The following is a 251,428-nucleotide window of genomic DNA, read 5'->3' on the forward strand; positions in this document are numbered from 1 at the left end:
ATGCGGTCTCACCAATGTCTTATACAATTGCAACATGACCTCCCAACTTCTATACTCTATACTCAATGATGAAGGCCAAATTGCCAAAAGTCTTTTTGACCACCATATCTACCTGCGACTCGACCTTAAAGGAACCATGCACCTGTACTCCTAGATCCCTCTGCTCTACAACACTACCCAGAGGCCTACCATTTACTGTGTAGGTCCTGTCCTTGTTCGACGTCCCAAAATGCAACACCTCACACTTCTCTGTATTAAATTCCATCAACCATTCCTTTCTCCTCAGTAGATACACCTGAACCTGAATCTTGCAGTAAAAAGTGAACACTACATTTTTGAAGACCTGGATATTTAGAAATATGAATGCAAGTGGAACTCGATCTTTGGAAAGTATAAAAGAATTTTCAACAAATTATTTGAAACATAATTTCACTTGAAATCTTTAATGCTCCATTGATGTTTTGATAAATAGATCCTGCTGCATACATTGTTAGGATTCACATGGTTTCCACAGCAACTAGAGAGACTTGGATACAGTAACCTAGGACACTGGAGTTGTTGCAAAAAGAAGGAATCCTGACCCTAATGTTAACTCCGTCACTGAGTTATTACGGAAAAGGGCATCAGATTGTATCAAATCTGCACTCTATAATTGACTTCACGCAATTAAAATCTTACACATTTAAACTAAAAACATAAAATGTTGGAAATGCAAAACAGGCTCCATCATCAACATCTACTGACAATCTTATGAACATGATTTATTTAATTAAAATTATCATTTAAAAGCCAAATCAAAATGACTGTTCTTCATAGAGATGAATGCAAGATATCAATGGCTGTCATATCTGTTTCATCTGCAGACGTGCCTGTACACAAATCTGCAGACGTGCCCGTACACAACTACAGGCGTGCCTGTACACAAATCTGCAGACGTGCCTGTACACAAATCTGCAGACGTGCCTGCACACAAAACTGCAGACGTGCCCGTACACAACTGCAGGCGTGCCTGCACACAAAACTGCAGACGTGCCCGTACACAACTGCAGACGTGCCTGTGTACAAATGCAGAGGTGCCCGTATACAAATGCAACATATGTGTTGATGGATTTCTCATTTTAATCACATTCTTCAGTTTTCGCTTTGACTGGTCACAGTTAATAACAGGAAAACAGTCAAATAAAACTAATTCACATAAAGTAGGCCCTACACACAAGCACTCACACACACGCACACAAAACTACCACTCAGAACATGAAGAAAAGCAACGCAAAATGTCCACTTACAGTTAAGAAAAGCATGTTCATAGACGTAGCAAATGAAACACCCTTTGTGGGCTGCTTACTGTCAGTAACAAGAATATGGACTCGACTTAACCCTCTGAAAACCAAAATCGTTAAATCATCCTTCTGATAGTTTGCATAATATAAATACTGCTCAGACTAACCTCTAATGGTTAAGGTCATTCCTTCACATATAACCATGGGTTTCATGCTATGGTCTTTGAAATATTAAAGAACATGATCATCAGTGTTTTTGTCATTGTCACTGAACTGATTAATTGTAATTTCACTATCTCCCCCGCACCCCCGACTCAATGGCATCGAAAGTTCAACCTGCTTGATCTCTACTTCCAGCAAAAATCACATTTTTTCTTGAAATACAATTCATTATGGGACAAGATGTCTCCATGAATTTAAGCCAGAATTAAAGGAAATTACAAGGAAAAAGCATGTACCCATTCCAAAAGAGCACCCATCAAAATTAAAAACCTAAATCTTTTCTGAAGTCAATTGTTGCTGTGGAATTTGAATCACCATCCAATGTTCTTGGTACTGAGGTAGTGCATCAGCCGTGACATGACCACAAAATCCCCACTTCAATAACCCAGAGCTTGCCACTCAAGCATGTTCACCTGGCCTCTTGGCACAAGCAAATTGCAGTCTAGGCTTTGATGGAGCCCACTGTTTATCAGCAGAGATAACACCCAATTCTGTAAACACACACAAGACTACACAATGAAAGGATGGCGAGGGGATTGAAAGTGGGGCTGAGGCAGTGGGCAGAGAATGAGGAAGGAGATGGACTTTTACAGAAATATATTATATTGCACCGAAATATAAATTCTTAAACAATGCAAACAGAACTATACCACTAAATATTTAAATTAATTTTGTACATCATTATTGACCATTTGATTTTTCCCAAGAAAACTGGGATAATTTCATACAGCATATTAAAACATTTGATTTAAATAAATATTGGACTGCAACTATTTGGTTCAATTTCTTCTTGACTATTTATGTTCCAAATTTCTTCCACAATATATTCCTAAAACACAACTTGATTTGAAAAAATGTGACAAGAGATGTCGCATCAGAGATACTTGGTATATTGGGGCTAATTTGAACTTGGGGTACAGTGTCAGTGTCAGCTGCCTATTGTACATCACCCGGTTTTTAATTTTACTGTGGTTAAACAGACGCTGGTCAGATATTGCTACCTCCAGTAAAGGCGCTCTCTATTGAGAGGAACACATCACTATTCTGACAAATAAGTCCGTCCAATGTGATGAGGCTCAATAGGGCTTTCCTTTCACACAAAGAAACAAATATATTGGAAAATGACAACATATGACTGGGTTGCTCAGCAACAAAAAGATGAAAGTCTTTCTGAATGCTCACATTTTGAAGATCATTTGACCCATTAGAACATTCTGCAGCATACAACATCTACTGTAACTATACTGCAAGATGCATTCTACTAATATTTTAAGTTTTAATCCACATCCTGTCACGTTCTGCCTGGGCTTTGGGAAGAATGCTGTATGGTTCTAGACAATATTTTCGACATTCAGTTGATTCTATAATCTTCTGTTGTAATCTTCCCCCCATGTGACACCTTAACCAATATCATCACCTCACTTAGACCCTAGCAGAGAACTAAAAGATAGCAGATATGTATTCACCTAACTCAGATATTTAAATAATTTAAAATAAAGACTTTTAGTACTTTTTCCAATAATTAGAAAAACAGAATGAGCCCAGCACTGAATAAGACTGCCCATTTAAAAAATAAAACACATCTAAACCAACACTGCCTTGTTGCAATCACTGAATGCAACTGCGATCTCAGGGTTTCAAGAAACCAGGGATGGATCAGGTTTGTTTCATTCTGAGCAGCTGCCCTCTATCGTTTCAAAGTATATAAGTAATCTTGCTTATTAGGTGGTAACTCATGAATATAACCTCTTAAATATACTTAAAAAAATAAAAGTTGTAAATTGTTCTTCACAGGACACCCTGTATTACCCACTGATCCGTGTGAAATGTCAATGAGGTGCAAGAAATGGACAGATGTAGTAACAGTATGTGGTTCTGATGACAATGTCAGAGCAAGTCTGGTAGGATGAGGCCTGGTGGTTTAGGCTCCACGCAATTAATCCAGAAATTGGCACAGCTGGCATGATACTGGTGACCTCCATAAGATAACTTAAAATTGTCACTCTCCGAATTGAAGGCCTAGAAAGAAGAAAATAATGATAAGAATAAAGGTTAAATAGAACTATATGTACAACTAAAGCATCTGTTAATATATATTAATGTCCACACAAATAGTTGACATCAGATGTCATTACTAGTTATACAGTAGAAATACTATAATTAAAAGCACAGGATTATAGACATATTTAGTATACAAATCTCCCCACCAAGTTTCCATGAAGTGAGAGGCAGGGAAACCAATCCTAATCCTTGACCCTACACGTAAAGCTTTACTTCACCGGGCTTCTACACAGTTGTAATATTTACATAGAAAGTTCCTTCCCAACTTCTGGTGGGTTTGAAAGAACATAGACGAGAGCAAATAGAAGAAGGTGAACAAGGATATATAATAGGTGTCCAAACCAGGATGATGTTATTGCTATTAACAAGTCTGTCACCATACTCAAACAGCATCACTGACTCAGATGAGGAAAGGAGCTGCAAATGCTGGTTTACACCAAAGTTAGACACAGTGCTGGAGTAACTCAGCGTGTCAGGCAGCATCTCTGGAGAACATGGATAAATGATGAATGGAAGTCAATAAAGGATGCATGTTATGTAACATTACCAATGTTGATGGAATTTAATGCAGAGAAATGAGAGGTGTTGCATTTTGGGAAGTCTTACATGGGCAGCACCTACACAGTGAATGGTAGACCTCTGGGTAGTGTTGTAGAGCAGAGGGATCTATGGATACAGGTGCATGGTTCCTTGAAGGTGGAGTCGCAGGTAGATCGGGTGGTCAAAAAAGCTTTTACCACATTGACCTTTATCAGCTAGAGTATAGAAGTTGGGAGTTATGTTGCAGTTGCATAAGACATTGGTGAGGCCACATTTAGAGTGTTGTGCTCAGTTCTGGGCACTGGGTTATAGGAAAGATGCTGTCAAGCTGGAACAGGTACAGGTCTAGAAGATCTGAGTGAAAGAGAGAGGTTGAGTAGGCTGAGACTCGATTCCTTGGAGCGCAGGAGGATGAAGGGTGATCTTATGGAGGTGTACAAGAGGAATAGATCGGGTAGATGCACAGTCTCTTGCCCAGAGTAGGTGAATTGAGGTTTAAGGTGGGGGGAAAAGATTGAATAGGAATCTGAAGGGTAACTTTTTCACACAACCGGTGTTGGATGTATGGAATGAGTTGCCAGAGGAGGTAGTTGAGGCTGGGACTATCTCAACATTTAAGAAACAGTTAGACAAGTACATGGATAGGACAGGTTTAGAGGGATATGGGCCAAACGCAGGCAGGTGGAACGAGTGTAGCTGGAACATGTTGACCGGTGTGGGCAAGTTGGGCCTGTTTCCACACTGTATCACTCTATGACTCCATAACAATAATTGTTCACAAAATTCTAAAGGAAAATAACTTAAAAGCTGATCTAGTGACATACTTGACAACACTTATTCTGGGAAAACATTTGGCCAACAAGCCAGAAATGGCAAAATATGACAATTCAACACATCATAATATCAATATATTTGGTGATAAATGATGTAACACTCAGACAACTTCAATTCTGAATCAAAATAAATTCTGAACCAAGTGAACGTGAGAACTATCCCTTTCTTCTTAATAAAGTTGCTAAAATGAATCATAAATCAACAAAACTACATTCATCAGCATAATATGATATAAATATTTCATCTGACTACACACTGAACTGTATTTGACACACTGAATGAATTGGGAGTTTTTAAATGATAGCCCTGTTTTATTTAAGGGTTACATGAAAAATATTTCTATAACTTTCAAGTGGGAACAATAATTCTTCCAGGATCCCTCCATGGGCAGCATGTTCGAAAACAGTGGAGCAACATTCTCCAATCATGACAGGGTTCATTTCTTCTCCAATGTTACAGCAGCTGGAACAACAATTCCTCAACACTTACTTTGGAGGGTTCACTATTCCACAAAGAAGAAATGACAACTAGTTTTCTACATAATCACCTGCAAGCATCCTTTATTGTTCCATTTTCTTTTAAATGGGTAACTGTGAATTCTTGCTGCAGTATATTAATTATTACTTTGACAATTACAGTGCAATTTGAATTCAAGTACATTAATGGGCTCATGGACTATAATTTTAGTATTTTCAAGATAAATCATTTTGATATGGCTTTGTAGCACTAGCCTCATTATAGGCAGTAGGGTTGTATATTATCAATCAAAGAACATATTCTTTTCATTCCATAGTTTCAAGTCCCTCACCGAGGTACAGTTCTATCTACAGCTGTTGCCTTGTCTGTGCTTACAAAGCCTTTAGACTTTAGAGATGCAACTTGAAACACTACCCATTCCTTCTCTCCAGAGATGCTGCCTGTCCTGCTGAGTTACTCCAGCATTTTGGGTCGATCTTCAGTGGAAACAGGCCTTTTGGCCGACCAGGTCCATGCCAACCAGTGATCACCCCGTACACAAGCGTTATCCTACACACACTAGGGACAAGTTACAGAAGCCAATTAATCTACAAACCTGTACGTCTGTGAAATGTGGGAGCACCCAGAAAAAGCCCACGGGGTCACATGGAGAAAGTGCAAACACTGTACAGAGTTTGTAACATTGATCAATGTATATTGTTAGCATAGCAGTTGTTTTCTTGTTAGCACAAACCCTTAATAATCCTATATGTTTCAATAAGATTCCCTCTCATCCTTCTGTATATTCTGAAATTTAGAAGGATGAAACGCTAGAGGCAGGAAACATGTTCCCGATGTTGGGGAAGTCCAGAACCAGGGGGCCACAGTTTAAGAATAAGGGATATTCTGTCTTCTGCTTGAATTCAAGAGTTAAAGATTTCAAGAGAGTTATATTGTCATGTGTCCCTGATAGGACAATGAAATTCTTGCTTTGCTTTAGCACACCAGAACATAGTAGGCACGAATACTGAACAGATCAGTGTGTCCATATACCATTATATAAATATATACACACATGAATAATTAAACTGATAAAGTGCAAATAAACAGATTATTGGCTATTAATGTTCAGAGTTTTGTCCGAGCCGAGTTTAATAGCCTGATGGCTGTGGGGAAGAAGCTGTTTCTGAACCTGGTTGTTGCAGTCTTCAGGCTCCTGTACCTTGTACCTGAAGGTAGTGGCCAGGATGGTGTGGGTCCTTGATGATGCTGCCAGCCTTTTTGAGGCAGCGACTGTGATAGATCCCCTCGATGGACGGAAGGTCAGAGCCTATGATGGACTGGGCAGTGTTTACTACTTTTTGTAGTCTTTTCCGCTCCTGGGCGCTCAAGTTTCCGAACCAAGCCACGATGCAACCGGTCAGCATGCTCTCTACTGTGCAGCTGTAGAAGTTAGAGACTCCTCCTTGACAAACCGACTCTCCGTAATCTTCTCAGGAAGTAGAGCGCGGTGATGTGCTTTCTTTATAATTGCATCAGTGTTCACGGACCAGGAAAGATCTTCAGAGATATGCACGCCCAGGAATTTGAAGCTCTTGACACTCTTCCACCATCGACCCGTTGATATAAACGGGACTGTGGGTCCCCATCGTCCCCCTTCCAAAGTCCACAATCAGTTCCTTGGTTTTGCTGGTGTTGAGGGCAGAGGGATGCGCAGAGACCCAGTTCTGCGAGTTTGGTAACCAGCTTGGAGGGGATGATTGTACTAAATGCCAAGCTGTAATCAATTAATATGAGTTTTTGTTGTCTAAGTGGTCCAGAGCGGAGTGGAGAGCCAGCGAGATCGCATCCACCGTTGATCTGTTGTGGCGGTAAGCGAACTGCAGAGGGGTCCAGGTTTTTGTCGAGGTAGGAGTTGATTTGCGCCATGATCAACCTCTCAAAGCACTTTATCACCACAGACGTTAGTGCTACTGGTCGATAGTCATTGAGGCACGTTACCTTACTCTTCTTGGGCACTGGTATAATTGATGCCCTTTTAAAGTAGGTGGGAATCTCAGACCTCAGAAGTTAGCTGGATTGTTTATTGTATATTTTCCCTATATGTTTCATGGTATCAGAAGATTTGTTTATTTCCATCTAAATGTATATTTCTGACTTTAACATCGGGAGCCTGGGATCTCTCGCCGAGATCACCAGTGGTGGAGGTCCGTCCAGCGCGGCCTGTTGGCTTCAGAAGCCGCGGTCTCGTTAGGAAGCGGCCGTTCCAGGCATCCCAAGCCGCTGAGAGGGTTCTCCCGACGCCGGAGCACCATCATCCGGCAAGAGGGCCTGAAACATCAGGCCTCCATAGGGTCCCTCATGATGATGGGGACTGGACTTTGTGCCTTCGCCCACAGTTGTGGGGGGATGTTTTTATGTTAAATTTCTTCTTCAATGTTATGTTGTATTTTTATTAGTGTGCTGCAAGGACACCTGAATTTCCCCTGAAAAGGGGATTAATAAAGTATTTATTATTATTATTATTATTATTTCTGTAAAGGAGAGTAATTTGTGTATCTTCCTTTTCCTTTATAGTTTTCACTCGTTTTTCAATGATAAGAATGTGACAGCACTGGAAAGTCATTAAACTTGAGAGCTGAGATGCTAAATTCTGGACTCACATTTCGTTATTGAATTGAGTTTGGCTGGCTGTCAATCTACGTTCTAATGTTCACAAACACGTAGGGAGGACAGTTACAAAGGGTACGCCATTTAGAACGGAGATGAGGAAAAACTTTTTCACACAGAGTTGTGTCTGTGGAATTCTCTGCCTCAGAGGGCAGTGGAGGCTGGCTCTCTGGATGCTTTCAAGAGTTAGACAAGGCTCTTAAAAATAACGGAGTCAAGGGATATGGGGAGAAGGCAGGAACGGATTAGATTGTGGATGATCAGCCATGATCACATTGAATGGCGGTGCTGGCTCGAAGGGCTGAATAGCCTAATCCTGAATCTATTGTTTATTGTCTATTAAGCGGCTAGCTACCAGAGCAACCACTAAACTCAGGAGTAACTTAAGATGGTTGATGTTTGTGAAGGATTTTTTTTTAAACAGACAATTCTGAAAAAGGATCTCATCAGACAGAGGACTTCATATCTGCACAGAAACCACATCATGATCCTTGCCTTTCAACAGCAAAACAATCAAAGTCCTTCCACATTTCCAGAACAATTCCATGACTCGACTGCAACAAAGGTAAATTGATATCAATGTTTTTAATTGTGCCACAAAAATGGACGGTTAAAAATCAGTTTTACTCAGATCTTATGTGGCTCGACCTGAAACGTCTCCTATCCATGTTCTCCACAGATGCTGCCTGACCAGCTGAGTTAGTCCAGCACTCTGTGAAACGTCACCTATCCATGTTCTCCACAAATGCTGCCTGACCCGCTGAGTTACTCCAGCACTCTGTGAAACGTCACCTATCCATGTTCTCCACAGATGCTGCCTGACCCGCTGAGTTACTCCAGCACTCTGTGAAACGTCACCTATCCATGTTCTCCACAGATGCTGCCTGACCAGCTGAGTTACTCCAGCACTCTGTGAAACGTCACCTATCCATGTTCTCCACAGATGCTGCCTGACCAGCTGAGTTACTCCAGCACTCTGTGTTGTCTGATTGAAGATTGTTTACACATCTATTGTTCTGCTCCAAGTAAGACTTTCATGATTCCGTCTTGAAACATATGAAGGACTAAAAAAAGAACTGATCCAAGAGAACATACTGTGAACTGGCTCGGAAGGGATTAATAACGTAATTATAGTCACACATTTAATACTGGGATTGTGATCTATTTAATATTTATAACTGAACAAAAGATATCTTGACCACAATTGACACTCTGATGTGAGAGAATGCTATGTAAATATACCCTAAACACCTGCTATACTCTCAAGATAGTATCAAGAACTCTGTGGTATTATGTCAAAGCACAATTGGGTTATCTCCAACATGCTGACCAACGTTTTACAAAATTATTAAAATTAATAATCCGGTCATTATCTGATGCTTGTTCATGGGAGCAGTGTTTTCTGGAGAACTACAGTAACTACACTTCACTGGTTATAAAGAGCTTTGGGATATTTCGAGAACATAAAAACTGGTAAATAAATGCACATCCGTTTTACAATCTATATTTTTCTGATTTACTGTTTCTGTTCCTGTCCAATGAACGTGGTTCCTTTACAGCCAGGATCCACTGGACATTTCAGCTAAAGGGGCATCCTTGGTTGTAAAAATTGGGCACTCTTTTCAGCTTCAAGTAGTCACTGCTAAATTCTGGTTCTATTCCAGCTGTTAATACTCTCTGGACTTGGGTAAGATATCTTACAATGATTTCACTGTTCAGAGAAAGTGAGAATGCTTCTTCCTGCAGATGAGCTTGGCAAGTAGGACTTTAGGATAAGGTCTTATATATTTTAGTCTTCTCTCAGACTGTTGTGAATCTGAGGCATTGTATGAGAACAGTGAATACTGAGTCATGAATTACGTTCAAGGCTGAGAGAGATTTCTGCATTAGAGGAGCATGCAGAGTTGTGAGGTTCAGGCAGGAAAACAGAGTTGAGATCAAAGATCAGATTTGCTATTAATGAATGGCGATATATTTACAAGGCCTATCTCTTGTGTTGTTACCCAGTCACTGTGTAATACCCAGTTTAAGGTGAATGCCCCGAGCTATCAACACTCTCACTACTGCCCTTATCAAGGGCAACTAAAATATCAAATACTGATAAATAAACCATTAACCTTGATCCACATTCATCAACAATTTTTTGAAGCATAATCACTTAAACCAGGGGTGGGCAACCTGCAGCCCCCGGGCCGAATGTGGCCCGTAACCCAAAACCATCCAGCCCGCAGGCAAATTTTTTTCCCCTGAATCATCCGGCCCGCTGAGCTCTGGCTGTACCGCACCATGCGCAAAGTCGCGCACCTTCTGTGAACACGTTTAAGAAAGAACTGCAAATGTTGGAAAAATCAAAGGTAGACAAAAATGCTGGAGAACCTCAGCGGGTGAGACCTGCAAGGATTGCATGAGGCTGCCTCATCCGCTGAGTTTCTCCAGCATTTTTGTCACATGATTTGATGCCTGCCATCTAGGGCGGGATGTGGGCGGGATCCATGTGTACACGTGATAGATGTGGCCCGCCATCCGCTCATAGACATGCGTCCTGGCCCCTATGCAGAACAAGGTTGCTGACCCCTGACTTAAACTAATGTGTAAGAAAGAACTGCAGATGCTGGATTAATCGAAGGTGGACAAAATGCTGGAGTAACTCAGCGGGTGAGGCAGCATCTCTGGAGAGAAGGAATGGGCGACATTTCGGGTCAAGACCCTTCTTCAGACTGATGGTCACTTAAACTAAGTTCCAAGAGGCATGATGAGCATTTACATTGTAAAAGGTTAATCATTTCTCTAATTTGCCTATTATATAAAACAGGTCTAGCATGAGAGAGAGACATTTGTACAGTTCTACCAGAGATTCTGCACATATGATTATATGAATCCACTTTGGTGTAAATCAAAAAATTCAAGCAGCACCTTACTGCATTTAACTGTATATTCTATTAAAATATACTGTATTTGTTAAATGCAAGGTATTTAATTTTTTTTGTAAAAGGCATTATCTTCCATCAACATGCATGTTAAATCCACCTGGTCTTGGCCCATGCACCACCAATTTCCCCATGCATTCCAAACACCATTCGGGAAAGAACCCCATCAGTAGTTGGAAGGAGACAACAGATTTTAAACAATTTCAAATAAACTCGTGCCCAAAGTGATATGCAAGAAAGGAGAGATGTAAAAATTATCCCAGTGGCTAATTTAAAGTTAATTTTAATTCAGCCCCATTCCATAGCAACTTGGCAGATTGTAGATATAGTTTGTAGAAGGTCATACTTGATTTGGATGATCCTCCAAGTTTTCTTCCTTCTGGAATAAGTGAGATGTGAAGTCAGTATACAGGTTATACAGTTAGTACCAAATCAGTGGAATGATTTAATCTTGAAAATGGCAAAATCTTTTTCTCCCGCAACACTGCTTGCTTTTATTCTTTACCTTGAGTTAACCCTGGCTGAAAGGACTCAGTGGAGTGGCATTAAGCATTAGGAGCCACTTCACAGCCAGTCCAACAACTTCTAAAACTTGAGGGAATTTGATTTAGTTGCTGAACCCTGTTCTGTACCTGATCACACGGATGAGATGAACAATACTTTAGTCTGGGCGGACCGGGGTTGTGATGCAAGCAGTACATGATGTAACTCAATAATGCTGGGTAACCACGGCTTGAAAAAGAGTGACACCATAAAACGCTTTGATTTATTAATGAAGAAAAAAAGACATATCAATAACTAGCAGATATTTACTGAACTAGATCTGCTCCATGCAACTCACTGATCACAATGTTAATTCATGAATTGCTACAATGTGAGAGAGCTTCATGAAGCTGTGTTTACCTTGCTTCTGGAGTTAACATTAAGAAGGCAAACTCCACAGGCTAATTCTTTTGCATTTTTTATTCCAGGTCGTAGGATGCAGGAAGAGAAATCCAGAGAGTTTTCATCTGGCTGCAATGAATGTAAATGGATTAAAAAGATAATTCAGATTCAAATAACATGGATTTAATGTTTAAATTTTCCATCAGTCACAGTCACATAGGCATTGTTGGGTAAATCGCATGCCCTTTTCCTGTTGTTCAAAATTCTGATAATCAATTCTTGTGGATTTTACTTGTTGATACATTGAAACAGACACTTTAAGTAAGTAATGTGACAACCAGTTTTGGTCTAACATGTTGGGGAATTTCTTATTAAATAACTGCCTGTGTTATCCATGTTGACTCTTGTACACTGATTCAGTGTGGTCTGCTGTCTTACACGTTTGTCCTTAGTGTGTTTGTACGCTTCCCAGCAATCCGCGGATGAGCCGAGGCCGGAGCCTCGCAGGACGGAGCCCGCCGCCGGCCCCTGCGGCTGGGACCTGGATTGGTGCCACGGAGGCCTCTGAAGAGTAGCGGTCAATGATGGCGCCGACTAATGGACGAGGATGGACACATGGAAGTAAGGACGTTGCTGCCGGGGGAAGAATGGACCACCCGGCGTGGGGGGACTGCCGTGATGGAGCTGGAGGAGAACAAATGGGGACCTGGCACGGGATACTTTATAAGCACCCTTTATGTGGTGACCATTTACATACCTTGGGTATGCAAGCAAGGAATTTCACTATGACTTGTCACATGCGCCAGTAAACTATTCATTCAGGAATGTCACTGAACTGAATGCAAAAAAATAATTTTAATGCACTTAGGTAGAAGTGATAATAAAGTCCCATTGAAGTATTGAACACAGTGTAGTTACAGCCTCACATATTAAGGATGAGGTTTCGGGCACTTGTAAGCACACGATACAAGAGGCCAAAGTCACATGTCTTTGTTAAGGGGAGATCTCACTTGGCAAATCTGTTGGAATTCTTTCTCAGGGTATCTGATGGAAATATGCAAAGTATTCATAGCATTTTGCTGTTACATTTGTCCCCTCTCTATTATTGTATTCAGATAATAAAGTTACACTGAACTTCATAGATGAGTAACATTTAGTCCTCACGTTCCTCAGAAAGGTAGCCAGCAAAATGGTATCATCACTTGGAATAATTTTTCTTAAATTAATATAACACTTACCAAATTATATTTTGCAAACAAAATGAAATATTTTCCTTACCTTCTACATCATTCCAAAGGAATGCATTTACAGAAAGAAAACCCTGTAAATTTCATACATTTTAACTTTCTGCTTCAATGAAAATTCAATAAAAACAATGTCAAAACCACTCAAGATTTCTTTGATTATTTGCTCAAAGCATTGACCATTTCATGGGAAAAAAAATTACTTTAGCATCTGACAATGATTAAACCGAATTTAAGCTTAAAATACTGGTAAAAAAAAAAAGAAAGAGCTGTAGCCTATTCTATGAAGAAGAATGTGGACGTCAAATCACCACAAATCTCCCAGATTGTGTAGGACATGTATTAAACTGTTGATCTCCAAACCAAGTGCATTTGGTAAATGATCTCCACAGTTGAAATGAAATTCTGTGGCAGCAAACAAGACTCCAGGATGGTGTGTTGCCTCCCTGGTGCCAGGGTCCAGAACGGCTCCGAGCAGCTGAAGAATGAGATGGAGGGTGATCAGCCAGAACAAATGACATAGGCATGAGGACCGGCAGAGTGAATATAGGGAGCTGGGCCAAATGTTTAAAAGCAGCGCTTCGAGGGTAGTAACCTTCAGATTATCTCTGGTGCCATGGGTTAGTGAGGGTAGTACAGCTCAGGAGTTGGTGCAGGGGGCAGGGTTTCAGATTTTTGGACCATTGGGATCTCTTCTGGGGCCAATATGACCTGAACAAGAGGGAGGGGCTGCACCTGTTCTAGAGGAGGACCAATATCCTTGCAGGGAGGTTCACTAATGCTACTCAGGAGGGTTTCTAGAATAGTAGACACAAAATGCTGGAGTAACAGGCAGCATCTTTGGAGCAAAGGAATGGGTGACTTTTCGGGTCGAGACCCTTCTTCAGACCCTCCTTCCATTTAAACCAGCACCTGCAGTTGTTTCCTACACATGGGAAAATAGAGGTTAGGACCAGTAAGTCTCAAAGGAAGCACAGGCAAGGAGAGGTAAAGGAATATGGTGTCATTGATGGGCCAAAGTGTGTTTATTTCAAGTGGCATCTTGAACTTAGAGCCTGGATCAGTGCATGGAACTATGATGTTGTGGCCGTTACTGGGACAGTTGTATAAGATTTGTATAAGATAATTGTATAAGAATAACATTTTCACATTTTCATATTGCTAGGATTAGGACTTTATTTCTTTGGAGTGAAGGAGGCAATGGGGTGATCTTATAGAGGCTGAAGATGAGCCTCACATCAGTGCTTTAGAAGCTATTGAGGAGGATCCTTCCGGATAGGATTTATATTTGGAAGGGAACGGGCAAATTAGGGACAATCGTGTGGCTTTATAAATGGCAGGTCACGTCTTAGTGATTTAATCAAATGTTTTTGAAGCGGTGAAGAAGGTATTGATGAGGGGAGGGCAGTGGATTTAGTAAGGCATGGATTTGATAAAGTCCCCATGATAGGCTGATTCGAAGATTAAGATGCATGGCATTCACGATAACTTACTGCTGGGGGGAATCTCTAAGATGTAGATACCATGAATATCCACATTCTACTCGCCTAATGGAATCCCCTTGTGAAAGGGTGGTGGGTGTGTGGAACACGCTGCCAAAGGAGGTAGTTGAGGTTGGGACTATCCCATCGTTTAAGAAACAGTTAGACAGGTACATGGGTAGAACAGGTTTGGAGGGATATGGACGAAGCGCAGGCAAGTGGCACTAGTGTAGCTGGGACGTTGTTGGCCGATGCGGGCAAGTTGGATCAAAAGGCCTGTTTCTACACTGTGTCACTCTATGATTAGTGTAGCTGGGGCATGTTGGCCAGTGTGGGCAAGTTGTGCTGAAGGGCCCGTTTCCACACTGTATCACTCTATGACTCGTGTACCTGGGGCATGTTGGCCAGTATGGGCAGGCTGGGCTGAAGGGCCTATTTCCACACGGTATCACTCTACGACTAGTGTAGATGGGGCATGTTGGCTGGGGTGCGCATGTTGGCCGGTATGGGCAAGTTGGGCTGAAGGGCCTGTTTCCACACTGTATAACTCTATCAAAACTCTATCGGACTCAATCAAAACGATAGCAGGCAGCCTTGGAAGCCTTACCCCACTACTCAAACCTCACGTCAAAAACCTTGGCGTGATATTTGACTCAGCATTGAAATTTGACAAACAAGTCAATGCCGTGGTAAAAGCTAGTTTCTTCCAGCTTCGGACGATAGCTAAAATAAAACAATTCCTCCAGTTTGACGACCTCAAAAAGATAATCCACACATTTATCTCCTCCCGCCTAGATTACTGCAACTCCCTTTACACTGGCATCAGCCAATCTTCCCTGTCCCGCCTGCAACTGGTCCAAAACGCCTCAGCGAGACCCCTGACGGGCAACCGAGAAAGGGACCACATCACCCCGATCCTGGCCTCTCTCCACTGGCTCCCAGTGCGGTTAGAAATAAATTTCAAGATCCTTCTTTATGTTTACAAAGTCCTTAACGGGCTTGCCTCCACCTACATCAAAAGTCTGCTTACCCACCACACCACCTCCAGGTCCTTCAGATCGGCCGACTCGGGATTACTGAACATCTAGGCATAAGCTCAGGGGCGACCACCCCTTTGCAGTTGCAGCTCCTAGACTGTGGAACAGCATCCCTCTTCCCATCAGAACTGCCCCCTCCATCGACTCTTTTAAGTCGAGACATAAAACTCATCTTTACTCACAAGCCGTTCTTGACGTCCTCTGAGGGAGGGCTATATGTATGTATTTATGTATGTACTTAATCTATGAACCACTATTGTATAACCACTGTTGTATAACACATAAGTGCAAGTGAAATGAATTTGCCAGCAGCGGTACAATAAAAAAGAACACACAATATACAAAAAACGAGAGTTGTTTTTTAAATGTGCTATAGAAATAAAAGTGACTTGACTTGACTTGACTCTATGACTAGTGTAGATGGTGAATGGAGTTTAAAGTGTGAGTTGTTGCGCTTTGGGAGGTCGAGTGTAAGGGGAAGGTATATAGTTGATGGCAGGACTCTTAGCAACTGATATGCAGACGTATCTAGGCGTCTGGGTTTATAGCTCCATCAAAGTGGCCACAAGTAGATAAAGAAGACATATGCATGCATATCTTCATTGGTTGGGGCATTGAGTATAAAAGTCAGGATGCAGCTTTATACGACTTTGGTTAGGCCGCATTTGGAGTATTGTGTACATCTCTGATCAGCCCAATACAGGAGGCGAGAGACACTGGCCTCAGTCAGAACTTTTTTCCAGGGCAGAACTGTCAAAGTTGGAGGCCACAGCTCTCAGATGAGAGGTGCAAAGGAGATGTCATAAGGAATAGGAGTAGAATTAGACCATTCGGCCCATCAAGTCTACTCCGCCATTCAATCATGGCTGATCTATCTCTCCCTCCTAACCCCATTTTCTTGCCTTCTCCCCATAACCTGTCACCTGTAATAATCAAGAATTGATGTATCTCTACCTTGAAAATATCCACCGACTTGGCCTCTATAGCCGTTTGTGGCAAAGAATTCCACAGATTCACCACTGTCTGATTAAAGAAAATTCTCCTCATCTCCTTCCTAAAAGAATGTCCTTTAATTCTGAGGCTATGACCTCTAGTCTTGGACTCTCCCATTAGTGGAAACATCCTCTCCACATCCACTCTATCCAAGCCTTTCACTATTCAGTATGTTTTAATGAAGTCCCCCCTCATTCTTCTAAACTCCAGTGAGTACAGGCCCAGTGCCGACAAATGCTCATCATAGGTTAACCCACTCATTCCTGGCATGATTCTTGTAAACCTCCTCTGGACCCTCTCCAGAACCAGCACATCCTTCCTCAGATATGGTGCGCAAAATTGCTCACAATACTCCAAATGCGGTCTGACCAGCGCCTTATAGAGCCTCAGCATTACATCCTAGTTTTTGTATTCAAGCCCTCTTGAAATATTTACTACCGATTCGACTTGCAGATTAACCTTTTAGGAATCCTGCACCAGCACTCCCAAGTCCCTTTGCACTTCCGACCTGGATTTTCACCCCATTTAGAAAATAGCCTACACCTTTATTCCTACTACCAAAATGCACGACTCCACACTTTGCTACATTATATTCCATCTGCCACTTCTCTGCCCATTCTCCCAACCTGTCCAAATCCTTCTGCAGAGTCCCTGTTTTCTCTGAACTACCTGCCCCTCCACCTATTTTCGTATCAACCGCAACCCTTGCCACAAAGCCTTCAATCCACTCGTCCAAATCATTAATATACGTGAAGAGTAGCGGCCCTAACACCGACCCCTGCGTAACTCCGCTAGTCACTGGCAGCCAACCAGAAAAAGTTCCCTTTATTGCCACTCGGGACGACAGATGGCACAATGGGCTAAGTGTTCGGCTGGCAACCGGAAGGTAGCCGGTTCGAATCCCGCTTGGAGTGCATACTGTCGTTGTGTCCTTGGGCAAGACACTTCACCCACCTTTGCCTGTGTGTGAATGTGTGTGAGTGATTGGTGGTGGTCAGAGGGGCCGTAGGCGCAGATTGGCAGCCACGCTTCCGTCAGTCTGCCCCAGGGCAGCTGTGGCTACAGAAGTAGCTTACCACCACCGAGTGTGACTGAGGAGTGAATGAATAATGCGATGTAAAGCGCCTTGAGTATTAGAAAGGCGCTATATAAATCCCATCCATTATTATTACTCTTTGTCTTCTGCCATCCAGCCAACCTGCTATCCATGCTGGTATCTTCCCTTTGATACCGTGGGCTCTCATCTTCCTTAGCAGCCGCACGTGTGGCACCTTATTAAAGGCTTTCTGAAAATCTAAGTAAACAACATCTTCAAGTGGCCCTTACTTTCCCTCTCCCTCCATCCCCTCCTCATTTCCAGTTCTCCTACCAATCTTACTGTCTCCGACTACATTTATATCTCTGTACCACCCATCCCCCTGACATCGACCCTAAACATCACCCATTCCTTCTCTCCAGAGAGGCTGCCTGTCCCGCTGAGTTATTCCAGCATTTTGTGTCTATCTTCGATAAACAACATCTACTGACGCTCCTTTGTCTGTCCTTCTATTTATTTCTTCAAAGAATTCCAGCAGATTTGTCAAACAAAACCTCCCCTTCACAAAGCCATGCTGGCCGGCCTTTTTTATCCTGAACTTCTAAGTAGTCCGTAACCTCGTCTTGCCAACCACCGGTCAGACTTTCCGGCCTATAGTTCTCACTATTCTGCCTGGCTCCCTCTTTGTGCTGTATGTATGTGACATACAATCTACGCTTCAGAAGTGAAATCTCTTGTCCTAGATAGATTATATACATATATAATTAGTCATTTAAAGTACATCCATCTTTACTCAATCTGCTAATGCCAAAGATGTGGCTCTCATGTTGGAAGAAAACGGCATGCTGACTTATCCACAGCTTCTTCCATTTGGACAGAGTTTTGTGTCTTGCAAACAATGTACAAAATAATGCCAACTTTATTTACCAGAGATTTTAATTTGTAATATTAAAGCTGCATCACAGTATATAATGGAAGTTCAAAAATAACAATGACAGACTTGAAAATTCAGATCAAAATAGAGGCAGTCTTACCGTGAGGGGAGTGAGCGACATGAATATTGTGAGACTGCTCCAAATATTCTCGATTTCCTTCATCAGTAACTGAAGTTTCTCATTACACACGGCTGTGGCTTTGATTCCAAGCTCAACGCGTTTGGTCACTCTATACACCTCTATTACCCCTGTTAAAAGAAAGCACACTGTCCACTTAATGTACAAAATCCCAGATGGATAGATGGATTGATAATAGAAATTGAGCACTGCAATAGAAATGACAGATTTGGTAATTCCCAGCTATCTGGAAACATGTTCAACATCATTGGAAGAGAATGCATGGCATTATTAGTAAGTCTGCAGATAACATTAATGTGGGTGGTATCGTAAACAGTGAAGATGGTTATCAAAAATTACATTCATAATGACATTAGGATCTTGATCAGCTGGGCAATGGGCTGAGGAATGGTCAGTAAGGACTCAAGATTGTTTTACTGTCATATATCCCAAAACGGTACATTGAAATTCTTACCTGCAGCAGCACAACAGATCAATAAATATCTAAAAGCATCTCAAATGCCACTTTCGTATCTGGCTTCATCACCACCCTTGCCAATGCGTTCCAGATCCCCACAACCTGTGTGTAACAAAACTAGTCCCGCACATCCCCATTATATTCTCCTCCTCTCACCGTGTAGCTATGCCCTCTAGTGGTGGACATTTCCACCATGGGGAAACAAGTTCTGTCTATCATATCTATGCCTCATAATTATATATACATCTATCAACTCTCTCCTCAACCTCCAATGTCCCAGAGAAAACAATCCAAGTCTATCCAACTCCTTGTTGCTGAATCCCTCTAATCCAGGCAGCACAATCGTCAAAGCTTCCACTTCTTTCCTGTATTGGGGGAACCAGAACTGCACGCAATACTCCAAATACAGCCTAATCAAAGTCTTATAGAGCTGCAATATGACCTCCTGACTCATATATTCAATGCCCCTAGCAATGAAGACAAGTATACCGTTTGCCTACTTTACCACCCTATCTACTTACGCTGCCACCGTTAATGAGCTAGGAACTTGTACTCTGCACATCAATGGTGTTAAGGGTCTTCCCATTAACTGTATACTCTCTCCTTGCTTGGGTTTACCTCCATCTGCCATTTCTGGCTTTTCTGCAGTTGATCTCTAAACCACTATGTACTGAAAACCTTCTTCACTGTCTGCAACTCCTCCAATTTTGGTGTTGTCAGCAAACTAACTCCTCAACTAACTCCTCAACCTGATCAGTCAGAAGAAGGGTCTCGACCCAAAACGTCACCTATTCCTTCGCTCCATAAATGCTGCCTCACCTGCTGAGTTTCTCCAGCATTTTTGTCTATCCTCAACCTAAGATAGGTTGTGTCTAAGGTAGACACAAACTGCTGAACTCAACGGGACGAGCATCTCTAGAGAGAAGGAATGGGTGAAGTTTTGGGTCAAGAGTCGAGACCCTCCTTCTTGGTCTCCACCTGCAACGTCACCCATTCCTTCTCTCCTCCACCCATGCCTGCTCCGCTGAGTTACTCCAGCAATTTGTGTCTTTCTTCGGTTTAAACCAGTATCGCAGTTCCTTCCTACTACATTTACGTCTAGGTCATTTATATATATATATATCAGACAGAGCAGAGGTCCCAGCACAGATCCTGGCAGAACACCACTGGTCACAGACCTCAATCCAGAACATGTATCTTCCACCATAATCTTATTCCATGAATAAGTCAGTTCTGAATCCATACAACCAAATCACCGTGAATCTTACTCATCTGGATCAGCCTACCATGACTGACATTAAAAGCCTTACTAAAATCCATACATACAACATCCACCACCCTAACTTCATCAATCTCCTTTGTCACCTCCTCAAAAAATCTTCACTCAAATGAGTGAGACATGTACAAAGTCATGCCGGCTATCCTTAATTAGCCCATTCTTTTCCACATGGGAGTAAATCCGATCTCAAAGAACTCTCTCCAATAGTTTCCCTACCACTGACGTGAGGCTCACTGGCCTATAATTCCCTGTATTCTCTCTACTTCCTTTCTTAAACAAAGGAACAACATTAGCCACTCTCCAGTCCTCCAGATACGTCAAATGTGGCCAGGTGGGACAGTAGAGATGTTGCATCTTTTTTGGCAGAATGGCCTGTTTCCATGCTGCATGTCTCTGTGACTTTACAGACTTCCATCTTTCCCCCCAAGTTGGAGTAATTAGGCATCTTTTTTCATAAATGATACAGTGGGCAAAAGATTTGCGCAAAGTTCAAAATAGTAAAGCGAACATGGTAAATGAAGATTAATAACTTTCCTTGATATGGAGCTCAATGGAATTGTGCTATGACATTAAATACATGTAGTGAAAAATCAACCCCCAAGAGCAACTTAGGTTAAACATATGGAAAAGGGTTCAATGGCCTCCTTTTAGGTTAAAATAAAAAATAGAAGAGAGAAAAACAAGAGTTTCAGGGGAAAGTACCTGGGGGAAGGGAGGAGTGAACCAGGGAGTTGCAGAGAATTTACCTTCCCACCCAAATTACCTCATCCCCAGGTACTTTCCCTTGCAACCGCAGTAGATTCAACACCTGCGGGCGGCACGATGGTGTAGCGGTAAAGTTGCTGCCTTACAGCGCTTTTAGTGCCCGAAACCCGGGCTTGATCCCGACTACGGATGCTGTCTGTACGGAGTTTGTATGTTCTCCGAATTACCGCGTGGGTTTTTTTTCTGAGATCTTCAGTTTCCTCCCACACTTACAGGTTTGTAAATTAATTGGCTTTTTATAAATGTAAATTATCCCTAGTGTGTGTAGGACAGTGTTAATATGCGGGGGCGGGGATCGCTGGTCAGCGCGGACTTGGTGGAATTATAATTTAGAGAAGGAAAGACAAGGTTTCCAGTGGCTCTGTAACCACTTTCCACAAACATTCAATATCTTTGGGAAGAGGAGAAATTACTGAAAATTGTGATTGTGTGGGAAATTGATGCTGCAGAATGTGTGGTTTAAGAAGTGCTCCCCCACCAGCATGATTGGATATTAAATTCTTTAAATTACATACATTAAGATATTTGCCACATTCACTGGGTGGAGTAAATACCTCATGGGTTTAAAATACACAACTATGTTTCACATAACATGGGCTAAATTATTTAATGTGAAGTTTCTAATGGGGAAATGTCAAAAATTGAATTGGAGAATATGTATAATGCAGATGCATTTAATATTTGATGAAATTCAAATTGCTGCATGCAGCCTGCAGTTTGATACAGCTAGAAGAGGTTCGAAGAGGAGTTAGGCTGACAAGCTGTGAACGGAGCAGCATAGTCAATTTTAACTGCCTTCAATAAACAAATAGTAACCCCTAAATATTAATAATGACATATTAATTAGTAATTGCTGTCACGTATACCATACCCAAGAGATACTCCATGCCTTGCGTCGACTGAATGACTTCGGTGCATACCGTTGAGCTGCTAATTCCATTCAGAGTCTCACTGGCCTTGTTGATCACCTGAAACAAAAATGTTCATAGGCCCTATAAGATATTGACAAGAAAATATAGAAGGCAAGCAAATGGAAACAAAACTATTAACAAGTTAATATACTCGTTACTGGATAATTAACAATATTTAATAGCAATACCTCAAATGTAATCAATAGTTTCAAAAAAGGTTATATCAGCTACTTGGAAACATCAATATTGATAGTTTGAAGTTGAAGGAAGGCATGGGTATGTATGTGATTGGAGAAGTTGCAGGAAGATCGGGTGGGGAAAATGCCTCTAAGATTCTATGTTAATCAAAGCTATTTAAAAATTGGCCTGTTATATCTAATGGGATCGGTGCTGAGCCCATTGGGATTTGTAGTTTAAATCAACAATTTGGATGAGAATGTTGAAGGTATGATTAGAAAGTTTTCAGATGACACTAAAGTGGAGAGTACCGTAGATAGTGAAGGTTATTAAAAATAACAATAAGATCTTGATCAGCTGAGCAAGTGGGTGGATGAATGACTAATGGAGTTTAATGCAGATAAGTGTCAGATGTTGCTTTTGGGGAAGTCAAACCAGGACAGGACCATCACAGAGAATGGAGTGCGTTAGAGCAGAGGGATTTAGGAGTACAGGTACACAGTGCCCTGAAAGTGGTATCATTGGTACATAGCATGGCCAAGAAGGCTTTAGGTACATTGGCCTTCGCCAGTCAGGGAATTGACAATAAAAGATTGCTACTGCAGATGCTAGTTAACAAATAAAAAGGCACAAGGTGCTGGAGTAACTCAGTGGGTCAGACAACAACTCTGGAGAACATAGATAGGTGATGTTTTGGATCGAGACCCTTCTTCAGTCTGAATTGAGTATAGAAATTTGGACGATTGGGATGAAATTGAGAACAACAGTTCTACAACATGTTGGTGAGGCCTCGTTTGGAGTAGTGTCTTTAGACTTTAGAGATACAGAGTGGAAACAGGCCCTTCAGCCCACCGAGTCCACACCAACCAGTGATTACACTTGCATTATGCTACACACTGGGGACAATTTATAATTTTCACCCAAGTCAATGAACCTACAAATCTGTGCGTCTTTGGTGTGCGAGTAAACCGGAGGACCCAGAGAAAACCCAGGCGGTCACAGAGAGAACGTATCAACTCTTTACAGACAGCACCTGCAGTCAGGACACAACCCGGGTCTCTGGCGCTATAAGACAGCAGCTCTACCCCTGCGCTACTGTGCTGCCTTTTATTGTGTTCAGTTTTGGTCACCCTGCTATAGGAAGGACATCATTAAGTTGTAATGAGTGCAGAGAAGATTTGTGAGGGTATTGCTAGGACTTGAGGGCCTGTGGTTGGGTGGGCCAGGTCATCCTTCATTGGAGCGCAGGAGGAGGAAAGATTATCTTATAGAGGTGTAAACAATCATGCAGGGAATAGATAGGGTGAATGCAAGGAGTCTTTTATCCAGAATAGGGGAATCGAGGGTCAGAGGCTATAGATTTACGGTCAAAGGTTTAATAGGAACCCAAGGGGCAACATTTTTGCATGGAGGGTGGTGGGTATATGGAGTGAGCTGCTAAAGGAGGTAGTTGAGGCAGGTACTATCAGAACATTTAAAAGATACGTAGGCAGGTACATGGATAGCAAAGGTTTAAAGGAATATGGGCCAACACAGGCAAGCCTGAGACAAGTGTATATGGGACATCTTGGTTGGCATGGACATATTGGGCCAAAGGGCATATACCATGCTGGATGTCTCATTGACTCTTAAGTGCCGTACTTACTACCTGCCATTAGAATTCACCTTGACTATGGTTTCGTGCATAGGAAATCATATCTCTATGACAAAAAGCACTTGATAAAATAGGCCAAAGTCAGCATGGTTTTATGAAGGGGAAATCTTGCCTGACAGATCTGTTGTAATTCTTTGACAAAGCCATAAGCAGGATAGGCAAAGGAGAGTCAGCGGATGTTGTTTACTTGGAGGTTCAGAAGGCCTTTGATAAGGTGCCACACGTGAGGCTGCTAAACATAAGCTCATGGTATTAGATGCAAGGTACCAGCACAGATAGAAGATTGGATGACTGGCAGGAGACAAAGAGTGGGAATAAAGGGGGCCTTTTCTGGTCGATAGTCGGTGACTAGTCATGTTAGGCCCACTACGTCGCATTTTATGTTAATGATCTGGATGATGGCATTGAAGGCCATTTTGTGGAGGGGCAGGTAGTGTGGAGGAAGAACAAAGGACTTGGACAGGTTGGGAGAATGGGCAAAGTAGTGGCAAATGGAATACAGTGTAGCAAAATGTACAGTCATGCATTTTGATAGGAGTAAAGGAGGAATGGGGAGAGGATCGGTGCAAGGGGGCTTGAGAGTGCTGGTACTAAAGGTTAATTTGCAGGTTAAGTTGACGGTAAAGAAGGCTTTGCTTCTCAAAGTTTTGGTTAATGCAGAACAGAAAACACTGCTGGAAGTGGGCAACTGAATGCAGTGCAATGGAACATATGCACAAGTGCTTCAACAGTAGAAGGATGAAAATAAACTAGGATAGTACATATTCAATCTAATTTCAATTACTTTGTTTTCATAGTGACTTCAGTTAACACTCAGCTACAAAGGCGAAAGATTAAATTGATGTGAAATGCATTGTGCTCCCCCAATTATTTGAGACTGCTGGGTACTGCAAGGAGTTGGCTTTCAATATGTAGCATCAATTATTCATAGCATCGGTAATTGTTCCAAAGACTCGGGATGTGGGTGGGAACATCCACACAATAAGAATGTACAATATTTAACACTCCACGAGCATACAGAAAATACAATAGAAATTAATTCATTAAGTTTAACTCACTGGTCTAATTGTGTTATTGATTCTTCCCATTAGGATCTCCCACCACTTGCTTTAGAATCCAAGTCGTAAAGTACTCCATACTGTGAACATATACTGTGTGACTTTGCTCTGACATACTACCACAAGGCATTACTAAATAAAACATTGAAGGCTTTACCTGCAATGCACTTTCCAAGCATCTTTGCCATTCATAGGCATAACGTTCATTTTCCTGAAAAAGATACAACATATAATTTAATCTGACACTAGTTTGTTCACACATTCCGCATGTAGTAAGTATCTTACACTTACAATAAGATGGGTGCAGGCCACTTGCCCTATGGGGTCAAATCTCAGCTCCCATAAGCAATGTCCCCTCATATATATCACTGTAGCTCTGCAATTTACAAAGACCACCGTTTCTTTTTGCCATCAATCTGTACAAAGGGGTAATTTAAATAGCCAATTAATCTACCAACATAAGAGTGGAATGTTGGAGAAAAACAGAACATCTGAAGAAAACTGATGCAGTCAATGAAAGAACATGTGAACTTTGTATAGACAGTAGCCAAGGTCAGGATCAAACCAGAGCCCCATTAATTGGCAGGTTGCTGTATGCACTAACTACTGGGTCACCCTTTGTATACCAAGATGTGTATTTATTGCTGCTACCAATCGAGCCAACATAGTATGATGTGAATACTTCCAAATTGGAATTAAGAATTATCGAAATATGCATATCCTACTACAAAACAAAGTAAACAAGAAGTACAAAGTAATTTCAGACAACCCAGATTTCCCACACTTAACAACAAGGCATTCAAAACCCCTCTCCCTTTCTTCATCTTTTCCATCCCTCCCCATCTGGTTCCACCTATCACCACCCAGCCCCTCTCCCCCTGCCTCACCTATATCTGCCCATCCCCCAACCCAACTCCCTCTCCCCTGCCTCACCTATATCTGCCCATCCCCAACCCATCCCCCTCTCCCCCTGCCCACCTATATCTGCCCAACCCCCTGCCCACCTATATCTGCCCATCCCCCAACCCATCCCCCTCTCCCCCTGCCCACCTATATCTGCCCAACCCCCTCTCCCCCTGCCCACCTATATCTGCCCAACCCCCTCTCCCCCTGCCCACCTATCTGCCCAACCCCCTCTCCGCCTATATCTGCCCATCTCCCATCCCATATCTGCCCATCTCCCCTGCCCATATCTGCCCAACCCCCTCTCCCCCTGCCCACCTATATCTGCCCAACCCCCTCTCCCCCTATATCTGCCCATCCCCCAACCCCCTCTCCCCTGCCCACCTATATCTGCCCATCCCCCAACCCAACTCCCTCTCCCCTGCCTCACCTAAATCTGCCCAACCCCCTCTCCCCCTGCCTCACCTATATCTGCCCAACCCCCTCTCCCCCTGCCTCACCTATATCTGCCCATCCCCCAACCCCTACAGCAGTTTCTTTTGGCAAAATATAAATTACAAGTCTCCTTCGTTCATTTTGAAATGTTTCTAAGAGGAAATCAGTGAAATTTGCCAAAATATATTTTTAAATGGCATTCCTTTCTGGCTGTTGACTTGGGATGTCCTAAAACCCTTCAGTACCAGTGACATTCCACTAATGTAGGAGATAGAGCTGCTACAACTGCTCAAAGCAAACTCCCACACATATCAATGGCTAGAAACCTGTTTTGTTGTGATGCCAAATGAAGAATAGATATTATATACAACACTGGGATAATGGCTCTTAAGAATAATCCCGCGTTATCTGTTCTGAGAGAGCAGACAAGGCCTTGGTTTAACAAAGTACTATCTCTAACAAAGCAGCACTCTCAGCCCCCGCACAAGAACACCAGACTGACTTTCTTTCTCTGTTCATGTCTCTCGAATGGGATTCTATCTGACATTTTTGAATCTGCAAAGTGAATGCTCCCAAGCAAACCACCACTGACAGAAGAATATCGAATACCCCCGATGTCCTACAGAATAAAATCAGACATTCTGTAACCTGGAAATTAAGAACAATCATATTTACTTCCTCAGTGTAAAGTGGACTTTACAAACATCATCAAACTCAGATTGCACATTGGATTTTTACCTCCACTTCTCCAGTCAGGTCCTTATATTTGTCTCTGATGACTGGCAGTGGTGCTGCTGGTTTCTCATTTAAAGTATTGGAACGGTCTCTGAATGCCTGTTCTGAAGGTGCTGTAAGACGGGTCACTTCTTTATCCCCCAGGCTCAGACTCCTTTTATGAGATCCTGCATTTTTTTGGTTGAAATCTTACATTAAACAAGTTTATGACAGACAGTATTTTAACATAAATCGTGCCTTGTAAATACACTACAACTCTGATAATCTGGCATGTTTGGGACTATGGTGGTGCCAGACTAACAGATTTTCTGGACTACTGAATGTTTTTCTTTTTAATACTGCTACACACTTTGATTTCATAGAGTTGTAGAGCACAGAAACAGGTCCATTGGCCCACAATGTTAGTGCAAACATGATGCCCAGCTGAACTGATCTCTTCTGCCTGCACTAACATGAGGCTATCTAAAAGCTTTTTGAATGCTACTATTGTATCTGCCTCCACCACCACCACCACCTCTGGCAGTGTGTTCCAAGCCCCCACCACCCTCTGTGTAAAAAAACGTGCTCAGCACATCTCCATTTAATTGTCCTCCTCTCACTTTATAGCTATGCCCTCTAGTGTTGGACATCCCCACCCTGGGGAAGAAAGGTTCTGTGTAGGAAGGAATTGCAGATGCTGGTTTAAACTGAAGATAGACACAAAAAGCTGGAGTAACTCAGCAGGTCAGGCAGCATCTTTGGATGAAAGGAATAGGTGACGATTAGGGTTGAGACCCTTCTTCTGACTGGGTCTGAGTTACTACAGCTTTTTGTGTCTCAAAAGGATTCCGACTGTCTATCCTATCTATGCCTTTCATAATTTTATAAACTTCTATCAAGTTCTCCCCTCAACCTCCAATGTTCCGGAGAAAACAATCCAAGTCTCCCCAACCTCTCCCTGTAGCTGAAACCCTCTAATCCAGCCAGCACTGATGTCTCATTTTACCCAACTCTCTAAAATGTCAGAGCAAGCTACATTTGTTTTAACCTGGACATTTTTAAGAAGACATAATTACATTGTCACAGGGACAAAAGATAAAATTTGTCACAGGCAATCTTAAAAATTGGTTTCTACAGGTGGATGATGGTTTGGGGGTTAGGGAAGGGTGCGATTTGGCCCCACAACGGGGAAAACTATCCCATGGTTCAATTTCAGCTACCTGGTTATCAGATAACCTTCCTCAAATAATTTATCTCATCTTTCTTAAAGAGTTCCTTAAAACCTACCCTTTGACCAAGCTGATGACTGATCACCCCTCCTAACTATCGTCTACACCCTGAAATCCATGACGTGTCTTGGGGCATATCCCACATTAAATACAAGCTGCTGCTGTTAAGAAAACTCAACAAAGGAAACCATAGCATGAAGCATCGATACATTTGTGAATTCAGAAGACAAATGGCTATTATTTTTAAATTTGAACAACCATTTTCCCAGCAATTCAAGATCTAAATTTTCTTTTCATCAAATACATGTTTTCTCAACAGCCAACTTTGAATTTAAGTAGCAATATTACCAAAATTAATTCAACTCTGGATACGTACCATGTACTGAAAGGTCAAATGTTTCCATTTCGCTCTTGATCATCTCTTCACTGGATTTTATCTTGCCCTGGGAACTAGCCATTAGAAAGTCAAATTTACTAGTTTTGGGCTTTTCACTTTGAAATTCCCCAAATTCATCAAAGGATTCTGTCTTCGTATCTTCGGAGGAAACCCCATTTGTGACCGGGACTTCAGTCCCTCGCTCTGCATCTCCAGAAGTTGGTTCGGCCAAATGAGGCTCTGTAATCTCTCTCTCCCTCAAAGAAGTAATTGCAAAGTCTCCAAAGTCGTTACCACTTTGTTTTTTCTGTTTGGTCTGTTCTGCTGTCTCTTTGAAGTCTCCGAAGGCATCAAACTTGTGTTGGGAATTTGCATCTTCAGCTGAGAATGTTGTTACCGTGGAGACAGTCGTCATAGTGATGTTTTCAGAGCTGCCAAAAGATGTTTCTTTCTTCTGAAGCACAGAGGTGGAGGATAAGGACCTGCCCTCGGAATTAAAGAATGGTGGCTGCTTCTTAATGTGGGTGCCTGAGTCTTCTTTCTCAGACCAATCATAGCTAGTTAAACTGCTGACTGCAGAGCCATTGCTAAAGGTACCAAATGGGTCAAACTTAAAGTCATCGAGATCTGTAAGAAACAATGAATTCTGATCACTAACATTAATATTTTTATTTTAAAGAATAGCTATAATGTGACAGATAGACATTAAAAAAAAATGCTTAACTGTACAAAAATATGACAAAGATCTGAAACTGATCAATGGCTACTCATCCATGCTAATTATTTGTATTTCAGCAGATTGATGCTTTGAAATAGCCCTCAGAACCATTGTCATCGCCGCCTGTGATTTTCAGAAGCCCAATTGACATCTGCTTCAGGAAAGTAAAAGAATGTCAAAAATGTTTTGGGTTTTTGCTATTGCTTTTATTTTCCAGCTGATGTGCCAAGAAAAAGCTTTAAAAATTAGAGTGATTTGTCTTATGTTGACAAATTACTTTTCTCTTTCAGCTTCAAGCATGGACCTGGAGTCACGGGGTTGCACCTTAACTGGAGGGGGACTAATATTCTGGCAGACAGGTTTGCTAGTGCTACACAGATGGGTTTAAACGAAACAGCGGGGAGGAGGGGTCGACAAATTGGAAGTATATGGATGGAGTTAAAGGGAAAGAGAATATAGGAAAAGTTACAAAATACACCCAAATTAATGGGACGGAAAGTTCAAGAAGGGATAAGAGAGTAAGGTCAGATGAAATAGGAACCGGTGTGGGAGGTGAGGTGAATACCAAATTAAAAGTGCTATAAATGAATGCGTGAAGTATAAGAAATAAAGTGGATGAGCTTGAGGCTCAGTTGGAAACTGCTAAGTATGATGTTGTGGGAATTGCAGAGACATGGCTGCAAGAGGGCCAGGGCTGGGAACTGAATATTTAGGGTTATACGTCCTATCAAAAAGACCGACTGGTGGGCAGAGGGGGTGGGGTAGCTCTGTTGGTAAGGAATGAAATTTAGTCCTTTGCGAGGGGTGACATAGAATCAGAAAATGTAGTCATTGTGGATAGAACTGATAAATTGTAAGGGCAAAAAGACCCAAATGGGAGAGATCTACATGCCCCCAACAGTAGCCTGGATATAGGGTGCAAGTTGCAGCAGGAGTTAAAATTGGCATGTAACAAAGGTAACGCTATGGACCGTGACTCCAGGACCATTTGAAAAATATAAAAGTGGATAAGTCTCCAGGTCCTGACAGGATATTCCCTAGGACATTGAGGGAAGTTAGTGTAGAAATAGCCGGGGCTATGACAGAAATATTTCAAATGTCATTAGAAACGGGAATAGTCCCCGAGGATTGGCGTACTGCGCATGTTGTTCCATTGTTTAAAAAGGGTTCTAAGAGTAAACCTAGCAATTATAGACCCGTTAGTTTGACTTCAGTGGTGGGCAAATTAATGGAAAAGATACTTAGAGATAATATATATAAGCATCTGGATAAACAGGGTCTGATTAGGAACAGTCAACATGGATTTGTGCCTGGAAGGTCATGTTTGACTAATCTTCTTGAATTTTTTGAAGAGGTTACTAGGGAAATTGACGAGGGTAAAGCAGTGGATGTTGTCTATATGGACTTTAGTAAGGCCTTTGACAAGGTTCCTCATGGAAGGTTGGTTAAGGTTAAACTGTTGGGTATAAATGCAGGAATAGCAAGATGGATTCAGCAGTGGCTGAATGGGAGAAGCCAGAGAGTAATGGTGGATGGCTGTTTGTCGGGTTGGAGGCAGGTGACTAGTGGGATGCCTCAGGGATCTGTGTTGGGTCCTTTGTTGTTTGTCATGTACATCAATGATCTGGATGAAGGGGTGGTAAATTGGATTAGTAAGTATGCAGATGATACCAAGATAGGGGGTGTTGTGGAAGGGGGTGTTGTGGATAATGAAGAGGATTTCCAAAGTCTACAGAGTGATTTAGGCCATTTGGAAAAATGGGCTGAAAGATGGCAGATGGAGTTTAATGCTGATAAATGTGAGGTGTTACACCTTGGCAGGACAAATCAAAATAGGACGTACATGATAAATGGTAGGGAATTGAAGAATACAGTTGAACAGAGGGATCTGGGAATAACCGTGCATAGTTCCTTGAAGGTGGAATCTCATATAGATAGGGTGGTAAAGAAAGCTTTTGGTATGCTAGCCTTTATAAATCAGAGCATTGAGTATAGAAGCTGGGATGTAATGTTAAAATTGTACAAGGCATTGGTGAGACCAAATCTGGAGTATAGTGTACAATTTTGGTCGCCCAATTATAGGAAGGATGTCAACAAAATAGAGAGAGTACAGAGGAGATTTACTAGAATGTTGCCTGGGTTTCAACAACTAAGTTACAGAGATAGGTTGAATAAGTTAGGTCTTTATTCTCTGGAGCGCAGAAGGTTAAGGGGGGACTTGATAGAGGTCTTTAAAATGATGAGAGGGATAGACAGAGTTGATGTGATCAAGCTTTTCCCTTTGAGAATAGGGAAGATTCAAACAAGAGGACATGACTTCAGAATTAAGGGACAGAAGTTTAGGGGTAACATGAGGGGGAACTTCTTTACTCAGAGAGTGGTAGCGTTGTGGAATGAGCTTCCAGTGGAAGTGGTGGCGGCAGGTTCGTTGGTATCATTTAAAAATAAATTGGATAGGCATATGGATGAGAAGGGAATGGAGGGTTATGGTATGAGTGCAGGCAGGTGGGACTAAGGGAAAAAAGTTGTTCGGCACGGACTTGTAGGGCCGAGATGGCCTGTTTCCGTGCTGTAATTGTTATATGGTTATATGTTATATGGTGGTTATGGGAGATTGCAATATGTAGGTAGACTGGGAAAATCAGGTTGGTAATGGACCCCAAGAAAGGGAATTTGTAGAGTGCCTCCAAGATGGATTCTTAGAGCAGCATGTACTGGAGCCTACCAGAGAGAAGGCAATTCTGGATTTAGTGTTGTGTAATGAGCCAGATTTGATAAAGGGAACTGAAGGTAAAGGAGCCATTAGGAGGTAGTGACCATAATATGATAAATTTTAATCTGTAATTTGAGAGGGAGAAGGTAAAATCAGAAGTGTCAGTATTGCAATCGAACAAAGGGGACTATGGAGGCATGAGGGAGGAGCTGGCCAACGTTGACTGGAAAGGGACCCTAGCAGGGATGACGGTGGAACAGCGATGGCAGGAATTACTGGGAATAATCCAGAAGATGCAGGATCATTTAATTCCAAAGAGGAAAGATTCTAAGGGGAGTAGGAGGCAACCGTGGCTGACAAGGGAAGTTGAGGACAATATAAAACTAAAAGAGAAGACGTATAACGTAGCAAAAATGAGCAGGAAGCTAAGGGATTGGGAAACTTTTAAAGAACAACAGAAGATAACTAAAAAGGCAATACGGGGAGAAAAGATGAAGTAGGAAGTTAAGCTAGTCAAGAATATAAAGGAGGATAGTAAAAGCTTCTTTAGGTATGTGAAAAAGAAAAGATTAGTTAAGACAAATGTGGGTCCCTTGAAGACAGAAACAGGTGAATTTATCATGAGGAACAAGGAAATGGCAGACAAGTTGAACAGGGTACTATGGTTCTGACTCCACTAAGGAGGACACAAACAATCTTCCAGATGTATTAGGGGACAGAGGATCTAGGGTGATGGAGGAACTGAAGGAAATTCACATTAGTCAAGAAATGGTGTTGGGTAAACTGATGGGACTGAAGGCTGATAAATCCCCAAGTCCTGGTGGTCTGCATCCCAGGGTATTTAAGGAAATGGCTCTAGAAATCGTGGACGCATTGTGATCATTTTCCAATGTTCTATAGATTCTGGATCTGTTCCTGTGGATTGGAGGGTAGCTAATGTTATTCCACTTTTTAGGAAAGGCGGAAGAGCGAAAACAGGGAATTATAGACCAGTTAGCCTGACATCGGTGGTGGGGAAGTGGCTGGAGTCAATTATAAACTATGTAATAGCGGCGCATTTGGATAGCAGTAACAGGATTGGTCCAAGTCAACATGGATTTACGAAGGGGAAATCGTGCTTGACTAATCTTCTGGAATTTTTTGAGGATGTAACAAGTAAAATGGAAAAGGGAGACCCAGTGGATGTAGTGTATCTGGACTTTCAGGTCCCACACAAGAAATAAGGTCCCACACAGGAGATTAGTGGGCAAAATTAGAGCACATAATATTGGGGGTAGGGTACTGACATGGATAGAAAATTGGTTGGCAGACAGGAAACAAAGAGTAGGAATTAACGGGTCCCTTTCAGAATGGCAGGCAGTGGCTAGTGGGGTACTGCAAGGCTCGGTGCTGGGACTGCAGCTATTTACAATATATATCAATGATTTAGATGAAGGAACATAGAACATAGAAAAGTAACATTAGCAAATTTGTAGATGACACAAAGCTGGGTGGCAGTATGAACTGTGAGGAGGGTGCTAGGAGGATGCAGGGTGACTTGGACAGGTTGGGTGAGTGTGCGGATGCATGGCAGATGCAGTATAATGTGGATAAATGTGAGGTTATTTACTTTAGTGGCAAGAACAAGAAGGCAGATTATTATCTGAATGGTGTCAGATTAAGAAAAGGGAAAGTGCAACGAGACCTGAGTGTCCTTGTTCATCAGTCACTGAAAGAAAGCATGCAGGTACAGCAGGCAGTGTAGAAAGTTAATGACATGTTGGCCTTCATAACAAGAGGATTTGAGTAAAGAAGCAAATAGGTCCTTCTGCAATTGTACAGGGCCCTAGTGAGACCACACTTGGACTATTGTGTGCCGTTTTGGTCTCCTAATTTGAGGAAGGACATACTTGCTATTGAGGGAGTGCAGCGGAGGTTCACAAAGTTAATTCCCCGGATAACGGGACTGCCATATGATGAAAGAATGGAACGACTGGGCTTGTATTCACTGGAATTTGGATGGATGAGAGGGTATCTTATAGAAACATATAAAATTATTAAGGGATTGGACACGTTAGATGCAGGAAACATGTTCCCAATGTTGGGGGGGGGGGAGTCCAGAACCGGGGGCCACAGTTTAAGAATAAGGGGTAGGCCATTTAGAACTTTCACCCAGAGAGTTGTGAATTTGTGGCATTCTCTGCCTCTGAAGGCAGTGGAGGCAGATTCACTGGATGCTTTCAAAAGAGAGTTAGATAGAGCTCTAGTGGAATCAAGGGATATGGGGAAATGACAGGAACGGGGTACTGATTGTGGATGATCAGCCATGATCACATTGAATGGTGGTGTTGGGCCGAATGGCCTACTCCTGCACCTATTTTCTATGTATCTATGTGTTAAAGATAGTGGTTCTCCAACTTCACAGTGAATAGATTTGACAGTCATACTCAACTATGTAAAGCTGAAGAACAATGTGATTATAAACAGCATGTGTTATCAATATTCCTTTAACCGCTGCTCTCACAGATCTAGCAAGATGTGTTAATTGGTGGCAACGCACGGCGACAATGTTGTAAGGAGATAACTCAACATCGTTAATTCTATTTTTAGAATGGTTTGGGCTGGACAGTAATTGAAAATGTACACAATCAGAATTGAAACAACATAATTACTTGCACAGCAGAGCTCCACGTTCCAAGTGTGTGCATGTGACACCACACATGGCAAATCCATGATCCTAACTAAGCTGAGGACAAAGATCTCATTCTCTGCACCTCACAAGTCCCTTTACGGTTTTAACAGGATAAAGGGCCTGTCCCACTTATGCGACTTTTTCGGCGACTGCCGGCACCCGTCATATGTCGTTGCAGGTCGGCGTAAATTTTCAACATGTGGAAAATTCAGCGGCAACCAGAAGTCACCCAAGGCTACGACTCTTTGGGTGACTGAGAAGTGCTCACGACCATACTAGTGAGATCCTGGTGAAGCCTGTATGGTCGTGAGTAGTCGCCCAAAGAGTCGTACCTTGTTCTGGTCGCCGCTGGATTTTCAACACGTTGAAATTTTTCAGCAACCTGCAATGACCTATGACGGGTGCCGGCAGTCGCCGAAAAAGTTGCGTAAGTGGGACAGGCCCTTAACTCCACATTCAAATAATTCCACATTCAACTAATTCCGTTGCAAAAGTGGTTCTGCAGCACAGGACGTTGTGAACAATATTAAAATTCATGCCATTGCCATTTACTAATCTCACCCCATAAATGAAAATCATAACTCATTTGCCAAACAAAGTCACTGGAATATTTGTGCAAAAAAAAGACACTCAAGGTTTAATTTCCTACACTGTCAGAAATCAATGTCTGCAGTTTGGAAGCTGCTGCCGTTAGCCACAACCATGATATGATGCCGAACGGCAACTTGGTAATGAGAGCTGGAATGAAATGTCAGCAAATGCTGATGATTGTCAATGGTGGTGGTCAGAATAAATTTGTCACTTTGAACTGAAATAACATCTTGCAGGCAGGTTGATGAACAATATACAAGCTCGGAATACTCCAACTACGTTAATTATCATTTATTTAAATTCAACGCAAACCTCATCATTAATTTTAGAAACAGAGGCAATTTTTTAGTTTCATTTGTCATTAGGAGCATCTATTCAAGTATCATCAGTTTGTAAAGTTTTTTTTCAAACATTGACATGCATCACAGATGAATAGATAGTTAATGTTTATTTGCATAAATCTATTCTTGGACCAGTTTTGTCATTACTCACTTTACAACTGTTTTGGAATAAGTTGTCCCATCAGAAATGTTACTTGTTACAGATATTATATGAGGTACAGCCCTTTTCATTTATGTGTTGTTGGGTTGAGAACGTTACTCTGATGGCTTCATCTCTAATTTTCCATGCTGGCCACCCCAGGGAACAGCGGTTCACTACATTTGGACTGCACTGGGTTGGGGCAGGCAGCTTGTTCCCTGGACATTAATGAACCAGACAAGCATGAGGGCATAGATAGCAAAGACATTCAGAACATTTTCCCAGGATGGAAATATCAAAGGCTAGAGGGCATAGCTTTAAGGTAAGAGGGGCAAAGTTTAAAGGAGATGTTTGGCGTAAGTGTTTTACACAGAGAATGGTACATGTCTGAAATGCGCTTCCGGGGGTGGTAGTGGAGGCATATAATGATAGTGGTGTATAAGGGACTTTTGGATAGGTACATGGATGTGCAGGGAATGGATTATGTGCAGGCGGATAAGTGTTGGTCTTGGCATCATGCTTGGCGTAGACATTGTGGGCCAAGGGGTCTGTTCCTGTGCTATATGTTCTATGTTTTCATATGAATATAATAGTTTTGTTGTCACCATTACTGATCCAATTATCATTCATCTTTTTACTCTAGAGTTCTTAAATTAATTTAGTCTCTCTCATGTCCATGATGATCATCGCGATACCACTGCACCCGTTTCTCCATGAAAGATCATATGTCCCTACAGTAACTGATTCAAAGCAACAACTACTGGCTGTCAGCTACCAACAACACAAAGATTCTGCATATAATCAGTGTTTAGCTTTGAAAATATTGATATATGTAGCTCAGAATTAAAATTGTGAACAGCACCAGCAGTTGAAATTCCAGTGCTCTTTGATATTCCAAGTTGGCATTCCCCAGATTTTTGCCAAGTCTAAGCTGGTTAGTTATTCTGAAACTAACCCCTGGTTCTGGACTCCGCCAACATCAGGAACATTTTTCCTGCATCTAGCCTGTCCAATCCCTGAAGAAATTTATATGTTTCTATAAGATCCCTTCTCACCCTTCTAAATTCCAATGAACCCAGTCGATCCATTCTTTCGTCATACGACAATGAGATAACCATATAACCATATAACAATTACAGCACGGAAACAGGCCATCTCGGCCCTACAGGTCCGTGCCGAACAATTATTTTCCCCTAGTCCCATCTACCTGCACTCAGACCATAACCTTCATAAGATGAATAAGATGATGATTACCTGTAGTTAGAGGAAACTCAAAATAAAGATTTGTGGACAGGTTTATCTTCATGAGAAATAAAGTCATCTGCTAATTGTCGAGGATATGTGTCAGGTGAGAAACAGAAAATAGGTGCAGGAGTAGGCCTTTTTGCCCTTCGAGCCAGCACCGCCATTCAATATGATCATGGCGGATCATCCAAAATCAATACCCCGTTCCTGCTTTCTCCCCATATCCCTTGATTCCATTAGTCCTAAGAGCTATATCTAACTAATATCTATCAACGAATTTGCTAGTTATTTGGCAGTTTTTGTAATTCTTTGAATGCCACCATAATTGACCAAAACTTCCATTGAAAATGGGGAGGCTAGGGTAGATAGACTTCTTCACCCCAGCACCTTGCTTGAATGCAATTAAACTGGTTAACCCCACCCCAAAAGATGAGGAACAAGTTTTTTAGCAGGATGTAACAAAATGCACCCCCCCCCCAGAGTTCAGAACAAAAAAATCAATCCATTTATTGATAACAATGACAATAATTAGAAGTACTTCGTCATTTGCTTAACATTAATTTACATATTCAATACACAGTACTGGAAGCATATAGAACTTAGTAACATGGTGATAAGACAACATCATTACCTCAAAGTCAGCAAAACAAAGGAGCTAGTCATCCACCTGAGGAAGCGGGTTAGTTCCAAGGTGGAATTATCATAACAATCTGTCCTATTTCTGCTTTGGCCAAGACAGCACATCAATGCCTGTACTTCATCAATAGACCAAGGAAATTCAGCATGTTTCCCATATCATTTATCAATCACTACAATGCAAGATACATGACAGTGCCTGCATGTGTAAACAGATGACAAATAACGCACCAGTGTACAAATCATCATAGATTTGTTTGGCACAGGCTGCTCTGTCCAAGACAGCAGGAAATGACACAGTTGTGGACAGTTTAGTCCATCACGCGTAACAGCAATTCACTCCCCCCCACCCCCCCCCCCCAATCGCACACTTCACACTGCTTCAAAAAAGGAACCAACATAATCATGGACTCCTGCACCCCAGCCATTTCCTCTTCCGTCAGGCAGAAGATACAAAAGCTTGAAAGCTCGCACCACCAGATTCAAGAGCAGTTTCTTCCTGTTATTAGACAGCTGAATGGACCTCTCATAATCTATAGATTTCCCAACCTACCACGTTTGTAACACTTGCACTTTTTTTTATCATCTGCACTTTCTATAGCTGTAACAATTTTCTTTCTCTTGGAACTACCTGTTATACTTGTGTAAAGTTTGATTGTACTCATAGACTCATGCAGCATGGAAACATGCCCTTCGGCTCAACATGCCCCCATCTACATTAGTCCCACTTGCACGCATTTGGCTCATATCCCTCTACGTCTCCTTGTTCTTGATTCCTCGATTCTGGGTAAAAGACTATGCATCTATTCCCCTCATGATCTGATAAAACCTCTATAAGACCACCCCTTATCCTCCTGCGCGCCAAGGAATAAAGTCCTAGCCTGATCAACCTCTCTTCATAGCGCAGGCCCTCAAGTCCTGGCAACATCCTCGTAAACTTACTCTGTACTCAGTACTCTTTCCAGCTTAACAACATCTTTCCTATAGCAGGGTGACCAAAACTGAACACAATATTCCAAATGTGGCCTCACCTATGTCTTGCACAACTGTTACATAACTCTACCTCGACTCAATAGTATGATTGGACTGGATAGCACACATAACAAAGCTTTTCACAGTATCTCGAAAAATGTGTAATAAACCAATACCAAGAAAAAGTAGCCCCAGTACACTAACAACTTACAAGTCATGATATTAATCGCAATTTTCTGCATAAATTAGTTTCAGGAGAAAGTTGAAAGCCCATCATATTAACATCTGACCAACAGTCATAGTCCTTCCAACAGCAACCTTTAGCCATTCCATGTTTAGCAAACACATGGAAATGTCATGTATGTTCCCAACATACTTCCATTGATAATTACCACAGAATATATGTTGACAACAAACATTTGATTGATATTCTCGACCAGCATTAGTAATAAAACAAAAATTCTTAACATGTCAGGCAGCATTTGTTCAGAATAAGATTTAATATGACATAACATTTAATCAATCTGAATTGTTAATTCTGTTTCTCTCTCCATCGATGCCATCTGACCTGGAGTCTATGTCATGCATTTGTGATGTCAAATGAGTGAAAGCAATTTTCTTGTGAAATTGTTAATGCATTTAACGCTATCCTGAGACACTGTGGGACAACCAGATGGCTGGAAAAGTTTTTAACTGTCATGAGGTTACAATTTTCATGAAATCCCAGGGTCTTTAAATACTGCTGGAGTTCAGTCCCTTCTAAATATACCCAAAGGCTCCAGGGCTGGCTCACCTGCTTCCTATTGTGGCCCAGCACAATACTCCAATACTGAAGTGGGTATTGCAGTAGTTATATGGCTTTACTGCTCTTCGTGTTCCAGGTCAAGTCCCCATTGTAATTCCTTGCTCCATATTCTTCATACAAGCTCTGCTCTCTACAGATAATTGCCAAAATCTTCCGCCTTTCCCTGGTTCTCCAACACAATTTGTGGCGCCAGGTCTTGACTTTGTGTTATCTAATGCTAGCTTTCAAATCTAACAATTCCGATCTGCTCTAAAGAACTTTACGTTTACTTCCAACTGAGCCGTTGTGACATTCATTCAGGTTCTCATCAAACATTGTGGCCCTCGTGCCTCGGAATTGATCAGATCTACTGTAATGTCAGAACGTTTCCAGACTACTCCGCTCCTCCCTTTATCTAATTGTCTCCAGTTATCTCCACCTAAACAAGGCCCAAGTGCTCTCACACAGCACCTTGAAGATGATCACATTGAATGGCAGTGCTGACTTGAAGGGCCAAATAGCCTCCTCCTGCACCTACTGTCTATGTATCTATGCACCCAGACTCAGTACCCCCCTTATCTTCCTTACACGTGCCTTCAAAACTTTACACAGCATTGATATTGCACATGGGTCTGTATTAACTGTTGTACAATAGTTATAAGAGAAACAAAATATGGCGCTGACAAATAGCAAGAAAAGAAAGTTCGAGAACGAGGAAATTAGTAAAGTTTCATGTGCCGTCACAGGAGGTGAAACCTAAAGACATGAGAGACTAGATAGGCTTTTTAATATAACACAAAAACATAACAAATAATGTTTAAAGACAGACACGAGGATAGAAAGGTGATATTGACTAAGTGCACACAACATAGTAAAAACAAAATAAAGTTAAAAGAATGGAAGACAACTGCAGTGATAGTAGATTCTTCTTTCAGGCTTTGCCAGTGAGCATCATTATGGTTCAAGATGTCCCTTAATGTCCCAGAATCATTATCCTGCCTGACCAACAACCACAGGAGAATAAAAACAGGTATAATAGAACTGGAGATCACTTTCTACTACAGGCACAGGAGAAGGCGCATTATTTGTGAGAAGTTACATCATACAGCCTTTAGTAGTCAAAAATGCATTGAGATTTAAATGGATTTTAACATGTTACGATCAGTGCATTGATGTCTTGTTGGTTATATCTTTTTGTACACTTGCATTAGTTTGATAAACAGGACACCAATCACTTGCTCTAGGTACGGGCAAGTCAACATGACATTACACCGCCAAATATTCAAAAATCAGTGTTTATTAGCAAGATGCCACTTCAGAAAAATGTCAGAAAATACTATATGTAGTCATACATTACAGAGTGTAACAGTTATTTGAAATACAGATTAGACTTCACATGCAATACTTCTGCAAACAGAGCAAATTACAGAAATAAAAGCTGAAGAAAGCAGATTCAGGTAAAAGGTATTTTAAAGCATTAAGCATTTTTATACAAGAGATTTAATTTCATTACAAAAAAGCAGTAAGATGAATGTATTGGAATGCAGTTGAATCCTGATAAAGACATGACCAATTCAGGGATACTTGCACATATCTGTAGACTGTATTTAGATCAGAAATTCCATGGACAGAGTAAATTGGGATTCAAAGTGGAAATGCCTTTATTTGGACTCAACTGTACAGGATTAAAATGTCAATGGAGCTGATGTGAAACAAAGAAAGTCACATGGTTTTGTTTGGTTAGATACAGAAAGGTTAGACATGAATAAAAAAAGATTAAAATGATTCCAACCTTATTTTCAGCAGAGATGTGATAATTATTCAGAAATTCAGAATAGAAGGGTTCAGAATATTGTGCACATTAGTGAGCAGTAGAAATGTATTTCCATTGATAAAACAGATCTTTAATAAGAATTAAACCAAATTACAATTCAGAATTCAATATAAGATTGTCTCAGGATTGTATTATGATAGTCTCCCGATATTACTTTGATATTAACATGCATAAAACCTTTGCTCCTATAGTGATACAGCATGGAAATAGGCCCTTCAGCCAACCGAATCCGTGCTGACCAACGATCACCCTGTACGCTAGTTCCATCCTACACACTAGGAACAATTTACAGAAGCCAATTAACCAACAAATCTGTACGTCTTTGGATTGTAGGAGTTAACAAGAGTGCCCAGAGAAAACCCACACGATCACAGGGAGAATGTTCAAACTCCGTACAGACAACACCCATAGTTAGGATTGAACACGAGTCTCTGACGCTGTGAGGCAGCAACTCTACCACTGCACCACTATTGACTTTAAATAAATGCCAATGTAAAACATAAGGCTGGTAATAGTGCAATCTTGTGATACCTATGGGGAACGTAGTTCAAGATTGCTCAAACATCCTACATGTAATTGATGTTAATTTCACCAACAATGTGTTCACAATTGCACAAGACAGCCAGAGTAGGCAAAAACTCAGTCGTTTAAGACATTTCCTAAATGTTTGTGTGAGATTCGAATACTATGTGCTGCAAATCCAAACCATTCATTGCCTCATAAATATGGAGATACCAAAGGAATCCAGCAATGAACGCAAGCCTCTTGCTCTACCAAGACTATAGAAATTATTTCTAATGTCGAGAATTAGACTTTGGTTTTGATCCCCCACACATACGAAACAAAGTTAATTCTGTAGCTACATAGTGACAATCCTTTGCCAATGTCTCACCTATTTTGAGAATATTTTGTACACAAGGTGTCTTTGTTTTTTGTAAATACCTAACTCCCCACTCACTTTTACTCCTGCACGTTGCTTTTTATAAAAAAATATTTTAAAATTCTGTTCATCTGGCATCCATCTGATCTGCTAGAAAAATTATTTTGACTTTCTTTAAATGTAAAGGGCCTCTTTAAAGTTTAAAAGCTATTTACATTTAGTCAATGTGAGGCATAACTTTTAACAAAAGGGGCAAACGCAAATAAAAGTCAATTGGTGCTCTTTAAATTCAATCAATCATTTTGGTTTTTAAGCTCGCTTGATCACTAAAGGTCAGACATTATCAAAAAAGCAATAGTGCAATTCACCTTTACGCTAATGTCAATGTGAATTTAATCTAATGTTTACACACAGTATGAGTGAGGGGCAGAGTATAACCGTTTCACAATATTTTCATAACAGATGGAAATAAAGATGCTTTTCTAATATAGGGTACTGCATGTGCCTTTTCATTATCCTTACTCAAGTAAAATATTGGACTCTAAACGGTTCCCTTCATTACGGAATGTTTTGATTCTTACGGCTCATAATTGCTTTACATAATGTCAATAAACATGTTGAATTATTCAAGCCTGCATAAAGCAACACCAGGTCCCTCGACTACAGTTACCAATTGTCAAGAGTCTTTTATTGTCATATGTCCCAGATAGAACAATGAAATTGTTGTTATATCATTCTTACAATGTTATGCTTTAAAAAGCAGCATTTTCACAAAACTACTATGCCTGGATCAAATGACACAGTGCTTATAAATAATTCACATCTTCCATTTCAAGCTTGTGACAAACCCCTCACTTTCTAGCAGATTCACAATTCTCAAGTGTCTGAGGAAGAATAGAAATACAATTATATTCAGATCCAGTTTAAATCGTCACCCATCTCTCTTCCATCTGGGATATAACAGTCTGAGAAAATAATTTGTTTCTATGCAGCCTCAGCTTGGCAATGATCAACAGCCATTGTTTCCTAATTCAGACCCCTAACCCTCACCTCCATCGAGCGACCGCAGCAGTCCTTCCAGGTGCGATAGAGGTTTATGCGCACCTCTTCTAACCTCATCTACTGCATCCGGTGTTCCTGATGTGGGCTCCTCCACATCAGAGAGATCAAGCAAAGACTTGGCGACCATTTCGCTGAACACTTGCATTCGATATGCCAAGGCCTACTGGATCTCCCGGTTGCTAACCATTTTAACTCCCCTTCCCGTTCCCATACTGATCTTAATATCCTGGGCCTCCTCCATTCCCAGAGTGAAGCCACACATAAACTGGAGGAACAGCACCTCATATTTCTCTTGAGTAGCTTACAACCTGAGAAGTGATTTCTCCAATTCTTCCAATGTAACAACCCCCCCCGTTCCCCTCCTACATCTTCTCCTCACCCCCTCTCCTGTGACCCACCTGGAATCACACCGATTTCTCCCCTCCCCCGACATTCCTTCCGCCAGCTTCACAATTCACAAATTTTCAATCCTTGTGTACCACATGTTTTGTTTTTTTCATCTCTGGCCTTTCTCCACGTACCTGCCCATCAAACCCCCTGCTCGCCTATCCACCTATTACTTGCCACGCTTTGTCCTGCCTTTCCTCTTTGCCAGCTTTCTCCACCCCCACATCCCACAATCATACCGAAGAAGGGTCCCAACCCAAAACGTCACCTATCCATGTTCTCTAGAGATGCTGCCTGACCCGCTGAGTTACTCCAGCACTCTGTGAAACGTCACCTATCCATGTTCTCCAGGGATGCTGCCTGACCCGTTGAGTTACTCCAGCACTCTGTGAAACGTCACCTATCCATGTTCTCCACAAATGCTGCCTGACCCGCTGAGTTACTCCAGCACTCTGTGAAACGTCACCCATCCATGTTCTCCAGAGATGCTGCCCTACCCGCTGAGTTACTCCAGCACTTTGTCCCTTCGTTTGACACTTTCTATGTAACAAGGTGGTCATTTAGCTGGTTTTTTTAAATGTTACTGGAATCAAGAAATCACGATGCATATTTATTTTAATATATATGATATAGGATTTCTTATAGTTCTGTTCAAGAAGTTGCAACTATCGTAGCTTGCAAAGCACAATTTACTTCCACTGACGTTCGGTCTGTGAATTTGGGCTGTAATTTAATGACCAGAAGGGTTGAAATAATAGATCAATTTATCATTAGTCTAGCCGTTTAAAATATTTTAAAATATATAAATAATTAACAGCGTCAATTCAATGATGATATTTTCTATTTGTGGGATTTCCTCCATCTCATTTTGTCTGCATTTGGAGTGTGTGACAGGATGGTGCCCCACATCTAGGAATTCTTCTATAAACTCCAAAACACCTTTACTCTGAAACAAGCTTAAAGAAAAACGTTCAATTCAATTTCTGACCATATCTGTAAATGGAACTTATCTCACCTTAATCCTAATCAAACCTTTAGATTACTGGAATGATCTTGTCTGATTGTTTAATAAAACAATGTTTCGGATTTGGTAAGATTAATTGGATGCGACCGACAATGTCAGGTAACACTGAGAAATTCACAATGCAGATACTCTTCTGTATCAAGATCAGAACAGTAATTTTAAGAAACAAATAAATATTACTTCAACAAAAATGCAACAAAGTCAACTCCTGATAATTCCACCATCTTTGAATTATTCAGTAATTTGAATTGTGCAGTATTAATAATAAAATCATACTAGAATTTTGATCTAACAAATATACTTACCAGATAATTTAAGTGCATTGTACTGTCATAATGCCAATGATTCATAATAACAATGATCATTAAGGAACTGCAGATGCTGTAAAATCGAAGGTAGACAAAAATGCTGGAGAAACTCAGCGGGTGAGGCAGCATCTATGGAACGAAGGAAATAGGCAACGTTTCGGGTCTTAAGAAGGGTCTCGACTCGAAACGTCACCCATTCCTTCTCTCCAGAGATGCTGCCTGTCCCGTGGAGTTACTCCAGCTTTTTGTGTCTATCTTTGGTTTTAACCAGCCTCTGCAGTTCCTTCTTACACAGAATTATACAAGCTTTAAACCTGCCAGATGATACCACTGAGGGCCTGGAAATATGCAAGTCATGTGGAGGCACATCAGTTAAATTTGGTTCAGGGTAAATAATACCACTTTTAATCTGCAGGTCTAAAGAATTCTGTTTTCCATCCACTGTTTTATTTTTAATTTCCTCTGACACCTTATTCTTTATCAACTGATAAAGATTGATTAATGATTAAAGATTTAGATACCAAGATCAGACACAATACTGACTTCTCCATTAATCATTTTTCAAACAGTAAAAACAAAGTTTGGATTAAAGTTTACACTCTTGTTTCCTCTCTTACCCTCCATCCATTGCACATTAAAACACAGAAAATAATGATATCCTACAACCTGTGGGTTAGCCAGTAAATTGCATATGACATTTATGTCAATGATCCATGTTAAAATCAAAAGCCACTGAAGGCAACCCAGTGAATTCTGTGACATAACAGCAAGACATTACCATTGTTTCTGCTACAACTCTGTACTAGATTGGATTCATAAGTCTATCTGTCTATCCATAACTAAAACTCTGATCTTGTGCTCTTCCGGTTTGCGTTGTTTTTATATTTGCGCAAAAATGGCAAAACCGATAGCGCTACGTTTTTTCGCCACCTTGCTCACCATTCTCCTGTGCTGCAAGTGCAACACGTTTTGTTCCGATCAGTGGTACAAAAGATATTAAGGTTTAAAAACCGCACATGCGCAGATTGGTCTCCGCTCCTGTCACTCAACCGGTGCGTCGACGCCCCTTCCTGTACTGCGCCCTCTCCGTCTCACTCACAAGCTCCTTTCTCCCCTCCTCACAGTAACTTGTCTACCATCTCCCCCCCGGGGTGGGGATTCAGTAGAGGCACTGGTCCCATCTCTCTCTCCCTCACTCACCCCTCTCACCCGCCCGCCCTCTGCGGCAACAGTGGTCCCGTCTACCCGTCCCCCTGGCTGCGACCGTCTGTCTCTTCCGCCGCTGGCGCTGCGTTAACTCACCCTCTCGGAGGAGATCTTCTCCACCAGCTCGTTGAAACTCGTGGTGCCCAACGTGATGAACACAGACTACATCACCCTCCCCCCTCTCCCGGCCCAGCGGCAGCAGTGGGCAGGCAGGCAGGGACGGTCCGAGCGGCAGCAGTGAGCAGGCAGGCAGGGACGGGCCGAGCGGCAGCTGAGTCAGAGCGGCCAGAGGGAGGGAGAGTTGTGTTTCAGGGTGGCTGGGCAGTTTGCACAGAGACACAGAGACACACACAAACACACACATACACAGAGACAGACACACACACACACACACACACACACACACACACACAGAGACAGACACACACACACACAGAGACACACACACACAGACACACACACACACAGAGACACACACACACAGACACACACACACGCAGACACACACAAACACACACAAAAACACACACACAGACACACACACACACACACACACACAGACACACACACACACACACACACACACACGATGCAAACTGGTCCAATCGTCAAGTCAACGGGAAGGAGCGGGGGAAGGAGGGGAGAGGACGGGCGAGGGGGGGGGCAAGGGCGAGGGGGGGGTACGGGCGAGGTGGGGCAAGGGCCAGGGGGGCAAGGGCCAGGGGGGGGGCAAGGGCGAGGGGGGGGCAAGGGCGAGGGGGGGGCAAGGGCGAGAAGGGGCAAGGGCGAGAAGGGGCAAGGGCGAGATGGGGGCAAGGGCAAGGGGGGGGAGGATGGGCGAGGGGGGGGCAAGGGCGAGTGGGAGGGCAAGGGCGAGGGGGGGAGGGCAAGGGCGAGGGCAAGGGCGAGGGGGGGAGGGCAAGGGCGAGGGGGGGAGGGCAAGGGCGAGGGGGGGAGGGCAAGGGCGAGGGGGGGAGGGCAAGGGCGAGGGGGGAGGGCAAGGGCGAGGGGGGGGGGGCAAGGGCGAAGGGGGGCAAGGGCGGGGGGGGGCAAGGGAGAGAGTGGGAGGGAAAGGGGGGGATCAGTGGCATCACAATGGGAACCCATCAGCCGCGTCAGCTGGGGGGAAGGGGGAAGGAGAGTGGGGGGAGGTGGGAAGGGGGGAAGGAAGAGGGGGGAAGGTGGGAGCAGGGGAAGGGCAAGACGGGGAGAGAGGGCATACTGGATACGCAATTATCTCTCTGTCTCCCCTTTTACCCTTCCCCCACCCCATGCCCTTTCACCTATATTCCATCCTCTGGTTTCACAGTTCACAAATCTTCTCTACTTGTTTCCACATCTCGCACATTTTGTCTTTTCATCTCTGGCCTTTGTCCAATTATCTACCATTAAACTCCTTCCCCACACACCTGTATCCACCTATCCCTTGCCAAGCTTAGTCTCATCCCCAAATCTCTTCCCGTTTTCTCCCCCACGACTAGTTAGTCTGAAGAAACATCACCTCCCATGTCCTCCAGAGGTGTTGCTTGATCAACTGAGATCCTCCAGCACGTCCCTTTTTGTAAACCATTATCTGCAGTTCCTTGTGCCTCCACTGCATCACCTGTTTGCATATTTGTGACATTAGATTGTAGATTAGCTGTATTTCATCTGCCACTTTTTTTGCCCATTCTCCCAACCTGTCCACCTGCACAGTCCCTGCATTCTCTACACTGCCTGCCCCGCAACCTATCTTTATATAATCTGCAAATTTGGCCGCAAAGCCTTCAATTCACTCATTCAAATCATTAATTTACAATGTGAAGAGTAGCGGCCCCAGCACCGACCCCTGCAGAACACCACTAGTCACTGGTAGCCAACCTTTATTCCCACTCTTTGCCTTCTGCATTGCAGCCAACCTTCTATCCATGCTAGCATCTTCCCTCTGATACCATCTTCTTTAGCAGACTGACATGCGGCACCTTATCAAAGGCCTTCTGAAAATCCAGGTGAACAACCACTGACTCTGCTTTCACCTATCCTGCTATTTACTTCATCTCAGAATTCCAACAGATTCGTCAGGCAAGATCTCCCCTTTACAAAACCATTTTGACTTTGCCCTATTCCATCATGTGCTCGGAAACCTCATTCTTTGTAATACTCTTAAAATTTTACCAATCACTGAAGTCAGGCTAACCGGCTAACCTACAGACTAATCTATAGTTTCCCTGCTTCTGCTTCGCTCCCGTCTTCAACAGAGGAGTAGCATTTACAATTTTCCAATCCTTTGGAACTACTCCTGACTCTACTGATTCTTGAAAGACTCTAGTGATTCAACGTGTTTTTGATGCACAGGGTAGGAATCTAAATCCAAATGTTCAAACATTAACAAACTAGGAGAACAAAGGAGGTTAAATAACAGCCTTTTAATACAAAATGGTTTTAAGTGAAATGAACACTGTGTAACAATACTTTAGTTCAGTATCTCAATGCTTTGCTGAAATGGATACCTCACATTTGGCACTTCTGTATACTGAGATACCTATTAAGAATTTAATGGCACAATGGACAATAGGTTTGCCTTTGCCTATTCTTCACATCTTCCATAAAGAACTCTCCTTTACTGCAATAGTCACACTATCACCTCCTATCAATCTGAGCAAGAGCAACATTTTATTCTTTAATACCCAAACCCCTTCCAGTTTTCATCATAATTTTCCATTCTGCCATTTATGTATATGATCTGCATGCTTAACCCATTTCTAATCAGTCTCGAGAGGCTGTGATGGGCCATCGTCCTAAACCACATTGATGTGAAACTAATTTCCCTTCAAATATCCTGAGATTCTGCTTCTTAGTCCTAGAAATTTCAGTGAAAGTAAACAACTCTCAGCATCTGACCTCTCAATCACTCTCAGAATCGTATATTCTCAAGAGATCACCTGTCATGTTTTTTTTAACCCTGTTGGAATCGGGCAACTTACTCAATCTTTGCTCTTTGGACACCTTGGTAACAACTTTCATTAGCAATCTTTCACATCAAGTCCACCCCTACCACATCTTCCCCTGATTCTACCAATTACACAAGCATCAATATTTCTCAAATACTAAAGAATATTCTATATATAAATCATGCTGCCAATCAAATTGTACAAAATCACTCAAATAGCAGGATAGATAAAATGAGCAGCTGTAAATGGCTACAATTAAGCTACAAATCTGCATTTTTTAAATGTGGAAGGAAACCAGAAATCTAAAAGGTAATCCATGCGATGAGAGAGAGCGTGCAAACTCCACACAACCAACATCAGAGGTCATGATTGAACTGTGAGTCAGCAGGATCATACCGTCAGTCAGTGTGTCACCTTAGATGGATTAATGGGAATGTGGGGAGAATAAAGGGGGAATAGCATAGGATTAGTGTAAATGGTTCTTGATGTTTGGTAGGGTCTCAACGGACATGGGGCTTATGTCCATGCTGAATCACGAAGAATTGATGACACGGAATACTGAAGCAAAAACAAATTCTGGCAACAAAATGTCATCCATATCAATGATTTAGATGAGAATATACACGGCAAGATTAACAAGTTTGTAGATGATACAAAAGTAGATGGCATTGCACAGTGAAGATGGTTGTCAAAAATTGCAGCAGGATCTTTCTTGATCGATTGAGCAGATATGCTGAGGATGGTTGACGGAATTTAACAGAAATGTGAGGTTGCATTTTAGGAGTACTAACATGGGCAGAATCTACACAATGAATGGTAGGGCTCTTGGGAGTGTTTCAGAGTCAAAAATACTTCATCAATCAGAACATTGAGTGTAGACGTTGGGATGTCATATTGCAGTTGTATAAGATATTAGTGAGTCTTCATTTAGATTATTGTGTTCAGTGTTAGACCACGTTAAAGGTAAGATGTTGTCAAGCTGGAATGGGCGCAGAGATTTCAGAGAATGTTGCCAGGACTCGAGCTTTAGAGAGAGAGAGAGAGGTTGAGCAGGCTTGGACTCTATTCCTTGGAGCGCAGGAGGATGGAGGATCTTACAGAGGTGCACAAAATCATGAGAGGAATAGATTGGGTAGATGCACAGAGTCTATTGTAGACTCTGGGGAATTGAGTAGGGGAATTGGGGAATTGAGAAGCAGAGGACATAGGTTTAAGGTGTGGGGAAATAGATTTAATAGGAACCTGAGGAGTAACTTTTTCATGCAAAGGGTGGTGGGTATATGGAACGTGCTGCTGGAGGAGGTAGTTAAGGCAGGTACTATCGCAACATTTAAGAAACAGTTAGACAGGAACATGGATAGGGCAGATTTAGAGGGACATGGACCAAGCGCAGGCAGGTGGGACTAGTGTAGATGGGAGATGTTGGCCAGTGTGGGCAAGTTTGACCGAAGGTAGACACAAAATGCTGGAGTAACTCAGCGGGACAGACAGCATATCTTGAGAGAACGAATGGGGGACGTTTCTGGCCGAGACCCTTCCTCAGACTGATGTCAGGGGAGTGGGCGGTGCAGATAGATCAGCCATGATTAAATGGTGGAGTAGACTTGATGGGCCTAATGGTCTAATTCCACTCCTATTCCTTAGGATGGTATGAATAGGCCACGTTTCGGGTCAAGCATTTTGAGTCTATCTTTTGGTAGATATAGGTCAGGTGGTAATTGCAAGTTAACCTTTCAGACTGGGGGAAAAAACTAAAAATTGAATGTGCAGGTGATCTCCAGTTACAAACGACCAATTTATGGATGCCCTTACATATGATCCTGCCTTCTCCCCATAACCTTGGACACCTGTACTAATCAAGAAACCATCCATCTCTGCCTTAAACATATCTATTGACGGCCTCCACAGCCTTCGGAGGCAAAGAATTCCACAGATTCACCACCCCCTGACTAAATACATTTCTCCTCATCTCCTTCCTAAAATAACGTCTTTTAATTCATTTTCTTCAGAGATGCTGTCTGATCCGCTGTTACTCCAGTTTTTAATGTCTATCTTCGGTTTAAACCAGCATCTGCAGTTCCTTCCTACACTATATTTCTAGCATTTGTAAAGCAAGGAAATGCACGAGCTGGATTTTAAAAAATGAACAAGGAAGATCCTTATGATCAAACCTGATCTTCAACATACAAATCAGCACATTTGTTTCAAGTGGCCAAGTGCACATGGAGCTATTAATAAGCAGACAATAACCCTGAGAAAAGCATTGCCAATGCATTACATTCAACAAAAGGCCAGGAATTTAAACAACTGTACTATATAAAATATTGACATTATTCCATTGTGTTCAAAATACTGTGTGAAACTGAGCTATTTTTAATTCTCTCATCAGAATTGCAATTTTCAAATGCTATTTGATTAACTTTCATAACAAATGCATTCCATTTCATATTTTTAAGTTGTTTTAAGAATTTGTTAAAAAGTTGTACTCATTGAGAATTACTGAGAGCGTCCAGTTTAAAATTACTCCAGCCTATCTTGGCTCTAAATTTCTTTGGTCATCACAATGAACTTATGATTTAATCTTCTGATTAACAAATTATCTGAGAGTTAAGATTCATATGATAAAATCAAATATTGTGTTAGGATAAAATAAAAACCACTCCATGCAACAAACACTTATATGGATTAATTAAATTAAAAAAATTATGAACATTAACAAAATAGAGTTTAGAACAAAAATAATAAGCATTATGAAGCTGCCACAACTGATTTAACGTGATGGTTATACACTCCACCTCTGCCGACAACACAGATAAGCCATCATACCGAGGCACTTGAATCCAAACGACCAGGTTCATCTTAATCTTCTGGATGAGCCTACAATGAGGTACTTTATCAAATGCATTACTAAATTCCACGTAGACGACATTCACTGCCGTACTCTAAGCAATCACCTTTGTTACCTCCTCAAAAACTCAATCATTCAAAATACATGACCTGCCCATTATCAAAAACCCCATCGTTCATAATACCCGCCGCTTATAAAGCCGTGCCTACTGCCCATAATCATCCCATTGTCTTCCAAATACAAGTAAATCCTATTCCGAAGAATCTTCTCTAATAGTTTCCCAACCAACGACGTGAGGCTCACCGGCCGAGATATTCCTGGATTATCTTGACTTCCTTTCTTAAACAACGGAACAACTTTGGCTACTCTGCAGTTCTCTGAGACCATGCCTGTGTGGATAGGTAAGGGTGTTGTATGGATAGAGTGGAAAATAGACAATATTTAATTTTTTGTACATCCACGAGGAAATGAAGAACAAATATTTGGACTACGAATGAGAAACATGCCATGTTCTGTTTTTTAAATTACTTGTCTTTTGGACATCAATTAAATTAGTCGGTTGACCCGGAAACCCTCTCCAAATCAACAATTACTACTTTCTATTTATTTTGAGGATTCATTTTTGTTCAGAGGATTATTTATATGTTACTGATGCTTTCATCCCCTTTGCCTGACTATTGGTTGAAGAAACAGTAGATGATTATTTTAACACTGGTCTATACTTAGTGTGGCCAACTCAGGGTATGCCCATACATTTACATCTTACATAAAGTCTAACATGCTATACCAAAGTCAGATTTTAGAAACTAGCTTCAAATGGCTTTGCATAAATAAAAGCATTGCTTATCTTCGATAATGGTGCCTTTTCACAATTATTAAAGCAATCATTTGTAACCTTGTAAGAAAATTTCAGTTAAAACTAGGCACCATGTTAAGGCACCGTGTTCTTTTTGTACAAACAATTGCTATTTAATATGGTGCTGAAAATGAAATGGAAACATAAAATTGTAATGGCAGTTTAAAAGGTTGAAGAATAACTGAGTAACAATTGCCATCCAACTTAACTAGTTGCCGCTCTTTCTGTGATTAGAATGGATGACCTGAAAATACAGGCATTGAGCAACGTTTGTGCCATTCCATTAAAGTCACCTACTGATTGAATACTGTTACACTCCAGATGGAAAAGATAATCCAATAACGATATTGGCACAACAATACATTGATGGCAATAGAGTAAAAATAGGTACATCAAAACAGTTACATGGTGATATTTCTAAATCAAGGGCTTGGGCTGGAATTTTCCACTATAGTTAACAGTGGGACGGAAGAATCCCCTCCACTGATGATCATACAGAATGGACAGCTACGCATGTACAAGGTCATCTACTGGTGCGGTATTATAGAAAGGGAACTGTAGTAGTAATTGATTTGGATGTATTTACCAGATCAATCTAACCATTTCCTCACCTGTAACCGGAGGTGGCTGACCAATGACAGGTGGCAAATCCAGCGAGCTGTCTGACAATACATGCTTCAAATCACCACCAACCTCAGCTGACTTCATGTCAAACTGAGCAGATAAGGCATCTTCTGAGTCCTCTTTACCAATACTGCTCCCACCAATAGAAGGAAGGTCCAAAGATTTCACAGAAGCAGAGTCCTCTTTTGCTTGCTTAAAAGCAGAAAGTTTATCCATGAAAACCTTATCGGAGGTGCCAAATGCAAGGGGCAACTTGGTAATTGGAAAGTCATCATCATTCTTCCCTTGTGAAAGAGAGGTACTGTCTTTTTGCTCCTCAAAGCCCATCACAGACCCTTCCTCAGGTAATTGTTTAAAGACATCATATTTGTCTACAGTTGAGGCTGGAGGCTGCTCTGCTATGCCAAGTGAGGCATCAAAAGATGTTGTGAAGCCATCATTCTTCTCCTGCCTGAAAACATCGTACTTATCCTTTGATTTCTGTTCGTAGGATCCAGTAGTGCCAAAAGCAATAAAATCTGCAAATTCATCCTGATCCCATTCCCCACCTGCAGTAGTACTGGATGCAATGCCAAAAAGACTGAAGTCTCCAAAGTCATCAATTCCGCCAACAGTCCTGCTACCAGATGAGGAAATAGTACCGGATGAATGTGATGATGGTAATGATGGTGCGACACACACAGATGATGTAATGGATGAGGTCACAGAAACTGATGGAAATGATACAGATTTGTTCTCTCCAGATGAACTGACAGAGTTAAAAAGGTCCGTGAGACTGAAAGTGTCTTTAGGTTGTGTTACAGGTGGTGGTTGTGGAAGAAAGGGCACGGAAGGAAAGGCCGTTGTGAATGTCTTTGCTTGCTCTGAAGAATCTACTGGTGAAATGCTGTCTGCTGTTTTGAAGTCAGTGAATCCGTCATCATTTCCTGGTGACTTGAATTCTGCAAAGCCCTCCCCTGTAAACATAAAACTTTTCAGTGACAAAATACTGGCAGTGAAGAATGTAATTCTAAGTTTCACTTTTCACAGCAAACAAGCACAAGCTCTTCCAAGTTAACTAAGATCAAAGCACCAACCCATACCAAGCATGCAGTGCCAAGTAAAATCCTACATAGAACATACCACCATTTAATTTCTCATTGTAGGGAAGAGGGATGATCACCGAACCAAATTTAAATACCCAAATGACCCAAATTAGGGCCATTTTGTAAATCTGGAAAAAAGAAAGTCAGAGTTTTAACCCAGCTACGATGGGTTAGATTCTGGATATTTCCCATGGTACAAATGGCATTTAGCTACATTCTCTTCAGGCCATGCACAAAAGAAGGCACACTGGTTGTTTGGCAAAAGTTGGTCTTTTCAAGAAAAAGACTGTATTTTTTTTATTTGTTTATAGTTTTCATTTTATTACCTGGAAATGTTACAAGGATTGTTTCACCATGCTTATGAAGGAAATTAAAACATTCTTAACAAATCCACACAACTGTATTTCAGAATAATTAACTTTTTAGGTCCTTTCAAATGAATTTCGCTTTTTCTCCCGTTTTTCTCAACATGGCAACAATAGTGTGACTTAGAACGGAGATGAGGAAAAACCTTTTCACCCAGAGAGTTGCGAATCTGTGGAATTCTTTGCCTCAGAAGGCAGTGGAGGCCAATTCTCTGGATGATTTCAAGAGAGTTAGATAGACCTCTTAAATATAGTGGAGTCAAGGGATTCTGCACTGACACATCTGGAGCGCCCTGGCTCATATGTGAGGATGTTATTTGTAGATTTTAGTTCTGCATTTAATACCATCATCCACAGCAGAATGGTGGACAAAGTGTCTGTTCTGGGTGTTAATGCAAACACATGCAGATGGATTAAGGACTTCTTAACAGACCGCCCACAGACTGTCAGGATGGGGTCCAATTATTCCCCAGTCCTGACGCTCAGCACAGGAGCGCCACAAGGTTAAGGTTGTGTGCTGAGTCCCATCTTGTATACAATATACACTTATGACTGTACACCAACACACAGTACAAACAGGATCATCAAGTTTGCGGACGACACGACTGTGGTGGGACTGATAAACAACAACGACAAGTCTGCCTACAGAGATGAAGTCCAAAAACTGACTGTCTGGTGTACCAAAAACAACCTGGTACTCAACCCATCAAAGACAAAAGAACTGGTCGTTGACTTCAGGAGGAAGAGGAGAGAGGAACCTGCTCCTTTATACATCAAAGGAGACATGGTGGAGAAAGTTACTGGCTTTAAGTTCCTGGGAATAAACATCTCCCAGGACCTCAAATGGCAAATGAACACCATCACTCTCGTGAAGAAGTCACAGCAGCGGCTGTATTTCCTGAGGTCTCTGCGGAGAGCAAACGTCTCACAGCCGCTGCTGCTGTCCTTCTACCGATGCGCCGTGGAAAGTATCCTCTCCTATGGCATCCTGGTGTGGTTTGCTAGCTGCACTGTGGCTGAGAGGAGGGCGCTGCAGAGTTATAAAAACTGCACAGATCATTACAAACGCTCAACTGCCCTCCTTGGATGATATATATAGGGCTCGATGCTTGCGCCGGGCCACAAACATCAAGCAGGACACATCCCACCCTGCCAACCACCTTTTCACTCTGCTACCCTCTGGGAGGCGATTCAGGTCTCTGAAGGCTCGCACCGGTAGACTAAAAAATAGTTTCTACCCATGTGCGTGCGATAAAAGAACTTAATTCCAACAGAGAACACTGGGGAAGCAAAATGTAATTCCAAGAAATGTAACATTCTTTTTAAATTATTTTTAAATACTTATTTATTATTTTTACTAATAAGTGTACATATGTGTCAATGGTTGTCGTGTTTGTATTTTTTAACCGGAGGAGATGCAATGGAATTTCGTTGCACAGTATTGTGCAATGACAATAAACGTATTCATTCATTCATTCATTCATTCATGTGGGGAGCAGGCAGGAACGTGGTACTGATTGTGGATGATCAGCCATGATCCCTTTGAATGGCGGTGCTGGCTTGATGGACCGAATGGCCTACTCCTGCACCTAATGTCTATTTTATAAACGTTTTCGGTGGTAACATTCCAAAGAGTTTTGCATTAAACAAAACCCACCACTGAATCGTAAAAGGAAGAATGGTCAAGTTGAGAGATTGAGGAAGAGAATTCCAGAGTTTAAGGTTCTGGCAGCCAAAGGCTCCACCATCAATGGTAATTACAATAGGGGAGATGCAAGAAGCAAGAAGCAAGAATCAAGTCAATGGATATTTTATAAGCCTGAGATAGATAGATTCTCGATTGGAACGGGTGTCAGGGGTTATGGGGGGGGGGAAGGCAGGCGATTGGAGTTCAGAGAGTGAGATAGATCAGTTATGTTTGAATGGCGCAGTAGACTGAATGGCCTAATTCTGCTTCTATCACTTATGAACATGAGAAACATTGATGGAAGTTGTAAAAATCAAGAGGTGCAAAGCCATCGTGGGGTTATTACACAAATAAAAGAGCATTTTCAGAGTGAGATGTAGAAGGAGCTGTTAAATGATGCTTTGAAATTACAGCTGTGGTGTTGGAAATGGAGTAAAATATGGGTAGAAATTTGGATTACTTTGTTTATGCAGATTAACACTTATGATTGGGTTCAAAAGAGGTCAATGTGAGGATGATATTTCTTTAAAAACATTTTATATAGAAGACAACATTAAAAAGTGGAATAAAAATACAACTCTCTGCTTTTCATCAGTTCTTTTTCTAAAAAACACACACTTAGTACCATATTTCAATGAAATTATAACTATGAAAATAACTAAATCTAGGGACATTTCCTTTAGGGATTTAATTTTTAGCTTCCCCCTCCAATTAAAACAGCTCAGATTTCACTTGCGAGCTGTATGGGAGAGTGTTATGTTATGTTCTGTTAACAGACATTTCCAGGATGGATCGCTCCAGAGTAAAACTGACTTTGTCCCCCCTAAAGGACATGCACCAGCCACCTGCAGTCCCCTCGTCTCATCCTGTCCAACACCTAATTTGAAATGAACCAAAGATCAAACCAGTGACAGTTCTCAACTTTTGTTCACTAAAGCACTGGTGAAGTATCTAGACTGCAGTGACTAGAGGGGTGCCACAAGGCTCAGTGCTGGGACCCCAGCTATTTACAATATATACTAGACTAAGTGGGACCCGTTGGGTCCCAGCATCACACGGGAGGGCTGGTCCCCCAACGCAATATTCCACCTCTCCACCAATTCCAATATTGGTGGCCAGTGGGGGGGGGTTCTGGAGCGCTAGTATGGGTGTTGTGCGCTGAAGGGATTGGTTTCCAGCCAGTATGGACATTGTGGGCTGAATGGATTCGTGGGCTGGCGGCTCTGTCACTCAAGCCTGTTGTGCTGGCAGCCCACTCACGACTCGCAGTTGACTCACGGTTATTCCTTGAAATTCCATTTCAAGCAGGGTGCAAGGGCACCAAATTCAAGCGCAGTTTCATACCATTTCAAGCAGGCTGCAAGGCCACAAAAGACAGCGAGTCGTGACCTCTCCCTCCCCCATCTTGCAGAGACTGAGCCACACCCACACTTCCGGGTTTTATAGACCCTCCCCCCTCCCACCAGAAGGGGCGTGGCCTTCATGGTGTGATTGACAGGAGAGAGAATCTCAACATTTTTTAAACACGAATAACTCTTTTATTTTTCATCGGTGGAAAAAATCCTCCGCACCTGATGATCGGAGGGGGACTGAGTAAGATGGCCAAAAATCACAGCCTTACGTGGTAGCGTTTTTTCTAAATTCAATATAAAGCGCAAACAGGAAGTGGTCAAGATTAGACTTTTAATGATATAGAAGGCAAGGCAGCTCTAATTAGGCAAGGCAGCTCTAATTAGGCAAGGCAACTCGCTTTAGCACTTTCAAAACCAAAGGCAAGGCAGCTTGCTTTAGCATTTTCAAAACCAAAGGCAAGGCAGCTTGCTTTAGCACTTTCAAAACCAAAGGCAACACAGCTTGCTTTAGCACTTTCAAAACCAAACGCAACATAGCTTTAGCACTTTCAAACCAAAACACACTTTTGCATTTTCAAACTACATTTTCAAACCACATTAAGGGCACTGACAGGTCAGTAAAACAACTCAGTTTAGTAGACATGTGTTCAGTGTTATTCACAGCTCAAACTGAGAATTGCGACCTCTCGCTCCCCCATCTTGCAGAGAACTGAGGCACCTCCACACTTCTGGGTTTTATAGTCCCTCTGGAAGGGGCGTGGCCTTCAGGAGAGAGAATCTCAACATTTTTTAAACACTAATAACTCTTTTGTTTTTCATCGATGGGAAAAATCCTCTTGTCCTGCGCAGCGGATGGGGGACTCTGAGTAAGATAGCCAAAAATCACAGCCGTAAGTGGCAGCGTTTTTTCTAAAATCAATATACAGAATAACAGGAAGTGGCAAGATCAGACTTTTAGTAATATAGATTTACGATTTAGATGAAGGAATTAAATGTAAGATCTCCAAGTTTGCGGATGACACAAAGCTGGGTGGCAGTGTGAGCTGCGAGGAGGATGCTATGAGGCCGCAGGGTGACTTGGATAGGTTGGGTGAGTGGGCAGATGCAGTATAATGTGGATAATTGTGAGGTTATCCACTTTGGTGGCAAGAACAGGAAGGCAGATTATTATCTGAATGGTCGACAGTTTTCAAAAAGCTGGAGTGACGCAAGGGGTAGGCCATTTAGGACTGAGATGAGGAAAAACATTTTCACACAGAGAGTTGTGAATCTGTGGAATTCTCTGCTACGTGAGGCAGTGGAGGCCAAGTCACTGGATGTTTTCAAGAGAGAGTTAAATAAAGCTCTTAGGTCTAACGGAAACAAGAAATTATGGGGAGAATGCATGAACGGGGCATTGATTTAGGATGATCAGCCATTAGAATAAAATAGAATAGAATGCTTTTTATTGTCATTCATACAGCTTGGTTTGAACGAAATTGCATTTTCTACAGTCTTAACATTACAAAAATAACCAAGACCCACACTTAACACAATTTACACAAACATCCATCAGAGTGAATCTCCAACACCTCCTCACTGTGATGGAAGGCAAAAGTCTTATCTCTTCCCTTTGTTCTTCTCCCGCGGTCCAGCAGTCCAACTGCAACGTCGAGGCGACTGGGTCTCACAATGTTAAAGCCCCCGGCGGGCGATGGTAAGTCCCGCAGACGTTAAGTCGCGCGGGGCAATGTTAGGCCCCTCTCCAAGTCATTTAACCCCGAGATTCCGGCGGGAGAAGTTGCCGTTGCGGGAGCTCCGAAAAGCGGTCTCCCAACAGGGACCTGCGAGCTCCTGATGTTACCGTTCACGGGGCCTGCAGCAGGAGCTTCCGAACCTCCGAAGTCGGGTCGCAGCCGCGCGCCACCACAGCTCCTCGCTCTCCGAAGTCAGCCAGCTCCGCGATGGCAGGTCTGCAGGCTCCGCGAGTGGAGCCTTCAGGTTGGACCCGGCCGGAGGACGCCGCCGGTTCCACGATGTTAGGCCCAACGACATCGGAGACCCGACAGGGAAAAAGTCGGGTCCCCTGTACATGGAAGAGATTAAACAGCCCCCCCCCCCCCCCCACACACACACATATTAGGTATGTTGCAAAGCCTACCTGAAGCGTCGCTGAAAATCTGTAGCTGCGGGTGTGCGCGATTTTGGCGCCGTTTAGAGGGGGGCGGGTTTAAAACGCGATTTTCTCAAGGCTGTTCAAATCGAAGATGTTCAGCCTAGTTAATTATTAACGAAAAATCGCTGGAAGACCCCGTCGCAAAAGCTATTATTAGTTTTAAAGGCCTCGTAAAATAGTTATAGTAGTTTAAAAATCAATCTCTAAACCCGCGACCGCCAGCAACCGCAGGGTCTCATAAAGCAAATAACTGAAGGTATGCTGTATATTTTTACATTAAAAAGGGCTTCTAAAGATCCCTTTATACAAAGTTTAATATTGCGAGTAGCTCATTTTGGGCCCATTATATCCCGCAGTATTTTTCTGGGCATTTGAGGGCACAAATCTACTGCAATGTGAACGTTCTAAACCAGCGCGTTCACAGGATCCCACTAGAAAGCTGATTTAAATGGGCATTTATTTACAGCAATTGAACACTAAATTCCTTCCATTTGGTCTATAAATTAATGTAAATGAGATTTTAAAATCATGTTTTATTGTGAATTATTTGTGAATATTATTTGGACATTTAGGCTATTTAAAAATGTTAATCATTTATTAAGAAATGGATAGATGTTTAGATCTAGTAATTGTGAGTCTGAAATTAGCTACAATTAGGTAACTAACTAATTATATGCTTTAATTTCAGGTCATCCAAGTAAGATTATTTTATATTTGTTTCAGAATGCTTCAATCTATGATAACTGAAAATTTCATTCAGTTCTCTTAATTTTTAAGAAAGTTATGGGCTTTTGACTGTTCACGATCACAGCTTTTTTGTTATGTCCATAGAAAATCAATAGGGAACAAGATGCTCATTTCCCAGTATGAAAATGGCCATAACTTTTTAAATACTTGAGATATGAAAGTGAATTAGGTGTCAAATTAAACTTATTTTTATGCTTTATCTGATGGGATAAATTGCAGACTTGATTTTTAAAATCTCAAAATTTTGTAACATTGCTACACATATACACAGCTAAAAAAATAATAGAAGCTAGAATCAAAACATACATTTAACGAGTCAATTTTTTAAATTAAATGACAGATGGACTGCAGTCGAGACGCTGCCGTTAGGTGCCGCCACACCACTTTATCATATTGAATGGCTGTGCTGGCCCAAAGGAATGAATGGCCTACTTCAGTATCTATGAACTCATTTTTTTTTAAATATCACAATTTTGCAATAGTCAAGTTGCAAACATATCAAAACCCAGGTCTATTTCAATTCAGATTAATTAATTGTCCAGCACTTGCTGCCACAAATAAAATGCTTCTCTTCTACCTATTTCAGGTGTTCAGAGGGTAATTGGTTCATGTGATGATAGAGAATTATTCAGCTCTTCACTTGCATTTCAATTGTTGTCCTGGAATTAAACTCTCCTTAATTCCCAATTGAAAAGGGTAGATAAAGCAACGTATGATCTGGTCTTTGATCAATGTTTTGAAGTCACTCTGAATGAGTTTTTTTGAAGATGTGACCAAAAAGGTTGATGAGGGCAGAGCTGTAGACATTGTGTACATGGACTTCAGCAAGGCATTCGACAAGGTTCTGCATGGTAGGCTGCCCTGGAAGGTTAGATCACATGGGATCCAATGAGAAATGGCTGAATGGACAGAAAATTGGCTTCATGGAAGGAAGCAAAGCAGAGGGTGATGGTGGAAGGGTACTTTTCAGACTGGAGGCCTGTGACTAGTGATGTGCCTCAGGATTTGGTGCTGGGCTCGTTACTGTTTGTCATCTCCATCAATGATTTAGATTAGAATGTACCTGGTATGATTAGCAGATGACACAAAAGTGAGTGATATTGTAGATAGTGAAGATGGCTGTCAAAAATTGCAGCAGGATGTTGATTGGTTGCCAAGGTGAGCTGAGGAATGGTTGATGGAATTTAATACAGAGAAATGGGAAGTCTAATATGGGACCTACACAGTGAATAGAAACATAGAAAGAAGATGCAGCAGTAAGCCATTCGGCCCTTCGAGCCAGCACCACCATTCAATATGATCATGGCTGATCATCCAGAATCAGTACCCTGATTCTGCTTTTTCCCCCATATCCCTTGTTAGCCCTAAGAGCTATATCTAACTCTCTCTTGAAAACATCCAGTGCATAATTCCACAGATTCACAACTCTCTGGATGAAAAAGTTATTCCTCAGCTAAGCCCTAAATGGCCTACCCCTTATTCCTAAACTGTGACCCCTGGTTCTGGACTCCCCCATTGGGAACATTTTTTCCTGCATCTAGCCTGTCCAATCCCTTAAGAAATTTATGTGTTTCTATGTGAACCTTCTACATTCCTGTGAATAGAAGCCCAGTCGATCCATTCTTTCATCATATGTCAGTCCTGCCATCCCGGGAATTAACCAGGTGAACCTACGCTGCCACTCCCTCAATAGCAAAATGTTCTTCCTCAAATTAGGAGACCAAAACTGCACACAGTACTCCAGATGCGGTCTCAGCAGGGCCCTATACAACTGCAATAGGACCTTCTTGCTCCTTTTCTCAAATCGTCTCGCTATGAAGGCCCACATGCCATTTGCTCTCTTCACGGCCTGCTGTACCTGCATGCTTACTTTCAGTGACAGATGTATAAGGACACCCAGGTCTCGTTGCACCTCCCCTTTTCCTAATCTGACACCATTCAGATAATAATCTGCCTTGTTCTAGCCAACAAAGTGGATAACCTCACATTTATCTCTTGTGAAGGACCTTGTCAATCTGACTGACCGATCCTGTTACTGCCTTCCGAATGCGCTGCTATTACATCTTTAATAATCGACTCAAGCAACTTCCCCATCACCCATGTCAGGCTAACTGGTCTATAATTCCCCGTTTTCTCTCTCCCTCCTATCTTAAAAAGTTAGGTTACATTCAATACCCTCCAGTCCACAGGAACTGATCCAGTCGATTGAACTTTGGAAAATGATCATGATGCAGCCACGATTTCTAGGGCCACCTCCTAGAGTACTCTGGGATGTAGACCATCAGGCCCTAGGGATTTATCTGCCTTCAGCTTACCCAACACCATTTCATTTAATGTGAATGCCAACTCACCTGAGGCTTTACTCTCCATGCTCTGACCAAGGTCCCGAAACACACTGTATTTATCGCCAAAATCTAAAAAAAAGTTAAAATATAGTAATTTTCCTTCAGCTAAAGCACAATAGCTCTGCCTTTAAAACTATAAAACCTTCAGTCATGTCTCAATTCTGAGGAAGTGGCGCTAACCCTAAACGTTGACTGCTTGACTGGTTAACTCCAGTATCTGTACTTTTTTGTGTTCGTCCTCTGCAATCTATCAATACTTACATCTTAGGTTTCAATTCATATTTCCTGCCAAAATGTTTAATTTCACAATGTTTTTCCTATTATATGTCATTTTCCTGCAGTCATTTCACAACTGGCTTTCCCTCCTTTTTTTATCACCTGCAAATGGGCAACCATTTATCAGATAAATTACTTTTGATAAGGCTGCTAAGGAAGATGAGAGCCCATGGTATCAAAGAGCAGATACAAGCACGGATATCAGGTTGGCTGAATGGCAGAAGGCAAAGAGTGGCAATAAACACAGATTAGTGTGCAATATTAGAGCACATGGTATTGGGGATAGGATATTGACATGGATAAAGCACTGGTTGGCAGACAGGAAGCAAAGAGTAGGAATTAACAGGTCCTTTTCAGAATGGCAGGCAGTGACTAGTGGAGTGCCGCAAGGCTCGGTGCTTGGACCCCAATTGTCTACAATATATATTAACGATTTAGACGAGGGAATTAAATGTAACATCTCGAAGTTTGCGGATGACACAAAGCTGGGTGGCAGTGTTAGTTGCGAGGAGCATGCTATGAGGTTGCAGGGCGACTTGGATAGGTTGGGTGAGTGGGCAGATGCATGGCAGATGCAATATAATGTGGATAAATGTGAGGTTATCCACTGGTGGCAAGAACAGGAAGGCAGATTCTTATCTGAATGATATCAGGTTAGGAAAAGGGGAGGTGCAATAAGACCTGGGTGTGCTTGTACATCAGTCACTGAAAGTAAGCATGCAGGTACAGCAGGCAGTGAAGAAAGCTAATGGCGTGTTGGCCTTCATTACGAGAGGATTTGAGTTTAGGAGCAAGGAAGTCCTACTGCAGTTGTACAGGGCCCTTCCTGGTGAGCCGGAAACCTGGAGTATTGTGTACAATTTTGGTTTCCTAATTTGAGGAAGGACATTATTGTTATTGAGGGAGTGAAAAACATTGAATCATCCTTCTGATGGTTTGTATAAAATAAATACTGCTCAGACTAACCTCTAATGGTTATGGTTACTTTTGGAATATTTTCATGTATTCCTTCACATATAACCACAGGTTTCATGCCATGGTCTTTGAAATATTAAAGAACATGATCGTGGAGAGTGTTTTTGTCATTGTCACCGAACTGATTAATTGTAATTTCCCTGCCCCCCCCCCCCCCGACTCAATGGCAACGAAAGTTCAATCTGCTCGATCTCTACTCTCCCAGCAACAATTACACTTTTTCTTGAAAATGGGAGAGCAGCGTAGGTTCACGAGGTTAATTCCCGGGATGGCAGGACTGTCATATGTTGAAAGAATGGAACGACTGGGATTATATACACTGGAATTTAGGATGAGAGGATATTTTATTGAAACATATAAGATTATTAAGGGATTGGATACGCTAGAGGCAGGAAACATGTTACCGATGTTGGGGGAGTCCAGAACCAGGGGTAAGCCATTTAGAACGGAGGTGATGAATTCTCTGCCTCAGAAGGCAGTGGAGGCCAAGGAAGCTAGAGAGGAAACTGCAGCACAACAGCATCAAAGAGGTGTGGAGAGGAATAAAGACCATCACTGGCTTCAAGGAGAAGAGAAGCCAGCCGTCAGGAGACGTGGACAAGGCCAATGAGTTTAACCTGTTCTATAACAGGTTAATAACAGGTTTGATCTGGTATCCCCTCCCACCTCTGCTGGTGCAGCCTCTCCCCCACCATTACCTCCACTAGGCAGCCCCCCCAACACCACAGCTGCAGCACCTCCTATGCCGGCATCTCAACTGTTCTTCACGACGGACGAGGTGAGAGCTGAGCTAAGGAGGCTGCTCCCTGGTAAAGCAGCTGGCCCTGATGGTGTCAGCGCACACAGAGAGTGGTGAATCTCTGGAATTCTCTGCCACAGAAGGTAGTTGAGGCCAGTTCATTGGCTATATTTAAGAGGGAGTTAGATGTGGCCCTTGTGGCTAAAGGGATCAGGGGGTATGGAGAGAAGGCAGGTACGGGATACTGAGTTGGATGATCAGCCATGATCATATTGAATGGCGGTGCAGGCTCGAAGGGCCGAATGGCCTACTCCTGCACCTATTTTCTATGTATCTATGTGTCATTTTCCAGGCTACTGAAAGATTGTGCGGCTCAGCTGGCGGAGCCTCTCCAGACCATTTTCAACCTTAGTTTCCAGTCAGGAAGGGTACCAGGTCGGTGGAAAACATCATGCCTCGTGCCGGTTCCCAAAGCAGGGCGGCCGACCGAGATCAATGACTACAGACTGGTGACCCTTACATCTCATATCATGAAGACAATGGAGCGGCTACTTATTCGTCTCCTGAGACCACAAGTCCAACACGCACTCGACCCACTACAGTTTGCGTACCAGGAGAACATTGGTGTGGATGACGCAGTCCTATACATGCTGCACCGGATTTACTCCTTTTTGGACGAACCAGGTGGCTACGTGAGGATTATGTTCTTTGATTTTTCAAGTGCGTTCAACACCATCCAACCCCTGATTTTGAAAAACAAGCTTGAGAAGATGGAGGTGGATTCCACCTTTATCTCCTGGATATACAACTACCTGACGGGTCGACCACAGTTTGTTAAACTGGGGGACTGTGTATCCGGGACAGTGGTGTGCAATGTTGGAGCCCCACAGGGAACGGTTTTGGCCCTGTTCCTCTTCCCCCTGTATTCAAATATAAGTCTGACACATGCCACATACAGAAATATTCAGATGACAGCGATTGTGGCATGTGTAAGGAATGGAGGAGATATACAGGGACTTGACCAGTTCTTTCTATGTCTGGAGTAAAGAGAACTGCCTCATCCTGAATACAACCAAGACCAAAGAGATGGTTGTTAACTTCGGCAGGTCCAAGCTCCCCCTTCAGGCGGTTAATACTGCAAGGGTGGACATTGAGATGGTGCAGACATACAAATATCTGGGAGTGCACCTTGATAACAAACTGGACTGGTCAGTCAACACCGATGCCCTCTACAAAAAAGGACAGAGCAGACTCTTTTTCCTCAGAAGGCTCAGATCCTTCAATGTGAGCAATGATATGCTGTACATGTTTTACAATACTGTTGTTGCAAGTGACATTTATTACGCTGTTGTCTGCTGGGGCAACAACATCAGTGCTAAAAACAGCAAGAAGTTGGACAAGCTGGTAAAACGAGCTAGCTCAGTGCTGGGGGGAGGAGAGTGGACTCTGTGGGGGATGTGCTTGAGAGGTGTATGAGGTGCAAGGTGCAGGTCATCCTCGACAACTTCGGGAACCCCCTCCATGAAATTCTGGAGGGTCAAAAGAGCACACGGAATAACAACCGGCTCCTCTCCCTGCGCTGTAGAACGGAGCCGTTCGGGAGCTCCTTCACCCCTGCAGCCATTAGATTTTATAATACTGACCGCATTTTTAATAGTTAATTATAGGGTCATTTTAAGTATATTAAGCATCAAAGATGCCGTCCTTGGGATTGTATAAGATTTTTTTTTTTGGTCGAGTTCCTAAATTGTTCCACCATAACAAACAGGAAATCGAGGTTTTAAACAGACTTTAAAAAAAAAAGAGAACGACACGATGGCAGCGCCCACGGGCTACATCGGAAACCGTGGCACTTTTGACAAAAGTAGAGAGCCGTTCAGCTCCAATATGGAGAGAGCAAACATGTTTTTCACGGCAAACAATGGAGATTAGTGGTGAAGGAGAGATAGTGACTGAAACAAATAAGGCCTTCTGCGAACGCATGAAAGCGATTCTGCTCATGGAGTTCGGTCCTGAAGTGTACGGCAAACTCGTGAATCTACTTGCGCCCATAAAGGCAAAAGACATGCCATTCAATGACATTACGAAGAAGTTGGAGGAGCACTTCAACGCAAAGCCTCTGGAAATTGCAGAAAGCTATAAACTAGAAACCAGAAGCAGAATGAGACAATCAATGAGTACTTTGGAATCTTTCTCAGATGCGCACTATGCGACAGATTTGTTTGTGGTCTAGTGGATGAACGAATTTAGTCAAAACTCATGAACACTCCAGATCTTACATTTGAGAAAGCATGTAAGATTGCTTCCACAATGGAGATGGCATCAAAAAATGCTCGCGAGTTTCGTCCACCACAGACTGCAGTGGCCGTTTACAGTCACAAAGCCAAACCAAGAGGCGCCAAACCACGAGGTGCTAAGCCTAAACCAAAGTATGGCGGGGAGCCGAGTTCAGCCAGTTCTTATCATTGCAACGGTAATCACTCATCCCAATTTTGTCAGTTCAAAATGGCCAAGTGCTATAACTGCCAGAAGAAAGGCCATGTCGGGCCAAGCTTCAAACAGGAAACCAACAGTCTGCGGGAATCAAGTGACAACACCAGAGAGGAGTTCACAACTTGGAGGTGAACCCAGATGGAAATGAACATGGGTTGTACACCATTTATGCAACCAACATCAATAAGCCTACAGTGTTTAAGAAGGAACTGCAAATGCTGGAAAATTGAAGATAGACAAAAGTGCTGGAGAAACTCAGCGGGTGCAGCAGCATCTATGGAGCGAAGGAAATAGGCAACGTTTTGGGCCCGAAACCCTTCTTCAGACAAGCCTACAACCAGCCAAGGCAAGGACTTTCGAACTAAACTAATGATAAATGAAGAGTTAATCGATATGTGTATTGACACGGCAGCAGATTGTTCGGTCATGAGCAAACACCTATACGAAACAAAGTTCCCACAGATACCATTGTTTGAGAGTAAGGTCAAGCTGAGAACCTACTCGGGTAAAGTTTTGGAGACATGAAGACGGGAGAATTATGCTTCCCTAAGAGATCGATCTCTAAGGGAGGCATAATTCTCCCGTGTCTTTCATCCGCAGTACATTTAAAATGCGGAGGTATGTGTTACTCACATGCCGTCGACGATGCTTCAAGCCATCAGTGGCAACGGTCCGTAAAGGCAGCTGAAATTCTGCCTTTACACCGTGGACTGCATGCATGTACTACGCATGCGCACCAGCCTACTGCGCATGCGCAAGTTTCTTGGCGGGTTTTTCAAAGATGGATAGTGATTACCTGAAGAGTTTCTCGAAGCAAACTTACGAGGAAAAGACCAAAATAATTGGAAATGGCAGACCAACGCCGGAACTTAAAGAACTTCAACAGCGCAAAGGAACAAAAATAATGAGAACATTTAAAACAGCTTGGTACAACAGGAAACAAAGAGAGAATGGATTTTGTGTACAAATAATATGGTAAGTAAATTTCTTTGAGTTATATGTTTTTAAATACTTTATTAAGAGATAGGATCTATTGAAGACAAATTACTTGATAAAAGTCGAGAGAACAATCTGCGTATGCGCAGTTTCCAAGTTTTTTAAAGCCGACTGACAGCTCACTGGGGAGAGAACAATCTGCGCATGCGCGGTTTACAAGATTTTTTAAAGCGACTGCCTACCCTGACTAATTACTCACGGCACGTTCCTGAGGTGCAGTGATCACCCACGTAATGAATGACGGACAGGAAAAGCCTATTGCATTTGCATCCCGCACCCAATCACCGAGTGAGCGCAATTATGCACAGATAGAAAAGGAAGCACTCAGCATCGTGTACGGAATCAAGAAATTCCATCAGTTTCTTCTCGACAGACCATTCACCCAAGTGACTGATCACAAGCCACGATTAGTGATACTTGGTCCCAAGTCATCTATACCTGCCATGGCGGCATCAATCATGCAGCGCTGGACAATTTTGCTGTCCCAGTATGACTACAAGGTTGAGTCCAGAAGCTCCAAGTGTAACGCAGTTGCAGATGCGTTATCCCGGTTGCCCCATGAGAATTCTGACATGGGAAATGAGAACTCAATCTACACACTGCAAGTTGTAGATGAAGACTTTCCAGTGACTGCAACTGAAATTGCAGCAGAATCAGAGAAAGATACTGTGCTGAAGAGGGTCTATGAACAGAATGGTTGGATTGAAATCGATAGTGGATTTGGAGCTGAAGCTTTTCCATAATCGACGCCATGAATTATCATGTGAGCAGGGATGCATTGAGTGGGGTTACAGAGTGGTTGTACCAGAGTCTTTGAGAAACAAAATTATGAATGAACTTCATGCCGAACATCCTGACATATTAATCATGAAGTCAATTGCCAGAAGTTTTGTGTATTGGCCTGGTATTGACGCTGACATCGAGTCACTGGTGAGCAAATGTAGTGTCTGCCAAAATTGCCGGAGTAAACCACTAAAAACACCACTGCAACCCTGGTCATGCCCAAGTAGACATTTTCAGAGAGTTCATGTAGATTTTTGTGAATAGGGTAATGATCACTTTCTGGTACTAGTAGATAATCATTCTAAAGGGATTGAAGTTAAGTATATGGGGTCAAGCACTACTACTGAGTGTACCATAGACGAGTTGAGATCCATTTTTGCATGCCATGGTTTACCGGAAGAACTTGTTTCTGATAACGGGCCTCAGTTTTGTTCAGAACGGTTCAAAGAGTTCATGCAGCAGATTGGTGTAAACACACACACGTTCCCCCATACCATCCAGCCTCCAACGGGGTGGCGGAAAGGTCTGTTAGAGTTGTCAAAGATGCTTTCAAGAAACAGGTTTTGCAGGGTAGTTCAAAGCTCAGCATGAAACATCGTTTGGCTAGTTTCTTGCTGAAGTACAGAACACACAACAACAGGTTACTCACCTGCAGAACTGTTGATGAAGAGAAGGCGAAGAATATGCCTAAGTCTAGTTCATCCCAATTTGGCCTTGACAGTTGAGCAAAAACAGTTAAGTGAAAAACGCCATTTTGACTCCCACAAAAAGGAGAGGTACTTCAAGCCAGATGAGCAGGTTCGTGTTCTCAGTCCTCCCAACAAGTCTAGTCGAGACAAATGGTATGTTGGGAAAATAGTGGAAGTGTGTGGAACAAAAATAACAGATTGGACAGGCTAGATGCAGGAAAAATGTTCTCGATGTTGGGGGAGACAGAACCAGGGGTCACAGTTTAAGAATAAGGGGTGGGCCATTTAGGACTGAGATGAGGAAAAACTTTTTCACTCAGAGTAACCATATAACAATTTACAGCACGGAAACAGGCCATCTCGACCCTTCTAGTCCGTGCTGAACACGTATTCTCCCCTAGTCCTATATACCTGCGCTCAGACCATAACAGAGTGTTGTGAATCTGTTGAATTCTCTTCCACAGAAGGCAGGGGTGGCCAATTCACTGGATGTTTTCAAGAGAGCGTTAGATATAGCTCTTAGGGCTAACAGAATCAAAAGATTATGGGAGAAAGCAGGAACGGGGTATTGGCCTACTCCTGCATCTATTTTCTATGTTTCTACGTTAAAGGGGGCTTTTTCTGGTTGACTGCCAGTGACTAGCGGAGTTCCGCAGGGCTCGGTGCTGGGGCCGCTGCTCTGCACGTTCTATCTTAATGATTTGGACGAGGGATTGAAGACTTTGTCCCCAAGTTTGCGGATGACACTAAAATAGGTGGAGTGGCAGGTAGTGTAGGGAAGGCAGGGACACTGCAGAAGATCTTGGATAGATTGGAAAAGTGGGCAGAGAAATGACAGATGGAATATAGTGTAGCAAAGTGTGGAGCCATGCATTTAGGTAGTAGGAATAATGGTGCAGATTATTTTCTAAATGGGGAGAGAATCCAGAAACCGGAAGTGCAAAGGAACTTAGGAGTGCTGGTACAGGATTCCTAAAAGGTTCATCTGCAAGTCGAATCAGTAGTAAAGAAAGCAAACTTAACGCTAGCATTTATTTCGAGAGGGCTTGTATATAAAAACATCTGTGTAATGCTGAAGCTCTATAAGGTGCTGGTCAGGCTGCATTTGGAGCAATTTTGGACACCATATCTGAGGAAGGATGTGCTGGCTCTGAATTGGCCTGGAGAGGGTCCAGAGGAGGTTTACAAGAATAATCTCAGGAATGAGTGGGTTAACATATGATGAGCGTTTGACGGCACTGGGCCTGTACTCGCTGGAGTTTAGAAGAATGTGGGGGGACCTCATTGAAACATACAGAATAATGAAAGGCTTGGATAGTGGATGCGGAGCGGATGTTTGCACTAGTGGGAGAGTCTAGGCCTGGAGGTCATAGCATCAAAATTAAAGGACGTTCTTTTAGGAAGGAGACGAGGAGAAATTTCTTTAGTCAGAGGGTGGTAAATCTGTGGAATTCTTTACCACAGAAGGCTGTGAAGGCAAAGTCAGTGGATATATTTAAGGCAGAGACAGATAGATTTTTGATTACTATGAGTGTCAGAGGTTATGGAGAGAAAGCAGGAGAAAGGGATTAGGAGGGTGAGATAGGTCAGCCATGATAGAATGGCGGTATAAACTAGATGGGCCGAATGGCCTAATTCTACACCATATGATTTGCCTACTGATTCCAATTAGTCAGCCAATCCCTTTTCGATGTCAATATATTGCCCCTGACACAAATTTTTTTTCCCACAATAACTTTTGATACAGCACTTTTTCAAATGCTTCCTGAAATCCAATATAGCATATCCACACCACATTATTTCCTTCAGCAACTCCAATTAACTGGCCAAACATCATTTTGTATTTAAAAATTGTGACCAATGCCGTGAATCTTTCCAAGCACATAAATAATATTTTTTTAACATTTGACAGATGTCAAGTTGACATGCCTGTGGTTTTCAGCATTCTGTGCTTGCTTTCTGAATAAAAGAGTTTAATAGTTCACTCTTTTCCAATCAAATCTCTCCCAAATCTAGCGATTTTGGAAAATTTAAACAAGCATTGAATCTCTCAAATCTCCGAGCTGTTTTACGTCCTTGTTTCCTGAACTTAGACCACTTCTGTTAAGACCCTTATATAAAATTGATCAGAACCTGGGCACTCATCAGTCCACTGGGTCCAACAACTTATACATTATCACTTCCCTCAAGATAGTCATTTTGATGGCTTTCTCTCCCTCCCAGATGTTGATTTAGATTTCCCTCAAAATCCAAATGATTTGAGCTGACATTTCTCCCCAACTTTGCCTTGTACTTCAAGTTTTCCTCTTATTAATCATTTTGCCATTATTTTTCTAGAGTCAATTCCAATCTTCTGATCTGCCACGCTCTTTTATATGCCTTTTCTTTAAGGATGACACGGTTGTTAAAGTTTGTTTAATTTTGACACTATCTCCATTCAATATATAGAATAAATTTCTCATAATAACCTCCATATTTTACTGATATTTTATTTTATTTCTTCCTTTATATTCTGCTCTGACATGGACTTTCTCCACTGTATTATTTTCATCTCCACTAAACTGCCTCTACATCCCGGTTTGCAGAACAGAGGTGTTCCTGTTCTTTTGCACTAAGACCACATTAATTAACAGTCACCTTCCTGAATGGGAATGGCTCGATTGTAAACATGTATAGTCTCTCTGCTCACTGGTTAGCACACAACAAAAGTGTTTCACTGTACCTCGGTACACGTGACAATAAACTAAACTCAACTAAACTAAAAACAACTGAATATTCAACTCCCAATCTGTATTATTCAGTCCTGGTTATGATTCCCACATCATACTACATCCATTTATGCTCATAGTTTGTTTTGTTGCAAATGCTACATGCATTCAGATAAATCTTTATTATGGTGAACTCTAACCTTCTACATGCTAATTTACTCTTAGATTTGTGCTCACCTTCCTGGTAATATGCTTATCATTCTTCTATTTTGTTTAAAATCATCTCTATACCCCTGGTTATGTGGAAACAGGTGCCAGCATGGCTGAGGGAAGGGTATCTATAGTCCAGGTTGGGTCCGAACTAGGAGGTATGCAACTGAAGAAGGGTTTCGACCCGAAACGTTGCCTATTTCCTTTGCTCCATAGATGCTGCCTCACCCACTGAGTTTCTCCAGCTTTTTGTCTGCCAGCATGGCTGAGATGTGGACTTCCACCTATGGCTCTGCTCGCACTTTCCCCATTAGTGGTGTCAGAGTCCCAAGCATCAAGATGCTGATGAGCAGCTAGTAGACAGAGCATCACTCTGCATGTATGACCAGGCTTCAAAGGAAAGTAGCACGGGGGCAATGAGGTCATGAGAGAATGCCACATTTACTTGACATATCCATTATGCCTTTTGCAAGTGGTTATGTCGCAGAATGATCTGGAACACTGAGCAGTGACAAGTGAGCAGGAGAAACAAGTGGGGGAAAGAGAGCAATTTACATGAAAAAAATGAAAATATGAAATCTAATAAATAACATGGAGACACAGATATGGCAGACTAGAATCTAGGTCAAAAGAGGAAGACCTATTTATGCAGAGTCTTGACCCAAAGTGCTGACTATTGCTTTCCCTCCATAGATGCTGCCGAAGCCACTGAGTTCCTCCAGCAGTTTGTTTTCCTATTAAGTAACATGTTTATTAAGTTATATAATATGGAATAACAAAAGCTGAGTAGCCTTTCATTGGCATTTCCTGACAGGTCAGAAGAGACTAGAAGAGTACTCAGCTAATGTAGTCACATTTATAACAGCATGCTTCTCATTTAAAAGTCTTCTCATTTAAAAAACATTTTAATGCCCCTGTCCCACTTAGGAAACCTGAACGGAAACCTCTGGAGACTTTGCACCCCACCCAAGGTAACACATGCTTGTATGATCTACAGTATTTGTTAGATTTACATTTGTTACATTTTTTCCAATGCTCAGTTTAGGAATAAAATATTTCTAAGGCAGTCCTTTATACCTGCAAATGGTGAACTTTCTGCAGGCTTGTCTTCTGTCAAGTCTTTAAAGACTGCATATTTATCCACAGATGATGAAGCAGAGGTGCCTGAAATTGGTGTCAGTAAAGTGTGCGCACTGAAAGACAGAATTCAAAAAACTATCTCAAACATCACTGTTCACAAATGCATGCCTGAAGAAGAACCATAAACTGCTTTTACCCATCCCTCTCCAATCACCACTTAACACCCAATTACAGCCTGACTGCAAAAGACTGCGGCCTCGTCCACTACCCACCCCCTCCGTGCTGCACAACATCAATCTGACCACTTCTCTATCATCTATCTATATCTATCTATATCTATAAAACTGTGTGTGTGGCTGTGTGTGTTTCTGACTTGTGGCTGCCAGCCTTTGATTCGTTGCCACGACAACACCCGACCCACAAACACCCTGATTTGTTCCATTTCGGTAGAGATTTCACTTTTCATTCCAAGTATCCACGCCTCATTAAATTTCGTCGTGATTATGTAGACTTTTTAAATCAAATCCTTCTCCTCCCCCTCCCCCCCCCCACTCACTCATTTTGTCGCCTCCTGCTGGCCAGCGACCATAACAGCTGCTGGCTGTCGCATCTCGCCTCAAAGACGCCATTTAAAAACTGCCACACTGCAGATTCCTGAGCTGCTTGAGTTGGAGGACCACGTCTCCTGTGGGGGCTACGGGTAGGGAACGGCTGCGTTGGGGGAGCAGACCCAACGGGTCTGCACTTGGTCTAGTATAATATTAAAACTCTGTGGCTGGCTGTGTGTGTGTGTGTGTGTGTGCGTGTGTGCGTGCGTGTGTGTGTCTGCCTGACTTACTTGTGGGTGCCAGCCTTTGATTCGTTGCTACGCCAACACCAGACCCAGAAACGCCGAGATTTTTTCCATTTCGGTAGAGATTTCACTTTTCATTACAAGTATTCACTCCTCATTAAATTTCGTCGTATTTATGTACACATTTTTAATAAAACCCTTCTCTCCCCCCCCCCCCCCACACCCACTCACTCATTTTGTTGCCTCCTGCTGGCCAGCGACCATTACGGCTGCTGGCGCCCGCCTCTCGCCTCAAAGACGCCATTTAAAAATAGCCGCACTGCTGAGTGCTGGAATCTTATGTTCGGGAACGGCTTGAGTTGGAGGACCACGTCTCCCGTGGGGGCTACGGGTAGGGAACGGCTGCGTTGGGGGAGCAGACTCAACGGGTCTGCACTTGGTCTAGTTAACAATAAAAATAGAGGAGGTGGAGAGGTTGTCAACATATGACAGACCTGCCATCCCGGGAATTAACCTCGTCAACCTACGCTGCACACCCGCAATAGCACGAATGCCCTTCCTCAAATTTGGAGACCAAAATGCACACAATACTCCAGGTGTGGTCTCATTAGGGCTCTGTACAACCACAGAAGCCATTAGCTTTCTTCACTGCCTGCTGTACATACATGCTTACCTTCAGTGAGTGATGAACAAGGACCTCCAGATCCCGTTGTACTTCCCCATTTCCCAACTTGACACCATTCAGATAGTAAGCTGCCTTCCTGTTTTTGCCACCAAAGTGGATAACCTCACATTTATCCGCATTAAACTGCATCTGCCATGCATCCGCCCACTCACCCAACCTGCCCAAGTCATCCTGCATTCTCACAGCATCCTCCTCACAGTTCACACTGCCACCCAGCTTTGTGTCATCTGCAAATTTGCTAATGTTACTTTGAATCTCTTCATCTAAATCAACGATTCATATTGTAAATAGCTGTGGTCCCAGCACCGAGCCTTGCGGTACCCCACTAGTCACTGCCATTCTGAAAGGGACCCGTTAATCCCTACTCTTTGTTTCCTGTCTGCCAACCAATTTCCTATCCATGTCAGTACCCTACCCCTAATTTAAAGTATTATGTTCAGTTCTGGGCACCATGTGATAGGAAAGATATTGTCAAGCTTGAAAGGGTTCAGAGAAGATTTAAGAGGATGTTACCAGGACTAGAGGGTGTGAGCTATAGGGAGAGGTTGAGTAGGCTGGGTCTCTATTCATGGAGCGCAGGAGGATAAGGGGTGATCTTATAGAGGTGTATAAAATTATGAGAGGAATAGACCAGGTAGATGCACAGAATCCTAGAGTAGGGGAATCGAGGACCAGAGGACATAGGTTCAAGGTGAAGGGGAAAAGATTTGATAGGAATCTAAGGGGTAATCTTTTCACACAAAGGGTGGTGGGTGTATGGAACAAGTTGCCAGAGGAGGTAGTTGAGGCTGGGACTATCCCAACATTTAAGAAATAGTTAGACAGGTACATGGATAGGACAGGTTTGGAGGGATATGGACCAAGTGCATGCAGGTGGGACTAGTGTAGCTAGGACACGTTGGCCGGTGTGGGCAAGTTGGGCCAAATGGCCTGTTTCCACACTGTATCACTCTATGACTCTATGATTGAATGGCGGAGTAGACTTGATGGGCCGAATGGCCTAATTCTACTATCATTTATGATCTTATGAAATGAATTAAAGATATGTAAAAAAGTATCCATGATTAAAGAAACAAACCATTGTTAGCTGTGGCCTAGGTGAAAACGGGTATGGACAATGAGAGTCAACACGACTCTGAAGTTGGTATAACTTGGGTGGGGGAGGGATGGAGAGGGGGGGGTGGGTGCAAGGATTACTTCAAGTTAGAGAAATTAATATTCATACCACTGGGTTTTAATGTGCATGAAAGAACTGCAGATGCTGGTTTAAATCAAGGGTAGGCACAAAATCCTGGAGTAACTCAGCATCCAGGCAGCATCTCCAGAGAGAAGGAATGGGTGATGTTTCGTGTCAAGACCCTACTTCAGACTGAGTTGTAAGCTGCCCAAGCAAAATATAAGATGATGTTCCTCCAATTTGTGCTTGGCCTCACTCTGACAATGGAGGAGGCCTAGGATAGAAAGGTCGGTGTGAGAATGGGAATTAAAGTGTTTGGCAACCAGGGAGATCAGGTAGTTCCAGGTGGACTGAGTGAAGGTGAAACGATCGCCCAGTCTACGTTTGGTCTTGCCGAAGAAGAAAGGGTCCACACCTTGAACAATGGATATAGTAGATGAGGCTGGAGGAGGTTTAGACTGCCAGTCTGAAGAAGGGTTTCGACCTGAAACGTTACCTATTCCTTCTCTCCAGATATGCTGTCTGACCTCTGAGTTACTCCAGCATTTTGTGTATATCTTTGACTGTATATTGTGTCAAACTAACGGAGTTCAATTTGGAAATCAGTTGGTTCAAATCCATAGTATGCAAGGTTCATTCCAGTCCACATTATTAGCTGTCCAAATGCAAGAGGGCACAGCATTCAATTTGAGAATGAAAGTTATATTAGAAAACACTGCTCTCTACGGCTGTCAATTTTACCAATAGGTTAAGGTGTCTAAAAATAGGATTGCAACAAGACTGCTGCCATGCTCTTTAAAGAAGGTAAAGTTCAAAGTAAATGAGTGTGGGATGTACATAACAATAATTCAAACCTGACTGCAGTTTGTGAGCCTGGGGCTTTCGATAAAATTCCAGAGGCTTCACTCTTGAATCCCTTGAATGAATCATCAGTTGCATTGTGTTGAGGAGCCTCCTGAAAATCCTGGAAGTCATCATCATCAGATTTAACAGCCTAGGTAAAAGAAAGGTTTTAATCTTCTGATATATTTAATCTTAACAATATTGTTTAGTTACTACTAATATATTATCACATATTTATTAAACACATCTCTAACTTTATTTGTTGGAGGGAAATACACCGAAGGTAGATCCTCTGACAAACATGTTGGAATACCTCAGCGGGACAGGCAACATCTCTGGAGAAAAGGAATGGTTGATGTTTCGGGTCGAGATTCTTCTTCAGACTGAGAACCAGGGGAGAGGGAAACTAAAGGTATGAAAAGGCACAGAACAAACAGCCAGGACTGATGACTCAGAAAGCTGAAGCCCACAAATTCAATCTCCTTTTCTTGATCTTCTAACAAAATATTTCAGCTTGAAACATTAACATCAGGGGAGAGAGAGACACAGTTAGATATATGGAATGGTACATGGGACATGAGGAATAGGAGTGGAATTAGGCCATTCGGCCCATCAAGTCTTTCAATCATGGCTGATCTATCTCTCCCTCCTAACCAATTCTCCTGCCTTCTCCCCGTAACCTGACACCTGTACTGATCAAGGGTAAGGTGTGAAAATGGGAGATCAAAGGGGACGAAGTTCAAGGAGAATAGATCATTGTTAGCTAGGGGAAGGTGATATATAAAGATAAAATCTAATTAGAAGGACAGTCAGACTGGTCGGAGAACTAGTGTTCAAAAGGGAACTGCAGATGCTGGAATATCGAAGGTACACAAAATTGCTGGGGAAACTCAGCGGGTGCAGCAGCATCTATGGAGCGAAGGAAATAGGCGACGTTTCGGGCCGAAACCCTTCTTCAGACTGATGGGGGGTGGAGAAAGAAGGAAAAGGGGAGGAGGAGGAGGAGCCCAAGGGCGGGCGGATGGGAGGGTGGGAGGAGACAGCTAGAGGGTTAAGGAAGGGGAGGAGACAGCAAGGGCTAGCAAAATTGGGAGAATTCAATGTTAATGCCATACGGACGCAAGGTCCCCAGACGGAATATGAGGTGCTGTTCCTCCAATTTCCGCTGTTGCTCACTCTGGCAATGGAGGAGACCCAGGACAGAGAGGTCGGATTGGGAATGGGAGGGGGAGTTGAAGTGCTGAGCCACCGGGAGTTCAGGTAGGTTATTGCGGACTGAGCAGAGGTGTTCGGCGAAACGATCGCCCAACCTACGCTTGGTCTCCCCGATGTAAATCAGCTGACATCTAGAGCAGCGGATGCAGTAGATGAGGTTGGAGGAGATACAGGTGAACCTTTGTCGCACCTGGAACTGACTGCTTGGGTCCTTGAATGGAGTCGAGGGGGGAGGTGAAGGGACAGGTGTTGCATTTCTTGCGGTTGCAACGGAAAGTGCCCGGGGAGGGGGTGGTGCGGGAGGGAAGGGAAGAATTGACGAGGGAGTTGCGGAGGGAGCGGTCTTTGCGGAAGGCAGACATGGGGGGAGATGGGAAGATTTGGCGAGTGGTGGGGTCACATTGGAGGTGGCGGAAATGGCGGAGGATTATGTGTTGTATTTGCCGGCTGGTGGGGTGAAAGGTGAGGACCAGAGGGACTCTGCCCTTGTTGCGAGTGCGGGGATGGGGAGAGAGAGCAGTGTTACGGGGTATGGATGAGACCCTGGTGTGAGCCTCATCTATGGTGGCGGAGGGGAATCCCCGTTCCCTGAAGAACGAGGAGACCAAGCGTAGGTTGGGCGATCGTTTCGCCGAACACCTCCGCTCAGTCCGCAATAACCTACCTGAACTCCCGGTGGCTCAGCACTTCAACTCCCCCTCCCATTCCCAATCCGACCTCTCTGTCCTGGGTCTCCTCCATTGCCAGAGTGAGCAACAGCGGAAATTGGAGGAACAGCACCTCATATTCCGTCTGGGGACCTTGCGTCCGTATGGCATTAACATTGAATTCTCCCAATTTTGCTAGCCCTTGCTGTCTCCTCCCCTTCCTTAACCCTCTAGCTGTCTCCTCCCACCCTCCCATCCGCCCGTCCTCGGGCTCCTCCTCCTCCTCCCCTTTTCCTTCTTTCTCCCCCCCCCCCCACCCCCCATCAGTCTGAAGAAGGGGTTCGGCTCGAAACGTCGCCTATTTCCTTCGCTCCATAGATGCTGCTGCACCCGCTGAGTTTCCCCAGCAATTTTGTGTACGGTCGGAGAACTAGGATGGGGGAGGATGGAGAGAGAGGGAAAGAAAAGGTTACTTGAAATTAGAGAAATCAAAATCCATACCGCTGGGGTGCAAGCTACCCAAGCGGAATATGAGGTACTGTTCCTCCTATTTTGTTGGGCCTCACTCTGACAGTGGAGGACGCCCAGGACGGAAAGGTCAGTGCGGGAATGGGAGGGGGAATAAAATGTTTAACAACCGGGAGATCAGGTAGGTCTAGGCGGACTGAGCAAAGGTGTTCAGTGAAACCATTGGCGAGCCTGCGCTTGGTTTCATCGATATATCAAGTTCACACCAGGAACAGCGGATACAGTAGATGAGGTTGGAGGAGGTGCAGCAAGTGAACCTCTGCCTCACCTGAAAGGACTGTCAGGGTGCTTGGACGGAGTCTTTATTCATTGGACCCACACAGTCAAAATTATCACATGTAACTTTGTCTCAATTGTTTCAGCGTAAAAAAATAACGACAAGCAACCTTTAAAATGTACTTTTGAAAAATCATTATGAATCAGTGATTTATTTTTCATAAGGTTTCCTGTTTTCATGAAAATCTGGAAGCCATGCAGTCCACCAAGTCCATACTGATTACCAGCATAGCAATCCCATCAAACAAATTCCACCTCGTCTTCTTCCGCTGTAGCTCATGTTCATAATTCATAGGAGAAGAATTAAGCCATTTGGCCCATCGCCTACTCCGCCATTCAATCATTGCTGATTTCTCGTTCTCTCTCAACCCTATTCTCCTCCCTTCTGTCCAATTCCATAGATTCACGACCCTCTGACTGAAGAAATTACTCCTCATCTCCTTCCTAAAGGTTCATCCTTTTATTCTGAGGCTAAGGCCTCTTGTCCCAGACTCTTCCACTTGTGGAAACATCCTTTCCACATCCATTCAATCCACTATACAGTAAGTTTGTGTGAGGTTCCCCCCCATCCTTCTAAACTCCAGCGAGTACAGGCCCAGTGCCATCAAACACTCATCATACGTTAACCCATTCATCCCTGGGATCATTCTTGTAAACCTCCTCTGGAACATCTCCTCTGGCACATCCTTCCACAGATATGGGGGCCATAACTGCTCACAATACTCCAAATGCAGTCAGAAAAGTGCCTTATAAAGCTTCAGCATTACATCTCTGTTTTTCTATTCTAGTCCTGTCAAAATAAATGCTGCCATTGCATATGCCTTCCTTACTACCGATTCGACTTGCAAATTAACATTATGGGAATCCTGCACCAGCACTCCCAAGTCCCTTTCCACCTCAAATTTTTGGATTCACTCCCCATTTATAAAATAGTCTTCTTCTTCATTCCTACTACCAAAATGCATGAAGCGACAATTTGCTACATTGTATTCCATCTGCCACTTTTTTGACCACTCCCAACCTGTACAACCCTTCTGCAGAGTCCCTCCACCTATCTTTGTATCATCGGCAAACTTGGTCACAAAGCCTTCAATTCTATCATCCAAATTATTGATATACCACGTGAAGAGTAGCGGCCCCAGCACCGGCCCCTGCAGAACTCTGCTAGTCACTGGCATCCAACTACAGAAAAGCCCCCTTTATTACCACTCTATGCCTTCTGCCATCCAGTCAACCTGCTATCCATGCTAGTATCTTCCCTCTGATACCATGGACTCTCATCTTGATTAGCAGACACGTGTAGCACCTTATCAAAGGCCTCCTGAAAATCTAGGTAAAAAAAACATCCACCGACTCTCCTTTATCTATCCTGCTATTTACTTCATCAAAGAATTCCAACAATTTCATCGGACAAGATCTCCCTTTCACAAAACCTTGTTGACTTTGGCCTTTTGCCGATCCCAAGAACCCTGCTGTTAAGGGTTATATCTTTAATTGCATATTTTTCTCCTTACATTCAATCTTCCAAAGTGCAAACCTCTCATTTGCTCAGATTAAACTCTATCTGCCATTTCACCAATTTCTGATCTGCATCCCGCTGTATACCTTGACACCCTTCCTCGCAGTCTGTGACCCCAACAATCTGAAAACTTACTAACTTGTCGACATTTAAATATCAGTCATTAATTATAACAGCAGAGGTCCCAACACAGATTCCTCTGGAACTCCACTGGTCACAGATCTCCAGCATGAATATTGACCTTCCACCACAAGCCTGTGTCTTCTATCAGTAAATTAATTCTGAATCCATAAAACCAAGTCACTGTTAATCCCATGTATGTTTATGTTTATCTTCTGGATCAGCCTACCATGAGGGACCAAATCAAATGACTTAACTAAAATCCATGTAAACAACAGCCACCACCTCATCAATCCCCTTCATCACCTCATCAAAAAACCTGATTGTGTTTAGTTTGGATACAATGCAGAAACAGGCTCTTCGGCCCACCAACCTGCGATCCCCACACATGAATACTATCCTACACTAGGACCAATTTTTTGCATTTATACCAAGCCAATTAACCTACAAACCTATACGTCTTTGGTGTGTGGGAGGAAACTGAAGTCTCGGAGAAAAACCCACACAGGTCATGGGGAGAATGTACAAGCTCCATAGTGACAAGTACCCGTAGCTGTACCCATAGTGACAAGAACTCGGGATGCTGGAGCTGTACGTGCTGTATCTCTATCTCTGTGCTACTGTGCAAGTACGATGTGAGATGTGTCCTGCTGTGTACCAAGCCATACTGACTGTTCCTAATTAACCCAAAATGGAAGTAAATCCTATCCCAAAGAATAATCCCCATTTACTTTCTTACCATTGACTTGAGGCTCACTGGCCTATAATTCCCTGGATAATCTCTAGGACAGTGGCCTTCATTAGTGAGGGTTTTGAGTATGGAGGTTGGGATGATACTGTTGTATAAGATATTGGTGAGACCGCATTTGGAGATTGAGGGGGGATCTTATAGAAACTTACAAAATTCTTAAGGGGTTGAACAGGCTAGATGCAGGAAGATTATTCCAGATGTTGGGGAAGTCCAGAACTAGGGGTCACAGTTTAAGGATAAGGGGGAAATCTTTTAGGACCGAGACGAGAAAATCATTTTTTACACAGAGAGTGGTGAATCTGTGGAATTCTCTGACACAGAAGGTAGTTGAGGCCAGTTCATTGGCTATATTTAAGAGGGAATTAGATGTGGCCCTTGTGGCTAAAGAGATCAGGGGGTATGGAGAGAAGGCAGGGATGGGATACTGAGTTGGATGATCAGCCATGATCATATCGAATGGCGGTGCAGGCTCGAAGGGTCGAATGGCCTACTCCTGCACCTGTTTTCTATGTTTCTATGTTTCTATGGAGTATTATGTTCAGTTTTGGTCACCCTGCTATAGGAAGGATGTTGTTATGGTGGTAAGAGTTTAGTGGAGAAGATTTATGAGAATGTTACCAGGACTTGAGGCCCTGAGCTATAGGGAGAGGTAAGACGGGCCAGGATTTTACTCCTTGGATCAAAAGAGGCTGATGGGTGATCATATAGAGATCTATAAAATCAGAAGAGGAATAGAAGCGGAGGGTATTAGGGGTATACTGGATTAGGGGGTATTAGCCACAGGGAGAGGCTGGATAGACTTGGACTAGGTTCTGGATAGTTGATGGTGCTTGAAGAATTAATTCCAACACAGGGTCAAAGCTAAGAAGAGTGGACTTCCAACATGTTGATGAGAACACTGATCTGTTGACACACTGATTTGTTCTGTATTTATGCCTACAACATTCTGTTGTGCTGCAGCAAGCAGGAATTTCATTGTCCTATCTGGGACACATGACAATAAACTCACTTGACTCTAGACTTGTAACACATAGTGGGAATTGGGTTATGGGATGCTCACCTGCAATTACCAACCAGCTCTCAGAGCGCTATCAGGGTTGTACTTTGCACAGAAGCACAGTTTGTAAATAATGCAGGAGGCAATATATAATCAGCCAGTGCCTTGGAAGGAGAATCATCACTCTCAGGCAATAGCTGAAAGGTGTCTCTCATTACAACTTTATCATTGATCATTAAAGGAATACAAGTTTATCATACTTTTTCTATTTTTGTAGATTACCTCTGTAATTTTTTTTTCAAGGCAGCCAACTGATTATACTCTTTAAAAGATATTAACTTTATTCCTGTTATTGGATATCTTTGGCGCATTGACTAGGTATGTTGCAAAACTTATTCAGCGGCGTTGCAGTTCTGCCGCTGCCCGTGTGCGTGACTTTGGCGCCTTTGAGGGGGGGGGGCGGGTTTAAAACGCGATTTTCTCTAGGCTGTTGAAATCGAAGTTGCTGACGAAAAATCGCTGCGAAATTCGTTTGCTGCAGGTATTTTTAAACTAAATTGGGTTATTTAATTGTTATAGTAGATTAAAAATCATCCTCTAAAGCCTCGAACCCCGACAACGGGACGGATCTCATGTAGGGGACAAGGCAAGTTAGGTTGTTATTTTTACATTAAAAAGGGCTTCTAAAGATCCATTTATTCAAAATGTTATGTTTCGAGTAGCTGACTTGGGGGCCCATTTAATCCCGCAGTATCTTTCTGGGCATATGGGCTACAAATCCACCGCAATGGCAGCGTTCCAAACCAGTGCGTTCCACAGAATCCCACTGGCAAGCTGATTTAAATGGCCATTAATTTACAGCAATTGAACACTAAATCCCTTCCATTTGGCCTATAAATTAATGTCAATGAGATTTAAAAATCATGTTTTATTGTGAATTCTTGTGTGAATGTTCTTTGGATACTTAGGCTATTTAAAAATGTTAATCTTTTCTTAAGAAATGGATTGATGTTTAGATCTAGTAATTGAATTTTGGAATTAGCTACAATTGGGTAACTAACTAATTATATGCTTTAATTTCAGGTCATCCAAGTAAGATTATTTAATATTTGTTTCAGAATGCTTCTATCTATAATAACTGAAAATGTCTTTCAGTTCTCTTAATTTTTAATAAAGTTATGGCCATTTCACTCTCCTTGATCACAGCTTTTGTGTTAAGTCAATGGAAAATCAATAGGGAACAAGATGCTAATTTCCGAGTATGAAAATGGCCATAACTTTTTTAATACTGAAGATATGAAAGTGAATTAGATGTCAAATTAAACTTCTTTTTATGCTTTATCTGATGGGATAAATTGCAGACTTGATTTTTATAAATCTCAAAATTTTGTGACATTGCTACACTGACCAACAGAAGTAATTGTTTCATGAGAATGCAGCATGGAGTACATTTTCTTGTTGTTAATGCTATGACAAACAGAAGGTGGCTGTCGATTATCTCAGCGCTATTTTACTTCCGTACCCAGCTCTCAATCACAGAAGCACCATGTGATTTGGTTAAGAATTTCTGGGATATCATGTACTTGTTGTTTTAATAATACTGTTACCTGATTGACAGGAAATGATGTCATAAAGCTACTGGAAACTGGGACAGTGCTACCACCCAGTGGCGTGGGAAGATCCATTCCTGCTTGAACAGACAGACTTGCACCCGAAGCCATGGAAAGCATGGGTTGCTGTGGAACTGAAGTCATCGCCATTGCATTTAGCGTAGGAAGAGGAGCTGATGAAAACTGGTTGAGATTTTCAAGATTCAATGCAGGAATGCCCCTCTGAAACAAAAAAAACACTGATTAGTATAATTTAGAACCAAATCACATTGGCCAATTATGCAGATATAATCCAATGTATATGCTAGGTATCCAGAAATAATAAGTTTCCAATACATTCACTTGCCTATTGAAAACAATATTTGACAGACCATAGGGCCCATCAATTTGACAACTTAAAGTTTGTACTTACTTTGATTTAGATGATGGGATTCAAAGTAACATTAGCAAATTTGCAGATGGCACAAAGCTGGGTGGCAGTGTGAACTGTGAGGAGGATGCTATGAGGATGAAGGGAGACTTGGACAGGTTGGTGAGTGGGCAGATGCATGGCAGATGCAGTTTAATGTGGATAAATGTGAGGTTATCCACTTTGGTGGTAAAAACAGGAAGGCAGATTATTATCTAAGGGGTGTCAAGTTGGGAAAAGGGGAACTAGAACGGGATTTGGGGGGTCCTTGTTCATCAGTCACTGAAAGTAAGCATGCAGGTACAGCAGGCAATGAAGAAAGCGAATGGCATATTGACCTTCATAACAAGAGGAGACGAGTATAGGAGCAAAGAGGTCCTTCTGCAGTTGTACAGGGCCCTAATTTGAGGAAGGATATTCTTGCAATTGAGGGAGTGCAGCGTAGGTTCACGGTTAATTCCCGGGATGGCGAGACTGTCATATGTTGATAGAATGGAGCGGCTGGGCTTGTATACTCTGGAATTTAGAAGGGTGAGAGGGGATCTTATTGAAACATATAAGACTATTAAGGGTTTGGATACACTTGAGGCAGGAAACATGTTCCCAATGTTGGGGGAGTCCAGAACCAGGGGCTACAGTTTAAGAATAAGGGGTAAGCCATTTAGAACGTAGATGAGGAAATACTTTTTCACACAGAGAGTTGTGAGTCTGTGGAATTCTCTGAGGGCGGTGGAGGCCGGTTCTCTGGATACTTTCAAGAGAGAGTTAGATAGAGCTCTTAAAGATATGCGGAGTCATGGGGATATGGGGAGAAGGCAGGAACGGGGTACTGATTGTGGATGATCAGCCATGATCACATTGAATGGCGGTGCTGGCTCGATGGGGCGAATGGCCTACTCCTGCACCTATTGTCTATTGTCAGTCAAATGCGAGGCCACTGACAGTGATTGTCGGCATTGCAATGAGATATTTTCAAAGAAACTGTTATTTTATGGTATTTTAAATGTTATTGATACAGTTGGGATTATAAATGCTTTGGGAGTTGTCAGGGGGAATCCATTAGCTTCATTATAGATGAAGCCTGACTAATCAAGAACCTGGCAATCACTGCTTTAAAAATACCCTTAGAGGTGGCCTCCACTGCCCTCTGTAGCAATGAATTCCACAGATTCACTACCCTGAAGCTTAAGAAATTCCTCCTCATCTCCTTTCTAAAGGTTCGTCGTTTCACTATGAGGCTATGCCCCTGGTCATAGACTCCCTGTACTGGAAATACCCTTGCCACTTCTACTCTATGCAGGCCTTTGATTAGTCGGTAGGTTTCAATAAGATCCCTCTTAATCCTTCTAAGTGAATACACGCCCAGAGCCATGAAATGGTCCTCATACGTTAACCCAAACCTCCTCTGGACCCTCTCCAATGCCAGCACAGTGGCGTAGCAGTAGAGTTGCTGCCTTACAGTGCCAGTGACCTGGGTTCGATCCGGACTATGGGTGCTGTCTGCTGTGCTCTGGTCTCTTCACACATTCTAAATGTGTAAAGGTTAGTAGGTTAATTGGCTTTTGTAAAAATTGTAAATTGTCCCTAGTGTGTAGGGTAGTGCTAGTGTACGGGGGTAATCGTTGGTCAGCGTGGACTCAGTGGGCCGAAGGGCCTGTTTCTGTGCAGCAACTAAAGTCTAAATCGTTTCCTCAGATCTGCGGCCCAAAACTGCTCCCAATACTCCAAATATGGTCTGGCCAGTACCTTATAAACCCTCAGCATTACATCCTTGCTTATATATTAGTCCTCTCAAAATGAATGCTAACGTGCATTTGTTTCCTAACTACCAACTCAACCTGCAAATTAACCCTTTAGGAACAGAACCATAGAAACATAGAAAATAGGTACAGGAGTAGGCCATTCGGCCCTTCGAGCCTGCACCGCCATTCAATATGATCATGGCTAATCATCCAACTCAGTATCCTGTACCTGCCTTCTCTCCATACCCCCTGATGCCTTTAGCCACAAGGGCCACATCTAACTGCCTCCTAAATATAGCCAATGAACTGGCCTCAACTACCTTCTGTGGCAGAGAATTCCACAGATTCACCACTCTCTGTGTGAAAAATGTTTTTCTCATCTCGGTCCTAAAAGACTTCCCATTATCCTTAAACTGTGACCCCTTGTTCTGGACTTCCCCAACATCGGGAACAATCTTCCTGCATCTAGCCTGTCCAACCCCTTAAGAATTAATAAGCTTCTATAAGATCCCCACTCAATCTTCTAAATCCCGCACCAGCACCCTCAAGTCCCTTTGCATCTCACATTTCTCAATCTCTTCCCTTTTAAAAAAGAGTCTACGCCTATTAAACAATCTCAATAATACTTTCAAAACATGCTGATGGTCAGTTATGAGATATTTAAGATTGTTTTGTACTACTGAATCACATTAATAGCTCTACAGTACCCTTTATAATGTTTGGGACAAAGACCCATCATTTATTTATTTGCCTCTGTACACCACAATTTCAGATTTGTAATAGAAAAAAATCACATGTGGTTAAAGTGCACATTGTCAGATTTTATTAAAGGCCATTTTTATACATTTTGGCTTCACCATGTAGAAATTACAGCAGTGTTATTAATTATAGAAAATAGCCAATGTTACAATACCTGTGACATGGCTACCATAGCCAATACTGTATACAGTTCCTCTTTCGTTAGTTTGCCAGGAGTTGCGCGATTAGCAAGAGCCCATATTTGGCCCAGCATCTCTCTGGGTAATCCCGATGACAGAAGAATTGGATAAAGTTTTGCTGTCTCAATACCCACAGGGGAGAGAGTGACTTCAAGAACTTTCCTGTAGAGTTCTGTTGGAATATTATTTAGGTGGAATTTACAGAAATGAAAAGTCAGCAGAGTTAAATTATAATTATCTTGCTTGTATTTCCTAAAATTGAATTGTTTGAGTACATTATAGACATAAGTGGGGTCTCAAACCCCCTGTCCAACATCAGTGAGGTTATATGCCATCACCACCATCCAAAGGACAATGAGAGATGGGCAATAAATGGTGACCTTGCCTGTCAAGACAACACCCCAAAGAATGAATGAAAATACATGGGAGCACCATGTGAAAAAAAGCCCATGAATCACTTTCAGCTGGAGGTTTGAACAAACAAAATCCACTGTACCTGGGACAAGATTGTCATTGAACAGCCATGGAGGAAGCATGGGTTGAAGCGTATCCTGTGCAGGGTACACACCGACACCTAAGGAAATAAAGTAAATGACTACTTACTAAGTGAAATAAAATAGCTAGCCTGGTGTAAGACTTATTCCAGAAATATGTTATTTATGTTGCAATGTGACAGTTTCATAATATGCCGAATTCCAGTTTAAGATTTCTGTAAAACATCCAAGATGATCAGTAAAATGTTAATCAAAGAAAAAAAAATATATTAAACCAAGTTCTTTATGGTCATTCAATCCTTGGAACATGTTTGATATATCAGATACTTCCCTCATTGGTCAATAAACCAATACATTGTTAAACCTGATAAATTGAAAGTGTCAGGAGTTAAATACAGAACCAGTAGTCGCCATTTTTCCAAGAGATTCTTTCACTTTTGCAACTGGCTTTTATCGGTTATATTATAACCCTAACCCTAATGGAGACCAACACCATCACACTTTTCATTTGAATTTTCTGATATACATGAACCGTGTGCTAACTAGACTGTTCTGGCCTCCTCCTGAACCGGCCACCAGACTGCACTATTCCCTCTCCTTTTGGGTAACCATCTAACCTCCTCTCAGTCCTCCTCCAAAGTACTGCAATAATCATATATATTCACATTACGCTGTTGCAACCCAATGTGGCAAGATGACCACACACAACTGCAGCTGTTAAAGTCACTATGGTGTCCCATGAAAGGACACTGCTTACACTTGAACATATAATAAACAATACTGTATTACTGGAATACAATCTGCACACACATATACATTGCTGGTAACATACCAGCTTTATTCTAGTTCATAATCTGGTTTTCATCACAAAGAAATAAAACGTGATGGCTTGGTAATAGGTAGGCCATGATTTAACAGAGTTTCCTCTAGGTACTCTGGAATTTGTCAAATGTTTACTCTGGCAATATGTAGAGAGCCCCACATGGGGAGTGGGTTATGCTTGATCCAGTTTTGGGAAATTGGGAGACACAAGTGGATGAAGTGTTCGTGAATGAGCCTTTTGGGACCAGCGACCATTGTTCGATTAGGTTTAAGATAGTTATGGAGAGAGACACAGCAAGCCCACGAGTTAAAATTCTAAATTGCAGCAGGGCCAACTTTGAGGGTATCAGACAAAAACTCACTCAGGTTGACTGCAGTAGGTTGTTTGAAGGAAAAGGAACGTCAGGAAAGTGGGTTGTTTTTAAAAGTGTGCTGATAAGTCCAGAACATGCACGTTCCCGTTAGAGTGAAGGGCAAAGCAGATAAGTGTAAGGAAGCATGGATGACGAAGGGAATAGCGGCTCAGGTCAAGAGTAAGAAGGAGGCAGCGGCAGGTATAAGCCACTGAGATCAAGTGTACCTCTGGAGGAGTTCCAGAAACTAAGGAGCAAGCTAAAAAATTAAATCAGGAGGGCAAAATGGGGATAGGAGATAGCTGTGGCAGATAGCATTAACCACAATCCCAAGAGATTTTATGTACATAAATTGAGATAAGGGTACCAGAGAGAGAGAGTGGGACCCCTCAGCAATCAAAGTGGTTAACCCTGCATGGAGCCACAGGAGGGGCAAGGTCCTTAATGAGTATTTCTCTGATTTTTACTGTGGAGAAAGATACGAGAACTGGGGAACTTGGGTCAGTCAACGGAAGTGTCTTGAGAGCAGTCAATATTACGGCCGATGAGATGTTGAAGGTCCTGACAGAATGTAGACAAATCATCCAGGCAAAATCAGATATAGCCGAGTACACTGTGGGAAGCTAGAGAGGAAATTGCAGGCCCCCCTGGCTGAGATTTACGAGTCATCATTAAACACTGGTGAGGTAGGTTGCAGAAGACTGGAGGGTGGCAAATGTTGTGCCTCTATTGAAGGGCTCCAGTGAAAAGCCAGGAAAATACAGGCCATGGAGTCTAGCATCTGTGGTCAGTAGGTGACAAGAGAGTATTCTGAGGAATAAGATATACATGCACTGAGATGGACAAGGGCTGATTAGGGATAGTCAATATGGTTTTGTACCTGGGAGGTCATATCTCAAGCATCTGATTGTTTTTTGAAGATGGGACCAAAAAGGTTGATGAGGCTAGAGCTGTAGATGTTTCAGCAAGGCATTTACAAGGTTCTGTATGACCAGCTGCTCTGAAAGGTTAGAGCACATAGGATCCAAGGAGAGATAGCTGAATGGATAGAAAATTGGCTTCATGGAAGTGGGTGGTATTGCAGATAGTGAAGATGGTTGTCAAAAATTGTAACAGGATCTTTACCAGTTGGGCAGGTGGGCTGTAGAGCAGAGGGATCCAGGTGTGCAGGTAACATAGTTCCTTGAAAGTGGCATTGCTGGTAGATAGGGTGGTCAAAAAGGCTTTTGGCACTTTGGCCATCATCAGTCAGAGTATTGAGTATATATTGAATACATTGTCTATATCTCTCGTTTCCCTTATCCCTAACTAGTCTGAAGGGTCTCAACCCGAAACATCACCCATTCCTTCTCTCAAGAGATGCTGCCTGTCCCGCTGAGTTACTCCAGCTTTTTGTGTCTATCTTCGGTTTAAACCAGCATCTGTATTCCTTTCCACTCACATTGAGTATAGATGTTGGAGGGTCATATTGCAGTTATATTAGACATTGATGAGGCCACATTTACAATATATGTTCAGTTTTGGTCACCATGTTATAAGAAAGGGTGCAGAGGAGATACAAGAATGTTGACAGGACTTGAGGACCTGTTCTACTGAAGTGGTTGAGCAGGCTAGGACTTTTTTCCTTGGAGCGCAGGAGGGTGAGGGGTGATCTTAAATGTGTACAAAATCATGAAAGGTATAGATCGGGTAAATGCATAGTGTCTCTTGCCCAGAGTAGGGGAATCGAGAACCAGAGGACATAGGTTTAAGGTATGGGGGAAAAGATTTAATAGGAGCCTGATGGATAACATTTTTACACAAAGAGTGGTGGGTATATGGAATGAGCTGCCGGAGGAGGTAGTTGAGGCACGTACTATCACAACGTTTAAGAAACATTTAGACATGTACGTGGATAGGATAGGATAGGTTTAGAGGGATGTGGGCCAAACGCAGACAGATGTGACTAATGTAGATGGGACATGTTGATCAGCGTGGGCAGGTTGGGCCGATGTATCCATGCTGTATGACTCTATGACTGGATTGAAAATTGGCTTCATGTAAGGAAGCAGATGATGATGGTGGAAGATTGTTTTTCAGAATGGAGGCTCGTGACTAGTGGTGTACCTCAGGGTTCTGTGCTGGGTCCATTGCTGTTTGTCATCTATATCAATGATTTGGATGAGAACATACGAAGCAGAATTAGTAAGTTTACAGATGACACTGAAATGTTGGAACGACCCGGAGCGGGGCCGTGCATCGACCAGCGTGGCTTTAATGGCCGAGGGACATTCCAGCGCCCGCCGGGGGCTCCAACATTGTGACTTTTGGGCCTGGAGCGGAGCCGTACATCGCCCGGCGCGGCCTAAAATGGCCGTGGGACTTACCATCGCCCGCCTGGGGCTTCAACATCGGGAGAAAAATGGAGAGCAGGGGAGAGAAAAGACTTTGCCTTCCATCACAGTGAGGAGGAGGTTCACTGTGATGGATTGGTTGTGTGTCCAGTAGGAATTGTTTTTTTGTTTGTATGGCTGTAGAAACAGAGTTTCGTTTGAGCCTCACTGAGGTTCAAATGACAATAAATATTGTATTATTGTATTGTAATGGATGGCAGTGTAAAATGTGTGGCAAAATGATTGTCAAAAGTTACAGCAGTATCGTGATCAATTGGGCGGGGGGGGGGTTGAGGAATGGTTAATGGAGTTTAATACAGAGAAGTTCGAAGTGTTGTATTTTGGGAAGTCAAACCAGGGCCGGATCTACACACTGAATGGCAGGGCTCTGGGGAGTATTTCCTGGGGAGGAATCTACGAGTGCAGGTACATAATTCCTTGAAAGTAGCGTACAGGTGTCATGGTTATGGGGAGAAGGTAGGAGAATGGGGTTAGGAGCAAGAGATAGATCAGCCAGGATTGAAAGGCGGAGTAGACTTGATGGGCCGAATGGCCTAATTCTACTCCTATTCCTTATGACCTTATGACCAGTAGACAGAGTGGTCAAGAAGGCTTTCAGCACATTAGTTAGAGAAAATAAGTTGGGAGGTCAATTACAGTTGTACAAGACATGAAGATGAGGGGTGATCTTATAGAGGTATACACAATCATGAGTGGAATAGATAAGGTAAATGCAGAGTCCTTTACCCAAAGTAGGTGAATCGAGAACCAGAGGACATAGGTTTAAGGTGAGGGAGGGGGGGGGGCGGGGGTGGAAGATTTGATAGGAACCCGAGGGACAGCTTTTTACACAAAGAGTGATGGGTATATGGAGCGAGCTGAAAGTAGTTGAAACATTTAGACAAGTACATGGATAGGATAGGTTTAGAGATATGGCCAAACGCAGGCAGATGGGGCATATATTGACCAGCATGGGTAAGTTTAGCCTGTTTATGGGCCTGTTTTTATGCTGTGTAATTCCATGTTACAGCTACTATTATGAATCCCACACTAATGATTACCAAGCTTCCATAAGGCATGGAATTATTTTAAAACATCTGCAAAAATATTCAGAGACACAAGGAACTGCAGAAGCTGGTTGACAAAAAGGACAAGTTGCTGGAGAAACTCAGCAGGTCAGGCAGCATATTTAGAGAACATGCAAATTATTCATCTTTTTCTCCAAGGATTCAAGATTTGAGCCAAAGAATATTAACATAACCACAGAAAATAAAATAACAATCTTTGATATAATCATATATTTTAATATCAAGAATTTTTAACAATGAAAAATGTTGGTGGCATTTTTCGCTGGAGTCCAGCATTTCAATATCAACATTTCAACAAATTCAGTCAAGAAGGTTGCATGTAAATGGTCAAAGTGGAAGGTTAATTAATATCCTTATGATTACTTTAAGGTCCTCAAAGTCATCACAAGAGATTTTATTTTCTTATGTTTGACTTGCTTAATTACATGCAAAGATTAAACTTGAAGTACAATGCGTAACAGAATTCTTACAGCTGTATTGATCAACTGTGTTATAGAGGGGGAACTTGTTTTCACCTAAACCAGCACAGCAGCAGTCTATGAATAAAGTTCAATAAATGTTATAATAGACGAGGTGCAAAAACCTGTCATTCAGGCAAATAAATTGTGATAGATCAAAGAGACAATATGCGATGAGAAGTAATTATTAAAAGGTTAACAAATTATCAACTAAAATTATAAAGAGATATAATTGTTCTGACTTTGCGGAAGCCTGGTTATTAGTGATTGGAAAAAAAAGTTTGCTCACCACTCTCTTTGGCAGGTGACTCTGGCTCAGGTTCCTTTGGCATGTCTGCTGTGAAGACACCACTGAGACTTTCAGACTGGATGCCCCAGTTACAGGCCTTGGCACTGGGCTGAAACTGAGTCGAGACTGAGGCTTTAGACCCAAAGTGGGCCTTGGGCTCAGACTTGTTAAATTTAATGTGTGCCTGTTTGGGCATGCTGAAATCACAGGAAGCAAACATTTTCTCTTCTAATGAAAGGCCTAAACAAACAGGAGGTGGAACAAGTGTTTCCCAGCTTAGTTTAGTGAATTTTAAGTTAGTTACAATAAAATTTTAGACTTAAATATTAAGCCTGAGCTCCTAAAGATGCTGTAGCAATTAAGAATGCATCTTTTTTTTTTAGTCAAACATTCTCCTTTGACACAAAGGATCAAAAATCTAAAATAATTCATCATGGTTATGTTTTTATGAGTTGAAAAAATAAATTAATGTAATATATGTATAATATTTTGCAATCACACAAATTCAATATAATAATTTCCTTCTCATAATTTTTTTAAATTCGGTTTTTTAAAATGAACAATTTAAAATAAGTTCAGTACTTGTTACCTTGGCTGTGTTTTGCTGAATGCCCTGCTGTGGCATACAATGCAGTAGAAGCTTTAGGGTGGTGTGAGCTACCATGTTGGGCCGGAGCTGCAGCCAGCTCAGACTGCAGCCCAGACTCTAACGTGGGGCAGAAGGGTTGGAACTGCTGGAAACTGGTGGGAGCCGCAGGTGCGGCAGAATCAGGCCCTTGAACAAAGTCATTGAATTCTTCATCGTCAGAAAAAGCAGGGGATTGGGAAGGAGGGGCAGTTGATAGGGATGACTGGGGAGTATCTGTAAAATGGATAAATCAAAATAAGGCAACACAAATTAAACTAAAATAATAAGAAAATACAAGTACATATAGACTGATTAATATATTATGTCTCTGTATTAAACGCAGTTTGTCTATTTCTAAGAACATGACAGTGAAGCTCAAACTACAAAAGCCTTTCAGAACATACTTCAGCACCTCTCTGAAGAAGGGTCTCAACCCGAAATGTCACCCATTCCTTCTCTCCAGAGATGCTGCCTGACCCCCTGAGTTGCTCCAGCATGTTGTGTCTACAAGCAATTCTCCTCTTTATCTCAGAAATTAACCCTTTTTATGTGTTCTGCATGAAGGAAAATTGATGTGAAAATTGAAAATTGATAACCACCCGAAAGATTAGTAAAAATAAAGCATGGAAACCAGCAGATACATTGCTGATGTAGACAGCTATTTCGTGGTAAAATGCCATAGTTCACAGGGAGACAAAAATGCTGGAGAAACTCAGTGGGTGAGGCAGCATCTATCAAATAGTCTACAGGAACATTTCCAAAGACAGAAAACAAAGCTGCACCAAAAGCTGAGAATGCTTGAAGACAACACAACTGAGGATGCATCTGAGGAAGGGAACAATGAAGCTTGCAATAACAGCTACGTAATCCTGCCGGCCTCTTCCATTTCGAGCTCCACACTTCCAACAGCCAGCAATTTGGTGATTAATAAAGGATTCCTGATAAATAAGTAATCTATGGTTCCATTCATACACACTTCATAATACATTAAAGCATTGCTATTCATTTACTGGGTTTATGTTGACTAAAACAGTTATCCAACATGTTTCATTACATGGTGTAAGAAAAGACTAGTAATAACTGAATTAGCAGTGTAAGCCCTGTAAATTGGTTAAGCGCTGAACAGAGTTTGCAAACAATTACTTCTTTCCAAAAGCAGCAACAACAAGCATGGTGAGAGAAAGCTGAAGATTTGACATTATGACATCAAATTGTTGCCTGGACATCATTTTCTGCGGAATGGATCGAGCAACAATTATTTGCATTGATTTCAAATTATCTACTTTTTATTGCCAATACAAAATCACTAATTTCTCTGTTGTCAGTCAGCATTTTAGAACTGATTAATTAGGTACATCTACCTAAAGACGCAATAATGTGTAGTAATGTTAATTGTAAGGATATGAAGCATAGGAGAGATATCTGCTCCATGTATAATGATATAGTAAGCACTCTATATGTAGGTAGTAAGCCCTACTGCAAGCATAAAAATAAGACACATAACATCAGGCCTGGCTGGAATAAGTATGTAGCTGAGTATCATACTGAAGCCCGTGAAGCCACCAAATCATGGGCTATGGCAGGTAGACCCAGACAGGGGCATGTGTTTGAGTGCAAGAAGCTCACTAATGCAAGGTATGAGTATGCTGTTCGCTTCATCTGTAAAAATGAGCAAGCTATGAGGGCTGATTCCATGGCTAAGAAGCTGCTCAGTAACAATGCTACAGATTTTTGGAAAGAAGTGAGAGCTCTTAACAGTTGCAAAACAATCTCTACCATGCACTGTAGATGGAATCTCCAGAACAGCTAATATCGCGGAGTGATGGCGACAACATTATAGTACTTTATTCAACTGTGTCCAAGGTGACTTGTATCGGGTGGACAATATTGAGAGCAATGACTCAATGGTGATTATGTCACATGAGGTGTATCATGCCATGAACAAACTGTCCAACAACAAAGCAAGTGGCATGGATCATATTTCTGCTGAACATCTTAAGTAAGCGAGTATGAGGATAGCTCCTCTCCTTGCTATTTGTTTTACTGGCTTTATGATTCATGGCTTGTTACCAGACTCAATGTTCTCTGTTCTGTTAGTGTCGGTCATTAAGGACAAAGCTCGTAAAGTAGGCAGCCTAAATAATTACAGGCCCATAGCTTTAGCCAGCATATTGTCAAAAGTTTTAGAAAGAGTTCTGCTGGATAGAATAAATGAGTTTGTTAACTCCATAGATAACCATTTTGGGTTTAAAGCTAAACATGACACTGACTTATGCATATATATTAAGTGGGTTGGCGGCGCGACCGACGTCGCAGCGGCCTCTGCAGTCCGTCTGTCTTTTTTTTTTAAATCATCCTGTTGAGTGTATAGTTTGTGGTGGGTTTTTGACTGTGTATGTGTGGGGGTCAAGGGGGTGGGTGGGGGAAACTTTTAGATCTCTTCCCTGTACGGGGACCCGACCTTTTCCCTGTCGGGTCTCCGTTGCCGTTGGCCTGCGGAGCTGCGGACCTACCATCGTGGAGCTGGCCAGCTTCGGAGCGTGGAGAGCTGTGGTGGCTCGCTGCTGCGACCCGACTCCGGTGGATGGTGCCACCGGGAGCTCGGGGGTCCCCGGTGGGAGACCGCTTTGTGGGGCACCGGCAACGGCGACTTCTCCCGCTCGAATTGCGGGGTTGAGAGTGACCTGGAGCAGGGCCTTACATCGCCCGGCGCGGCTTTAAATGGCCACGGACTTGCTAGCGCCCACCGGGGGCTCCAACAAAGGACCCGGAGCAGGGCCTTACATCGCCCGGCGCGGCTTTAAGTGGCCGTGGGACTTGCTAGCGCTCGCCGATGGCTCCAACATCAAGACCCGGGGCAGGGCCTTACATCGCCCGGCGCGGCTTTAAGTGGCCGTGGGACTTGCTAGCGCCCGCCGGGGACTTTGACTTTGGGAGAGGAATGGAGAGCAGGGGAGAGTCAAGACTTTGCCTTCCATCACAGTGAGGAGGAGATTCACTGTGATGGATGTTTGTGTAAATTGTGTTGGTGTGTGTCTTGGTTCTTTTCTTGTATGACTGCAGAAACCAAAAAAAAAGAGGGGTGCCTAAATACATTGTGAGAATTCTGGCCTACTGGTATGCCCACTGGTTTACCCATCATCCATATTACGTATGCAGGTAGGTGTGTGTGTGTGTGTGTGTGTGTGTGTGTGTGTGTGTGTGTGTGCGCGTGTGTGTGTGTGCGCGTGCGTGCGTGTGTGTGTGTTTCTGCCTGGCTGTGTCTGTGGGTGCCAGCCTTTGATTCGTTGCTACGCCAACACCACACACAGAAACGCCAAGATTTTTTCCATTCCGGTAGATTTCACTTTTCATTCCAAATATCCACCCCTGATTAAATTTCGTCGTGTTTATGCACACATTTTTAATAAAATCCTTCTCCCTCAAGATTTCAAAATGTTAAAAAGAACAGCTCTCACCCATAGAATGTTGGCGAACGTTACATCGTGTGATGTCACAATGCCCAATGCTCACAGATGTCCAATCGGAATGGATCCATTTACATATGTCTTTGCACCAGCCCCAGCCCCAGCCCACCCCACCCCCGCAGCCTGTGTCGAAGCGCGTCATCACATGTGGGAATAGAGAAACAGGATTGGGGGTGATAGGGAATGGGGAACAGATGAACTGCCCCTCCCCCTTTCACTCTCCCTCCCCACTATTTCCCCTCTCTCCCCCCACCCCTCTCCCCCTCCCTCCCCTATCCAATCTCCCTCCCCCCCTCCCCCACACCTCTCCATCCCTCTCACCTCCCCCTCCCCTCTCTCCTCCCCCCTCTCCTCCCACCCCCATCCCTCTCTCAGACCACCCCCCTTCCCACTCCCCCCTTCCCCCTCCATCCACACTCTTCCACCTCAAACCCCTACCCCATCTCCCTCCTCGCCTCCCTCCCCCACACCTCTCTCCCCCCCCGCCCCTCTCTCTTCCCCCTCTCCATCTTCCTCTCCTCACCTTTCTCCCTCTCCTTCCCCCTCCTCCTCCCACCCCCATCCCTCTCTCCCCACCCCCCTTCCCTCTTTACCCCACCCCTTCCCTCTCTCTCCCCAACCCTTCTCCCTACCCCTCTGTCCCTCTTCCACCACTCTCCGTACCCCTCCCTCCCCACTCTTCCACTTCTCTCCCCCTTACCCCACCCCTCTCCCTCCCCCACCCCTCTCTCCCCCCCCCTCCCTTCCCCCTCCCCTCTATCCCCCCCACCCCTTCCCCTACCCGTGTCCCTCTTCCACCACTCCTACCCCCCTACCCTCCCCCCTACTCTCACACTTCTCTCCCCCCTCCCACTCTCCCTCCCCACTCTTCCCCCTCTCTCCCCCCACCCCTCCCTCCCCCACACCTCTCCCCCTCCCCATCCCTCTCTCCTCCCACTCTCCATCTCCCCCTCCCCACTCTTCCCCCTCCCTCCACTCTTCCCCCTCCCTCCCCCTCCCCTCTCCTCCCCACCCTCCTCTCATCACCCCCTCCTCCCCTCCTCCTCCCGCCCCCACCCCTCTCCCCCTCCCTCCACACTCTTCCCCCTCCCTCCCCTACCCCATCTCCCTCCTCCCCTCCCTCCCCTCCCCTCTCTCCCCACCCCCCTCTGCCCCTCTTCCACCACTTCCCCTACCCCTCCCTCCCCACTCTTCCACTTCTCTCCACCTTACCCCACCCCTCTCCCTCCCCCACCACCCTCTCCCCCTCCCTTCCCCCCTCTCTCCCCCCACCCCTCCCCCCTACCCCTCTGACCCTCTTCCACCACTCCCCCTACCCCTCTGTCCCTACCCACTCTTTCACTTCTCTCCTCCCTTCCCCCACCGCTCCCCCTCCCTCCCTTTCTCCCCCCACCCCCTTCCCCTACCCCCCTCTTCCACCACTCCCCCTCCCTCTCTCCCACTTCCACCACTCCCCCTCCCCATTCTTCCACTTATCTCCCCCCACCCCCCACCATCTCCCACCTCTCCCCCTCCCTTCCCTCTCCCTCCCCACTCTTCCCCCTCTCTCCGCTCTCCCCTTCCCTCCACTCTTCCCCTTCTCTCCCCTTACCCCTCCCTCCACACTCTACCCCCTCTCCCTCCCCTCCCTCTCTCATCTCCCCCCACCCTCTCTCACCCCCTCCCGCACCTCTCTCCTCCTCCCTTTCCACCCTATCTCCCCTCTCCCTCTCTCCACATCCCTCTCCCTCCTCCCCTCCCACCCCCTCTCTCCACCCACCTCTCCCCCCTACCCATCTCTGCCTCTTCCACCATTCCCCCTACGCCTCTGCCCCTCTTCTGCACTCTTACCCTCCCCCTCCCTCACCACTATTCCCCCTCTCTCCCCCCTTCCCCTCTCCCCTCCCATCCCACTCTTCCCCCGCCCCCAAACCACTTTCCCCCTCCCTCCACACTCTTCCCCCTCTCCCTCCTCTTTCCCCTCCCTCTCTCCCCTTCCCCCACGCCTCTCTCCCCCCCTCCCCCACCCCTCTCTCATCCCCTCCCCACCACACTCTCCTCCTCCCCTTCCCCCTCCCCTCCCCTTCCCCCTCTCCCTCTCTCCTCACCCCTCTCCCTCCTCCCCTCCCACCCCCTCTCTCCCCCCTCCCCACCCCTCTTCACCCCCATCTCCCCCCACCTCCTTCCTGCCCTCCCCTCTCTCCTCCCCCTACCCATCCCCCTCTCTCTCCCCCTACCCCGTTCTCCTCTCCCTCCCCAATCTCTCCCGTTTCCTCCTCCTCCTCTCCCCTCCCTCCCCTCTTCTCACTCTCCCCTCTCCCCACCCTGTCTCCCTCTCCCCCCACCTGTGTGTTTGGGGGATGGTTAGTGTGAGGGTGATGCTGCAGCCCCCCCCCGCAAACGCGCGTTGGGGAAACAGACCCAACGGGTCTGCACTTGGTCTAGTTAAATATAATGCTTGTAAGAGTGCTGTTATGATCTGTAGAACCAAAGAGGATAAATGTCTAAAATTTCCTGATTTTAAATTGTTTGACAATAATCTTAGTGTCTGTAATAAGGTAAAATATCTAGGACATTTTATTACAGAACAAATGACAGATTATGAGGATATTTATAGGCAACGATGCATGCTGTATGTACAGGTGAATATTCTCTTGCGCAAGTTTGGTGCGTGTGCAGATGTGATGAAGATGTCGCTATTTAGAGCATACTGCACACCACTCTACACTGCGCACCCGTGGTCGAACTATGGAAAGACAAGTTTGCAGAGACTAAAGGTGCCATATAATGATGCCATGAGAACACTGCTAAGGAAACCTAGATGGTGTAGTGCTAGTAACATGTTTATGGCTGCAGGAGTCAGTACTTTAGAAGCTATCCTAAGAAATCATATGTATAAATTCATTTGCAGTATAAATGACTCTAAAAATGTAATTATTGTGGCCTTGTCAAAAATAAGGTTTAGCACTACTCGCTACAAATCCCAGTTGTGGAGACACTGGTATCGTTGTCTCGTTGTAGGACATTGATCATTCTTTTATTCTGGGTTTTAATTCATGTATTGTGTTCTTTTTTAATATATAAATTATGATGCTTTTATAAGTGATATACTAAGATTTTATATGTACTTTATGATATTTTTTAATATGCAACGCATTTTTATGTAATGTTGCCCCTTGTCTGGACCTTGAGTCTGATATAAAGTTTATTATTATTATTATTATTATTATTATTATTATATTAATTCTGTAGAAGACAGAATGCTGCTAATTAACAACATGACCACCAAGTTATTTAAAATGATTCCTGATTTTAAAAAATCTACTTTATCTGAATAAAATATTATTTAAAAGTAATTTGTTATCTGTAAATGACATGAGTATGATCACTGAAATTAAAGGGCTTAACAATCTTCTTATTATAACATGACAGCAGAGCAGTGTGGTGGTTACGTTATTGCACACCAGAGGTCTTGGGTAGCCTCTAGAAGTGAGTTCATATCCCACGTGAACAATTTGAGCATTTAAATTTAGATAATTAAATTAATTCTAGAGTTTAAAAAAAGTTAGTGCCGGTAATGATGATCCTGAACCTGCCAATGATTGCAAAACCTATGGTTCACCAATATCAGAGGTTAACCTGACAATCTTACCCAGTCCGGCCTATATATGACCCCACCAATGTGCCTTACTCTAAGATTTCCTTTGTTGAAGGCCATTAACATGAGCTTAACAAGCAACACTTAAATCTTGTGTATGAAAAAAAATAATGTAAGAAAGATAATGACAAACCCAAAAATGAGAACATTTGTTTTAGTTGTCTACTTTCTTTTCCCGAAAGCATGTTAAATACAAGAAAATAACACTGCCTATTCCCAAATGACATCTCATTTTACAACAGCCAACCGAGAGCTTGCAACTGTTACTAAGATTCCTCCTTCACCAGTCAAATGGAACAAGCAAGATTGCAAGGAAGCCATGGAGTCTGTGTGAACTGGTTAGTATTCTTAATCGAAAAGCCACAAATAATATTCACTGTGCCTTTTTAAGGAATTCAGAGGGATGCTGTTAGATGCAGTCTTGCTGCTAGAAGAGATTACATGAAGCCACAGCAGGATAAAGTAGCATGTTAGTATTTCACATTTGTTAATAACCATGTAACATGTCAAATAAAACACAATTCAATTAAATTTAAGAATTAATCCAACGTAGCAATATATTAATTCAACATCTCATACTGTAAATAACATTCATTTCAAATGAACAAGACATTGGTACGATAAGCAACTTCGCCAGCCTTAACAACTGTCCAGTGGCTCTGGGAATTGTATTCTGCACTATTTATCTTCCCCTTTGAACGAGTTTGAACTAATTGTATCTATATATGGTATACCTGATTTGTTTGGGCAGCATGCAAAACAAAGGTTTACACTGTACCTCGGTACATGTGACAATTATAAACTCTGAGACTATTGCTTTAGCTTAAGAAGTCACATTACTTGAATCAAAGGAGATTTGAATATATAGTATTTCAAATTTATATTAAAACCAGATCTTTTTCAGTATTATAAAACTGGATGGAAACTGTAATTCTAAGAAGGCCGCTACACAGGTAATAGACAACATTTGTATTTGTATGCACTGCTTCTGAGAAAAGGACTGTTTCACTGCAATTCTAGAGTTACAATCTTACAATCGGGTGCCTGCAATTTGGGTTATTACCTCGCCTTATGTGGCCAGTAACCATGTATGACATCACCCTCACAAGAGTCTGGAAGGCAAATTCCTTGTATGTGAATACTTGGCCAATAAACTTACTTACTTAAAGATCGAAAGAACAATCAGCTCTTTCGTGAGAAAGTGGTTAGGTGTTCCTCGGTGCCAGAGCATCGTAGGCCTGTACGGTCAGGAGGTATTCCAGCTGCCTCTCTCTAGCCTCACAGAGGAGTTTAAGTGCACTAAAGTCAGACTAGAGGTGACCCTGGCAGAATCAAGGGACACTGTCATCCGAGCTGCTGCTCCAACCCTGGCAACAGGAAAGAAGTGGACGGCTAAGAATGCGACATAGTAGGCAAAATCTGCTCTCCACCAAGGCGACATGATAGGGTAAATCCCACACGGAAGAAGTGGCTTGGGGCTTGGCGGAAAGTGACCTTGCTGGAACAAGGCATCATCACTGGAGTGCCGGAAGTTGGTCGCGGCCTAAGTCCGCCGACAGGAGGAATCGAGTAGGTGTGCCAAGGCTGTGACGCAAGCTAAACAGGGCCAGTGGATGAGATGGGAGAGTGTGGAAAAGAGGAAGTTCAGCTGGAAGGACATGTGGGAGATGGAGGCGAGCAGGATAAGTTTCCTTATTCGGGCAACCTATGATGTCCTTCCTAGCCCACAAAATCTCAACCAATGGCTGGGCGAAGATCCATCATGCCCCCTGTGTTCAACACCAGCCACGCTTAAGCACATCCTCACTGGGTGTAAAGTAAGCCTCTCCCAAGGACAGTACACCTGGAGACATAATCAATCAAGTGCTCAAATGCCTGGCAGCGACTCTGGAAAGCAGGAGAACAACCACCAATGCCCTGCCGCTCGGAACAACCACCCCAGTTAAGCCTTTGTTCGGGGGGGGGGGGTCAAACTCTCAGCGCATGGTGTATTTTGTGGAGCTCACAGTCCCTTGGGAGGATGCTGTGCAGGAAGCATTCGAAAGAAAGAAACTGCGATATACAGAGCTTGCAGCAGAGACAGAACAGCGGGGCTGAAGAGCTAAGATCTGCCCGGTAGAAGTTGGATGTCGAGGATTCGTGTCAATATCAACCGTAAGACTGATGAAGGACCTGGGGATCAGCGGACAAGCCCTACGCCAGGCCAAAGAAACATCGCAGGTGGCAGACCGGAGTAGTAGCTCTGGCTGAAGAGGAAAGACCCCATTTGGTCTCCCAAATAACTGACTAGACAGATGCAAAGGAGGGTGATTCTGGGACGCCAGAATGCACAGCTGAGCCTACTGAAGACGTCGTGGGTCCAATCAGCGAAACGTCGATGAAAGTAGGTGCCCACTTGATAACCCCAATGACGTATCTGCCAAGCTTTTCTCAACATCGGAGGAGCATAGGTGAGTACATAAGGCTCCCATCACCACCGGGAGCAAGTTGACATTTGGCACTGTGTATTTGGAAACAGTTTAATGCCTAATTTCAGCTTTTTCGAAACAAATTTCCCTCTCTACTACAGGTTTTCTCTTTTTGCTCCTGCTGGAACACTCTATCTTGGGGTATTGTCTGTGCCTAACCCAAAGCTGGTGAACAGTGGCAGTGGCCATGAACCACCTCAATCACTTATTCTCATCGAACCTCATTTCTTCAATGCATTCAAAAGCAAAATCATTACAAGTTTTTATTTTCCTCGCTCACTGAGAAGGATCCAGGTTTGGTGTCTTCAATGCTGTGGAAATCAGCTTAGACTTAACCAGGGATGGTCGAGACCTTTCTGAAACCTTTGGTTCACATCTCCATTCATCCATCCTGCCACGAAGACAGCTTCTCTTTGACAGAAGTCGAAGCCCGTTGACGAGGATCACTTAAAGTTAATCCCTCCAAATAACGGGCTGTGGGTACCACTCAGAAAGATCTTTGCATCGAGGCACAGTGTTAGGAAATATGGGATACGAAGAAGAGTTTAAAATCAAATCAAAGAATTTGCCTACTGCTTATTTCCTATTGAATACTCAATATTCTGCATCTAGTGGCATGGTGGAAGCAGAATCCCACTCAATCTAACACACCAACAACAGATTTATGAAGGGGTTGAGTGAAAAACAAAATCAAAATATTGGCACCATTTATTCAGATGGACTGTTGAGTTGTGCAAAATGTCTTTCACTCAGTACTAGATGAATATTCCAGGATGGTAAATAGTGAGGGTGGAAGGCTGCAGTGTTTCAAATCATTTTAATTTTTCTCATAATTTCACAATTATTGACCAGAGCATCTTCTTGTCAAATTATAAGCCTCGAAATGTGATAGACATTTCTACAATAATAAGCTTCATTCATTTACAGACACACTGACCTTGTTGACTGGAATGTGGAGCAGGGCCTGGGTGCATCTTTGCATCCCTTGTGAACCCAGCAAGGTTTCCTTTAATGGCTTCCAAGGCATCATCTCTGTTTTTTTCCCCAATCTGAAACCAGAATGAGAGAAGCAGGTGATTTATTACATAGAGCATAGAATAGTTCAGCACAGGAACTGGTCCTTTGGCCCATAATGTTTGTGTCAAACATGATGCCAAGTTAAACTAATTTCATCTGCCTGTACATCATCCATATCCCTCTATTCCTTGCACATCAATATGAATATCTAAATGCCTCTTAATCACCACCATCTGCTTCCACCACCAACCCTGGCAATGCATTCCAGGTCCACACGACTGTGTGTAAAAAACTTGCCCTGCACATCGCCATTAAACTTTCCCCTCTCACCTTATAGCTCTGTCCACTAGTGCTGGACATTCCCACCCTGGGAAAAAGGTTCTGACTGTCTACCTGTGTAGGAAGGAACTGCAGATGCTGGTTTAGATAGATAGCTGAAACCCTCAAATCCACAGCAACATTCTGGTAAACCACCTATGCACCCTCTCCATAGACTCCACATCCATTCTGCAATGGAATGACCAGAACTGCACTCAATACTCCTAATGTGGCCTAACCAAAGTCTTATAGAACTGGATCATGACTTTCTTGATGAAATTGAAGTATTATTAATTAACATGAAATTGGAAATAAAACCAAGCAATTATAAAATAACTGTTACACTTAACACTGAGTAAGCAATTGCTTCTCTCCTGCAAATGGCTGCTGCACCCCCAATGAAAATGAACAGATTAAATAAAGTTCCCCATGAGAGAGTGGATTAATAGTTGTTTGCCAACCGCCAAAAAACACCACATAGAAGAAGAAGAAGGAGAGTGGATTAATGAAACCAAGTGCACAACTGGAACAACATCGACATCTGCTACAAAAACTAAAAGGTATGTGGGGTAGAGAACCAAAACAACTTGTGTTCTTTTGCATTTTGTAAGGCTATAAACAAAAGGTATTTACTTTAATCCGTGCCACTGTAGTCATGCAGTTTAAATGCTGTGGGAGCAGCTCTCACACAGCCTCCAGCAGCCATGACAGGTTACATTCTACCCAAAGCTGTGATCTCTTAAAAACAGAATTTCACTATTTTCACAGAATGGATAATGTGTCCCTATAATCTTCAATGATATTCTTCATTTAATATGCCAACCATGTCATCTCTGGGTGCCCGCTCTACCACCCACCAAATGGAGCTCAGAGCCTGGCAGACATTGACATAGAGACAACAACCTGGCTGCTTAACACCCGGCTTGAGATCGAACCATTCCTTTGGTTTATGTTTCATTGTCCTATCAGGGACACATGACAATAAACTCACTTGTTTCATTCGCAAGAAGAAGTTCATTTAATAGCTACCCAGGATTTTATTTGAAGGATTTGAAGGGGGGGGGTGGGATGTTAATTGTTTGCTGTTGAGAGACATCAGCACCAAGCTGCCCTCCAGGAACAATAAAGATATCTCATTAAGAGAATCCAAATACACACAACGGCATGAAGTTAAGGGCACCCATTAAACCAACACGTAACAAAGGGCTTGTCCATTCAGCCACGTGTATATATTTAACCACAAACAGTATTATCTTGCAAACAAACTCACTGACAATTAATGTTTAAAGCTGTCAGTACTCATTGATTTATGAAGGAAATAAGTTATAATTATTCCATTCACACAAGTTCCAGTGCCTCTTTTCAGGGCATCATTCCAATTAACTTTCCAATTATGCCATGTTTAGATACAGAAAGTCTGTAGAAAATTGTGCAATGAACGGATTGTTCTAAATGTAGGTTTCTAATTGCAAAATCCTGACTATTATTTATGATGTTCAGTATTTTCCCCTCAATTTCTTGCATTTTTTCCCTTGGGAATTCTAAATCCCTTGTGGGGACCTCTCACCCACAATTGATGAGCAAGCTTTGACATGGAGGGAGAACCCCTCCCATCCCATTCTATGTTCCATAATTCAGCCCATTAAATGCAGATTATGGTTCAGTAATTTATGAAAACGGCTTTGACAATAGCAGTTTTGAATCTCACTAAAGAAAAGTGTGTCTGTTCTGAAACTTCTGAAGTTTTACTTGCCAATAACTATAGAATTTTTGGTTTTGGTCACCCTGTTATAGGAAAGATGTTGTTAAGCTGGAAAGAGTACAGAACTTTCAGAAAGCATTTGATAAGGCCCCACATAGGAGATTAGTGGGCAAAATTAGAGCATGTGGTATTGGGGTAGGGTAATGACGTGGATAGAAAATTGGTTGGCAGACAGGAAACAAAGAGTAGGGATTCACTGGTCCCTTTTAGAATGGCAGGCAGTGACTAGAGGGGTACCGCAAGGCTTGGTACTGGGACTGCAGCTATTTACAATATACATTAATGATTTAGATGAAGGGATTAAAAGTAACATTAGCAAATTTGCAGATGACACAAAGCAGGGTGGCAGTGTGAACTGCGAGGAGGATGCTATGAGGATGCAGGGTGATTTGAGTTGAGTGAGTGGGCAGATGCATGGCAGATGCATTTAATGCAGGATAAATATGAGGATATGCACTGTGGTAGCAAAAACAGGAAGGCAGATTATCTATATATATTACTAAATCTCTGATCTTGACCGCTTTTGGCCGACTGTGCTGCGATTTCCGAGAGAACACCGCCATCTACGGCCGTGGGGAGGGACTATAAAACCAGGAAGTGTCGTGTCTCACTCAGTCTCTGCCAGAACAAGGAAGCGAGAGGGTCACGGCTCACTGAGCTGCGAATAACACTGAAGGCACGTCTACTCCACGGTGAGTCCCCTCGATGCAGCTGTAAAGTGGCTGCAGCCCTTTTTTAAAAGTTTGTGTTCACAAAGTGAATTTTGGTTGTCGGATGTCTGCAGCTCAATTGTTTGCCTCGCCTTTTTTTAACAACTTTGTGTTCACAAAGTGAATTTTGGTTGTCGGGTGGCAGCAGCCCAATTGTTTGCCTTGGCTTGGCTTTTAAAATCGTTGCAACAGTTGGATGCCTGCCCAAGCATCCATACGACCCACAATGTCTATACTAGCCCTCTGGAAACCAGTACCTTCGGCCCGCAACACCCATACTAGTGCAACAGACAGCCCCCCCCCTCCCCACTGGCTAGCAGTATTGGTGACCAGCCCTCCCGTGTGATGCTGGGACCCAACGGGTCCCACTTAGTCTAGTTATTATCTAAATGGAGTCAAGTTGGGAACAGGGGAAGTACAACGGGATCTGGGGGTCCTTGTTCATCAGTCATTGGAAGTAAGACTGCAGGTACAGCAATGAGTGAAGAAAGCAAATGGCATGTTGGACTTCATAACAAGAGGAATTGAGTGTAGGAGCAAAGAGGTCTTTCTGCAGTTGTACAGGGCCCTTGTGAGACCACACCTGGAGTTCTGTGTGCAGTTTTGGTATCCCAATTTGAGGAAGGACATTCTTGCTATTGAGGGAGTGCAGCATAGTTCACCAGGTTAATTCCCGGGATGGCGGGACGGTCATATGTTGATAGAATGGAGTGGCTGGTCTTGTATACTCTGGAATTTAGAAGGATGATAGGGCATATTATTGAAACATATAAGATTATTAAGGTTTGGACACGCTAGAGGCAGGAAACATGGTCCCGATGTTGGGGGAGTCCAGAACCAGTAGCCACAGTTTAAGAATAAGGAGTCAGCCATTTAGAACGGAGAAGAGGAAAAACTTTTTCACAGAGATTTGTGAGTCTGTGGAATTCTCTGCCTCAGAGGGCGGTGGAGGCTGGTTCTCTGGATGCTTTCAAAAGAGAGTTAGACAGAGATCTTAAAGATAGCTGAGTCAAGGGATATGGGGAGAAGGCAGGAATGGGGTACTGATTGTGAATGACCAGCCATGATCACATTGAATGGCGGTGCTGGCTTAAGGGGCCGAATGGCCTACTCCTGCACCTATTGACTATATGAAAGATTTACGAGGATGTTGCTAAGACACGCTAGACATGCTAAGTACACGCTAGAATTTAGAAGATTGAGGGGGGATCTTATAAAAACTTACAAAATTCTTAAGGGGTTGGACAGGCTAGATGCAGGAAGATTGTTCCCGATGTTGGGGAAGTCCAGAACAAGGGGTCACAGTTTAAGGATTAGGAGGAAATCTTTTAGGACCGAGATGAGGAAAACATTTTTCACACAGAGAGTGGTGAATCTCTGGAATTCTCTGCCACAGAAGGTAGTTGAGGCCAGTTCATTGGCTATATTTAAGAGGGAGTTAGATGTGGCCCTTGTGGCTAAAGGGATCAGGGGGTATGGAGAGAAGACAGGGATGGGATACTGAGTTGGATGATCAGCCATGATCATATCGAATGGCGGTGCAGGCTCGAAGGGCCGAATGGCCTACTCCTGCACCTATTTTCTATGTTTCTATGTTTCTACACACGAGGGCCTGAGCCATAGGGAGAGATTGAGCAGGCTAGGACTTTATTCCTTGGAATGCAGGAGGATGAGGGGTGTCAGAGGTCATGGGGAGAAGGCAGGAGAATGGGAGAGATAGCAGAGAGAGATAGATCAGCCATGATTGAATGACAGAGTAGACTTGATGGGCCAAATGGCTAATTCTACTCCTATCACTTATGATCTTATAGAGGGGTACAAGATCATGGGATAATAGATAAAGTAAATGCACAGAATCTTCTGAGGGGCAACCTTTTTACATAAAGGGCGGTAGGTGCATTGAACGAGCTGCCAGAGGAGGCAGGTACTAGCACAACATAGAAGGAACATTTGGACAGGTACATGGATGGGACAGTTTTAGAGGGATGTGGGCCAAATGCAGTCAGATGTGACTATTGTAGATGGGACATGTTCGCAGCATGGGCAATTTGGTTCGAAGGACCTGTTTCCATACTGTATGACACTATGAACTAAAATGAACCAAACTGAACAAAAGCATATTTACGAGATTGCTGGATAGTACCTTCGGCTTCACACTGCTCAGAAGGCGAAGCTTCTGCTTTTGCTCTTCGAACTGTCGCCGTTTCCGTTCCTCTTCCATCATCTTTTGTTGCTGTTCAAACCGTTTTCTGGAGAAGCAGAGAAAACCAAAGACTAAATGGGGGGAGGGACTCAAATAGAGAAAGCTAGTAGACAGTGTGTGAGGCAGGAGGTAGAGGAGGGAAGCACTCAGACCAAACATGTAGGGGGGGAAGAAAAATAAATAAATAAACAGAGAATAAGAGGTGGTGGGGTTGTTAAATGTGTGAGCAGAGAGACAGATGGGTGTAAAATGAGGGTAGAAGCAATAGGTAGCAAGGTGAAAAGTAAAAGTGGCAGGCAGACAAATCTAGGTCAAAAATCAAAAAGGGCAACTTTTCAACATAATTGTATAAGGGGTAAGAGTGTTGTAAAAACAAGCCTGAAGGCTTTGTGTCTCAATGCAAGGAGCATTTGTAATAAGGTGGAGAGTTGAATGTGCAGATAGCTATTAATGATTATGATATAGTTGGGATCACGGAGACATGCCTCCAGGGTGACCAAGGCTTGGAGCTCAACATCCAGGGATATTCAATATTCAGGAGGGATAGACAGAAAGGAAAAGGAGGTGGGGTAGCGTTGCTGGTTAGAGAGGAGATTAACGCAATGGAAAGGAAGGACATTAGCTTGGAGGATGTGGAATCGATATGGGTAGAGCTGCGAAACACTAAGGGGCAGAAAACACTAGTGGGTGTTGCGTACAGGCCACCTAACAGTAGTAGTGGAGTTGGGGATGGCATCAGACAGGAAATTAGAAATGCGTGCAACAAAGGTTATAATGAGTGACTTCAATCTACATATAGATTGGGTGAATCAAATTGGCAGGGGTGCTGACGAAGAGGATTTCTTGGAATGTATTCGGGATAGTTTTCTAAACCAACATGTAGAGGAACCAACGAGAGAGCAGGCTATTCTAGACTGGGTATTGAGAAATGAGGAAGGGTCAGTTAGCAGTTTTGTTGTGCGTGGCCCCTTGGGCAAGAGTGACCATAATATGGTTGAGTTCTTCATTAGGATGGAGAGTGACATTGTTAATTCAAAAACAAGGGTTTTGAACTTAAAGAAAGGTAACTTTGAGGGTTTGAGACGTGGAATGGCCAAGATTGACTGGCAATTGATTCTTAAAGGGTTGACGGTGGATATGCAATGCGAGGCATTTAAAGACTGCATGGATGAACTACAACAATTGTTCATCCCAGTTTGGCAAAAGAATAAATCAGGGAAGGCAGTGCATCCGTGGATAACAAGGGAAATCAGGGATAGTATCAAAACAAAAGATGAAGCGTACAAATTAGCCAGAATAAGCAGCCTAGCAGAGGACTGGGAGAAATTCAGTCCAACAGAGGAGGACAAAGGGCTTAATTAGGAAAGGGAAAATAGATTATGAAAGAAAACTGTCAGGGAACATAAAAACTGACTGCAAAAGTTTTTATAGATATGTGAAGAGAAAGAGATTAGTTAAAACAAATGTAGGTCCCTTGCAGTAAGAAACAGGTGAATTGATCATGGGGAACAAGGACATGGCAGACCAATTGAATAACTACATTGGTTCCGTCTTCACTAAGGAAGACATAAATAATCTGCCGGAAATAGCAGGGGACCGCGGGTCAAATGAGATGGAGGAACTGAGTGAAATCCAGGTTAGCTGGGAAGTGGTGTTAGGTAACTTGAATGGGTTAAAGGCCTATAAATCCCCAGGTCCGGATAGGCTGCATCCCAGGGTACTTAAGGAAGTAGCCCCAGAAATAGTGGATGCATTAGCGATAATTTTTCAAAACTCTTTAGATTCTGGAGTAGTTCCTGAGGATTGGAGGGTAGCTAATGTAACCCCACTTTTTAAAAAGGGAGGGAGAGAGAAAACGGGGAATTACAGAACAGTTAGTCTAACATCGGTAGTGGGGAAACTGCTAGAGTCAGTTATTAAAGATGGGATAGCAGCACATTTGGAAAGTGGTGAAATCATTGGACAAAGTCAGCATGGATTTACGAAAGGTAAATCATATCTGACGAATCTTATAGAATTTTTCGAGGATGTAACTAGTAGAGTGGATAAGGGAGAACCAGTGGATGTGTTATATCTGGACTTTCAGAAGGCTTTCGACAAGGTCCCACATAAGAGATTAGTATACAAACTTAAAGCACATGGTATTGGGGGTTCAGTATTGATGTGGATAGAGAACTGGCTAGCAAACAGGAAGCAAAGAGTAGGAGTAAACGGGTCCTTTTCAGAATGGCAGGCAGTGACGAGTGGGGTACCGCAAGGCTCAGTGCTGGGACCCCAGCTATTTACAATATATATTAAAGATTTGCACGAGGGAATTGAATGCAACATCTCCAAGTTTGTGGATGACACGAAGCTGGGGGGCAGTGTTAGCTGTGAGGAGGATGCTAGGAGGCTGCAAGGTGACTTGGATAGGCTGTGTGAGTGGGCAAATGCATGGCAGATGCAGTATAATGTGGATAAATGTGAGGTTATCCACTTTGGTGGCAAAAACAGGAAAGTAGACTATTATCTAAATGGTGGCCGATTAGGAAAAGGGGAGATGCAACGAGACCTGGGTGTCATGGTACACCAGTCATTGAAAGTAGACATGCAGGTGCAGCAGGCAGTGAAAAAAGCGAATGCTATGTTAGCATTCATAGCAAAAGGATTTGAGTATAGGAGCAGGGAGGTTCTACTGCAGTTGTACAGGGTATTGGTGAGACCACACCTGGAGTATTGTGTACAGTTTTGGTCTCCAAATCTGAGGAACGACATTCTTGCCTTAGAGGGAGTACAGAGAAGGTCACCAGACTGATTCCTGGGATGTCAGGACTTTCATATGAAGACAGACTGGATAGACTCGGCTTGTACTCACTAGAATTTAGAAGATTGAGGGAGGATCTTATAGAAACACACAAAATTCATAGGGGGTAGGACGGGCTAGATGCAGGAAGATTGTTCCCGATGTTGGGGATGTCCAGGACAAGGGGTCACAGTTTAAGGATAAAGGGGAAATCCTTTAGGACCGAGATGAAAAAACATTTTTCACGCAGAGAGTGGTGAGTCGCTGGAACTCTCTGCCACAGAACGTAGTTGAGGCCATTTCGTTGGCTATATTTAAGAGGGAGTTAGATGTGGCCCTTGTGGCTCAAGGGGTCAGGGGGTATGGAGAGAAGGCAGGTACAGGATACTGAGTTGGATGATCAGCCATGATCATATTGAATGGCGGTGCAGGCTCGAAGGGTCGAATTGCCTACTCCTGCACCTATTTTCTATGTTTCTAAATGTCATTGAATAGTTGTTATATTTACATCCCATTAACAATCCAATACAGTAACTGACTAACCCATTATAATTAAATGAGAAAGCTATTAATAGTAAACTACTTAAATTACATTATTTGATCTGCTTTGCAATTGAACGTTTTATCATAAAATCATTATTCTTCATGCAAATGTTTCGGGGAGTGGCCAAGAATTTACCCATTCTGCAAGGAGCCTGGTTACTGCGTAAAAAGTGACATTCTGTCAATAAATATTGTCGGTATGAATAATAAGTGTGGGAGGAGACAAATTATCTACAAATTCAAGGAAAGGTATTTTTTGCTTATTGCACAAATGAGGAACACTCCAAATTTATTTCCACTATTTAATTACACAAACGACAGCTTTATTGTGTCTATCATTTTTAAGGAAATACAATAATCTGTGTAAATGCTTGAAACAGAAAACAATCTTACTGTTGCTCTTCAGCAAACTGTTTTTGCATATCCGGTGTGTACTGTGGCGGTGATGGCCGCATTGCCATGTAATGATGTTGCGGCATATATGGCATTCCAGCTGGTGGCATGGGACCCATCGGCATTCCACCCTGAGAGGTGCAAAGGTTTTCAGAAGTTACAAAGGACCTAGAAAAATAGAATAGTATAACACAGAAACAGGCCCTTCGTCCCATATTGGCTGTGCCAAACATGTTGCCAAGATCATCTCTTCTCTACCTGCACATAATTCATATTCTTATATTCCTGCATATCCATATGTCTGTCTAAAAGTCTCTTAAAAGCCACTATTGTATCTGCCTCAACCACCACACCCAGTGGTGTGACCAGGCATTTACCACCTTTTGCATAAAACAATTCCCCACACATTTCCTTTAAACTTTGCCCCTCTCACCTTAAAGCTATGTCCTCCGGTCTGAGTTTTCCATCCTGGGAAAAAGGTTCTGGCTGCTACCCTATCTAAGCCTCTCATAATTTTATGTGCCTCTCATAATAGGATAATATAATAGAAGGGATATGGACCAAATGCAGGCAGGTGGGACTAGTGTAGCTGGGGCATGTTGACCAGTGTGGGCAAGTTGGGCTGAAGGGCCTGTTTCCCCACTGTATCACTTTAGGACTCTATAATTTTAAAATAAAACCCCCAACAGAACATAACAGAAATGAAGAGGGTAATTAAATCCAACTTGCTTGCCTTTTTGCTTCGATCCATGTAGAGCCTTATTTATTAAGGCTGTATTGTAAAAACCTTCTGATGCAAACATCACCATGGTATCCCAATACATCTTTGAGCAAGTTGTTAATAATTAAGCAAACATTAAACAATGTATGGGAAACAAATGATAGTCAAGTGTACCCTTTAAATAAACATTCAATTTGTACATACTCATCAAGATGTACAGTATTTGATAAAGCTTTTGAGTAACATGCAACAATAAGTATATTATTATGAATTAGAACTGGATTTAAACTATCTCACACAGCATGGGATGGATTTGTGACATCAACAAATCCAAGGCTATAAATTAACTGTGACCTGATTTGTGAAAGTGGTTGTGGGAGGGAAATATAGTACTTGGAAAAATATGTTGGGGCAAAAACCATTTGATTGTTTTGCTTCAAGTTTCCTTACACAATTTACAGCTTGATGTGCAACCTATTACTTCTAAATAGTTGTACAATTACTGTTTAAGACTCACTGACAAATCCTTAATTTGATAGAGGCACAATATATTCTTGCACAATTTATGTTTGTTGGTACCCTCCACATCTTGCAGAGTAGATTGGGAATCCAATATACGATGAAAATGATACCATAGACAATAATATAGCCAAAATATTATATTTTAAATGTCATATTGATGAAGAATATTGCAAGTCAAATGTTTATCACTGAATTACCTGCATAGGCATTGATCCAGCAGGCATCTGTGAACTGAAGTTCATTCCTATTATGCCTTGCATGTTAGCCTGCATCACAGGTACCATGGGGAATCCCTGCTGCTGCTGCTGATGCTGCATTGGTGTCATCCCTACACAAAAACATTGTGATATGGAAACCTTCATTTAAACTCTATGCATTTTCTTAAAAAACGCTGAATATATGTTGCACAATTCTGTTAGAAATAAGAATATGGAACAGAAAGACATTCTTGCCATAGAGGGAGTACAGAAAAGGTTCACCAGACTGATTCCTGGGATGGCAGGACTTTCATATGAAGAAAGACTGGATAGACTCAGCTTGTACTCGCTGGAATTTAGAAGATTGAGGGGCGATCTTATAGAAACTTACAAAATTCTTAAGGGTTTGGACAGGCTAGATGCAGGAAGATTGTTCCAGATGTTGGGGAAGTCCAGAACAAGGGGGTCACAGTTTAAGGATAAGGGGGAAGTCTTTTGGGACCGAGATGAGAAAAAAAAATTCACACAGAGAGGTTTTTTTTGGGGGGTTTTTTTTTTTTGGTTGGCGGCGCGACTCACCCGTTGCAGTGGCCCCTACAGCCTGTCTGTCTTTTTTTTATTTTTTGTCTAGTTAAATGTAGTGTTGGTGTTTTTTAATACTAGTTTTAAATGTGTATATGTGGGGGGGGGGAAACTGTTTAAAATCTCTTCCCTGTCCGGGAGACCCGACCTTTTCCCTGTCGGGTCTCCGTTGTCGTTGGGGCCTAGCACCGTGGAGCGCCCTCCAACCTGAACGACCCGGGGGCTTGGGTGACTGCGGAGCTGCGGACTACTCACCATCGTGGGGCTGGCCGGCCTCGGAGCGTGGGGAGTGGTGGTGACTCGCTGCTGCGACTCGACTCCTGGGGCTCGGAGGCTCCAGCAACGCAGCCGCAGGTCCGGTGGACTGGGACATCAGGAGCTCGCGGGTCCGGGTGGAGAGACCGCTTCCCGGAGCTCCCGCAACGCGACTTCTCCAGCCCGTGTCGCGGGGTTGCAACGACCCGGAGCGGGGCCGTACATCGCCCGGCGCGGCTTCATGGCCGTGTGACATTACAGCGCCCGCCGGGGGCTCCAACATTGTGACTTTTAGACCCGGCACGGCCTAAAATGGCCGTGGGACTTATCATCGCCCGCCTGGGGCTTGGACATCGGGAGAGAAATGGAGAACAGGGGAGAGAAAAGACTTTGCCTTCCATCACAGTGAGTTCACTGTGATGGACGTTTGTGTGAATTAAATTGTGTGTATGTCTGTAGGAAATTGTCTTTGTTTGTATGGCTGTGGAAACGGAATTTTGTTTGAGCCTCACTGAGGCTCAAATTACAATAAATATTGTATTGTAGTGAATCTCTGGAATTCTCTGCCACAGAAGGTAGTTGAGGCCAGTTCATTGGCTATATTTAAGAGGGAGTTAGATGTGGCCCTTTTGGCTAAAGGGATCAGGGGATATGGGGAGAAGGCAGGTACAGGATACTGAGTTGGATGATCAGCCATGATCATATTGAATGGCGGTTTAAGCTCGAAGGGCCGAATGACCTACTCCTGAACCTATTTTCTATGTTTCTATAAGAAACAAGAAAGTTTCAAGCGGGCTCCACAATGGAATAACATGTTCAATCCAGTCTTGGCCTCAACACTACTATCCTGCTCTCTCCCCATACTGCCTCACTCGACTGCAATTATGTCTGTCAAACCCAACCTCTAATTTCTTCAATAACTTTGCCTCCATTGCTCATCAAGATAATTATAGAATGTGTAGGAAAGAACTGGAGTAACTCAGCAGGACAGGCGGAAGGGTCTCCACCCGAAACGTCACCCATTCCTTTTCTCCAGAGATGCTGCCTGTCCCGCTGAGTTACTCCAGCACTCTGTGAAACGTCACCTATCCATGTTCTCCAGAGATGCTGCCTGTCCCGCTGAGTTACTCCAGCACTCTGTGAAACGTCACCTATCCATGTCCTCCAGAGATGCTGCCTGTCCCGCTGAGTTATTCCAGCACTTTGCGTCTACCTTCGAGATAATTACAAATATCTATAACCCACCGAGAGAATAAATTTCTCGTCTGCTTTAAATGGGCAACCAGGTTAAATGATGCACCGCAGTTGGAGATATATCTACTACAGGAATCATCCTCTCAGCATCTAACACTTCTTGGAATCTTATATGCTTCAATAAGATCACCTTTCATTTCATTCTCAAATGAGTGCAGGCTCAGTTTCTTTCCATTAATCAACTTTTGAATACCAGAAAGCAACCCAGTGAATATAGGCACCACATTCAACTAAGTATTTTGTTCCTTAAGTATGTTGGTCATCAAAGTTCTCAGTAATTACTGCTTTGTATTTATTGATTGTATACATTTCTCCATGGTGAAAGAACATGCAGAGCCTACTGGTACCCTGAGGCCCTCTGACACTACTGAGCAGTTCATGCTACTGAGAGTCTTTGTGACAATGATCATGTATTTACTTATTTGGGAAAGCTCTCTCCTCAGTTGAGAAACAAACATGAAAGTGGCTCATAACTACTGGGCATGTCTTCATTGTTAACTCAGTAGAGAAATGACATGTCCATCAACGCAGCTTGAGTTGCAATAAATTAATATGCTGTACAAATGATAAGGCAATATTTGGTGAAATTTGTAAATTTGGAATATCTAACACAATTGCATCAGATGCCATATTTTATTTTGCACGTGCCCTGATTACATCCTTGTAATTGAGGCAGTGCCGCTTAGGTTCACAAGATTGATCCCTGGGATGGCGGGACTGTCATATGAGGAAAGATTGAAAAGACTAGGCTTCACTGGAGTTTAGAAGGATGAGGCGAGATCTTATAGAAACATATAAAATTATAAAAGACTGGACAAGCTAGATGCAGGAAAATTGTTCCCAATGTTGGGAATGTCCAGAACCAAGGGCCACTGTCTTAGAATAAAGGGGAGGCCATTTAGGACTGAGGTGAGAAAAAACTTTTTCACCCAGAGAGTTGTGAATTTGTGGAATTCTCTGCCACAGAGGGCAGTGGAGGCCAAATCACTGGATGGATTTAAGAGAGAGTTAGATAGAGCTCTAGGGCTTAGTGGAATCAAGGGATATGGGGAGAAGGCAGGCATGGGTTATTGATTGGGGACGATCAGCCATGATCACAATGAATGGTGGTGCTGGCTCGAAGGACCGAATGGCCTCCTCCTGCACCTATTTTCTATGTTTCTATGACAGGTACAAAGTGCTGGAGTAACTCAGTAGGACAATCAGCATCTCTGGAGAGAAGGAATGGGTGATGTTTCACAAAGAGCTGGAGTAACTCAGTGGGACAGGCAGCATCTCTGGAGAGAAGCAATGGATGATGTTTCGGGTCAAGACCCTTCAAAAGTACCTTCTCTAGACATTATAATAAAAGCCTTTTCTCGTCTCCACCGGTCCCCCTCCTCTTGGACTCCCCGGAATGGCCTTTTACCTGTCTAGACCTAATTATAATAAAAACGGCTCCAGAGTTGAATGCCCTGCATAGCGATGCTTGAGGTACCCTACACAATCTAGTCATATTTAAAGGATTGGGAAAGGAATCGTTGCAAGTAATACAGAGTGAATTATGTTCTAGCTTGGAGCAGTTCCTGAAACGTTTTATATTATGGCAGAGAAAAAAACTCAATCACGAACTGGATGTGTGTAATTCCAAAGATAGATATGGATCACATGCAGGCAGAGGAGATTAACATGTGAGAAGTGAGAATGTAGGAAGTTTAGATACAGGGAACTGCAGATGCGGGTTTAGAAAGAAGACATAAAATGCTGGAGTAAGTCAGCAGGTTAGGCAGCATCTGTGGAGAGCACAAAGGGCCTGTCCCTGTGCTGTACTGTTCTATGTTTTATGTTCTAGATCTGTTGCTTTGGATGCGAGATATAAGATAAATTAGCTTCTTTCACATCTTTGCAATAAATTAGCTTCTTTCACATCTATTGAGTAATTTGAAGTGTATTTTGCAATTTGCAAACATTCATATGCAGTTTGTATCTGCTACTATTCATGTTTTTGGCATAATACGTTTTTTTTTTGCAGTTTTATCGTGTAGGTGTGGTACGGTCATTTTATTGTTTATTTCATCCACCAACCTATCATCACCCCAGTTTCCCAACTAAAGGTAGAAGCATAACAATAATTAACTCATTTTAAGTGTAACAAATGATAACAGTAGACTGCAAATAGATTGTAGCATATACGATCTCCCACTTATTTCTGATAATTGACTAATATTAAATGCTTCCCAAATATCAAGCAAACAGCACCAAAATAAACATAACATTTTCAATTATAAACAAATACTGTAAGTCAATTTCTGTACTGTGAGAATATTAAACATTTTCTTTAAAAGATAATTCAAAACTACAATGCAAATTAAGCCGTACAGATTGACATCTGGTTCTGTTGTGCTTTCCCTTTGGCCTTCTCTACAAATCAAAGGGTGCAGTAAGAAAGAAAATTAAAATGCAATGTCACACACTTCACAAAAGATTTGAGAATGGAAACACACCAGAGTGCAGTAGTGCAGTATGTGGACCAAAATGTCTTGCAATTTATCTCTATGCTGAGCTAGCTGATAGCAATTTGGTTCTTCCTAAGGATCTGTGTCCTAGTCCTAAAATAGGGAGAGGGCTTGTCAAGGAATCCTGCTGTTATACCGATGGTAACAGGGAAAAATACTGAGCGTTTTTTTTTAAATGACAAATGAAGCAAGGAGAGTGTATATAGGTTTACTGATAATGAAAAGATAAGTGAGCAAGTGTAATGTGAGAAGGATATACCAAAGCCATAGCGATCTTGCTGTCAGCAGTGGCTTTATCCGCTCCCGGTTTGACCGTCACTCTATCTAGTTGGCTTCTTCACCCACTGCCGTCGCCGCCTCCTCTTTCTCCCACTGAGGCGCTCACATACTCCACCTTGGAAGCGACAGCAGGTGAGAGGGGAGGGAGCCCCACAGTAAGATGCCAAATGAACAGAGGGGCAGGTGTTCGAGTGGGGAACGGATAAATCCACCACTGATGGCAAGAAACATCAGGTGAGAGGGCCTCGCACCTTGCGAGTCGGGAGTGGGGTCGGAAGCCGCCACATTTTCTGAAGAGTGTTTTCATGTGTCATTTTAAAAAAGAGCTCAAGATGTTTTCACTTTTCACTCTCATTTAATGTACAAAGCGCATGTAACTGTGCAAGCAGTAAAGTACTGGTGCTGCCATTTCAGTCTGCACAAGTTATATTAGCATTTTATTTTATCTTTAGTTACATATTTTGTATAAGTCGCACTCAATGCAGAAGAGTTTGTTCAACACATTCTGGGTTAAATACATGTTTCAGCATGTAGTTTACTGAGATTCAAAGTTCATTATTAGACTGTTATGGTAACCCACGAATAACAGTGAATTCAGCAGGTGCCTTGTATTTAGTGGAAAGTTAATGTATGTATGGCAAATGTGTCCATGGGTGACCATATGAAAGCAGTTGGAAACAAGCTGAAAACCTGGTTACGTTAAACTATGAGTGTCTGTGAGATTGTTTTCTTTCAAAGAAAGTGGTGTGTAGAAAAAACAGCAATGGAGGAAAGAAAAATGAACAAAGGTTAATTGCTTAGTTATTTTTATACGATGAGTGTTGGAGGGAGGGTGCAGTGGAAAGGAATGTGTCGCAGGTGAATTATTTCATATTTCCAAAAGCATCACCAGCAAATAATCACTGCATCATTTTTCTTATTGATCAAAAGATAATAAGCAGGGCCAGCTGATGCACAACACATTGTTTACAACATTTATATGTATTTCCCAATTTTAAAATGTTTTAAGCCAAATCCAGCAACTGAATAATAATTTACTCAGAGCTCATTAGTGCATTAAAAGAAACACATGCAAAACTGGGGCATTGCAATGAATGGTTCAAAGAATGATGGCAATATAGTGATACAGGATACATAATGGTGACAAATGTTACATGGATGCAAGAGGAAAGCATCAAGATATGCATGGTAGAACTGCAGCAATGCCATACATACCTTGGGGAGGAATTAATCCCCCTGATACTGGGAACATGAAGCTGCAAGCAAAGACCAAAAAAAACATTAGCATAAAAGATCTTTACAAGTTATGAACAGAATTTTAACTGCTCTGTCCTTAAAATCTATATTAAACTACAGAAAAATAATCTTTACACAAAGGGCGAAATATCCTGCAACAATTGATTACTCCGTCTACAAATAGTTCAAAAAGAAAAATGAAGAGGTGTTTAGAAAGGAGGGGGCTTGTTGGAGAAAAAAGGAAGTCAGGGGATCGGGCTGACTTAAACCCCGAAGAAGAAGCACAGAATCGATTTGTTACCTTCTCCTCGTTAACAATGAACTATTGTACATTTACCTTGATCTCCATCCTCTGTCTCGTTTTAACACCTTACATTTCCCTATCTCTGTATCTCCCTCTCCCCTGATTCAGTCTGAAGAAGGGTCTCAACCCAAATCACCCATTCCTTCTATTCAGGGATGCTGCTGAGTTACTCCAGCATTTTGTGTCTATCTTCACAATTGATTCAACTTGCTGGATCGGCTGTTCCCATGTTAAATATTAAAATAATTCCATGTCAAAACTTTAATATCACAGTGAAAAAGCCTAAAATGGCCACTTAAGGGAGTGTTTGCTATATTCATCTTTAGAAAATTGAGTTTTTGGCCTTGACCATTTTAAGTAATCCTTAATGGATACAGCAATTTCAAGAGCCCCATTTTACAAACCAGGGACACAGATTTAATGTGATGGCCAAAAGATACAGTGGGAACACAAGGATAAACTTTTAGTTCAGGTAGATTTATTATTATTTAGTCTTCTAACCCTAGAGTGGATGAAAGCAGAGTCAACCAGTGTTTAAAAAAATAAACTAGATATTGTAGAGGGGAAATAATTTGCAGGGCAGAGGGAAGTAATACAACAGTACTGACTGGATTGTTCAACATCGCATTGATTCAACGGGCCAATTACTTTGCTGTATTGAGATGAAATGCTTGGACCCCAACGCCAAGTATTTTCTCAAAAAAGAATGATGTGACAATCTGCACAAATGGAATTCCCCTTTTAAAAGAACAATGAGTAAATTACAGGCTGAAAATGGAAAATTCAGTTTAAAAATAAAAAATAAAAATTTTTTTAAAAAAAGAAAAAAGAAAAAAAAAAAATGTGCAAAGCACATTGAGATAGCAGCTACTGCTTGTTTGGCCAAATTCAACTTTTTCCCTTTTCCAGATATCGACAAAAATAAAAGCTATCCATAAAAGGACATGTTCAGCATATCCTTCTGAATATTTGCAGTGATATGTACATTAATGCTTTTGATACTTATTCACAGGATGTGGATGGTGCAGGTATTCATGGTATTTATGATTCATCTCCAGTCGTTCCTGGACTTGGGAGGCAGCCAAGAGGTAACCACGTTGGTGCATGATGGTTCTCATGTGCAAGGCCAGGAATGGGAAATAAATGTCTCCGAAGAGCATGAGTAAACCAGATGGGCCTGGATGTTCAGGTTCCTACAGCTTTGAGTTACCTTTCCTGTTAGGCAGGAAGTTGTCATAAACCAGGAAGCCCAGCCCAGGGAGAGTACCGCATGGTGTAGACTATAATTCCAGTGTGTAATTTACTGCCATCCCACCGCACCAGTTTGTTAGACGCATTGTCTGTGAGTAATTATGTTTGTGTAACAGCATCTTTATACGTTATTGTGCAGGATTGCTATTATTAACACAGTTAAGAATGTTTCATGTGCCCTGGCTGGTTTCTTACATAACAGCACTGTATTTAGTGGTGGCATCATAGTTTATGTTTCTATACCAAGTGTATAACGTTACTAAATATGCGGTTTCCCTTTCTGCTTGTATGTTACAGTTTCACAGTTGAATACAGTAAAGAATCAACGACATCTCGTGTCTACGGGTCTTTATTGGATTAATTGTTTAACTTGCTAGATAGCTGGATAGGGACATTCAGCGAGTCCAGTATACCTGAAGTTTTATCATTTACAGTTAATAAGATTAATTTTATTAGAAAAAAAATTCTGGCTTTTTATTAGTTAAGTTACAAACTGAAAAAGGATTTGAATTAATCGATGGCCTAAGTTGTTGGCTATTAGTTTAGTAACTCACCCATCACATTGCTATTGTGCCTTTGTGCAGTACTGCAGCTAGTTACCAACCTCAGAGCCCACTAGAGTTTTGTTTTAATATCAATAATGTTACCTATGCATCATTAAATTATATGATCAAGATTTGTCTTCACCTCTTGGAAAAATGAGTCAGCAACTCAACAAAGTCCACCAACTTCCACATCAAATTTGTATCAGACTACTGCACCACCCTTAAGCACTGACAGAACCTCCCACATATTAACTGTTACACAGTATTGGTGCAGAACTATAAGCTTGCCTCAGTGTCATTAAATGTACACTGGGTCACAACCAAAATACAAAGTGCTGAAAGAACTCAGCAGGGCAGGCAGCATCTGTGGAGGGAAAGGGCAGACGATATTTTGGGTCGAAATCTGTCTTAAGACTAATAGGAATAGGGGGAAGAGAAAGCTTGAAAAGAGAGTTGGAGCAGGATAATGCTTGGCAAGTGATAGGTGGATAAAGTTATGGGGCGGCGGGGGTGGCTGAAGGGTGAAGTGACAAAGGCTAGAGGTGCAGACAAATGGGCGTTAATAAGGAAAGAAGAGGAGTAAAATATAAGGGGGGGGAATGGGATAGGGGTAAGAATGAGAGGGGATAAAACAGCAATGGGGATTCGGGGATGGGAAATAGTGTGAGAAGGAGGGCAGTTAAAATCTTCCCATTCTTATTGCAATTCCCATTCCCATACAAAACTTTCTGTTCTTGGCCTCCTCCATTGCCAGAGCGAGGCCACATGCAAACTGGAGGAACAGCACCTCATATTCTGAGGTACACAAAAATGCTGGAGAAACTCAGCGGGTGCAGCAGCATCTATGGAGCGAAGGAAATGGACAACGTTTCGGGCCAAAACCCTTCTTCCCCTCGCTCCATAGATGCTGCTGCACCCGCTGAGTTTCTCCAGCATTTTTGTGTACCTTCGATTTTCCAGCATCTGCAGTTCCTTCTTGAACACCTCATATTCTGGTTGGACAGTTTGCAACCCTGCGATATGAACATTGAATTCTCTAATTTTACGTAATATCCCCCTGTTCCCCTCTCTTTCCCTTTCATCCCAGTACGCACACATTCCCCCCCCCTCCCCATCCCCCAACCCGTCACAACATCTTTCCCCTCCTTCTTATCTCTCATCCCCGTCCCCCATTTCCCTTTTAACCCACCCCCCATTGCATTCTACCTATATCCCTCACTCTATCTTTACAGTTCAGTCCTCCTATTCCCTCCTTTTCTAACACGCTATTGTCTCCTTTTCTCCTCTAGTCCAAGTAACTCACTTCATCCATTTGCCAATCACCCCCTCACCTGTTTTCACCTGCTGCTTGACAGACTGTGTCATACCCCCACTTCTCTTCTCCAGCTTTCTCCCCCACACTCCAACCAGTCTGAAGGGTCCCAACCCAAAAGGTAATCTGTCCATTCACTTAGCATAGGCTGCCTGATCTGCTGAGTTCCTTCAACACTTTGTATTTTGCTCAAGATTCCAGCACCTGCATCTCTTGGCTCTACTGGATCATAATCAATTACTGTGTGATCATGACGTGAAGAATGCTAGTAAAGGAGAAGACCAGACCTGCAAAAAACAAGCAAGTTTTTTCCTGACCTTAGAATATAAACCGAGCAAATTTCATCTCGTAAATCACCACATTGATTATTTTTAGCTTCAAAATCAAACTACTGACAGAAAACCTTTACAATTAGTAAATTATGTCAGTACATTTGAAATAAGAACACTGAGGTACTAGTGTTTGCAATTATTTACTTAACTTAGGACTGGAGAATCCAACCTATTGATTACAAATCGTGGTTCTGGGTGGGAGCTATAACTGAACAGGCTTTTCCATCTGAGATTACATTTCTTTCACAGCGCATTACCATTATGACTCATAATTGAACAATATCACACATAAACAATAAAAAAATATTAACAATTATTTATGCAATGTGCCTAATAACTGCTTAAAGAGAATAAATATGTTAGTCTCGACAGTTGGTGAGCAAAAATCCTACTCGAGAGACCTAAAGTAATCAACAAACAAAGTGCTGGAGGAGACAAAGAGGTAGAGAAATGGAGAGAGAGGTCAGGGATAGTCCAAGTGAATTTCAGGAATCCCTCTGTCTCCATCACAGGGTGTAGACTATCAACTGATGTCTACTATAAATCCACTGACTCTCACAGCTTCCTTGACACCTCTTCCAATCGTGCTTCTTGCAGGGACGCCATCCCTTATTCTCAATTTCTCTATCTCCGTAGCATCTGCTTCCAAGGCGAGGCTTTCCACACTAGGATGGCACAGTGGCACAGCTGGTAGAGACCCGGGTTCGATCCTGACCTCGGGTACTGTTGTGTGCAGTTTGCATGTTCTCGCTGTGACCATGTGGGTTTCCTCCAGGTGTTCTGGTTTCCTCCAACATCCCAGACATGTGGGTTTGTAGGTTAATTAGCCACTGTAAATTGCCCCTAGTGTGTAGAGTGGATGAAAAATTGGGATAACATAGAACCAGATGGTCGAAGTGGACTCAGTGAGCCAAAGGGCTTATTTCTATGCTGTATCTCCAAACTAAAGTCACCCTCCAACCAATGTTATGGAGGAAGGTACACAAAATTGCTGGAGGAACTCAGCGGGTGCAGCAGCATCTATGGAGCGAAGGAAATAGGCGACGTTTCGGGCCGAAACCCTTCTTCAGACTGTATGGAGGAAGTCCTTTCCTATCTCCCCTCGGTCTCCTGCAGTTCTGTTTTCACTTCCCTTCTTCCAGAAGGACCAAGGATAGAGTTCCACTGATCCTCACCATCCCTACTCCTCCCCAGCTACATTCAATCACCCCTTTCCACAGTGCAGACACATATATAGCACAGAAACGTGCCGATGCTGACCAAGATGCCCCATCTACACTAGGCCCAAATGCCTTTGTTTGGCCCATAGTCCTTTAAATCTTCCTTTACCATGCTTGGTTTGCTCACTCCAGCTCACCCAAACCACCTCCTTCCCAGGTACCTTTTCCTGCAACAATAGGAAATGTTAGAACTATCCCGACATTTGTTCTCTCAATTCCATCCAGGGACCATAGAAACCTTTCCAGACGACACAGAAATTTAGGTACACCTCTTCAAACTTTACCTACTTCATTCGGTGCTCCCAATGTGACCTACTTTACGTCAGTAGAAATCCAGCAAATCTTTGAACTTTAACTGTTGATCCGATTTTGTTTTGAAAGTCACTAATGGAATCTGCATCCACCACTCTCCAACAATGCATCCTGGATCATAACTACTCCATGTAAAAAGATCCCCTTTACATATTGTAAGATTTTCTGGCAGTCACTTTAAACCTATGTCCTTTGACCCTTAGTTTAGATTAGTATGTTATTGTCATGTGTATTGAGGTACAGTGAAAAGCTTTTTGTTGCATGCTATCCAGTCAGCAAAATGAGTATACATGATTACAATCAAGCCATCCACAGTGTACAGATACAGGATAAAGGCTATAACGTTTAGTGCAGGATAAAGTCCAGTAAATCCAGTATACTACATCCCAGTGTATAGCTAGTACAATAAAACATATAATAATTTAATAAAATGACAAAATATTGCACGGTTGTACTCATTAATTATCATGAAATATAATTATCAAGCAAGTAAAGAAAAAGACGGTAATCATGTATTTTTACAGAGGTGGCGGCCCAGCACCAACTCACCCTGACTCTCCCGCAGCTCTAGGTCTTCACACCTACTCACATGCACTCACACACACCCATCCGCACCCACTCACACCCTCTCACTTACACACTCACCCACACACTCACCCCCACCCACTCACACACCCACCCACTCCAGACTGGTCCCTCCACCGACAATCCTCGACTCGGCCACCCGCTGGCCCGAAGCTCCACCATTGGACCGTGGCGCTGCCTGCCTGCCTGACCACCACGAGACCGAGATGGCCACCACGAGGAGCAACAACACCCACCGCCTCTCTGGTCTTCGCTGTCTTCCCGTCCAACACATAGGCCCGGACCACCAAAACTGCCACGGCTGCCGACTCTCACCACCTCCCCAGGTGTGGCCACCGCCGCTGTCGCCGACATTTACCGTCTCCCCGGACACCGATGCTGCTGCCGCCGACCAGCCCCCCCCCCCCCCACCCCCACGGGCCTCCACCAGTGGCTACGCCGACCCTCGCCGCTCCACCGGCCACCAGCGGGCCAGAGCCGTCACCTCCCCAGAATTCCAGGCTCAGCACCAGGCCCACAACCTCCACCATGCAGACAGCACGTGGTCTGACTCTACTGGATCCTAGTGCTCCTCCCCTCCTACAGGGAACATTGTTAGCGTACATATCTAACAATGTTTCCCGACTTTTAATAAAAATGCTCATTATACACTTGATGAAAAAAACGCCACATTACTCTGCATGAATTAACACTTTTATTATAAAAACACACACATATACACACACAGCAACGTTTTAGAAAGCTGCAACATGACATCCTGACTCTTGTACAAATCCCTCTGTGCATAAATGCTGTGAAGAGTCTTGCCACTGTCTGTCAATTTTCCTTTTATATTCGACCTCCCAATGTGCAACATCTCACGCTTGCTTGGATGAAACTCTAAGGTAGACGAAAAATGCTGGAGTAACTACGCATTGGGTGACGTTTCGGGTCAAGACCCTTCTTGACCTGAAATATCACCCATTCCTAATCTCCAGAGATGCTGCCTTTCCCGCTGGACCAACAAAAACTTATATATCAGGCTGTTATTCATTGACTACAGCTCAGCATTTAATACCATCATCCCCTCCAAGCTGGTTTCCAACATCTCAGATCGGGGTCTCTACGCATCCCTCTGCAATTGGATCCTCGATTTCCTCATCCACAGACCACAGTCTGTCCGTATTGGTGGAAATGTGTCATAGTAGAGAGCATGCTGACCAGTTGCATCGTGGCTTGGTACGGCAACCTGAGCGTCCAGGAGCGGAAAAGGCTGCAAAAAGTTGTAAACTGCACAGTCCATCATCGGCTCCGACCTCCCTACCATCGAGGGGATCTATCGCAGTCGCTGCCTCAAAAAGGCTGGCAGCATCATCAAGGACCCACAACATCCTTGCCACACACTCATCTCTCCACTGCCATCAGGTAGAAGGTACAGGAGCCAGAAATCTGCAACATCCAGGTTCAGGAACAACTTCTTCCCCACAGCCATCAGGCTATTAAACACAACTTCAAACAAACTCTGAACTATAACAGCCTATTGCACTTTATCTGTTTATATATATATATATACTAGACTATATATAGTGAACACAAACCTGTTAAAAAAAGGCGAGGCAAACAATTGGGCTGCAGACACCCGACAACCAAAATTCACTTTGTGAACACAAACCTGTTTAAAAAAAAAAGGAGAGGCAAACAATTGGGCTGCAGACATCCGACAACCAAAATTCACTTTGTGAACACAAACTTTTAAAAAAGGGCTGCAGCCACATCGAGGGGACTCACCGTGGAGTAGACGTCCCTTCAGTGTTATTCGCAGCTCAGAGAGCCGTGAGCCGTGACCCTCTCGCTTCCTGGTTCTGGCAGAGACTGAGTGAGACACGACACTTCCTGGTTTTATAGTCCCTCTCCCTGCCGCCAGTGGGGGCAGCAGAGAGAATGGGGAATTTTGTAAAAACATCAATATATGTCTCATTTTTCATCGACGGAAAAAATCCTCCGCACTCATACGGCGGAGGGGGGCTCTGAGCGAGGTGGCCAAAAATGACGGCCGTAGGTGGCAGCGTTCTCTCGGAAATCGCAGCACAGACGGCCAAAAGCGGTCAAGATCAGAGATTTAGTAATATATAGATATAGATATATATATTCAATGGTATATGGACACACTGATCTGGTCTGTATTTATGCCTACAATATTCTGTTGTGCTGCAGCAATGCAAGAATTTCATTGTCCTATCTGGGACACATGACAAAAAACTCTTGACACTTGACTTGAGTTACTCCAACATTTTGCGTCTATCTTCGATTTAAGCCAGCATCTGCAGTTCTTTCCCACACATGGATTAAACTCTATCTGCCATCATCTGTAACATCCATTTCCCGCTGTACACTTTGCCAGCCTTCATATGTGTGCGTGATGTGTGTGTGATGTGTGTGTGCGCTGTGTGCAGTGTGTGTTTATCACACACACAACAAAAGTTGCAGCACAGATCCCTGCGGACCACCACTAGTTAGAGACCTTAAGGCAGAAAACACCCTGAGGGGTGTTTAATATTTAATATTCCTATTAAAATTAAAAAATATTCCTGAGAGGCCCTATCTGATTTTATCTTCCTGAATCTTATTCAATGCAGTAATCATTTGCTGTTCGATTAGCATAAAGCTAAACTAGTAATGCCATCCACTCGAATCCCATTTCTAGCCAATTACAGATAGAAGCATAATAATATGACCAGGCAGGGGATGAAATGAGGAAAAGAAACATGTTTTTTTTTTGGACAATGATCAGTTTGACATTAGCAATATTTGAATTACATTTCTTTTTATTATGAAGGTGGTTTTCAAAATGTCTGCTTTAAAATATAATTGGTGGCCCTAACTTTTACTTTCTTAATTCATTCATGCAATTTCTAATTGTCCTTGAATATTCAGTCAATATTCAGAAAGGCAGTCATGGGACAACCAGTTTGGTTGATTCATTGTCACTTACAGATCAGACAGGAATTATTCTTTTTCTTTAAAAGTGAATCTAATATGTCAAGCAGTTGCAAAGTAATTCAAGTTTTAATTATCAAAACTTCCTCAGTGACCACACTGGAATGTAAATTCATGCCTTTGGTCCTGGATTTTGGCTGATACTCCAGTAACTTAACCACTACATTACATAGATACATAGACAATAAGTGCAGGAGCAGGTTCGGCCCTTCGAGCCAGCACCGCCATTCAATGTGATCATAGCTGAACATTACCACATCCGATAGATGACTGTATGGTTATCTAAAATAGCAGAGTAAAAAGAATTGTAGGTCACAAATTCTCCTTCCATGTTTTGCTACAGGGATTTTTTGGTAAGCAGTGCTCAACGAGCCAGCAGAAAAATCAACCATTCATTCATGCCAGTTGTGTCCAAAACTAAACATTAGGTGTAGCCAGGCCTCCTGAGCATCAAAAAATATAGTTCATGTTATATACTTACACACTGGGGCCACGAACCAGACAATTTCAAAGCAGTTTTATTCAATCAACCCAACCCTGAGAAACTTCACATTGTCATGATTATTGGAATATGATTATTGATTTTATGAATGCTTTTATTACACCATCATTGTTTTAAATGCGAGGAAGCGGAAGAACAGAGAACTGGGGAACAGGGAAACAGCGATCAAATTGTTGAATCCCTCGCTAATCAAGCAAGTTGCACTTGTCCACATTGGACCACTTGGACAATAAAAACACTTATTTAGGCTGTTTTTTTATAGACTACAGCTCGGCGTTTATAACCATCATTCCTTCCAAGCTGGTTACCAAGCTCACGGAACTGGGTCTCTGCGCATCCCTCTGCAATTGGATTCTCGACTTCCTCATCCACAGACTGATCGAATTGGCGGAAACACTTCATCCTCAGGAACAATTAGTATGGGGTGGGAGATTGCAATCTTCACGTGGCCTGCCCTGTTTCGACAAATGCAATCAACCCGGCGTGCACAATCAAATAAGATCAAATATAACAAGTTGTCCGACAACTTTAGGCTGTGCACGCCATACGCAAGAAGAAGAAGCAGGAACGGGTGCACCTCAAGGTACGGGAGCACCTCAAGGCTGCGTGCTCAGCCCCCCTGCTTTACTCACTGTATACCCATGACTGTGTAGCCGAACATAGTGCGAACTCCATCATCAAGTTCGCCGACAACACCACTGTTGTGGGACGAATCACAGATGGGGATGTCAGAGAATCAAAGTGAGATTGACCGAGTGATCAAATGGTGCCAGCACAACAACCTGGCTCTCAACATCAGTAAGACCAAGGAACTGATTGTGGACTTTGGTCGGGGAAGATATGCGGACCCACAATCCTGTTTATAGATTCCTTCGATGGTGGAGAGGGTCAATAACTTCAAATTTCTGGGCGTGCATATATCAGAAGATCTTTCCTGGACCCAGCACACCAATGCAATTATAAAGAAGGCACATCAGCGACTCTACTTCCTGAGAGGATTACGGAGATTCGGCATGTCGAAGAGGATTCTCCTAAACTTCTACAGTAGACAGCATTCTGACTGGTTCGGCAACTCCAGGAGCGGAAAACCATATAACAATTACAGCACGGAAACAGGCCATCTCGGCCCTACAAGTCCGTGCCGAACAACTTTTTTCCCTTAGTCCCACCTGCCTGCACTCATACCATAACCCTCCATTCCCTTCTCATCCATATGCCTATCCAATTTATTTTTAAATGATACCAACGAACCTGCCGCCACCACTTCCACTGGAAGCTCATTCCACACCGCTACCACTCTCTGAGTAAAGAAGTTCCCCCTCATGTTACCCCTAAACTTCTGTCCCTTAATTCTGAAGTCATGTCCTCTTGTTTGAATCTTCCCTATTCTCAAAGGGAAAAGCTTGATCACATCAACTCTGTCTATCCCTCTCATCATTTTAAAGACCTCTATCAAGTCCCCCCTTAACCTTCTGCGCTCCAGAGAATAAAGACCTAACTTATTCAACCTATCTCTGTAACTTAGTTGTTGAAACCCAGGCAACATTCTAGTAAATCTCCTCTGTACTCTCTCTATTTTGTTGACATCCTTCCTATAATTGGGCGACCAAAATTGTACACCATACTCCAGATTTGGTCTCACCAATGCCTTGTACAATTTTAACATTACATCCCAGCTTCTATACTCAAAGAAAAGACTACAAAAAGTTATAACCACTGCCCAGTCTATCACCGGCTTTGACCTCCCCAACATCGAAGGGATCTATCGTAGTCGTTGCCTCAAAAAGGCAGCCAAAATCATCAAGGACCCACACCATCATGACCACACACTTATTTCACCATTGCCACCAGGAAGAAGGCACAGAAGCCTGAAAACTGTAACATCCAGGTTCAGGAACAGCTTCCTCCCTACAGCCATCAGGCTATAGGGAGGGTACACAAAATTGCTGGGGAAACTCAGCGGGTGCAGCAGCATCTATGGAGGCTATAGGGAGGTTGCGCGGAGTAGAGGTCACGACCCGTGACCGGTACTGTTGCCACGCAACGACAACTGGAGGGAACGCAGTGAACTACAGGTAAGCATTTACTATGGCTGTCAGCACAGCCGGCCCTTCTTCTGGCCCAGCATCCGGACTGGCTGCACACCCGCGGACCCCGGGCCGTCGATCCCCGCGGCCGGGGCTGGGCTGGGGGAGGGAGGAAGTGGTCAGGGTGCCGCTGGGTGTGTGGAGGGAGCAGACCGTCCCCAACTCTGCTGCAGCTGACGTTGCCTGGAGCCGCGGCCCTGGCCCCTCGCTCCCGGCCCCTCGCCCCAGCCACTCTCCCCCCGGCCCCCCACCCCTTCTTCCCCCCGGCCCTGCTACACCCGGCCCTGTGTGTGTGCGCTGCCGACCCACAGCCCGTGACAGTGCGGCCAACAGGGGGAGACGGGGCGGAGGGCGGCCATGGCCGGACAGCGCTGACCCCGGGGCGAGAGTGTGGTTGTCCCGAGGGAAGTGCTCCTTTGCCCGCTTACACCTTGGTGCTCGGGTTCAGAGCAAACCTTCCCGCTTTCAATGACAGCACCCACAAATATTTATAGCGCAAAAAATGACAATTTTGGCGTTTTTTAACAGGTAAGAAGGTACGCGTCCCGTGTGTTAAGTGTGTGCCGGAGGCTGCCATGTCCTCCACATGGATTGAGCTGCTCCGTGCGTCACGCCCTTTGACCCAATGACCTTACGTGCAACCCCCCTATTAAACACTACAACAAATAAGCTCTGAGCTCCGAACTGCAAAAGACTATTATTATTGCACTATATATTATTTATTGCAGTTTTTTTAATCTTCTCCCGTTATGTACTATGTTTACATATTCACATATTCTGTTTTGCTGCAGCAAGTAAGAATATAATTGTCCCATCCGGGACATACGACAATAAAACACTCTTGACTCTAAATTAATAATGTTGGATGAAAAGAGATAACGTCAGATGAAAGATGCATGAGGGGCCGATTTCCTTCCACAACATCAATTATTCAGTGTACAGCACATCACGTTCCCCTTCAGATTAAACAGCAACTCCACAGTTTGGGAAGAGGGATTAAATTCCTGCCCCTCTTCCACTCTGCCCATTTTAACAACAATAAGGGAGGGGATGGCTTTGGTTAATTTCAGGCTGAGAGCGGATGGGCGGGAAGGGCTGGCGGGGGACAGACACAGAGCCGGCAAATGTGGAGTCTCACTCGCCGCATGAAACGCGAGTGGAGCGGCGCTGCCCCGCCATCAGCCCCCGGCCCCGGCCCCGCCATCAGACCCCGGCCCCGGCCCCGCCATCAGCCCCCGGCTCCAGCTCCGCCATCAGCCCCCGGCTCCGGCCCCGCCATCAGCCCCCGGCTCCACCGCCAGCCCCGCCACCAACACCTACCCTCTGCCTCTACCAACAACACCAACACCCCCACCTACCCTCTGCCGCCTCCAGCGCCTCCGCCTGATCCTGGTCGCGACGCCATCTTGGGCCAACTCCTTGTCAACCACCAAACACTTCCGGGTTCAACCCCGCCTCCCACAGGTCAGCGCCCAGCCGCCTGTCAATCAATGCCAAGTGTGTATTATAGAGGAGCTATAAGATCTTTGGTGTAAACCAAACCTGAACACACATGATTTTAATTCATGCACGGTTTTACTTTTCGTTCAATGCAACATTTATTCAGCAACAGATATTGTTCTCATTATGTGTATGAAGGAACGCTTCGGACCAAAGATAAGATCTTTGCTTCGGACTAGACTAGGCTGACTAGTTAAGGATAAGGGAAACGAGTGATTATAGACAATAGACAATAGGTGCAGGAGTAGGCCATTCGGCCCTTCGAGCCAGTACCGACATTCAATGTGATCATGGCTGATCATCCCCAATCAGTACCACGCTCCTGCCTTCTCCCCATATCCCCTGACTCCGCTATTTTTAAGAGCCTTATCTAGCTCTCTTTTGAAAGCATCCAGAGAACCAGCCTCCATCGCCCTCTGAGGCAGAGAATTCCGCAGACTCACAACTCTGTGAGAAAAAGTGTTTCCTCGTCTACGTTCTAAATGGCTTACTCCTTATTCTTAAACTGTGGCCCCTGGTTCTGGACTCCCCCAACATCGGGAACATGTTTCCTGCCTCTAGCGTGTCCAAGCCCTTAACAATCTTATATGTTTCAATGAGATACCCTCTCATCCTTCTAAACTCCAGAGTGTACAAGCCCAGCTGCTCCATTCTTTCAGCATATGACAGTCCCGCCATCCCGGGAATTAACCTTGTAAACCTACGCTGCACTCCCTCAATAGCAAGAATGTCCTTCCTCAAATTAGGGGACCAAAACTGCACACACTACTCCAGGTGTGGTCTTACTAGGGCTCTGTACAACTACAGAAGGACCTCTTTGCTCCTATATTCGATTCCTCTTGTTATAAAGGCCAACATGCCATTCGCTTTCTTCACTGCCTGCTGTACCTGCATGCTTACTTTCATAGACTGATGTACAAGGACCCCCAGATCCCATTGTACTTCCCCTTTTCCCAACTTGTTGCCATTTAGACAGTAAGCTGCCATCCTGGCTTTTTTTTTTGTTTTTTATTTTTTATTTTTTTATTTATTTTTTATTAGAAGTACAGTAAATTACAATAATACACATTACATATATCTTAATACATTTGTTGTACCACTTCGTTTTTCGAGCTTTAAAAAAGATAGAAATAAAAGAAGTAAGGAAAGTGAGCAAGAATCGTGAAGGTGCAGGAAAGTGTTGGGAAAAGAAAGCCCCTTAGGGAAGAAGTTAGAGAAGGAAGTAAAGAAAGGAAATTAGACCCTAGAAAGAAAAGAAAAAAAAGGAAAAACAATCGCTCTATTGTAACACAAAACTCTGCAAAAAAGGACCTACCAACCGTATTTTTTTTTAATTTAAATTAATTTTATACCCCCCGTTACCAGATCCTGGTACCATTTATATTTTAAATTACTATTGCACCTTATACTTGTAATAGTTCCATAAATGCAGACCACGTCTTTTGGAAGTGGTCTGCTTTGCCTGCTAGGAGGAGTCTCATCTCTTCCAAGTGTAGTGTTTCGAACATGTTTGAAATCCACATTTTTATTGTTGGTATTGGAGCATTTTTCCAAAATTTGAGTATGCTTTTTTCCCATTATTAGCCCGTAATTAAGTAAGTTCTTTCGAAACACGTTTAATACCTTCCGATATTCCAAAAATGATCCATTCTGCTTTTGGTACAAGTTTTATTTTAAATAATTTTGTGAAGATTTCAAATATTTCGTTCCAGAATTTTTGGATTTTTATACAAAAAACAAGAGTGCGCCATGGTAGCTTCTTGTGACTGACATTTATCACAAATGGGTGAGACATTGGGGAAAAGTTTATTTATTTTAGTTTTTGAATAATATAGTCTATTCTAGTACCATCGGTTGTAGGTATTTCTATATTTAAAATAATGTTGTATAAGTATGATATTAGATTTGCTGATTCAGCCTTTGTCTTCATGGCTTCATCCAATAAGTCTGGGGACATGTTATGATAGTCTTTTGTGTATTTTTTCAGATAGTCCCGGATTTGAAGATATTTAAAATATTGATTATTTTTCAAATTATATTTCAGTTGTAATTGTTGAAATGATAATAATTTTCCTATGCCTTCCTGTTTTAGCTACCAAAGTGGATAACCTCACATTTATCTGCATTAAACTGCATCTGCCATGCATCTGCCCACTCCCCCAACCTGTCCAAGTCACCCTGCATTCTCATAGCATCCTCCTCACAGTTCACACTGCCACCCAGCTTTATGTCATCTGCAAATTTGCTAATGTTACTTTGAATCCCTTCATCCAAATCATTGATGTATATTGTAAATAGCTGCAGTCCCAGCACCGAACCTTGCGGTACCCCACTAGTCACTGCCTGCCATTCTGAAAGGGGCCCGTTAATCCCTAGTCTTTGTTTCCTGTCTGCCAACCACTTCTCTATCCATGTCAGCACTCTAACCCCAATACTATGTGCCGTAATTTTGCCCACTAATCTTCTATGTGGGACCTTATCAAATGCGTTCTGAAAGTGCAGGTACCCTATATCCACTGGCTCTCCCTTGTCCATTTTTCTAGTTACATCTTCAAAAAATTCCAGAAGATTAGACAAGCATGATTTCCCCTTCGTAAATCCATGCTGACTTGGACCGATCCTGTTACTGCTATCCAAATGTTCGGCTATCTCATCTTTTATAATTGATTCCAGCATCTTCCCCACCACCGATGTCAAGCTAACTGGTCTATAATCCCCTGTTTTCTCTCTCCCGCCTTTCTTAAAAAGTGGGATAACATTAGCTACCCTATAATCCACAGCAACTGATCCTGAGTCTATAGAACATTGGAAAATTATCACCAATGCATCCATGATTTCTAGAGCCACTTCCTTAAGTACCCTGGGATGCAGACCATCAGGTCCTGGGGATTTATCAGCATTCAGTCCCATCAGTCTATCCAACACCATTTCCTGCCTAGTGTGGATTTCCTTCAGTTCCTCCGTCACCCCAGATCCTCTGGCCACTACTATATCAGGAAGATTGTTTGGGTCCTCCTAAGTGAAGGCAGATCCAAAGTACCTGTTCAACTCATCTGCCATTTCCTTGTTCCCCATAATAAATTCACCTTTTTCAGTCTTCAAGGTTCCAACTTTGGTCTTAACTAATTTTTTCCTCTTCACATACCTAAAGAAGCTTTTACTATCCTGCTTTATATTCTTGACTAGCTTACCTTCGTACCTCATCTTTTCTCTCCGTATTGTCTTTTTGGTTATCTTCTGTTGTTCTCTAAACATTACCCAATCCTCTTGCTTCCTGCTCATCTTTGCTACGTTGTACTTCTTCGCTTTAATTTTTATACTGTCCCTGACGTGCCTTGTCAGCCTTGGTCGTCCCTTTCTCCCCTTGGAATCTTTCTTCCTCCTAGGAATGAACTGATCCTGCACCTTCTGTATTATTCCTAGAAACACCTGTCATTTTGGTTCCACTGTCATCCCTGCTCGTGTATCTTTCCAGTCAACTTTGGCCAGCTCCTCCCTCATGGCCCCATAGTCCCCTTTATTCAACTGCAACACTGACACCTCCGATCTACTCTTCTCCCTCTCCAATTGTAGATTAAACCTGACCATGTTATGGCCACTGCCTCCTAATGGCTCATTAACCTCGAGGTCCTTTATCAAATCCGGTTCATTACATAACACTAAATCCAGAATTGCCTTCTTCCTGGTAGGCTCCAATACAAGCTGTTCTAAGAATCCATCATGAAGGCACTCTACAAAGTCCTTTTCTTTGGGTCCAGTACCAACCTGATTTTCCCAGTCTACCTGCATGTTGAAATCTCCCATAACAATCACAGCATTACTTTTACTACATGCCAATTTTATCTCCTGATTCAACTTGCGCCCTATGTCCAGGCTACTGTTTGGGGGCCTGTAGATTAGTCCCATTAGGGTCTTTTTACCCTTACAATTCCTTAGTTCTATCCATACTGACTCCACATCTCCTGTTTCAATGTCACCCCTTGCAAGGGACTGAATTTACGTTCACAACTACTGCCGGCTGTTCACCTTCTCTCTCGAGGATGTTCTGAATTCGGCTCGTGACATCCTGAACCCTGGCACCTGGGAGGCAACAGACCATCCTCAAGTCTCGTCTGCCGCCACAGAATCTCTTGTCCGCACCTCGGACAATGGAGTCACCCACCACTGGGGCTCTGCCGGTCAAGTCCCATCTCTAGGATTGGAGCCACTGACGTCTCCGCCGCTCGGACTGGAAGGCATACCTGTACCAAGAGGGCGTACCTGTTTTCATTAGGCACAGCCACCTGAGTCTTCTGCACTCCACGATTTCCACCATGTCACACACCTTGGTTCTTCCCGTATCCTCGGCATGACAACCTCACTGTAGGTCCTGTCCTGTCCAGGAAACTCTCGTTTTCCCGGATGGCCCTGAGGTCATCCAGCTACATCTCCAGTGCCCCAACACGGTCCTTTACGAGCTGAAGCTGGACGCACTTGCCACAGTTGTAGCAGCCAGAGGCTCCATCTTTGTTCCTGGGCTCCCACATTCTGCAAGCCTTACATTGTCTCATCTGCCCCGACATGTGTTCACCGCGTTCCGTCCTCTCGAGGTTTATGCATGGCCTCCTCCCCTCAGCCTCCAGGCCGAAGACTCTCGAGCCAAAGACTCACACTTTTCTCACAAGGCACTTCCCTCACAAGGCCGCTCGCTAAGAGCCGTCTTGCTGATATTGACTGATAAATTGCCTAATTTACCAATTTACAAACCAAATTCCCACAGTTTTAAACTATTTTCCCCCCTCTGACTCATTTCTAACTCTCCTCCTACTCGGGCTAGAGCCAATCAGTGCTTTTTCCTGCTTTGCTTTGCTGCTGTTTCTTCAAAATCCACGGGAGATGGTGATAGAGGACCAACTGTACAGTAACAACAGCAGGCAGGTGTGGCAGGAGATCCAGTATCTCACCAACTACAAGACCAACCTTGGAGCTGCTGAAGGTGACGCCTCGTTGGCAGAGGAGCTGAACCTCTTCTTTGCTCGCTTTGAAGTGAAGCCACCCGAGACAGCCACATCACACCACATGGTCCAAAGCAGCTTAACCCTCAAGATAGAGGAGCATGAGGTGAGGCGCACGCTGCGGGCCGTCAATCCAAGGAAGGCTACTGGATCCGACGGCGTCTCTGGACGCGTGCTGAAGGACTGCGCAGACCAGCTGGCTGGAGTCTGTACGAAGATTTTCAACCAGTCTCTGGCCCAGTCCACTGTTCCACCCTGTCTGAAGTCCGCAACCATAGTCCCCTTGCCCAAAAACCCCCACATTTCCAGCCTCAACGACTACCGGCCAGTCGCACTCACACCAGTGCTGATGAAGTGTTTTGAAAAACTGGTCCGGGGTCACATCACATCACTCCTGCCCCGAAGCTTTGACCCCCACCAGTTTGCGTACAGAGCAAATAGATCCACAGAGGACGCTGTAGCCACAGCTCTCCATGCTGCACTGTCCCACCTGGAGCAGCGGGGGAGCTACGTGCGGATGCTCTTTGTGGACTACAGCTCTGCTTTTAATACCATCCTTCCCCACAAACTGGTGGACAAACTGGGGGACTTGGGACTTCCACACTCCACCTGCATGTGGATAAATAGCTTCCTGTCGGGTCGCAGCCAGAGAGTCAGAGTGGGCCATCACACATCCACGGCCCTCAGCCTCTGTACCGGCTCTCCACAGGGCTGCGTGCTGAGCCCCCCTGCTCTACACCATCTACACACATGACTGCACCCCCGCCCACCACAGCAACACCATTGTCAAATTTGCGGATGACACTACGGTGGTGGGACTCATCTCCGGGGGGGACGAGTACGCCTACCGGGATGAGGCGGAGCAGCTGACAGTGTGGTGTGGAGAAAATAACCTGCTCCTCAACACCTTAAAGACAAAGGAAATAATAATAGACTTCAGGAAGAATAAAACGGACATGGTACCATTAATTATCAGAGGGGACTGTGTGGAGAGGGTGGCGGATTTCCGCTTCCTGGGAATCCATATTGAGGAGGACCTGACGTGGAGCGTGAACACCTCTGCGCTGCTGAAAAAGGTCCAGCAGAGACTGCACTTCCTGAGGGTGCTCAGGAAGAATAACATCACCCAGAGACTGCTGCTGTCCTTTTATCGGTGCTCCATAGAGAGCATCCTAACATACTGTGTATGCGTGTGGTACACCAGCTGCACAGCGGCTCAGAGGAAAGCGCTCCAGAGGGCCATTGACAATGCCCAGAGGATTGTCGGCTGCCCTCTCCTTACCTTGGAGGACCTACACAGTTCCCGCCGCATCAAAAAATCCCAGTATTATAAAGGACATTTTCCACCCCCGACACTCCCTGTGCTATAAAGGCACTAAATGTAGCCGCCAAGGAACGCAGGGGCGATACATACTAAGGGACTGTGGTACACTGTGAAATCGACAGGAGGATGTAGGGTTGGGTGTTTATGCGTGCTATTTTCATGATATTTATTTTAGTTGTTTATCTTTTTTTAAATATTTTACCTTGTATGTATCGTTAGCTTTTAGAAATGTTTGAATGGTGCACTGACTGGCTGACATTTTTAAATTTCGTTGTACATGGTTCATGTTACAATGACAATAAAGAAACTATTCTATTCTATTCTATGTGGAGAAATAAAGAACAATGAATGAATTAAATGCAAAAAAGTAACGATGATAAAGGAAACAGGCCATTGTTAGCTGTTTGTAGAGTGAAAATGAGAAGCTGGTGCGACTTGGGTGGGGGAGGGATAGCGAGAGAGGGAATGCGGGGCAACCTGGTGAGAGAAATCAATATTCATACCACTGGGCTGTAAGCTGCCCAAGCAAAATATGAGATGCTGTTCCTCCAATTTGCGTTTAGCCTCACTCTGACAATGGAGGAGACCGAGGACAGAAAGGTCTGTGCAGGAATGGGAAGGAGAATTAAAGTGTCCAGCAACCGGGAGATCGGGTTGGTTCACGCGCACTGAATGAAGATGTTCCGCGAAATGATCGCCCAGTCTATGTTTGGTCTCGCCCATGTATAAGAGTCCACATTGTTGAACAACGGATACAGTAGATGAGGTTGGAGGAGGTGCAAGTGAACCTGTGCCTCACCTGAAAGGACCGTCGGGGTCCCTGGACAGAGTTGAGGGAGGTGGTAGAGCGACAGGTGTTGCATCTTCTGCAGTTGCAGGGGAAGGTATCTGGGGAGGGTGTGGTTTGGGTGGGAAGGGATGAGTTAACCAGGGAGTTGCGGAAGGAACGGTATCTGCGGAAGGTGGAAAGGGGTGGAGATGGGAAAATGTGGCTGGTGGTGGGATCCCGTTGGAGGTGTGGAAATTTTGGAGAAATGTGTGCTTTATGCAACGGTTGATAGTGTGGAAGGTAAGGACTAGGGGGACTCCGTCTCTGTTGTGACTAAGGGGAGGGCAAGCAAAGGCGGAGCTGCGGGGAACCGTGGAGACACGAGTGAGGGCCTCGTCTATGATTGGAGAGGAACCCCCGTTCCCAAAAGAATGAGGACATCTAGGATGTATGGAACACCTCATCTTGGGTGTAGATGCGATGTAGATGGAGGAATTGGGAGTAGGGGATAGATTAGGGTAATTTTAATTAGTATTGTTATTCTCTTGGTTCATTCACTTTTTCTGATGGACTGGAAAATATTGGAAAATCGTCTTCTTATGACAATTAATATGTCATCTTTCTGCTTTACCTGTTGAATGTCTAAATGAAATGTCTAAATTCATGATGAAAGGCAGCAGACGGTTTAAATGTATAAAATATCATGTCATTTATATCAGCTTTTGGGACAAAGGTGCATTGATATGAAGAATCAGAGATTAAAATGTAATCAACTAACAGATTGTATTAAAATAAGTAGACTATTATGCCATGAGACTCCTTTAGCATAATTCAAGGTAAATTAAAACTATTTTGTTTAAAGGTAACCAATCACATCAGGTATCCAAGATACATACAAGCCGAACAAGGAAATAAAGGATTGCAATAAAGCATGTTGTGGGGCAGCTTTGAGGTTATCCATTTCAATAGGATGGTTTTTCAAATAAAAGCACCACATTCCAATGGTTGAGACTATTGTTGGAGCTCAGAAACTTACAGCAAATCATTTGGAAAGCAAATGTAGTTTTGGTCTTTATGACAAGGGAGAGTGGAGTATAAATAGAAGAATGCTAAACTGCACAGCAATGCGGAGACCACACTCAAAGCACAGCAACCTGTTCTTTTCAAGAATATATCTGCCTTTAGAGGTATAGCAAATAAATTCACCAGATTGATCCCTGGGATAAAGCAGATGCTTAATGAGGGAAGATTGAATAAATGTGTTGATACTGGTCTGTTCCACTGACATGGACCTAAAATGACCTCCTGAGCAGTATATTCATTTGAGTTTAGAATGACAATTTATCTAATTGAAACAAAAGATTATAAGGGAGCTCGGCAGAGTTGATGCTGTGAAAAGCTGCCATGCTGGGGGTCATGTAAAACTGGCTGGTTTAGTTTAGGATTATTATTATTGTCACACGTACCGAGGTACAGTTAAAAGATTTGGTTTGCAGGCTATCCCTATACATCAAATATACCATACAAAGATACATCTAGGGCTGTGGTGGAAGTCTATGTGGTAGATCTAGGGTTCAGGCTGAATGTCTATGAGCAGTGGACAGTTTCTGACTGTGAGGAAGACCATCAAAATATATAGAGCAGGATATGTATAGAGAGCACAGAAATATGCCCTTCGCCCAACTCATCCATATTGTCTATGTCTATATCAAGATGCCCCATCGATGCTAGTCTCTCCTGCCCGTATTTGGCTCATATCATTCCTAATCTTTCCGAGCCCGTCACCTGTCCAAATGTATTTTAAACCAAAACAGTGCAGCACAAGAACAGGCCCATTGGCCCACAATCTGTGCCAAACACGATGCCAAGACCATCTCTTAACAACCTCATCATCCACATCTCTCCATTCCCTGCTTATGCCGAGCGAAAAGCCTCTTAAACGCCATAATCCTCTCCGACTAACACCAACCTCTGCACCGAGTGCCAGGCAGTCAGCACCGTGTATAAAATTGCTGCCCTGCACATATTAAAATTTTTCCCCTCTCACCATATACCTATGCCCTCCATACTTGATTTTTCCACCTTGAGAAGGTGGTTCTGACTAATCTTCTCAATTTTATGGTTGGGTTCTTGATTTACTTACTGTGGATAACAGATACTGCACATTCACTTTATCTCTTCCCCTCATGATTTCACATACCTCTAGAGGGTAATTCCTCAACCTTCTGCACTCCAAGGAATAAAGTCCTGGCCTGCTCAACCTCTCCCAATATTTCAGGCCATCGAGTTCTGGAAACATCTTTGTAAATCTTCACTGCACTCTTTCCAGCTTAACATCCTTCCTTTTGCAGGGTGACTAAAACTGAACACAGTGCTCCAAATGCGGCCTCACCAACATGTTGTGCAATTGCAACTTAACGTCCCGACTTTTATACTCAATACTGACTGATGGAGGCCAATGTACTGAAAGCCTTCTTAGCCACCTTATCTATCTGTGACACTACTTTCAGAGAATTATTTACCTGCACTAATCATTCCTTTTGCTCTACTACAATATTCCCTAGGGCCCTGCCATTCACTGTAAAGGTCCAAAATGCAATACCTTGCACATACCTGAAGGGTCTCGACCTGAAACGTCACCCATTCCTTCTCTCGAGATGCTGCATGTCCCACTGAGGTAATCCAGCATTTTGTGTCTACTTTATCTGTATCAAACTCCATTAACCATTCCTCTGCTCACTTGCCTTGCTGATCAAGATCGCGCTGTATTTTTTGATAACCATGTTACTATCCATGATACCACCCATTTTATTTTCATATGCAAACTTACTGATCATGTCTTATACATTCTCATCCAAATCGCTGATATAAAACACGAGCAGCAATGGGCCCAGCACCAATCCCCGAGTCATAGGCCTCTACTCTCAACAAAATCCTCCACCATCACTCTCTGCTTCCTTGCATGAAGCCAATTCTCTATGCAGTCGGCTAGCTCTCCCTGGATCCCATGCGATCTTACCTTCCAGAACAGCCTGCCATACAGAACCTTATCAAATGACTTGCTGAATTGCATATAGACAATGTCTATGGCTTTGCCCTCAACCTTTTTGGTTACTACTTTAAAAAACTCAACCAGCTGCAAAATTGGGCAGAGAAATGGCAGATGGAGTTTAATCGAACCAAGTGAGCGATGCTGCACTTTGTGAGATCAAATGCAAGGGGAATATATATAATTAATGAAAGACAATTATCAGTATTAATGTCGGACTTACAACACCCCGGCGAGCGGGCGAGAACATCGGGCCGCCCGTAGCGGCAACTGCGGAGGGGCTTGGGGAGGCCCTGACCACGGGGAACAGTGGAGGAAGAGACTGACTTTGGTGCCTTCCCACACAGTGGGAAACTCTGATTCTGCTGTGTGGGGATGTTTTATGTTAAATTCTATCGTGTGTTGTGTCCTTTATTTTTATTGTATGGCTGTGTGGGAATTTCATTTCACTGTGCCATCTGGCACATGTGACGAATAAATGTATCTTGTATCTAATGTACAGAGGGAACTTGTGCTCCAAATCAAACATTCCCTGAAAGTAGCAACAGAAGCAGATCGAGTCAACACCAAGAAATACTACGGTAACTGTCTTGGTTGCACTAGGGATTTTGGCTTTAGAGTTGTAGGAGCCATTTATGCTTAAGTTAGTTACTGTTAGTATATTATAATATTTTGTATAAAGACTTCAAGCTGTATCTTTTGTGGAATGCTTGTGGGTGGAATTATATACGTAGAGGGCTGTGTCTACATCTGAGGCCAGCGCAGCCACAGAGAGTGGGCTGGACAGTCTAGCCTCGGGGATGGAAGAGACAACAGTTTTTACCACACAACGCCACACAGATGAAACAGTGAGTAAGAATGAAAAGTTACAATTTGTATTGGAATAAGGAGTTCCTGATATGAATATTTGTTTGTTTTGAACTACTTTAATAAAGGACCAATTATAACTACTGGAAGATTCGTTTTTACTATCAGCAAGTGTGTAAGCTATATCACTTCTACATCACGGATTAGTAATGGCAATTAACAGTTGAACATTGCAAAGTTAAGAAATTGCTGTTGCAAGAGTCAAGCGTGTGAAAACAGGCCCTTTGACCCTACTTGCCCACTCCGACCAACAAGACCCAGCTACACAAGTGCCACCTGCTTGCATTTAGCCCATATCCCTCCAAACTTGTCCCATCCGTGTACCTGACTAACCGTGCCTTAAACGTTGCGAGTCGCAGCCTCAACTACAGTGCCCTCCATTGGTTCCGGTGGGCGGCGCGACTCACGTCGCAACCGCCTCTGCAGTCCGTCTGTCTTTTTGTTATTTTTTGTCCTGTTTTAATGTAGTTTTTTTTTTTTTTGATGGGGTATGTGTGTGTGTGTGTGTGTGTGTGGGTGGTGGGGGGGGGGGGGAAACTTTTAAAATCTTTCCCCTGCACGGAGAACCCGACCTTTTCCCTGTCGGGTCTCCGTTGTCATTGGGGCTGCAACGTGGAGCGGCCTCTGGCAGGAACGACCTGGGGCTCCAGTCGCGGAGCTGCGGACCTACTCACCATCGTAGAGCTGGCCGAGTTCGGAGCGGGAGGAGCGGTGGTGGCGCGCTGCTGCGACCCGACCCCGGAGGTTCGGAGGCTCCAACCGCAGGTCTGGTGGAAAGTGACAACGGGAGCCCGCGGGTCCCTGCTGGGAGACCGCTTTTCGGGGCTTCCGCAACGGCGACTTCTCCCGTCCGAGTCGCGGGGTCGAGGAGTACCTGGAGCGGGGCCTTACATCACCGCCCGGCATGGCTTCAACGGCTGCGGGACTTTGCTAGCGCCCGCCGGGGGCTCCAACAACAAGACCCGGAGCAGGGCCTTGCATCGCCCGGCGCGGCGTTAATGGCCGCGGGACAATTGCCGTCGCCCGACGGGGGCTTTGACTCTGACATCGGGAGGGGAATGGGGAGTGCAGGGGAGAGATAAGTTTTTTTGCCTTCCATCACAGCGAGGAGGCGATGCGCTGTGATGGATGTCTGTGTAAATTGTGTTGTGTCTTGGGTCTTTTTTTCTTGTGTGTATGACTGCAGAAACAACATTTCATTTGAGCCTCTATGAGGTTCAAGTGACAAATAAATTGTATTGTGTATAATGTTTGGGACTAAGACCCGTCATTTATTTATTTGCCTCTGTACTCCACAATTTGAGATTTGTAATAGAAAAAAATCACGTGGTAAAAGTGCACACTGTCAGGTTTTAATAAATGCCATTTTTATACATTTTGGTTTCACCATGTAAAAATTACAGCAGTGTTTATACATAGTCCTCCCATTTCAGGGCACCATAAAGTTTGGGACACAGCAATGTAATGTAAATGAAAATAGCCATGTTTAGCATTTTGTTGCATATCCTTTGCATGCAATGACTGCCTGAAGTCTGTGATTCATGGACATCACCAGTTGCTGGGTGTCTTCTCTGGTGATGCTCTGCCAGACCCGTGTTGCAGCCATCTTTAGTTTACGCTTGTTTTGGGGGCTAGTCCCTTTCAGTTTTCTCTTCAGCATATAAAAGGCATGCTCAATTGGGTTCAGATTGGGTGATTGACTTGGCCACTCAAGAAATTACAATGTTTTAGCTTTCAAAAACTCCTTTGTTGCTTTAGCAGTATGTTTGCGGGTCATTGTCTTACTGTAGAATGAACTGCTGGCCAATGAGTTTTGAGGCATTCGTTTGAACTCGAGCAGATAGGATGTGTCTATACACTTTAGAATTCATTATGCTACTATCATCAGCAGTTGTATCATCAATGAAGATAAGTGAGCCAGTACCTTCAGCAGCCATACATACCCAGGCCACAACACCCCCACCACCGTGTTTCACAGATGAGGTGGTATGCTTTGGATCTTGGGCAGTTCCTTCTCTCCTCCATACCTTGCTCTTGTGATCACTCTGATATAAGTTAATCTTCGTCTCATCTGTCCACAAGACCTTTTTTCAGAACTGTGGTTTCTCTTTTAAGTGCTTCTTGGCAAACTGTAACCCGGCCATCCTATTTTTGCAGCTAACCAGTGGTTTGCATCTTGCAGTGTAGCCTCTGTATTTCTGTTCATAGAGCCTTCTGCAGACAGTGGTCATTGACAAATCCACACCTGACTCCTGAAGAGTGTTTCTGATGTCAGGCATGTGTTTGGGGATTGTAGATTGGCTATAGCATGTTAGCCAATTAGAATGCTTAGTAATTATAACCCCGCCTAATTATAACATTCATAGTGTAAGATCCTACCCACTGTCTACCAGTCAGAGTAGCAGTGTGAACGTGTGATGATCTGCTGTGTAGTTGATGACCTGAACAATAAAGATGCTTGTGTTTCAACCCGTGTGAGGTTGAGCTCTTTACTGGGATTTTTCTTTATTTTAGAGAGAATTATTCGGTTATCAGCTGTGGAGGACTTCCTTGGCCTGCCAGTCCCGTTGTGATTAGTAAGCTCACCATTGCTCTTTCTTCTTAATGATGCTCCTAGCAGTTGATGTTGGTAAGCCTAAGGTTTGCCTGTTATCTCTAACAGTTTTATTCTTGTTCCTGTCTCATAATGGCTTCTTTGACTTTCATTGGCACAACTTTGACCCTCATGTTGATGAACAGCAATAAAAGTTCAGGGGGAAAGACTAGGTGCTGAGAGCTCTCTTATACCTGTATTAAGGAGGCATTTAAACACACCTGAGCAATTACAAACGGCTGTGAAGCCATGTGTCCCAAACATTATGGTGCCCTAAAATGGGGAGGGGGTGCTATGTATAAACACAGCTGTAATTTCTCCAAGGTGAAACCAAAATGTATAAAAATGGTCTTTAATAAAACCCAACAATGTGCATTTTAACCACATGTGATTTTTTCTATTACAAATCTCAAATTGTGGAGGACCGAGGCAAATAAACTAATAATGGGTCTTTGTCCCAAACATTATGGAGGGTGCTGTGCCTCCACTGGCAGCTCGTTCCATACACTCACCTCCCTTTGTATGAAAAAGTGATTTGTTTTGTTTTTGCACCATATTTTTTTATTGAACTTTATTTAGTTTGTTTATTATGTTATCTATTGAGTGCTGTGTTTTCACAGACCTGTTGTGCTCCTGTAAGAACCATTTCAATGTTCCGTTCGGTACAAATTATAACCATATAATGGTTATTACAGAGAAATTACAGAGAAATACCAGCAGAATTTCCTGCTGCCAGAGTATAAACAGAGGACAGTTCGGGAAGCGGTAGAGATGAGGGACGTAAAGCGGTGGTCGGATCAGTCAGAGGCCATGCTGCAAGATGCACTGAGTGATGTCGACTGGAATATGTTCGAAGCAAGTTCCAGTGACGTCAGTGAGTTCGCGGAAGCAGTCATGGACTTCATCGCAACAATAACCAACAACATCGTCCCCACGGTAAGGGTAAGCACCTTTCCGAACCAAAAACCCTGGGTAGACAGGTCCGTTCGTGTGGCCTTGAATGCTCGCACCGCTGCCTACAACTCAGGCCTGGCATCAGGAAACATGGACGTCTACAAGGTAGAGTCCTACCGACTGCGAAGGGCGGTGAAGGACGCAAAAAGGAAATACAGGGACAAGATGGAGACACAGATGGAGCAGCAGGACACCAGACGCCTGTGGCAGGGGCTACGGACTGTAACCAACTACCGGAGCACCCCACCCTCATCTGCAAGTGCCGGCACCTCCCTAGCTGATGACCTGAACTCCTTTTACGCTCGTTTCGAGATGGGCAACACCACCCCAGGTCTGCCAACTATCGACAATACCACCAGCGGGCTGGCTACCGAAGCTGCAGGGAGGAATGTGCACACATTCTCGCTGTCCGAGCACGACGTGAGGAGGGCTCTGACACGGGTGAACACGAGGAAAGCTGCAGGCCCCGATGGCATCTCGGGGCGAGTACTCAAGTCCTGTGCTACGCAGCTAGCTCCGGTGCTCACTACAATATCCAACCTCTCCCTGGACAAGTCCATGGTCCCTGCCTGCTTCAAAAAATCCATAATTGTACCGGTACCAAAAAATGCCTCCCCAGCCTGTCTGAATGACTACCGTCCGGTGGCCCTTACCTCGGTAGTCATGAAATGCTTTGAGAGGCTGGTGAAGAAACACATCTGCACCTTCCTCCCTCGCAACATGGACCCGTTGCAGTTCGCATACCGTCCGAACAGATCCACGGACGATGCGGTCTCCCAGGTCTTGCACACCGCTCTCTCTCATCTTGACAGCCAGAAGGGGGGGCTACGTGAGGATGCTGTTCATAGACTTCAGTTTAGCCTTCAACACGATATACTCCCCACCAGACTGGCCGGGAAGCTACTGGAATTGGGGCTCAACACCTCCCTGTGTGCCTGGGTCCTGGACTTTCTCACCGCCGGGCCCCAGGTAGTCAAGATGGGAGGGAATACATCGAAGTCCCTCACCCTGAGCACAGGATCGCCCCAGGGTTGCGTCCTCAGCCCCCTATTGTACTCCCTGTACACACATGACTGTGTGGCTAGGTTCAGCTCCAACTCAATAATTAAGTTTGCTGATGACACTGTGGTGGTGGGCCTGATCTCAGACAACGATGAGAAGGCCTACCGGGAGGAGGTGGCTGATCTAGCACTCTGGTGCCAGGATAACAGCCTCCTCTTGAACATCAAAAAAACGAAGGAGCTGATCGTGGACTTTAGGAGGACACATCATCCGAGAACGTACACACCATTGAGGATAAATGGGGATCCTGTGGATAGGGTGAGCTGTTTTAAATATCTGGGAGTCCACATCTCTGAGGATATGACATGGACATCACACGCCTCAGCACTCGTGAGTAAGGCAAGGCAGAGCCTTTATCACCTCAGGCAATTGAGGAAATTCAGAGTGTCTCCGAGGATCCTCCAGTACTTCTACGCAGCGGCTGTGGAAAGCATCTTGTCCGGAAATATTACCATCTGTTTGGGAATTGCTCTGCCCAGGACAAGAAGGCTCTGCAGATCGTTCGGCCGAACGCACTATGGGAACTTCACTCGCCCCCCTGCAGGAACTATACATCAGGAGGTGCAACTCCAGAGCCAATAAAATCATGGGAAACCCCTTCCACCCCTGCAACGGACTGTTCCAGCTGCTACGGTCAGGCAAACGCCTCCGTTGCCGTGCTGTGAGAACGGAGAGGTTGAGAAGGAGTTTCTTCCCAGAGGCCATTCGGACTGTAAACTCCTATCTCACCAGGGACTAACTTTACTGAACGTTTTTCCTTCCAATATTTAATATGAAAAAGAATATGTGTGTGTTTAGTTTGTTTGGTTGTTTGTTTGTTTGTCTTTTTGCACAAAGTCCGCGAGCATTGCCACTTTTCATTTCACTGCACATCTCGTATGTGTATGTGACGAATAAACTTGACTTGACTTGACTTGGACTGACTCATACATGCTGTCAAGGTGATATTTAATCAAGAGAAACCAAGGAGGGAAATAAATTCCAACCTTCTGCACATCAGCCAATGGAAGATGGCACCCAACTCAGAGGACTATTGATAAAGCCGAATTTTTGTTAACAATATAAGATGATATTAAATTGGCTTCTGGGCTAGCTTACAGCTTATATTTAGTCTCAAATTAGGCTTGCCTCAGGTTGCGGTGTGTGAGATAATAAATACTATAACATTGTCTCCCAAGTGACGAGAGAGGAAGCAGAGAAGGAGCTAGATAGATCTCTTTGATGTATTGGAAAAGTAAGATGTCGTAAACCAAGTGTCCTATGTTTATGAGGGAGGAGGTGACGAGAGAGGAGAAGCTAGATTGATCTAAGGGAATGTGACAAAATGCCTTTGATGTGATGCATTCTGTAGAAACTTATATTTTTCTGTACCTCTGACCATGACTAATGTCTGTGGAATGTGCTAAGGTGACAAAAAAACACTATATAATGCAATGTAATTCTGTTGTTCAGAGAAGTGGACTGAGGACAGTGAAGTGTCTACATTGATCACTTGACTGGAGTTCTCCCTCCCTTCCATCGGCCGATAATAAGTAAAGTTTTGAACTGGTCTATCAAACAGTTTGTGTGTTGTCTGTTTATTAAGAAGCGAACCTGTTTAGTTGTTATAAAAGTAACTTTTTCACTATTTGCTTGCTAGCCACAGAAGCAGCTCTACAAACTCATTTTACAATCGCTCCACTATTAAATCTCTATTCCTACAGCAACATTTCTTACTTTATCTGTGTTTCTATGATTAATTGTAATCATATATTGTCTTTCTGCTGACTGGCTATAATGCAACAAAAGCTTTTCACTGTACCTTGGTACACGTGACAATAAACTAAACTGAAACCAGATTTTAAGACAAGACACAGAGCATAATTAGGCCATTCGGCCCATCAAGTCTGCCCTGCCATTCGATCATGACTGATCTAACTTTCCCTCTCAACACCCTCCTCCTGTCTGCTCCCCATAACCTTTGACGCCCTTTCACATTTTCACTGAAGTTAAATGGGAATATTGGAGATAAAGGAATAGTTTCATTGATTTCTCTTTCTGTTTTGTTCCTGCATTGACCATAGTAAAATATCTGAAATATATCATCCAGAAATTTGTTAATAATGAAATACAAAGTTATATTTTACGCTCCACCAGAAGAGATAATGTAAACAGTCAGTGTTAAAGTCAAATTGTCCACATTACTTTAATGATGGATATTTAAAATTTGAAAAGAAATCACCCGATTGAGTTTATTAGGATTTACAGAGATCATTTAGCTGTAACTACACCAGTTTATAATTTCTATACAACAAATTCTTACTGGAAGTAACTTAAACTACAGTATCCAGACTGCAATTTTCTATATCAGAGAAAAAGGGCATGTTAAATTCACATCCTCATGTCAATATCAGTATATCATACTGCAGCATCTGTTAATTCTAAAAGGGTTGAAACATACTATAAAGAAAGTACAATATTGCAGTATTTCACATAGGTGGCACTGCACTCTTCAGCACATCCAAGATATCTTAAAATATTTAGAAACATTTGTTTTCTTTCAAAACAGCAATGACAACAATCTTCAGCATAACATCTGTGGTTGAAAAGTTACCAGAGAGTATTCTGATGGATAAGATACACATGCAGTTAAATGGACAAGGGATGATTAGGGACATGGTTTTGTGAGTAGGAGGCCATTTCTCACAAATCTGGAATCTTGTTAAAAACTGTTGATTGTCACACTTTTTTGGGGCTTTTCTTTTTTCTTCTTGCTCTTCTGAATCAGTTTTCTGTAAGCACCAAATTAAAAAAAAAATTCTCGTAAATTGAGACTCAGCAAGAAATATATTCTCAATATTCAATCTAGCAGCAGGGTCACATGTAAAGAGTACTGGGAACTTTACTTCAGAAATTACTTGATTTGTTGGTTACTTAAATATAATCTAATGGTAGACAATTTAATTAAAAAATATAAGATTTTAAAGAACCATACTTCTTTCTGGCCGCCGTTTCTAGGAAGTATTTTGGAGTGGTCTTGATGGTCGCTCGTTTGATTGGATTTTTGATGACCCTTTTCCTTTGTTTACTGCAATGAGGGCAAAGTGGCAATCATTATTACAAAGTCACACTGTTGAAGGATTAAAGAAATCCTTAAGATTTCCTAGGATTAGAAATCCTTGAAATAGGATTCCTAGAAATCCTAGGATTTCCAAGGATTAAAGAAATGTTAAAAAAAAAACTGGATAGATATCCTACCGAAGTACAGGGATGAAAGTACAACCACGCAGTTTGTGGTATGGAAGGACGTGCATTCAAACTTATTCTAGGGAGCGCAGCTTTGGATCAATGCTGAAGGAGCTGGCTTCTGGTTGCCAAACACTAACTCCTTTTCCCATTCTGAACTTTCTGCCCTGTGCCTCCTCCATTGTCAGAGTGAGGCCAAATGTAAATTGGAGGAACAGTGCCTCATATTTCACTTGGGCAGCTAACACCCCAGCAGTATGAATATTAATTTCTCTAACTTCAAGTAACCCTTGCATCCCTTCTCTCTCCGTATCGCCCCCACCCTAGTCGTCATACTAGTTTTACTGTTGGCCTGCTGAGTTGCTCAGTCCATGTACACGTTATCACCTATCCTACTGCCAACAATGGCCTATTGTGTACCCATTTCCTTGATTATCGTTATCCATTCATTTCTCAAAGTACAGTCAATATATTTTGTTCCCCTTTTCCGACTCTGTCTGAAGAAGGGTCTCGACCTGAAACGTCATCCATTCCTTCTGTCCAGAGATGCTGCCTGCCCCTAAAGCATGTATCTTCTGCACTGCAATCATTTAATGCATTATCCAAATTCTCAATGGATATTTAATGACATTTGACAGAACTTTTATCATTCTGGACTTCAAGTGAAATGATGCTAAACTTGGAAAAAGCAAATCATGAACATCAAGCCAAGAGTGGAAGAAAATAAAGTAGGACTTAGGGATAGGGTAAAAATTTTTTTTTTAAAGAATGCAAAATACATGAATTTGTGACCTTTTCTCATTCTGGACATTGAAACAGAAATTAAAGATTGCTCAAATGGGCAGTCATTGGAACTCATCTCCAAACTCCTGGACCTAGGAATTAACCACACCCTCTGCCACTGACTTGACTTTCTGATCCACAGACCACAATCAGTGAAGATAGGTCTTCAATTCAAATATCAAGGAAGGAATCTATGCTTGGAGTCAGAAGATGGAGGTGAGGTGCTAACCAAGTACTTTGCATCTATATTCACCAAGGAGGAGGACTAGGTGGACAGCGAGATCAGTGTGAAGTATACACATATGTAAAGGCAGTTTGAGATTTGAGAAAGAGTTAGTGCTGAGGCTCCTGAAGAACATTAATGGGTTAAGTCCCCAGGGCCTGATGGGATCAATCCCAGGTTATTGACAGTAGCAAGAGAGGACATTGCAGGGGCCTTGATTGTTGCTTTGTTCATTGTTACTTCTGTAGCTACAGGAATGTCCTGGAGGACTGGAGGGTGGCCAATGCTGTCCTTTGTTTAAGAAAGGAAGGAGAGAGAATCCAGGAAACTATAAGCCGGTGAGCCTCAGGTCAGTGGTTGGTAAACTATTGGAAATAATTATTCGAGAGGATTAATGGGAGAGAATGGGCTAACTAAGGATAGCTAGCATGGCTTTGTGTGCAGCAGATCGTGTCTCACTAACTTGATTGTGTTATTTGAGGAGGTGACAAAGGAGATGGATGAAGGTAGGGCAGTGATGTATGCATGGATTTTATTAAGGCTTTTGATAAGGTCCTTCATGGTAGGCTGATCCAGAAGGGCAAGATATACGACATTCATGATGACTTGGTTGTATGGATTCAAAACTGGCTTATTAACAGAAGACAGAGGGTTGTGGTGGAATGCAGATGTTCTGGCTGGAGGTCTGTGACCAGTGGTGTTCTGCAGAGATCCGTGCTGGGACCTCGGCTGTTTACGATACATACATATAAATGACCATCAGTCTGAAGAAGGGTCTCGACCCGAAACGTCGCCAATTCCTTCTCTCCTTCGATGCTGCCTCACCAGCTGAGTTACTCCAGCATTTTGTGTCTACCATTGATTTAACCAACATCTGCAGTTCTTTCTTAAACATAGATTTCAATGTAGATGGGTTGGTGAGTAAGTTTACTAATGACACCAAAATTAGAGGTGTTGCAAATAATAAGGAAAGCTATCAGAAATAGCATGTGGAGTTTAACCCGTGCAAGTGTGAGGTGTAGCTCTTTGGTAGGTTGCATGCAAGAAAAGAATAAGCAATTAATGGCAAGACCCTTAACAGCATTGATGTGCAGAGGTATCTTGGATCCACATTCATAAGGTGGTAGCACAATAGATAGGGTGGTAAAGGCAACATATGGTATGCTTGCCTTCATTGCTGGGGGCAATGAGTGCAAGAGTCAGGAAGTTGAAGAACTTTGGTTGGGCTGCGTTAGGAGTATTGCACGCAGCTCTGGTCGCCCCATTACAGATGTGGAAGCTTCGAAGAGAGTGCAGAAGCGGTTTACCTGAATTCTGCCTGGATTAGAGGGTTTCACCTACAGGAAGGGGATGGATAGACTTGGATTGTTTTCCCTAGAACGTCAGAGGTTCCGGAGAGACTTGATAGAAGTATATATAATTCTGAGAGTCATAGATAGGGTTGACAATCAGAACCTTTCCCCCCCAGGTGGAAATGTCCAACACTAGAGGGCATAGAAACATAGAAAATAGGTGCAGGAGTAGGCCATTCGGCCCTTCGAGTCTGCACCGCCATTCAATATGATCATGGCTGATCATCCAACTCAGTATCCTGTACCTGCCTGCTCTCCATACCCCCTAATCCCTTTAGCCACAAGGGCCACATCTAACGCCCTCTTAAATATAGCCAATGAACTGGCCTCAACTACCTTCTGTGGCAGAGAATTCCACAGATTCACCACTCTCTGTGTGAAAAATGTCTTTCTCATCTTGGTCCGAAAAGACTTCCTCCTTATTCTTAAACTATGACCCCCTTGTTCTGGACTTCCCCAACATCAGGAACAATCTTCCTGCATCTAGCCTGTCCAACCCCTTAAGAATTTTGTAAGTTTCTATAAGATCCCCCCTCAATCTTCTAAATTCTAGCGAGTACAAGCCAAGTTAATCCAGTCTTTCTTCATATGAAAGTCCTGACATCCCAGGAATCAGTCTGGTGAACCTTCTCTGTACTCCCTCTATGGCAAGGATGCCTTTCCTCAGATTTGGAGACCAAAACTGTACGCAATACATAGCTATAGGTTGAGGGGGAGAATGTTTTATGGAGATGTGCAGAGCAAGTTATTTCTTTTACACATTTCTTCAAACCCAAAGCTATTGCTGGTATGACCTGCTATTTTCACCATTTTCTATTTTTAGTTGAAATTCATGGCATCAACATTGGAGTAAATTCAGGTTGATTTCATCCTGAAGTACGTTTGGAAATAATGTACTGTTATTGTTATCCAGGGAAATACATGTTTGGAAATGATGTACTGTTATTGACCATGAAGCAGCATCAGCTATCCCTCAATGTGCCCAATATGGTGGGTAACAATGAACTCTGACCACTTACGCAGTTCAAATGGTCCCAGTGAGTGAAACAGCTAGGCACAGCATTCCTTGTCTTAGTTAATACATATTTAAAATCAGTTACCTTTGCAATTTCTTTATTTGCATCATGTAATCAGGTACAGGGCAGCCAGCTTGTTTGATGATATTTGCTATGCTGAATAGACAGAAAGAAAATGCATTAAAAGCAGCACATTTCTGCAAAAGATTATAACCTCACTTATGGCACGAACAACACTGCCAAGTATGAAGAACTATTTCATTCAATGAGTGCCTGGATTCCATTGTGGAATAGACCAACAAACCCTGATCAGGAATATCCATGGAAATTGAAGGAAGCTACTGAATCTTGGCTTAAATATACATATCATCGTTAGACACAGGTGTGATGTCAGAAGACTGGAGGATGGCTAATGTTGTCCATCTATTGCAACCGCAGGAAATGCTACACTTGTCGCTTTATCTCCATCCAAGGACCCCTCGACTCCATCCAAGGACCCAAGCAGTCTTTCCAGGTGAGGCAGAGCTTCACCTGCATCTCCTCCTACCACATCTACTGCATCTGCTGTTCCAGGTGTCAACTGCTCTGCATTGGTGAGATCAAGCACAGGCTTGGCGATCACTTCGCCCAACACCTCCGCTCAGTTCGCAATAACCAACCTGATCTCCCGGTGGCTCAGCACTTCACCTCACCCTCCCATCCAAATCTGACCTTTCTGTCCTGGACCTCCTCCCTGGCCAGAGTGAGTCCCACTGCAAATTGGAGGAGCAGCACCTCATATTTTGCTTGGGTAGTTTACACCCCAGCAGTATGAACATTGACTTCTCCAATTTCAGGTAGTTCTTGCTTTCTCCCTTCCCAGCTCTCCCACATCCTACTGTCTCCGCCTCTTCCTTTCTTTTTTCCGCCCACCCCCCATTAGTCTGAAGAAGGGTCTCGATTTCTTTTTTCCGCCCCCCCCCCCACCTCCCCACATTAGTCTGAAGAAACGTCACCTATTCCTTCACTTCATGGATGCTACCTCACCCGCTGAGTTTCTCCAGATTTTTGTCTACCTTCAAGAATCAAGAGTAGTTAATTATAACAGAACAATGAAATTCTTACCTGCAGGAGCATAACAGACCTGTAACACTCGACTCAACTTATAATAAACAAAAACATTCAATAAATTAATAACCTCAATTAGTGTGCAGAAAAGCTTGAAGTTCTTTGTGTAATCAAAGACAGCTCATAGTTTAATTAGACTTTTTGTAGTGTTCAAGAGCCTGATAGATGTTGGAAATGACACGTGTCCTGCTAATGTCACCCCTCCTATGTTTCTAAAACACTATAGAGTGCCAGAAACATAAATTAAACAAATATAAAATGTAAACTGAACGTGAATGGAATGACCTGCCAACCCATCCCTGGCTGCCTCCGTCTTCCCGGCCATTTAGAGCCCCGGTTCCAACCCCACTCCCGACTCAAAGTGCCCCAACGAACCCTTCACTCGCCATACGTTGTAGTGACACAGCTGTTGTTGTGGCCCCGGCCCCCTCCGCTCGTGCTTCCACATCCTCCTCTGGAGTTGCCAACATACTCAACTTTGGAAGTGACAGCAGGTGAGAGAAGAGAGAACCCCACGGTGACCAAGCAGTCTGTCGTTGGCAGTGGCTTAAATAAAGTGTTGTCCCCCGGGGCGACAACACGAATCGCAACAACATTCGTATGAACCAGTGAAGAAGTGCTCACTGGTGCAGACCAGCGGCATCGGCACCAAGTTTAAAGTGAAATGACACACGGTGATGGTGTCTCAACTGATTGAATGAGTCTGAGGAAGGGTCCCGATGTCAACTCTCTGTATTCCCCAGAGATACTGACCCGCTGAGTGACTCTGGCACTGTGTCCCCTTTCAGTGGGCGAAGAAGCTGATGCACCTTGCGAGTCGGGAATGGGGTCTGGGAGATGGTGGGAGCCAGGGATAGGTGAGAAGGTCCGTCCACTATATCCAATATCTGTTATAAGCGGGTTGTTAAAACAAGGGTTTACTGTGCCTTTGTGAAACAGGAGAGAAGATTGAGAGCATAGTTGATTCTTTCATGGAGGGAATCGACCGGAAAGTGCACAACTCACTTGCAATGTGGGAAGGGAATTTCAACTAAACTCTAGTAATTTTGTCCGGATTATATTGATGGGCGGACTATCGCTGGCCAAAAAAAAAAAAACAAAAAAAAACAAAATAGGTGTTCAACCTGTATTAGCAATATAAGCAAAATAAAAGCACACCTTAAATCATAGTGAGGCACAACTCGATTATACTTTGCCATAATGAAGATTACCTTCTCTCTCCCATAAACAACTAACACAAAAAATACAAGCATGCATTTGCTCGATGTAGCCAGCAACAGATGTGCTTTCCCCAGACATCTAATTTTCTGGAGATTCATGTTCAAACTGACCTTCGCAAAAGTGGTTTATCGTCTTCTGTAAAAAATGTTTTCGCTTTTCCTTGGTGACCAGCTCTTCCGGTACGACCTAGATACAACAAAACATTTGTTACCAACACTTAATATTGACTTTCATCTACTGTAGATTAGTGCTGAACACTCCATAAGATGGGAGAAATAGAAAATAGAAAAAAAGGCATAATAAAAGGCAATTTTGCATAAACATGACAAAGCAGAGAAAGGCAGACACTACTCTGTAGAAGCTTGTTGTTGCATGCTATCCAGTCAAAAGACTATAAATGATTACAATCAAGCTGTCCATAGTGTACAGATAAAGGTTAAAAGGCACAATATTTAGGGCAAGATAAAGTCTGTTAAAATCTGATTAAAGGTAGTGCAATGGTTTGCAGTGAGGAAGGTGTGAGGTCAGGACTGCACAACAGCTGGTGAGAGGACCGTTCAGTTGCCCGATAACAGCTGGGAAGAAATTGTCCCTGAATCTGGAGGTGTGCGTTTTCAAACAACTTAAAGGCTTGTTCTCTAGACGCGGAATGAGCCAAAAACAGAGCAGAAGAAAAAAGCCATGAGCAATGTAGAAAAGGGCCACAAAATAGTATTTTGGCACCAGAAAGCCAAATTATGAGGATAGGCGAAAAATATTTTCAAATCAGACAGACAATAAAGGCAGCTATAAGAAACAAGCAGATAAAGGCAGTATATACACAAGATAACCATCAGAAACAAGGTAAATCAGGAACATTGCTTGATTTAACACTGCAGAAAAAGAGTTTCTCATACTCTTGTGTTAGCATTTATTTCAAGAGGACTAGAATATAAAAATAGGGATGTAAAGATGAGGCTTTGTAAGGCACTGGTCAGACTGCATTTAGAGTATTGCGAGTAGCTTTGGGCCCCATCTCTGAGGAAGGATGTGCTGGCATTAGACAGGGCCCAGGGGAGGTTTACGAGAATGATCGTGGCGATGATTGGGTTGAACATTTGATGAGTGTTTGTCGGCACTGGGCCTGTACTCGCTGGAGTTGAGAAGGATGAGGGGTGCCTTCATTGAAACTTACCAAATAGTGAAAGGCTTCGATAGAGTGGATGAGGAGAAAATGTTTCCACTAGTGGGAGTCTAGAATTCGATGGTATAGCCTCAGAATAAAAGGACGCATCTTTAGAAAGGAGATGAGGAGGAATTTCTTTTGTCAGAGAGTGGTGAATCTGTGGAATTCATTGCCACAGACGGCTGTGGAGGCCATTATTGGATATTTTTATAAGGTGTTGATTGACATCCATCCAATAGCAGGGTGACCAAAATTGTAAACAATACTCCAAGTGCAGCCTCATCAACGGCTTGTACAATAGTAAAATAACATCCCAACTTCTATACTCAGTAGCCTGACCAATGAACCGAAAGCCTTCTTGACCTTGATTATCAGCGAAACCATTTTCAAAGAATTATGCATCTGCACCCCTACATCCATCTGCCCTACAAGACTACACAAGTCCCTGCCATACAATGAAAGACCTGCCCTGGTGTAACTTCGCAAAATGCAACACCTCGCACTTACCCAAATTACAATCCATTAACCATTCCTCAGCCAACTTTCCAAACTGACCAAAATCCTGTATATTTTGATAACTGCCTTTGCTATCTACAATAACACATACTTAAGTACCATTTGCAAATTTCCGAATAATGTCTTGAACATTCTCATCCAAATTATTGATATAAACCAGTAACAGCACTGGGCCCAACAACAATCCCTGAGACTCACCAAAGCCACTTCTTAGCCCTTTGGCCCTTCTAATCGCCAGCTTGCCTTATATTCCTCAAAGGCTCCTCTGATTTCATCCTTAAACCATGCAAGCACTTACTTTTCTCTCTGACCAAATATACAATCTCTTTGGTTGTCCAATGTTACTGTACATTACCATCCTTACCACTCCTCCTTAGTGGAACATGAACCTTGATAAATTGGCCTTTAAATCACTCCCGTCAGATGTGGACTTCCCCTATGTACCCTTCTGAGCTTTTGCCCAATAACATTCCAACTTAATTCAATATAAAAAATACATTCAAATCAAAGCAATTTCACAGGGTATAAAGGAAAAATTAAATATACGTACCAATTCTATGGATGTATTCAATAGCACTAGTTGGAAAGTCGTAGTTGATGACTAAATTCACTCCTTTGAAATCAATGCCTCGAGCCATTAGTGCAGTGCAAAGGAGGACCCAAATCTTTCCTGCTCTGAAGCTGCGCACTACGTTATCTCTCTGAAGAAAAAAGGCAAGTATTCCAGACGGCACAATTGAAAATGTAGATGAGATGTGTCTACAATTTTATATAATACCAACTGTGCACATTACTTAACACAAATACTGACGATCGCCTATGTTATAATCATTTAAAGAATGGAAATTCACCTAACAAAATTGTAATGCTAAAATTTGAGATATGGGGAAAAATACACTCTTAGAATTTATGGGAAAAGAGTAAATAAAAACAGAACATTTATTTTTTCAACTTTCATTTTTTGATGTGCAGATGATGCAACTTCACACTAGGGAAAAATCAGCACGTTTTCTCGGAACATAACTCCATCTCCAATCCCCATTTCCCTGGAATGAAGATGTCAACTGTAGTGTTAAATACCACACGCAATGACGAATATTGCTCAATACCTTAAGTATTATTCCAGAATTCATTAACATTGCTGTAGAGGGATGCAATACCGTATAGAAATTAGCTTAAATTTGTAAATAAAAGGCATCCCAAGTCATTCGGTATCTTGATTCAGACCACACAGTAAAAGCAAGTTGTTGCATTTTGGAAAGTCAAACCAGGGCAGGACATTCACAGTATATAGCATGGCCGTGGGAAACTGTAGAGCAGAGGGATCTAAGAGTGTAGGTACATTGTTCCTTGAAAGTGGTGTTATAGGTTGACAGGGTGATCAAAAAGGCTTTCAATACATTTGCATTTATCAGTCAGGGTGCTGAGTATAGAAGTTGGGATGTTATGTTACACATACACAAGACTTGAGGGTGCATTTGGAGTATTATGTTCAGGTTTAGTTTATTACTGTCACGTGGACAGAGGTACAGGGAAGTTTTTCATGTTGCATACTATCCAGTTAGCGGAAAGACAAAACATGATGACAATACGTCCACAGTGTACAGATACTGTGTAAAGGGAATAATGTTTTGGTCACCCTATTGTAAGAAAGTTTCCATTAAGTTGGAAAGGATGCAGAAATTATTTATGATGAGTTGCCAGAACTCAGAGTCACAGAGTGATACAGTGTGGAAACCAGCCCTTCAGCCCAACTTGCCCACGTCGGCCAACATGTCCCAGCTACACTAGTTTCACCTGCCTGCGTTTGGTCCATATCCCTCCAAACCCGTCCTATCCATGTACCTGTCTAACAGTTTCTTAAACTTGGGATAGTCCCAGCCTCATCTACCTCCTCTGGTAGCTTTTCCATCCACCACTCTTTGTGTGAAAAAGTTTCCCCTCATATTCCTATGAAATCTTTTCCCCTTCACGTTAAACCTATGTCCTCTGGTCCTCAATTCGCCTACTCTGGGCAAGAGACTCTGTGCATCTACCTGATCGATTCCTTTCATGATTTTATAAACCTCAATAAGATCACCCCTCATCCTCCTGCGCACCAAGGAATAGAGTCCCAGCCAACTCAACCTCTCCTTATAGGTCAGGCCCTCAAGTCCCAGCAACATCCTCATAAGTTATCTCTGTACCCTTTCCAGCTTGACAACATCTTTCCTATAACATGGTGCCCAGAACTGAACACAATACTTAAAAAGGTAAAACAGTTATAATGGGTGACTTCAATCTACATATAGATTGGGTGAATCAAATTGGCAGGGGTGCAGAGGAAGAGGATTTCTTGGAATGTATGCGGGATAGTTTTCTAAACCAACATGTAGAAGAACCAACGAGAGAGCAGGCTATTCTAGACTGGGTATTGAGTAATGAGGGTTAGTTAGCAGTTTTGTTGTGCGTGGCCCCTTGGGCAAGAGTGACCATAATATGGTTGAGTTCTTCATTAGGATGGAGAGTGACATTGTTAATTCAAAAACAAGGGTTCTGAACTTAAAGAAAGGTAACTTTGAGGGTATGAGACGTGAATTGGCCAAGATTGACTGGCAATTGATTCTTAAAGGGTTGACAGTGGATATGCAATGGAAGGCATTTAAAGACTGCATGGATGAACTACAACAATTGTTCATCCCAGTTTGGCAAAAGAATAAATCAGGGAAGGTAGTGCATCCGTGGATAACAAGGGAAATCAGGGATAATATCAAAACAAAAGATGAAGCATACAAATTAGCCAGAAAAAGCAGCTTACCAGAGGACTGGGAAAAATTCAGAGTTCAGGAGAGGAGGACAAAGGGCTTAATTAGGAAAGGGAAAATAGATTATGAAAGAAAACGGGCAGGGAACATAAAAACTGACTGCAAAAGTTTTTATAGATATGTGAAGAGAAAGAGATTAGTTAAAACAAATGTAGGTCCCTCAGAAACAGGTGAATTGATCATGGGTGACAAGGACATGGCAGACCAATTGAATCATTACTTTGGTTCCGTCTTCACTAAGGAAGACATAAGTAATCTGCCGGAAATAGCAGGGGACCACGGGTCAAATGAGATGGAGGAACTGAGTGAAATCCAGGTTAGCTGGGAAGTGGTGTTAGGTAAATTGAATGGATTAAAGGCCGATAAATCCCCAGGGCCGGATAGGCTGCATCCCAGAGTACTTAAGGAAGTAGCCCCAGAAATAGTGGATGCATTAGTGATAATTTTTCAAAACTCTTTAGATTCTGGAGTAGTTCCTGAGGATTGGAGGCTAGCTAATGTAACCCCACTTTTTAAAAAGGGAGGGAGAGAGAAAACGGGGAATTACAGACCAGTTAGTCTAACATCGGTAGTGGGGAAACTGCTAGAATCAGTTATTAAAGATGGGATAGCAGCACATTTGGAAAGTGGTGAAATCATTGGACAAGGTCAGCATGGATTTACGAAAGGTAAATCATGTCTGACAAATCTTATAGAATTTTTCGAGGATGTAACTAGTAGAGTGGATAAGGGAGAATCAGTGGATGTGTTATATCTGGACTTTCAGAAGGCTTTCGACAAGGTCCCACATAAGAGATCAAACTTAAAGCACACGGTATTGGGGGTTCAGTGGATAGAGAACTGGCTGGCAAACAGGAAGCAAAAACTAGGAGTAAACGGGTCCTTTTCAGAATGGCAGGCAGTGACTAGTGGGGTTCCGCAAGGCTCCGTGCTGGGACCCCAGCTATTTACAATATATATTAATGATTTGGACGAGGGAATTGAATGCAACATCTCCAAGTTCGCGGATGACACGAAGCTGGGGGGTAGTGTTAGCTGTGAGGAGGATGCTAGGAGGCTGCAAGGTGACTTGGATAGGCTGGATGAGTGGGCAAATGCATGGCAGATGCAGTATAATGTGGATAAATGTGAGGTTATCCACTTTGGTGGCAAAAACAGGAAAGTAGACTATTATTTAAATGGTGGCCGATTAGGAAAAGGGGAGATGCAACGAGACCTGGGTGTTATGGTACACCAGTCATTGAAAGTAGGCATGCAGGTGCAGCAGGCAGTGAAGAAAGCGAATGGTATGTTAGCATTCATAGCAAAAGAATTTGAGTATAGGAGCAGGGAGGTTCTACTGCAGTTGTACAGGGTATTGGTGAGACCACACCTGGAGTATTGTGTACAGTTTTGCTCTCCAAATCTGAGGAAAGACATTCTTGCCATAGAGGGAGTACAGAGAAGGTTCACCAGACTGATTTCAGGGATGTCAGGACGTTAATATGAAGAAAGACTGGATAGATTCGGCTTGTACTCGCTAGAATTTAGAAGATTGAGGGGGGATCTTATAGAAACTTACAAAATTCTTAAGGGGTTGGACAGGCTAGATGCAGGAAGATTGTTCCTGATGTTGGGGAAGTCCAGGACAAGGGGTCACAGTTTAAGGTTAAAGGGGAAATCCTTTAGGACCGGGATGAGAAAAACATTCTTCACACAGAGAGTGGTGAATCTCTGGAACTCTCTGCCACAGAAGGTAGTTGAGGCCAGTTCATTGGCTATATTTAAGAGGGAGTTAGATGTGGCCCTTGTGGCTAAAGGGATCAGGGGGTATGGAGAGAAGGCAGGTATAGGATACTGAGTTGGATGATCGGCTCGAAGGGCCGAATGGCCTACTCCTGCACCTATTTTCTATGTTTCTAAATGCAGTCTCACCAACATCTTAACCAACTGTAATACGACTTCCCAATTTCTATGCTAAATACTCTGACTGATGAAGGCCAATGTGCCAAAAGCCTTTTGATCACCTTATCTACCTGCGAATCGAACTTCAAGGAACCATGCACCTATACTCTTAGATCCCTCTGCTCAACAACATGACCCAGAGCCCCATCATTCATTGTGTAGGTCCTCCCAGGTTAAATTTCCCAAAATGCAACACCTCACATTTCTCTGTATTAAATTCCATCAACCATTCCTCAGCCCATCTGGCCAATCGATCAATTCTTCGCAGCCATCTTCACTATCTGCAAATCCACACACTTTTGTATCATCAGCAAACTCGCTAATCTTGCCATGTATGCTCTCATCCAAATCAATGATGTAGATGACAAACAGTAACAGGCCCAGCACCGAGCCCTGAGGCACATCACTAGTCACAGGCCTCCAGTCCAAGAAGCAACTTTCCACCATCACCCTCTGCTTCCTTCCATGAAGCCAATTTTCTATCCAATCAGCTATCTCTCCTTGGATCTCATGCGATCTAACCTTCCAGAACAACTTATCATGAGAACCATGTTGAATGCCTTACTGAAGTCCATATATACATCTACAGCTCTGCCCTCATTGACTTTTTTGGTCACGTCTTTAGAAAACTTAAGATTTATGAGACACGACAAAACCATGCTGACTATCCCTAATCAGCCCATGTCCATCCAAATGCCTGTCCCAGAATACTCTCCAGTAACTTTCCGACTACAGATGTTAAGCTCATTGGCCTATAATTCCCAGCATTTTCCCTGCAGGCCTTCTTGAGTAGAGGCACAACATTTGCCACCCCGCCTCTTTAGTTTCCCATAATGTCCTCAATCGGGCCCTGGAGATTTGTCTACCTTCATACACGATAGTGCCTTTAGGACCTCTTCGACTGCAACACTGACTGCTCTTCAGACACTTCCATTGACTGCCCCAAGTTCCTCTGTCCTCATGTCTATCTTGGTAAATACAGGGTAAAAATACTCATTGAGGACCTTGCCCATCTCCTGTGGCTCCACACAGAGGTGTCCTCATGGATTCCTGATGGGTCCCACTCTCTCTCTCTAGTTCCCCTTTCCCCCCTTATGTATTCTCTTGTGGTTGTCCTTAATGCTATCCGCCAGAGCTATCTCATGGTGCCCTTTTGCCATTCTGATTTCTTTATGGTTTACTGCTTAGTTTTATCGAAATTACTCCAAGGATGCACCTGATCCCAGCTGCCAATACCTGACCCATGCGTCAATTTCCCTCGTCAGTCAAGCTTCCTTACATTTGCCTGCCTTGCCCTTCAGTATAACAGGGACATGCATAGCCTGAGCTTTGGTCAGCACACTTTAAAAAACATCCCACTTAGAAACATAGAAAATAGGTGCAGGAGTCGGCCATGCGGCCCTTAGAAGCCTGCACCGCCATTCAATATGATCATGGCTGATCATCCAACTCAGTATGCCGTACCTGCCTTCTCTCCATACCCCCTGATCCCCTTAGCCACAGGGCCACATCTAACTCCCTCTTAAATAGAGCCAAAGAACTGGTCTCAACCACCTTCTGTGGCAGAGAATTCCACAGATTCACCACTCTCTGTGTGAAAAATGTTTTTCTCATCTCGGTCCTAAAATACTTCCCCCTTATCCTTAAACTGTGACCCCTTGTTCTGGACTTCCCCAACATCGGGAACAATCTTCCTGCATCTAGCCTGTCCAACCCCTTAAGAATTTTGTAAGTTTCTATAAGATCCCCCCTCAATCTTCTAAATTGAGCCGAGTCTATCCAGTCTTTCTTCATATGAAAGTCCTGATATCCCAGGAATCCCACTTGGCTGATGCTCCGTTCCCCTTAAATAATCTGCTCCAATTAACTTGAGTAAAACATTCTCTCATACCCTTAAAGTTGGCCCTACTCCTATTGAGCATCTTAACATGTGGGCCCTTTCTGACCCAATCCATAACTATCTTAAGCCTAATCGAACAGTGGTCACTGGTCCCAAAAGGCTCCTCTACAACTACTTTATTCACTTGTCCATCCCAATTTCTCAAGACTAGATCAAGTGTTGCCCTCTCATGTGTGGAGGCCTCTAAATACCGCTGGAGAAAACTCTCCTGAACACTTTTTGAGAAATTGCACCCCATCTAAACCCTTCACACTTCAGTCAATATTGGGAAAGTTAAAATCCACCACTACAACAACCTTATTTGACCTGCAGCTGTCTGCAATCTCCTGGCATATTTGTTCTTCTAATTCCCGTTGACTATTCGGGGATCTGTAAATACCCCCAAAGAGGTCATCAATCCTTTTGTTCCTCAGCTCCACCCATATAACCTCACTAGACGAACCGTCCGTAATGTCGCCTCTGACCACTGTCATGACATCCTCCTTAACCAATATTGCAACCCCCCATTTCTTTTACATAGATACATAGACAATAGGTGCAGGAGTAGGCCATTCGACCCTTCCGAGTCAACACTGCCATTCAAAGTGATCATGGCTGATCATCCACAATCAGTACCCCGTTCCAGCCTTCTCCCATATCCCTTGAGTCCACTAGCTTAAGAGTATCTATCTTTTGAATGCAGGCAGAGAATTCCACAAATTCACAACTCTCTGGGTGAAAAGGTTTTTCCTCATTTCAGTTCTTAAACTGTGGCCACTGGTTCTGGACTCCCGCAACATCGGGAATGTTTCCTGCATCCAGTGTTTCCAATCCCTTAATAATTTTATATGTTTCTACAAGATCCCCTCTAATCCTAAATTCCAACGAATACAAGTCCAGTCGCTCCATTCTTTCATCATATGACAGTCCCGCCATCTTGGGAATTAACCTTGTGAACCTACGCTGTACTCCCTCAATGGCAAGAATGTCCTTCGTCAAATTAGGAGACCAAAACTGCACACAATACTCCAGGTGTGGTCCCACCAGGGCCCTGTACTACTACAGAAGGACCTCTTTGCTCCTCTACTCTCATCATGAAGGCCAACATGCCATTAGTTTTCTTCACTGCCTGCCGTATCTGCATGCTTTACTCTCACCTCTGTCTCTCCTGAAACGTCTGTACCCCGGAATATTGAGCTGCCAGTCCTACCCCTCTCTTAATTAGGTTTCAATAATGGCTACAATGTCCCAGTCGCACATACGTACATATCCATGCCTGATGCTAATCTGCCTTACCCGTCAGACCCCTTGCATTAAAATGCATGTAGTTTATACCGAACTTCCTTCCTCGCTCTCTGCCTTTCACCAGTCGATTCTGTCCACTAAACTTTCTCTCACCAACCTCCATAGCAACTTCTAACCTCTCACCTGTCTGTCCTGTATGAGATCCCACATGAGGGGAACGAGTTGCCAGATTAGAGGTTCAGCCAAGTACAACAACATTTGAAAGACATTTGACAGGTACATGTATAAGAGAGGTTTAGAGAAATATTTAGTTTAGTTGACTGTCACATGTACTAAGGTACAGTAAAAAGCTTTTGTTGCTTACTAGCGGAAAGACAATACATGATTACAATTGAGACATCCTGAGTGTATAGATTCATGATAGTGTTTAGTGCAAGATAAAGTCCAGTAAAGTTTGATTAAAGATAGTCCGAAGGTCTCCAATGAGGTATAGGCTCATGAGTGCTTTCGAGTTGTTGGTAGGATGATTCAGTTGCCTGTTAGTAGCTGGGAAGGAATTGTACCCGAATCTAGAGGTTGGAGGAACGTGGGCCAAACATAGGCAGGTGGGTCTTGTGTAGTTGGGACATCTTGGTGGGCATGGACAAGCTGGGCTGAAGGGTCCATTTCCATGCTGCACGACTGTGACTGTGTAACCATGTGCAAAGAAAGGATATGTTTCATGTACTATCCAACAAATCAGATAATGTTGTACATAAATACAATAGTCAAACTGAAGTACAAAAGGTAGAGCAAAGGGGAAGATGCAGACATGTAGTCATTAGAGAGCAACAGTCCCAGAAACAAAGCCCAATTAGGTACCACAATGTCCAGGGAATCAAGAACTAGAGGCCAAAGGTGAGGCTTCCAGGGGGAAAGATTTAATAGGAACACAAGGGGCATATTTTTCCACACAGAGCGTTGAGGGTATATGGATTGAGCTGCAAGAGGAAATAGTTGAGGCAAGTACAATAACAATGTTAAAAGACATTTAGACAGAAACAAGGATAGGAAAGATTTAAGAAGGATATGGATCAAAGACGGGTAAATTGGACTAGCTTAGATGGGGCATCTTGATTGGCATGAACAAGTGGACTTAAGGTCCAGTTATCTTGCTATACGAATAGGATTCTGTGCTGATTTGAAGTATGTTAATTTCTTGCACTGGTTTGGCAGATTAATGTATCTCTCTCGTGTGTTGAGTATATATAGCAGTATTGTATTAGTACAAAAGATTAGGTGTAATTTTTCTCCTACCCGCCACGACTCCCGGGAACAGATATTTTGGAATAGTTAATATAATCAACACTTATTGCCCACTAAATCTTTTGAACTGTTTAAGAAGGAACTGCAGATGCTGGAAAATCGAAGGTGCACAAAAAAGCTGGAGAAACTCAGCGGGTGCAGCAGCATCTATGGAGCGAAGGAAATAGGCAACGTTTCGGGCCGAAACCTTTCTTCAAAACCTTTTGAACTGTTGATCCAATAATTTAGTAAGTTTGACTCTTTCAAACAAAATACAAGAAAATAAATATTATACCTGTTGTTGCGTTCTTTCTGCATGGATAACTTCAACGTTAATACCTTCGTAGATCAACTCACGAAACAACTCCTTTGCTCTTACAATAGACTGAACAAAGACCAGCACTGGAGGTGAAAAACCCTTTGAAGAATTTAAAGATTCACATATTGATGTAATTGAAACAATTCACACTATTACAATCTCAGACTGTACCTATGAGGAAGGGAATACTTATGTAATGCTAAGAATGCGTCATGTTAATCTAGTTTAATGGTGTTATATAAAACATTTGATGAAACAATGAAAGCGGTTTAATGTGGAGTCATGCCATGAATCCGCATTGAATCAGTTGGCCTTGCCATGCAAAAAATGGCAAGTAGTTTTAGAGATGCAGCATTGAAACAGATCCTTTGGCCCACCGAGTCCATGCCAAGCATTAATCACACAGAAACATCGAAAGTAGGTGCAGGAGTAGGCCATTCTACCCTTCAAGCCAGCACCATCATTCAATATGATCATGGCTGATTGTCCAGAATCAGTACTCCGTTCCTGCATTTTCCCCATATCCCTTGATTCCGTTAGTCCTAAGAGATATATCTAACACTCTTGAATACAAAGAGTGAATTGGCCTCCACTGCCTTCTGTGATTCACAGATTCACAACTCTCTGGATAAAAAAGTTTTTCATCTCAGTCCAAAATGACTTATCCCTTATTCCTAAACTGTGACTTCTGGTTCTGGACTCACCAACATGGGAACATTTTTCCTGCATCTAGCCTGTCCAATCCCTTAATAAATGTAAGGTACACAAAAATGCTGGAGAAACTCAGCGGGTGCAGCAGCATCTATGGAGCGAAGGAAATAGGCAACGGCTATAAGATCTCCTCTCATCCTTCTAAATTCCAGTGAATATAAGCCCAGTCGATCTATTCTTTCATCATATGTCAGTCCCGCCATCCCAGGAATTAACCTGGTGAGCCTACACTGCACTCCTTCAATCGCAAGAATGTCCTTCCTCAAATTAGACGAGCAAAACTGCACACAATACTCCAGGTGCAGTCTCACCAGGGCCCTGTACAGCTGCAGTAAGACCTCCTTGCTCCTATACTCAAATCCTCTCGCTATGAAGGCCAACATGCCATTTGCTTCCTTCACTGCCTGCTGTACCCGCATGCTTACTTTCAGTGACTGATGTACAAGGACACCCAGGTTTCGTTGCACCTCCCTTTTTATTAATCTGACACCATTCGGATAATAATCCGCCTTCTTGTTCTTGCCACCAAAGTGGATAACATCACATTTATCCACATTATACTGCATCTGCCCACTCACCCAACCTATCCAAATCACCCTGCATCCTCATAGCATCCTCCTCGCAGCTGATACTGCCATCCTGCTTTGCGTCATCGACAAACTTGGAGATGTTACATTTAATGCCTTCGTCTAAATCGTGAATATATATTGTAAATAACTGGGGTCCCAGCACTGAGCCTTGCGGTACCCCACTTGTCACTGCATGTTCACACTGGTTCTGTTATTCGACTTTCTCATTCACTCCCTGCACATTAAGGGCAATGTACAGAGCCCAATTAATGGCAAGATTATGTATATTTTCATAGTAAAGAAGGCAAATGCAATGTTAGCATTAATTTTGAGGGGAATAGAATATAAAACCAGGGTTGTAAACCTGAGGCTTTATAAGGCATGGGTCAGGCATTTGGAGTATTGAGCGCAGTTTTGGGCCCATTGCTGAGGAGGGATGTGCTGGCGTTGGAGAGGGTCCAAAGGTTTATGAGAATGACCCCAGGAACAATTGCATTAATGCATGACGAACGTTTGACCGCTCTGGGCCTGTATTCGCTGGAGTTTAGAAGGACGAATTGAAACCTCAGAAACTTAACTAATAGTGGAAGGTGTGGATAGAGTGGATGTGGAGAGGATGTTTCCACTCGAGAATCTAGGCCCAAAGGGGACAGCCTCAGAATAAAGGGATGTAACTTTAGAAAGATGAGAAGGAATTTTAGTCAGAGTGTGGTGAATCTTTGGAATGCATTGCCACAGAGGCCAAGTCATTGACTATATTTAAAGCAGAGATTGACAGGTTCTTGATTAGTATGCCACTGGGGTGATGGGGGATTTCAATATGCAGGTAGACTGGGAAAATCAGGTTGGTTCAGGACCCCAAGAAAGAGAGTTTGTAGAGTGCCTCCGAGATGGATTCTTAGAGCAGCTTGTAATGGAGCCGACCAGAGAAAAGACAATTCTGGATTTAGTGTTATGTAATGAACCGGATTTAATAAAGGACCTCGAGGTAATGAGCTATTAGGAGGCAGTGGCCATAACATGGTCAGGTTTAATCTACAATTTGCCAGATTTGATAAGAGAACTCGAGGTAAAGGAACCGCTTGGAGGTAGTGATCATAATATGATTAGTTTTAATCTGCAATTTGAGAAGGAGAAGGTTATATCGGAAGTGGCAGTGATGGTTGAACAAAGGGGACTATGAAGGCATGAGAGGGGAGCAGGCCAAAGTAGACTGGAAAGGGATCCTAGCAGGAATGACGGTGGAACAGCAATGGCAGGAATTTCTGGGCATAATCCAGAAGACGCAGGATCATTTCATTCCAAAAAGGAAGAAAGATTCTAAGGGAAGTAGGAGGCAACCGTGGCTGACAAGGGAAGTTAGGGATAGAATAAAACTAAAAGAAAAAATGTATAACACAGCAAAGAGTAGCCGAAAGCTAGAGGATTGGGAAACCTTCATCAGACAACAGAAGGAAACAAAACGGGCAATATGGGCTGAAAAGATGAAGTACGAGGGGAAGCTGGCCAGGAATATAAAGAAGGACAGTAAAAGCTTCTTTACATATGTTAAGGGAAAAAGAGTAACAAAGTTAAATGTGGGTCCCTTGAAGGCAGACACGGGTGAAATTATTAAGGGTAACAAGGAAATGGCCGAAGAGTTGAACAGGTACTTCGGATCTGTCTTCACTAAGGAAGACACAAACAATCTCCCAGATGTACTGGAGGACAGAGGATCTAAGGGGGTAGAAAAACTGAAAGAAATTTTCATTAGGCGAGAAATAGTATTGGATAAGCTAATGGGACCGAAGGATGATAAATCCCCTGGGCCTGATGGTCTGCATCCCAGGGTCCTCAGGGAGGTGGCTCTAGAAATAGTGGACGCATTGGTGATCATTTTCCAATGTTTAATAGATTCAGGATTAGTTCCTGTGGATTGGAGGATAGCTAATGTTATCCCACTTTCCAAGAACGGAACGAGAGAGAAAATGGGGAATTACAGACCAGTTAGCCTGACTTCAGTGGTGGGAAAGATGCTGGAGTCAATTATTAAAGAGGTAATAATGGGGCATTTGAATAGCAGTAAAAGGATTAGTCCAAGTCAACATGGATTTATGAAAGGGAAAACAAGCTTGACTAATCTTTTGGAATTTTTTGAAGATGTGACAAGTAAAATGGATGAAGGGGAGCCAGTGGATGTAGTGTATCTAGACTTTCAGAAAGTCTTTGATAAGGTGTCGCACAGGAGACTGGTGACTAAAATTAGAGCATATGGTATTGGGGGTAGGGTGTTGACATGGATAGAAAATTGGTTGGCAGACAGGAAGCAAAGAGTAGGAGTGAACGGTTCCTTTTCAGAATGGCAGGCAGTGGCGAGTGGAGTGCCGCAAGGCTCGGTGTTGGGGCCGCAACTGTTTACCATATATATTAATGATTTGGAAGAGGGAAATAGGAGCAACACTAGCAAGTTTGCGGATGACACAAAGCTGGGTGGCAGTGTGAACTGTGAAGAGGATGTTAGGAGGTTGCAGGGTGACCTGGACAGGTTGAGTGAGTGGGCAGATGCGCTATAACAAGGGGGCAGATTATTATCTCAATGGGGTTAGGTTAGGTAAGGGGGAGGTGCAGCGAGACCTGGGTGTCCTTGTACACCAGTCACTGAAAGTTGGCGTGCAGGTCAAGTCAAGTCAAGTTTATTCGTCACAGCAGGTACAGCAGGCAGTGAAGAAAGCTAATGGAATGTTGGCCTTCATAACAAGAGGATTCAGTATAGGAGTAAACGGGTTCTTCTGCAGTTGTATAGGGCTCTGGTAAGACCACATCTGGAGTATTGTGTACAGTTTTGGTCTCCTAATTTGAGGAAGGACATCCTTGTAATTGAGGCAGTGCAGCGTAGGTTCACGAGATTGATCCCTGGGATGGCGGGACTGTCATATGAGGAAAGATTGAAAAGACTAGGCTTGTATTCACTGGAGTTTAGAAGGATGATGAGATATCTTATAGAAACATATAAAATTATAAAATAACTGGACAAGCTAGATGCGTGAAAAATGTTCCCAATGTTGGGCGAGTTCAGAACCAGAGGCCACAGTCTTAGAATAAAGGGGAGGCCATTTAAGACTGAGGTGAGAAAAAACTTTTCCACCCAGAGAGTTGTGAATTTGTTGAATTCCCTGCCACAGAGGGCAGTGGAGGCCAAATCACTGGATGGATTTAAGAGAGTTAGATAGAGCTCTAGGGGCTAGTGGAATCAAGGGATATGGGGAGAAGGCAGGCACAGGTTATTGATTGGGGACGATCAGCCATGATCACAATGAATGCTGGCTTGAAGGGCCGAATGGCCTCATCCTGCACCTATTTTCTATGTTTCTATGTATGGGTGCCAGTTTCGCTGTAAACGGATGACCATGAGATGGAACATTTATTCTCTGCATCCACCACAGATTCTAAGTAATGCTTTCAACACTTCCAAAATTGAATGGAACAAAGGTTAGTTATTCACACAAGTTCGAATCAGAAATATTCTAACAGAACAACATTATGTTAGTCTTGGATGTTGTTCATTTACTGACATAATTGAAATATTAAGCCCAAGTTGGCAGAAAATCTTTTATTGTGCAATGCTTATCCAACATCACACAAATAATTAAATCCCAAACAGGACTCCAGCAGATCACACACTGAGTACTAAAACATGATCATTTCAACTTCAAACAGCTAAATAGTTAGACATTATATATGATAACAATTACCTTTTTAATCAGGTCTCGCATTGCCAGCAATTTCCCATTTTCTGTTCCGACAAAAAGTAATTCCTGCTCCACAGTCTCTACAGCTGAATTCCTAAAAGGAAAAAATAGAACCAAATGTTCATCAGTCATTAGGGCAGAATGAGGTCATTGGCCCCTGGAGTCGACTCCACTGTACAATGGCAGCTGATCTATCGAATGGAAACATCCTCTCCACATCCACTCTATCCAGGCCATTCACTATTTGGTAAGTTTCAATGAGGGCCCCCGCCCCTCATCCTTCTAAACTCTGCCCAGTGCAATCAAACGCTCTTCATACGTTAACCTAATCATCTCCAGCATCATTCTCGTAAACTTCCTTTGGACCTTTTCCATCACCAGCACATCCCTCCTCAGATATGGAGCACAAAACAGTTCACAATACTTCAATTCAACTTGCAAATTAACATTTTGGGAATCCTGCACCAGCACTCACATGTCCCTTTGCACCTCTAATTTCTGAACCCATTCAGAAAGTAGTCGACAACTTTATACCTACCACCAAACTCTCCCAACGTGTCCAAGTCCTTCTGCAGAGTCCCTGCTTCCTCTACACTACCCACCCCTCCACTTATCTTCGTATCATCTGCAAACATGGTCATAAAGCCTTCAATTCCCTCATCCAAATTATTGATATACAACGTGAGGAGTCGCAGCCCCAGCACCAACCGTTACAGAACTCCGCTACTCACCAGCAGCCAACCAGAAAAAGCCCCCTTTACTGCCACTCTGCCTTCTGCCATTAAGCCAACCTTCGAGACATGCTAGTATCTCTCCTCAAATACCATGGGCTCTCATCTTCTTTAACAGCCTTGTGAAAACCCAAGTAAACAGCATCCATTGACACTTTGTCTATCCTGCGATTTACTTCCTGAAATAACTGGTTTGGGATCCTTCTTCAAACCCAGTCTCAGAGTTGGTGGCTTGGTGTTAGTCTGCAGGGTCATGGTCAAGGGGTGGGTATGAGGCATCGGAGCTGGCACCTGGCCCCGGAATGGTATAGGTCCGTTTGCTGGACTACAATGGCAACCCCCTTGGCGGCGGGTTTGATAACAATATTGGTATTGTTACTGAGTGAGCGCGGGGTCTGGTGGGAAATGATGACCTAGAGAGAAATATGTAGGGTTTCAGTAGGCAAGATGGGTGAGGGATGTGCAGAACAAAGGGAATAAAAGTAATAGATCCAATCCAAAGAGTTTAATGGAGTCTGTTAACAGTTCATTAAACTTCTTTGTATCATATACAGTAAATAGTGAAGAGAGTGGCACAGTGGCACAACGTCAGAGTTACTGCCTTCCAGCACCAAAGACCCGGGCTCGATCCTGACTACGGGTGCTGTCTGTACAGAGTTTGTATGTTCTCCCTGTGACTTTCCGGTTTCCTTCCACATTCCAAAGACATACAGGGTTGTAGGTTCATTGGCATCAGTTAGTTGTATAAAAAAGGTCCCTGGTGCATGCATGTATGGGGTGATCACTGGTTGGTGCGGACTCTGTGGGCCAAAGGACCTGTTTCCACGCTACATCTCAAAGGTCATCGAGTCATAAATTGTGGAAACAGGCCCTTCAGCCCAACTCACCCACACCGGCGAACAATGTCTCAGCTACACAAGTCCCACTTGCCTGCGCTTGGTCCATATCCTTCCAAACCTGTCCTATCCATGTACCTGACTGTTTCTTAAACGATGGGATAGTCCCAGCCTCACCTACCTCCTCTGGCAGCTTGTTTTAAAGTTTAAAGATGGGAAAGTTCGGTTCACTCCTGTGGAAGGAATATAGATGCTCAGCAGCAAATCACCCAAACCAGAGCCATTCTAATTCTCCATTCCGTTCAACTCTAGGCTTTCAGTTTGTGGCCTCCTACATTGTCACAACAAATCCAACACAAGCTCGAAGAATAACACGTCGTCTTCCCTTTAAACATGTTACAACATTCCAAGCAGAATATTGAATGCATCTACTTTAGATAGTTCACTTCCTCTCTGTGTGTATCACAGTACACAAAGCATCCTTTTAATGTTAACTGCCCCCATTAGATCATGTGGACTTGCTCTTATATAACCATATAACAATTACAGCACGGAAACAGGCCATCTCGACCCTTCTAGTCCGTGCCGAACACGTATTCTCCCCTAGTCCCATATACCTGCGCTCAGACCATAACCCTCCATTCCTTTCCCGTCCATATAACTATCCAATTTATTTTTAAATGATAAAAACAAACCTGCCTCCACCACCTTCCCTGGAAGCTCATTCCACACAGCCATCACTCTCTGAGTAAAGAAGTTCCCCCTCATGTTACCCCTAAACTTCTGTCCCTTAATTCTCAAGTCATGTCCCCTTGTTTGAATCTTCCCTACTCTCAGTGGGAAAAGCTTATCCACGTCAACTCTGTCTATCCCTCTCATCATTTTAAAGACCTCTATCAAGTCCCCCCTTAACCTTCTGCGCTCCAAAGAATAAAGCCCTAACTTGTTCAACCTTTCTCTGTAACTTAGTTGCTGAAACCCAGGCAACATTCTAGTAAATCTCCTCTGTACTCTCTCTATTTTGTTGACATCCTTCCTATAATTAGGCGACCAAAATTGTACCCCATACTCCAGAATTGGCCTCACCAATGCCTTGTACAATTTTAACATTACATCCCAACTTCTATACTCAATGCTCTGATTTATAAAGGCCAGCACACCAAAAGCTTTCTTTACCACCCTATCTACATGAGATTCCACTTTCAGGGAACTGTGCACATATTCCCAGATCCCTCTGTTCACCTGCATTCTTCAATTCCCTACCATTTACCATGTACGTCCTATTTTGATTCATCTCTGACCTTTGCCCAACAATATGCCAATCAAAACCCTCCCTCACCTGTACCCATAGATACTCCCTTTGTCCTCTCCTCCCTTCCACCTACTCTCTACTGAAATCAAAATTTATTTTTCTCTTATCAAGTTCCTACGAAGGGTGCCAGTCCAGAAATATTAACTGTTCCTTCTTTCTCAGACTCTTCCCAGCCTGCTGAGCATTTCCATCAGGTGGAATTTAGCCTTCAGAAGTGAGAAGTGACTTAGTTTAATTTTGGTTTGGAGATACAGCGTGGAAACAGGACCTTCGGCAAACTGGGTCCACACCGACCAGCGATCCCCGCATATTAACACCAACCTACACACACTAGGGACAATTATTTTTTAACATTTACCAAGCCAATTTACCTACGTTCCTGTGCATCTTTGGACTGTGGGACGAAACCAAAAATCACGGAGAAAACCCACGCAGGTCATGGGGAGAACGTACAAACTCCATACAGACAGCAACCGTAGTCAGGATCGAACCCGGGTCTCCGGCACGGCATTCGCTGTAAGGCAGAAGCTCTACTTCTGCGCCACCGTGCCCATAATGTAGTGGCAGTAGTATGGGAATTGCTAACCATCTTAACTTCCTTTCCCATACTGACTTTTCTCTCCTGGGCCTCTTTCATTGCCAGAGTTAGGCCACACGCTAACTGGATGTACAGCTGCTCGTATTCCGCTTGGCTAGCTCACAACCTAATGGCACGAGTATTAATTCTTTGATTTTAGGCAACTAATTACAAAAATAAAAGCCGCCTTTACCTCCACACCCCGCTCTTCTTTCCTGTGCCCCACCTGGATTTGCACCAATTTCTCTCCCCATATTCTTTCCTCTGTACTGATAATTCACAACTCTTCTACCCTAACTCACACCGTTTCTCTTTTCATCTCTGACCTTTGTCCAACAATATGCCAATCAAAACCCTCCCTCACCTGTACCCACATAACTTGCTGGGATTTGTCCTGCCCCTCCTCTCTTTCAGCTTTCTCTCCCCCTCACCACAATCAGTCTGAAGAAGGGTCCTGACCTGACCGGCGCGACTCACCCGTTGCAGCGGCCCCTACAGCCTGTCTTTTTTATTTTTTGTCTAGTTAAATGTAGTGTTGGTGTTTTTTTAATACTGGTTTTAAATGTGTATATGTGGGGGGCGGGAGGGGGAAACTGTTTAAAATATCTTCCCTGTCCGGGAGACCCGACCTTTTCCCTGTCGGGTCTCCGTTGTCGTTGGGGCCTAGCACCGTGGAGCGGCCTCCAACCTGAACGACCCGGGGGCTCGGGAGACTGTGGAGCTGCGGACAACTCACCATCGTGGGGCTGGCCGGCCTTGGAGCGTGGGGAGCGGTGGTGACTTGCTGCTGCGACTCGACTCCTGGGGCTCGGAGGCTCCAGGAACGCAGCCGCAGGTCCGGTGGACTGGGACATCGGGAGCTCGCTGGTCCGGGGGGAGAGACTGCTTCCCGGAGCTCTCGCAACGCGACTTCTCCAGCCCGTGTCGCGGGGTTGGAACGACCCGGAGCAGGGATGTACATCGCCCGGCATGGCTTCATGGCCGTGGGACATTCCAGCGCCCGCCGGGGGCTCCAACATTGTGACTTTTAGACCGGGAACGGGGCCGTAAATCGCCCGGCATGGCCTAAAATGGCCGTGGGACTTAGCATCGCCCGCCTGGGGCTTGGATATTGGGAGAGAAATGGAGAACAGGGGAGAGAAAATACTTTGCCTTCCATCACAGTGGGTTCACTGTGATGGATGTTTGAGTGAATTAAATTGTGTGTATGTCTGTAGGAAATTGTCTTTGTTTGTATGGCTGTGGAAACGGAATTTCGTTTGAGCCTCACTGAGGCTCAAATGACAATAAATGGTATTGTATTGTATTGTATTGAAACATCACCTATCCATGTTCTCCAGAGATGCCACCTGACTTACTGAATAACTCCATCACTTTTATTCACCTGAAAACTGCCCGGGATGCTGTGCCTCAGATATGTGAAGAAAACAGAGTTTATTTTTTAATTCATGAAGCAGAGTGACGCAGTGGTAGAGTTGCGGCCTTACAGCACTTGCAGCGCCAGAGACCCGGGTTCGATCCTGACTACGGGTGCTGACTGTACGGTGTTTGTACGTTCTCCCCGTGACCTGCATGGGTTTTCTCTGAGATCTTCGGTTTCCTCCCACACTCCAAAGACGTACAGGTTTACAGGTTAATTGGCTTGCTATTAAAATGTAAATTGTCCCTAGTGTGGGTAGGATAGTGTTCGTGTGCGGGGTGGACTCGGTGGGCCGCTTTCTGCGCCGTATCTCCAAAACCTAAAAAAAGTGGACAAGGGACCTGACAAATAAGTATGGAATAATTAAATAGTAGGAAACGTTTTCCCAATTAACAAAGGGACCTACAATTAGAGAACAAAGGTTTGGGGACGGTAGCAAGAAGTTTGCAAGGGATCTGGAACCTGGAACGCAATTCCCAAGTTGAGTAGTGGCAGCAGATATTCTCACATTTAAGTATCTAGATGAGCTTTTGAATTGCCATGGCATAGATAGCTATGGACCAGGTGCTGACAAATGAGGTTAATTGTGGATAAAAAAACTGTAGAAATGATATTTCGTTCAAACCTAGGTTTGAATGACAATAAATTGCATTTTATTCTATTCTATTCTATAAGGAAGGCAAAGTGGAGCAGCCTACTAGGAGCGGCCATGTGTTGAGGTGGAGTGCTCTGTTTGAGGGCAAGTGTTGAGGCTGGGCTCAAGCAGCTTAGGTGAGGAGGCTGAGCAAAGGCAGATGATACTGGACCCCAAGAAAGGGAGTTTGTGGAGTGCCTCCGAGATGGATTCTTAGAGCAGCTTGTACTGGAGGCTACCAGGGAGCAAGCAATTCTGGATTTAGTGTTGTGTAATGAACCGGATTTGATAAGGGAACTAGAGGTAAAGGAGCCATTAGGAGATAATGACCATAATATGATTTTTAATCAACAATTTGAGAGGGAGAAGGGAAAATTGGAAGTGTCAGTATTACAGTTGAGCAAAGGGGACATGAGGGAGGAGCTGGCCAAAGTTGACTGGAAAGTGACCCTAGCAGGGATGACAGTGGAACAACAATGGCAGGTATTTCTGGGAATAATACAGAAGGTGCAGGATCAGTTCATTCCAAAGAGGAAGAAAGATTCTAAGAGTAAGAGGCAACCGTGGCTGATCAGGGACGTCAGGGACCGTATAAAAATAAAAGAGAAGTATAACAGAGGAAAGATGAACGGGAAGCCAGAGGATTGGGAAACCTTTAAAGAACAGAAGATAACTAAAAAGGCAATACGGGGAGAAAAGATGAAGTAGGAAGTTAAGCTAGCTAACAATATAAAGGAGGATAATTAAAGCTCCTTTAAGTATGTGAAGAGGAAAAAATAAGTTAAGACCAAAGTTGGACCCTTGAAGACAGAAACAGTTGAATTTATTCTGGGGAACAAGGAAATGGCAGACGAGTTGAACAGGTACTTTGGATCCGTCTTCACTAAGGAGGACACAAACAATCTTCCTGATATAGTAGTGGCCAGAGGATCAAGGGTGACGGAGGAATTGAAGGAAATCCACATTAGGCAGGAAATGGTGTTGGGTAGACTGATGGAATTGAAGGCTGATAAATCCCCAGGGCCTGATGGTCTGTATCCCTGGGTACTTAAGGAAGTGGCTCTAGAATTTGTGGATGCATTGGTGATCATTTTACAATGTTCTATAGATTCAGGATCAGTTCCTGTGGATTGGAGGGTAGCTAATGTTATTCCACATTTTAATAAAGGAGGGAGAGAGAAAACAAGGAATTATAGACCAGTTAGCCTGACATCGGTGGTGGGGAAGATGCTGGAGTCAATTATAAAAGATGAAATAGCGGCACATTTGGATAGCAGTAGCAGGATTGGTCCAAGTCAGCTTGGATTTACGAAGGGGAAATCATGCTTGTCTAATCTTCTGGAAGTTTGAGGATGTAACTAGGAAAATGGACAAGGGAGACCCAGTGAATGTAGTGCACCTGGACTTTCAGAAAGCATTTGAAAAGGTTCCACAGAGGAGATTAGTGGGCAAAATTAGAGCACATGGTATTGGGGGTAGGGTACTGACATGGATAGAAAATTGGCTGGCAGACAGGAAACAAAGAGCAGGGATTAACGGGTCCCTTCAGAATGGCAGGCAGTGACTAGTGGGGTACAGCAAGGCTCGGTGCTGGGACCGCAGCTATTTACAATATACATTAATGATTTAGATGAAGGGATTAAAAGTAACATTAGCAAATTTGCAGATTACACAAAGCTGGGTGGCAGTGTAAACTGTGAAGAGGGTGCTATGAGGATGCAGGGTGACTTGGGCAGGTTGGGTGACTGGGCAGATGGATGGCAAATGCAGTTCAATGTGGATAAATGTGAGGTTACTCACTTTGGTGGCAAAAACAGGAAGGCAGATTATTATCCGAATGGTGTCAAGTTAGGAAAAGGGGAAGTATAACGAGATCTGGGTGTCCTTGTTTATCAGTCACTGAAAATAAGCATGCAGGTACATCAGGCAGCTAAGAAAGCAAATGGCATGTTGGCCTTCATAACAAGAGGAGTTGAGTATAGGAGCAAAGAGGTCATTCTGCAGTTGTACAGGGCCCTAGTGAGACCACACCTGGAGTATTGTGTGCAATTTTGTTCTCAAAATTTGAGGAAGTACATTCTTGCTATTGAGGGGGTGCAGCGTAGGTTTACGAAGTTAATTCCCGGGATGGCGGGACTGTCATGTTGAAAGAATGGAGCAACTGGGCTTGTATACACTGGAATTTAGACGAATTAGAGTGATTTTATTGAAACATACAAGATTATTAAGGGATTGGACATGCGAGAGGCAGGAAACATGTTCCCGATGTTAGGGGAGTCCAGAGACCAGGGGCCAAAGTTTAAGAATAAGGGGTAGGTCATTTAGAATGGAGATGAGGAAAAACATTTTCACCCAGAGTTGTGAATAGACAATAGGTGCAGGAGCAGGCCATTTGGCCCTTCGAGCTAGCACCGCCATTCAATGTGAACATGGTTGATCATCCCAATCAGTACCCCGTTCCTGCCTTCACCACATATCCCCTGACTCCGCTATTTTTAAGAGCCCTATCTAGCTCTCTCATGAAAGCATCCAGAGAACCTGCCTCCACCGTCCTCTGAGGCAAAGAATTCCACAGACTCACCACTCTCTGTGAGAAAAAGTGTTTCCTCGTCTCTTATCTAATGGCTTACTCCTTACTCTTAAACTGTGGACTCCCCCAACATCGGGAATATGTTTCCAGCCTCTAGTGTGTCCAAGCCCTTAACAATCTTATATGTTTCAATGAGATGCCCTTTCATCCTTCTAAGCCCCAGAGTGTACAAGTCCAGCTGCTCCATTCTCTCAGCATATGCCAGTCCCGCCATCCCAGGAATTAACCTTGTAAACCTACGCTGCACTCCCTCAATAGCAAGAAACCAACATGTAGAGGAACCAACGAGAGAGCAGGCTATTCTAGACTGGGTATTGAGTAATGAGGAAGGGTTAGTTAGCAGTCTTGTTGTGCGTGGCCCCTTGGGCAAGAGTGACCATAATATGGTTGAGTTCTTCATTAGGATGGAGAGTGACATCGTTAATTCAGAAACAAGGGTCCTGAACTTAAAGAAAGGTAACTTTGAGGGTATGAGACGTGAATTGGCCAAGATAGACTAGCGATTGATTCTTAATGGGTTGACGGTGGATATGCAATGGAAGGCATTTAAAGACTGCATGGATGAACTACAACAATTGTTCATCCCAGTTTGGCAAAAAAATAAATCAGGGAAGGTAGTGCATCCGTGGATAACAAGGGAAATCAGGGATAGTATCAAAACAAAAGATGAAGCATACAAATTAGCCAGATAAAGCAGCCTACCAGAGGACTGGGAGAAATTCAGAGACTAGCAGAGGAGGACAAAGGGCTTAATTAGGAAAGGGAAAATAGATTATGAAAGAAAACTGGCAGGGAACATAAAAACTGACTGCAAAAGCTTTTATAGATATGTGAAGAGAAAAAGATTAGTTAAAACAAATGTAGGTCCCTTGCAGTCAGAAACGGGTGAATTGATCATGGGGAACAAGGACATGGCAGACCAATTGAATTGGCTTGGTTTTGTCTTCACTAAGGAAGACATAAAAAATCTGCCGGAAATAGCAGGGGACCAGGGGTCAAATGAGATGGAGGAACTGAGTGAAATCCAGGTTAGCCGGGAAGTGGTGTTAGGTAAATTGAATGGATTAAAGGTCGATAAATCCCCAGGGCCAGATAGGCTGCATCCCAGAGTACTTAAGGAAGTAGCCCCAGAAATAGTGGATGCATTAGTGATAATTTTTCAAAACTCTTTAGATTCTGGAGTAGTTCCTGAGGATTGGAGGGTAGCTAATGTAACACCACTTTTTAAAAAGGGAGGGAGAGAGAAAAAGGGGAATTACAGACCAGTTAGTCTAACGTCGGTAGTGGGGAAACTGCTAGAATCAGTTATTAAAGATGGGATAGCAGCACATTTGGAAAGTGGTGAAATCATTGGACAAAGTCAGCATGGATTTATGAAAGGTAAATCATGTCTGATGAATCTTATAGAATTTTTCGAGGATGTAACTATTAGAGTGGATAAGGGAGAACCAGTGGATGTGTTATATCTGGACTTTCAGAAGGCTTTCGACAAGGTCCCACATAAGAGATTAGTATACAAACTTAAAGCACACGGTATTGGGGGTTCAGTATTGATGTGGATAGAGAACTGGTTGGCAGACAGGAAGCAAAGAGTAGGAGTAAACGGGTCCTTTTCACAATGGCAGGCAGTGACTAGTGGGGTACCGCAAGGCTCAGTTCTGGGACCCCAGCTATTTACGATATATATTAATGATTTGGACGAGGGAATTGAATGCAACATCTCCAAGTTTGCGGATGACACGAAGCTGGGGGGCAGTGTTAGCTGTGAGGAGGATGCTAGGAGGCTGCAAGGTGACTTGGATAGGCTGGATGAGTGGGAAAATGCATGGCAGAAGCAGTATAATGTGGATAAATGTGAGGTTATCCACTTTGGTGGCAAAAACAGGAAAGTAGATTATTATCTGAATGGTGGCCGATTAGGAAAGGGGGAGATGCAACGAGACCTGGGTGTCATGGTACACCAGTCATTAAAAGTAGGCATGCAGGTGCAGCAGGCAGTGAAGAAGGCGAATGGTATGTTAGCATTCATAGCAAAAGGATTTGAGTATAGGAGCAGGGAGGTTCTACTGCAGTTGTACAGGGTCTTGGTGAGACCACACCTGGAGTATTGCGTACAGTTTTAGTCTCCTAATCTGAGGAAAGACATTCTTGCCATAGAGGGAGTACAGAGAAGGTTCACCAGACCGATTCCTGGGATGTCAGGACTTTCATATGAAGAAAGACTGGATAGACTCGGTTTGTACTTGCTAGAATTTAGAAGATTGAGGGGGGATCTTATAGAAACTTACAAAATTCTTAAGGGGTTGGACAGGCTAGATGCAGGAAGATTGTTCCCGATGTTGGTGAAGTCCAGAACAAGGGGTCACAGTTTAAGGATAAGGGGGAAATCTTTTAGGACCGAGATGAGGAAATGATCATATTGAATGACGGTGCAGGCTCGAAGGGCCGAATGGCCTACTCCTGCACCTATTTTCTATGTTTCTATAAATGTCCTTCCTCAAATTAGGGGACCAAAACTGCACACTGTGGAATCCTCTGCCTCAGAAGGCAGTGGAGGCCAATTCTCTGGATGCTTTCAAGGGAGTGTTAAATCAAGCTCTTAAAGATAGCAGCATCAAGGGATATGGGGAGAAGGCAGGAACATGGTATTGATTGTGGATGATCAGCTCAAAGGGCCAATCCTGCACCCATTGTCCATTATCGATTGTCTAAAATAAACTGAGGACTTTTCTTTTTAAGCTTAGCACAAACAATAAGTGTTCTTCTTATTCTCACCTTATACCAATTGATACAGAAACCACATTGTCCAAGTTCAGTTTACACCACTGCTCCACATCCATTGCAAATGTGGCACTGAACAAAGCTCGCCGCACATTGTGAGATGTACAGGCCAGGAAGATGGTGGCCAACTGATCTCGGAATCCGGATTTGCCATCCTCAAATAATTTATCCGATTCATCAACAACCAACCACTCAACTCTGAAATTCATCAATAGGAGCATTTTAGAAATCAGGACCATTTTAATTTACTTCTTACTAAACTATTTAAACATTAACTAATATAAACATATTCAAAATACTTCTGAAAGCCAATTGAGCCAAGAATTTAGTAACGTTCTCAGCACAGGTAACCCATGTTCTTGCAAAAAGAGGGAGGTTGCATTCCTAGACAACAACCTGCAATGTGTCTTTCCATCCGCACATGGCAAAGAAATGCAAGATGAATAAATATACATTTTACATTAATTTATATGCTGCCCAACACCATTCACATATATTCTGCAGGAGGAAATATTACTATGCATCTCAAATTTTGGGCTAGTAATCTGCAAATTCCGTAATTTCTGTTTCCCGCACATCTGTAACGCAGGGATACTTTGGAAAAATTAATACTGATAGACAGCCTTTTCAAAACCATAAAAGTCATTTATTATTACAAATGATAAGACAGGCAGGGCTACATACATTGCTACTTTGCAGCATGCACCTGTTAATATTTTAAATAATACTTTCCTTTGAAGCATCAACAATGCAATATGGATTATGTAACAATAATCAGCTCTTTGCTACATAATACATTTTAATGCTCTATACCATCAGATATCGTGGTTAAAATAAAAGCTAAAATGTAATGCTTCTCAGACCTAAAGAATAATTTTCAAATACACACAATATCAATTTATAGAGTGCTATTTTATGCTAGTGTTGATACAGTTGAATCATGATCTGCTAATCTGTGTTAATTGCTTGTCATACACTAACCCGAGCTGTCTACTATAATGGAATTGACTAGTAAGCACGCGAAAAAAAAGCTTATCACTACGCCTCGGTACAAGTGACAATGAAAGGAACTAAATTACATATTATTAATTTATTTTGTGGCAACATATAAGTCAAAAGACAATTGAGGAAAAAAATCCAATGGTTTAATTCGACACTTTAACATATTCTAAACAACAAGCTTTTTCACCCATTTCCCCATTCCTTTCACAAAGAATGCCCGACTGGATATGGATTCAAAAACGATAGGTACCTATCTATGCCTCTCATGACAGTTTGGATTAAAAGTATAAGGAGGATTTTTAACTATGGGTGCATCTTACTATGATTACCAATAATGCTTTCAGCAAAACCGGCTTGCAATTAGAAGTACATACATACATTTATTTTTCACTTCCATCCCAAGAGGCACATAACCCAAAATGTAGAATGCCTTCTGCCATTGCTAATGATTTTAACTATCGCAGTAAACTTGCAGTAACACATGGAGTGATTTAGCCAAATTAGGTCTGCATAACTGTGGAAAATGAGGAACTACTCATTTAAATTTTATATTGATATCTGATGTAGCTAATATAAAATGACAGTACAATATGCAACATTTACAATCTGGAATGCTTGTTGCACATAATTTAAAGTACATACCCTAAAACACAATCATAATCCACCAGAAGACTAGCTTTCATGCCCTAAAAAGCATTAATATATTGTCAACGGCATGCTCACTTCATCAAGTCGAGAAATTGGGATGTCATGTCACAATTGTACAAATTGTTGGTTGGATTACTCTGGTTGCCATGCAGTAGAAAGGATGTGATAAGAAGAATATTGCCTGGACAGAAGGGCTTGAGTCATAAGCAGACATTGGATGGGCTGCATCTGCTTTCCCTGGTGCGAAAGTGTTTGAGGGGTGATTGTACAAAGGTTTATAAAATTATGAGGGGCATAGAGAGGGTACAGTCAGAGCCTAGGAGAGTCTAAAACGAGAGGGAATCAGTTGAAGATGAGGAGAAACATTTAAGAGGGTTTTAAATTGGCACATGGGTATGCGGCGAATGGAGGAATACGATCGTGTGCAGGCTCAGGAGAATAGTTTAATTGGGCATCATGTTTGGCATGGACATTGCAGGCCGAAGTGCCCATTCCTGTTCTGTATTGTTTTGTGTTCAATGTTCTCTATTTTCAGACTCATCAAGAGCTAATAAAACTCTCTGAAGGCAAGGGGATCTGATGGGCATGTTTTTTCCACGCAGTTGTGTGGATATATGAAAGGGCTGAGAGCCAGATACAGTTACAATGTTCAAAAGACCTTTAGGAAAGTACATGGATGGGAAAGGTTTAGAGTGATATAGGCCAAATGAAGTGAAATAGGATTACTGTCAGTGTGCATGTTGGTGCACATGGATGAGTGGGGCTGAAGAGATTGATCCATGTTGTATAGTTCTACGCATCAACTATAGCTTCTCAGCAACATTTGTGAAAAAAAGTGATAGCATCAAACCTGCTGAGGTCCAGTGCTGGGGGCTCCAGCTTCAACAGGTAAATCAGTCTGTTTGGAGTTGTCACCAAAATATCTGGAGACAAAGAAAATAATTTCAACAAACATGGTTGCGAAAAGTCAGAAAGCTGAACCACAGTAGTCATCACTGTAATTTAGAAACATGTGTTTCACAAAAAAATCCTTGCCCATGAAGTTTCCTCATGTTTTTACCATTCTTTCTCCCATCACAAAAGTGCGGGATAGTTTAACTGCAGACAATTCCAACAAAAAAACCTGACAATACTTCTTCTTCTTGCGTATGGCGTGCACAGCCTAAAGTTGTAGGACAACTTGTTCTATTTGATCTTATTTGATTGTGCACGCCGGGTTGATTGCATTAGTCAAAACAGGGCGGACCACGTGAAGGTTGCAATCTTCCACCCCTCACAATACTTCATCACCCTTCAAGGGCAAGGGTACCAACAACAGCCGAACCCTGATCTGAAGCCCATCTTTTCCCACCCATTTTAACATTTTAAGTTGAAATATGCAGCCTTACTTACCAAATTTGTTTGAAGACTTGGGACCAAACTTTTTGGCAGCCTCAGTTGCTTTGTTGATCATGTGAATTCGAAAACCAATGCCTTCAGAGAGTTTTACTAGCTCTCGATAAGTCTGAAAATAGAGAACATTGAACACAAACAATGCCGCACAGGAATGGGCACTTTGGCCTGCAATGTCCATACCAAACATGATGCCAAAGGAAACTAATCTCCTGTGCCTGCACATGATGATATCCCTCCATTCCCCGCAAACCCATGTGCTCATGTCAAAGCCTCTTAAATGCCACTAACACACCTGCCCCTACCACCCCACCCCTGGCAGTACGTTCCAGGCACCCACTGTTTGAAAAAAACTTGCACCACGTATCTCCTTTAAACTTTACCTCTATCACCATAAAGCCCGTGACATATCCACTCCAAGAAAAATGTTCTCACTGATTACCCTATGACTCATAATTTTATATAATTCTATCAAGTCTCCCCTGAACTCTGACATTCCAGAGAAAACAATCCAAGTTTGTCTGACACCTCCTTATAGGTAATATCCTCCAATCCAGGCAGCATTCTGTTAAAACTCTTCTACACCCTTTCCAAAGCCTCCACATCCTTCCAGTTTTGGAGTGACCAGAACTGCATCCAATATTGCTAATGTGGTTTAACCAGTCCCATAAAATTTAGTTTAGTTTAGAGAAACAGTGTGGAAACAGGCCCTTCAACAGGCCCAGCAAGTGCCTGCCAACCAGCGATCACCCTTATATTTGTTCTACTCTACACACTAGGGACAATTTATAATTAACCAACAAATCTGAATGTCTTTGGAATATGGGGGGGAAACCGGAGCACTCAGAAAAAAATCCACACGGTCACAAGGAAAATATACAAACTCTGTGCAGCCAGCATGTGTAGTTAGGGTTGATGCAAGATAGCAACTCTACCACTGCGCCTCTGTGCTCAACTCCGTTGCAACATGATTTCCTGACTGTTATACTCAGTGCCGGATTGGATAAAGGAACTTGAGGTTAATGAGCCATTAGGAGGTAGTGACCATAATATGGTCAGGTTTAATCTACAATTGGAGAGGGAGATGCGTATATCGGAGGTGTCAGTGTTACAGTTGAATAAAGGGGACTATGGGGCCATGAGGAGGAGCTGGCCAAGGTTGACTGGAAAGATACGCTAGCAGGGATGACAGTAGAACAACAATGGCAGGTATTTCTAGGAATAATACAGAAGGTGCAGGATCAGTTCATTCCCTAGGAGGAAGAAAGATTCCAAGGGGAGTAAGGGGCGACCGTGGCTGACAAGGGACATCAGGGATTGTATAAAAATAAAAGAGAAGTACAACGTAGCAAAGATGAGCTGGAAGCAAGAGGATTGGGTAATGTTTAAAGAACAGAAGATAACTAAAAAGACAATACGGGGAGAAAAGATGAAGTACGAAGGTAAGCTAGCCAAAAATATAAAGCAGGATAGTAAAAGCTTCTCTAGGTGTGTGAAGAGGAAAAAATTACTTAAGACCAAAGTTGGACCCTTGAAGACCGAAAAAGGTGAATTTATTATGGGGAACAAGGAAATGGCAGATGAGTTGAACAGGTACATTGGATCAGTCTTCACTAAGGAGGACACAAACAATCTTCCTGATATAGTAGTGGCCAGAGCATCTGGGGTGACGGAGGAACTGAAGGAAATCCACATTAGGCAGGAAATGGTTTTGAATAGATTGATGGGACTGAAGGCTGATAAATCCCCAGGGCCTGATGGTCTGCATCCCAGGGTACTTAAGGAAGTGGCTCTAGAAATCGTGGATGCATTGTTGATAATTTTCCAATGTTCTTTACACTCAGGATCAGTTCCTATGGATTGGAGGGTAGCTAATGTTATCCCATTTTTTAAGAAAGGCAGGAGAGAGAAAACAGGGAATTATAGACAAGTTAGCCTGACATCGGTGGTGGGGAAGATGCTGGAGTCAATTATAAAAGATGAAATAGCCGCACATTTTGGATAACAGTAACAGGATCGGTCCGAGTCAGCATGGATTTACGAAGGGGAAATCATGCTCGACTAATCTTCTGGAATTTTTGAGGATGTAACTAGGAAAATGGACAAGGGAGAACCAGTGGATGTAGTGTACCTGCACTTTCAGAAAGCTTTTGATAAGGTCCCACATAGGAGATTAGTGGGCAAAATGAGGGCACATGGTATTGGGGGTAGAGTGCTGACATGGATAGAAAATTGGTTGGCAGACAGGAAACAAAGAGTAGGGATTAACGGGTCCCTTTCAGAATGGTAGGCAGTGACTAGTGGGGTACCTCAAGGCTCGGTGCTGGTACCGCAGCTATTTAATATACATTAATGATTTGGATGAAGGGATTCAAAGTAACATTAGCAAATTTGCAGATGACTCAAAGCTGGGTGGCAGTGTGTACTGTGAGGAGGATGCTATGAGAATGCAGGGTGACTTGGACAGGTTGGGGGAGTGGGCAGATGCATGGCAGATGAAGTTTAATGTGGATAAATGTCAAGTCAAGTCAAGTCAATTTTATTTCTATAGCACATTTAAAAACAACTCTCATTGACCAAAGTGCTTTACATCAGTGCAGGTACTAGCGTGCTACATACAGTGGTACATAGATCTAACAATACATACATAAATATATACATACAGCGCTCCCTCAGAGGACCTCAAGAAACACTTGTGAGTAGAAATAAGTTTTAAGTCTAGACTTAAAAGAGTCGATGGAGGGGGGCCGTTCTGATGGGAAGAGGGATGCTGTTCCATAGTCTAGGTGCTGCAACCGCAAAAGCGCGGTCGCCCCTGAGCTTATACCTGGACCGCGGGATGGTCAGTAACCCCAAGTCGGCCGACCTGAGGGACCTGGAGGTAGTATGGTAGGTTAGCAGATTGTTGATGTAGGTGGGGGTAAGGCCATTAAGGGCTTTGTATACATAAAGGAGGAGCTTGAAATTAATTCTGAACCGCACTGGGAGCCAGTGGAGAGGCCAGAATCGGGGTGATGTGGTCCCTTTTTCGGGTGCCCGTCAGGAAGTCTTGCTGTGGCGTTTTGGACCAATTGCAGGCGGGTCAGGGATGATTGGCTGATGCCAGTGCAAAGGGAGTTGCAGTAATCAAGGCGGGAGGATGAGTGGATGATCTTTTCAAGGTCGTCAAATTGGAGGAATGGGTTTATTTTAGCTTTCGTGTGAAGCTGGAAGAAGCTAGCTTTCATCACGGCATTGACTTGTTTGTCAAACTTCAACGCGGAGTCAAATATCACTTCAAGGTTTTTGACGTGAGGTTTGAGTAAGGGGGTAAGGCTTCCAAGGCTGCCTGCTATCTTTTTGATGGAGTCCGAGGGGCCGAGTAGGATGACCTCAGACTTGCTCTCGTTTAGTTGGAGGAAACATGGTGGCAATGCTGAGGAATGTAATACCACAGTTTCAGAAGTGATATTGGCCTGACAAGTCCAACTGGTATCATTCACAAAATCATTGAATGCATTATGTTGCCTGCCTGGGCTTGATGATGTTAATACCAGTATTTTATAAACGGTGTGTGTCAAAACCTTGTGTTTCTCAAGTAATTAAATGTTGTATTTAGGTAATCACCAATATGTCACCAAATGTCACCCATTCCTTCTCTCCAGAGATGCTGATTTTAGCCTGTTTCCTTTATCATCGTTCTTTTTTATATATCTTTCATTCATTGTTCTTTATCGCGCTATACATCACCGTCTATACCGCTCATGTCCCTTATCCCTAAACAGTTTGAAGAAGGGTCTTGACCTGAAGCGTCACTCATTCCTTCTCTCCAGAGATGCTGCCTGTCCCGCTGAGTTACTCCAGCTTTTTGTGTCTATCACCGATAACGTTGTCTAACTGATAGGCTTGCTGTCAGAATCCTCTTTGGCAACAAAACTCACCTGACTGGCAAGCTCTCGAGTGGGAGATAATATCAATGCCCTGAAACCTTGATTCATTGGCTGTTTTAGACATGTCAAGAGTGGGATGCAAAAAGCCAATGTCTTTCCAGATCCAGTTGGAGCACAGGCCAGGATTTCACGATTCTGTAACAGATATGTAATGTAAAACATTTATGGTCAACAACAATATATCAAAATAGTTGAATCAATTGATATTTAGTGACCAAGAAATAAATTAATTTCATTTATCTGTGGTCTTCAAAATAAATGAAATGGTGTGCAATTATTTGCACAGCATTAATGAGTTTCAAATTCAATGCCTAAAAGGTGAACCTTTCCGAAAACCAGCAACACTCACACAATTTCTGCTTGTGCTTTGGGCCTGCAAATGAGATAATGAGGAGTCACGTTCCACCCTGCATCCACATGTACCGTGGTGTCTGTTATTAAATTTAAGAATCAGCAACTTTTCAACTTTCTTTTGGGAATATGCTGTAATGGCACAAATTCCCAATAGCAAGCTATTTTTGTATAAAACACAAAGGGCTGGATTAACTCAGTGTGTCCGACAAATATTTCAGGAAAACATGGACCTATTACTATTTTTTTCTCCTTTTAAAGGCAGTACTTTAGTCAAGCAGTACTTGTTTCCATTGAAGTTCTACGTTTCTGTGTTGACTTATGAATCTAGTGAAGAAAACGCACACTCTGGCATAGATGGCTTGCAGTGGTTTGTTTGAATTGTTGTACGCTTTTCCCTTTCAGGGAGAGTTCACCAAGATCGGTTCTGTTGTTGTCCTCCAGTACATGGATAGGATAGGTTTGGAGGGATATGGGCCAAATGCAGGCAAGTGGGAATAGTGTAGTTGGGGCATGTTGGTCAGCCCTTTTGGCAAGTTAGGGCGGTTTCCACGATGTATAACCAAGACCCACATAGAGGTGCTTCCTTTAAGTTGGTTGTGAAGCATTAGATTGACAGATATTACTGTTGTGAAAGGGTAACTATAGAGGCACAAGGGAGTAGCTGACTAAAATTGATTGGAAGGGGAGCTTAGCAGGAATGACAGTAGAATAGCAATGGCAGAAGTTTCTGGGGGTAATTCAGAAGATCAGGATATTTTCATCTCAAAAAGGAAATATACCAAGGGAAGAATGAAGTAACCATGGCTGACAAAGGAAGTCGAAAAAAGCATAAAAGCAAAAGAGAAGGCATAAAATATGTCAAAGATCGGTGGGAAGATGGAGGATTGGGAAGCTTTTAAAATCCAAAAGAAGACAACTAAAATAAAAGTTAACAAATTAGCCAATAATATAAAAGGGGATACCAAAAGTTTCTACAGATACACAAAAGAGGTAAGAGTGGACATGGCACTGCTGAAAAAGATGCTGGAAAAATAGTAATTGGGTATAAAGAAATGGCAGACAAACTGAATAAGCTTTTTGAGCCAGTCTTCATAGTAAAAGATAAAAAGGCAAAATACCAGAAATTCAAGCTAGTCAGGGGGCAGAAGTTAATGCAGTTGCTAATACTGAGAAGATGCTCGAGAAGCTGAAAGGTCTGAAGGTGGATAAGTCACCTGGACCAAATGGACCACACCCCAGGCTTCTGAAAGAGTTAGCTGTAGAAATTGTGCAGGTATTAGTCACAGCTTTAAATAATCAATATAGTCAGGAATGTTTCCAGATAATGGGAAAAATAGCAAACGTGACTCCACGCATTTGGAAAGCAGTGACAGAATCGGTCAATGTCAACATGGATCTGTGAAAGGGTAATCATGCTTGACTAACCTTTTGGAATCTTTTTGAGGATGTAACAAGTAGAATGGATAAGGGAGGGCCAGTGGATGTGGTGTATTTGGACTTTCAAAAAACCTTTGACAAAGTCCCACACAAGAAATTAATGTGCAAAATTAGAGCACATAGTATTGGGGGTAGGGTATTGACATGGATAGAGAACTGGTTGGCAGACAGGAAGCAAAGAGTAGGAATTAACAGGTCCTTTTCAGAATGGCAGGCAATGACTAGTGAGGTGCCGGAAGGCTCAGTGCTGGGACCCCAGTTATTTACATATATTAATGATTTAGACGAGGGAATTCAATGTAACATCTCCAAGTTTGCGGATGACACAAATCTGGGTGGAAGTGTGAGTCGGAGGAGGATGCTATGAGGTTGCAGGGCAACTTGGATAGGTTGGATGAGTGGGCAGATGCAGTATCATGTGGATAAATGTGAGGTTATCCACTTTGGTGGCAAGAACAGCACGGCAGCTGAGCTGGAGACCCGGGTTCAATCCTGACTAGGGGTGCTGTCTGTACGGAATTTGTACGTTCTCAGTGACCTGCGTGAGTTTTCTGAGATCTTCGGTTTCTTCCCACACACTCCAAAGACGTGCAGATTTGTAGGTTAATTGGCTTGGTATAAGTGTAAATTGTCCCTATTGTGTGTAGGGTAGTGTTATTGTGTGGGGATCGCTGGTCGGTGCGGACTCCGCGGGCCGAAGGGCCTGTTTCTGCGTTGTATTTCTTTTTAAAAAAAAGGCAGATTACTATCTGAATGGTGTCAGATTAGGAAAAAGGGAGGTTCAACGAGACCTGGGTGTCCTTGTACATCAGTCACTGAAAGTAGGCATGCAGGTACAGCAGGCAGTGAAAAATGCTAACGTTGGTCTTCATTGCAAGAGGATTTGAGTTTAGGAGCAAGGAGGTCCTACTGCAGTTGTACAGGGTCCTGGTGAGACCACACCTGGAATATTGTGTGCAGTTTTAGTCTCCTAATTTGAGGAAGGACATTCTTGCTACTGAGGAAGTGCAGTGTCGGCTCACCAGGTTAATTCCCGGGATGGCAGGACTGTCATATGAGGAAAGAATGGGTTGACTGGGCTTGTATTAACTAGAATATAGAAGGATGGTAGTAAATCTTATAGAAACAAATAAAATTCTTAAGGGATTGGACAGGCTAGATGCAGGAAACATGTTCCCATATCCAGATCCAGGGGTCACAGTTTAAGATTAAGGAGTAGGCCATTTAGGACTAAGATGAGGAAAAACTTTTTCACCCAGAGAGTTGTGAATCTGTGGTATTCTCTGCCACAAAAGGCAGTGGAGGCCAATTCACTGAATGTTTTCAAGAGAGTTAGATTTAGCTCTTAGGGCGAATGGAATCAATGGGTATGGGGAAAAAGAAGGAAAAAGGAAAGGGGTACTGATTTTGGATGATCAGCCATGATCATATTGAATGGCGGTGCAGGCTCAAAGGACCGAATGGCCTCCTCCTGCACCTATTTTCTATGTTTCAATGTATCCACTGTTGAAGACGGGAACGAGGCAAATGAAGGAAATGAAGGGCCGAGATGATAAAAACATTTTTCACAGAGAGTGGTGAATCTCTGGAATTCTCTGCCTCAGAAGGTAGTTGAGGCCAGTTCATTGGCTATATTTAAGATGTGGCCCTTGTGGCTAAAGGGATCAGGGGGTATGGAGAGAAGGCAGGTACAGGATACTGAGTTGGATGATCAGCCATGATCATATTGAATGGCGGTGCAGGCTCAAAGGGCCGAATGGCCTCCTCCTGCACCTATTTTCTATGTTTCTATGATAGGCTGGTTCGTCTGACTTCAGTGGGTGGTAATATTTTAAAGTCCATGAGTAAGGATAAGGCTTCAGGGTACATGGAAGCACAGGATAAAATAATCTGGTCAGCATGGTTTTGTTGAGCGGATCTCGCCTGACAAATCTGTTGGAATTCTTTGAGGAAACAATAAGCAGGTTAGACAAAGTAGAGTCATTGGATTTTCATAAGGTGCCATACGTGAGTGCTAAACAAGATGGTGTTAGACGCAAGGTACTACTACCATAGATAGAAGATTGACTGACTGGCAGAAGGCAAAGAGCAAGAATTCTGGTTGCCCTGCCCCCGATTAGTGGTATTCTGCAGGAGTCGGTGTTGGGTCAACTACTTCTCAAATTACATGTTAATTATCTGGAAGATGGAATTGATGGGATTATGACATTTGCAATGATACAAAGATAGGTGGAGGGACTGAGAAAGCTGAGAGTCTGCAGGAGGACCTGGACAGTTTGGGAGAGTGGACAAAAAGTGGCTGTGCTGAACATGATATCAAGTCCAACTCTCACCCACCTGCACATAATCTATATCTTCCCATTCCCAGTATATCTAAGTGCCCATCCAAAGGCTCCTTAAATGCCACTATCATATCTTCCTCGACCACAATGTTCCAGGCACTGTCTGTGTAAACAAAAACTTGCCCAGCACAACACTGCCCAGTCCATCATCGGCTCTGACCTCCCTACCATCGAGGGGATCTATCGCAGTCGCTGCCTCAAAAAGGCTGGCAGTATCATCATGGACCCACGTCATCCTGGCCACACACTCATCTCCCCGCTACCTTCAGGTAGAAGGTACAGGAGCCTGAAGACTGCAACGTCCAGGTTCAGAAACAGCTCCTTCCCCACAGCCATCAGGCTATTGAACTCAACTCAAACAAAACTCTGAACATTAATAGCCCATTATCTGTTTATTTGCACTTTATCTGTTTGATTTATTGATGTGTGTATATATTTATACAATGGTATATGGACACACTGATCTGTTCTGTATTTATGCCTTCTATATTCTGTTGTGCTGAAGCAAAGCAAGAATTTCATTGTCCTATTTGGGACACATGACAATAAACGCTCTTGAATCTTGAATCTTGAAACTTTGCCCCACTCACTTTAAAGGCATGCCCTCTAGTTTTTATATATTTTCATCCAGAGAAAAAGGATCTTACTGTCAATCCTATCAATGCCTCTCTTCTACTTCTCCTCTTATACATTTCTGTTAGATAACCTCAGCCGTTCCAGAGAAAACAATCCAAGTCTGTCCAACCTCTAAGTAGCTCATATCCCCTAATCCAAGCATCATTCTGGTAAACCTTTCATAAGCATCCACATCCTTCCTGTGATAGGGTGACCAGCACTGTCTGCAATACTCTGAATGTGGCCTAACCAATGTCATATAACCAAAGTCCTATAAAGATGCATCACGACTTGCTGACTCTTATACTCAATGTCCTGACCAATGCCTCTCATAGCTATAAGATGAGGGGAAAAGTTTAATGGAGACTAGACCAAGTGCAGACCCATTGGGTATGCTCCCCCAACGTAAGATTCCACCACTCACCCGTTCCAACGCAAGCCGTTTCCCCAACGCCATATTGCACCACTCACTCATTGCCCCCAACAGTGCAGGCGCGGCTCATTCCTCCTCATCCCCAAGCACTCCCTCCTCCTCCTCCTCCCTCGTCAATCCCTAGAGAGGGAGGGGTGGTAGGGAGGGTAGAAGGGGGTAGAGAGGGTAGAAGGGGGTAGAGAGGGGGAGGGGGGTAGAGAGGGGGAGGGGGGTAGAGAGGGGGAGGGGGGTAGAGGGTGAGGGTGTTAGAGGAGGGGAGGGGGGTAGAGAGGGGGAGGGGGGTAAGAGAGGGGGAGGGGGGGTAGAGAGGGGGAGGGGGGTGGTAGAGAGGGGGAGGGGGGGGATAGAGAGGGGGAGGGGGGGTAGAGAGGGGGAGGGGCGGGTTAGAGAGTGGGAGGGGGGTAGAGGGGTAGAGAGGGGAGAGGGGGGTAGAGAGGGGGAGGGCGGGTAGAGAGGGGGAGGGGAAGTAGAGAGCGGAGAGGGTTGTAGAGAGGGAGAGTAGCGGGATGGGGAGGGGACAGAGAGGGAGAGGGGCAGAGAGGGAGGGGGGTAGAGTGGGGGGGGGGGAGGAAGGGTAGAGTGGGGGGGGAGAGGGCGAGGGAGGGGGAGTAGAGAGGGAGGGAGTAAGAGGGTGCGAATGTGGGTAGATAGGGAGGGGGAATCGCCCTCCTTCACACCCCCCCCGCCCCATTTCCCTCTACCACTCCACTCCGCACCCCATTTCATTTCCCTCGTCCTCCTTCCCTCTCTGCCATTCCCTGCGCCAGGACCTTGCCAGGTCGTAGAGCAGGCCAGGGCCTGGAACTTAGCCTGATTCTCGTTCTCGGACCGGCCCTGTCTGTAGACTCCAGCCGTCAGCTCGGCCGCCACCTGGGGTCCAGTCCAGGCCCAGACTTCATGTCCGGGCTTGTCCCTGACCCAGGCTGATCCTTGGATCCAGCAGCGGCTTCTCTCTCGGCCTCGGTCACGGCCCCATCCCAAGCCCCGGGCTCGGCCCTCGCTCCAGCACCACCCTCCCCACCAGGTGTCAGGCGCCAGCGGACGCCTCCACTCCGCGTTCACCGTGAGCGCTGGAGTGCCCCTCCCTCCCGGAGAGTCCCGTCCTGCCTTGCGAGTGCATTGTGACGTCACTCTGGTTTTTTCCCCAAATGGGTGAGTTTTTAAAACTTTAAACAATTAACAACTTCGGAAATATAGGTGGGAATGCGACGGGAAGACGTTTATCGCCTCGATGGGAAAAAAGTGAGTAGAATGTGTGAAAATGGGAAGGATGTGGCCTAGCCTTTGGTGGAAAATAGGAATTAAACAGATATTCTCACACACACACAACGAAGAGTTTTAGTATTTACAGATGTGCATAGAGTAGTGGTGGACCCGGCACATTGCCAGGCATGGAGGTAGAGGCAGATAAGATAGTGGTGTTTAATAGGCTGTTAGATCGGCACAACAAAAGCTTTTCACTGTACCTCGGTAGACGTGACAATAAACTAAACTGATGGAAGTGCAGGGATAAGAGAGAAATGGATCACGTACAGGGATTCAAGATCAGTTTGGATCCCAAACATTGGGATCCAATGTTCGGCCTAAACATTGTCGGCCGAAGGGCCCATTCCTGTGCTGTATTATACGAAAGCTTCATTACCACTCGACCTACGTGTTGCCAACAACAGGGAATTGTGGTCTTGGACCCCAAGATCCCTCTTGCATCGATGCTGCCAAGGGTCATGCCATTAATTTATATTTTCCCCTTACATTCGACCCCGCAAAGTACAACACCTCATACTTGCTCGGATTAAACACCTTCTGCCATTTCTATAGCTAATCCATATCCCGCTGTATATTTTCAGTCTTCCACAGTCCACAACTTTCTTTGTGACATTTGCAAACTTACTAACCAACCCATCCACTTTTACATCCCAGTCTTTTATATATATCACAAACAACAGAGGTCCCAAAACAGATCCCTGTAGAAATCCACTGGTCACAGCCACAATATTATTCTTTGACCACAATCCTCTGATTTCTATCAGTAAGATCGTTCTGAAACTGTACGACTAAGTCACTGTTAATCCCCCGCATCTTAAATTTCTGGATCAGCCTACTAAGGGGGACTTAACCAAATGCCTTACTAAAATCCAAGTAGACAACATCCACTGCCCTAAATATTAGTAGAATTAAGGGACATGGGGCTAGTGCAGGAAAGGGCTGAGGTTGATACCCATACTGAATGGCAGAGCAGGCCTAAATATCAACCCCCCACTTCTAATCTTAATTTTCTTATCTGCCTCTCCTGCATCAGGACTCACATTTCAACAAAACACTTACATGTAACATGATGGGTATAGCTTGCATTTGTATAGGAGTAGGCATTAGGAATCCAGATTCCTCTACATGTTGAATAACTTTCGGGTGAACCTTGTAGTCTTGTTGAAGCTGCTCAAAGGTAGCAACAGGTTCGGGGATATCAGTTCCATCCACGTAAATCCGATGCTTGCGCCGGAACTTATTTATCTTGAAAATAAGACGTTATAACAAAGGAAAATATTACTGTTGTGTTATTAAATTATCCTTCCTGCAATAAACAAATTCCTATAAATGAACAAAAGGCTAACCTTTTCCCGCTGCTGGTGTTGCAACTTCTCAGCATTGGGTTCTTTGCCATGACTTCTGTGAATCTTGCTTCCCAGTGAGGACATTGCCCCTTCACCATTTCTTAAAGTGGGAAAAATGTTGTGTATTTCAGTCTCAGCTTGTGCTTGAGGCCAGGCAGCAGCAGAATAGAAATGAGACAGAATGGGAACTGTTAATACCAACACCAGCAAATGTTCTTTATGCAACAGAATATCATTATTAAAAATAATTAAGGAAACCCAAGCACAAACTCTCAATTTTTCTTCACCAAAACAATTAAAATAATTAAGATAAGTGTAAGGCAAGGCAACTTTATTTATATAGCACATTTCATACACGAGGCAGACTCAAAGTGCTTCACATAAAAACATGTCATACAATAAAATGAAATAATATAATGAAATAAAATAGAAGAATTAAAAGAAAATAAAAGCAAAATTAAAAATGCATTATAAAAATGCAAAAGTTAAAAGTGCAATGTAGTTAAGATTTAGCTGAAAGCTAAAGTAAACATAAAAGTTTTCAGTCTTGTTTTAAAAGTGGTCAAAGTTGAGGCAAGTCTTAAATCTTCAGGAAGTTTATTCCAGCTATTTGTTGCATAGTAACTAAATCCTGCTTTCCCATGTTTTGTATTTACTCTGGGAATCACTAACAGATTGGTCTCAGAAGATCTTAGCGGTTTAGAAGGCTTATATAGTGGAAGCATGTCAGTGATATGCTTTGTCCCTAAACCATGTAGGGATTTATAGGTGAGCAGCAGGATTTTGAAATCAATTCTCTGACAAACAGGGAGCCAATATAAGGATTTAAGAATTGGTGTAATGTGTTCAAATTTTTTGGTCTTTGTTAGAACTCTAGCAACAGCGTTCTGAACAAGCTGTAGCTGCCGGACAGTTTTTTTCGGAAGACCTGCAAGGAGACCGCTACAATAATCTAGCCTACTAGTAATAAAGGCATGTACAAGTTTTTCTAAGTCTTGAGCTGACATGAGTCCTCTTAATCTTGCTACGTTTTTGAGGTGATAGTAGGCCGATTTTGTTACTGATTTGATGTGACTGTCGAAATGTAAATCTGAATCCATAATAACCCCAAGATTTCTGGCTTTGTTTGAAGTTTTCAGGGACAGAGAGTGAAGGTGTTGGGTTACTTTAAGCCTTTCTTTTTTTTTTAGCACCAAAAACAATTATCTCCATTTTGTCCTTATTTAGTTGGAGGAAATTTTGGCGCATCCAGTCTTTGACTTGCTCAATGCACTGGCACAGCAGATCTATGGGGCGGTAGTCATTTGGTGATAGCGCTACATAGATTTGAGTGTCATCGGCATAGCAGTGGTGGTCAATATTATTATTTCGCATGATTTGCCCTAGTGGGAGCATGTAGATGTTGAATAAAGAGGGCCCTAAGATCGAACCTTGCGGGACTCCACACGTCACGTTGGTTGGTTCTGATATAAAGTCGCCAATGGAAACAAAATAGTTCCTATCTTGTAGATTCAACAGCTGCTTTTTGCAGAAGTTTTCGGATGACACAGCTGTTGTCGGCCTCATTAAAGGGGGCAATGAGGAGGAGTACAGAGACATAATAAGTAATTTTGTGGAGTGCAGTGCACACAATAACCTCCATCTTAACACCAAAAAAACCAAGGAGATAGTTGTGGACTTCAGGAGGGGGAGGAGGAGGACTCAAGCAACACCAATCACCATTAAGGGCACTGAGGTGGAGGTGGTCGCTAACCACAGGTACCTTGGGGTGCAGCTTGACAGTGAGCTGGACTGGAAGTGTCATATGGAGGCGGTGTACAGGAAGGGACAAAGCCGACTGTATTTTTTAAGGAGACTGAGGTCATTTAACATCTGCCAACCCCTACTGTGCAGTGTCTACCATTCAGTGGTGGCCAGTGCTCTGTTTTTTGCATAGCGGACAAAAACAGACTGGACAAGCTGATCAGGAAGGCCGGCTCAGTGGTCGGGGCTGAGCAACGAACGGTCCAGCAGGTGGCAGAGGCCAGAACTCTGAACAAACTGGGTTCAATAATGACCAACCCCACTCACCCACTCCATGCCCTGAAGGTGATCAAGAGCAGCAACTTCAGTCAGAGACTGATTGCACCAATGTGCAAAACTGAGAGACATAGGAAGTCGTTTACCAGCTGCTATAAGGTTATATAATGCGCATAAATAACTGCTCAGGGGCGCTGAACCAACTTAAGGCTGTGCCTGAAAGCCCCACCCATTTTTCCAACCTGTCCAAAAGTATTGAGTAATCAACAGTGTCGAATGTAGCACTGAGGTCTAATAGCATTAATATTGAAACTTTGCCAGAGTCTGTGTTAAGACGGATGTCGTTTACAACTTTAATAAGGGCGGTCTCGGTGCTATGAAGAGGTCGAAATCCTGACTGGAAGTTGTCGTAGCAGCCAGTTGAGGCCAGGAAGTGATTAAGTTGCTGGAGGACAACTTTCTCAATGATATTACTTATGAAAGACAGGTTTGATATTGGTCTATAGTCGTTAATAATAGAGGCATCTAGGCACCGCTTTTTTAAAAGAGGTTTAATAACTGCAGTTTTCAAGGCTTTTGGGAAATTGCCTGATTGAAGAGAGCTGTTATCTATTTGCAGTATGTCTATTGCTAGGCAGTCAAAAACATTCTTAAAGAAGTTGGTAGGTAAAGCATCAAGGCAGCAGGTGGATGGCCTTAGTTGTGTCACCGTTTCCACAAGAGTTTATAGAGTCTATGACATTAAAGCATGTCATCATTGCCACGTTACTTTTGCCTAATCAGGGTGGTGATCCAACATTTTTGTTTGAAGCGGAGATATTGATGGCACGTCTGATGCCTTCAATTTTATCAGTATAAAAGAATGCAAACTCATTGCATTTCTGCGTGGAATGGAGTTCAGGTGGTATTTGTGTTGGGGGGTTGGTCAGTCTGTCAATAGTTGCAAATAGAGTTTTTGCCTTATTAGTGATGATGTTGTTAATGATATTGGAGGAAAATGTTTCTCTAGCACTTTTTAAGTCTAAATTGTAGGCACGGAGGCTCTCTTTATAGATGTCATGGTGAATATGAAGTTTTGTTTTACACCAGATGCGTTCAGCTTTCCGGCATTCTCTTTTCTGGGCTGTTACAAAAGCAGCTTTTCTCCAGGGTGCCTTTTGCTTACCAGAAATCGTTTTAACCGTAACAGGTGCAATGACATCTATAACTTTCACAATTTTGGAATTAAAGTTATCTACAAGATCAGCAGCAGAACTTGGGTTTAGAGGTGGTAACAAGGAGATAGCATTTTTAAAGAGCACATTAGAATGTTCATTTATATACCGTTTTTTGACAGTATTTGATTTTGTCTGTATGTCGGGAATAAAAGATATATTAAAGAAAACACAGAAGTGGTCAGACAATGAAGGATCAGTCACGAAAATATCAGAAACATTGAGACCCTTTGTGATAATCAAGTTCAGAGTGTGCCCCTTACAATGAGTAGCCTCTTTCACATGTTGAGACAGTTCAAATGTGTCTAAAATAGTAAAACATTATTTTGTACCCTTGTCATTCAAATTATCAGTATGAAAATTAAAATCACCAGTTATAACTAGACAGTCAAAGTCAGTGGAGATGCTAGACAATAATTCTGTACAGTCATCGAAAGAATTTGCATAATATTTAGGTGGCCTGTAAATAATTAATAGGAGAACTCTGGGGGAACATTTCAATACAGCACAAAGGTATTTGAATGATGGAAAATCACCAAGTGACATCTGTTTCCCCTGAAATACATTTTAAAATATAGCAGCAACCCCATCCACCTCTTTTTTCAGATCTGCATACATCAAAAAAGTTATAGCTGGGAGGAGCTGTCTCAATCAGAATGGTTGCACTGTTATTTTGTTCTAGCCATGTTTCAGTTAAAAACATAAAATCCAGTTTAGAGGTGGTAATAAAATCGTTGACTAAAAATGATTTGTTATTAAGAGACCTAACATTAAGCAGACCCATCCTGATGGTATTATTGATAGGCTTTATGGTTGGTTTTGGTTTGGAGGTAATAGGTATTAGATTTGTTAGGTTAGCAGTGTGTCTAAGTTTCCCTTTGTTTACTCTCTTAGTAGTCACAACAGGAATGCAGAAGGTGCCATAGTTTGACGTCGGCGACCTTGGGTTCAGCTGATTATGCGGAACTTCCTTCGTAATGTGTCTACGGCTGAACCCTTTCTTGTCTCAGTAATATTCAGGACTGCTATCAATACAGGGGGGGGGGGCTGTGGCGCCCTCCGCTTGGTTGTTATCTCCCTGCGGCCGTGACGTGGCGATGGTACTGATATGGGGCGAGGGCTGGGCATCATAGACACAGATGCAAGTTTAATGCCACATTTTTCCTGTTTCTTCAATTCATATGGAAAATCATAATGGGAGGAAACAGTGGAGGTGGTGTTGTTATGGCTATGGGAGAGATGAGGGTGGAGGTCATCGTCGATGGGGGAGTGCAGCGGAGGGTGGTGGCCGTTCCTCTCCAAGCCAACATCAGCGGTGGGGGATGGTAGGGGGGGGTAAGGGCGCGTCGATGGGGATGGGTGGGGGGGGGGGGGGGCTGTTGTCTCTCCTCAAGGTCTGTGGTCTGACTGTGGCCTGTGTGTCAGACAGTGGCAGGGTAGATGTGTGGGGGGGGGGGGCTGTTGCCTCGCTTCTCTACCTGTGGTCTGACTGCGGCCTGTGTGTCAGACAGTGGCAGGGTAGATGTGTGGGGGGGGGGGGGCTGTTGCCTCGCTTCTCTACCTGTGGTCTGACTGCGGCCTGTGTGTCAGACCGCGGCAGGGTAGATTCGTGGGAGCGAGAGCGAGAAGAGAAGATTGTCCCTTAACAGTCTTGAGCCGAACCTGTTTGGGTGCACACCATCTGCTCTGAAAAGATATTTGCGCCCCCAAAACAAGTTAAAGTTGTCAATAAAGCTCCTTCTTCTTTCATTGCAGACTCTGAAAGCCATGTATTCAGTGCAAGTAGCTGACTGAATGTGTTTATTCCCCTGTCAACTGCTGGTATGGGACCACTGATGAATGACAATGTCTAATTTGTCCAGTATATCTAATAGTTCAGTGAAATCCCTCTTTAAAAGTTCTGACTGTTCTTTTCGAATATCATTAAATCCTGCATGCACAATTACCTGTGGGATTTTTGGGTTTTCCAGTATAATTCTGGCTAATTTCTGATTGACATCACTAACCGTCACATCTGGGAAGCAGCATGTTTTGATCTTCTTACCGGTTATATCCTTTATGGCTGAATCTCCTACAATCAGAGTGTCTGGTTCATCCGCTTTCTGTGTGATGGGCCCTTGTTGTCTCTGTCTGCGCCGTCTGTCCGGACGCGCCCCAGGGCTTGAGGTGCCGGTGGCGGACCCATGCACAGCTCGCCTCCCTGGCGACGTGTTCATGGTCCGTCTCTGTCCGCACCGTCCGTCCGGACGCATCTCGGGACTCGCGGCAGCTTACCTGCCTGGCGACGTGTTCCGTCTCCGTTTCTCATCACGTTTCTGCGGGCTGTCGTTCGTGGACTCTCGTAGTGGCAGGATCCGGTTTTTCAGCGGCAGAGTTAGCTTCGGGGACGGGCTAATCCGGCTGGTACGTGCTACTTTAGCTTTGGGTAGCCTAGCATTTGACGTCGAGTGAACTTGTTGATTTACTGTGGTTTTCCGTTTGGGCTTAGCGCCGACTTGGTGCCAGTAAGATGCAGCTGGAACTGTCTCTCTCGTCCAGTTTCGGGAAGGATATAATGTACCTTTCATCGTTATCATTTAGTTGTGTGTTTGTCGGAGCTAGCTCAGCTAACTCACCCATCGGCACTGTATCCTGGAGGACGTGTTCATGGTCCGTCTCTGTCGTTGACTCTTGCAGTATTTTTAGCCCTTTGCATTTTTCTAATGCTGCTATCCTTGTTTCAAATATATCCAATGTCTGCAGCAGTTTGGTGCAGTCTGTGCATTTCCCAGTCTCAGTGCCTAGGAGAACCGCATTGAGGCATGATAATCCAAAGCTCCAAAACTATCTCAAAACGTTCTCAAATCTTTCCAACTCTCCCAGACTTTCTCACACCGTGCTCGGTGACCCTTACTGCCCCTGCTTGTTTTCCTAGCTTTTCCCTGAGCTATTGCTTCCCATTTATACCTTATTTTCTTTTTGGCGCCAATTCAAAACCATTTGGCTTGGTGCTGTTCCACTTTGTTTCCAAATACTATTTTTAAACTTGTTTTCGATTCTTCTTGCTGGCCTTGTTCTTATCTTCGTTATTTTATCCTCGTCGCCAATTGTTGTGTATTCAGATGCTTTGAACAGTCTTGCAGTAACAACAGTAAAGTGTTACATTTTGGGACTGGTGTTCAAGGACACCCAGGTCTCGTTGCACCTCCCCTTTTCCTAATCCCTTTCAGACAATGTGTAGGAAAGAACTGCAGATGCTGTTTTAAACTGATTTAGAACAGATTTAAACCAGCATCTGCATTTGTTTCCTACACAAAGAAATGCAGATGTTGGTTTAAATCAAAGGTAGACACAAAATGCTGGAGTAACTCAGCAGGACAGGCAGCATCTCTGGAAAGCAATGGGTGAGGTTCAGGTCGAGACCCTTCTTCAGACTGAATCCAGCACTTTGAGTCTACCTACCACAGATAATAATCTGTCTTCTTGTGTTCTTGCCACCCAAGTGGACCCGTTAATTCCAGCTCTTTGCTTCCTGGCTGCCAACCAGTTCTCTTGTTCTCATTCTTTAGGGAACGGGGGTTCGCCCCCCTTCCATAATAGATGAGGCTCTCACTTGGGTCTCCTCGATATCCCACAGCTCCACTCTTGCACCCCCTCCCCCCATTCATAATATGGACAGAATCCCCCTTGGCCTCACCTTCCACCCCATCAGCCTACTGGCCACATTTTCCCATCTCCACCCCTTTCTGCTTTCCGCAGAGACCGCTCCCTCCGCAACTCCCTGGTCAACTCGTCCCATCCCACCCAAACCACCCCCTCTCCAGATACTTTCCCCTGCAACTGCAGGAGATGCAACACTTGTCCCTTTACCCCCCCCTCGACTTCATCCAAGGACCCTGACAGTCTTTTCAGGTGAGGCAGAGGTTCACTTGCATCTCCTCCAACCTCATCTGCTGTATCCGCTATTCCAGGTGTCAACTCCTGTATGTAGGCGAGACCAAGCGCAGGCTAGTCAATCGTTTCGCTGAATACCTCCGCTGAGTCCGCCTTAAGCCCCTGTCCCACTTTCCCGAGTTTCTCACGAATTCTTCCGCGTTTTCCCCTTGATTCAAACTCGGAGATGCCACCCGTGGGTACTCGGTGCTATTTTTTACTCGTGGACATTTTTCAACATGAAAAACGTCCCAACTTACCTGATGCCCGGAGTACCTAAGGTTGGCATTAGGAGCCGCTACAAATAAGCACGGACTGCTACGGCCTCTTACGGACATTCTCCGAGTTTGAATCAAGGGGAAAACTCGGGGGAATTTGTGAGTAACTCGGTAAAGTGGGACAGGGGCTGTAAACTACCTGATCTCCTGGTTGCTCAGCACTTTAACCCCCCTTACCATTCCCAATCTGACCTTTCTGTCCTTTGGAGGAACAGCACCTCATATTTTGCTTGGGAAGCTTACACCCCAGCGATATGAACATTGAACTTCAAATAGACCTTTCTTTCCCTCTCTCCCCATCCCCTCCCCCTTCCGAGTTCTCTATCCATGTCAATACCCTACCCCCAATACCACGTGCTCTCCTTTTGCACACTAATCTCTTGTGTGGGACCTTGTCAAAGGCTTTTTGAAAGTCCAGATACACCACATCCACTGGCTCTCGCTTATCCATTCTACTTGTGACATCCTCAAAAGATTACAGAAGATTAGTCAAGCATGATTTCCCTTTCATAAATCCATGCTGACTGACCGATCCTGTCACTGCTTTCCAAATGCGCTGCTATTAAATCTTTAATAATCGACTGAAGCATCTTCACCACCACCAATGTCAGGCTAACTGGTCTATAATTCCCCGTTTTCCCTCCCCCTCCTTTCTTAAAAAGTGGGGTTACATTAGCTACCCTCCAGGCCACAGGAACTGATCCAGAGTCGAGAGAATATTGGAAAATGAACACCAATGCATCCACAATTTCTACAGCCACCTCCTGTACCTCCTTGGGCTGCAGACCATCAAGCCCAGGGGATTTATCTGCCTTCAATCCCAACAGTTTACCCAACACCATTTCCTGACTAATGTGGATTCCCTTCAGTTCATCCATCCCACCAGATCCTCGTCCCCTAGTATTTCCGGGAGATTGTGTCTTCCTTAGTCATAACCAAAGTACTTGTTTAACTACTCTGCAATTTCCTTGTTTCCCATTATAAATTCACCTGTTTCTGACTGTAAGGGACCTACATTTGTCTTCATATATTTTCCTCTTCACATATCTAAAGAAGCTTTTACAGTCAGTTTTTATATTCCTCGCAACCTTTCTTTCATGCTCTATTTTCCCCCTCTTAATTAACCCCTTTGTCCTCTGTTGAATTCTAAATTTCTCCCAGCCCTCAAGTTCACTGCTTCCTCTGGCCAAATTATATGCCTCTTCCTTGGATTTACCACTGATCCGAATTTTCCTCATTAGCCACGGTTGAGCCGCCTTCCCCATTTTATTTTTACGCCAGATAGAGATAATCAATTGTTGTAATTCATCCATGCGATTTTGAAATCTTTGCCATTGCATCTCCACCGTCAACCCCATAAGTATCATTTGCCAGCCTATCCTAGCCAATTCCCGTCTCATACCATCAAAGTCTCCTTTTTTTTAAGTTCAGGCCCCTCGACTGAATTAACCGTGTCACTCTCCATCGTAATGCATAATTCCACCATATTATGGTCACTGTTGCCCAAGGGGCCTTGCACAACAAGACTGCTAACTATTCCTTCCTCATTACACAACACCCAGTCTAGGATGGCCTGCCCTCTTGATGGTTCCTTCACATATCGCCTTAGAAAACCATCCCATAAACATTCCAGAAAATCCTCCTCCTCAGCATTGTTACCAATTTGGTTATCCCAATCTATATGTAGATTAAAGTCACCCATGATAACTGCTGTACCTTCGTCACACGCATCCCTAATTTCCTGCTTGATGCTATCCCAAACCTCCCTACTGCTGTTTGGTGGTCTGGTGGTGTTTTCTGACATTGGCTATTTCGCAGTTCTATCCATACAGATTCTACAGCATCCAAGCTAATGTCTCTCCTTACTATTGCATTAATCTCCTCTTTAACCAGCAATGCCACCATACTTCCACTTCCTTTCTGTCTATCCTTCCTCAATATTGAATTCCCCTGCATATTTAGCTCCCAGCTTTGGTCACCTTGGAGCCATGTCTCCGTAATCCCAACTATATCATATCCGTTAACAACATTAACAATAGACAAGTGTTGAAAAAGGCTTTTTGCTTGCTGGCCTTCATCAGTCAGGGAATTGAGTGTAGAAGACAGAAGAAATTGCAAACTCCCTTCTTCAAATTGATAGAAGTTATTGCGTTGTTACATTTGTACAAGCTGCATTTGGAGTATTGTGGAGACACAAAGAACTGCAGATGCTGGTTTACAAAACAAAGTGCCAGAGTGATTCAATGGGTCAGGCCACATCCAAGGAGAACATGAATGTTTAGTTTTGCTCACCTGGAAAGATGACATTACGCTCGAAAGGGTGCAGAAAAGATTTATGAAGCTGTTGCCAGGATTCAAGGCCCTGATCTGGAGGGAGTGATTGGGTGGGGTCAGACTTTATCCCTTGAAGCACAGGAGGCTGAGGGGTGATGATAAAGAGATGTATAAAATCATGAGGGTAATATATAGGGAAATGCACGTGCTCTTTTTGTCAAGGTAGAGGAATCAAGAACGAGAGGGCATGGGTTGAAGGTAAGAGGGAAAACTGAGGAACAATTTTTCACAGAGGGTGGTAGTATATGGAACTAACTGCCAGAAGTGTTAAGGCTGGTGCAATAATAAAATGTAAAAACATTTGGACAGATACGCCGATAGGAAGGGTGGAGGGATATGGGATAAACTAGAGAGAGCTAGATAGGGCGGAGTCAGAGGATATGGGGAGAAGGCAGGAATTGGGGATGATCAGCCATGATCACATTGAATGACGGTGCTGGTTCGAAGGGCCGAATGGCCTACTCCTGCACCTATTGTCTATACATGAGCAAATGAAACGACATCTCAGATGGCATGGATGAGTTGGTCCATAAGGCCAATACTGGATGATTATGGCACACAGAAGATTCAATGGTATTTCATTGTTTCTTTCTGCTTTATCCCTACCATGAATGAATGGTTCATTGGGCAAATAACTCCAATATTACTGTCAACATTACTTCTGATGTAGCAGCCAAGAAATGCAGCTTTCTTTAGCAAGATAATTCAGTCATTCAGCCAATTTTCAACACTCCAAAATAATTAAATATGTTGTCAACATTGCAATCAAGAGCACAAGGCAGTGAAGAATACAAAGTGCTGGGAGTAATTCAACAGGTCAAGCAGCATCTCTGGAGAACATGGATAGGTGACATTTCGGATCGGCTCAGGCAACTAAACGGTCCTCTCAGCAGCTGGAGAGCAGTCCCAACCTCTCATCTACCTGATTGGAGACCTTTGTATGATCTTTTCTCAGACTTCAATATTATATCTTGCACTAAACATTGTACCTTTTATCTGTGTACTGTGGACAGGTTGACTGTATTCATGTATAGGCTTTTCTTTGACTGGATAGCATGTAAACATAAGCAGCTGTACATGACAATAATAAACTGAACTAAATCAGTCTGAAGAAGGGCCCCGACCAAAATGACACACATCCATGTTCTCCATGGAGGCTGCCAGAGAGTAGTGCTGAACTACAATCTACCTTGCACTAAATGTTATTCCCATGTCATGTATCTATACACTGTATATGGCTCGATTGTAATCACTCATTATCTTTCTGCTGACTGGATAGCATGTAACAAAAGCTTTTCACTATACCCTGGTAAATGTAACAATAAACTAAACAACTTCTTCAGACTCAGCAGATGCATTTACCTATTCTATCAATGGTAGAATAGAAGTAGTTTAGAAAAATGATAGGCAACTCATTGAAACATATAAATTCTGACAAGTCTTAGCAGACTGCATTCTGGAAGCACGTGAAGAACTGGGGGCCATTGTCTGAAGATGTCTGTAAAGATATTTATGATGATGACCTATTTAGGATGCCATACATTAGGCTGCGGAAGCAAAGTTGCTGAATATGTTTAATGTTTGATTGTCTTCTAGACAAAAGTTATCAGGGAATATCTGACGAGAACTGGAATATGGCATTGAGTTACAGACCAGCCAAGATTAGTCAGAACACCACAGCATTATCAATGGGGCCCAATAGTCTACTGGCCAGATGTCTATGTTTCTAACTGAACCAGAACACGTTTGTGCTGTGATGCAATATGATCATAACAGTAACCAAGGGAAAGGCTCTAACTAGAATATATCCTTCTGGTTAGAGAGAGATAAAGCAAAGTCAGTCACAACTGTGCTCCTGAACACCATCTAGAGTCATCTGCTGCAGAGCCTACGTACTTAGGTATTAAAAAGTGCACAATTGGTCAGCTATGCAATGTCCCTGTGAGTCCAAATTTAAAGTACTTCTTGACAAATGTCATTGTAAAAGTTAAAATTCGTTAGAAGACAACAGAGTACATCAGACAAATTATCATTTAAAATAATCAAGCTTTATTACGATACCGGGAGTGGGGGAGTTACCAAGAGTATGGTCTCGGAGACACACTCGCTGAAAAAGTAGGTAAGCAGCATATTTATACACAGAAAAAGGAGAAGCATTCAAAGGTGATCATGAGTTCAATTACATAATTCATATGGTCTTATATTTGGTCATGTCAAGTTATTCTTATCTTATGCCAACAGACATACAGGTGGCCATTAGGTCAGTTACTGGTCTAACTACATTTTTCCACATACTCAGCATATTCAGCACTAACGACTAAATTTCTTGACATGCTCACCTTCTGCACTACTCCATCTTCCAGTTACTTCCCCTATCATCGGTGCAACTATAGAGATGTTTCCTCACGTGGTCTATCGGTACCATTCAGTTAATCCTAAATTAGCCATTTGCTGTAGCCCGCACTATGAAGTAAGTTTTTTTCTTAAGCCCTGCTAGTCTCATTCTAGTTCCTCAATTTTAACTAGGTATTGCCTCTATGCTCAGCTCCTAAACTTGAGCATAGGACAAGTAAAATATATTTCAATGTTCAGCATTTAATCAAGCATTATAGGAATATAAAGCATTTAAAATTTCTCCTTCACATCATGGTTCAGACAGAGTATGATTATTAGAGAAAGCTTCATAGGGCTCTTAAAGATAGCACAGTCAGGGGATATGGGGAGAAGGCAGGAACGGGGTACTGATTGTGGATGATCAGCCATGATCGCAATGAATGGTGGTGCTGGCTCAATGCGCCGAATGGCCTGCTCCTGCACCTATTGTCTATGGTCTAAAGCCACTACATATTGGTGCCTTTTTCAAGATGGACCAAACAGTAAAGAAATTTGCATTAGGACTGGACACGTCAATGTATTTAACTTTGTGCAAATCATTGTGCCTTTGGCATCCTTAAATATACTCGTTAACGATCTCACACAAAAAAAAAATCAGCATGTGCCTTTTAAGGCAAAAGAGTGAAATTTATTCATGATGAAAAGAAAAGTACCGCATGGATATGTAAATCAGTAATACTGGCACTGGGAGTCTTCTATTTTAAGTAAGCACAACATACTTGTCTGAAGAAGGGTTTCGGCCCGAAACGTTGCCTATTTCCTTCGCTCTATAGATGCTGCTGCACCCGCTGAGTTTCTCCAGCACTTTGGTCTACCTAAGCACAACATACCTTTGACTTCTTTTTTGCTCCTTTTCCTCTCTTCTGATCCATTAATCGCAAGTTTCCTTTTTCCTGGTGATGTGGAGGTGCAGATATCTTCACGCACTCTTGCAGAAGGTGCTCTCTGCTCCCTGATCTTCAATATGTCCCCCACTGGTTTGTTAATTTTTGTAGGCTGATTCTTGAAAAAGTCAAGTTCTGTAGGGTTTTCATTCAAGATGGTATTGATTGATTTTGTTATCTGGAAGTGTGAACAAGAGACAAGATTTATGCAAATGCACAAATATCTTTATTATCTGTACCTCTCTCCTGATCCGCTGAATATTTCCACCACTTACCGCTTGAGATTATGGTTTTCAGAATTTGATTTTAATAGTCCCATCACAGAAACAGGGCCTTCGGTCCAACTTTTCCATGCCAACCAAGATGCCCCATTTACACAAGTCCCACTTGCCCGCATTTGGCCGCTATCCTTCGAAACCTTTCTTACCTATATACCCATCTACATGTCTTTCAACTGTTGTTACAGTACCAGAGATACAGCTGGATATAGATCAGCTGCAGAAATGTGTCTAGAAATAGAAGATAAGCGAGTGTGAGGTTATTGCACTTTGGAATGTTGGAATGGGGGAGTATGCAGTTAATGGCAAGACACTGAGCAGCATTGATGTGCAGGGAATCTTTGAGTCCAAATTCATATCTCACTGAAGGTGGCAGAACAAGTTGATAGGGTGGTGAAGAAGGCACATTGTGTGCTTGCCTTCATTGCTTGGGGCATTGAGTACAAGAATCTGGAAATCATCATGCAGCTCTGTAAGACTTTGGTTAAGCCACATTCGGAGCAAATGCATGCAGTCTGGTCACCCAATTACAGGAAGGATGTGAAGGCTTTGGAGAGGGTGCAGAGGTTGACCCGAATGCTACATGGATTAGAGGGTTTCAGCAACAAGGTGAGGTTGAATAGACTTGGATTGTTTTCTCTGGAACGTCAGAGGTTGAGGGAAGACGATAGAAGTATATAAAATTATGAGGCATAGATATAGTCCGAGCCTTTTTCCCCCCCAGGGTGGAAATATCCAACCCTAGAGAGCTAATAAGGTGAGAGGGGGAAAAATGTTAATGGAGATTGCAGGCTATTTTTTTTTCCCCCACACAGAGTGGTGGGAGCTGGAACACATTGCCAGGGGTGGTGGTGGAGACAGATGCAATAGTGGCATTTCAGAGGCTTTCAGATACACATATGGGAATGTAAGGAACAGTTGCCTAGAGTGGGGAATCAAGAGCCAGAGGACATTGGATTGTGAGGGGGGAAAGATTTAATAGGAACTGGAGGGGTAATCTTTTCACGCAAAAGGTGGTGGATCTATGGGACAAGCTGCTGGAAGAGGTGGTTGAGGAAGGGACTATCACAACATTTAAGAAACATTTAGACAGGTGCATGATAGGACAGGTTGAAAAGGATATGGGCCAAATTCAGGCAGGTGGGACTAGTGTAGGTGGGACATGTTGGTTGGTATGTGCAAGTTGAGCCAAAGGGCCTGCTTCATGACTCTGTACAATCAATTAGGTCACTTTAACTTGGCATCGTGTACGACACATACATTGTGGGCCAAAGGACCCACTCCTGTGCTGTACTGTTCTACGTTCTTTGTATGAAGACATTTCTTATCTCTTTCCTCACAGCCAAATCCTATTCTGAGACAGACACGAGAACCTGGAGTAACTTAGCAGGGCAGGCAGCATCTCTGGAGAGAAGGAATGGGTGACATTTCGAGTCAAGACCCTTCTTCAGGTTGTTTAGGGGTAAGGGAAGCGAGAGATATAGACATTGATATAGAGAGATAAAGAACAATGAATGAAAGATATGTAAAAAATTAACGATGATAAAGGAAACAGGCCAGTTAGCTGTTTGTTGGGTGAAAACGGGAAGCTAATGCGACTTGGTTGGGGAGAGATAGAGAGGGAATGGATTTGAAGTTAGAGAAATCAATTTCATACATGGCTATAAGTAGGTATGTTGCAAAGCCTACCTGAAGCGTCGCTGAAAATCTGCCGCTGCGGGTGTGCGCGATTTTGGCGCCGTTTAGAGGGGGCGGGTTTCAAACGCGATTTTCTCTAGGCTGTTCAAATCGAAGATGTTCAGCCTAGTTAATTATTAACGAAAAATCGCTGGAAGACCCGTCGCAAAAGCTATTATTAGTTTTAAAGGCCTCGTAAAATAGTTATAGTAGTTTAAAAATCAACCTCTAAACCCGCGAACACCTGCAACCGCAGGGTCTCATAAAGCAAATAGCAGAAGGTATGCTGTATATTTTTACATTAAAAAGGGCTTCTAAAGATCCCTTTATACAAAGTTTAATATTGCGAGTAGCTCATTTTGGGCCCATTATATCCCGCAGTATTTTTCTGGGCATTTGAGGCACAAATCTACCGCAATGTGAACGTTCTAAACCAGCGCGTTCCACAGGGACCCACTGGAAAGCTGATTTAAATGGACTTTAATTTACAGCAATTGAATACTAAATTCCTTCCATTTGGTCTATAAATTAATGTAAATGAGATTTAAAAATCATGTTTTATTGTGAATTATTTGTGAATATTATTTGGACATTTAGGCTATTTAAAAATGTTAATCATTTATTAAGAAATGGATAGATGTTTAGATCTAGTAATTGAAGTCTGAAATTAGCTACAATTAGGTAACTAACTAATTATATGCTTTAATTTCAGGTCATCCAAGTAAGATAATTTTATATTTGTTTCAGAATGCTTCAATCTATGATAACTGAAAATTTCATTCAGTTCTCTTAATTTTTAAGAAAGTTATGGGCTTTTGACTGTTCACGATCACAGCTTTTTTGTTATGTCCATAGAAAATCAATAGGGAACAAGATGCTAATTTCCCAGTATGAAAATGGCCATAACTTTTAAAATGCTTGAGATATGAAAGTGAATTAGGTGTCAAATTAAACTTATTTTTATGCTTTATCTGATGGGATAAATTGCAGACTTGATTTTTAAAATCTCAAAATTTTGTAACATTGCTACTATAAGCTGCCCAAGTGAAATATGAGGTGCTGTTCCTCCAATTTGCATTTAGCCTCACTCTGACAATGGTGGAGACCTAGGACAGAAAGGTCTGTGTGGGAATGAGAAGGAGAAATACAATGTTTAGCAACAGGAAGATCAGGTAGGTTCATGCGGACTGAGCGAAGGTGTTCAGTGAAACGATCGCCCAGTCTACGTTTGGTCTCGCCGATGTATAAGAGTCCACATCCCGAACAACGGATAGATTAGATGAGGTTGGAGGAGGTGCAAGTGAACCTCTGCCTAACCTGAAAGGACTGTCGGGGTCCCTGGACAGAGTTGAGGAAGGAGGTATAGGGAAAGGTGTTGCATCTACTGCGGTTGCAGGGGAAAGTACCTGGGGAAGGGGTGGTTTGGGTGGGATGTTAACCAACAGACCTGTTTCCTTTGTCATTGTTACTTTTTTTACATATCTTTCATTCATTGTTCTTTATCTCTCTTCATCAGTGTCTATATCTCTCGCTTCCCTTAACCCTAAACAACCTGAAGAAGGGTCTCGAGCTGAAACATCACCCATTCCATCTCTCCAGAGATGCTGCCTGTCCTGCTGAGTTACTCCAGCTTTTAATGTCTATCTTCAGTTTAAACCAGCTTCTGCAGTTCTTTCTTAAGGGCCTGTCCCACTTTCCCGAGTTATTCACGAATTCTCCCGAGTTTTCAAACTCGCAGAATGTTTCTAACGATGTCCGTAGGAGGCCGTGGATATCGTAGCGGCTCGTTATGCCAGCTGTAGGTACACGGGGCTAATGTTTTACTCCTGGACATTTTTCATCAGGCTGAAAAAAACGTCCCGACTTACCTGATCCCCGAGTACCTACGGCATAACGAGCCGCTACGATATATCCACGGACTCGTTACGAACATTCTGCGAGTTTGAAAACACGGGAGAATTCGTGAATAATTCGGGGAAGTGGGACAGTCCCTTTACACTACTCCTATTCTGAGGTTGTGATTCTGGGTTCCAGACCAGGGAAACGTTCTCACAACGTCCTGTCTGCCAAACACTCCAATCATTTTGCAAAGTTCCAATGGCCACAGCTTGAAAATCAAATATTTCCCATTGAACTTCCTGCCCGTCCGCCCGTCTCTCCTCGGCCCCCGCCCCGCTCACATCCCGCTCCCCGGACCCAGTCCCCTCTCCCTCAGTTCCCGCCCCGGTCTCCTCGCCACCCCCTTCCCCCCACACGCGGCTCCCCGGACCCAGTCCCCTCGCCCCCGCGGTCCCCCGCCCCGCCCGCTCACTCATCCCGGTCCCGGACCTAGCCCCCTCCCTCTCCCCTCTTGCCCCTCTCCCCCCCCCCCCTTGCCCCCTCTCCCCTCCCCCCTCCCCCCTCACCCCTCCCCCCTCACCTCGCGGCCGCCAAACCGTTTCCAGTCAAAAGCGGCGCCAGCGCCGAGCGCGCGGAACACGTCGGCCGCCTCCATCGCCACGGGGAACACGTGATGGACGCGCGGTGACGCAACACGCAGGGCGAGGCGTCGATCGCAAACTTCAGCGCCTGCTCGGTAATTGACTGATGAACTCACATGACTGTAATTAAAGTGACAGTCCATCCGCCAGATGTGGCCAGACCAAAGATCATAGAGCAGAGATCTTTGGGCCATGACTGAACACTGATGATAAATATAATATTCTCATTCTACTTGCTTGGAAACGAGTCAAAAATCCCTGAAACATAAATATTTAAAAAGACTCAGTCGAGCCAAGTACTTTTATTCAAGGGCTTAGTTTAATTCAGTTTATTGTCATGTGTATTGAGGTACAGTGAAAAGCTTTTGTTGCGATAACCAGTCAGCGGAAAGATAAGGTCGATACAAGATGCTGAGTAACTCAGTGGGACAGGCAGCATTTATGGAGCGAAGGAATAGGCGACGTTTCGGGTTGAGACCCTTCTTCAGACAGCAATCACAATAACTATCTTTTTCATCTTTCTGTGATCTGACTGCAAAGGACAAAGGACATTTATTGTTATGTACACCCATTGGTGCAGTGAAATTTGAGTTGCTATTTGCAGCACACCAATAATAAGACACAACATTAAAGAAGAATTTAACACCTTAATTAAACATAAAAACATCCACCCACAATGGTTCCCACTGTGAGGGAAGGCACCAAGTTCAGTCCTATATAGAAACATAGAAAATAGGTGCAGGAGTAGCTCATTCGGCCATTCGAGCCTGCACCGCCATTCAATATGATCATGGCTGATCATCCAACTCAGTATCCTGTACCTGCCTTCTCTCCATACCCCCTGATCCCTTTAGTCACAAGGGCCACATCTAACTCCCTCTTAAATATAGCCAATGAACTGGCCTCAACTACCTTCTGTGGCAGGGAACACCACAGATTCACCACTCTCTGTGTGAAAATTGATTTTCTCATCTCGGTCCTAAAAGACTTCCCCCTTATTCTTAAACTGTGACCCTTTGTTCTGGACTTCCGCAACATCGGGAACAATCTTCCTGCATCTAGCCTGTCCAACCTATTAAGAATTTTGTAAGTTTCTATAAGATCCCCCCTCAATCTTCTAAATTCTAGCGAGTACAAGCCGAGTCTATCCAGTCTTTCTTCATATGAAAGTCCTGCCATCCCAGGAATCAGTCTGGTGAACCTTCTCTGTACTCCCTCTATGGCAAGAATGTCTTTCCTCAGATTAGGAGACCAAAACTGTACGCAATACTCCAGGTGTGGCCTCACCAAGACCCTGTACAACTGCAGTAGATCCTCCCTGCTCTTATACTCAAATCCTTTTACTATGAACGCTAACATACCATTGGCTTTCTTCACTGCCTGCTGCACCTGCATGGCTACTTTCAATGACTGGTGTACCATGACACCGAGGTCTCGTTGCATCTCCCCTTTTCCTAATCGGCCACCATTCAGATAATAATCTACTTTCCTGTTTTGGCCACCAAAGTGGATAACCTCACATTTATCCACATTATACTGCATCTGCCATGCATTTGCCCACTCACCCAACCTATCCAAGTCACCTTGCAGCCTCCTAGCATCCTCCTCACAGCTAACACTGCCCCCCAGCTTCGTGTCATCCGCAAACTTGGAGATGTTGCATTCAATTCCCTCATCCAGATCATTAATATATATTGTAAATAGCTGGGGTCCCAGCACTGAGCCTTGTGGTACCCCACTAGTCACTGCCTGCCATTCTGAAAAGGACCCGTTTACTCCTACCCTTTGCTTTCTGTCTGCCAGCCAGTTCTCTATCCACATCAATACTGAACCCCCAATACCGTGTACTTTAAGTTTGCATACTAATCTCTTATGTGGGACCTTGTCGAAAGCCTTCAGAAAGTCCAGATATAACACATCCACTGGTTCTCCCTTATCCACTCTACTAGTTACATCCTCGAAAAATTCTATAAGTTTCATCAGACATGATTTAACCTTTCATAAATCCATGCTGACTTTGTCCAATGATTTCACCACTTTTTATCTATTCCTCTGTCTGCAGCTGGCTATTCGGCCTATAGTATCTTCACATAAGACTGATTGCACCTTTTGTATTGTTGCTGCCCAGTTGACCGATTCCTGCTACACGTTCCCACTTCTCCATATAACCATATAACCATATAACAATTACAGCACGGAAACAGCCCATCTCGGCCCTACAAGTCCGTGCCGAACAATTTTTTTCCCTTAGTCCCACCTGCCTGCACTCATACCATAACCCTCCATTCCCTTCTCATCCATATGCCTATCCAATTTATTCTTAAATGATACCAACGAACCTGCCGCCACCACTTCCACTGGAAGCTCATTCCACACCGCTACCACTCTCTGAGTAAAGAAGTTCCCCCTCATGTTACCCCTAAACTTCTGTCCCTTAATTCTGAAGTCATGTCCTCTTGTTTGAATCTTCCCTATTCTCAAAGGGAAAAGCTTGATCACATCAACTCTGTATGATCACCTTGAGCCTTTGGCACTCACTCCATCCATATGCTAATCATGCCTCACATGTACCACCTATTTACTTGCTGGCTTTGTCCTGCGTGCCTCTGCCTCTTTTCACTCTCTTTCATCAGTCTGAGGAAAGTTGCTGACCTGCGATGTCATCTGTCCATTCCACTTGCAGTCAGGCAGATTGTGCCTGAACTGCTGATTGCCTCCAGCACTTTGTCTTTGGACAGAACCATGTTCCCTGGTTGTAGTTGTCTCCTGTTACAGGGAAAGTAGAATTTAATATTTTTGACTGAAGCTCTGGGGGATTGGGTTTTTCCAGGTATTTTTAACCATCTGGACACCACTGAATGTTTGTTTATATCTAACGTTTAAATGTCCACGTGCTGAGTAAGGCATCGGGCAACAAGGCTGGGAGAACACTTGTGAAATATAATGGGAATGGGTATTTGATGTAACTGTGGTGTTGCTGTGCTTGTGAATTGTGTCAGTGCTGGAGCAACTCGATGGGTGCAGCAACTTTGCTGGAGAACATGGATTGGTAATTCTGGGTTGGGACTCTTCAGACCTTAAACTCTTAAGGTAGTCTAAATATATTCGACTACATTGGCAGGCAGGTGGGACTAAGGGAAAAAAGTTGTTCGGCACGGACTTGTAGGGCCGAGATGGCCTGTTTCCGTGCTGTAATTGTTATATGGTTATACATTAATATTGGTCCAACCTGTAGGAATCCTGACTTCAGAGACACGATGGTCCTGGTTGGAGATGCATCTCCTGGCATTGTCCACGTGTCCAAGTGTTTTTAGCTTGAGGACTAGAATTTTCTTGCCCAGGATTGCCTAGGGAGTAACTGAGTTACTCCCGCACTTTGTCTAATTGTAGAGAAGGACGTTAGAACATTTCAAACATTAAAATGTTATGTTAATTTGATTTTTCAGCATCGTCTTCCTGGATTTGGTCTTTATGGATGTCATAAGAAGGTAAGGTACGTATTTCTAACCCTCTTCAGTTTAATGGGATAAATTTGTTAAATTATTGATGTCTTTTCCAAATTTGTTTCTTCAACATCGCAGTCTCTGGTAGAGACCGATGTCGGGAAGCACCAAAGAACGAGAATGGTTCGTCTAGACCCCGAGTGAGCTGGGATTCAACCCCCCCCCCCCCCCCCCCCCCGATGCAGGACCCCCGACATGGACGGCTCAACTGCCGGCTACGGGAGTCAAGATCGTGCCGTCAACGGAAGTCTCGAGGCCCCAGACCGCGGGAGACCAAAGAAGGGAAGAGTTTGAACTTTGTGTTGCTTTTTATTGGATAGACTTGGCTTGTATACACTGGAATTCAGAAGATTGAGGGAGGATCTTATAGAAACTTACAAAACTCTTAAGGGGTTGGACAGGCTAGATGCAGGAAGATTATTCCCGATGTTGGGGAAGTCCAGAACTAGGGGTCACAGTTTAAGGATAAGAGGGAAGTCTTTTAGATGAGAAAATCATTTTTTACACAGAGAGTGGTGAATCGGTGGAATTCTCTGCCACAGAAGGTAGTTGAGGCCAGTTCATTGGCTATATTTAAGAGGGAGTTGGATGTGGCTAAAGGGATCAGGGGGTATGGAGAGAAAGCAGGTACAGGATACTGAGTTGGATGATTAGCCATGATCATGTCGAATTGCGGTGCAGGCTCGAAGGGCCGAATGGCCTACTCCTGCACCTATTTTCTATGTTTCTATGTTTCTCATTCACAGACCACAGTCTGTTCGTATTGGTGGAAATGTGTCAGCCTCGATAACAATCTGCACGGGAGCACCTCAAGGCTGAGCCCCCTGCTGTACTCACTCTATACTCATGACTGTGTAGCCGGTCACATTGCGAGCTCCATCATCAAGTTCGCTGACGACACCACTGTTGTGGGACGTATCACTGATGGAGATGAGTCAGAGTATAGAAGTGAGATCGAGCAACTGTCCATATGGTGCCAGCACAATAACCTGGCCCTCAACACCTGCAAAAGCCAAGGTACTGATTGTGGACTTTGGAAGGGGTAGGATGGGGTCCCACAGTCTCGTTTATATCAACGGGTCGATGGTGGAAAGGGTCAAGAACTTCACATTTCTGGGCGTGCATATTTCCGAAGATCTCTCCTGGTCCCAGAACACTGATGCAACTATAAAGAAAGCTCATCAGCTCCTCTACTTCCTGAGAAGATTACGGAGAGTCGGTTTCTCAAGGAGGACTCTCTCTAACTTCTACAGGTGCACAGTAGAGAGAATGCTGACGGGTTGCATCGTGGCTTGGTTCGGCAACTTGAGCGTCCAGGAGCAGAAAAGGCTGCAAAAAGTTGTAAACACTGCCCAGTCCATCATCGGCTCTGACCTCTCTTCCATCGAGGGGATCTATCGCAGTCGCTGCCTCAAAAAGGCTGGCAGTATCATCAAGGACCCACACCATCCTGGCCACACATTCATCTCTCCGCTACCTTCAGGTAGAAGGTACAGGAGCCTGAAATCTGCAACATCCAGGTTCAGGAACAGCATCTTCCCCACAGCCATCAGACTATTAAACACAACTTCAAACAAACTCTGAACTATAACAGCCTATTGTACTTTATCTGTTTATTTATGTGTGTATAGAATTTAGGAGATTGAGAGGGGATCTTATAGAAACTTACAAAATTCTTAAGGGGTTGGACAGGCTAGATGCAGGAAGATTGCTCCCGATGTTGGGGAAGTCCAGGACAAGGGGTCACAGCTTAAGGATAAGGGGGAAATCTTTTAAAACCGAGATGAGAATAACTTTTTTCACACAGAGAGTGGTGAATCTCTGGAACTCCCTGCCACAGAGGGTAGTCGAGGCCAGTTCATTGGCTATATTTAAGAGGGAGTTAGATGTGGCCCTTGTGGCTAAGGGGATCAGAGGGTATGGAGAGAAGGCAGGTACGGGATACTGAGTTGGATGATCAGCCATGATCATATTGAATGGCGGTGCAGGCTCGAAGGGCCGAATGGCCTACTCCTGCACCTAATTTCTATGTTTCTATGTTTCTATGTATATATAAATATTCTATGGTATATGGACACACTGATCTGTTCTGTATTTATGCCTACAATATTCTGTTGTGTTGCAGCAAGCAAGAATGTCATTGTCCTATCTGGGACTAGACTTGTACAAACCACTACTCACTCTGTATCTCATTGATCTGTTTTTCACAGTTGAGGCAAGTCCACAGAACCCTCTGCTGGGCAGTGACGTTACACTCAGCTGCACCATCTCCAGACTCTCAGATACAGTCAGTCTTCACTGGAGACCCATGGACTCATCCCAGCAGAACAGGAGCAACACTGATCAGATCCGCCTGGATAACACGGTCTATCTGATGGTTCGACACGATACAGTGGAGGATGGGATGTATGTGTGTGAAGTGCAGGAAAACGGAAACATTCTTCACACGTAACGGAAATTTTACTGTAGACAAGTGTAAGTGTGCACACCTCCCATTGGATATAGAAACATAGAAAATAGGTGCAGGAGGAGGCCATTCGGCCCTTCGAGCCAGCACCGCCATTCATTGTGATCATGGCTGATCGTCCCCAATCATTAACCCGTGCCTGCCTTCTCCCCATATCCCTTGACTCCACAGGAACTGATCCTGAATCTATTGAACATTGGAAAATGATCACCAATGCATCCACTATTTCTAGAGCCACCTCCCTGAGGACCCTGGGATGCAGACCATCAGGCCCAGGGGATTTATCATCCTTCGGTCCCATTAGCCGACCCAATACCAATTGTCGCCTAATGAAAATTTCTTTCAATTCCTCTACCCCCTTAGATCCTCTGTCCTCCAGTACATCTGGGAGATTGTTTGTGTCTTCCTTAGTAAAGACAGATCCGAAATACCTGTTCAACTCTTCTGCCATTCCCTTGTTGCCCATAATAATTTCACCTGTGTCTGCCTTCAAGGAACCCACATTTGACTTTGCTACTCTTTTTCCCTTAACATATCTAAAGAAGCTTTTACTGTCCTTCTTTATATTCCTGGCCAGCTTCCCCTCGTACTTTATCTTTTCAGCCCGTATTGCCCGTTTTGTTTCCTTCTGTTGTCCTATGAAAGTTTCCCAATCCTCTGGCTACCGACTACTCTTTGCTGTGTTATACATCTTGTCTTTTAGTTTTATTCTATCCCTAACTTCTCTTGTCAGCCACAGTTGCCTCCTACTCCCCTTAGAATCTTTCTTCCTTTTTGGAATGAAATGATCCTGCATCTTCAGGATTATGCCCAGAAATTCCTGCCATTGCTGTTCCACCGTCATTCCTGTTAGGATCCCTTTCCAGTCTACCTTGGCCAGCTTCCCTCTCATGCCTTCATAGTCCCCTTTGTTCAACTGCATCACTGCCACTTCCGATTTAACCTTCTCCTTCTCAAATTGAGAAGACATTTGTATCACGGTGCTTCTTGTAATATTATATGTGCGCTCCGTGAAGAACTGTGGCAGTGCATTGGAATCTGTATGTGTGTGAAGTGTGGGAAAACGGAAACATTCTTCACACAAGTAACACAGGTTTTACTGTAGACAAGTGTAAGTGTAAACACCTCCCATTGGATATCAAGTAGACACTTGTACCACGGTGCTTCTTGTCATATTATGTGTGCTTCCCGTGAAGAACTGTGGCAGTGACCAACTGCTCTCCAGTATAAAATGCTGCAATGATCAGGGAGAAGTTTCCAGAAAGTCTCTGTGTGGAGCAGCTGCCTGCTTGTCTCTGTGTGACAGACACACACAGCACAGGAGGGGGATGTCTTTCTGTAACCATTGTTCAGTAAAGTATTTTGTCAGTTTATCTTGTCATCAATGCTCCTGTATCTGAGACTGAGATACAGGACTCATCTTGCCATCAATGCTCCATTGTCTGACACTGAGATACTTATACAGGGCTCATGTTGCCATCAATGCTCCAGTATCTGAGACTGAGATACAGATGCAGGACTCATCTTGCCATCAATGCTCCAGTATCTGAGATTGAGATACTGATACAGGACTCACGTCAGTGTCAGATAGAAAGTGTAGTCACCAGCACTTGCTGCTCACACACACACTGGGTGTCCCGACCCACACATCAACACAGAACTACAATCCATCCCCTCTCCCCACACTGACCCTTCTCTGGTGTTGCTTGAAGTGATTCCAGCTGCTGCAGACTCGGGCTTGGAATCAGCATTCAGCTGGGAGCAGGACCCGGGAACAGGGAAGGACAGGGAATCAATGGGTGTGAATGGGAGAGGGATGGTGGGAATAATGGGAATGAGCCGAACCACTTGAAGTGCCAACGTGTCCGGGTCAGTCCCCGTGCAGGCATCTTCTGGGCTGCTTCTGTCCACAGCCTGAACCTGAACCTGAACCCGAACCTGAACCTGAACCCGAACCCGAACCCGAACCCCAACCCCAACCCCAACCTGAACCTGAACCTGAACCACCTCCTGCAGACCGACAGAGACATTCACCTCCCACACCGCTCTCGGGAGTCTCCGGGAGGTTTCATTCCATCCCGGGACATTCCCGGACAGTCCGGGTGTGGGGGCCAACCTCATGTTGAAATGTAGAGTGGAATATCCAAACTTCACTGCAACTTACTGCCGTACAGCACATTGTATTTTATAAAGATCTGATGAGTTTAGTGCGGCATTCATGAAAGATGTTACATTTGAAACTTGATCAGTTGAACAAAACACCACAAATGTTTATAAGAATACGGTTGAGAATCTGTGTATGGCACAGTAACTGTAATACTGAAAGGAGTTATCTTCTGTCTCTCTGTTACAGATTTACATAGGAAGACATACACACTTTACCGCTCCAGCACCGATCACAGTGAACTTCACCTGGTTTGTTCTGGGAGTGATGGTGATGGCTATTCCCGTGCTCAGTGGACCTGGACACCTCATCACCATCAACAGCTGAAAGTAATAGCATCTGCATACCGTTCTCAGCCCATCATCAATGTCAATGGGACCAACTTCGTGAATCGACTGATGACCTCAGGGAAACTCTTCGATGGCAAGGATTTCAATGTGAGGATTGTCCCCGTTGTGTTTCAAGATGCCGGAGTTTACATCTGTTTTCTGGAACAAAATCGATTTCCCGCCATTGATCTAATCACAGTGAAAGGTAGGAGTCAGAATGTTGCCACTGAATTTACTGATGAACTTATTGTTTAAAATGTAAACAACCTGCTTGTTTCCACAGTCACAGCTGAACCGTCTGATGCAGTGACTGAGGGAGACAACGTTACCCTGACCTGCTCTGTGTCTCACGTCACTGGGCCAATGAGACTGGTTTGGATCAATGGCGATGGCAAACGTGTTGAAGAAAAGGCACTGACTGTGGAAGAGAAATCACCGAGTCTGGTTATTCAGAAGGCTGAGAAAGGCAGAGGGAACTGGAGATGTGTTTTGTTTCATCAAGACCTGCCCCGGCTTTTTGTCCCGTATCAGGAGCCCCGTGGTAAGTGATAAGGGTTTGTTTTCATACTTAGAGTCATGATTGAGTTTTGATGTCCTGACATTTGAAAGGGGAATATAGTTGTACCTTGACTGTATTAAATACTTGACATTAGAGGCATTTCCAAACAAAATTCTAACCGCAGATTTCACAAGGACCAATAACAACCTTCAACCACTGCTGGAATATTAATTCTACTTTTTCCTGTATCTTCTTCTTCTTGCGTGTGGCGTGCACAGCCTAAAGTTGTTGGACAACTTGTTCTATTTGATCTTCCGTTTGTACACGTCGAGTTGATTGCATTAGTTGAAACAGGGCGGACCACGTGAAGGTTGCAAACTTCCACCCCTTTTCCCTGTATAATCCTAAATAAAACAATTTCTCTCAAAGTCTCCCATATTTCCATCAATGCCCAATGCTACAGATCAAAGTGTAACTTCACTGGAGCCTGTCAATTGATGGCATAATGTTATATCAGTGAATAAAGCAACAACAAATATGAAGTATTTTGTGTTTACATGTTACAGAAACACAGATCTTTCAAACCTATGCATGAGGGTAGCATTGAAGCAAGATTACACCTTTATAAAATGGAAATTTCTTTAAATAAACCCAAGTGAATGAGCCATCCCTCTCACACCTCACTGGGTAATGGATAGAACAGGTTTGTAGGGATATGGACCAAGCTTGGGGGAGGTGGGACTAGTGTAACTGGGACATGTAAGTTGGGCTCACAGATTTGTTTCCACACTGCATCACTCTATGACCCTATTAGCTCCTCAGGCAATACAATACAATACAATACAATTCAATTTATTGTCATTTGGACCCCTTGAGGTCCAAACGAAATGTTGTTTCTGCAGCCATACATTACAAACAAATAGACCCAAGACACAACATAATTTACATAAACATCCATCACATTGCTGTGATGAAAGGCCAAAAAACTTCTCTCTCCACTGCACTCCCCCCCCCCCCATGTCAGAGTCAAAGTCAAAGCCCCCGGCGAGCGATGGCGAATTGTCCCGCGGCCATTAAAGCCACGCCGGGTGATGCAAGGTCGCGCACCGGGTCTTGGTGTTAGAGCCCCCGGCGGGCGCTCGCAGAGACCCGCCGCCATTCCAAGCCGCGCGGGGCGGTGCTGTAAGGACCCGCTCCAGGAGCTCTTCAACCCCGCAACTCGGGCGTGAGAAGTCGCCGTTGCGGAAGCCCCGAAAAGCGGTCTCCCTCCAGGGACCCGCGGGCTCCCGGTGCCGCCGTCCGCCAAACCCGCAGTTGCAGCCTCCGAATCTCCGGGGGTCGGGCCGCAGCAGCGTCCACCACAGCTCCACCCGCTCTGGACTCGGCCAGCTCCGCGACGGTGAGGTGAGTAGTCGGCACCACAGCCCCCGGTCTTCCTGTTGGAGGCCGCTCCTCGTTGCAGCCCCAACGACAACGGAGACCCGACAAAGAAAAGGTCGGGTCTCCCGTGCAGGGAGAGATTTAAAAGTTACCCCCTCCCCCCCCACACCACCCCCACCCCCCCCACACACATACCCCAACAAAAAATAACAAAAACTACATACAAACAAAGACATAAAATAATAAAAACGCAGACGGACTGCAGAGGCCGCTGCTGACGAAAGTCGTGCCGCCCACTCCTACGGCCCAGAGTAAGAATTCAGATCCTGCAGAGTCTCAGCTGTGAATCTGTATCCACGCCCTCTTGTGTAGACACCTGGTTGACATCAGTTTAGATAATGGATCAACCTATTTTGTGTATATTCAGACCCAAAACATATTCACAATGTTCCAAAAGTAATGAAGCAGAAAATATCAAACAGAAGTACTCAGATGTTATGCACACGAAATAAAATATACCCTGGACTTAGACGTGGCACAAATATTACTCACTGTGTCCCAGTGTCTAATTCAGAATGTTGTCACATCACAGACAGGAGTATTTAATTATGAAACACGGTGGAGAAAGGAAATTAAAATGTCAATTTTGTCCTTCACAGTGAGAGACATTAGGATCATCATAGTTCTGGGCTACTTGGTGATTAAACTGGCCGTTGCTCTTGGACTAATTTGCTGCTCGTGGAGGATGAACAGGGTGAGAATTTCATGAGCTTTTCAATATATCTGAAACCAATGGCGATCTGTCTCTGACATTGAGAAAATGGCTGTTCACAGAACATATTAGAGTGATGACAATCTGTATTTTAGTGTTTTGTATCGAACAGTGCAGCACAGAAATAGTGTGTGGACGTGGCATCGAGGACGAGAATCTGAAGCAAAGAAGTCAAAGACAAATAACTGAAAGGAACGAAGCTGAAACGCAAAATAACCGAATGGAAACGTAGCTGAAACACCAAATAACCGAATGGAAACGTAGCTGAAACACCAAATAACCGAATGACTGCTCTGCCGAAAAGTCAAATAATGGCTTGTGAGTGAAAATGACCCCCACCCTCCCATCTCCACTAGCCAGTGATGTGATGGACGCGGGCGTCTTGCTGACAAGTCCCAACCCCCGGAGACGTCATGTCCATTATTTGACTTTTCGGCAGAGCGGCCATTCAGTTATTTGGCTTTTAGGCGACTCAGCCTTTCGGTTCTTTGGCGTTTCCGCTTTGTATACTTTCGGTTATTTGGCGTTTCCGCTTCGTATGTTTTTGGTTATTTGGCGTTTCGGTTTTCTTTCCATTCGGTTATTTGACTTCGACCTCGTCCTTCGATGCCACGTACGGATACCACAGAAATAGGCCCTTTGGCCCATAATGTCGATGTGGATCATGATGCTAATTTAAACTAATTCCTTTTGCCTACTCATGATCCAAATCTCTCCATTCCCTGCATATTAATGTACCTATCTAAATAATGTGCCTATCTAAATAATGTGCGTATCTAAATAATGTGCCTATCTAAATAATGTGCCTATCTAAATAATGTGCCTATCTAAATAATGTGCCTATCTAAATAATGTGCCTATCTAAATAATGTGCCTATCTAAATAATGTGCCTATCTAAATAATGTGCCCCTCTAAATAATGTGCCCGTCTAAATAATGTGCCCCTCTAAATAATGTGCCCATCTAAATAATGTGCCCGTCTAAATAATGTGCCCGTCTAAATAATGTGCCCCTCTAAATAATGTGCCCATCTAAATAATGTGCCTATCTAAATAATGTGCCTATCTAAATAATGTGCCCATCTAAATAATGTGCCCGTCTAAATAATGTGCCCGTCTAAATAATGTGCCCCTCTAAATAATGTGCCCATCTAAATAATGTGCCCGTCTAAATAATGTGCCCGTCTAAATAATGTACCCGTCTAAATAATGTGCCCGTCTAAATAATGTGCCCATCTAAATAATGTGCCCATCTAAATAATGTGCACATCTAAATAATAATAATAATAATAATACATTTTATTTAAGAGTCTCAAGGACACCTTACAAACATTTAGCAGGTAGAGGAAAAACATGTAAGGGGAATGAAATAAATAGTAGAGACATGACTAGTACACAAAGTAAAGACAGAATTCAATTCAAAACACAATATGAGGCAATTCAAGCACAGATGAAAAGGGAGGGGGACGTGGGGCTAAGGATAGGCAGAGGTGAAGAGATGGGTCTTGAGGCGGGACTGGAAGATGGTGAGGGACACGGAATTGCGGATCAGTTGGGGGAGGGAGTTCCAGAGCCTGGGAGCTGCCCTGGAGAAGGCTCTGTCCCCAAAACTGCAGAGGTTGGACTTGTGGATGGAGAGGAGACCGGCTGATGTGGATCTGAGGGACTGTGAGGGTCGGTAGGGGGAGAGGAGGTCAGTGAGATATGGGGGGGCCAGATGGTGGAGGGCTTTGTAGGTGAGGATCAGGATTTTGTAGTTGATCCGGTGGGAGATGGGAAGCCAGTGAAGTTGTTTGAGGACTGGAGTGATGTGATGCCAGGATTTGGTGTGGGTGATGAGTCGGGCGGCTGCGTTCTGGACCAGTTGGAGTCGGTTGATGTAGGTGGAGCTGATGCCAAGGAGAAGTGAGTTGCAGTAGTCCAGTCGGGAGGAGATGAAGGCATGGATGAGTCTTTCAGCAGCGGAAATAATGTGCCTATCTAAATAATGTGCCTATCTAATAATGTGCCTATCTAAACAATGTGCCTATCTAAAAACCTGCTCATGATCCAAACCTCTCGTTCCCTGCATAATAATGTGCCTATCTAACTATCTAAACACCTCTTAAATGCCACTCACAGAGCTGTTTCTACCACAACCCTTCATAAAACTTCATAAATGTTGCATTTTCTTTGCTCAAATCCGGACGACATCCTGGTAAATCTCTTCTGCATCTTCTCCAAAGCCTTCACATCCATCCTTCAATGGGGCTACAGAACTCCTCGTTCTCCTAATGAGTGTTTATGTTTACATGAAATGGCCATGTAAATGTTCCCAACTTTGTCTCCAAACTCCCTCTTACCTATCACTTCCAGCCTATTGTTTGTCATTGCAGGATAAACTCTTTATTTTAAACATATTTGTTGCTCTTGTTTGATACAGAGCTGCAGAAATCCACGGGAAGTTACAGGAAATGTCACAAACAATTCAAACGAAGCTGTCGCAATGCAGACCCTGAATTCTGACCCAGATCTGAGGGATCAGAATGAATGACCCAGCGCAGAAGAGGCCGTTCAGCCCATCAGGCTCATGTCCAAGGAAATCTGTATTCCTACAAAAATATTGAGACCGAACGGAGACTTTGGAAATAGATTTGTGGGTTTATTGTGCATTTGCTTTGTGCTTGTTTGGTTGTCATCTCTCCGAACTGTCGTAAGTCTGTCTTGTACGCAGACCCCAAATTAAGGAAACTCCCCCCTCCTAATCAAGTGGTGGAGTCTGTCCCAACCCCATCTCTTTTTTCCAGCTTTCTCCCCCGACTCCATCAGTCCAAAGAAGGGTCCAGACCCGACACGTCACCTGTCCATTCCCCACCAAAGTGCCGGTAGAGCTCAGCAGGTCAGCCATCCGTGGTGGGAGACGGATGGAGAAGTGTTCCTATTACAAGCTCTCCTTGGCCCTGTCAAGAATGTGGTGTCCATTCTTGGGATGGGATGCAAGTTCTGAGCTGACCAGTCATCGACAGCCCCTCTTCCCTTCCCTTCCCTCCCCTCATGGGCCATCTCTTTGTCATTCCTCTGTCTTCTTCTCACTGGATGACAAGCAGAACCATCTTGGTTTAACAGTAGATGTATCTTCTCACTGGATGACAAGCAGAACCATCTTGGTTTAACAGTAGATGTATCTTGTTCAAGACAGATGACACAGACACACACAGCTACGTCTATCGAAGCTAGTCCCACATGCCCACGTCTGGCCACTCACCCTCTCTGCCTTTCCCACCCATGCCTTTAGACAGGAGATGAGGAGGAATTTCTGTAGCCGGAGGGTGGTGAATCTGTGGAATTCATTGCCACAGAGGGCGATGGAGGCCAAGTCACCGGGTATTGTTTAGATTTTAGAGATACTGCACGGAAACAGGCCCTTCGGCCCATCGAGTCATCGCCGACCAGTGATCACCCCGTATACTAGCTCCATCCTACACATATTAGGGACAATTTTACAGAAGCCAATTAACCTACAAACCAGCAGGTCTTTGGAGCACCCGGAGAAAACCCACGCAGGTCATGGGCAGAACGTGCAAACTCCGTACAGACAGCACCCGTATTCAGGATGGAACCCGGGTCTCTGGCGCTGTGAGGCAGCAATTCGACCGCTCCACCACTATCTATCATTTCATTTATTACTCACACCAGCAGAGTTGTGCACAAATGGTTCACATTAATAATGTCAATCTGAGGGGCAACTTTTCCACACAGAGGATGGTGGGTGTATGGAATGAGCTGCCAGAGGAGGTAGTTGAGGCAGGGACTAGCTCAACGTTTAAGAGACACTTGGATAGGACAGGTTTGGAGGGAAATGGGCCAAACGCGGGCAGGTAGGACTGGTGTAGATGGGACATGTTGGTCGGGGTGGGGCTAGTGTAGATGGGGCATGTTGGTCGGGTTGGGACTAGTGTAGATGGGGCATGTTGGTTGGGGTGGGACTAGTGTAGATAGGGCATGTTGGTCGGGGTGGGACTAGTGTAGATGGGGCATGTTGGTCGGGGTGGGACTAGTGTAGATGGGGCATGTTGGTCGGGGTGGGACTAGTGCAGATGGGGCATGTTGGTCGGGGTGGGACTAGTGTAGATGGGGCATGTTGGTCGGGGTGGGGCTAGTGTAGATGGGGCATGTTGGTCGGGATGGGACTAGTGTAGATGGGGTATGTTGGTCGGGGTGGGACTAGTGTAGATGGGGCATGTTGGCAAATTATTGTCCCACAGACAACTACTGCCCCAGGTGGATATCATGATGTGTGCAACAAACATTGATTGGCCACTGGTGGGCGAAGGGTTAATGTGGCCATTGGCTTGATTGAAGCTGATTAGAAAATTGTCAGCTGCTGTGTATAAAAGGCGGAGTTGTGGAGTGTCTGAGTGCAGTGGTCCTGGGCTGTGGATGGGAGCAGTGGTCCTGGGCTGTGGATGGGAGCAGTGGTCCTGGGCTGTGGATGGGAGCAGTGGTCCTGGGCTGTGGATGGGAGCAGTGGTCCTGGGCTGTGGATGGATGGGAGCAGTGGTCCCGGGCTGTGGATGGGAACAGTGGTCCCGGGCAGAGACAGGGAGTCTCCCCTTGTGTCTGATGTGGATCTACATCTCCAGGGCATGAGGTCAGTGAGAACACTATCGCTTTCTAATGAATTGTGTTGCATCTTTGATTAATTCTGCTGATTTTTCCTTTCAATTGTTGCCATTTGAAGTGTCCAGGATTTTAATTATGATTTTTTTCTGGTGCAACTGGAATTGTGTTGTTTCTGTGCTGTATCTCCAAACTAAAAGGATGTTTCCACTAGTGGGAGAGTATCGCACAGTGTCAGAATAAAAGGATGTATCTTTGGAATCTTATTTGTGGGATTCCCTGCCACAGAGGCCAGTGGAGGCCAAATCACTGGATGGATTGAAGAGAGAGTTAGATAGAGCTCTAGGGGCTAGTGGAATCAAGGGATATGTGGGGGGGGGGGGGCAGGCACGGGTTATTGATTGGGGATGATCAGCCATGATCACAATGGATGGTGGTAAGGGCTCGAATGGCCTCCTCCTGCACCTATTTTCTATGTTTACAAAAGTGATGATGCCCTAACCTTATCACAACCGAAATTGAATCTGGCTGATGTAAATGTAGAAACAAAGACCTGTAGATGCTGCTTTATACCAAAGATAGACACATTGCTGGAGTAACTCAGTGGGTCAGGCAGCATCTCTGGAGAAACAAGAGATTTTGGGATGGAATAAAAGGGTTCTTACCCAAAATATCATCCATCCTTTTCCTCCAGAGATGGTGCCTGACCTGCTGAGTTTCTCCTGCACTCTTATCATGGTCTCCTCTATATCCCACAGCTCTGCTCTTACTCCCAATCCCCCTACTTGTAACAAGGACAGTCCCCATGTCCCCCATTGCAGGCAGTGAAGAAAGCGAATGGCATGTTGGCCTTTATAACAAGAAGAATCGAATATAGGAGCAAAGAGGTCCTTCTGCAGTTGTACAGGGCCCTGGTGAGACCACACCTGGAGTATTGTGTACAGTTTTGGTCCCCTAATTTGAGGAAGGACATTCTTGCTATTGAGGGAGCCCAGTGTAGGTTCACCATGTTAATTCCCGGGATGGCGGGACTGTCATATGCTGAGAGAATGGAGCGGCTGGGCTTGTACACTCTGGAGTTTAGAAGGATGAGAGGGTATCTCATTGAAACATATAAGAGTGTTAAGGGCTTGGACACACTAGAGGCAGGAAACATGTTCCCGATGTTGGGGGAGTCCAGAACCAGGGGCCACAGTTTAAGAATAAGGAGTAAGCCATTTAGAACAGAAATGAGGAAACTTGTGAATCTGTGGAATTCTCTGCCGTGGAGGCCGGTTCTCTGGATACTTTCAAGAGAGAGCTAGATAGGGCTCTTAAAGATAGCGGAGTCAGGGATATGGGGAGAAGGCAGGAACGGGGTACAGATTGGGGATGATCAGCCATGATCACATTGAATGGCGGTGCTGGCTCGAAGGGCCGAATGGCCTCTACTCCTGCACCTGTTGTCTATTGTCCTCACCTTCCACCGTCACATACAACAGATAATCCTCCAACATTTCGCCACCTCCAACGGGATCCCAACATTGGCCCATTCTCCAATTCCAGTGTTTTCTCCCTCCTTCCCCTTCCCAGCTCTCCCACAGCCGACTGTCTCTGCCTCTTCCCTCCTCTATCCCGCACCCCCCACCCCAACATCAGTCTGAAGAAGGGTCTCGACCTGAAACGTCACCTATTCCTTCTCTCCATAGATGCTGCCTCACCCGCTGAGTTACTCCAGCATTTGTGTCCACCTTTGATTTTTCCAGCATCTGCAGTTCTTTCTTAATCCACACGGTGGGAGGGTTGACCACAAACTGGATGGGCCTGCAGTGCGGGGGATCACCACATGGTGGGAGTGTTGACCACAAACTGGACGGGCCTGCAGTGCGGGGGATCACCACACGGTGGGAGTGTTGACCACAAACTGGACGGGCCTGCAGTGCGGGGGATCACCACATGGTGGGAGTGTTGACCACAAATTGGAGCGACCTGTTGTGTGAATTCACTGCATATTGGGAGTTGCTGTCTACAAATTAGATGGAAACATAGACAATAAGTGCAGGAGTAGGCCATTCGGCCCTTTGAGCCTGCACCATTCGCCATTCAATATGATCATGGCTGATCATCCAACTCAGTATCCTGTACCTGCCTTCTCTCCATACCCCATGATCCCTTTAGCCACAAGGGTCACATCTAACTCCCCCTTAAATATAGCCAATGAACTGTGGCCTCAACTACCTTCTGTGGCAGAGAATTCCACATATTCACCACTCTCTGTGTGAAAAAAAATGTTTTTCTCATCTTGACTTCCCCCTTATCCTTAAACTGTGGCCCCTTGTTCTGGACTTCCCCAACATTGGGAACAATCTTCCTGCATCTAGCCTGTCCAACCCCTTAAGAATTTTGTAAGTTTCTATAAGATCCCCCCTCAATCTTCTAAATTCTAGCGAGTACAAGCCGAGTCTATCCAGTCGTTCTTCATATGAAAGTCCTGACATCCCAGGAATCAATTTGGTGAACCTTCTCTGTACTCCCTCTATGGCAAGAATGTCTTTCCTCAGATTAGGAGACCAAAACTGTGCGCAATACTCCAGGTGTGGTCTCACCAAGACCCTGTACAACTGCAGTAGAACCTCCCTGCTCCTATACTCAACTCATGTTGCTATGAATGCTAACATACCATTGGCTTTCTTCACTGCCTGCTGCACCTGCATGCCTACTTTCAATGACTGGTGTACCATGACACCCAGGTCTCGTTGCATCTCCCCTTTTCCTAATCGGCTACCATTCAGATATTGTGCTCTTTACTGCAAAATGGTTCTTTGTTGGTCTGTGACCCTTTACCTTTCCCTGTAATGCACCCATTGCCCAGATGCCAAACTTAGTAAAAGCCCTGAAACCAGGGATGATTTGGGATGAAAATCAAGGAACTGCAGGTGCTGGTTTACAAAACAAGACACAGAGTGCTGGAGTAACTCAGCGGGTCGGGCAGCATCTGTGGAGAACATGGATAGGTGACGTTTCACAGAGTGCTGGAGTAACTCAGTGGGTCAGGCAGCATCTGTGGAGAACATGGATAGGTGACGTTTCACAGCGTGCTGGAGTAACTCAGCGGGTCAGGCAGCATCTGTGGAGAACATGGATAGGTGACGTTTCACACAGTGCTGGAGTAACTCAGTGGGTCAGGCATCATCTGTGGAGAACATGGATAGGTACAAAGTGCCTCTATCCATCTGCCAGTTGCAAGGTTTGGCCCACCTCATCTCTTCAGCAATCTCCCCATCTGCATCTTCAATCTGAAGAAGGGTCCTGATCTAAATGATGCTTGTCCATTCACTTTGTGGTGACAAAGATGCTGCCTCATCTGCTGAGAACTGCCCGCTCTTTGTTTTTAGACCTAATTATATTCCCTAATTGGGTCTGGTGATGGGAACCCCCTCTTTCCTTGCACCCCCCCACCCTGGTGATGGGAACCCCCTCTTTCCCTGCCCCACCCTGGTGATGGGAACCCCCTCTTTCCCTGCACCCCCACCCCCACCCTGGTGAGGGGAACCCCCTCTTTCCCTGCCCCCCCCACCCTGGTGATGGGAACCCCCTCTTTCCCTGCACCCCCCCCCCACCCTGGTTATGGGAACCCCCTCTTTGCCTGCACCCCCCACACTGGTGATGGGAACCCCTTCTTTCCCTGCACCCCCACCCTGGTGTGAACACTTCCCTCAACACCTTGGTCACGCTGCTCCTTCACTCTGTATGCTCACCTCCCAAACCAGTCTCATATTTCACTCTATCCCCTTCCACCCGTATCCCTCCCTCCCTCCAGCTTTACGTTTCACTCTTCTCATCTGTTGCATCTTTTGTCTCCTTGTCACCTCTAGCCAATGTCACAACCCATCACCCCCTCTCCCCTGTATCCACGAATCACATAACAGGCTTTGTCCTGCTCCCACCTCTTTCCCACTTTCTCTGCCCAACTCCATCAGTCTGAAAGGGTCCCAACAGGAAACAACAGCATCTGTCCATTCCCTTTGTGGTCGGGTAGATGGTGCCTGTTCTGCCAAGTACCTCCAGCACTTTGTTTTAGACCAGGTTACATCCCCTGGTTCAAGTAATCCTACTGGCTGCTGTTGCAGGGAAAGTAGTTTAATGTTGATGACACTTGTGTTTAAATCATTACAATTAAGTAATCTTGCCCCTTCCATTCACCCAACTGTAGCTTTGTTTGGAATTGGTCTAAATCTATATTTGGTTTAGTGTGTTTGTCTGTGTTGCCAGAATCCATTTCCTCTCCTCTCTGCTCCTTTCTAAAGGGGTGAGCAATTAGTGTTAGTTTCCACCCAGGATCTCCAAAGACTGGGTCCTCTGATGCTGGAAGAGTCTGCCAGGGTTAGACTATCTTCCCCATTCTGCCAAACGTTGCATAAACTGGGCCAAACGTCACTACTGTTCCTTTACTTGTACGTCTCATTTAATTCAAAGTATTTCTTTGTTGGTTAAAGTAGTATCTGGTTTGTCATGTTGTGTTTCTCCAGTATTTGAACATTGAGTATAGAAGTTGGGATGTAATGTTAAAATTGTACAAGGCATTGGTGAGACCAATTCTGGAGTATGGTGTACAATTTTGGTTGCCTAATTATAGGAAGGATGTCAACAAAATAGAGAGAGTACAGAGGAGGTTTACTAGAATGTTGCCTGGGTTTCAGCAACTAAGTTACTGAGAAAGGTTGAACAAGTTAGGTCTTTATTCTTTGGAGCGCAGAAGGTTAGGGGGGACTTGATAGAGGTATTTTAAAATGATGAGAGGGATAGACAGAGTTGACGTGGATAAGCTTTTCCCATTGAGAGTAGGGAAGATTCAAACAAGAGGACATGACTTGAGAATTAAGGGCCAGAAGTTTAGGGGTAACATGAGGGGGAACTTCTTTACTCAGAGTGGTAGCTGTGTGGAATGAGCTTCCAGTGGAAGTGGTGGAGGCAGGTTCGATTTTATCTTTTAAAAATAAATCGGATAGGTATCTGGACGGGAAAGGAATGGAGGGTTTACATGCCACCTATTTACATGCTAGCTTTGTCCTGCTTGCCTCTGCCTCTTTTCACTTTCTTTCATCAGTCTGAGGAAGGTTGCTGACCTGAGATGTCATCTATCCATTCCACTTGCAGTCAGGCAGATTGTACCTGAACTGCTGAATGCCTCTGGCACTTTGTCTTTGGACAGAGCCATATTCCCTGGTTGTAGTTGGCTCCTGTTACAGGGCAAGTAGAGTTTAATATTTGTGGTGTATTAATTTGACTGTTTTGTACATCTTTGTCAGCTCTCGGGATCTAGTCTTTCTGGAGATTACTTTAAGGTAAGGCCCCGGTTTCAAAACCTCTCTTGGGTTTCAGTGTTTGGGGGAAAGATTGGTCAGCACAGTGGTAGAGTTGCTGCCTCACAGCGCCGGAGACCAGGGTTCAATCCTGACAACATGTGTTGTCTGTATAGTTTGTATGTTCTGCCTGTGACCATGTGGATTTTCTCCAGGTGTTCTGGCTTCCAACACACCAAAGACATTCAGATTTGCAGGTTAATTGGTTTCAGTAAACTGTCCCCAGTGTGTAGGATAGTGCTAGCGTGCGGGGTGATTGCTGGGTTGTGCTGATTTAGTGGACCAGAGGGTCTGTTTCCACACTTTAGTTGGTCTTAATGTATTTATTTTAGTACAATGTGAAGAAGGGTCCTGTTCTGAAACGTCACCTATCCATGTTCTCCACAGATGCTGCCTGACCTGCTGAGTTACTCCAGCACTCTGCGTCTTTATTTTTTTTTTTTGTAAACCAGCATCTGCAGTTCCTTGATTTTCATCCCAAATCTTCCCTGGTTTCAGGGCTTTTACAAACGTTGGCATGGGGGCATGTTGGTCGGGGTGGGACTAGTGTAGATGGGGCATGTTGGTCGGGGTGGGACTAATGTAGATGGGGCATGTTGGTCGGGGTGGGACTAGTGTAGATGGGGCATGTTGGTCGGGGTGGGACCAGTGTAGATGGGGCACGTTGGTCGGGGTGGGGCTAGTGTAGATGGGGCATGTTGGTCGGGGTGGGACTAGTGTAGATGGGGCATGTTGGTCGGGGTGGGACTAGTGTAGATGGGGCATGTTGGTCGGGGTGGGACTAGTGTAGATGGGGCATTTTGGCCAATTATTGTCCCACAGACAACTACTGCCCCAGGTGGATATCATGATGTGTGCAACAAACATGGATTGGCCACTGGTGGGCGAAGGGTTAATGTGGTCATTGGCTTGATTGAAGCTGATTAGAAAATTGTCAGCTGCTGTGTATAAAAGGAGGAGTTGTGGAGTGTCTGAATGTAGTTGTCCTGGGTAGAGTCTCCCCTTGTGTCAGATGTGGATCTACATCTCCAGGGCATGAGGTCGGTGAGAACACTACAGCTTTCTACAGAATTGTGTTGCATCTTTGATTAATTCTGCTGACTTTTCCTTTCAATTGTTGTCATTTGAAGTGTCCAGGGTTTTTAATTATGATTTTTTCTGGTGCAACTGGAATTGTGTTGTTTCTGTGATGTATCTCCAAACTAAAAAGATGTTCCACTAGTGGGAGAGTCTCGCACCAGAGGGCACAGTGTCAGAATAAAAGGATGTAACTTTGGAATCTTATTTGTGGAATTCTCTGCCACAGAGGGCAGTGGAGGCCAAATCACTGGATGGATTGAAGAGAGAGTTAGATAGAGCTCTAGGGGCTAGTGGAGTCAAGGGATATGGGGGGGGGGGGGGGGGGGGGGTGGGAAGGCAGGCACGGGTTATTGATTGGGGATGATCAGCCATGATTGCAATGGATGGTGGTGCTGGCTCGAAGGGCCGAATGGCCTCCTCCTGCACCTATTTTCTATGGTTTACCAAAGTGATGATGCCATAACCTTATCACAACTGAAATTGAATCTGGCTGATGTAAATGTGGAAACAAAGACTTGTAGATGCTGGTTTATACCAAAGATAGACACATTGCTGGAGTAACTCAGTGGGTCAGGCAGCATCTCTGGAGAAACAATAGATTTTGGGATGGGACAAAAGGGTTCTTACCCAAAATATCATCCATCCTTTTCCTCCAGTGATGGTGCCTGACCTGCTGAGTTTCTCCTGCACTCTTATCATGGTCTCCTCTATATCCCACAGCTCTGCCCTTACTCCCCATCCCCCTACTCGTTACAAGGACAGAGTCCCCATGTCCCCCATTGCAGGCAGTGAAGAAAGCCAATGGCCTGTTGGCCTTTATAACAAGAATAATCGAATATAGGAGCAAAGAGGTCCTTCTGCAGTTGTACAGAGCCCTGGTGAGACCACACCTGGAGTATTGTGTGCAGTTTTGGTCCCCTAATTTGAGGAAGGACATTCTTGCTATTGAGGGAGCCCAGCGTAGGTTCACCAGGTTAATTCCCGGGATGGCGGGACTGTCATATGCTGAGAGAATGGAGCGGCTGGGCTTGTACACTCTGGAGTTTAGAAGGATGAGAGGGTATCTCATTGAAACATATAAGATTGTTAAGGGTTTGGACACACTAGAGGCAGGAAATATGTTTCCAATGTTGGGGGAGTCCAGAACCAGGGGCCACAGTTTAAGAATAAGGAGGAAGCCATTTAGAACGGAAAAAGAGGGAGATCTACAATAATTATAGGCAGTATGAAGTAAATGAGGTGCTTGTGGAGTATAAGGAATGTAAAAAGAATCTTAAGAAAGAAATTAGAAAAGCTAAAAGAAGATATGAGGTTGCTTTGGCAAGTAAGGTGAAAGTAAATCCAAAGGGTTTCTACAGCTATATTAATAGCAAAAGGATAACGAGGGATAAAATTGGTCCATTGGAGAAACAGAGTGGGCAGCTATCTGCAGAGCCAAAAGAGATGGGGGAGATATTGAACAATTTCTTTTCTTCGGTATTCACCAAGGAGAAGGATATTGAATTATGTGAGGTAAGGGAAACTAGTAGAGTAGTTATGGATACTATGAGTTTCAAAGTAAAAGAAGTACTGACACTTTTGAAAAATATAAAAGTGGATAAGTCTCCAGGTCCTGACAGGATATTCCCTAGGACATTGAGGGAAGTTAGTGTAGAAATAGCCGGGGCTATGACAGAAATATTTCATATGTCATTAGAAACGGGAATAGTCCCCGAGGATTGGCGTACTGCGCATGTTGTTCCATTGTTTAAAAAGGGTTCTAAGAGTAAACCTAGCAATTATAGACCTGTTAGTTTGACTTCAGTGGTGGGCAAATTAATGGAAAAGATACTTAAAGATAATATATATAAGCATCTGGATAATCAGGGTCTGATTAGGAACAGTCAACATGGATTTGTGCCTGGAAGGTCATGTTTGACTAATCTTCTTGAATTTTTTGAAGAGGTTACTAGGGAAATTGACGAGGGTAAAGCAGTGGATGTTGTCTATATGGACTTTAGTAAGGCCTTTGACAAGGTTCCTCATGGAAGGTTGGTTAAGAAGGTTAAACTGTTGGGTATAAATGCAGGAATAGCAAGATGGATTCAGCAGTGGCTGAATGGGAGAAGCCAGAGGGTAATGGTGGATGGCTGTTTGTCGGGTTGGAGGCAGGTGACTAGTGGGGTGCCTCAGGGATCTGTGTTGGGTCCTTTGTTGTTTGTCATGTACATCAATGATCTGGATGAAGGGGTGGTAAATTGGATTAGTAAGTATGCAGATGATACCAAGATAGGGGGTGTTGTGGATAATGAAGAGGATTTCCAAAGTCTACAGAGTGATTTAGGCCATTTGGAAAAATGGGCTGAAAGATGGCAGATGGAGTTTAATGCTGATAAATGTGAGGTGTTACACCTTGGCAGGACAAATCAAAATAGGACGTACATGATAATGGTAGGGAATTGAAGAATACAGTTGAACAGAGGGATCTGGGAATAACCGTGCATAGTTCCTTGAAGGTGGAATCTCATATAGATAGGGTGGTAAAGAAAGCTTTTGGTATGCTAGCCTTTATAAATCAGAGCATTGAGTATAGAAGCTGGGATGTAATGTTAAAATTGTACAAGGCATTGGTGAGACCAAATCTGGAGTATGGTGTACAATTTTGGTCGCCCAATTATAGGAAGGATGTCAACAAAATAGAGAGAGTACAGAGGAGATTTACTAGAATGTTGCCTGGGTTTCAACAACTAAGTTACAGAGATAGGTTGAATAAGTTAGGTCTTTATTCTCTGGAGCGCAGAAGGTTAAGGGGGGACTTGAAAGAGGTCTTTAAAATGATGAGAGGGATAGACAGAGTTGATGTGATCAAGCTTTTCCCTTTGAGAATAGGGAAGATTCAAACCAGAGGACATGACTTCAGAATTAAGGGACAGAAGTTTAGGGGTAACATGAGGGGGAACTTCTTTACTCAGAGAGTGGTAGCGGTGTGGAATGAGCTTCCAGTGGAAGTGGTGGCGGCAGGTTCGTTGGTATCATTTAAGAATAAATTGGATAGGCATATGGATGAGAAGGGAATGGAGGGTTATGGTATGAGTGCAGGCAGGTGGGACTAAGGGAAAAAAAAAATTGTTCGGCGCGGACTTGTAGGGCCGAGATGGGCTGTTTCCGTGCTGTAATTGTTATATGGTTATATGGTTATGAGGAAACTTGTGAATCTGTGGAATTCTCTGCCTCAGAGGGCGGTGGAGGCAGGTTCTCTGGATACTTTCAAGAGAGCTAGATAGGGCTCTTAAAGATAGGTGGAGTCAGGGGATATGGGGAGAAGGCGGGAACGGGGAACTGATTGTGGATGATCAGCCGTGATCACATTGAATGGTGGTGCTGGTTCGAAGGGCCGAATGGCCTCTACTCCTGCACCTGTTGTCTATTGTCCTCACCTTCCACCGTCACATACAATAGATAATCCTCCAACATTTCGCCACCTCCAACGGGATCCCAACATTGGCCCATTCTCCAATATCAGTGTTTTCTCCCTCCTTCCCCTTCCCAGCTCTCCCACTGCCGACTGTTTCTGCCTCTTCCCTCTATCCCGCACCCCCACCCCAACATCAGTCTGAAGAAGGGTCTCGACCTGAAACGTCACCTATTCCTTCTCTCCATAGTTGCTGCCTCACCCGCTGAGTTACTCCAGCATTTGTGTCCACCTTTGATTCTTCCAGCATTTGCAGTTCTTTCTTAATGCACACGGTGGGAGTGTTGACCACAAACTGGATGGGCCTGCAGTGCGGGGGATCACCACACGGTGGGAGTGTTGACCACAAACTGGACGGGCCTGCAGTGCGGGGGATCACCACACGGTGGGAGTGTTGACCACAAACTGGATGGGCCTGCAGTGCGGGGGATCACCACGCCACACGGTGGGAGTGTTGACCACAAACTGGATGGGCCTGCGGTGCGGGGGATCACCACACGGTGGGAGTGTTGACCACATATTGGAGCGACCTGTTGTGTGAATTCACTGCATATTGGGAGTTGCTGTTTACAAATTAGATAGAAACATAGACAATAGGTGCAGGAGTAGAGGCCATTCGGCCCTTCGAGCCTGCACCATTCACCATTCAATATGATCATGGCTGAACATCCAACTCAGTATCCTGTACCTGCCTTCTCTCCATACCCCCTGATCCCTTTAGCCACAAGGGCCACATCTAACTTAAATATAGCCAATGAACTGTGTGGCCTCAACTACCTTCTGTGGCAGAGAATTCCACTGATTCACCACTCTCTGCGTGTGAAAAAAAATGTTTTTCACATCTCGGTCCTAAAAGATTTCCCCCTTATCCTTAAACTGTGTGTGGCCCCTTGTTCTGGACTTCCCCAACATTGGGAACAATCTTCCTGCATCTAGCCTGTCCGACCCCTTAAAATTTTTGTAGGTTTCTATAAGATCCCCCCTCAATCTTCGAAATTCTAGCGAGTACAAGCCGAGTCTATCCAGTCTTTCTTCATATGAAAGTTCTGACATCCCTGGAATCAGTCTGGTGAACCATCTCTGTACTCCCTCTATGGCAAGAATGACTTTCCTCAGATTAGGAGACCAAAACTGTACGCAATACTCCAGGTGTGGCCTCACCAAGACCCTGTACAACTGTAGTGGAACCTCCCTGCTCGTATACTCAATTCCTTTTGCTATGAATGCTAACATACCATTGGCTTTCTTCACTGCCTGCTGCACCTGCACGCCTACTTTCAATGACTGGTGTACCATGACCAGGTCTCGTTGCATCTCCCCTTTTCCTAATCGGCCACCATTCAGATATTGTGCTCTTTACTGCAAAATGGTTCTTTGTTGGTCTGTGACCCGTTACCTTTCCCTGTAATGCACCCATTGCCCAGATGCCAAACTTAGTAAAAACCCTGAAACCAGGGAGGATTTGGGATGAAAATCAAGGAACTGCAGATGCTGGTTTACAAACCAAGACACAAAGTGCTGGAGTAACTCAGCGGGTCAGGCAACATCTGTGGAGAACATGGTTAGGTGATGTTTCACGGAGTGCTGGAGTAACTCAGTGGGTCAGGCAGCATCTGTGGAGAACATGGATAGGTGACGTTTCACAGAGTGCTGGAGTAACTCAGCGGGACAGGCAGCATCTGTGGAGAACATGGATAGGTGACGTTTCACAGAGTGCTGGAGTAACTCAGCGGGTCAGGCAGCATCTGTGGAGAACTTGGATAGGTACAAAGTGCCTATATCCATCTACCAGTTGCACGGGTATTGTGGTGACAAAGATGCAGCCTCATCTGCTGAGTACTGCCCGCTCTTTGTTTTTAGACTTCGTTATATTCCCTAATTGGGTCTGGTGATGGGAACCCCCTCTTTCCCTGCACCCCCCCCCCCCACCCTGGTGATGGGAACCCCCTCTTTCCCTGCACCCCCACCCTGGTGATGGGAACCCTCTATTTCCCTGCATCCCCCCCCTCCCTGGTGATGGGAACCCCCTCTTTCCCTGCACCCCCCCCCCACCCTGGTGATGGGAACCCCCTCTTTCCCTGCACCCCCACCCTGGTGATGGGAACCCCCTCTTTCCCTGCAACCCCCCCCCCCCACCCTGGTGATGGGAACCCCCTATTTCCCTGCATCCCCCCCCTCCTTCCCTGGTGATGGGAACCGCCTCTTTCCCTGAACCCCCCACCCTGGTGATGGGAACCCCCTCTTTCCCTGCACCCCCCACCCTGGTGATGGGAACCCCCTCTTTCCCTGCACCCCCCCTGGTGATGGAACCCCCTCTTTCCCTGTACCCCCCACCCTGGTGATAGGAACCCCCTCTTTCCCTGCACCCCCCATCCTGGTGATGGGAACCCCCTCTTTCCCTGCACCCCCCCACCCTGGTGATGGGAACCCCCTCTTTCCCTGCACCACCACCCCTCCCCTGGTGATGGGAACCCCTTCTTTCCCTGCACCCCCACCCTGGTGTGAACACTTCCCTCAACACCTTGGTCACTCTGCTCCTTCCCTCTGTATGCTCACCTCCCAAACCAGTCTCATATTTCACTCTATCCCCTTCCACCCGTATCCCTCCTTCCCTCCAGCTTTACGTTTCACTCTTCTCATCTGTTGCATCTTTTGTCTCCTTGTCACCTCTAGCCAATATCACAACCCATCACCCCCTCTCCCCTGTATCCACGAATCACATAACAGGCTTTGTCCTGCTCCCACCTCTTTCCCACTTTCTCTGCCCGACTCCATCAGTCTGAAAGGGTCCCAACAGGAAACAACAGCATCTGTCCATTCCCTTTGTGGTCGGGTAGATGGTGCCTGATCTGCCAAGTACCTCCAGCACTTTGTTTTAGACCAGGTTACATCCCCTGGTTAAAGTAATCCTAGTTGGCTGCTGTTGCAGGGAAAGTAGTTTAATGTTGATGGCACTTGTGTTTAAATCATTACAATTAAGTAATCTTGCCCCTTCCATTTACCCGACTGTAGCTTTGTTTGGAATTGGTCTAAATCTATATTTGGTTTAGTGTGTTTGTCTGTGTTGCCAGAATCCATTTCCTCTCCTCTCTGCTCCTTTCTAAAGGGGTGACCAATTAGTGTTAGTTTCCACCCAGGATCTCCAAAGACTGGGTCCTCTGATGCTGGAAGAGTCTGCCAGGGTTAGACTATCTTCCCCATTCTGCCAAACGTTGCATAAGCTGGGCCAAACTTCACTACTGTTCCTTTACTTGTACGTCTCATTTAATTCAAAGTATTTCTTTGTCAGTTAAAGTAATGTCTGGTTTGTCATGTTGTGTTTCTCCAGTATTTGAGCATTGAGTATAGAAGTTGGGATGTAATGTTAAAATTGTACAAGGCATTGGTGAGACTAATTCTGGAGTATGGTGTACAATTTTGGTCGCCCAATTATAGGAAGGATGTCAACAAAATAGAGAGTACAGAGGAGATTTACTGGAATGTTGCCTGGGTTTCAGCAACTAAGTTACAGAGAAAGGTTGAACAAGGTAGGTCTTTATTCTTTGGAGCGCAGAAGGTTAAGGGGGGATTTGATAGAAGTCTTTAAAATGATGAGAGGGATAGACAGAGTTGACGTGGATAAGCTTTTCCCTTTGAGAGTAGGGAAGATTCAAACAAGAGGACATGATTTGAGAATTAAGGGACAGAAGTTTAGGGGTAACACGAGGGGGAACTTCTTTACTCGGAGAGTGGTAGCTGTGTGGAATGAGCTTCCAGTGGAAGTGGTGGAGGCAGGTTCGATTTTATCATTTAAAAATAAATTGGATATGTATATGGATGCGAAAGGAATGGAGGGTTATGGTCTGAGTGCTGGTAGATGGGACTAGGGGAGAATAAGTGTTCGCGACGGACTTGTAGGGCTGAGATGGCCTGTTTCCGTGCTGTAATTTTTATATGGTTATATGGTTATTTGAACTGCCTGACCGCTTGTTTCAGTTTGTGCACAGGGTTTCAATGTCCATGGTAAAGGGTACGGTATCAGGGGCAGTGTCGGGGGGAACACTTCATGTGACACGGTAAGTTTCACATTTAGAGACACAGCGCGGATACAGGCCCTTTGACCCACTGAGTCCGCACCGACCAGCGATCCCCGCACAATAACACATCTGTTAAAGGGCACGGTATCAGGGGCAGTGTGGGGGAGAACACTTCATGTGACGTAAGTTTCACATTTAGAGACACAGCATGGATTCAGCCCCTTTGACCCACCGAGTCCGCACCGACCAGCGATCCCCGCACAATAACACTATCCTACACACACTAGGGACAAGGTTACATTTATACCAAGTCAATTAACCTACAAACCTGCACATCTTTGGATAGTGGGAGGAAAGTGAAGATCTCTGAGAAAACCCACTTGGTCACTGGGAGAACGTGCAAACTCCGTACAGACAGCACCCGTGTCTCTGGCGCTGTAAGGCAACAACTCTGCCACTGTGCTGCCCTTCAACAAAGCTGGCATGTTGCTGTGCTAGTGAATTACAGTAGTCAATGTATTCTGCTACCCTGTAGGATTCACTACAATCCTTTCAATGGCTGATCCTGTTTCTCATGACATTTAATTTCAATTGTAATCTCTTCCTCGCTTGGTGTCCAGTGTGAAGGAGGATGTCAGCTACACTTCAAATCACTAACGTGACATTGGTTTGTTTTGTATATAACTTGGTCTATGTGAATATGGTTATGGAGTTGGTACAAAGGTAAGGCCCCTGTTTAGAACCTTCTCTTGGGCTTCAGTGTGGATGAAGGTTTGGGAAAGATTAACAATTGTTTTCTCTAATTGGGCTCGGCCTGTCTCAGCTTGGGGCCCACTTTAGTTTAAAGATTACATTGCCCCTCCCCCTCGTGAGGGTTTATTCACTAAAGTTGTGGTCTGGGCCTACTTGAAGGAGTTTAACAGGGATCACTGGTATGTACTTGTGTCTCTATTTAGTAGTGAATTTCTGCCTGTACCTGGGGCTGTTGGTCAGGGTGGGGACAGTGAGGGGGATGTATGGGGGGGGGGGGGTGGGTGGGGGGGGGGGGGGGGGGGGGGGGGGGTGGGGACAGTGAGGGCGATGTGTGGGGGGGTGGGGACAGTGAGGAGGATGTATGGGGGGGGGGGTGGGGACAGTGGGTGATGTATGGGGGGGGGGGGATGTAAACGGGTCCTTTTCACAATGGCAGGCAGTGACTAGTGGGGTACCGCAAAGCTGGGGCCCCAGCTATTTACAATATATATTAATGATCTGGATGAGGGAATTGAAGGCAACATCTCCAAGTTTGCGGATGACACTAAGCTGGGGGGCAGTGTTAGCTGTGAGGAGGATGCTAGGAGGCTGCAAGGTGACTTGGATAGGCTGGGTGAGTGGGCAAATGTTTGGCAGATGCAGTATAATGTGGATAAATGTGAGGTTATCCATTGATCGGGTGCAGTGGGCCGGGTGCAGTGGGACGGGTATCCGGGTGCAATGGGACCAGAAGGGATAAAAGGGAATGTGATTTGGGGATGAGTGTACTGATGAAGGGACACCCCCCCTCTTTCCCTACACTCCCCACCCTGGTGCACCTCACTCAACACTCCGGTCACCCTACTCCTTTCCCCTCTAATGTACGCTCATCCCTGTCCCACATTCCCCTCTTTCCCAGATCCCTCTCTCTGGCTTTGCATGTCACACCTCTTCTTGTCTGACACTTGTCTCCTCTTCACCTCTAGCCTTTGTCACTATTCCCCTATCTGCTAATCAGCCCCCAACTGTATCCAGCATCACTCACCAGGCTTTATCCTGCTCCCATCTCTTTCCAGCTTTCTCCCAACTCCATCAGTTTGAAGAAAGGTCCTGATCTGAAACATCTGTCCATTCATTTGTAGTCGGGCAGATGGTGCGTGACCCACTGAGTAACTCCAGCACTGTTTCTGACCTAGTTATTCCGTGGTTAAAGTTATCTGAGGGAAAGTGAGTTTAATAGTCATGGCTCTTGAGTCTTATTACAATTTACGAATCCTGCCCCTTCCATTCACCCTACTGTAGTTCTTTAGTGTTGGTCTAAATCTATGTTTGGTTTGGCGAGTGTCTGTGTTGCTGCAATCTGTTTGCTCTGAATAATTTGTATTTGTTTCCACCCAGGATCTCCAAGGACTGGACCTGTGCTGCTGGTAGTGTCTGCTGGGGTTAGACTGTCTCTTCCCGTTCTGCCAAATGTTGGCGTAAGATGGAATAAACTTCTTCCCCATTGCTGTTCTCCTGATACACAAGTTTTATTTAATGGTTTTGTCGGTTAAAGTAGAGTCTGGTCTGTTGCGGTCGGGTTTCCTCTGATATTGTGAACTGCTGCACGCCCTGTAATGTTCCTGCAACCTTATCCAGTCTATCTGGATTTGATCTTCATGGACATGGTGTGAAGGTAAGGCCCCTATTTCAACACCTTTTTTGGTTTCAGTGGGGATAAGATTTTGAAAGATTAACAATGGGGTTTCCTATTTATTTTTGGTCAAGGGTTTTATAATTCAGGATGCTGGATCTTTAGCAATAAAAGCAGAGTTGGAGGAACTCGATGGGTCAGGCAGCATCTGTAGGCTGGCTCAGAGATTTGTAGGTTAATTGGTTTTAGTAAACTGTCCCTAGTGTGTAGGATAGTGCTAGTGTATGGGGTGATCACTGGATTGTGCAGACTCGCTGGGCCAGAGGCTCAATTAATTGGTTTTAGTAAACTGTCTCTAGTGTGTAGGATAATGCTAGTGTATGGGGGTAATCACTGGATTGTACAGACTCGCTGGGCCAGACTGCCTGTTTCCACGTTATCTCTAATTATTTCTTATTCACGGTTCTTTCAATTCGGGGCGCTGGAATCTTGAGCATAAACAACAGTGCTGGAGGAACTTGGTGGGTCAGGCAGCATCTGAAGAAATGGACAGATGACTAATCAGGTCGGGAGCCTTCAGACTGAAATACGGGAGAAAGCTGGAAATGAGGTGGGGGTGGGAAGGTAAATACAGGTGAGTGGGTGATGGGCAGATGGGTGGATACAGGTGAGTGGGTGATGGGCAGATGGGTGGATACATGAGTGGGTGATGGGTGGATGGGTGGATACAGGTGAGTGGGTGATGGGTGGATACAGGTGAGTGGGTGATGGGTGGATACAGGCGAGTGGGTGATTGGCAGATGGGTGGATACAGGTGAGAGGGTGATGGGAAGATGGGTGGAGTAAGTGACAAAGGCTGAAGGTGAAAGTGATAAAACATGTTGTATAAGGACAAGAGCTGTGAAATGTAAAGCCAGGGTGAGGTGGGTTGGGAAGGTAAAAGGGAAATATGGGACAAGGAGATGAGAGATG

The 251,428-nt window shown here is 43.8% G+C and overlaps 3 protein-coding genes and 1 long non-coding RNA gene across 19 annotated transcripts; 2 read left to right on the forward strand and 2 right to left on the reverse strand.

Moving 5' to 3' along the window:
• Positions 1–412: 412 nt before the first annotated feature.
• On the reverse strand, positions 413–134,643 carry synrg (synergin gamma). Of its 13 annotated transcripts, XM_033046341.1 has the most exons (25): positions 134,531–134,605; positions 125,363–125,445; positions 121,726–121,766; positions 115,646–115,776; positions 114,206–114,336; positions 110,428–110,533; positions 105,415–105,526; positions 94,867–95,139; positions 94,278–94,517; positions 88,898–88,975; positions 88,377–88,573; positions 85,310–85,534; positions 77,661–77,800; positions 74,149–74,264; positions 63,209–63,271; positions 53,454–54,422; positions 28,698–29,324; positions 27,117–27,280; positions 25,198–25,251; positions 22,112–22,208; positions 18,701–18,849; positions 13,154–13,156; positions 11,894–12,004; positions 11,337–11,369; positions 413–3,521 (listed from the first exon to the last, which is right to left on the reverse strand). In XM_033046341.1, exons 3-25 carry the CDS (start codon positions 121,760–121,762, stop codon positions 3,390–3,392), a joined length of 4,188 nt encoding a protein of 1,395 aa, XP_032902232.1. In that variant the 5' UTR covers positions 121,763–121,766; positions 125,363–125,445; positions 134,531–134,605; the 3' UTR covers positions 413–3,389. The 13 variants fall into 13 exon arrangements, with proteins under 13 accessions (XP_032902232.1, XP_032902227.1, XP_032902233.1 ...); XM_033046336.1 differs by lacking the exon at positions 125,363–125,445 and having other exon boundaries at positions 134,531–134,641; XM_033046342.1 differs by lacking the exons at positions 63,209–63,271; positions 125,363–125,445 and having other exon boundaries at positions 134,531–134,643.
• On the forward strand, positions 8,090–13,262 carry LOC116989125. 2 transcript variants are annotated; one of them, XR_004416141.1, is made up of 3 exons: positions 8,090–8,138; positions 8,488–8,628; positions 11,962–13,262. It is a non-coding gene; the product is annotated as an uncharacterized LOC116989125 (long non-coding RNA). The 2 variants fall into 2 exon arrangements; XR_004416140.1 differs by lacking the exon at positions 8,090–8,138 and having other exon boundaries at positions 8,304–8,628.
• Positions 134,644–152,380: 17,737 nt separating the features above from the next.
• ddx52 (DExD-box helicase 52) lies at positions 152,381–218,526 on the reverse strand. Of its 3 annotated transcripts, none has more exons than XM_033046352.1 (15): positions 218,430–218,526; positions 214,002–214,230; positions 201,021–201,163; positions 200,734–200,919; positions 193,219–193,362; positions 189,299–189,410; positions 188,757–188,829; positions 186,251–186,454; positions 175,379–175,469; positions 170,344–170,466; positions 161,443–161,593; positions 159,322–159,397; positions 156,968–157,039; positions 153,259–153,351; positions 152,381–153,055 (listed from the first exon to the last, which is right to left on the reverse strand). In XM_033046352.1, the coding sequence occupies exons 1-15, from the start codon at positions 218,502–218,504 to the stop codon at positions 152,986–152,988; spliced, it is 1,842 nt and encodes a 613-aa protein (XP_032902243.1). In that variant the 5' UTR covers positions 218,505–218,526; the 3' UTR covers positions 152,381–152,985. The 3 variants fall into 3 exon arrangements, with proteins under 3 accessions (XP_032902243.1, XP_032902242.1, XP_032902244.1); XM_033046351.1 differs by having other exon boundaries at positions 214,002–214,233; positions 218,430–218,525; XM_033046353.1 differs by lacking the exons at positions 201,021–201,163; positions 218,430–218,526 and having other exon boundaries at positions 214,002–214,192.
• Positions 218,527–222,188: 3,662 nt separating this feature from the next.
• Positions 222,189–232,452, forward strand: LOC116988695 (CD276 antigen homolog). The gene is made up of 5 exons (XM_033045540.1): positions 222,189–222,216; positions 226,814–227,158; positions 227,237–227,494; positions 229,492–229,586; positions 232,026–232,452. The coding sequence occupies exons 1-5, from the start codon at positions 222,189–222,191 to the stop codon at positions 232,134–232,136; spliced, it is 837 nt and encodes a 278-aa protein (XP_032901431.1). The 3' UTR covers positions 232,137–232,452.
• The last annotated feature ends 18,976 nt before the right edge of the window (positions 232,453–251,428 follow it).

The sequence above is a fragment of the Amblyraja radiata genome, chromosome 28 (assembly GCF_010909765.2).
Source record: "Amblyraja radiata isolate CabotCenter1 chromosome 28, sAmbRad1.1.pri, whole genome shotgun sequence".
NCBI classification, from domain to species: domain Eukaryota; kingdom Metazoa; phylum Chordata; class Chondrichthyes; order Rajiformes; family Rajidae; genus Amblyraja; species Amblyraja radiata.

What these genes read in the sequence shown, in the direction of transcription:
- synrg (XM_033046336.1), bottom strand. Translation starts at nt 134,577, where the DNA reads ATGGCGTCGCGACCAGGATCAGGCGGAGGCGCTGGAGGCGGCAGAGG. An exon ending in CATGGAGAGTAAAGCCTCAG is followed by an intron (nt 54,423 to 63,208) that starts GTGAGTTGGCAT and finishes TTATGTTTACAG; the next exon opens with GGGAGGGCTTTGCAGAATTC. An exon ending in ATGTTAACTCCAGAAGCAAG is followed by an intron (nt 11,370 to 11,893) that starts GTAAACACAGCT and finishes CACTTATTCCAG; the next exon opens with AAGGAAGAAAACTTGGAGGA.
- ddx52 (XM_033046351.1), bottom strand. Translation starts at nt 218,504, where the DNA reads ATGGAGGCGGCCGACGTGTTCCGCGCGCTCGGCGCTGGCGCCGCTTTT. An exon ending in AACACCAGCAGCGGGAAAAG is followed by an intron (nt 200,920 to 201,020) that starts GTTAGCCTTTTG and finishes CTTATTTTCAAG; the next exon opens with ATAAATAAGTTCCGGCGCAA. An exon ending in CTCGAGAGCTTGCCAGTCAG is followed by an intron (nt 189,411 to 193,218) that starts GTGAGTTTTGTT and finishes CTCTATTTTCAG; the next exon opens with ACTTATCGAGAGCTAGTAAA.
- LOC116988695 (XM_033045540.1), top strand. Translation starts at nt 222,189, where the DNA reads ATGGACGGCTCAACTGCCGGCTACGGGA. An exon ending in CTCAACTGCCGGCTACGGGA is followed by an intron (nt 222,217 to 226,813) that starts GTCAAGATCGTG and finishes TCTCTGTTACAG; the next exon opens with ATTTACATAGGAAGACATAC. An exon ending in GCTCGTGGAGGATGAACAGG is followed by an intron (nt 229,587 to 232,025) that starts GTGAGAATTTCA and finishes TGTTTGATACAG; the next exon opens with AGCTGCAGAAATCCACGGGA.